The sequence below is a fragment of the Tenrec ecaudatus genome, chromosome 1 (genome assembly GCF_050624435.1).
Source record: "Tenrec ecaudatus isolate mTenEca1 chromosome 1, mTenEca1.hap1, whole genome shotgun sequence".
Classification (NCBI taxonomy): Eukaryota; Metazoa; Chordata; class Mammalia; order Afrosoricida; family Tenrecidae; genus Tenrec; species Tenrec ecaudatus.
Window position 1 is genome coordinate 231,794,968 of NC_134530.1, and position 288,358 is coordinate 232,083,325.

The 288,358-nt window shown below is 45.3% G+C and overlaps 3 protein-coding genes and 1 pseudogene across 3 annotated transcripts; 2 read left to right on the top strand and 2 right to left on the bottom strand.

Annotated features, from left to right (window-relative positions):
• Positions 1-94,646: 94,646 nt before the first annotated feature.
• On the top strand, positions 94,647-174,468 carry PPP2R5A (protein phosphatase 2 regulatory subunit B'alpha). The gene is made up of 13 exons (XM_075530101.1): positions 94,647-95,537; positions 141,057-141,253; positions 144,580-144,681; positions 159,110-159,202; positions 162,900-163,030; positions 164,503-164,562; positions 165,557-165,665; positions 166,421-166,474; positions 170,054-170,104; positions 170,332-170,451; positions 170,530-170,657; positions 171,368-171,469; positions 173,318-174,468. The coding sequence occupies exons 1-13, from the start codon at positions 95,354-95,356 to the stop codon at positions 173,448-173,450; spliced, it is 1,464 nt and encodes a 487-aa protein (XP_075386216.1). The 5' UTR covers positions 94,647-95,353; the 3' UTR covers positions 173,451-174,468.
• Positions 174,469-175,901: 1,433 nt separating this feature from the next.
• PACC1 (proton activated chloride channel 1) lies at positions 175,902-205,991 on the bottom strand. The gene is made up of 8 exons (XM_075530102.1): positions 205,823-205,991; positions 200,989-201,079; positions 191,049-191,258; positions 189,896-190,047; positions 184,157-184,299; positions 183,019-183,163; positions 179,251-179,358; positions 175,902-177,281 (listed from the first exon to the last, which is right to left on the bottom strand). Exons 1-8 carry the CDS (start codon positions 205,856-205,858, stop codon positions 177,120-177,122), a joined length of 1,047 nt encoding a protein of 348 aa, XP_075386217.1. The 5' UTR covers positions 205,859-205,991; the 3' UTR covers positions 175,902-177,119.
• A 9,422-nt stretch (positions 205,992-215,413) lies between these two features.
• On the top strand, positions 215,414-235,697 carry NENF (neudesin neurotrophic factor). The gene is made up of 4 exons (XM_075530105.1): positions 215,414-215,758; positions 231,926-231,986; positions 234,187-234,290; positions 235,023-235,697. The coding sequence occupies exons 1-4, from the start codon at positions 215,576-215,578 to the stop codon at positions 235,194-235,196; spliced, it is 522 nt and encodes a 173-aa protein (XP_075386220.1). The 5' UTR covers positions 215,414-215,575; the 3' UTR covers positions 235,197-235,697.
• Positions 235,698-252,861: 17,164 nt separating this feature from the next.
• On the bottom strand, positions 252,862-253,177 carry LOC142437368 (methionine-R-sulfoxide reductase B1-like; annotated as a pseudogene).
• Between the last annotated feature and the right edge of the window lie 35,181 nt (positions 253,178-288,358).

Genomic DNA, 288,358 nt, shown 5'->3' on the forward strand with positions numbered 1-288,358 from the left:
TTTTCTGACACCAATTCCCTGAGATACGGAGCTCTGACACACTGTTAGGTGACTATCGGACTGCTAGCCACAAGGCTGACAGTTCAGACCCACCAGTCACCGTGGAGCAGAAAGATGAGGCCATTGGCTCTGGGCACAGTGTCTTGGAAACCATGCATGCAGTTGGAATGGCCGTGGGTGGGTAAGTGCCTAGAAGGAAAACAAAAATGTGCCCTTTGCCCTAATCAAGGCTAGCCTCCCCTCGGGGCAGGAGGGGACTCAGATCTCTGCTGTCACTAACCCTGCGCTTTTCCAGAAGAGGTGAAATATGGTAGGGAACGAGACTTTCCCTTGACACGCACGTCGCGTCTCCATTGCTGGGTCTATTCTTTTGCAATCCTGACTCGTCTGGCCTCTGAGTAAGGACTGGCTAGAGTCTGGGCTCTGCGACACGGATCGGTGTCGTGGTCTCTCCTGATCCTCAGGGGTGTGAACCAATATCTGGTGACTCCATTTATCCTGGGCTTGTGGTTTAACCAAGAAGAAAGGGCTTCTGGGCAGAACGCCACTAGGAAGATTGTCCCGCAGGAAACAACCCACCCTTTTATTTATGGTCTTTTCCTTTCTCCCATCAACTCAGATTTTACTTTCTCCCCCGACTGAGGTGAAAGAGACAAAGAGTTGTGCTTAATATGCAAAAGCAGTAGCTCACATCCAAATTCCTATTATCCCTGCAAAAAGACTGCTGTCACGGCTGTGGAATTCTTTCGCTATTTACTTCCATTGCGTGGGTTACATTTACCTATTTTTGTTGGGAGTGTTCCATCGTACAATCACACGGAAATGGAAGCTGTCCTATGTTATTATTTCTTTTTTCGAACCAATCATGACCCATTGAATTTTCATTTAAAAATAAAAAATTCTTCCTGGATGTGGAAGTTTCATGTTTAAAAAAAGTGTAAATAAATGTAAGACACAAGTGAAGAACAATCATACTTTATCTTTTATCTTATTTCCTAAGACAGGTGGTAAAAATGACTGAAACGGGCAAAAGTACAAAAGCACTACCTGTCCTCCATTTCTTTCCACTTCCCTGTCTGCCAAGTGCAAAGCTTGCCTGAACACAGTCGTTTCCTATCCTGTGACTCCAAAGTAGGCTGTGGGTCTGCTTTTGTTGGAAATCCAAGAAGGCAATGTTGTGCAGAAAAAAAGACGATTGAGAGACAAAACTCTGGCCTGGAGTGGACAGATGGCTACCATGAAGACAGCTGGGTGTCCTACATGGGGTCTACAGACAGTTCGGATTAGCAAGAGCTGAAGTGAAAACTAGCAGGCCTGCTTTACCTACCTGGGGTTTAAGGGTTGCAAACTCCAATGTTTTCTGAGTTGTGAAGCGGAGACTGTGGACCGTGGTGGGTGAGAGACCAGGGAGTGCGGCAGGAGCCACAGTCAGCAGGAGAGTGCCTGCCTCGGCCTCAACCAGCAGAAGCAAACCAAGCTCACTGCCAGCGAGCCAATGCCGGCTCATAGCCACCAACATGGAGCCCTGGTGGTGTATTGGCTACGGGTTGGGCTACAATCTGCAAGGCCAGCAGTTTGAAACCACTACTCGCTCCTTGGTATAAACACGGGCTTTCTACTACTCTTGTCAATAGTTACCGTCTCAGAAACGCACAGAGGCGTTTTTGCCCTGTCCTATAAGGCTAGCCGCTCCTCAAAATGGGTAAATTTATAAAAACGTGATACTTACCAAAGTATACAAACCCAGATGTGCTTATTTTAGGCCCACAGGTTGGCTATTGGTTTCTAATTATCTTTATTGTCAAAGCAAAGACTTTGAGGTCCAGAACGGGACGTTGTTTTGTCCTAGGTCGCCCAGTATTTTAGGGGGACAGCTAGGAGGTGAAGCCAGATGTTTTTATTCTCAAGCCATTGTCCTTCCATCTGCTTCCCCCCCACACACACCCGCCCTCCCCCAGCTTGAGTTTGCTCCAGGCAAGCAAACTTACAATGGATTCGAACACCAAATGTGTTGTGGCCAAGGTTCTCATTTGCAAAGTGCTTACAGCAATGCCCACTTCACAAAGAGAAAAGTAGACCATGTGTTCAAGGTGCTTTTTAAAAGTTTTGGTAGCTGTCCTGCAATTATATTCACAAAGGTGGTGAAGCATAAACAACAACAATAAAAATTCATTGCTTTCCAGTTAATGCCAACTCATGGCAACCCTACAGGACAGGGTAGAACCGCCCCTGCGTGTTTCCAAGACGGTAGCGCTTAACAGAAGTAGAGAGTCACCTCTTCGTCTGGTGGAACAGCTAGTGGGTTCACACTGCTGACCTTGCAGATCACAGTCCAATGCCTAACTGCTATCCCACCAGGGCTCCTCAGAGTTAAGTAGAGAGGAGGCAAAATTATGAACATGCCTTAGCCCTATAACGCCGAGTGTGACGGTTTCATAACATTTAATTAAATGTATATCTTAGTATATATTGATAACTATGAAAATAAAGAATCAAAATTGTTTTCCTGAAATTAAAAATTCAGGCATTATAGGGTTAACCATTGCTCAAAATGTTAAGGAAGTAAGTCACTCATCTTGTGGGCTCTGGACCAAGATCTCAGGGACCCCAAGGTCAACCAATAAAGTTCTACATCCTATCCTGGTGAGTAGCGATGGGGGTCTTAAAGGTCATCTATGGCGAGCTAACGTGCAACTAAATTCGTCTCTGTCCGTCACAAGCTAAGATGCGTGAAGACAGTCAGATGGACAACTGGGCGCACATTGACCTCCATGACCTGAGACCAGAAGAACAAAGGGATCACATTAGAAGGTGCTGGATAAAGTGGAGAAAAAGGAAGACAAAACTCCAAATTATTTAAATGACCACAGGTATTGGTCAAATAGAGACTGGCAGAAACTCGGAGACTGCGGTCCTTCCTCATCCTTCAGGTCTGGAACTGGACTTAGCCCGTGGCTCAATGAATAGTCCATCAAGAAAAAGTCACCGCCATCTAATCACGCCCAACTCATAGGGACCCTAGAGGACAGGTGGAACTGCCCCTTGGGGTTTCTGAGACGGTAACTCTGTACAAGATGAGACAGCCTCGTCATTCTCCCTCACAGGGCTAGTGCTTGGCCTGGCTGCGCCTGTGGCTAGCAGCCCAGTGCTGAGCATGCGCACCACCAGGACCCCTCAGCCAGACAGCATCTGCCCAGGGACAAAGCCCAGAGGGTTAAGAAAGAAGGGATGGAAATAGGAGCCACTAGGGGACGAGGGCTGAGTGATGTTACAGTGAGGCGGGATGAGGGGAGACCGCAGTTTGGTTGTTATTGCCAGGAAAAAACTCCCTCCCATAGAGTCCGTTTTTACTCCTCGTGACCATGTCAGGCAGAGTAGAGCTACCCCTGTGAGTTTCCTAGGCTGTGTATTTTCACAGGTGTGCAGGGTCATCTTTTCTTCCTCAGAGTGGCTGCTGGGTTTGAACCAATGACCTTGCAGTTAGCAGCACAACAATGACCTATCTGGACAGTAACACCAGAGCTCCTCCTCACTGGTCATTTGAAATGGTCTAGTAGGCATATTTTTAAAAGTCGAACCAAGATCTCCAACAATATTATTGTTTTAACTCGGGAAAAGTATAACTATTATCAACAGAATTGAAATTGGCCTTTTGCTGTGAAAGCATCCGAAACAAGACAGGCACCATCTCAACAATTTCTACATCTACAGTTCAGAATTAAATTTGTGTTTGCAGACAAAATCTTCAAAATCCAGTGGGTATTGTACACTAGCATACACTTAGGTCTGGACAGCCACGTTTCGCATGCTCGGTGACCACAAGGGCTACCATGTTGGAAAGAGCCATTTCCGAGGGCTGCTTAGGTCGTTCCAGTCTGACCCTGCGTTCAGCCAATCAAGGAAGAGCGAAAGTTCCCAGAGGCTTGTCTCTTTCAAGCCTCCTATTGCTGATAATTAAATCTCTAAGCAACGGCTGAGTCACTGGCAACTGTGGAAGACAATTTAAGAAATCTGTCTCAAAGCCAAGAACATAGCTCTCCACAAAATAGGAGAGGAGGCAAGCCCTTTGGGATAGTGGCTGTGAGGGAGAAAGAGATAACATTCTCAGGGGGTGGAGGAAGCAGAGAAGAGAAATAGCAAACCCGAACCGAACTCACTGCCAGGGAATCGATGCCGGCTCTTAGTGACCCAACAGGGCAAATTGCAGAGAAGGCAACTCTTAAGGGACAGGCCTAATAACCAAGAGGCTTGGGGACACAATGGTGGGTTAGCAGTTTGAGCCCACGCAGCAGCTCTGCGGAGGAAAGACCTGCAACCTATTCCTGTGGAGATGACAGCCTACGGAACCTTGCAGATGGGTTCCAGTTTGTCCCATGGTGATGGAGATCAACTGGATGACGACGACGACAGCAACAAGGCAGTCTCATCCAATTGATTCCAACTGCCAGCCTCCCCGGGGTGTCAGAGGAGACCTGCGCTCCAAATGGTTTCCGGTGGCTGAGTTTTTGAAAGTAGATCACCAGGCCTTTGCTCTTGGATGCTCTTGGGTCCACCTGAAGTGTCAGCCTTTTGCTTAGCAGCCCCGTGGGGTATCTGCCCCAGAGAGGGACTACTTGGTTTCAATAGCGTCACATCTTCTTTGGTCCTCACGGCGTCCCCGTGAGTAGGAGTCTGTCCTTACTCCCATCGTATAGTGGAGTTAGAGGCACAGAGGGGCAACCACGGCTTGCCTACCTGAGCTCAGCAGCTGGTGCTGATGGAGGGACTGCCTCCTTCTTAGCCACCGGGTTATGCTTTGGGTGTTCTCACACCATCTCCAAACGCCAAGGCAGGCCACAGGGACATTTGCATAAAAAGTGTTTGGCGTTCACATATGACTGAATATTGTCTTCATGACTGAGTGGTCTATTTGCAGGTCGATTTTGATGTAAAGCAGATCGTGACTTCCCAACCTCTTTGCCAGTCCTTTTCCAATTCCACCCCTCCCCCACCCCCACATCACCACCCTTCTCCCACCAGTGAGTCCCCTTGAACGCACTGCATGGAGGGAGCCAGGGAGACCCAGTGAGCAAAGTAGTCAGAGATACATGCCAGAGAGCAGCAGTGAGCTGGCAGTGGCCTGTGGCAGCTGGTTTGGGATGGGAGAAGAGGATAAACAAGTTTTGTTTATCCCTAAACACCCTGTCACCCTGAGTCCTATGGTCATTGAGTTATTCCCACCAGCCAATTCATTTCACTGGAGCTAAGGCCCTGTCTCCAGAAGGCCGGTTGAAACACCGCCGTGCTAACCCAGAGCCCGTATGAAGCACTGAGTGGCTGCAGGTTGCCTGTGCTCAATGCCCGGTCTAGCGTTTTCCAGCTGTGGCCTTTGGGGCATTTTACTAAAGATCCTGAGTCTTGGCATCTTCACTGAGAAGCTGGTGTATAAACAAGCTCTACCTGGCAGGAGAGTAGGAAGGCTCAACGCGATGAGGTGTGCCAAGTGCCAGGGCAGTTTGAGGAGGTGGGCTGACGCTGACTGGTGGCAGCTGGATTTGCGTCCCAGGAGGATGTGTTCCACAGGGATCTCACTGGCTATGTTTTCAGAAGGAGATCACCAGGCCTTGTTTCTGCGGCACCTTTGGGTGACCACCCACCACCCACTTTGGGGTTCCCAGCAGAATAGGTGAACATTCTGCACCCGCCCTGGATTTCTGGGCAGGGACAGCAGACCATAATCCACAGTGCCCACGGACCCTTGGAGTCGGCCTCACTCAGTTGTCTGTCAGCAGGGATTTACATCAAAATCACCAGGAAAGTTTGCAAAAATGCAAGTGCCCAGACCTTGTACTGAATAGGGACTGAGCAGATTTATTTTCCCAAGTGGGGGAGGGTTGCAAACAAGCCACAATTGTCTCCTGCCTCCGCTGGCACTGCCACACTAGAATATTAAGTCCTTGTCCACGGGGTGCCAAAAACACCAGGAGGCCAGGGGGAAAGACATGGATTTTGGAGTCCAACAGGTCTGTGATGAAACTCGGGCTCTGTCACTTACTAGCTGTGTGATCTCTCTGGGAGCCTCGGTTTCCCTATCTGCGAAATAGAGATCAGAATCGCGTTCTCAGAACCTTGTGGTGCGGATTCATGAATGCCAATGTCTGCTTCACTTGTCCCCCACGGTGGAGCCCTCTCTCGTCATGCAACCAGGAGCCCTCTGAGACGATGGCCCTGGAGCTTCGGGGATCATCCCTGGTGGCAAGTGAGCTGTCCAAGCACACAGCTGGCTTTTAGGTGTTGACTGGAATGGGATTTCTGCCGGAAGAACAGTTGCTAGGTCCCTGGTCAGAGTTTCTGATGGGCAGGGCTGGTGAGGATTGGTGTGAACTCGGAGATGTCAGCCGCTGAGAAGCTGAGTAGGGTAACGACAGGTAAGGAAGGGAGCTCATTTGTTTCTTCCTTAGTGGGTTAAGAGCTGGGCTGGTAACCAAAAGGTCAGCAGTTCAAAACTACCAGCCACTTTTTAGGAGAAATAGATGATTTCCAGATCCCATGAAGAGTCATAGCCTCAGAAATCCACAAAGGCAACTCTACCGTATCCTATGGATCACTATAATTTAGAATGGACCCAATGGCAGTGTGTTTAATTTTACTAAAATAATAGGCTTCTACTAATTTCTAGGGGACTCCAAGTCTTCATGGGATCCTTGGGTGGTACATACAGGTAAGTAAGTACTTGCATACTGCCTGAAAGTTTGGGGTTTCAAACCAACCTTGACCCACACTCAGAAGCAGTGGTTCTCAACCTGTGGGTCGCGACCCCTCCCCCACTTGGGAAAATAAATCTATTTATTTATGTCACCAGGCTCTTTGGAGCTCTCTTACCCAAAACCAACCAACCAACAAACTCAACCACACTCACTGCCATTGAGTCGATTTCCACTCACAGTGATCCTATAGGACAGGGTAGAATTGTTCCTGTGGGTTTCCAAAATTGTAACTCTTTACGGGAGTAGAGAGCTTCAGCTTTCTCCTGAGAGCTGCTGGTGGTTTCAAAGTGTTGACCTTGAGGTTAGCAGCATAACCCATAACCACTATGACACCTGGGCTCCATAGAGCTTCCTTCTTTTCCCTAAAAGGTGGCTCTGGCAGGAAACACATGCGTGAATTGCCGAGTGACAAATCAATTGCTTGTAAACCTTCACCTCATTCACAATGTTAAGTTGAAAAAAGTGGCTCTGCATATCTTCAGCTCGACTGGGCCGAGGGCAAACTAGGGGTCTTGGGAGGAGAGGAACTCACAGCTTTCCAGAACCCCCACCCCACCCTGCCTCCCAGCAATGGGAAACACCTGGGTTTTGAACCAGAAATCCAGAGACAGACCTTCCACTTTCTAACTGCATGACTTGGACAGTTTCCTAAGGACCCTGTGCTGCAGTTTGTACTTCCTGAAAAAAGTTCTAAGATTTTCCTTTCCTGCCTCTTCAAGAAGTCATGACAAAGCAAGTGTATGACGGTGACGTAAAAAGACGTGTGTGAACTGCAGCTATTGTTTCCCTCCAGGTGGCTTCACTAGGTGGTCAAAGTCAAGGTTCAAGGCAGTAAGTACAGACTATGTTCTAGGCAGAAGGCGTGCTGGCGGCACAGCGGTGAAGTGCTTGCTTGTTAACTGCAAGATCAGCATTTCGAATCCATCAGCCGCTCCCTGGGGGAAAGCTGGGGCAGCTTCCTTCCATAAAGATGGACAGCCTTGGGAGTCAGCTGGGGCAGTTCTGCTCTGCTCTGTAGGGTTCCGGTGCGTCCAAACAGACTCGATGACCAGGGGATGCCCTGGAGTTTAAAAAGTATACCATCTAGATGGTAACAGAGCATGGAGAAAGCAGCCATTCATAGGAGGGGTGCTCAGCCTGGGGGTGCTCTCTCTGTGTTTCCACTCCTACAGCAGCCCTGGCTGCCCAGGCTGAGTCTGAAGCTGGGGCTTCAGGACACCCCGAGGCCACATGCCCATTAGTGAAAGACTCCCTTCTTTGAGCTGCACGATTGCTGGCCACCATCTCCGGGAATGTCAAGAATTAACCTGTCAACTCGTTCAGAGAAACCAAAGCGAGTGTAACAGAATGTATTTACTGGGAGTGGAGATGATTTGAATGCAAATATGTCAGGAAGGCCCTCCAGAGAGGACAGTGAAAATGGGTGGGTTTTTTTTTTGGTTTTTGTTTCTTTTTTGCTGCATCATATTGCTCTGTTAATTTCTCTGAAGATGACATGGGGGTAGGTGACAGAAACAGGATATGCAAAAACCACAACCTACAGCCATTGAGTGGCTTGTGACCTTACATAGGATTTCTGAGACTAAATCTTTATGGGAGCATCTAGCCTCATCTTTCTCACTTAGAATGGTAGTGACTTCAAGCCACAACCCAACACTTATCCCACAGTGACACCAGCGCTCGTTAAGGACATGTCACACATCCAAAGAGACACTCGGCAGACCTCGTTTCTGTGAGCTAAGCACTGTGAGCTTGCAGTTATTGGAAGCTGTCTGCACATCCAGAACATAGACGAACTATCAAAAACACTCTTTTTCTTGGTGTCTTGGTTTTTAGACCTGTCCCTGGGGCTACTTGGGACACTGATTCAGAAAATTACATTGGATGGACTGCATCCGCTCCAGTTTCTTAGCTTGGGTGTTCCACTCGATTTTCAGCCATTGCTATGATTGGCTGCCATTAGATCGGTCTGACACATGACGGCCCTCTGAATGAAACACCTGGCCCCGCACCATCCTCACATTTGTTCTTATGTCTGAGCCATTGTTGCAGCCATTGTGCCAATTTGTCTTGTCAAGGGTCTTGCTCTTTCTCATTGACCTTCTACTTTACCAACCATGATGTCCTTCTCCAGGGCTGGTCTCTCCTGACAACATATCCAAAGCATATGAGATGAAGTCTCAACATCCTTGCCTCTAAAGAGCATTCTGGCTCACTTCTTCCCAGACAGATTTGTTTGCTCTTTGGCAGCCCATGCTACTGTCAGTATTCTTCACCAACACCATAATTCAAATGTATCGATTCTTCTTTAGTCTTCCTTATGAAATGTCCCATTTCACATGCATATGAGGCAATTGAAAACACCATGGCTTGGGTCAGGTGAACCTTAGTCTTCAAAGTAGCATCTTTGTTTTTCAACACTTTAAAGAGGTCTTGTGCAGCAGATTTACCCAATGCAATGTGTCATTTGACTTCTTGACTGCTGCTTCCATGAGTATCGATTGTGGATCCAAATAAGACAAAATCTTTTAACAACTTCAATTTTCATCTATTAATTAAACTAATTTATTAATTTATCATCCTATTTTAAGTATGAGAATTCAGACCCCAAAATTATCTGAGACCCACCAAAAAAAATATTTGAAAAAGAATTTGGTCTTAAAGGATTTCCAACAGAAGCTATATATGGACCCATCATGGCTATTTGGTTATACATTGAACTGACAATCATAAGGTCAGTAGTTCAAACCCATCAGTCACACTACTCTTTAAAAGATTCAAAAGTTTGGAAACCCAAAGCATAGCTCTTCTTTTCCTAGATGTTCACTAGGGGTTGGAATCCATTAACTGGCAGTGGGTTTTTGTTTGGGGCATGATACACTGTGTGGTATCCATGTTATTCTGATGTGAATCTCTACTGAGACCACATATGGGTCACAGACCCTGTGAGTTCAAGATCAGCAGTCACTCTAGTAGTAAACACTGTGGGATTGTGGGAGGGACAAATACTAGTGTTAAGACTTGTTTTTACCAGTGTGCCAGGGATAATCTAAGTGATTTATGTAGATGAACTATTCAGTCCTTGTAAGAACCCTCATGAAGGAGGCTGTGTTATTGTCCTCATTCTACTGGTAAGGATACTGAAGCAGAGAAACTTGAAGTAACTTGACCAAAGTCTTTCGGCTTTGAGTGGTAGAACCATGACTTGAACCCAGGCAGGCCTGCGCCAGAGAAAACTGAGCATGCTGCCAACCATGAGAGCAGTCTCAAGGAAGTCTGTGGCCTTGGCCCAGGAGTAAGAACAGCTGCATTACCTCCTGCTTTCCAACTCACTCCCAAGAGCTGCAGGTCATTAATGCCTATCCAAAGGGGAAGGAAGAAGCAGGCTTTCTACTCTTTGGCCTGTCTTGTAATACTTTTTGCTAAAGAATACTTTTCAAAATAAATAATAAAGCTAGAACTCTGACTCGCACAGATGTAAGATGAATATATGTTAAAGATTTTTCTAATTTGTTATTTATGAGAGGACTAGGCCAATATTACAAACCTGTCAAAGGAGAATCCCAAAGAAGACACATTGATAGATCAGGAATATTAAAAAGAATTTACAGATGGTTGCAAAACTGGATTTTCCAGGGCGTGAGGAAGTACTATTCCTCCACTGGACAGAATGATTTGCATATCTATTGACAAGAATTATTTTGCATTGCTATCAGTTCTCCATAATTGACAGAGGAAAGTAGTTCAAAGATAATGAAAGTCTAGAGTCAAATAACCTAGAAGGGTGTGCCCTAAACCTCTAACTAATGCTTCTGTGTTGGGCTCTTGGAAACGTGTGTGTGTGTGTGTGTGTGTGCGCGCACACATATATCAATCACATATGTAGTATTTAGGGTCACTGGAGGGATGCTCGATTACTTGTTAGGCTGTTAACAGCAAAGTCAAGCCCTCAGTCAGAGAAATATGAGGCTTTCTATAACCACAAAGACTGAGTGTTGGCAGTGGCAGTTCTACCCTCTTCTACAGGTTGCTATGAGGCAGAATGGGCTCATGTTTTGCTTGTTCCACACTTCCTTAGGTTGTCTTGCTAAGCCAAACCAAACCCATTGCCACTGAATCATAGCTGTCCGTTAAGAGAAAGTAGAAGAGCCCCACAGGGTTTCCCAGACCGTAAATCCTTACAGGAGCCGGGTGTCTCATTTTCTCTTGTGGAATGGCTGGCACCACCAACTATTTGGTTAGGAGTTGGCAGCTTTAAACCTTGCATCACCAGGGTGCCTCAATTTGCTTTCCTAGTATTTTTAAAACAAGTATATGTCATTGTATTATTTGAGTAATTAAGTATATGTCAATTATATATATATATATTTAAAATACCTCAACACTCCCTTCATCCTCTCAGCCCCTTCCTTGTCACCAAGTCTTCTGTTTTTTTAGTTTATATTCTGATTTGAGCATTCGTATAACTGAGATCAAGAAGCCCTGGCGGCATAGTGGTTATAAGTTTGGTTGCTAATCTCAAGGTCAGCAGTTCTAAACCACCAGCCATTCCTCAGGAGAAAGATGGTGCTTTCTACTCTCGTAAAGAATTACAGTTTCAGAAACTCACAGGGGTGGTTCCATCCTGTCCTATAAAGTAGCCATGAGTTGGAATCCACTCAATGGTAGTGAGGTAGGTTTGGGTTTTGAGTCAGTGCCTAAATGCAAAGGCACCCGTGACAGAGCCCTGGTTTCATTGTAAGCCTTAAAATTGGTCCAAATGCCATCTTGAGTGACCCACACTCACTTTTGACTGCCAAGCCGCCAAAGTGCAGTCCAAGGAGACAGAAAAGGACAGTAGCCTTGGAAATACAGGGAGGAGGCCAGGAGCAGGTAACTTACTGAAAAGACAGATGAAAGGAGCATCATACGCATTGAATGGACAGGAACATGAGCAAAGGACAGGCGAAGCGGGAGCATACACAAAGGATAAATGTAGACATATGGAAGTTTCCCTTCAAGACCAAGCTAAGCAAATACTAGAGAGAGCCATCTCCTTTGTCCTGTCTAATTCTAGCCTCAACATAGATCAACAAAAGACCCCCCCTCCTGACTGTCTTTATCATAAAGCCTTTGATGAAGGTTTTTGAAGATTTTTCAGCAGTTACTGTTTATGTTCATTACATCCTCTGTTGTTAGAACCAAATCACTACCAACTCTGTATCAAAGAACAATTCAAGCATGGCTTTTCAGATTAGGGCAGACAGTCTTGAGGGCTATCAGACCCATCTCACTTGTCTCTTCGAAATATGCCGAGTGAAATTCGGTCTTCTCCTCACTATTATAACCCTATGATGGTTTTCCCCCAGGACAGGTTGTAAGGGAAGCTCTGCCATTAGATTCTTCGTTTTGCTCTTTCACTCCTGGTGCTTTGCTTCTTTTTGTATTGGGGGTTTGCTTTCTGTACTTGCTTAGGTCTTCCTCTGTGAGATTTTTCAGAGGCCTGGTTGAGGGTGCATTTCTCTCTAACAATATGCATTTACTTTTTCCAGGCATCCAGAATCACTACCAAGCCAGGACCCATTTAAATGAGTCTTGATTTGAGACTTTTCAGATTACGCAAATACAGTGAATCTGGGACCCATACCTGAGTTGAGGGCTGGCTGAGGGTGACATGTATCTCAAGGAAAGATTTTTTTTTTCCTTAAATTGAAAACAAAGGCCAAGAAAGATCAACTATTTTCCCTTTGCTGAGTATCCTACCCCCACTGCAGCCAAGCCCTTCAGAACCTGGGTTTAGACTGGGACCTCTGATTAAATTCTTCAGCTCCTGTGGGTCCAATGGCTAGAAATCCCAAACTCTACATTACTCGGAGTTCAAATTCAGGGCTATGTCTGGCTTCAGTGCTCTTTTACTTCTCTAGGGGGGTGCCAGTGTTTGATTTGGTGGGGGGGGTCATGCCTTGTCAAAGTTTTTCATAATTTATTTTTAAGTATTTGGTAATGACAATATACTGCTGTGTTAGTCTGGGTAGACTAGAGAAACAAATCTTGGGAGACACTCATATGTGTATAAGAAATAGCTTTATATGCAAGAGCAATTGAATATTGAGAAAACATCCCAACTCTGCCCAGATCAAATCCATATATCTAATATTAGCCCATATGTCTGATACCAATCTATAAATTCCTCTTCAGACTCATGAAACACATGCAATGATGCCAAATGCAGGAAGATCACAGGCTAGTAGGTGGAAAGTTGTGTGGATCCAGTGGCAGTAGAGGCATCACAGCGCTAGCAAGGGTCTCCATGTGGCTCCTTCAGTTCCAGGGCTCTAGCATAGCTCTACATGTCTTGTCAGCAAGCCTGTCTCACAGGGAGTGAGCATTTGTACCACCTCCAGTGAGCTATTTATCTCCTCAGCGCTTCCAAATGAGGTCATCAAGCTGTGATCTGATTGACAGGCTAAACTCCATCCCTTCACTCTTAGTCTCAAATTGACAACTGATTGTGTAACTACCACAGACCACCCCTTGCCAGTTTGACACTTTCACACAACTCTTTAGCCATATATAATTTTCAAACAAACAATAATAAAATCATACCTATACCTAACAGGATAAAACTAAAATGTATATAATTCAATATGTGCCATCCTCACTTAACATAATATTATATAAGTGACAAAAAAACAATATTCTATGTCAAACAACTGCAATTAAGTAACACCTACACCTTACTCCTATAATCCTATGAATATATTCCCCCACCTATGAAAGTTTGTAATCCAACCACTTCATGATTTTATCCCCCCAATTTTGGGTGTTCAATTTCTATTCTGCCCACTTACATCAACCCAATGCTATGAGGAGACAATCATATTCTTTGATGTGAAGAATCTTCATACCAGTTGGAACCTTGTGAGTCCACATCCCTAGCAAAGTCAAATCAGGACAGGCCATCCATAAAGTCTGCAGCAACATGCACCAATCCACAGGCTCAAAAATCTGGTCAGGTTCTGGTCAACTCAATGTAGGCTGCCCCACATAGCCTCACCAGGATGCCCATTGATTGCCTTGTCTTTAGACCATGGCTCCATCACAAATTCTCAACAAACCTAGCCCCCTTGTCCTAGGTCATGAACTTCAGACCAGTCAGCCGGCTCTCATCTTCTCCTCTAGTTCCTGTAAGCCAGGTCCACAGGAATCAGAGGCCAGACTTAACCCGTCTCTCTATTGCTGCTTTTCTCCCACTTCCACTCAACAAGTGGATCCAGGTGGTCACCTGGCAAGCATTTCAGGCTGTCACAGGCTCCCTTTAATGTTCAGTCCTAGAGAGGAGTTTTCTTTAGGGTCCCAGATTTTTTTCAGCTTCTAACAAAAATCACTAGTTCAAAATTCAAAACTCCAAAGAGTTCCCTTTTTTCCCTTCTGTCTGTCAACAGCTCCTTAGGTAAATCTCTTGGAATGCAAATATCCCGGGGACTCCAAAGCACTGTGTGGAACTTTTCATTTCAGAGCCTTCTTTGCAGATGTGTCTTAAACCCATTTAAAGATCAAATTTTAATGCCTCAAGGCAAAGTGGACTTTCACACTTTTCATACTTCCCAATAATTATTTCTATCAATCATTATATCACCAATAAGAAGCAGAAGAAATCAGTATAAACAAAGTAGAATCAGATACTAAACTCAATTTTTAAAACCATCAAATTCAATCCTTATTTAGCTTATCTTAATCCTTATCTAAACTATTTAATTGATACAAAATATGAGATTAGGCCTCTGACAGCATCAAGCCAGAGCCAGGCTTTCTGTCAGCCATTTTGACCTTCTGTCAGCCATTTTCATTACGCAGCTTTGAGAAATTCAGGGGCAATTTTGCCCACCCAAGCTCAAGATTCATATTTATCAGAAGACTTTTCAGACAGGGTTAACCAATGACAATTTCTAGGAATCAAAACTTTAAATTCCAATATTCCTTCCAGAAAACCCAGTAAAATGCATGAGCATAGCTGATCTCTGGCTAGCCAAAGAAGAACAAGTACCCTGAGGCAGAAGTCAAACAAGGATCCACTCTCCATCTTTATGATTTGTTTCTCTAGTACCCCCACTCCCAAGGTACCATAATGTGTTAGTCTGGGTAGACTAGAGGAACAAATCCTGGCAGACACTCATATAAGAAAGAGCTTTATATACAAGAGCAATTGAATATTGAGAAAACATCCCAGCCCAGTCTAGATCAAGTCCATAAGTCCAGTAATAGCCCATACACCCAATATCAATCTATAAATTCCTCTTCAGATTCATGAAACATATGCAATGACGGTAAATGTAGGAAGATCACTGGCCAGTGGGTGGAAAGTCGTGTGGATCCAGTGGCAGTAGAGGCATCTGAGTGCTGGCAAGAGTCTCCATATGGCTCCTTCAGCTCCAGGGCTCTAGTGGAGCTCCAGGTGTCTTGTTAGCAAGCCTGTCTTCGCAGGGAGTAAGTGTGTGTCCTGCCTCCAGCGAGCTATTTATTTTCTTAGCACCTCCAAATTAGGTCCTCAAGGTGCAACCTGATTGACAGACTAAGCTCCACCTCTTCACTCTTAAGTCTCAAATTGACAACAGATTATGTAACTGCCACAAATGGTAATTTTACAGAATACGCGTTCTTAATGTTGTTGCCAGAGGACCCATGTGGTGTGTACAGTGGTTAAGTTCTCGACTACTAACCAAAGGGTTGGTGGTTTGAACTCATCCAATGACTCTGTGGGAGGAAGCACCTGGCCATTGCTTTTGGAGTTTAGCTAGAAAACCCCAAGGGTCAGATCTACTCTGGCCTATGGGATCTCTAAGTCAACAATCAAAATCCACCTCACAGCGGGTTGCCAGGAACAGGAGCTAGCTATTATTTCTAAAGGTATGGGGTAGTAAAAATAATTGTGGGATTTACACGAATTTCTTTTCAAAATGGTGATTATGTGCCGGGTACTCTAGTAGACGCCGGTGAGCAAACCTCTATCCTTGACCTCCATACACAGTATCATCTCCAGCATGACGTCAGAGCTGGATTGGACTGAGGTTCTGCTCCTTTCAACTGTGTTCACTTTAATGTATTTCCTACCTATACACTGAAATCTTGTGGTGAAGATTAAAAGTCAACTAAAGTATATGAATTAGAATTCTTTCTGATAAAGATAACAGAACTCCCAACTGCATATGGCTTATGAAAGAAACTTCCCTAGCCACATACTGTTAAGAGATGTCCTGGGGAGAGTCAGGATTCTTGCTTCTAGCCTCTGTGTGTTTGACTGATAACAAGATTTTAGACTGATAACGAGACAATTGCAGCAATTTCAGGCATCTCATCTACCCAATGGAGGCAGATCATCTTTTGCCTTTCTCTTCTTCCATTTAGACTTTTGTTGTGTCTTTTATTGTATATTAATGGCCAGAATTGGGTCACATGACCATCCCTAAACCAGTCATTGGCACATGGAATTAAAAACAAAAAAAGCAACTCGCTGCCAACAAGTCCATCCTGACTCGTAGCGCCCCTCTAGGACAGAGTAGAACTGCCCCCTTTGAGTCTCCGAGGCTGTGAATCTTTACAGGTGCACACAGCTTCAACTTTCTCCCAGAGAACACCTGGTGGGTTCAAAGTGCTGATCTGGAGGTTAGCAGCCCAGCACCTGACTCCCTCCAGGCCACCAGGACTCACAGGGAATCTAACGATCATTATTGGCTTTAGCCAATTAATGTGTCCATTTCTTTTTCCCTTTCGAATTGCAGATGAGATCATTTTTCTTTGAGCCTCTAAAGGAAGAAATAGATGGCTAGAATAGGACTCTGTTAACAAAGAAGCAGAGGGCAGAGAGAAATGGAGTCCATCAATGAGTTTACATCAGCCTGTGAATGGTCGGCTCAATGGCTAGGACACGGCCCTTAGATGACAGCGTTTGCAGGGTTTTGACCACAAGTATTGGAATTCAGGCTAAGGAGTCTCTGGGTTCCAGGGCGGGAAAGAAAGTGTTGGATCTCGGAGGGGATGGTGTGGTGGTTATGCGTGTGGTTGCTAACGGCAGGGTCAGCAGTTAGAAATCACCAGTGACTCTGCAGGAGAGAAAAAAAAAGGCTCTTCTACTCCCATCACGAGTTACCACCTCCGAACCCCACAGGGGCAGTTCTACCCTGTCCTATAGGGCTGTGATGAGTCGGAATCAACTTGACGTATTGATTTTGGAGTTTAGAGGGGGGAATTCCGAGTTAGCAGGCAGGGGATTCATCTGAATGGCATATCGCAAAGCAGATAGTGACAGGGAACCAGGAGAGTGAAATCAAACCCTGCTTATTACCTACTGAACTGCGTTGCTGGCAGGCTGTGGCCTAGAGCTCCTCTTTCCCTCCTCCCCAGGTCAGGCCGGGGACCCTCCTGATGCTCCACAGCCAGCGTCATACCTGTCCCCTCCCCACTAAGCAATGATCTGCAGTTTCTGGACTCCAGTTGGCTGGACACTCTGAACTTCCCTACAGGCTTTACACTACTATCGGCAAAGTCCCCTCTGGGGTAGAGGGTCCCCTAGCCCACTCCTCACACCTGGGTGGCCAGCTCTCAGCCTGCCCTTTCCATTCAAATGAAATAGGATAAATAAGTAAAACCAAATACAGACAAAACTAGGGAAATGCGTACACTCTCACAAGAAAGAAAGCCAAGGACCAAGCAGCCTCGTCTACCTGAGCTCTAGGGAACTGGGCTTTTTAAACTATTGTGTAACTGTGGATTTATTTATTTATTAGCCCTCTTTTTAGCAAAAAAAGGGGCTAATAAATTTTTAGCCAAAAAGGGACTATTCATCTAAAGGGAAAGGATGAACAAAGGATTTTTCTGCTTCAAGCAACACCCCCTCCTTCCTCACCCCCATGCCCCAGCCCTAGGAATCCATGGCTCCAGGAAACATTTTCAGTTCAAACAATTCCTGTTACTGGAAAATCTGAAGGCTTTCCCCTGTAAGTGTCCAGCAGCCCGGCCCTTGGCTCACAAGCACAAGCCATTCACGAAGTGATAGGAGCACCTTTTATGTAATCGTAGCAGTGAGCAAGTCTTGCTGCAAATGTTCTGGATTCAGGCCACTCCTCAGTCACAAAATGAAATTGGAATGGATGAGTACCTTCTCCCATGTACTTAATTAGTGCAAAACAACAAAACTGCTGTGATTGGTGAAGTCCATGCAAAACGCCAACAAAAAAGTAGCAGTACCCTGGTTAAAGGGAAGATGGTGGTAGAGATGATGGTGGAAGAGGAGGGAGATCTTTAAAAGCCTCTCCCTTGGATCCAGCAGACCCAAGTCTGGCCCTCTCAAGACGTTTCAGCAACCACTGGCCTGGCTGTTCTCTGAGATTCTTTCCAGGGTAAGATGCTAAGGTTCTACTCTTCCTTTCTCAAAAGAACTTCTGACTCTTCTCTTCTAGTTACTCACTGCATGGGGCACCTTCCATAGATCAGAAACACATGGAGCCCTGGCAGTGTAATGGTTACGTACTGGGTTGCTAACCTCAAGGTCGACAGTTCAAAAACCACCAGCGGCTCCTCAGGAGAAAGAGGAGGCTTTCTACTTCCATCAAGAGTTACCGTCTCAATCGGACATCTCACAGAAGGATCACAAGGAAGAGTTGAGCCAGTCGGTCCAATGTAGCACCGATGAAACATATAACTTTCCTCTAGTTCTTTAATGCTTCCTCCCCCACCGTCACAATCATGGTCCCTATTCCACCTTACAAATCTGGCTAGACCAGAGGATGTACAGTGGTACAGGTAAGAGCTGGAAACACAGGGAATCCAGGACAGAAACCCCTCAGGACCTGAGAGTAGTGACACTAGGAGGGGAAGGGGAAGGTGGAAGGAGAAAGGGGAAACTGATCACAATGATCTACATATAACCCCCTCCCAGGGGGATGGACAACAGAAAGTAGATGGAGACATCAGACAGTGTAAGACATGAAAAAAAAGTAATTTATAAATTATCAAGGGTTCATGAGAGAGGGAGGATAGGGAAGGGGTGGGGGAAAGGAGCTGATACCAAGGACTCAAGTAGAAAGAAAATGTTTTGAGAATGATGATGGCAACAAATGTGCTCAACACAATGGATGGATGGATGGATAGTGATAAGAGCTGTATGAGCCCCAATAAAATGATTTTTTAAAATAAAAAATAGTTACAGTCTCAGAAATCAACAGGGGCAGTATGTTAGACAGGGTTCTCTAGAGAAACAAAACCAGGGCATTTATGATTTTATATATATTTATACAGATAGATATATACAACATAAGAAATAAACAGCTAATTAGTCTATAGAATAGTACAAATGGCTCAATGCAACTCACTTCCGCAAGACAGCTAATACACTGGCAGTCCTTCAAGTCTTGAGGGCTGCTGGATGCAAGTCAAGGAAGCAGACAGCTGAATCCTCTGTAGAGCAATTCAGGCAAACTGGCCACAGGCAGCAAGCAGCAAGCAGCAAGCAGCAAGGCAGGTCTCCAACAGTCAGCCAGATGACAGGGTCCGACAGTCCCCAGCTCAAGTGATGTATATTCCAGTAGTGTGGCAAAGCAGGTCTCAAAGGAACCTCAAAGTACAGCAACACAGTCCACGGGTTAGGTGTCCCACAGGCAGTGTAGCTTTCAAGTTGAGGCAGAGAATCAGCTAAGGCATCCACACACTCGTCCGATCATCAAAGAGCAAGAGACAACAAAGGTGAGGCTCGTTGAGCCGTTTATTTCTTTGCCCTTCAATTAATCCCACATGTGTTCATTGGCCAGGTTGGCACAATAAGCCTACCCTGTCCTATAGGGTTACTATGAGATGGAATCAACTCAATGGCAGTGAGTTTTTAGATATGAAGCTGGGGAGAAAATTCCTTTCCTAACTCTATTTCTCTCTTTATAAAAGAAAGAAACATTTTAAAAAGAAAATAAATAATACAGGGTATAATATAAGTAATATCCACCATCCACAATCTGAAAATGATAATTTGACAGTTATTGTCTCAGGTATTTTTTTAAAAAGGAAAATAAAATCTGGCAGATAAAGCTGAAGTCCTTTTACACCACACACCTGTCCTATTTTCCCTCTTTTCTCCCTAAAAAAAAGCACTACCATGACTAAATAATGGTCCCACCTTCAGCTCCTGAAACATACCCATGTCCTAATCCCTGGGGCAGAGCCAAAGACATGTTGCAGATGTAACTAAGCTACGGATTTTGAAAGGAGTATCCTGGATCAGCACTAGCCAGCTGAGTTCAGTGTCCTAAGAGCCCCTTGGGGGAGAGGACTGGAATCAGAGAGAGACATGGCTACAGAAACAGCCAAGAAATACAGGCAGCCTCTCATTGCCACCAACGCTATTCTGATACAGCTACCTGAGAAGTCAGGGCAGAACTGCCCCTGCGGGCTTCCAAGACTCTAACTCTCGACAGGAATAGAAGCCTCGTCTTTCTCCCGAGGAGCAGCTGGGGTTCCCAACTGCTGCCCTTGCAGTTAGCAGGCCTCTGGAAACGGGAAAAGACAAAGATTCTCCCCTGGGGCCTCAGAGAAGAACAACTCCCACTGCCACCGTTTAGACTCCAGATTTACAGAACTGTGGGCTATTGAACCTGTGTGGCTTCAGATAACGGAATTTGTGGTCTTGTGACAACAACAGTTAAGAGAAGAACACAGTGAAATCTGTGACAACCAGAACTTCTCAGACTGTGTGTTAGTCAGGGTGGACTAGAGAAACAAATCCAAACACACTCACATGTGTGTAAGAAAGAGCTTTATAGACAAGAGCCATTGAATATTGAGAAAACAGCCCAGCCCAGTCCAGATCAAGTCCCTAAGTCTGCTGTTAGCCCATATGTTTGATACCAATCTATAAAGTCCTCTTCAGACTCACACATATTCAATGATGCTAAGTTCAGGAAGATAACAGGCCAGTGGGTAAGAAGTCGTGTGGATCCAGTGGATGTGGAAGCATCTCAGGGTTCTCCATGTGGTTTCTCCAGTTCCCAGGGCTCTGGCTGCATCAGTGTAGCTCCATCAGACTCTTCATCAGTAATGTCTCGCAGGGAGTGAGCATGTGTCCCACCTCCAGTGAGCTATTATCTCCTTAGCACCTCCGAATGAGGTCATCAAGCTGCAACCTAATTGACAGGCTAAACTCCACCCCTACACTCTTAAGTCTCAAATTGACAATAGATTATGTAACTACCACAGACTCCCTTGTTTTTCCAGGTCTGTCAGGTGCAGTTTCCCCGTCACCCTACCCCAGGTGCTGTCTTAGAGCTTTTTCTCTCAAATCTTTTAGTAGATACTATTTGAATTTTCCATCTCTGACAGGTTTCCACCTCACACAGGTCCAGCTGCCACAGGCTTTACTGCACAGTTTGTCAAGCTGTTTCCATATTTGAAGTACATAGAAAGATAGATAGAAAATAATTTTCCATATAAGTTTTCTACATTTTGGCCTTACTTTTTTGAGAATATATCCATTTGAGACTTAAGTATCTATGACTAATCCAGTTTAACTGCTAGAAAGGAGTTTGTCAAGTGATATCCCCCAGATTATTTCTCTAGTTTTATTTATTTAAAACTGCCGTATTGGCACATAGTCCACATATCATACAACCAGTTGTTCAATCACATCAGGAAGAGTTGTACGATCATTAGTACAATCAATTTTAGCACTTTCATCTTTCTTGTAGTCATTGATACTCATTCCTCCCAACCTCCCCTGCCGTTCCCCTCAAGAAACCATGACTCCAGTTACTGTCTCTATAGATTCGTCCATCCTATATACTAAACAATATACAAAAGCAAAGAAGCAAAAAATAGTTAACAGCAATAACAAAATAAAATAGAGATAATGCTCACTACAAAATAAAGCTGAAAATATTAAAACTGGAGCAACTTTAAAATGAGTCAAATGGTAGGTAAAATGATAAAGCGTTACATTTTAACCTTACTACATCTGCCTTAGTCCATTTTGCAATACACCCTGAATGATAGCAAGACTATTCACATCCCTGATTTATGGTCACAGGGAATTCACTGGAGGCCTAATTCAGGTGTATTTTGCCTTTGCTTAAAAAAAATTTTTTTTAAAAGAAACAACTTGTACATGAGTCAAAAGGGACTCCTTTTTGCACCATTTGCACCAACCAGGAACTCCACAGACATACCGTTTCATGGAAAGACCCCCTTAGATGTTACTATATACAAATAAATAAGTAAAAGTTATTCAGATGTTTAGGATTCTAAAATGATGATTTAAAACTGGTGGTCCTCTGTTATAAAAGGAAAAAAATCAAAATAAGAAACAGACTTCGGTGGTTACCTGGGCTTGGAGGCAAAGTGGGGACAGGGAAACAATAGGCTAGCACGTAAACAGGTGCTAACTTGGGCGATGGGGGAAATACCATCGTACAAGAGGGAGAAGAGGAAAAAAGGAGGGAGGAATAGGGAGGTTTGACAAGGTGTTTTAAACTGCCAATATAAGATGATTACCTGAAATGTATAACCCCCACCCAATGCACAATAAGAATTTAAAAACAAAACATTGATTATCCTCAGGCTGAGTCCTCCATCAACTACAGCTGGTAGACATGAAGAAGCTTCAAAACTTCATGGACAATTTCTTTCTGTACTCTTTAAAGTTCCTTTTTGCACAAATTTTGAAGCCCCTTTGTACTTTGGCCCATACAGGAAAAATAAAGTATTAAAATATGCACTTATATTAAATCATTAGATTTCACGTGATCAAAAACAGAAATACACAGAAAAATAAAAAATAAGTGTAACAGAATATATTTATTGCGAGTCACTATGATTGGAATTGGGCAGCACCAACCCATACACGTCGGGATTATGGGAAGCAGGGATGGTAAAAGTGGGTTATATAGGCCTCATCCGTGAAAACCGAAAAGCCAAACTCACCACCACTAAGTCCATTCTAACTGATAGCAAGCTGCCTAACCCTAACCATGACCCCACACGATAGACTAGACTACCCTGAAGGGCTCCAGCTAGACTGCACTGGTCACTGTCCTTCTCCAAAACAGTCCAATGCCCGAGGCAAAATGGTGTCTGCTAGCTGCCTAGTAGGCGATGCTTCGACTTGAAGGCGACTTTAGGGGAACAGTTTCCTTAGTGGCTCACAGCTCAAAAGAGCATCCATGGTGATTCTCCTAGATGGGTCACCTCCAACTCCGTGAACCCAGAAGGTGGGACTCCAGGGGAATTGAGATGGTTTCTCAACATAAAAATGCAAAAGCCTAACCTCTTACCAACAATGAGCAGAATGGGAAGCATCTCGTCCTCGTTGCCTTCTGGTAACAATGGGCGGGAACGAAGCTGGAGCTGCTCACTGTAGTGGGCACACATGCTCTCTGGTTCGACCATGGTGCCCACCTCTCTCTGTTGTCTTGCCCTCTTCCCACATTACTAGTTTTGTTTGATCGACTTGCTTCTGTGGGTATTGGCATTTACTGCCCCAGATTTTAAAAATGGAGAGGAGCAAGAGTGCCACTTCCAAGACAAGAGTAGAAAGCAAACACAGCAGTCAGGAAATGGCAAGCAGTCTGGTTCGACCAGAGCACAGGGCCTGTGGAGGAGAGCCATGCGTCAGATAAATTTTTTTAATAACTTTTTTTGTATAAGTATATCCCAAATATTGTTGGGGAGCCTGGATGCCTAATTGCTAAATGTGGCAACTCTACTCCCAGGATCTCAGCCCTAAACAGCCTCGCCTCCACTCACCACTCATCCCCACGCGTGGCTCTCCTCCACAGGCCCTGTGCTCTGGTCAAACCAGACTGCTCGCCATTTCCCGACTGCTCTGTTTGCTTTCTACTCTTGTCTTGGAAGTGGCACTCTTGCTCCTCTCCATTGAGATGAAGTTCATGCCTATCAAAACCAATAGGGAGCCACAACACCTGCAAACACCGTTTCCCCCGCCTCTGCCTTGGGAACCATGCCATCCCCCCAGTGCCCAGCACACCAGCGGTAGAAGCTCATCTGGTGTTGCCGCCAGGTGCTGTTGAGTCATCTGGTGATTCCGACTCACAATAACTTCATGGGGCAGAATAGAACTGCCCCATTGGGTTTTCTACACTGTAATCTCACAGAAGCAGATCAGTCGAGCTGATGGGTTTGACCCATCATCCTTTGGGTTAGCAGCCCAGAGCGTCACCATTGTGTCACCAGGACTCCTGGAAACAAACAAGAACAAACTCACTGCCATCAGGTCGATTCCTACTCTCAGTGACCTAGAGGACAGGTAAGCGTCCTGCGGGTTTCTGAGACTGTAAATCCTCACAGGAGTAGAGAGCGTCACCTTTCTCCTGCGGCACAGCTGGCCGACCGTGTGGTTAGCAGCCCAGTGAGGAAGCACCAGGCCTCTGTGCTATTTACCATTTTATAGATAAATTGCCACCTCACCTAGATTACACTCTTTCTTCGTTTTCTGATTGTTTATATTTATTTTTACAAGGCTTACCAAATGCTTTCAACACAGGAGGAAGTAGACTGGTGTTAGGATGATACATCAGTTAATGCTTCATGAACAAACACCCCAAAACTGAGTGGCTTCAAATGACAAGCACTTAGTATAGTTCGCAATTCTGTGATTGACTGGGGTGGGGGGTGCTTCCAGTGGTTGCAGCTGGCCTCAGTGATGTATCAGAAGTCTCAAATGGAAGGCCTCATTCCATGCAGTTTCTCACGCTCAAGAAAGGCAGGCCAGGCGGGGCCACATGGCAGTGGCAAGGAGCCTAGCAGCCAAAGCCTCTACTGAAGGCCAAAGACAATCAGAATGCCAAGTCTGGACTTAATAGAGGAGAAATACTGCTTGTTAGAAAGAGGCACAATATCCTTGCAAAGAGGCAAGCATGCAAGGAGACAAGAACACATTGGGAAGGGGGTGCCGGGGGCGCTCTGATTACAACCTAACAGATGTCAGCCACAATCCATTTCCAATATATTTAGAAATTTCAAAATCCATCCCTTTTCAACCTTGGTCTCTGCATACCAGTAAGTTCCTTTGGCATGCCTGGTCCCTTCCCCCAGAGAAACTTCCCATGCTGCTTGTTCTGCCCAGAATGCTGCTCCCCACCTCCTTGCCAGGCTAATTATTGCACTTCCTGTAAGTCCCTTCCCAAGTCACTTCCTTCGGGGAACCTTTCCTGACTCTTCAGGGCAGGCCAGGTCTCCTGCTCAACACGCTTGGCTCTCCATGTGTGCTGCTCAGTAGTTATTTATTGACCGTCGGAATCCCCATCTCAAGGGGGAATTCCTTTGAGAATGGTCCAGCCTTTGCTGTCACATCAGTTCTGACTCCTGACGACCCTGTGCGTGACAGAGCAGCTCGGGAGCCCATACGTCCTTCTTTGGGTTGTAATTTTTCCAGAGGCAGCTCTCCAGGCCTTTCTCCCATGGCGCCACATGGTGGGCTTGCATGTCAGCCTCTCAGTTAGAGCTGAGTGATAAACCCTTGGTGTCACCCAAGGACTATACTTACTTTGGGGGCAGAGATGAAGTGTACCTGTTCCCTGCTGAATCCCAGGCATCTAGCACAATGCCTGGACTAGAGTGGGTGCTCAGTACTGGAGGAATAAACATAGGAACATCTGAACGAATGGGCTACATCGTACTCCACGTCGAATAGGCCCGTCCTTAAGATGATCAGAGCAAGAGTGAAGGGGAACTACGACCTGTTGGGGCGATCAGACAGGACAGCAGCAAATGATCGAAGAACAGCTCCAAACCAAATAAACCCAAAGCTGACCCATAGTGACCTCCTCTGAGTTTCTGAGACTCTAATTGTTTCCAGGAGTAGAAGGTCCAGTCTTAATCCCATGGAGCGACTGCTGGTTTTGAACTGCTGACCAGGCGTATGGCAGCCCAACATGTAACCACTACACCACCAGGGCTTCTCCAGACCCAATTGAGAGTGAAATGCCAGATGCTGGACTGTAAATGCCATAGGAGCTCAGAAAGCAGAGACGAGTCTGGGGCAGTCGCCAGAGGAGGCTTCCCATAGAGGAGACACGTGCAGGAGTAGAAGGGTAGAAGGGTTTGGATGTAGTAAAGTTAGGCAAGGAGGCTAATGGGTCAACGTCCTGAGTTTGAGCCTCTGCAGTTCCTATTAAACGCTTGTTCACATGTGCTGCTGATCACAGGAGTGAGCAGGCAGGCCCGACCGCATCCCGACTGTCATTGAAACAGCTAGAGAAGTTTACGTCACAGAAGGAGACTGCAAAGTTGAGTGTCATCCGGGCACTTGGAAAATAGCTCCTTCAGAGACCAGACTCTTCTGAGCCATTGAAGTAGAACAGCTACCATCTGCTTCCACTCTGCAGAAGCACTGCAGTCCGACACTCTCCCACTCTTGCACTCTTAACTGATCTTAGTTGCCTGCGACAGATTTTAACTCATCAGGAACCCACGTGTTACAGAGTCGAATGGACCCCCGGGGCTTTCTCAGCTAACATCTTTACAGAAACAGATCACCAGCCATTTCTTCCGTGGCTCTGGTAGGCAGGTTCTAACCACCAACGTTCAGGCTGGCCATTGAGGGCCACCTTATAAAAACTGCCCAACGTGAAAGAAAAGACTTCAAGAAGCCCCCATATGGCCCGAACTAAATTTAACAAGCTCAATACTTTTTCATATGTCGTGTATCCATCCCCCTCTCTGATCCTACTCTTCTTGTTTTTTCTTTTTCACGTTTTGGTTAGAAGTGCTTTAAAGAAACATCAGAAACCATAACACCCTAAATACTTCAGCATGTGTTTCTGGAGAAAAAGGAGACCCCCCCAAACTGACAAAATAGTATTTGAATGTTTCAAAAAAAAAGTATACAATGCTGAAAGCACGCACTCATCTATGTCAAGAAATTTGGAAGACAGTCACCTAACCAAGAGGCTTGGAGAAGTCCCCCTTGGTGCCCATTCCAAAGAAAGGTAATCCAATGGGATGCACAAAACATCATTACTTTCACAAGTAAAATTGTGTTGAAGATAACTCAAAAACAGTGCAGCAATACATTGACAGGGAACTGCCGAAACCTGAAGCCACATTCAAAGGAGCATGTAAAATGAAGGATATTATGGCTCATGTCAGCTGGTACTGCCTAGAAGCAAAGAATATCAGAAAGGTGTTTACCTGTGTTTACTGACTGTGCAAAAGCATTCAACTGTAGGGAACATAAAAACATGGATAACAAAGAAGAATGGGGATTTCAGAGCACTTGATTGTGCTGATGCAGAATCTGTGCAGAGACCAATGAGCAATCTTTTGAATATAACAAGGGAATACAACATAGTTTAACATTAGGAAAGGTGTGCATGTTTTCACTATATTTATTCAATCTGTATGCTGAGGAAACCATCTGAGACTCTGAACTATATCAAGAAGAATCAGGCATCAGGATTGGAAGAAGACTCATGAACACACGATGTCTGCAGATTATATAACCTTGCTGAAAGCAAAGAGGGCTTGAAAGTCTTACGATGAAAATCAATGACTACGGCCTTCAGTATGGATGATACTCTAAAGAATACAAACAGCTTGACAGCCGAGCCAATAAACAACATTTTGATAAAGGGAGCAGAGATTGAAGTTGTCAAGGATTTCATTTTACTTGGACCCACAATCAATGTCCGCAGAGCCAGCCGTCCAGAAGTCAAACAACATATTGCACAGCGCAAATCTGCTACACAGGCCTCTTGAAAAAGAAGGATGTCATTTTGAGGACCACAGTGCTCCTGGTCCAGGCCACTTCCAATCGGTTCACATGCATGAGAAAGCTAGACGACATGTGTTTTGAAGACTGGTTGTGGTGAAGAATACTGACTATACCATGGATTTCCAGAGAATGAACACATTTAACTTGGGAGATGAACAGAGTGCTTCTTAGAAGCAAGGCTAGTGAGCTTTGTCGCATTGACCTTGGACATGTCATGGGGCGAGACCAGACCCTGGTAAAGGGCATCATGCGTGGTAGAGTTGAGGGACAGTGAAAAGGAGGATGACCCTCCATGAAATGGATCGACTCAGTGGCTGCAAAAATGGGCACCAACATCGCGATACTTGTGAGGATGGCCCAGGACCAGGCAATGTTGGGTACTGTTGTACACAGGGACGCCATAGTCAGAACCGACTCAAAAGCTGCCTACAATTAGTAGCTGACAGCATGCTTCAGCCTGCACAGCCCTTATCTCGACCCAGGACTGGCAAGAAGAGTCATTAATATGCGAGGAGGCGGGGGGGGGGGGGGTAGGGAGAGAGATGGAGTGCATATCAGAATCCTCAGATCTTAAAGAAACACACAGATCTAATCAGCTCAGGAGAAACACATTAAACTAAGAGTGTCAAGAATGGGAGTTGACCAGCACACTTTCCTAACACTAAGAATGACAGGAATTCACTGAGATTGCGAGCCGCCGCTGGTTCCTGTGGACAAGCAAGGGGGTGGTGAGAGAAAATAGATCAGGCTGAATGGAATGGACAACATGCATGCATAAGGCAGGACTGGCTACATAACTGTGGGGCCCAGCGCAGATAAAAATGTGGGGGCCCCTGCTCAAAAATGATTAGGAATCTCAAGCTGGCAAGACTTGCAAAGGCAGTAAGAATCACGTTAGAGCTGTGGTTCTCAACCTGTGGGTCGCAACCCTCTCACAGGGGTCACCTCATTCATAACAGTAACAAAATGACAGTGATGAAGTAGCAACGAAAATAATTTTATGGTTTGGGGTCACCACCACATGAGGAACTGTATGAAAGTGTCGCGGCAGTAGGAAGCCAGACACTCCCAGCAATCCCTGATGGTGCACATGGTTAAGTGCTGAATTATGAATGGCAAGACTGGCAGTCTGAGTCCACCCTGAGGTCCCTTCACAGAAATGCCTGGCGATCTTTGCCACCCTCTCCCATGTTAATGTCACTCTTCCTGCTGCAAGTCTCTCAACTTTCTGTCAACCCCCAGGTGAGCCAAGACTTACCTGCTAAGGGCTGTGAAGGGTAAAGCCAGTGGCCAACTAATAGCTGTTATTAGGGGGAAATACTGCTGAGAAGTCAGCCACGGGGAAACCTACAGACACACACAGGGCACCAGGAGTCAGAGTCAACTGGCTTTCACCAGCACCTCGGACTTGGCAGGAAGCTTTGGGATACTGAAGGGTCTCCACTACTAGAGCTACATAATTCTCAACTGCGGATAGTGGAGACTCTGTTAAATGGGAGGTGGGCCTGAATCTGCCAAAGCTTTTTTGGAGCTATGGGCTAGAGGTTGGGCTGCTAACTGCAAGGTCACAAGTTCAAATCCATCCATCCTCTCCACAGGAGAAAAGAGGAGGCTGTCATTGGCTAGCTGGGACTCCGAATGGCGCATTGGCAGTGGTTTGGCTTGATTAAGTTCAGGTGAGCATGGGCTATAGAGCCAGAGTGTCTGCTTGAAATCCAAGCTGGCCCACTTACTGGTTACTGTCAATCTTGGTCAGGTTATCCGGCTGGCTACTCTGTACTTCAGTTTCCTCATCTATAAATGAGTCAAATAAAAGTACTGCCCCCGTAGGGGTGCTTAAAGATGAAATGACTTGACATTTGTAACTCACTACCATCGAGTCAGTGCTGAGTCATAGCAACCCCCTGTGGGTTCCCAAGACTGTAACTGTTTATTAGGATAGAAAGTCCAGGCTTTCTCCTTGGAGGTTCTGGTGGTTCTGAACTGTGGACCATGCGGATCACAGTTGAATGCATAACCACTATACCACCAGGGCTCCATGCATTTAGAAAAGAGCTGGCCCTGTGTGATCCAAGGATTGTAAATAGAACAGTGATAGAGATTAAATTCTGAGCACCCAGTTTACAGAAGGCTGTGGATTGACAGTGAAAGGCCCAAATGCGTTCTCAGGGTCCCTATGTGGATTACACCTCTGGGGAATCTCCTCTGACCATTGACCAGGATGTGGAGAACCCTGCTATTACATAGAGTGCATTGGAAAGTGCAGACGTAGTTAGGTTAAAATTTAACACTACGATTTGTTCTCCTTTTTGACCCATTTTAAATTTGTTCTGTTTTGTTCTTTTTCTTCTTATTGTTTTTCGATTGACGTTTTCCTCTGTTTTATTTTGTTATTATACTTAGGTTTAAGGCGTGTGTGTGTGTGTTTCTGACTATGAAATCTAGGATAAATCTGTAGAGAAAAGAACTGGATTTTCTTAGGGTTATAGCAAGAGAGGTTAGGGAAGAAATGGGAGCTAATAATAATGAATATAATAATGAAGAAAATATTCACAAATTGATTGTAGTGGTGATTGTACAACCCTTTGATTACACAACTCTTTCTAAACTTGTTTAAAACATTAGATGGCGGGACAGGAGGAAGGTAAGAGGAAAGAGAGGAAAGATTTAGGAAAGGAATGCTATGGATAGAGGTATAAACAGAGGTGTGCACTTATGGTAATATATCAATTCACAACAATAGAGGTATTGGCATGTATTTATATGGCAATACACTGTACATGTATTTATATGCCAACACACTGAGGAAGTGGAAGAACTTTGGGCTCCAGCCCCCCCTCAACCCAAGAACACTTTGTTCTAACAACCTGGCATTCTGTGATGCTCACCCTCCCAGTATGATCGCGGAAGACAAAATGGGTGCACAAGGAAATGTGGTGAAGAAAGCTGATGGCACCCAGCTATCAAAATATACAACATCTGGGGTCTTAAAGGCTTGAAGTTAAACAAGCAGTCATCTAGCTGAGAAGCAAAACGCCCACATGGAAGAAGCACACCAGCCTGTGAAATCATGAGAGGTTGACAGAATTAGATAACAGGCACCAGAAGACCCAAAACAACAACAACAACAACATATTGTTGAGAAGAAGCTGGTCAGAGCACAGATCCAAAACCCATCTGTAGACAATAGGACATCCCCTCACAGAAGGGTCACAAGGAAGGGATGAGTCAATCAGGGTGCAGTACAGGAAATACACAATATTCCTCAGGTTCCTTGAGGCTTCCTCACCCCCCACTATCATGACTCCTGTCCTGCCTTTCAGTTCTGGCTAGAATGGAGCATGTACACAGGTACAGATAAGAGTTCATGACACACAGAATCCAGGTCAGGTAAATCCCTCAGGAACAAAAACGGGAGTAGTGATACCAGGAGGGGAGGGGGAAGGTTGAGGAGGAGGGAAGGAAAGGGGAACCAATTGCAATGATCGATGCATAATCCCTCCCACCCCTCGCCAGAGGGATGAACAACATAAATGTGGGTGAAGGGAAACAGGGGTTGGTATAAGATATGAAAACAATCATGATTTATAATTTATCAAGGGGTCATGAGGGTGGGGGTCAGGGAGGGAAAAAATAGGAGCTGATACCACGGACTCAAATAGAAACAAAATGTTTAGAAAATGATGATGGCAACATATGTACAAATATCCTTGATACAATTGATGTATGAAATGTTATGAGAGCTGTAAGAGACCCCGATAAAATGATTTTTAAAAATAAAACATTGGTCTGTATATGAATTATATGTCAATAAAACTGTTAATTTTTTTAATTAAAAAGGGATAATGTGAGTTGGGGAAAGGAAGAGAGCTGGTTCGTGGTAAGCACTACATCTGTTTAAACAAAAGAAACTCAGAAGCGAAAGCTCTGAGAAGCAGGCAAACCTCTGCTTTTCCAGTGGACTGGCTGTGCCTTGCATCCTGGTCTTGCTCCCCGACAATCTAGCCCACGACTATTCATGTGTCAGTGTTTATTGAGCACCAACGATGTGCCAGGCGCTTTCTCAGTGGAGAAGGGCTAGGCAGGGTCACGGTTCTCATGGTGTTGACCGTCTACCAGCGAGAGGGCTCCAGCTGCAGTCAGGCCTGCCTCAGGTTTAGGGCCAGGTCTGGCTCCAGGGAGGAGGGGAAAGAGACGCTCCAGGCCTAAAGCCCACCAGCAAGCAGTACTGCCTCCAGTAAGCACTGATTTCCGTATCCTGATTCCCAATGTGCTTTGCGCTGTTCTGTTTTGACCAAGCCCCTGTGTAATAACTCAATTCCCCACTCAGATTCAACGTTTTCTTCCCTGTCATGGAACCCAGATACGTACCAGCCTGAGTTCCAATACCTGTTGCCAGAAGCCCCAAGATGTCATCTATATGGATACTTGGAAAGCTTCCCAGAATCTTGGACTAGGTGTGGGCCAGTAACAGTGAAAATGTCACTTTGGTCTTCCCAGGTTGGCCTGGTGTCAGAAATTAGTCCCCGATCTCACCTTCCCGTCCCTAACATCCAAACCACTCCTTGACAGCTCTATGGCTTGAGGTTCTCGTCTTACCAACACTCGAGCCCCGGATCTGAAGGCTATGGGGCAAGGAAGGCCGTGGGAACTATTACAAATGTCAGCCCGACATTGAAACAAGATTCCTTTCTTCAACTAACCAGTGCTGCTCCCCAGGCCCTTATGGGATGGTTTGTACAGAATAGCAGTGGAAGGGACACAGCAGGGTCGGAGAGTGGGGGGACAGTGCTGGGAGAAAGAACCAACTGCTTCCCTTTTGGCCCTTTCCAACCCTGGAGGACATTTTTCTTTTAGATAAAATGGGGATTTTGTGGTCTGTTGTTGGAAATATACAATTCTAAACATGCACCAGCTCAGCAGTTTCTATATGTACATTTCACAGGCACTGATTACATCCTTCAAGCTATGGGATCATTCTCACCCTCCGTTTGTGGGTCTTTCCTCCCCATGCACACATGCTCACTGCCCCCTAAACTTCCAAGCTAATCTTCCCGGGCAGCTGTCAGCAATCTAATCCCAAATAGATAGTTCTTTCAACCAGCACAGTGCTCAAGACAAACATTCTTTACTAATTAAGCTGCACCATTGTTTGGTTTAAAGACTTCAGGGGATATTTCTGGATTAAGGTTTAAAGTTTAAAGATTATCTATCTCAGGGCAATAGTGGGGTTTTTAGGGGGCAAGAGTGTCTTCTAACCTCAGCGTCTATTAGAAGCCAATCTTAATGGGTTGTAGGCATCATCATGGGGACACTGACCAGTACATACAACCCTGGTTAAAAGTCTCCAGGAAACTGGTTTCCTAAGGTGATGAAAATACGTGATAGGTGCAAGACTGGCCCTGACAACCACAAGGTCGATGGTTCAAACCCACCAGCTGTTCAATGGAAGAAAGATGACGCTATCTTCGGGAGGCAATCAAAATATGACTGAGAAAGAAGTGCATTCTCAGAGTGGAGGTGGCCCTAATGACGTCATGGAGTAAAACCTGTTGGAGTGAAACCTTTGGATCTTCACTTGCTGACAGGGATGGACTCACAATGAGAAGAAGCAGCTGCAAACATCAATTAATGATTGAAATTTGGAATGATTGAAATATAAATCTAGGGAAGTTGGAAGTTGTTAAAGATGAAATTGCATGCATAACTATGGATTTTCTAGGAGTGAGCTGAAATGAACTGGTATCGGCCATTGTGAATCAGAAATCATATGGTGTACTCTGCTGAATGACACAATCAAGAGGAGCCACATTGCACTCATCATCAAAAGGACACTGCAAAATCACTCTTGAAGTACGGTGGTGTCTATATGGTGTGATAGGATAATATTCCTCTCCACTCAAGGAAATGCAATCAGCACAACTACTATTCAAATTTATTCACCAATTTAAAAAGCTGGTGAAGAACAAACGGAAGAATACCACCAGTGCTTTCCATCTGAAATTGATCAAACATACCATGAATGCATTGATCATTATTGGCGATTGGAATGCAAAAGCTGGAAACAAAGAGGGAAGGAACAATAGCTGTAAAATACGGCCTTGGAGATACAAACAAAGTTGGAGACCCCATGATAGAATTTTGCAAGATCAATGACTTCATTGCAATTACCTTTTTCCAACAATACAAAGGCAACTATGCACATGGACTTGTCCAAATGGAATACATGGAAATCAAACTGATTTCATCAATGGGAAGAGATGATTGAGAAGCTTAATAGACACAGTTAAAACCAGACCAGGAGCTAACTATACAACAGATCATCAATTGCTTATAGGTAAGTTCAGGTAGAAGCTGAAGAAATTAAATCCACCAGAGTCAAAATATGACCTTGAGTCTATCCCATTGACTTTTGAAAACATCTCAGGAATAGATTTGATGCATTGAGCACTAATGAAAAGAGGCCTGATGAGCTGTGGGAAGACATCAAGGACATCATTCATGAAGGAAATGAAAGGCCTGGGAAAGAGACAGGAAAGAAAAAAAATCAAAGTGGGTATGAGACGAGGATTCTGAAACTTGTTCTTCATCATAGCTTAACTATAGGAAATGGAAGGAAGGTTGAATTCAAAGAGCTGAACCGAAAATTTGAAAGGGCAGCTTGAAAAGACAAAGTAAAATGCCCCCAAGGAACGGAATTAATTTTCAAAGCTATGTATTTAATTTTTTTTAATACAAAACAATCTTAGCACCTTCAGAGTACTCGCCATTGTACTTAATACATTTGTCAAGGTTGTGATTCCGTTCTTGGAAATATTTCTCAAACTCATCTGTTTGGATGGCTGATGGCACAGCCCTCGTTTTTATCATTGCCTCTTTTTTTTTTTACTTTTAAATTACATTTTTTTAAAAACCATTTTATTAGGGGTTCATACAACTCTTATCACAACCCATACATATACATATATTAATTGTATAAAGCACATCCATACATTCCCTGCCCCAATCATTCTCAAAGCATTTGCTCTCCACTTAAGGCCTTTGCATCAAGTCCTCTTTTTTTTTCCCCTCCCTCCCCGCTTCCCTCTCCCTCATGTGCCCTTGGTAATTTATACATCGTTATTTTGTCATATCTTGCCCTATCCGGAGTCTCCCTTCCCCCCCTTCTCTGCCGTCCATCTCCCAGGGAGGAGGTCACATGTGGATCCTTGTAATCAGTTCCCTTTTACTTCATCAAATCGCTGTCCTTTCATGTCCCTCTCCATTCTCAGAAACAAAAAGAAGCCTCACAGAATGAGGTCAGGTGAATAAGGTGTGCGGGGCCAGAGAGGTGTGCTGTTTTTGCCAAAAACTGTCGCACTGAGATGGCTGTGTGAGCAGGTACATTGACGTGATGGCAAAAACAGCCCCCTGTCTGCCACAAATGAGGCCTTTTTTGTCGCATGGTGTTATGCAATCTTTTCAGAACCTCTAAATAGAAACACTGATTAACCTTCTGACCTGGTGGACCAAACTCTAAATGCACTATCCCTCTCACATCAAAAACAAAAACAAATGAGCATCGTCTTGAGCTTTGATTTCACTTGATAAGTTTTTGGGGGGCCAGGTGACAATGGCATCTTCCACTGGCTTGATTAATGTTTGCTTTCAGAGTCATAAAAATAGCACCATGTCTCATCATCAGTAATCACCTTGGGAAAAAATGTCCGGGTTGCTGTAGAGCTGTTCTTTCAAAGCATGACGTTTCCAGTGACACTCTCTTTGCTGGTCCATCAGAATCTAAGGCACAAATTTCTCAGCAACCCTTCTTATTCCCAAATCTTCTGTTAAAATTCTCTGAACCGAGCTTCAACATAGTCCAGATAACTTCCCCATCTCTTCAATGAAACTATTGCCCATCTTCAAACACAAGTGCATAAACATTGCTAACATTTTTGTCTGTTCGGGAAGTTGACAGATGTCCAGAATGAGGTTTGTTATCAATTGACATTTCACATTTTGGAAACAAGAAACCCACTTACATACATGAGTTTCCCCCATAGTGCTGACCTTGTAAGCTGTGTTCAACATCACAGCAGTTTCTGCGGCATTTTTCCAGAGCAGGAAACAAAATTTCACAGCTGCATGATGTTCTCTTAAATTAACCATCACACACACACGGTTCAAGTAAAACTACTTTTATGAAAAAAATTCACTGTGACCAGAGAGAACCTTCCCAGACGACGCCACTGGGTGCACTAACTCAGAGCAAACTGCTTGATGCTTGCCTAGTTGGGAAAAAAATAAGATGTACTACAAAAGTTCCAACCAGTGAAGCTTATTTTCTATTTGTTTTTTTGGCGGGGGGGTGGGTGGGTGGGGAGATACCCCCTTGTAACTTGAATTGAGAGAACTCAAGAAAAAGTTCAAGCCTCCAATGACAGTATTGAAAATTTTTATGGGCAAAATATTTAATTATGCAGAAAACATCAAAAGAAGATGCAAAGAATACACAGTTACCGTAATAAAATAAACTGGTCGACAGTCAACTATTTCAGGAGGTAGCATATGCACAAGAACCAATGGTGCTGAAGGAAGACGTTAAAGCTGCACCGAAAGCATTGCCGAAAACATAGCTACAGGAATTGGTGGAATAACAACTGAAATGTTTCAACAAGCTGATGACGCACTGCAAGCATTTACTTGTTTGTGCCAGAAAGTTTTGAAGACAGCTACTTCTGGCCAGCTGACTGGAAGAGATCCATATTTGCACCCATTCCAAAGAAAGCTGATCATACAGAATTTGCAAATTGTAATATAATATCGGCAAGATCACATGCAAGTCAAATGGTTGTAGCCGAACATCGATAGGAAGGTGCCAAAGTTTCAGGCAAGATTCAGAAGAGGATGTGGAACAAGAGATATCATTACTGATGTTAGCTAGATCTTGGCTGAAAGCAGAGCATACCAGAGAGAAGTTTACTTGTGTTTTATCGACCATGCAAAGTCATTAAGCTGTGTGAATCATAACAAACCATGGATAACCTTCAGAAGAATGGGAATTCCAGAACACTTGATTGTACTCATGCAGAACTTGTTCATGGATCAAGAGGCAGTTATGCAAACAGAACAAGGGAATGTGTCATGGTTTAAAATCCAGAAAAGTCAGGATTGTGTCCTCTCGCCATATTTATTCAATCTGTATTCTGAACAAATAATTAGAGAAGCTGGATTATATGAAGAAAACTTGGCTTCAAGCTTGGAGGAAGGCTTATTTACAATCTGCGATATGCGGATGACACAACCTTGCTTGTTGAAAGCAAGGAGGAATTGAAGCACTTGCATGGCTGCAGCCTTCAGAATAGATGTAAATGTAAAAAATACCAAAATCCTCACAACATCATGATAGACGGAGAAAAGATTGAAGTTGCCAAGGATTTCATCTTGCTTGGATCCATAATCAGTGCTCATGGAAGCAACAATCAAGAGCCCAAAAGACACGTTGCATGGGAAGATTGGTGGTACAAGATTTATTTCAGGTGAAGAAAAGCAAGAATGTTACTTTGAAGATCAGGACGCACCTGATCCAAGCCCTGGTATTTTCAAGCACCTTGTATGCCCCTGGCAATTGGACATTGAATAAGGAAGACCAAAGAAACATCAATGCATTTGAAATGTGACTTTGTCAAGAATATTGAAAGTACCATGGACTGCTCAATGAACAGACCTATCTTCCTTGGAAGAAATACAGCCAGAATGCTTTTTCGAGGCAAGGATGGCGAGATTCCATCGCACACACTTTGCACATCTCATTAGGAACGACCTGGAGGAGGACATGGAGCTTGGTAAAGTAGAGGTTCTGAAGAAGAGGCAGCCCCTCCAAGAGACGGGCAGTGGCAGCAACAATGAGATCCACATTAGGACAATCGTGAGGAGGGTGCTGGGCCGGGTGGGGTTTCGTTCTGTTGTGCACAGGGTCATGATGAGTGGAAACCGCCCAAGGGCTCCTAACAAGGATAACATCTCCCATCAACACCGACAGCCGCAGAAACCCTATTAGGATCACTGTGAGTCCGAATTGACTCAACAGCAGTGGATTGGTTGGTCTCCCTCTCCTAGGTCTGCACTTCAGAATTGGTGAAATTGAAAATAAAGAAAGTATCTCCAAGGTCTCTTTGAAATAAGCAGTTGATATTAATTTCCTCTCTTAGGGCCACAGAGTCCTTGATAATTTAGAGAGCTGTGTGTCCTGAAAATGAAGTATTATCAAATAGAGAGAGCCAGACTGTTACGGACTGAATTGTTTCTCCTCCAAGTGAGTATTGAAATCCTGACCCCTTATACCTGTGGATGCCATCCTGTCCAGAAATAAAGGTTCCTCTGTTGTGTTAATGAGGCCATTTCTGAGTAGTGTGTTTGTCCTAGACCTAATCGTCTCTGAGTGACAAGGAGCAGCATAGACACAGAGACAAGAAAGCACAACCAGGGAAGGACAATGCACGTGAAGATCAGCAAGGAGCCAAAGAATCAACACTGGGGGAGACAAGGATCTTTCTCTGGAACCAGCAGGGAGGAGGGAGGGGAGAGGGAGAAGGTGAAGGTGACTGGGAGGCACTGGCTTGCCTTAGAGGCAATACCCTGAATTTGGAGTCTGAATTCTAGCCTCCATAATTTTGAGAAAATAAATTTCTGTTCTATAATGTCACCCACTTTGGGTATTTCTGTTATAGCAACACCAGGAAACTAAGATACAGATCCTTCTAGAATTAAGCCAAGAAAACCGGAAAAGACAGGTGTGCCATCTGAGGTTGCTTCTGAATCCTTTGGCCCTGAAAAGGAAAGACAGTGTGGCCTGGAAAAGTCCAGGTGAGAGGACAGACACTGGGGTGGTAGCCAGGGTGGAGTGCCCCACTTTGGGGCTCATTGACCCACTGCTTCTCTACCAGCTTCATCTTCCAGACATGCTGGCCATCTGAGTGAGAGACAAATAGAAGCAGGCTTTGGGTCAAACTTTCTCTGTACACACTACAAATGTTAAAACAGTGGGATGTCCATGTCTTAAAGGACCAACCAATAATGAATTAACCAACAACACCTCCTAAACACCAACCAAAGGCTGGTAGCAGGAGGGGGCAGTAAAACATGTGATTTCTCTTAGGCATACAATTCAGTAGGGCTATTTTTTTAATCCCAGAAAACACGCGCACACACACAAATGCAGAGAGAGAGAAGTCCCAATTTCTAGACAATATAGGATCCAGTGTTCTGAGGCTACAGAAGTCTTCTCTTCGTAGTGTCCACGAAGAGTTAGCAAAGGCAGACACGGAGTCAGGTTTTGCTGGTTGACAAGATTGAGTTTCATCCCTCTTATGAGGCACCAAATGTGCTGGGCAGCCCCTGTGTGGTGCACATGGTTAACCAGGTTGGCATTTGCATCTACCCAGAAGCATCGCAGGAGGCAGGCCTACTGATCTGCCTCTGGGAAATCAGCCTCTGAAAACCCATGGAGGCCAGTTCTACCCTGACATGTGTGGGATTGTCATGCGTCAGAACTGACTCAATGGCAACGGGTCCCATTTTTGGTGGATTTTTCTTTTTTTTTTTTGCTTTCGTACTGTGTCGAGAAGTGGTGTCTTAGTGACCTAGTAACTGCTATAACGCAAATAACACAAGTGGGTGTCTTTAAAGAACAGAACTTTTATTTGGCTGTATTGATTCCTTCCTCATAGCCCCCGAAAATCCTTGGTTCCTTGGTGTTCCTTTGTTTATAGACGATCCTCACATGAAATCAGACTTTCTTAGGATGTGTCGCTGCAGCTATTAAGGGCCTTTTATAATGTAGAAGTGATTAGGTTTAGGACCCAGCTCTACTCTGATAGAATATCACTGACATACCAAAAGAAAGCTGTTCTTTCCAAACAGGCGTATTTCCAGGTGCAGGGATGGGAAGGGTGGAGGGCTAGGGTTTAAACACATTTTGGGAGAAGACACTTCAACCCATGCCCCTGAGCAACACCAATCCGAACACCGTGTGGGCTCAGTCCTCCAGGAGGAACTCACAGACTAGTGTGGGATCTAGGATTAGAGAACAGAGCAGCCCTGGAGAAGGTGTGATGATTGTGTGTGTAAGGAGGTGAGAAGGGGACATGGAGCACGTGTGTGTGTACATGCATGTGTGTGTAAAGAAAGGAAGAGAGCAAGCCAGCTCTGGATGAGCTCCACTAAGGATTTAGCATTTGAGTGGAGTCTTGAAGCTCCACTTTACACTGTGGACTTGGAGGAAGGGCATTCCAGGCAGAGGAAATGGCGTAAGAAAAGGCAGGGGCAGGTGCTACAGGTTGAAGACAGAGTAAGATCTTGGAGAAGTAGTGGTGCCTGGAACAGAGGATGCATTTGGAGGCTGCTAGCTGAGAGCCCTGGTTTCGTAGTGAGCAACCCGTTAGACAATTCTACTCTGTCCTATAGACTCACTGATTTGGCAGCGAGTAAGCAGATAAGCCTAAGAACTATGGTGGTATAGTGAACTCTGTTGGGCTGCTAACCTCAAGGTCAGCAGTTTGAAGCCACCAGCTGCTTCTCCAAGAGTAAACCAGAGCTTTCTATTCTCAGGAAGAGTTATGGTTCCCAAACCTACAGGGTCAGTTCTACCCTGTCCTATAGGGTTGCGCTGAGTCAGAATGGACTCGATGGCAGTGAGGTTTGTGTTTTGTTTGAGCAGATAACTCTGGGAACAGTGGGCAGGAGAAAGACCAGGGAAGCCACGTTTGCTGAATTGAGTGTGAGCTCATATTATGTAGGGACCCAGGGACAGGTGCAGCTTTTAAACGGGAGAGGGGTGAGTTCATGCTGACCTTTCAGGCAGACACTGGTGGCAAGGAGAAGGGAAGCTTGGCATTCAGAAAAGCCAGCGGGAAGGAGACTTCGCAAGGTAAGGGAGGTGGGCAGGGAGGCTCTGAGGCTCTTAAGCAATCAAATAGCACATAGGTGTTTACAGCTTCGTGGTGTGCAAGATGGATTGGAGTTAGAAGACCTAGAGAGAAAAATGTCCCATGAAAGTGGTTTATTTTAACACAGATCTGTGACCCGAACCCTCCTTTCCCCAGGAGCACCTTTCACTTTGGGACTGTTAACATCACTAGTCTCTGTATTCTGCAGTTTGGTTTATGATTTCATTTCTCAGTCTAAGCGGGTTCCGCTTAGCAGGGCTCATCAGAGCTGAGGCCAGCTTGGACCCTTTCCAAAGTCTTATCCTTGCCCCTGTGCTGAAGGGTCGGCTCGAGCCTGTCACAGTGCTGTGAGGTATGTATATATATGTGCGCTGAGCTCAGCTGGTATTTGTGTGTGTGTGTGTGTGTGTGTGTGTGTGTGTGCGCGCGCGCACGCGCTGAGCTCAGCTGGTATTTGTGTGTGTGTGTGTGTGTGTGTGTGTGTGTGTGTGCGCGCGCGCACGCGCTGAGCTCAGCTGGTATTTGTGTGTGTGTGTGTGTGTGTGTGTGTGTGTGTGTGTGTGTGTGTGCGCGCGCGCGCGCACGCGCTGAGCTCAGCTGGCAAAACTTCCAGGATTATTTCAAAATCCTGTTTGGGTCCTTTGGCCCACAGCTTAAATGGTTAATTCCAAATTACTCAGATGCTCCCTCTGGACACGGATCTCACCAGGTAGCACTGTCCTCAGAGAAACAGCCACGCTGTAAGGAAAGGCCACTGGAGGAGGTGACTTTTGTTCTAATACCATATCCTCAGGAGACCGGTGTTTGGAATGTGTACATCCTCCTGACTTTTTACACAGTATCTCCAACTCTCATATTTCAGACACCAAGAGCAAACTAGAGCTGGATTCCAGTTTGTGATGCGGAGGGTCTGCCAGACTGGCGGGGGGCTTAGGCTCTGTCATGTGCTCTGTCTGGTTGCTTGTGGGCCTGACTGGAAGAGTGGGCAGATAAGGTCAAGGTCGTGGTTGGCATTCTCTGCACCCCCACTCTCTCTGGTCCGGGTATGAGGTGAGAGGCATGTATGGTTCAGTGCAGCCTGCCCCTTTTTCTTCAGTGCCATTGCATATCCTGAATGGGGGCTCAGTAGGAGGAACTGCGGCTCTAAGGAGACCTTGATTAAGAAACCCTCAGGAAAGAAAACATGATGGAACTTTGCGACTGTGATTTTTTCCCAGCCTTCCTTAGGGACATGGAGTTAAAGAGTCCTCCAAACTCACTGCCAACTAGTTGATGTTGGCTCAGAGTGACCCTATTGGGCAGGCAGAACTGCCCTTGTGAGTTTTCCAGCCTGTACAACAAGATTTATAACTCAGTAGTGACTTTTCTAAGCAGAACACGTGTCTGCTCTTTCAGCTAAAATACTTGCCTTACAGCTTCCATTTGCCCCCAAATAGCTGTAGGTCCAGAGGGAGCTGGTATTCCCTGGACCCCTCTTCTTTCCCTGCCTGCCCCTCCCCCCTTGCTGAGGGCCCTTCCCCCAGGGCAGCCCCCAGAGGCCTTTCTCCTCCCTATCAAAGGAGTTGTGTGTACTCACAGTTGATCGCTTCATGACAATGACTTCTGTCACCATCACTTCAACCAGCCATTGCCTTTTCCTTCTGGTAGGCTATAGGTAGAGGATGACTGAGCAGCATAATGGTTGTAAGTTAGACTGCTAGCTATAGGGTCAGCAGTTCAAAGCCATTAGCTAGCCACTCATGAGAGAATGATGAGACTTTCTTTAAATTTTTTATTTTAATCATTCCATTTATGGCTCATACAACTCTTATCACATCCATTGTGTCAAGCACACTTGTACACTTGTTGCCTCCAGTAAAACGTCACGTCTCAGAAACTCAGAAGGGCATTTCTACACTGTCCGGTAGGGTCACTGTTAGTTGGCATCAACTTGGTGGCAGCGAGTGAGTTTAGAACCAGAGTAAAGCCAGGCTGGAATCCACTGCCACTAAATGCTAGCTGCGCAGCTGGAGACGCACTATTTTACCTTATCAGGCCTTAGTTTCCTTTCTATGGTTAAAGAAGAGAATAGCCCCTTATGCCAACTTGCTGCGAAGATGGAAAGAGAAATGCATATTAGCTTTCATAAATGTTAACTATGATTATTTTATTAGCTAATTGGCACACAGCAGGTTTTATTGTACTAGAGGCCTAATTCAACAGTCAAGAAGTGGACAGCTCAGGAAGGGAACCCAGAAGATATGGGTGCTATAAAAAAGTGTGGTGAAGAAATTACATGGTGCCCCGCTATCAGATAAAATAGCACCTGGGGTCTTTTCCAAACAAGCAGCCATCTAACGGAGAGTCAACTAAGTCTACATGGAAGAAACACACCAACATCAGTGATTGTAACTCATATAATCTGAAGTCGGAGAAAGGAATGGTCTCAGAGGCTAAACTGTGCGAATCTGCTTTGCAGAAGGCTATGGATGGCAGTGGGAGTCCAAGACACATTAGTGGGAACCACATAGGAAAGAAGCCTCCAGTGATTTCGCTGTATCCATAATAGAGGGGCGGGGGAGAGACAGTGGTTACCAAATAGATGCACTGGAGAGATGACTATATAAGATCCAAATGATAAACCTGGCCTGGATGATTAAAGACTCCTCAGTTGATCCCCTCCCTGATGCACGTTAGGCCTGGTCTGGTTGACAACATTTTCTGTAATTTTTTTGTTTGCTCATATTAGGATTTATCTCACATGTGTTTTGTCATTGGGGGTCATAATCTTGAATTTTTTATATGTTTTTCAGAATATATAATCCAGGATTGATGAACCTATAGGGACAGCAAGTAGAATTGGGTTTTGGAGGTTAGAGTGGTGGTGGGTGGGTGTGTTTTGGCAGGGGTATTGGCAGGTAAAAGGGAGCTGATATCAAGGAGTTCAGGTTGTACAATACTATTTGACATGACTGAGCAATGGAATGATATATCTCTATCAACTCCCAATAAAATGGCTTTTTTAAAAAGAGTAGACAAAAGTTTTTGTGGGTTTATTTTTCCAGTAAGCAAATTATGGAAAATTTCAAATGTGCAGTAAAACTTAAAGGACAATACAAATGAGGCAACCCCTCACATAGATTCAATATTTAAGTTCTGATCATTTCTCTTTAAATTTCACGTCAGGGTTATATTTTCCTGTTTGTTTTTTGTCTACTCTATTTCCCAGCCATCAAGGTCTACGTCTTGTGGTATAAGAGCCTGGTCTTTATGTGATTAACTAGCTTCACCCAGCATACTATCTTCCAAATGCATCCATGTCGTGAGGCATTCGACAGTTTCATCATTGTTCTTTAGCATGTGCAGAATTCCATTTTGTAGATGTACCAAAGTTTATTGATATATGTATATTTCTGAACAGACACCGCCCCTCTTTCAGCCCACCTCTCTTGAAAATAAGGCCATTTTCCTATATATTCATAGTAACAGTTATTGCACCGAAGAAGATAATTAAGAGTAATTAATTAACCTCGCCTACCTTCTAGTTAATTAATGTCCCAATGTCTCTTCTAATCGATTTTCTTTTACCAACATGCTCTGATTGGATTCCTTACATTGACTTTAGCTGTCATATCTCGTTGGGTCTTTCAATATAGAGTCATAGTGCGGAGAAATGTGGAGGGCTGTGTCGTTTCTGAAATTAGTCCCATGAACTGCCAGACAGACATGGCCACAGCTTACACTGAAGTCATTTGTTCTCTCCACATTCACTAACATAGGCTCTAGAAGACTGTTGGTATTTTTTTTTTCAGTTTGTTGAACTTGCTGGTTTCTTGCTTTGCTACAGGATAACTTGAGGTTGTTGGTAGCTGCTGCCTAGTCAGCCCCTTGGTCATGATGGGCCGGTGTACGGCAGGATTGGCTGACTTTTTGCAAGAAGCTTCACTGAAACCTGTTCAATGTCATAGCAACACGCCAGCCTCCCTGCCAGATGAAGTGTCTTGGCTGAGAATTGAGCTTGTGATTCCAAAGTAGAAGGCAAGCTCTCTACCATTGAACCACGATTGCCTCCAACTTGATGCTTGGGCCTCTCTTGTGTCATCTTTATATACCCACCCCACACACAGTGCCTGACACACAGAAGGTCCTCAATAAAAATGGGTGGAAGGAAAGGAAACAGGAGGGCAGGCAGGAAGGGAAACGAGTGGGAAGGCAGCAGGCCCAGGAAACCGCCTTCTTCCATGCCCATGGGTACCTGGAGGAGGACTCCGTTCCACTAGGAAGCACTCCCCCTCAGTGATTCCCAGAGGAAGAATCCCTGCTCTGCCATCTGCCTTCTGTCCAAGCCTGCCATCTTACTCTCCCCCGTTTGTCGCCTGCCGTACCTGAACACCAGTTGGGTTGCCCTCTGACCCTCTGCTAACTTTAACCTTTCCCTTTCTTCTTCTAGATAAGATTTGCCTTTGACATTATTAAAAGAGTAGTCCCTAATAGATTGTTCTTCCCTGCAATCACACTCATTTTCCAATATCTTGGAAAGACTCTCCTACATGATTCTAGCTTGGGTGGTGACAGTTCTGACCACAAGGTGAATCACGGGGACCTATCCTCTTTGTTGCAAGAGATGTCATGGTCTCTGTAAGAGAGCAGAGAGGACTAATGTGGGCTAGCTCCCAAAACCCAGGGAACTAACCTGCCAATGCAACCAACCAAGGCTGGCTCAGGTTCTTGGTCAAACTACTGCTTCTATTTGACATAGGAACATCAATGAGTGAATCAGCTGAAATGGATCAACATTTGTTATATATGAAACTGTCTTCTCATTGTCTCTACCCTCTCTGTCTTGAAAATTGGGGAATTAAACAAAAATTAAGAAGGTATACGAAATGACTGTAAGAATGCTAGATTATCTGCATGATGGACTGGATAATTTTCATTGCAGCCTGACCTCGCTGATACGCTTGCCTGTCACCTCTCCTTGCTGGGCAGCTGGCATGTATTCAAAGTACACAAGGCCATTTAATTATTAATCTGAGCAAAACAGTATTAGGCAAGTAAAAGTGTTATGTGTGTGTGCATGTGCACACACGTAGATACTTTCTTGATTACTTGGTTGTTTTGCTTTGTGGTGCACCTTTCTGGGTCCCTGTTCCTCTCCATTTCTGGAGACATCTATCTATAAGATCACTGTGGTCCCCAGGAAATTCCAAAAAGATTTTTTTGTTCCTCTTCTACCTCCTTGGATGTGTGAAAATGTCACATATCAGCTGCAGAGGGCTTATGTACACAAGAAGTGGCTGACCTTGGCCTTTGAGTGGAGTGTGTATCTGTGACCAAGAAAATGTCCAGTGTTTGTGTTTGATGATGGTTTTATGTTCAACTGCCAGTAAAGAGTTTTTTTATAGGGCTCTCTGATAGTTCAGGGCTCCAGGAACCACAATAAGTATTTAGCCAATGGTTTTAATGAGTCCACATAAACTCATTCTATTTTTGTACTAATAGTAGGAAAGGAGAAGTTGGAAGATGAAGTACAGGGTGTACGTGTTTTTGCATCTCTTCTCAGCAATGCTGAGAATTGCTCTACAGAACTAGATCCAACCTATTTGCATGATGTCCCTTCCTCCTAGGGTTTTCTTCTCTTTCTACATATGCACTGCATGTTTACTACTAGACACAACTAGGACACGGAGATGAATGACACATGGTCCCAGGCCTCCTGGACCCAGTTGAGTGGGGGAAGCAAGCAGAGGAACAAATCATTTCAATATAGTGGCTAATGATAGAGGTGCTGTGAGCTCAATGGATGGGGCACTAACCAGGCTTGGCATGGGAGACAAGGAGGTGGGGGAAGCTTCCTGGAGGAGATAATTGGATGACTGATCAGGAGTAGAGCTGGACTTTTGCCCATGATTCCAGGCCATCCCTGTGCCCGGAGCATTGGACAAAGGATAAAGGGTTTTTGGAACATGAGCTTTTCATGGAAGAATGATAACAAAATTTTATGTCTCTGGGGTATGGTTGGGACCACAGGGACATGAAAGAAGTGCCTCATTCTTCTACTCTGAGGAGTACAGGCGATCTCTCTGGGTATATTCCAAGGTGTCTGCTCACATGGCTGACTCCAGGGAATTCTGGAAGAAATGAAAGTTGAAATGAAGGAAAGATTATTTATATGATATGTGCACCAAGGTCAAGAGTCATGTAAGGACAAGTGTGCAGGAGGCAACCAAGGTGTGGGGGAAGTCCAGTGCTCACCAGAGGGAGACAGTGAGTAGTGGGGAGGTGGGTGAGTACCCCTGACCTCCAAACAAACAAGACTCGACAGAAGTTTGTGCTTCAACTCTACCTGGAAGCTCAGGGCTCTGGAGGCGTTCTTTGGGCCAATCTTCAGGCAAATGGCCACAGTCCTCTCATGACCTCGGGGATCAGAGTCTTACTTTGGCTGCTCAGTGAGGTGACAGGAAGCAGGAACCTTTTTATAACACCCAGAAGTCGCGAGGGAATCTCAACATATGAGCTAGAAAGGCATAAGTATCATGCACAATGCCCTCCACAAAAATAGTCACAACTACTGTGTTTCCAGTGTCTACTCTGTAGCAGGGCTCTTCATCAATTATTCAAGCTAATCCGCACAACAGCTACATGCTGCCAGGAGTCTTACATTATGGACAACTCTGTAATTCCCTCCATTTGTATTCACTCGCCGTCATCAAGTCAATGCTGACTCATGGTGACCCTATAAAACTGCTCCTGAGGGTTTCTGAAACTAGAACCCTTAACTCTTGATGGGAGGTGAAAGCCCCATCTTTCTCCCTCCGTTGTACAGATAGGGAAAGCCAGGTTTAGAAAGGTCATAGGTAGGAAGCCACAGAATGATTTTTCAATTCGGATTGCTCTAATTCTAATGCCCCTGATCGAGCTCCAAAGCTCAACTGTGCTTCGCACTTGCCCAGGGCCATTCCTTGTAGCAAGGCTTAGACCTGATGACTGGACCACAGCCCGGCAGCAGCAGTGGAGCAGAGACCTGGAGATGAATGAACTGTTTTTATGCAGCAATCAGTTGTCAGAGTTATCATACATGTTAATAATTTATAAGCTTCTATATCCATAGTTACTGTAGTCTTGGTATACTCTAATGATACTACTATTAGCCCAGAGCATGTGACTTGAGGAACAAAGACATGGATTTGCCAACAAGCTCTCTGAAGTATATTACCTGGCTCTCTGCAGTATGACTATCACGTTGGTAACGGCAATCAGATGGACTCTCCTCTCTCCCTTCCCTCATACATGTGTGCCTATGAATTAGCTCCTCTTAGGAGATTGTTGGCCATGTATTAGGAGCCGTTTATCTCTACAAGACTGGAGGAAGGGTTATGAACAACCTATGGTATGCAGAAGACACAACTCTGTGTGCTGAAAGCAAGGAGGACTTGAAGCACTTGCTGATGAAGATCAAGGATTGCAGTCTTCAGTATATATTATAACTCATTGTAAGGAAGATCAAGAGCCTCACAACTGGACCAACAGATACTGGACCATCATGATAAATGGAGGAAAGATTGAAGTCGTCAAGGATTTTGTCTTGTTTGAATCCACAATCAATGCTCATTGAAGCAACCATCAAGAGATCAAAAGGTAAGTTGCATTAGGCAAATCTGCTGCACCAAATCTCTTTAGAGTATTGAAAAGTAAGCATGTTACTTTGAGGTCTAAGAGGTGCCTAACCCAAGCCATGGTTCATATGCATGTGAAACTTGGACATTGAATAAAGAAGAATTAATGCATTTGAATTGTGGTGCTGGAGAAGAATATTAAAAATACCATAGACTAATCAAAGGACAACTCTATCTATTTTGGAAGAAGTACAGCCAGAGTGTTCCTTAGAGGTAAGGATGGCAAGACTTCATCTTACATACTTTGGGCATGTTGTCAGGGAAGACCAGTCCCTGGAGAAGGAAATTGTCTTTGGTCAAGTAGAGGGGTAGTAAAGAAGAAGAAGGACTTCGACAAGATGAATTGACACCTTGGCTACATCAATGGGCTCAAGGATAGGAACAATTTTGAGAATGGCACAGGACTGGGCAGTATTTCATTAGGTTATGTATAAGGTCACTATGAATCAGAACGGACTCAATGGCACCTAAGAACAACAAGATTCCTGTGTTAAATTTGGGCCATTGATACTTATGAATACTTAATGCAATAATGACTTTTTAAGCTGTCTAGCAAAAACTTTTGAGTGGTTTTATGACTCTTCAGTAGATGAGACACTGATCTCTGTTGTCCCGATTGACTCCCAGGATGAATGAGCAGAGAGGGAAGTAGTAGTCCTCACAACTGAGAGTACAACTAGGATTTGCTTCACCCACTGGGCTGCCTATCTCACTCCTTGCTCTCCATCTTTGATGGGCCAGAGGGAGGGACACAGAGCCTCTAACAAGCTGTGTGGTTTCCCAGGAACTTGCCACAGGGAATTTAGGAAGTGACCAGGAAGACACTGTTGCAGAAACCTTGAGGATGCAGAGAAATGTGTTCTGCAGAAACAACCCTGTGGGAAGGTGTGGCTAGAGAGGGTTCACCAGTGTGTCTCAGACTTCTTGGGCCACCAGGTCTCAAGTCTGCACCACTTCTCAACTAAAGGTGGTTCATCAAAGTAGGAGGACGTTGCGAAGGGGCAGTGAGTCCATTTTTCTCGATGCTTCTTGGCCTGTATGGTGCACGTACTTCACCTCGGAATTCTGCTAAGAGGAGATTCTTATTCCCTAGCTCTGAGGTGAAACCTCAGGCTACATCTTAAACAAGCTCTCACATGCTGTAGGTACTGCTGTTCTATGGAACACACCACGAATAACAAGGGTTTACTAGATCCCTCTGTTTCAGCTTAGCCTGAATTTATTTTTTTATTTTAATAAATCATTTTATTGGGGGCTCTTACAGCTCTTATAACAATCCAGACATATGTTGTATCAAGCACATTTGTACATATGTTGCCATCATCATTTTCAAAAAAAAGTTTCAGCTAAACTGCTTTTACGAAAAAATTCACTATGACCAAAGAGAACCTTCCCTTGCTACGCCACTGGGTGCACTAAAGCTTGCCTAGAGAGAAAGAAAATGCATACTGGGAAAGCTCTGCCCAGCAGAGTTTCATTCCCCATTTGGGGCTAGGGGTACCCCTTTGTATACAAACTACTTCCTCCTCTGTTCGCATGCCTTGAACTTACTTTCCTCTGGCCCCAAAAGATCTGCTGTCAGGCCTAATCTTTCTGTGACTTTAATCAATATTTCATCTCTGCAGGGCACTTGTGTTTTTAAATCTTTGTTTCTGCTTTGGGGTTGATTGTCCCTTGTTAAGGGACTAACAGGTCACCTGGTGACAAGGTGATTTTATGCACCAGCTCGGAATGGCCCACGGCAGGCCGAGGCAGATCCTGCCTACAATAAAGATGGCTTTTTCCATTTAGCAAGTTCACCATGACATTGTGAGACGCAGGGGAGCTTTTCTAGAAGAAAGTGAGTCATCCGAGGGGAGACTCTCAAGGGAACCTGTGAGCTTTGCTGGTTTCTAGAGTGCAGGGATCTTCTGCATGACCAGCAGAATCCTGAGGTCTCCACAGACAGAGATGGTGACTTCCCTGGGTTTAGCCTGGCAGCCAGGGTGGAGGGGGCTCCATATGGGGCATGACTCACCAGTCTGGGTCATGGCTCGGGGCCCAGGATTTACAAGTGTTCCAGAATTAGCAGCCAGTCCTATACACCCACAGAGTACTTAGACATTTCCCATTGAAAACACTCAATCAATGGGCTAAATACATGCGCAGAAGGAAGGATAAAAGAGCTGCAATCACTGTTGGCCTGGAAAATCTTTCTGGAGAATGTGTTCCTCTTTATGTCTCCATTTAGGACCATTTGTTCATCCAGTCAAGGACTGGTTTTTATTAGGCATCTTCCCTGTGCCCAGTACTGTTTGAGGTCTGTGGCAGGCAGCTGCAATAGACGGTATTTATCCTGTGGGGAGTCAATGGGCAGGCCAATGAAAGCAGGCAGCTGCTAACTCAAAAGGTTGGAAGCTCAAATTCACCAAGACGCTTCAGAAGAAAGACCTGCAATCTGCTTAAAGGAAAAGCGGCCATACAAACCCTATGGTGCACAGTTCTACTCTGATACACATGGTGTCAGGTCACCATGAGCCAGTCGGCTGAACAGCACCTGGAGTTTACCTGAGTGGGTACATTTTAGTGGAGGGACCTGGGGTGAGTGACACTCTCATGTATAATGGAGGCATTAATGTTCATGATTCATCAGATTCATGAGAACAACAGACATAGAACAATAAGCAGATGAGAGCACAAAGACTAAGCCCAGGATAAGCCCCCATACCACCAGTCAAACCTCACTCATCTCATCTGAAAGGAGATGGGTCCTCAGCGCTTGATGATGATGGTGAAAATTCTGTCTAAATAGCGTTCAACTGTACAGTCATCATTGATGGGACAACAATCAGACAACCTCATAATGAAAATAAACCCTGAGTCCCACCCTTTCTCACTGATTATAGTGCCCCATTTAAGGAGGAACGGCCAGATTCCAAAACCAGGGCTGCCTGCCTGCAGCCCGCAAATGGCTCAGTCTTCTAGTCGACAGTTCGGGGCCCCCTCCTTCCCTGGGTCTCCTCATTCATGAGGTTTGGGGCTCTTGCTGATGCTGATTGGTTCGGATTGGGGTATCACACAGAAATCCCTGCTCAGGACGGGCAGGCAAAGCTATCACTCGAGAGGAAGCAGTGGCTGTGTCACACTTCGCTGTGTGATTGTAAAAGTCAATGGCCACTGAGTTGATGCTGACTCATGGAGACCCCATGGGCGTCAAAGTAGAACTATTGTTTCCTCTGGTATTCAGGGGCTGGTTTTGAAAGAGTAGAACACTCAGCCTTTCTTCCAAGGTGCCTCTGGGTGGTCTCAAACCTCTAACTATTCAAGTTAGCACTGTTTTGTGCCCACCAAGGAGTCCTATATTTGTTGCTGTTGTGTGCCATTGATTCAGTTCTAACTCATAATGACCCTATGTGCAGCCGAATAAAACACTGCCCCATTCGGTGCCATGGTTAAATTGTTATATTTAAGCTCAAGGTTGCAGCCACTGGGTCAGTCCATCTTGTATAAGGTCTACCTCGTTTTCATTGACCTTCTACTTGACTGAGCATGATGTCCTTCTTCAGAGACTGGTCTCGCTCCTGATCACATGTCCAAAGTGCTGGAGCTGTAGTCTCATGGTCCTTTTGCAAAGGAGCCTCTGGCTGCACTTCTCTGAGACACATGTACTTGCTCTTCTGGAAGTCCATGGTACTGTCCATATTCTCCACCAGCGTCATAATTCAGAAGCAGCAATTCTTTTTTTTTTTTGGTAATCTTTCTTATTCACTCTCCAGCTTTCACAGGTTTATCAGGGGACTGAAGAGACCATGATTTGGATCAGACTGACCTTCGTCCTCCAAGTGACATCTTTGCTTTTAAACACTTTAAATTGGTCTCTGAAAAAAAAAAATCGGTCTCTGGCAGCAGATTTTCCCAGCACAAAATGTCATTTGATTTCTTGACTGCCTCTTCCCTGGAGATGATTGAAAATCCAAGTAAAATGAAATCCTTGGCAACTTAAATCTTTTCTCCATTTATCGTGATGTTGTCTATTGGTCTAGTTGTGAGAGTTTTTGTTTTCTTTACATTGAGGTGTAATCTATACTGAAGGCTGTGGTCTTGGATCTTCATCAGGAAGTTCTTCAAGTCCTCTTTGCTACAGCAAGCCATGTGGCTGCATCTGAGTATTGTACGTTGTTAATGAGCCTTCCTCCAACCCTGATGACTTAGTCTTCTTCATATAGTCCAGCTTCTTGGAGTATGAGCTCAGCATACAGACCGACAAGTATGGTGAAAGGATACAACCCTGCTGCTCACCTTCCTGATTTTAAACCATACAACATTCCCTCATTCTATTCAAACAACTGCCCTTGATCTACATACAGGTTCCTCATGAACACAATTAAGTGTTCTGGAATTCTATTCTTCATAATGTTATCCATAGTTTTTTAAGATTCATACAGTCAAATACCTTTGCATGGGCAATAAAACACAAGTAAATATCTTTCTGGTATCCTTAGCTTCCTGCCAAGATCCATCTGATGCTATCAGGATATCCCTGTTCCACATTCTCATCTGAATTCAGCTTGAATTTCTGACAACTACCTGTTCATGTACTCCTCCAAATATTTTTGAATGATCTGCAGAAAAAATTTACTTGTGAATCTAGCAAGTGCTTGAATATTCCCACCACTGGCTCACCATTCAGCAACATGAGCAAGGGACAAATCTTATTCTACAATTAAGAGAGAAAGTTTAAAACTTCAAATGAGAGGTAATTGTCACTTTAGATAGTCTTGACTTAGTTCATCTCTAATAATCCTTTTAGCCATATGATTCTAGAATCTTTTTTCTTTTTTTTTTTTTTTGGCGTCCCTGGGTGGGCACGAACTGATTCTAGAATCTTAACTCTTTTGAGCTGATATTTGAAGCTGGGCTGAAAAAGCTAAACAAGGAGAAGTAGGGGTGAGGGTGGGGAGCAATGACAGAATATGAGAAACACTTTGGCATTTTTTTCCAGTTGGAAATTTGGCTGTCCTTAAAGCCATTTTCCCACCCACCCCTACTCTCCTCCCACAGGATTTATGGTTCACTTTTCCAAAAGGAGCAAGTTGTTCTCAGATTGACATCAATTTACCAATTTGGCTAACTGATGAATCTCAAAAGCAGCAATTAACATCTATTACTGTTACCTAACCATATTGCTAATCTAAAAACAATTAGTTCTTATGACATGGCCTCTCTCAATACTTGCCCTCATGAATAGATCATCGAAGATATGGGTGCTATAGCAAAGTGTGGTAAGAAAAAAATCAGATGATCTCCAGTTATTAGAAAAAATGGTGTCTGAGGTCTTAAAGGCCTGTCTTAAAACAAGCAGCCATTTAAGTGAGGTGTCTGCTAATACACATGGAAGAAGAACACCAGCCTGTGTGATCCAAGGATTGTAAATAATAAAATCCAAGACTAGAGGAGAGAGCTGTAGTACAGCTTAAATTCTGAGTACCCAGTTTACAGAAAGCTGGATGACAGTGAAAGTCCAAAGTCCATTTGTAGTGTCCCGATGTGGATTAAGGCTCTGGTGAAACCCCTGACCATTGATCAGAGATGTAAATAGCTTTGCTATCAGACATAATGCATTGGAAAGTGGATTAATGCAGATATAGTTAGATTAAAATGTAGTACTTTGTTATTTGTTATCCCCTTTGGATCCATTTGAATTTTGTTCTAGTTTTTAATAATTTCTGCATTCCTTTTGATTGAAGCTTTTCTTTGTTGTTGGATTTTTACTTGTTTGTTTGTTTTTGGGTTTGTTGTATGTTTTTCTTTATATGAAATTAAGACTAGATCAATATGTTAGTCTGGGTTGACTAGAGAAACAAATCCAGAGACATTTCATGTGTATAAGAAAGAGCTTTATATACAAGCACAATTGAATATTGAGAAAACATTCCAACCCAGTCCAGATCAAAGTCCATAAGTCCAATATTAGTACATATGTCCAATACCAATCTGTAAATTCCTCTTCAGACTCACACAACACAAGCAATGATGCTGAATGCAGGAAGATCACAGGCCAGTGAGGGGAAAGTCTTGTGGATCCAGTGGCAGTGGCAGTATCTCAGCACTGGCAGGGGTCTCCATGTGGCTCCTTCAGCTCCATGGCTGTAGTATAGCTCCATGTGTCTTCTTCACAGTAATGTCTTGCAGGCAATGTGTGTGTATGTGTGTTCCACCTCCAGTGAGTTATCTATTTCCTTAGCGCCTCCAATGAGGTCATCAAGTTGCGACCTAATTAATAGGCTAAACTCCACCCCTTCACTCTTAAGTCTTAGATTGACAACAGATTATGAAACTATCACAGTAAATATACAGAAAAAAATAACTGGATCAGTAATTTCTTAGGGTTCTGATAGGGAAGGTTGGGGGAAAGGGTGTGCTAATAATAATGAATACAAAAAGAAGAAAATGTTCTAAAATTAATTGTGGCAATGATTATACAACTCTTATAATATGTTGGAGTCATTTGATTATTATATGTTATGTAAGTTATATGTCAATAAAACTGCTAAAATTAAAAAAAATCCCTATTGATGTCAAGTTGATTCTAACTCATAGTAAGTAACCCTATAGGACAGAGTAGAACTGTCCCATATATTTTCCAGGGCTGTAAGTATTTTTTGAACATTCTCTTATGGTTTGGATGAAAGTTTACAAACCAAAGTAATTCCCATGCAATAATTTAAACACATTTTGTTAAGTGAGATAAATTGAAATCCTTTCAAGGTAACAACACTCTTTCCATCTTCTCCCAGAATTCCCAATTCTTCCTCCTCCCCTGCTCCTACATGCCTTCTGAGCTTTGTTTTGAGGCTAATGCTGCCCTTTTGGTCTCATGTGGTTGTACGTTTTTATAGGTGCCATTGTTCACCCCTATAGGCCTGTCTACTGTTTGCCTGAAAGGTACTTTGACTGGTGTCTAAGCATTGTAGTCTTAATGTTCCATGAGTCTATCTGATCAGCCAGCCTTATCTTTTCTGTGAATTTTGAATTCTGGTCCACATCTCCCACTCTGTCTAGGACCTAAGAATGTAAATCATTATGGAAGTTAACTTCCACATCTTTCTTCCGTAGAGTAACTGGTGGGTTTGAAATGCCAACCTGCTTGTTTAGCATGCAAATGCTTTGAGCACTGAGCCATCAGTAGGAGAGGAGCAGGGTAATCAGAGTCTCTCGGACTCTTGGGCCTCCTGTGACCTAATTTAGAGCCCCGGTGGTACAGCACGTAAACACTCAGTTGCTCACAGGAGAGTCTGCAGTTCAAATCCATTCAATATCCACCACAGGAGAAAAGGCCTGATGACCTGGGGCGGTTCTGCTCTGTCCCATGGGCTCATCAGAAGTGGACACCTGAGTTGGCACCCAACAACACCCCCATGGTCTGCTAATCGTCGCCATCCCCAAGGCCACTAGCTACGCGTGTCCTTTGCCAAGCCCCCCTCTGTGTCAGGACGGGGCAGATCCAACCTGGTCTGGGGTGAAATTGGCTTCCTGTCAGTTCTGAGACTTACTTAATGTCTCTGAGTTTAGTTTTCTCATCCATAAAAAGGGACCTCTTCAACTTAGCTTGGAGAATTAACTCTGAGAATTAAATACACAACACGCAGATGATCCTAGCTAAGTTTTTAAGAGCTAGATCCACATCCAGGTGTGCCATTTAGGAGCTAGGCCCCAGTTTCCTAAGCTATAAAATAGGGGTAATAATACTACTACTTCAGTTTTGAAGTAAGGATTAAAGTGAATTAATATATGTAAAAATACTTGGATAGGAATTGGCAGGTGGGAGAAAGATGAAGCTTTGTGCTTTCATAAAGAGTTGCAGTCTCAGAAACCCACAGGGGCAGTTCTACCCTGTCCTGTAGGATCGCTATGCATTGAAAATGATTTGATGGCAGTGAATTTGGGATTTTGTAAATGTGCTATGTAAATATTAACAATTAGTAATAATAATACACAGCTAACCCAACATATTGCAAAGATAATGAGACTTCATCTCACGTGTTTTGTATGTGTTATCACGGGTTAATGGCACGGATCCCCAGGAAGGCCAGAAGGTCAGGATTACCCCAGGATTACCCACCGCATTGCCAGACTCTGGTTTCCCCCCAATGATCCCCCTACATTTTTGGTGGGAAGCAAAGAGTATTCATTATGCAAAAAGACTCCTCCAGGTCAGTACTTACCTTAGAGCCATAGACTCTGAGAGATGGAAGAAACTGGGGGATCATCTAACTCAGTTCCTTACGAGAGGTTTAGCTAGACCTGTAAGCTAGGCCTGATGGTAAAACCTTTGCAGGAATCTAGGTCGCGGGCATTTTCTACACCATCGTGTCGAATAGTCCATTCTGCTGTTGACACACCGGGAGGCTTGGCATCGTCTAGCATGGAGGTGTCGATTTTCAGCACAGGAAAGGTTGCTCTGCTGAGGACGGTCGGTCTCTGTTCTTCAGCCCCAGTGAAAGGAAACTTGGGCAATCTGGCATAACTTCCTATAGTTCGGCTGGTGAGAGCTAAGCCCTTGGGACGTGCAATGGGAAGATACAGCTTACAGTCTCTTCTAGAAGAGACTTTCGCCTACAGAGAGAGCTTATGTGTGATTCCACATGCAAGTGGAAGCCAAGCCACAAGGCCTCTCTCAAGGCCCCTTCCTTCCTGCTGCTGCTGCTGGTACCCAAACACTGTGATATTTTGATGTTTCTTCCCACCACTTACCTTTCTGGGAAATAGAGTAGTGAGAGTATTTGAAAGTCAGTCTACAAGAAGCAAGGAGTAAAAATAAATAATCAAATTAAAACAAATAAACAAAGGTTTAGCTCTACCCTTTGTGAAATGAGTTTTGCAATGCTGCTCTGGTAAGACTGTTTTGTCAACTTGCCTAGAGAATCCTTGGCAGAGGCGCTGTTGTCTTAGTCGAGACTTTTAGGGACACGCACAAGAAAGCCCACTTAAACTGGTTTGGGAAAAAGAGAACGTGGTTTTGCTCCGTGTCCAAGTCAAGTCAGGGAAATGTGGACTGGACTTCAGCAACCGCTGGAGCCAGGTTTTCCAGCACCAGACTCTTCCTGCCTCTCATCTCGGATCCTCTCCCACAGCAGCTTTGTTCTCTTTCACTCCAGACAGGCTGTCTCCGCTGCCTCTGGCTAACCTTCACCTCACAGTCTCCAGCAGCCTCCATCACCAGAGATAAGCCTAACTGATGATGTCTCACGTGTCTCAAGTTAAGAAACCCTGTGGGGGGTTGGTGGGGGTCAGGTGCCCACCCCTGAAGCCGTCAGCTGTGACCACAATACTGAGTCACATAAAACATGACAATTCCAACAGAAACACATAGCTTGCCTATGGGAGACGTTCCCAGAAAACCGGGAGGTACTTGGTGGAGACAATAATCCATCCCTTCCCCTGTCCCTAGAGATCCCGAGGATGCGAAGAAAGCAAAGAATGAGATGGTGAATTAGGGTGTATCTCAGAGGTGCTATGTCTTTGAAGGTCACCCTCTTTAAGTTGTGTTATATGTTCTCTGTGTTTCTGTACATGAAAGCCAGGATTGATGAACCTAGAGGGACGCAAGTAGAATAAGGGTTTGGGGTGGGGAGATAGACAGTGGTGATTGGTGAGTGGGTGGTAGGGGTGGTAAAAGAGAAACTATGTCAAGGAGCCCAGGAAGAAAAGGAATGTTTGGAGACTGATTTGGTAGCAATTGTATAATACTGTTTGGAGGGATTGAACTATGGAATGACGTGATATATGTATTAACTCCGAATTAATAATATTTTTTAAAATAGAAAACAAAGTTCTTAGAGTAGGATGTGTTTAGTCATGGACAACAGCGACAACGTGCTGACATCCCTTCAAACCACAACATGTGTAAAGAGGACGGGCTACAGTGCATTTCTCCTTGACAAGGGCCCCCAACCAGGCATACCTGCATATTTGAGACTCAAGCCAAGTTTCAAGAATTGTGCGCCCCTGTCCCTAACTCCCTCTTCAGAGGGAGAACTCAGCCACGAGCGTCAACAATCCTGTAATTTTAGTTGTATTTATAAATCCCTGATCCTTTCTGCAGGGCTTGTTTTCTTCTCCGCGCTTAGCTTGAATGTTGCTATTTTCACAGAGGAAATCAGAGGAAAGACACTGTAATCATAGGTCAGGCACCAGCTCCGGAAGCAGCAACAGGCAGCAGGGAAGCCTATGGCTCCCTGCCCTCTTCCGGGTGGCACTCTGGATGGTCTCCCTGCTCTTTCCAGGGGCTTAGGTCAGTCAGCTCGCCGTGTCTCTCACCCCAGAGCTTGGCTCCCTTTGCGTACCAACCAGCACATCACGAAACAAAGAGGGGAAGCTGGAACTAGAAGCCAGTGAGTTAAAACGGTATGATGGTTGGGCAGGCCTGCCTCTTGGCGATCTTTCAAATGGAAAAGGAAAGGGGGTAAAGCACACACACATTTCAGGTCGTTGGTCTTTTCACAACAGACTGCCGGCAATATTTACTCCTCCTGAAATAGCACAGTCACATGAAATAACACCGTGTTCGGTAAAGCCTGCAAACAAAAGGACAATTTACAGGCTGGCACCCTCACTGAGGGCCCTCTGTTCGCTGGCCGGACCAGGGCCACTGCTTCCTGCCCCTCCTGCCATCTTCTAGGCCTGCGACAAATCTGTGGGAGTCAAGGTCAGAGAACAATGGAGAGCTCCCTGACCTTTCTTCCCCTTCAGTGATTCAGAAAGGTGGTCTGATAGTCGGAGAGCGGGACTGTGAGAGATGATCAGAGTGACCTTGACACTAGACCCAGTGCCTGGACAGCCCAGCTGAGGGCTCTCCAGGGGAGCAGCTGCCGGGGCTCCCATCCCTCTCTGGCATCCTCGTCTTTCTGTTTGCCTCCACCTCCTTCCCTCCTCTCTGCCCACCACTCCTCCTCCTCCTCCTCCTCCTCCTACTCCATGCCACTTCAATCATTTTGTGTGTACAAATCAATGACATTAATTACATTCAATAACATTAATTACAAATAAATATCATTAATTACATTCACCATGATATGCCATCTGTTATCCATTTCCCTCTTTTTTAGCCTCTGTTCTCTACTTCTTTATTCCCTTACTCCTCTCTCTCTCTCTCTCTCTCATCTTTCTCTCTTTATATAAATAGTGGACCGAATACCCAAATATTCATGTCTACTCACAGACTCAGGATGCAATCCTGGCTGGAATCAATTCAATGCATCTACCAGCAGCAGCAGCAGCAAATCATTCATTACCATTGAGTTGATCCCAACTCATGATGATGCTATAGGACCACATAGAAGGGTCCCTGTGGATTTCCAAGGCTGCAAATCTTCACAGGAGCAGAAACCTCCCCTTTCTCCCTCATGGAAGCTGGTGACTTTGAGCTTCTGAGCTAATGGTTAGCAGCCCAGCTCACAACTCATGACACCACCAGGGCTCCTTAACAGAAACCACACAGGTATAATTATAGATCTCAAAGTCAATCATTGTTTTCACATGGGGCCTCCATTCGGTAACTCGTGGTCTTAGGAGAAGAGGACTCAGAGAGAAAAGGGTCATGTGAAGATGGAAGTATCAAGAAGGAAGAACATGTTTGGAAACTGATGGTGGGAGAAATTGTACAATACTGCTTGATGTGACTGAACTATGGAACTAAATGACATTGTAGAGCCTTCCAATAAAGTGGTCTTGAATAAAACGACAGACGCAGCAATTGGAAGGACGCAGCAAGCACCAAGCAGGAAAGAAGCATGGCATGATTTCTCCCTCAGAGCCTCAGAAGGAAACAGCACTGCAACCTTGATTTCAGGCTCCTAGACTCCTGAACTGTGTGATTCCGGTGGTGTTCCAGTGACCCAGTGTGTGGGTCGTGGTTAGAACCATCCCAGGAAATTAGTATCTTCTCTCAACTACTTCCTTGCTTCTTTCTCCCCTTCTCCTTTCCTGCCCCTTTACCATCTTTCCTGATCTCTTAGTCCTGCTCAGGACTCACTGATCCTGGTATTGATGACAGAAGCTTGACTATAGTCTTGGATGTACAGGCAAGTCTGGGTCCTGGTGAATTTCCACTGAGGATGAAGAGACTTATAGACATCACTCTTGAAAATTTTCCTCCTCAGTTGCCTAGAAAAGTAAAATACCCGAACTCACTGGACTTCCATTGAGTGGATTGTGACTCATTGTGACCCACAGGACACAGTCAAGGGGTTTCTGAGGATGTGAATCCGTGTAGAGCAGACATCTGTTATGAGTAAGTGGCTGGGTTCGAACTGCAAACCTTTTGGTTAGTAGTCCAACACTTAACAAAACAGTCAATAACCACTTTTTTAAAAAAAGGATGTTTCTGAAACATCTATTAATTTTTATGTCAACCTTGGGAAGTGGCAAAGCAGTCAAGAAAATAGAAAAATAAAGAGGGGGTGGAAGAAAATGGAGATGCCAGCTAAGGGGGTACAAGGTTTCTTTGGGGGCTGATGAAAAATGTTCTGGCATTAGATGGTGATGATATTTGCACAACACTTTAAAGGAGTGAATAGTATGGTAGGTGAATTATAAATCAATTTTTTAAATGACTAGGAAACTCTCAGGTAATAGGAAAAGGGGCTGAGGTCTTGATCCCTCAGGTGGGGTCCAAGGTCGTACATGTTATTACTGTTAATGTACCTTCACCAGTGCCCGATGACTGGTGCTGGTGGGGAGCATCAGTGTTACATGAGGCAGTGTATGGTTCAGTGTTAAAATGTGGGGTGCAAATTGTAAGCATCAAGAGAAGTGTGGTTGTGTAGGTTGTCCATGTACAGCTCTGTGGCTGTGTGGGGTCATCCTGCCACTTACATAGTTCAGTGAACTTCTTCCACACCCAGACTCTCCATCGCCCAAGTTCAAAGTGCTGCATCCTTCTTTCCTCATTTTCATGAAGGTCAGTCTCATCCCCCCAACTATACTGTATGCTTTTTGAGGGTAAATATCATGTGCGAGGAAATGAGACCTCTTTGGCTACACACCAAAGGGTAAATAGAACCCAACCCCACAACTGCCCCAGCTATTCTATACATGCTTCCATTTTCCAACCTTCCTTTTTTTTTAGTATTATCATTTTATTGTGGGCGGGGCTCTTACAAATGTTATGACAGCCCATCATTCAATTGTATTAAGCACACTTGTACATATGTTGCCATCAACATTTCCATAACATCTTCTTTCTACATGAGCCCTTGGTATCGGCTCCTCCGCCAACTTTCTTTACATTATTTCGACATAGAGCTCTACTTCCCTGCTCAGCCTTATACTATATTGTAATGACCACACAGAACTCGCAGACAAGAGTCACAGTGACGGGGGCTTATTAGGGAAGTCAACAGGTTACCACGAGTCAGGATCAGAAAACACTGAGAATGCAGTCCTTGTGTCTACAGCACTGCCCCTGCTCAGCCAGGCTAGCAAACAGCTACCTCTGGACCTTGGCATCTCAGTCATGCTGCCCCTTGACCTCTGCCCTCCTCAGGCAAATATTATAAAATTCCGTGAGCACTAATAAAAGCTCAAGGGGCACCCCATCCTGCCAGCTCGTCAGCCTCCTGCCCGGAAGCATTCCGCTGTACTCATCCCACAGACTGGGAAGCCCACTGTTCTGTCTCAGGGTCTGGGCGCTGCTCCTCTGCTCTGTCTCTGTTTCAGTACAGCTCATAGTCTCAGTGCTGCTGCGTCTGCTCTGTCTCATGGTCTTGGAGCTGCAGCCTCTGGGGCCATTGCTGCCTCTGCCACTGTAGGCAGGGATCTCACAGGAGCTCCGCTGTCACTCGTCTTTTTTGATGATTGTAGGATTCTTCATTGCTGCTTTTGAAATGGCTTGTTTTTATACTTATTGGACTGGCAAAATGGACAAATCCCTGATTTACAGTGCTCTACACCTTAGTGCAAGCCCCCCCCCCAGTCATTTGGTGGGAGTTACAAAGACTATAGATAAAAGAGTCACACCAAGTAATTGTACCTCACCATATGGATTTTAGATAGATTCCTTCTTCCTTTCTTGCCCTAAGCTGGGCACCCAGAGCTGCTCCTGACAAAATGACTTCCCCAGATGAATTCTCAACTGGACATAGACCAAGCCCTGCCTGAAAGTCTTCAACCCTAGAACAGGGCTCTGTTCCATTTGCTGTTGATTTCTCCAAAGTCATGGATGGCCTTTGGTACAGAGATTGTCCTTATTTCTACATTGATATTTAGCAGCATTTGATCCCCTAACCCTTTGACAGGAAAGTAGGTGTGCTTTCTGGAGCTTTGATGGTGATGCCGGATTCTCCTTGGTCCCACGTGGAGTAGGCTGTGGGACCCTGATGAGGGAGACACTCCCACATGGAGTGGGCTGAGATGATAATACCTTGGATGGTGTTATTGCTGTTAACTGTCATCGAGCTGTCTCTGCCTCGTGGCAACTCCACAGATGGCGGACCAAAAGTGACCAAGCCCTATACTATCTTCTCAATTGTTGGCATGATCAAGTCTACTCAGATTTGGTGGGCCTGTGAATTTTGACTGCCTTCCAAGGTAGGGGACTCATCGTCTAGGACAATACTCTTTGTAACTCATAGGGCTTTCACTGGGCTCCTGTTTGGAACCAGGCCTTTCCCCCTTTTCCTTCTAAGTCTAGAGGTTCTGCAATGACCTGTCATGCATAGGCGGCCCCACGGCCCCTTAAATTGATCAATGGCCTAGCATCCATGCAGCAGCCTGCACACATCACACTATGACAAGCTGACAGATGATCAGTGGTAGCTTTGATTTTAAACTTCAGAAAACCTGAGGCCTAACTGCCTATACACAACCAAATATCCCATGGAGTTTGGTGCCTCAGTTTGGATATTTAGGTCGCTGGTTTCATGAGACATCCTAGTTAATTGACCTGATAACATTTTTTTCCTCAAGAGTTTTATTGGCACATAGTTTAGACAGCACACAAATGAGTTGTTCAATCATTCAATCATATCAAGGGGAACAGTACAATTACCTCCACATCTATCTTAGATTCTCCACCCCCTGCCTCCAATAACATATTTAATGACTCTATTCAACCTTCTAGTTCAATGTGTAGTACCTTGGGTCTGAAAGTAACCATTAAAGGCACCATCACCGCTATCCTGGAGCAGTGGGAAAAGGAAAGTCAGGAACAGGAGGAGAGTATGGAATTGCCTCCATGAATCATTGACTCCTTTGCCATAAGACAAAGTATCTGGTACCCAGCTACCATCGACTAACATTTTGATCAAAAATTCCATATCAAAAGGGGGGAAATGCAGAACAGAATTTAAAATTCTCTGGGACTATAGACATTCTAGAGTCATGTATAACTATTCCCTGAAACCTGTGATATAATATTTAAATCTTAAAACAAAAATATCTCCTGAAGTCACCTTAAAACTGAACAATAACAACAAAACCTGAACAATAATTTAGCTGAACTAGTAAAAAACTCTGCCTTGAATATTATTGCTCTTTTAAGAACTATCTATGTGGGATCAAATTGACATTAGCAAATTGATAATTAGATCAGAACCTTCGGGAATAGCGAATTTAGGTTAATGAGGGAGGAACAGCTCAGAGCACCGTCCATATCACAGAACTGTGCGTGCAAACACCATTGAAGTGTGTGTTTTGCTGTATATATTCTCAACCAAGTAAATAGAACTTAAAAAAACAAAACGAGGCCTACGCACCAAAGCTAGTTAAAAAGAAAAGAAAAGAAAATCACTATATTTTTTCTCTTTCTGTGGAAGAAAAGGGAGTTTCAATGAAAATGTAGAATTCAGCCCCCTCTACCCAGATCTTTGGAGTCTTGATGGAGTTATGAGCTACGACATGGGCTGCTCACAGCTAAGTTGATGGTTCAAAGTCACCAGCTGCTCTGTGGGAGAAATATGGGGTACTATGCTCCCATCAAGACTGATAGGCTCAGCAGAACCCAGGAGCAGCTCTGCTCTGTCCTATAGCATTGCTATGAGTCAGAAGTACCTTGATGGCTATGAGTTTGGATTTGGGGATCCAGATCCTCCTGCATGTTCTAACTTTCAGTAATAAAAATTAGTTATTTTTGGACAGTACTTAGTGGCTTTCACATCTGGAAACCACAAGAATATAATTTGCCTCCCAGAATCCTCTTGTGTTGTGCCTCGTACTCCTGCCACCCTGGTCTCTGCCACTCCTGCACAGTGGTCTCCCCTTGAAGGGCCTTATGAAATCATAAGGGGGTCAGTTTCCTAGCACCCAGGTTGGGTGTTTATTTGAGGCTTGGGTGAATAGGAATGTCACTTCCTTGTTCTTGCCGGGCAATGTGCCTGCCCGCCCCAGATGGCCGAGGGCCAGAGATGGCCCGACGTCCAAACATTCTCTCCCTGCAAGCACGTTCTCAGCATCCCTGAGGTCAGGTCACATCTGGATTCTGGGAGTTTCTGCCTCCTAAGGGAGTATATGGACGCGTGGGATTTTGAGGGTGCATTTTGTGTATGTGTGTTTAGCTTGTAGATGTGTATGTTTATATGAAATGTGTCTGCATTGTGGGAGTTAAGTGGACAAATGTTTATTTAAAATGCATATTACAGCATTACAGCCATACAGAGAAATATAAAAGTAAAACAAACAAGAAAACCTCTTCAATATTAGATTTTATGCATGTATTTTTCCCACATTTGTAGATGTAATTTTCCATAAGAAATACCAAAAGGTTGTTTCCTGCGCTAATGCTAATAAGAGATGATTATTGAATGTTTGCTATGTGTCAGGCACTGTACTAGTGGAGGAATTGGTTTCATTGCGTTCTCCTGGCCAATCTTCGAGGGAGGAACTATTACTGTCCTTTTATAGATGAACGATTTACTCATAGAGGGTAAAAAATATATAACCTCCCATGGCTTCACCTACCATGAGACTAGAAGAACCAGAACTAGCTCATTCCTGGCTACTACTACTGACCTTTCCAACCAGGGAAAAAATGTAAAACAAAACTCAGTTTCTTCAAAAAGGCCAGACTAACTGGATTAGCAGAGACTAGGGAACCGCCAAGACTGTCAGCCTGAGTTTCCCTTTAAACTTGGAACTCCAACCACTCATGGTGGTCATCAGTCATCCCAAAGACAGAACAACTCACAATTAATATCACCTGTGCAATCCACTAAACAATCATCTAATGAGACTTAATGGCCAACCTTTACCTTAACCAAAGATGAAATGGTAAAGGGAAATTAAAAACACAAAACAGAAAAACAACTCACTGCCATTGAGTTGATTCCTGCTCACAACATCCCTATTGGACAGAGTAGAACTGCCCAATGGGTCTCTAAGGCTATAACTCTTTATAGGTGTAGAAAGTCGCATCTTGCTCCCACAGAGCAGTTGGTGGTTCTGAACTGCTAGCCATGAACCCAACACATAAACACTAAGCCACCAGGGACCCTAAGGGGGACAAGGAAGCTTGATTAATAGACACAAAACAAACAGAAATAATGAGAAAGTTGATAGTTTGTGAAAAGTGTTATCAATGTCACTGAATATATGTATAGAATATTTAAAATGAGAGCTGAATTTACTATGCATACATTTACTAAGAACCCAATAAAAAAATTGTAAGAGGAAGTTCAGCTTCTAATAAATGGCCACACAGCTAGTAACACAGAAAAACTGGGATTTGAACTCACCTGACCCTAGGAACTCCACTCTTGAACGTTGCTTGATAGAGCCAAGCAGCAGCAGCACGACTCAGCAGGAGTTTTGGAATTCATTCGTTCATCATTTACTGGGAGCCGGCAACATAGGGTGGAGACTTGAAAACACAGAAGCGAGTAATTCTTCCCAAGGGCAGTGTACAAGTATATAGCGAGAGATGAAATGGAATGCCCACATTTAAGGAGTAAGTGGTAGCCAAAGAATTAAGTTCCCTAAGGAAGAGGGAGAGGGTAGAAAGCATGCATAATGGTGATTACATAAGGAAATGGCTCAAAAAAGTGGCCTGGACACACTAAGAAGTAGCTATAGCAGCGGTTCTCAACCTGTGGGTCGCAACCCCTTTGGGGGTCAAATAACCCTTACACAGAGGCCCCCCGATTCATAACAGTAGCAAAATTATAGTGATGAAGTAGCAACGAAAATAATTTTACAGTTGGGGCGGGGGGTCATCACAACATGAGGAACTGTATTAAAGGTTGCGGCATTAGGAAGGCTGAGAACCACTGATCTATAGGGTAGGAGACCTGTTTATGTCGTGGGCTATGTGTTGGGCTGCTAACCATAGACTCAGTGGCTCAAATCCACTAGCCGTTCCCTAGCAGTAAGATGAGGTCTTTTGATCCTGCCAAGATTTACAGCCTTAGAAACCCACCAGGGCTGGTCTCCTCTGTCATATATGGTCACTATGAGCCAGAATGGACTCCTTGACGTGAGTTTGGTTATTTTGGATCTGCAGGGAAAGAAATAAGCTTAGGAGAGAAAAAAGTGTTGAGCAAAATAGGAAGTTGTTTAAAAAATTATTTTAATTGCTATTTTCATTATTGATAAGCAGTTCTGAAATAATTTTCCATAAAGCCATTTACTAACCAGCTATCATTGAAAAAGTAAGAATTTCCTTTAAGTTTCACTTAAAGGTGCTATCATTGGCAAGACTAGTGAAATGGTGCCAACATTGAAACTATTTCTTACTGGACTGTTTCACGATGGAAGTTACATTTGGTGCAAGATATTTTATACTGTCACTTTGATTCTAGAGTTGAGTTAAAAGAGTTGGCATGTGTTCATTTCTTCCAAAGGTATGCTCTTTTTGTACATGGATGGCAGGACTTGTGGTAAAAGCGTCAGTCACATCCTGCCCTGGGGCCTGTTCTGTGTGGAATGGTGCAATCTCTTTACAGGACAAAGCAGTGGGCATACATACACTTTACATCTGCAGACCCTGGTCGGAAGCTCTCAGTCTCAGGAAGGATCAGTCTCGGGAAGGCCCCTTCTGACCATCAGCCTCTCAAACTTCCTGTGACTTGCAGGAAGGGGCTGTGTGGTTGCAGCTTCCAACCTAACTAACCCATTTCTTCACACAAGGAAATCACTCCTCTACCTTTCTCCCCTCATCCTCTCCAAAATGATGTCAGCAAGGTAGCTCCTCTCCATCAAAGGTCCCAGGCAACCCATGGAACCCAAAGGGAGAAACCTCAGAGGCGAGTGGTTCTATATAAACAAGCTGAGCAGCAGAGACGGACCATGGAAGACTTTTGGGAGTATTCGTGTTGCTCAAATTTGGTTCTCAGAGCACCAGCAGCAGCCCCTGGGAACAGGTTAGGCATGAAAATCCCCAGTCCCAGCACAGAGCTACCAAGTCAAGTCGGGGACTCTGAAATTCAGTCCAGCAATCGCTGTTTCACCAAGCCTTGCAGGTGATTCTTTTGTTTAGTTTTATATTTTGACGAGTGACATAAATTTAGAATTCCTGTTTTGTACTAAGGACTAAACTTGGTGTGAGGAAATAGAGACACTCCTTGTCTAACGATTACTAAATATGCCATTTTATTGTGAAGGTAATAAACTGTTGTGGACTTATGCAGTCGTGACGTTGTATTTGAGGCTCACTTTTCTTACACTTTCACGTAATGAGGCTTCTTCTGCGCCCCACTGTGATGGCCTGTCAAGTTATCAGAACTTGTGTTTCCCTCTGAGTGATATTTTTGGTCTGCAATTGTGATCCTTTGTCAGCTATCAGAGCTCTGGAAAGATCTTGTGCTTGACTTGACTTGAAACAAGCAACTGAGGAATGAGGAGGTGGCACTACTGCTGATGCTGGAAGCGCGCATTGCTGCATTGCTCTCCGCGTACTCAGCCTCTGAAGCCTCATCCACAGCTTTGTGAATGAGACATCTGAGCCCCTATTTGGAGGAGGTTTTGTTTAAATGACTTGTTGAGATGACTATAGACAAACCAGTGCCAAAGGAGCAAATATCCATACAGTCGGCATTCCGAACCTTATCTGGGTCCATATCAACTCTTGCAATCACTTTTGCCTCCCTTTACAATCTCAGCTTGCAGGTTGAAACAATTCATTCCATTTAGCCAGAAGCTAAACCCTCTAGATCATTCTGAGAACCATTGTTCTGCTTAGGAATAGGACTCCTCCTCTCTACACCTCTCTTCATAGTACACCATCCTACTATGGCATTTAATAAAGGCTCTTCACACACACACCAGACTTTCTCCTTGGGAGCTTATAATTACGTTGAGAAATAACAAAACATATATTTGGAAAAACTATGTCAAAGATGGAGCAAGACCGATATCAGGTTGAAAACGAGTGGTCTATAAAGGATAAGGAAGCAATTGGCCAAAGAAAGAATGAGAGACATTATGATAGGTGACGTTTTGTGCCAACTTGGCTAGGCCAGGATTCTCAGTGTTTTGGAGTGTGTTGTTGCTGCTAGATGCCACAGCCACCCAATGCACAACAGAACGAAACACCGCTAGGTCCTGCACATCCTCAAAATTATTCTCATATTTATCCCCATCATTACAGTCACTGCATCAACCCATTTCAAGGAGGACACATCCTTTTTTGTTGCTGCTCTTCTACTTTTCCAAGCACGATGTCTTTCTCCAGGGACTGATCTCTCATGACAAAGTGCAGGAGACAAGTTTCATCATTCATGCCTCTGTGAAACATTCTTGTTGTACTTCTTTTTTAAATGTTTATTTCTATTTTATTTATTTTTTGTGCTTGTAATATTTATTATTCATTTCATCAAACTTGTTATGCTTTTGGTGAAATATTACATATTCTTTTTTTATGTGGAAGCTCTTTATTTTTTTAAATCATTTTATTGGGGGCTCGTACAATTCTTATCACAATCCATCCATCCATCCATTGTGTCAAGAACATATGTACATTTGTTGCCATCATCATTCTCAAAACATTTGCCTTCTACTTGAGCCCTTAATATCTGCTGCTCATTTTCCTCCTCCCCCCCACTCCCCCCTACTTCATGAACCCTTCATCATTCATATATTATTTTTTTTTCATATATTACACTGTCTGACATCTCCCCCTGCCCTCTTCTCTGCTGTCCCTTCCCCAGGGAGGAGGCTATACGTAGACTCCTGTAATCAGTTCCCACTTTTCTACCCTACATTCTCTCTACCCTCCTGGCATCGCCACTCTCATCACTGGTCCTGGAGGAGTCATCTGTCCTGGATTCCCTGTGTTTCCAGTTGCTATCTGTACCAATGTACATCCTCTGGTCTAGCCAGATTTGCAAGGTAGAATTGGGATCATGATAGTGGGGGGAGAGGAAGTATTTAAGAACTAGAAGAAAGTTATATGTTTCATCGTTGCTATCCTGCACCCTGCCTGGTTCATCTCCTCCCCACAACCCCTCAGCAAGGGGTGTACAGTTGGCTACCATTGGGCTTTGAGTCGCCACTCTGCACTTACCCACATTTTCAATGATATGATTTTTTTGTTTCTTGATGCTTGATACCTGATCCCTTCGACAGCTCGTGGTCACACAGGCTGGCATGTTTCTTCCATGTGGGCTTTGTTGCTTTGAGCTGTATGGCCACTTCTTTATCTTCTAGCCTTTAAGACCCCAGACGCTATATCTTTTGATAGCTGGGCACCATCAGCTTTCTTCACCACATTTGCTTATGCACACGTTTGTCTTCATTGATTGAATCAGGGAGGTGGGCACCCACTGGCATGGTTTTTAGCTCTTTGATGCCTGATAGCTGGTCCCTTCTGCACCTTGTGGTCAGACAGGCTGGTGTGCTTCTTCCATGTGGGCTTTGATGCTTCTCAGCTAGATGGCCACTTGTTTATCTTCAAGCCTTTAAGACCCCAGATGCTATATATCTTTTGATAACCGGGCACCATTTCTGGCTGAACTTCTTCCAAGACAAATTTCTTTGTTCTTTTGGCAGTCCATGACACTTTTGATAGTCTTTGCCAGCATCATAATTCAAATGCATCTTTTCGTCTTTGGCCTTTATTATTCAATGCCCACCTTTCACATGCAAATCAGGCCTTTGAGAATACCATGGCTTGAGTCAGATACACCTTAGTTCTCAAAGTAACATCCTTGCTTCCCAACACTGTAAAGAGGTCTGGTGCAGCAGATTTACCCAGTGCAATGTGTCCCTTGGTCTCTTGACTGCTCCTTCCATGAACACTGATTGTGCATGCAGGGAAGACGAAATCCTTGACAACTTCAATCTTTTCTCCATTATCGTGATGTGACCTATTGGTCCACTTGTGAGGATCTTCGCTTTCTTTTCATTGAGCTGTAGTGTGTATTGTAAACCTTGACCTTCGTCAGTAATTGCCTCAAGTGCTCTTCGCTGTCAGCAAGCAAGGTTGTCATCTGCATATTGAAGGTTGCATATAAACCTTCCTCCAGTTCTGATGACAAGTTATTTTTCATATACTTCAGCTCCTCTATTTATTCAGCATATAGATTGAATAAATATGGTGAGAGGCTATAACCCTGATACATACCCCTCTCCATGCAGTGTTCCCTTGTTCTGTTCACACAACGTCCTCTTGATCCACATACAAGTTCCAAATGAGCATAATAAAGTGCTCTGGAATTCTTATTCTTCCCATGGCTATCGTTTGCTATGAGCCACATAGTCAAATGCCTTGGCATAGTCAATAAAACACAAGTAAAGGTCTTTCTGATATTCTCTGCTTTGAGCCAAGATCCATCTGGCATCAGCAATATTGTCCTTATTGCAGGTCTTCTTCTAAATTCTGCCTGAACCTGTCAGCTCACTGTCAATGCACAGCTGCAATCTTTGTTGGATGATTAATGATATTGTTCTGTAATCTGAGCATTCTGTTGGGGTGTCCTTCCTTGGAATGGGTCCAAATATGGATCTCTTCCAGTCAGTTGGTCAAGTAGCTGAGATGAATGAGTGCTTCCAGTGCTTCATCAGCGTGTTGACACATTTCAGTTGGTATGCCATCAATTCCTGTTTAGGGTTAACAATTTCAGTTCAGCTTGAACTTCTTCCTTCAATCCCTTTGGTTCTTGCTAATATGTTACGTGTTGAAATGGTGGAATGTCCACTAGGGTTTTTTTTTGTTTTGTTAATTATTTTATTGGGGGTTCATACAACTCTTATCACAATCCATACATCTATCCGTTGTGTCAAGCACATTTGTACATTTGTGTCAACTAGGTTTTTTTGGTACAGTGACTCTATATATTATTTTTATCTTCTTTGTATGCTTCCTGCATCATTCAATATTTAGCCTATAAAGTCTTCCAAGATTGTAATTGGAGGCTTGAATTTTTTCTTGAGTTCTTTCAATTTAAGATATGCTGAGCATTTTCTTCCTTTATGGTGTTCTGACTCTAGGTCTTTGCACATTATTTTATCTTCTCATCTTGAGTTGCTTTTGAACTTTTCTTTTCAGTTTTACTTCATCCTTTCTTCTATTTGCCCTAACTACAATTACAAGAAAGTTTCAGCGGCTCCCAGAGACATCCACTTTGATCTCTTTCCAGCCTTTTTAATGAGCTTTTGCTTTCTTCATGAATGATGTCCTTGATGTTCTCCCACAGCTTATTAGGTCTTCTGTTATTAGTGCTCAATGCATTAAATCTGCTCCTGAGATGCTCCCAAAATTCAGGTGGGATATTTTCAAGGTTGTATTTTGTAGCTGGTGAATTTATCTTAATTTTCTTCATCTTCAACCTGAATTTACATATGAGCAATTGGTGGCCTATTCTTCATATGAGCAATTGGTGGCCTGGTCTTCGATGCTAATATTGAGCTTCTTATCATTTCTTCCCACAAATTCAGTCAATTTGTGTATTTCTGTGTATTTCATTTGGAGAAGTAAGTCCATGTGTATAACCATGGTTTGTGGTGAGGAAAAGGGTATTTACTATGAGCAAATCATTGGTCTTGCAAAATTATATCATGTAATCTCTGGCTTTGTTTCTATTACCAATGCCATACTTGCTAACTACTGTTCCTTCCTCTTTATTTCCAACTTCTGCATTTCAATTGCTAATAATCATCAATGCATCTTGATTGCATGTTCGATCAAATTCAGACTGATGATGTTAGTAGAATTCTTCAATTTCTCCATCATTAGTTTTAGAGATTGGTGCGTAAATTTGAATAATAGTTGCATTGATTGTATTTCCTTGTATTCTGATACTCATTATCCTATCACAGACAGCATTGTACTTCAAGATAGATCTTGAAAATGGCCTTTTTTGACAATAAATGCAATGCTACTCCTCTTGATTGTGTAATTCCCAGCAGCGTAAACCATATGATTCAAAATGGCTAATACCAGTTCATTTCAGTTCACTAGTGCCTAGGACATCAAACTTTATGTGTTCCATTTAATTTTTTGATAACTTCCAGTGTTACTAGTTTCAGGTTTCATACATTTCCAGCTCAGATGATTAGATTTGCAGCTGTTTCTTCTCATTGTGAGTCATGCCCCATCAGCAAATTAAGGTCCCTAACACGTCAGTCCATTCATATCATGTGGTTGACTCTACTTTGAGAAGGCAGCTCTTTCTCAGTTACATTTTCAGTGCCTTCTGATGTTAGAAGCTTATCTTCTGACACCATCTCTGATAATGTTCTTCTTCTATTCTTTTGGTCTTCAGTGTCTGACAGTGTTTTATTGCTGTTCATAAGATTTTCAGTGACTAATTCCTCTGAACTGGACAGCTTATTCCTTCTTTGTGATCTACTCTTAGCCTGGAAACTCAGCTGAAACCTGCTCACTTTGGGTGATCCTACTGGTATTTGAAATACTAGTGACATAGTATCCAGCATCACAGCAACACACAAGCCACCACAGAATGACAACATGACAGACAAGTGGTGGATTTGGCAGTTAAGACCTAGTAACCCCCCAAGATAAGATTTCCTCAAAGGTGTGGCCTGCTTCCAATATAAGTGAATGCTGTGGGGAAAGCTTGCTTGCCCTTTGATGAGTATGGATCTTGGATCTGGCCCCTAGACCTCTAGTTTTTTTTACTTGAGCCAAATATCTGACAACTCCAGGTTGATCCTGAGAGTCATCAGCCACCTGCTATCTTACTTTGTACATTGAATTAGCTTGCCTCTGCAGCCACAAGCTGATCTCCCAATCTTGGATTCATTCACTTCTGCAGCCAGAAGCCTGTCATCTTCCTACCAATCTTGGGTTCATCAGACTTGGGAGTCACATGAGTCAGGAGAAATCTCCAGCCTAATATTTGACTCACTGTCTTGGAGGTTGCCCACTACTACAACTGTGTGAGTCCTTTCCTTGCTATAAGCCTCTCCATCTATAAGCTTCATTGGTTTGGTTTCTCTAGAGCAGGCATCCTCAAACTACAGCCTGCGGGCCACATGAGGCCGGCTGAGGACGTTTATCTGGCCTGCCGGTTGTTTTAGTCCAGTTTTTTTTTTAACTTCAAAATAAGATATGTGCAGTGTGCATAGGAATTTGTTCATAGTGTTTTTTTTAAAACAATAGTCCTGCCCTCCAATGGGTCTGAGGGACAGTGAATTGGCCCCCTGTTTAAAAAGTTTGAGGACCCCTGCAATAGAGAACCCAGCCTAAGACAGACATCCTAAGAACAGTTGAACTGGATTATTCAATGAATCAATGGCCCTGGGGGAAAAGTGGGTGAGTAATGGGTCTAGATTAAAAAAGGTTAAGAGACTTCAGAGATGTAAGAACCAAACATACTGATATAAGCAAGCCAGCTTTTAAAGTGATCTTTTTAAGACAATTGGGGAACTTGGATTTACAGTAATAGAGGACAGGACAGAATTATTATCAATTTTGTTAGGTTTGAGGTACATACTGAAATAAATTGACGTCGTGTCTAGAATTTGCCTTAGAATGCTTCAAAGGGGAAAACAGAAAGAGTGGCAGGAGACTAGGTGAAAAACTTGACAGTAGCAGTTTGGGTTCATGAGGGATTTTAGGGAAGTAAATTTTATTTGTTTTTCCTCATTTGTTTGCTTTTTAGTAAGAGTTCAGAAAAGGGTGTCAGTAGTAAGAGCTAGACCCACAGAAGAAAGATTTGTGTAGAAGGCACTAAGCCCATAATTCTCTCTTCCCCACCAGGCAGGGTGCTGTATTAAAAGCAGCCTAGGTCTGTAAAAAAAGAAAGAAAGAAAGAAAAGCAGCCTAGTGGGAGCAGTGCTTATCTTTTGGGGAGTGGGGAGGTCCACAGGCAAGCTGCAGAGGAATGTGAGAAATGCCAAGCTGGGTGTTGGGCTGGACTTTGTACCATTGTTGTGATGGAGGCCCTGCACATAAAAGGAGTGATGAAATCTGTGACAGGATGGATAGGAGGAATGAGTTGAGAGAGAGTCTGGTAGCCCAGATACCTATTTCCATCAACTCCTCGTGATCACACAGGCTGGTGTGCTTCTTCCATGTGGACTTTGTTGCTTCCCTGCTAGATGGTCGCTTGTTTACCTTCAGTCTTTAAGACAATCATGCTCCATCTAGTTGAACAGTGGATTGTTAAATGTAGAGTTCTCAATAAAATGGGGGTCGGGGGAAAGAAATGGAATTGGCTTTGAAGATGAAGATGAGGAGCTGGTTTTGAATGTACACAATCCGAAGCAAGGGCAGAACAACCAAGCTGTGGTCTTCCAACCAAATGACTATTCTAAACAATAGGCCATTGCATGGCCGGGCATGACTGGTTCAATCTTTCCCCTCAGCCCTCCTTCCCTAAAACAAAGCTCAATTCCGGTTTGAAGACTGAAGCCCAAGTAAAGAATACGGGAAAGAGAGTGGTTTCCTTTCTCTAGGGTAATAGGTTGACGAGAGGCAGGTGAGTGTTTCCACAGGGGCTGAAGAAACCCAGCTTTGGAAAGCCTGCCTGCCGTGGGCCTTTGTCCTCCACTTCCGGTTTGTGAGGGGGCGCCCTCGCAATGTTCCAGGGGCAGGGCTCACCTGAGTCTGGCGGGGGCGGGCGCATGCGTGGCTCTGGCTGGTCCCCTGCATCCCGGAAGAAACCACGCACAGCACACCTGGGCCTCGCCAGTGGCCCAGCCCTGTGGTTCCTAGCGCTTTCTCTGCAGATGCCCCCTGGGCCACGGTGGTCGTGCATGGTGACTGTCATGACTGGGCGGGGACCGTCACGTGAGACGGCATTTCCAGAGCAGAGTTACTTCAGATGCCTGTGGAAACAACACGGGGTTGTGTAACAAGCCTTGTAGGGTTAAAGGGGCACATTCGATCTTGGGTGGCCATCTGCAGACCACAGCCACCTTTAGCTTCTCTGTGCGTTATTTTTCCCCTGCAGGTAGGGCAATGATGAGATCAGACAGGCCTGATGCTCGGTGAGAGGTCCCTGAAGCTTGTGTTTCCTCTCATTCATTTTCATCCTGTTCAGAAAATAACACCAAGAGGCCCATGAGAGGCTAGGTGGATTTTTTTCTTTCTCTTTTCTCAACTGCCTGCCTTCCTGCTCAAAGCCTCTCGCACTCTGCCCTTTTCTCTACCCCACCCTTGCCCCACCACAAACCTACTTCCTCCCTCACTGAGCGGCCCGCCCACTGACACCCCACTTCTCTCCAGTGGCTGGTGCTCCTCCCTCACAGCTGCCGGCTCAGGGGTCATGCCCAGGCAACCTGATGCTGGCCAACATTCTTACCTCACTCGGCAGCCAGCCCCTGCACAGAGCTGGCACCAGCTTGCTGGGTCACCTTGGGTGGATGTGGGCAGGAGCGACTGGGGTTGAGGCCTGAGAGTACAGCAGCGATGGGCCTGGTCTTACCGCGATCACTTTAAATACAACCTGTTGTTATTCCTATTCTTAACAATATTCCTAGATGAAGAAGAGCTACCACCACTGAGTGAGTAACCACTATTTTCCAAGCACGGTGCTAAGCATGTGATATGCTTTTCTCATTTCATCCTCGAGGCAAATCCAGCCAGTCTGCGCGACTGCCATTCGGATTTTAGACATCAGGAAGTCAGGTTTAGCTTTAGCAACCTGCCCAGGACTACAGAGTGACAAGTGGTAGCACTGAATGTAGATTCAAAACAAAACAAAAACCAAACCGCTCGCTGCTGTGGTCAATTCTGACTCATGGTGACCCTAGGGGACAGAGTAAAATTACCCTTGTGGGTAAAGACTAAATCTTTAGGGACTAGAAAGCTTCATCTTTTTCCCAAGGAGGGAGTTAGTGGATTTGAACTGCTGACCTTTGGAGTTAGCAGTTTAATGCATAACCCACTACACCACCAGGGGTGTGATTCAAGTATATAATTCCCAAGCCATTGATTTTAATCACTGTAACACCCTGCTTGGAAAGCATCGTGGATTTTAGTGTGCTCTCCCCAATCTGTTGTAAATCTTAGCCTCCTTATATTTGTGACTGTCATCCACAAGTTCTAGTTTTTTTATGTTAATGGGACCATATTAGTACAGGGTGTGTCTTAAGACAATCACTATTTTAAATAGTTTTATTGGCACATAATTCACATATGGTACAATTCAGTAGATCAATCATACCGAGAAGAGTTGTTCAATCATTAACACAATTTTAGACTATTTTCTTCTTTCTTGCGCTCATTGTTATGAGCTCCCAGTATATCTCTATAGATGTACCTAGCCTGGATTTTATAACAACAACAACAATCAAGTAGAACAGAGAAAATCCTCAATTGAAAAGAAAGTAGAAAACATTAAAAAACTAGAAACAACTTTAAAATGGGTCAACAGGGAGATCAAATGATAAAGTGTTAAATTGTAACCTAACTGCATCTGCAATAATCCACTTTCCAATGCAATCTATATGGTAGCAAGGCTATTACATCCCTGGTCAGGTGAAATTCACTAGAGGCTTAATCCACACTTTCTTTCTTTTAAACTGGAAGAACTTCTAAATGGGTCACAAGGGAAATCAAATAAGCGGATTACATTTTAACCTAACTATAGCTGTCATATTAGACTTTCCAATGCTGTCTGATAACAAGATTATTCACATCCCTTTTTGGTCAGAGGGGATTCTATGTATTCACCAGAGGCTTAATCTATATGTGGACCCTGGAAATGGATTTGGGGCTTCCACTGCCTTCCATATTTTTCTGCAAACCAGGTGTTCACCAATTAAGCTCTGACACCATTCCCTTCTTCAGATTTGGATTACATTATTTACAATCCTTGGATCACGCAGGCTGTTGTGTTTCTTCTAAATGGGCTTAGTTGACAGTTTATGTAGATGGCTGATTATTTGATGACCCCCCAAGGTGCTATTCTTTGTGATAGCCACTAAGCCAACCACTGTTGAGATACAAAAGGAGCAAGCAAGCACAGATGGGGGAAGACAGGTAGCGGGAACTGAGGAACCCAAACTGCAAATTCCCTGCCATTGACTCCATTCTGACTCAACAGAAGGCGAAAAGATCTGACAGCTCTCCCCTTGAATTGGTTCCTTAAATTCAGACTTCTATCCACCTAAACTGTGAGGAAATAAAACTGTTACAATCACCTACTTGTGATTTTTCTGTTAGAGCATTAGTAGATAACTAAAACAAAAGGCAGTTGTTAGACTGATTTATTCCTACCCACTGAAGTGGAAAAGACCATTTCAAAGAAGAAGCCATTTTTGCTGGGATAGCAACTGGGTGCCAGAGACCTAGGGTCAGGCTGCCCCAGAAGCCACCTCACCCTGTAACTGGGCATCTGCAGGGTAGCCTGTTCTCTCTCAAGGGAGTGGTAGCCAAGCTCCAGTCTTGCCAGGCTTCTGGGCCCGCATCCTAGTTGGTTTAGTGGTAATAGGGCCAAGGTCATAAATGTGGTTCCTTTTGGGTCAGTTCATTTCCATCCATTCTGTGGTCACAGACCATTTTCCTAACTTTGCCCAGTATTTCTCAAGTGCAGGCTACTGGATGAGAAAGAAACTGATTTAGCATAACCCTAAAATTATACTTCAATTAATAGACAAGCCATAAAAGTATATACCCTAGACATGGAGGGTCATCAGTTACAGCCTCACATGAACCCAGCTTTACTTGCAATGGAGACCTTGAGTCTCAGTAAATCCCAATCCCTGGAAGGTCACACTCCAAAATGTATTCCTCCTCTGCTCAAAATCTGCTGGGAAACTATAGGGGTGCTGCAACTCAGTTGAGACAATAAATTTGTTCGATTGCGCTGAACCTGTAGAGTTCAAGACGTACCATCTTCCCATCAGACATCCCTGAGACAGAAATAACATGTCATAGTGTTCAGAAACTTACCCCAGATCCAGTACAGGGCTTCATAAACAGTGGAAACGAGTAACTATAAGGAGAAGCTGCACACATTGGCTTCTGATAGTAATAACTGAAAAATATAGGGAATGTGAATTTTTCCAGACATGTCTGGGCCAGGAAAGAGGCAGCCTACACTGCACTGGGCTTAGTGGACAGTCATGATGACCATCTGCCCTGAATGAAGGAGATAGGGCCCAGGTCAATGTGTGTAAAAACATATAGAGACATGCACGCAAAAAGATAATACACATAATGATGAGGGAGCAGAGGCCACAAAGGCAGAGAATCCGGTGGCTTTGAATAGGGAACAGACTGAGTCCAAATGGAGAGAATAATGAGTCTGGATGTAGATACAGGATGTAGATACGAGAGTGGCCCCGGGGCTCCAGGCTGGTGCTCAGGAGTCTAGAGGGATGGATGCCTGCATGCCATGGCACTGCCAGTTGATTGTGATGTTTCCACCCCCAATCTACAAACCCAGACCATTGAGTAGATCCCTACTCATGGCAACGGCATGTGTGTCAGAGAACTGTGCTCCACAGGATTTGCAAAGGCTGATTTTTCAGAAGTAAATCCGAGTTTTCTTTCGAAACATATCTGGGTAGACTCGAACCACCCACTTTCCAGTTAGAACCTGTGTACAATGATCTGTACCACAGACTACCCTGCCAATGTATACCCAGCATCTAGTTAATTTATCAGTGCTTATTGAACTTCTACACGTGGACTGGCACTGTGCAGGCACCAGAAATAGCATCAAATAACTTAGGATCCGCCTACTCAAGGAGGCAGGAAAGCAAAGAGTTGATTAGTATGTCCTATAACAGAAGGATTATGTTAGATATCCGTTTGAGGCCTCAGAAATAATAGGTGAGACCAAGGTTAGGGGTATGTCAGCGAAGGGGGCACCTGACTTACCTTAAAGGGAAGAAAGTGGGGAAGGAAATTCTGGGAGAGAGTTTAGCATGGGCAAAGGCTTTGAAAAGCGAGAACACATGGAGAATTACAAGCATTAAGAAGTGGCAGGAAGTGTTGAGAAGACTTTGAAGATAAAGGCAGGACACAAAGCTGGAGGGCTGTGAGTGTCAAACTAAGGATGCAGTGGGAAGCATCTGTGTGATAAAAGGTTTTCGGCAGGTAAGTAACAGCGTTGGAGTTTAATCCTGTAGCAGTAGTCATGTTGATCCTGGATCTCCGGTGAGCAGCTAGAACAGCTTTATGGAGAATAACGACAACCCCTTTCCTCAATGCCTAGTTCCCCCTTCCCCCCTGGCCCCCCAGCATTTCCCTTCCTCCTGGCTATGCTCAGCACCTGCACTTAGAATGTTGGGAAGTGAAGCCTAATTATATTTTCTTTAAGGGACATCAGATACCCTGGTAACACAGTGGGTTGAGCACCAAAGTGATTCAAAGCCATCAGCTGGTCCATAGGAGAAAGATGAGGTGGTCCGCTTTCAGAAAGATTTATAACCTCTGAAATCCTAGGTAGCAGCTCTACTTTGTCTTAAAGGGTCGACTCAGAGTCAACTCAATGGTAGTAGGTTTAGATTTTTTTAAGAGACCTGCCGACCTTTAATCCTACTTCAAAAAAATGAGCCAGTGAAAAGTTTATGAATCCCAACTGTCTGATTATGTTGTGTGATTATGTTGTGTGGGAGTAACCATGAGTCAAGATGGCTCAATAGCAGTTAACAACAGGAAGAAACACCATCAGACTTGGTGTATAGCTAAAAGACCACCATGTGGAATTCTAGAACTCATTTGAAAGTGTTCTCCCAAAGTACCTAGGAAATTGAGAAGCAATTTGCTAGGAAGATGGCATCTAGAACTTAGATATCTTTTACTTGCCATTCAAAATTCCAGAAAAAAGCAGGCTCTAGGAATCAGTATGTTTATGATCTTTTGTATATTAGTGCAGAGTAATCTCAGGGTCGAGGACTAGATAGATAGATAAATAGATAGATAGATAGATAGATAGATAGATAGATAGATAGATAGATAGATAAAGATAGATGTAGACCAACCTACCATTAAGAAATGGGGAGCTGATATCAGGGGCTCAAGTGGGAAGAGAATGCTTGAAAATTATGATGGCGGCATATGTGCAAATGTGCTTGACACACTATATGAATGTATGGATTGTGATGAGATGTAAGAGCCCCCAATAAAAGTATTTTTTAAAATTACTTTTGGTTTTACAACTATATCTTGTTACTGAAATTTCCCTCTCAGCTGTGAGAACTTTAGCCTATTTATATCCATGAAATGTATTTGTTTTTTTCCATGAAAATGGTTAAAATGTTCATTTGATTTCCAGGAAGCAGTGAGGAATGTGGGCATGTACTAGAGTCCTTTTTAAATGGGTTTTCTCTCTCAAAACAGGAATCTGTTTTGGGCCAAGTTAATTAAAAATCAGCATCAGAGAACACTTACTGTCTATGCCACCAGAATTTTGGTTTGAGGGTTGGGAGCAAAGTTAGAAGGAAAGAGAGACAGATTATACGTGGTGGATGACAGGAGAGTTATGATCAAGTGATCTAGCCATGGATGGGCCCCTCTCCATGTATGCTAATCTCTGTTAGTTCATGTCCTTGAGTCAATCAGCCAAGGACACAAGATGTCCTATTTTGCCCAAACTCAGTAATGAGTGGTCTTTTCCCCTGGATAGGGTCAATCCCTTCTAGGTGTGATCGTCATTGGTGAATCATGTTTACAGACAACTACATCACTTAAGAATAGAATTTTAAGGCAAGATGATACTTGGGTATTTTCCAAACCTAAGTGAGTTGATACGCTGCTCAAAGTCACACTAATTAGTGACAAAGCCTGAATCCTGCTCCTGACCACACTGCCTGCCTCCTCCTCTGTCATGACTTGGAGTCACAAAAATGAAAAGCAAGCCTCAACCTTCTATTGGGACTTAAACCCATGAGTAACAGTTGAATCGCTTTATGCTTTCCTCAGAGATCGCCATGTCAATGTTAGCTGCATTTTTTTGCCTAGTGTGGCTCATACAAGGACCAATTAATTTCATGATGTTTAGGTACTGTTTGAGATGGCAGACTCTGCAATGACCCAGGTGTTTATGTGTCTTCTAATAGTTTGTGTGTGGGGAATTGTGAGTTCAGAAGGAGAACATAGGAGAAGGCACCTGATCATATTCACTTTCAGGTGATCATCAAAGACTTCATGTGGAATGATTTCCCCAAACCTGGAGATGGAGAAGGATCCCACAGGAGGATGAAGGAAGTTCTGGGAATACACAGTCTCAGATTGTCAAGAAAGCTGATTAGGGCGAAGCCTTGTCTCACTTTCTAAAATTAGTGTGTGTCCAGAAATAGCTGTCGAAGGGACTATGGGAAGGAAGGCACTCTGCCTTGAGTTCTGAAACTGCCCTGCAAGGGTCAGTGCCCACTTTGTTCCTTGATCTATGCTCAGTCTGTAGCTCTATCCTCAGTCCTACCCTTCGCACTTCCCACATCAGCTGCCCTTCACACTTCCCACATCAGCTCTATTCAGACTTTGACTACTCCGCTCAGACATTGGACTAAACCTCTCTCCAGTGACATTCATTGTTCTTTGTAAGGGGCTGTGTGGATCTCTAGTCAAAATCCTTTCTTTGCCCGCTAATCCTACCAAAGGAGCTCTGGTCACCTGGCGATTATGCATTGGGCTGCACACTATACAGTCAGCAGTTGCAAACCACCAGTCATTCCACAGGAGAGAGGGGGCTTTCTACTCCTGTAAAGGGTCCTGGAAACCCACAGGGGCAGTTCAACCCTGTTCTATAAGATGACTATGAGTCAGAATGGACTCGATAGCATGGAGATTTTTGTTTTTAATTCTGCCAGATGTTCCCACTTGTTGCTGTGTCGTTATAATATACTATTGGGGAAGTCAAATTAAAAGCACGCATTCATCTTAACATGGCCAGGGAAACACGCACACTATTATGTTAAATAGCATTGCAAGCTGGTATATGACATGGACAATGTGAATATGACCTTAATTGGGAATAGGGTCTTTGCAGATGTCCTGGATTAGGATAGGTCTAATGTATGAAGGATGCCTTTATAAAAAGAAGAGGGAAATGTGAACACAGGCACAGACACAAGAGACAGGCGGCTACATAAAGACAGAGGCAAAGAATGAAGTGATGCAGCTACAAGCCAAAGAATACCAAGGACCGCTGGCAACCACCCGAAGCTGGAAAAGACAAAGAAGGATTCCTGGATGGCCATGGGGACTCCTATTACACAGACCCTCATCTACTACAGATGGTGATGGTAATTACTATGACATACAGGCCCTGTTTAAGTATTCTTATAGTGACCCTAGGCAGTAAGAAACATTGTTATGCTCATTTTAAAAGTACTTTTATTGGGGGCTCCTACATTTGTTATCACAATCCATGCATTCCTCCAATGTGTCAAGCACATGTGCACATATGCTGCCATCATCATTGTCAAAGAATTCTCTTCCCACTTGAGCCTGATATCAGCTCCCCATTTCTTCCCCCAATCCCCTACCCGCCCTCCCTCATGAACCCGTGGTAAGTTATATTTTTTTCCATATCTAACATCATCCTCCAACGCCCCTCACCCACTTTTCCATTTTTCAACCCCCTGGGAGGGGATTCTATGTTGATCCTTGTGATCGATTCCCCCTTTCTCCCCCCACCCTCCTCTAATCTTCCCGGTATCTCTACTCTCCTTCTTGGCTCTGGGGTTTATCTATCCTGGATTTCCTGTGTTGCAGGCTCTTATCTGTAGCAGTGTGCATGCTCTGGTCTAATCCAATTTGTAAGGTAGAACTGAAGTCATGATAGTGGGGAGAATTAAGTACCAAAAGGCTAGAGGAATGCTGTATGTGTGTGATCGGTGCTACACTGCACCCTGACTGGCTCATCTCTTCTCTATGACCCTTCTGTGAAGGGATGTCCAATTGCCTACAGATGGGCATTGAGTCTCTACTCCATGCCCCGCCCCCTTCACCTTGGGTATGGTTTTATTCTGAGTCTTAGATGCCTGATACCTGATCCCATCAACATCTCATAATCACACAGGCTGGTGTGCTTCTTCCATGTGGGCTTTGTTGCTTCTGAGCTAGATGGCTGTTTGTTTATCTTCAAGCCTAGATGCTATATCTTTGGACATCCGGCACTATCTACTTTCTTCACCACATTTGCTTATGCACCCATTTTGTCTTCAGCAATCGTGCTGGGAAGGTGAGTTATGCTTATTTTTTAGATGAAAAAAATAGAAGCAGAAAGACATTAAGCAAGTTGCATAACAAAGAAGAGGCAGAGACTGACTTGAAATCAGGCTGATTTCAGAGTTCAACCACCAAAGCTTCTACAGCAGCACTGCCAATAGAAATAGAAATTCAAGACACATGTAATTTAAACTTTTCTAGTAACCACATTTAGAAAGAAAAAGGGAAAATTACTTTTAGAGCAATTTTATCTTATTTTATTTTTTCCTGTTAAATCCTCCATGGGAAAATTAATACTACATTTTATTTAACCAAGCATATCCAAAATATCATTGCAACATGTAATCACTATTCAAATTATTAATGATATATTTTATATCACTTTTTCAGAATTCATTCTGTTTCTATTAGAAACGTACAGACTTAAATTCTAACATGAAATTTTCATCAAATATTTATCTGTATTTACATTATATAAATTTATAGTTGAAAAAGCAAATTCATGTAAATTAATCCAAACACAAGTAATATCAGATAACTAATTTTTTTTGTTGAGAAGAAACTGCTTATCAATTTACTATGTTGTTGCTAAAATTATCTAATTTTTCTACTTTATTAACTCTAACAATTACTATTTATTTAGAAATTTTCAACAACTTATTCCAGTTTCTTGTTTTCTTTACTATTGTAGTTGTTGTATTTGGGTACCACTGAATTAGTTCTAGCTTGTAGCAAATTTACGTAGAATAGCAATACTCTACAATATCATACAATCATTTCTATGTTTCAGCCCATGCGGCAGCCCGTGTCAATCCATCTCATTGAGGGTCTTCCTCTTTGTCCCTGACCCTCTGTTTTATCAAGCATACTGTTCCACTCCAGAGATTGATCCCTCTAGATTATATGTCCAAAGGACTTGAGACAAAGTCTCACAATCCTTGCTTTTAAGGATCATTCTGAATGTACTAAGTAAGTAAGTAGTGCACTAAGAAGACCATTCAAATACATGAATAATTCTTTGGTCTTCCCAATTCAATGTTCAGTTTTCCATGCATGAGGTAATTAAGAATAACATGGTTTGAATCAGGTGCACCTTAGTTCTCAAAGTGGCATCTTTGCTTTTTAACTTTTAAAAGTTGTCTTTTAATTTTTTTTGCCTTTTATTGAGAATTGGGTGAAGAGCAAATCAATTTCACATTGAACAATTGATATCTATTTTTGTTTCATGTTCTCAGATGTTAAATTTTTATACTAAATACTAGATACATTTTTAGATTTCATAAAGTTTATAGTTGAAAAAACAAATTTGCATACCAGAGTTTTTCAATACCTACTCATTTGCAGTAACAGAATTTTGCTTTAATTTTCTAAGTCAAATTTACATTAATTACATATAATGCATTCAGCTCTTCAGTTGCTCTTGCTTTGGATTTTTAAAAATCATTTTATTGGTGGCTCGTACAATTCTTATCATAATCCATATGTACATCCATTGTGTCAAGAACACATGTACATTTGTTGCCATCATCATTCTCAAAATATTTGCCTTCTACTTGAGCCCTTAATATCGGCTGCTCATTTTCCCCCTCCCACCCCTTCCCTCATGAACCCTTCATAGTTCATATATTATTATTATTTTGTCATATATTACACTGTCTGATATCTACCCCTGCCCTCTTCTCTGCTGTCCATCCCCCAGGGAGGAGGCTATACACAGATTCTTGTAGTTGGTTCCCCCCTTCTATCCCACATTCCCTCCACCCTCCAGGCATTGCCACTCTCACCACTGGTCCTGAAGGAGTCATCTGCCCTGGATTCCCTGTGTTTCCAGTTGCTATCTGTACCAATGTACATCCTCTGGTCTAGGCAGATTTGTAAGGTAGAATTGGGATCATGGGGGGGGGGGGGAAGAAGCATTTAAGAACTAGAGGAAAGTTTCACCGTTGCTACCCTGCACCCTGACTGGCTCATCTACTCCCCAGAACACTTCAATAAGGGGGTGTCCAGTTGCCTACCAATGGGTTTTGAATCTCCACTCTGCACTTACCCACATTTTCAATGATATTTTTTTTGTTCTTTGATACTTGATATCTGATCCCTTCGACAGCTCGTGGTCACAAAGGCTGGCGTGCTTCTTCCATGTGGGCTTTGTTGCTTCTAAGCTAGATGGCCGCTTGTTTACCTTCAAGCCTTTAAGAGCCCAGATGCTATATCTTTTGATATCCGAGCACCATCAGCTTTCTTCACATTTGCTTATACACACGTTTGTCTTCAGTGATTGTATCAGGAAGGTGGGCACCCACTGGTATGATTTTTAGTTCTTTGATGTCTGATAACTATTCCCTTCTACACCTTGTGGTTAGACAGGCTGGTGTGCTTCTTTCATGTGGGCTTTGATGCTTCTCAGCTAGATGGCCGCTTGTTTATCTTCAAGCCTTTAAATTCCCAGATGCTATGTCTTTTGATAGCTGAGCACCATTAGCTTTCTTCACTACCTTTGCTTATGTAAAAGTGGTCTTTTGCAGCAGAATTGATCAATGCAATATATACTTTGATTTCTTGACTGCTTCTTCCATGCACATTGGATGTGAATCCAGTGAAATGAAATTGGACTAACCAGTAATTTCCCATTTATCATATTATTCATTCAGTTGCATAGATTTTTGTTTTCTTTATATTGAGGTGCAATCAATATTGAATGTTGCAACCCTGCATCTTCATCAGTAAGTGCTTCAAGTCCTCTTCACTTTTAGCAAGTAAGGTTGGGTCATCTGCATGTCTCAGACTGTTAATACTGTGTTATTCATCATATAGTTCAGCTTCTCAGATTATTTGCTCAACATAAAGAATAAATAAGTATGATGATAGGAAAGGAAGGTTACAGCCCTGACACACAACTTTCCTGATTTAAAAACATACAGTATCTCCTTGTTCTGTTTGAATGGCTGCCTATTAGTTTATGTGCAGGTTCTGATAAGTACATATGTGTTCTGGAATTTTCACTCGTTGCAAGGTTATTCATAATTTGTTATGATCCGCAGTCTAATGGATTTCATAGTTAATAAAACACAAGTAAGCAACTTTTTGGTAGTCTATCTAACTTCACCAAAGATATCCCTCATTCTACTTCTTCTTCTGAATCCAGCTTGAATTTCTGGCAGGTCACTGTTGATATACTGCTGCAACCATTTTGTATTGCTCTCTAGCATAATTACACTTGCAATGTAAACTTCATATTGTTTAATAATTTCCACATCCAACTGGATCACCCTTCTTTGGGAAGGACTCAAGAGCAGTAACTAAAACAGTGATGATGAGATCATAGATAGCAATGCCATTTCTGTTATGTGCATAAAATTTTGAATAAACATATCATTATGTAAAACAATTATTTAAGCCAATCAATCTTGACATCAACAATATTTTACATGATGTTTTCAAGGGGAAAATTTACAATGTTTAAGGTATTAAAATAAAATAAATTCAGTTCTCAATCAGTAGTCATAGGTGACAAGTGGCGATGGTATTGGACAGCTCTCCTCTAGTCTTCTTTCAATAACAGAATCACAATTCTGAGTCAAGCCATGATTCTAAGTTTAACAAGTCATCTCAACCTCTTAGTCTCTCAAGCTTTGACTGCAAGCATATATATATATGTCTCTGTGTGGTCCCCAAATCCAAGGTCTGTAAACCAGAAGTAAGAGGCGGCAGAAATTTCCACTACTCTATTATATTCCTATTTCCCTTTCTCTTGAGCAATTACAATCTTTAATTCTGACCAATAGTATTCTCCCTGCCATTCCTGGGTTTTACCTCTACTGACTGACTTTACCCTTAATTATGGTATGAATTTTCCTGCCTAGTAATTTTCAGTTAAATACTGGACATCGTTGGTGTCTGAAATTTGTTCTTTTAAATGTGTTGAAATTTGTTTGGTAAGCAATTGCTTTCTTTTTAAACTATTTACATCATTTTCAAAGTTAGTTTTAAAGCTTTGTTAGGGAAAATTTAGAATAAGCTTTACTTTAGAGTTAGTTTGACCCTATGAATAGATATGAACCCTGTGGAGCCTCTTCTGGATGCCACAATGTTCAAAACGTCCCTGGATTAGTACTTGATGATCCTTTCCAGTGGACTGGAAACTGCCTCTAGCTAGAAAGCCAGGATGATTGTGTGGATCACGTCACTTGCTTCTCTCTTCTTGGTGGCCATTATCCTGCTCTGGTCACTGTCCAATGTTTGAAAACAATTGTTTTGGACATGTTGCCCAATTTTACTAATGAGAGGGACAAGTCTACTTCTAGTTACTTCTTCCATCTGGAAGAGAAAGTTTGGTTTTGCAGTAGCTTTTTTTTTTAACTGCAAAATTCTTTTTGCTAAAATCACTAAGAATTTATTCCCCCCAGCATAAGTTCAACTTGCTTTCCTCCTATTGACACAGCTATGACTTCCTCCTTTCTGCTTCTTTCTCCACAGAAATCTAAGGAACCGCATTTCCCTTGCTTTTGTTTTAGCAACCCATCCGTTGCTCTGTTTCTACGCTGGCGCCACTTCAGTGTTACTTCTCCTGTGGGTGTGCATCCTGCACATCCTCAGAAAGCCTGAGGGGCTTTCTCTTCTACCATCCAGCTCTTTGGGGAGATTCCTTAAAGTAGTTATTTCAAACACTATAAAATGCATATAAAAGACTATATAATGCATATATAACTAAATGCATATATAAGACTATTTCTTACATGCATACATATATAAATTTATTAATTTATAAATGAATTATACACATTCACAGACCCAACGTTATTGAAAAAATATAATACAGTACAGATATAGTTGAAATCCTTAATATATCTCTTTCCAATTGTGTTCTCTTCCTACTTCCCTTCTAGGGGATAATGAGTTTTCTAAATTTGGTGTTTTTAATTCTCGTGAAAACACCCCCCCACACACACACACACATACACACACAATGTTGGTATGTCCTGTGAGTTGACCTGGCCCCATCGTGGCCTTATAGCACAGAGGAAGACTGCCCCACGGGGTTTCCTAAGCTGCAAACCTTACAAGAGCAGATTGTCATGCTGCCAGGTCTTCAAAGCTGGTGGGTTTGAATTGTTGACCTTTTCAATGAGCAGTTCAGTTATTTAACTGTTCCATCATTGGGGAGCTTAAAAGTTTATGGAGTTTTCCCTTTTTAAAAAATTGTAACAATCTATAAATTATTTCAAGCACACTTGTACCTATGTTGCCATCATCATTTTCAAAACATTTTCTTCTGGGTGCGATGTAATACTGATGAAGAACACAGCTTTCCCCCAGATTCTGGATGCTTCCTCCCCCCAACTACCATGATCCGAATTCTACCTTGCAGGACTGGATAGGGCAGAGGTTGTACACTGGTGCATATGGGAGCTGGAGGCACAGGGAATCCAGGGTGGATGATACCTTCAGGACCAGGGGTGTGAGGGGCGATGCTGGGAGAGTGGAGGGTGAGTGGGTTGAAAAGGGGGAACTGATTACAAGGATCCACATGTGACCACCTCCCTGGGAGATGGACGGCAGAGAAGGGGGGGAAGGGAGACTCCGGATAGGGCAAGATATGACAAAATAACAATCTGTGGATTATCAAGGGCGCATGAGGGAGGGGAGAGTGGGGAGGGAGGGGGAAAAAAGAGGACCTGATGCAGAGGGCTTAAGTGGAGAGCAAATGCTTTGAGAGTGATTAGGGCAAAGAATGTACGGATGTGCTTTATACAATTGATGTATGTATATGTGTGGATTGTGATAAGAGTTGTATGAGCCCCTAATAAAATGTTTGAAAAAAAACAAAAACATTTTCTTCTACTTGAACCCTTGGTGTCAGCTCCTTTTTCCCCTTCCTCCCCCAGTTTCCCCTTTTTGATACTTGCGCTCATGTGCAGCTGAGTAGCCCTGGTGGTGTAGTGGTTATGTATTGGGTTGCGATCTGCATGGTGTGCAGTGCAAAACTACCATCAGCTACTCAGCTACTCGGGAGAGACTGGGCTTTCTATTCCTGTAAACAGTCACAGTCTCGGAAACTTCAACAGGGATTGACTCCAGGGCAGTGTTTTTGTTTTGCTTTTGAATTATTAAGGGATAATGTAATAAGTTACAAGTTGGGCTGCTCACCACAGGGCCAGCAGTTCAAATGTAGTATCAGCTTCATAGGAGAAAGATGAGGCTTTTTGCTCCCATAAACATTTACAGCCTTATAAAGCCAACAGGGGCAGTTCCATTTTGTCATATAGGGTCAGTATGAGTAAATATTGACTCTATAATAGTGAGTTTAAGGGACCTATAAGGAGCCCTGGTGATGTACGGGGTTATGCATTGAGCTGCTAGCCATGAGTTCTGTGGTTCAAACCCACCTGTTGTTCCTTCAGAGAACGATAAGTCTGTCTCCTATAAAAATTTAAAGTCTCGGAAACCCAAAGGGGCCTTTCTACTCTGTCCTATAAGGTCCCTGGCTGGATATTTGGCTTGGTTTAAGGGCTTATGTCCCAAGAAGCCCTGGTAGTGCAGGGTTAAGAATTTGGCTGTTAGCAGAAAGGTTGGCAGTTTGAACTTACAGGAGAAAGCTGTGTTCATCTGCTTCCATAAATATTACAGCCTTGGAAGCCCAACTGACAAGTTTTATTCTGTCCAATAGGATTGCTCTGAGTTGGAATCAACTCAATAGCAGGGATTTTTTTTTTTTATTAAAAAAGGTTCTCCCAGAAGTTATTACTTCAACTGCTTGAAACAGTATATTTATACAGGTTGGGACATATGAGAAGAGTGTCCTGGTTACAGCAAGTACTTGCTACTTTGTGTTGTTTCCTAAACCCATGGCAGCATTCTGAGAGCAGCAATGGGTTGCAAGGAAGAACTATCTATTACGGATACTATCACCACTGTCATCACTGTCTACTCCTGTGTCCATTATGATTCAGGGTCTGTGGTGGTTTCAAAGCACTGTATCTAATCTCCATGACAATCTTCAAAATAAGCGTGTTATCCTTGTTTTATAGATGAAAAAAAAAAAGAGGCTGCAAAGACCTTACCTAGAAATTTCTTCTGAACATCAGACTCATTCCAAGTGTTAATAAGCCTCTTCATTTGGAGAGTCCACAGATATGTTAAATACACATCTACCTGCCTCTTATTTCTGCCAGTTGACAAATGTGGGGTTATGATTCAGATCCAGTTTTGATCACTGCTCTGTGCCAAAATCTTCCATAGCTCCCATGGCTTAACTCAGTAAAAACTCCTAACCCTGGCAATCCAGCATGTATAAGAGGCACGCTTCCTATGCTCCTAGTTTCATCTCCTACTACACTTCTGTATCCAAGCTGAACTCTCTTCCCCCAAATGCATACTTAGTCCCATCTCAGTGACCTTGTTCATGCTCTTCTCCCTACCTGAATGTTCCCTCCTTTCTCTTTATCTATTGAAACTCTATATATTCTTCAAGGTCAATTTAAAATTTCCAGGTTCTTGTCACATGCTCTTAACTCATCAAAATATTTTCCTCCCTTTAAACATAAGAGGTACATGTTGTACATCTCTTATACTGTAATTCTGTGTGCTTGATTGTTCTTCTTAACGAAGGCACAGGCTTCTAAGATAGCACAGGCTGCTGTGCTGCTCACCCTTCTTTTCCTGTGCAATGCAGTAAATTATTTAACAGGGCTCTTCTAGGCAGAGCCTTGTTACTCCAATCAAACCACCTCTACTTGCCTGATAAGTATGGGTAAGGTGGTGAAATGCTAATTTGATGTGATTCTGCTATGAATGAAAACAGATAACTGTGTCATCCTTCTGAGTATAAAATGTCATCTCAGAAGCAGGAGGGGAGAAATGGCTTGCACCACTCATTCAAGTATCACAGGGACACCTACAATTACCTTCAATCACCCTCTTTGATTGCCATTTCCCCCATCCAGTCTTCTAGCAAAACATTTTCCACTAAAGGTATATGTGTGCAAGTAAAAGTTTCTGTAGGTATATACAAATGTTTGTGCGTACTGACTATATATTCATATACATATAATAAAAACAGACACATGACACTTCCGAGATATAACCAAACACTTGGCAGTGTTGGTTTAATGGGTTTGGAGCTCAAGACGTAGTCGTTCAGGGAAACTTAGTCAAGTAGCACCACACAATTCATAGTCCTACATCATAGTTTGGTAAGAAGTATCTGGGGTCTTAAAAGTTTTCAAGTGGCCATCAAGGATACAACTATTGGACTCTACTCATCTGGAGCAAAAGACAAGGAACCCAAAGAAGAAATTTGTGTGTAGGATTAATTGCCTTCATGAACCATGACCTCGTCTATCTTGAAACCAGAATAATTAGATGGTGCCCAGCTACCACCAACAACCATTCTGACCAGGGATAAAATGGATAGTTCTCAATAGAAAGGGAGAAAACGGTTGAAAACTCAAATTCTTTAAAATGAGAAAGGAAAGGTCAAACTTTCTGGACTGGTAGATTAGAGGAACTCCCCAAACTATTGTCCCTGAGATGCCATGTAAACTTTGAACCAAAACCACTTCCAGAGGTCACCTTCCAGCTAACTATAGATTGGCTCACAGAATAAATAATATCACCTGTGAGCTCAAACAGTCAACATTTACCCTAAAGCAAGGAGGATATAGATCAGGGGTGTCAACCTGGCGGCGCCCGAGGTAATTTTTTGTGGCCCATGATGCTCTAAAATAAAATGTAACGAGGGAATTGTGTGCACGGTATTGCCTCGATCTCCCTTAAGCGCTATTTACTTCATAACAATTTTTTCTACTTTCAACCCGTGGGCCGCCAGTTTGACATCCCTGAAGATGGGCAGGGTCAGGGAAGCTGGCTTAATGAAAATAGAACCAGAATGAAAATGAGAACGTCCACATCTTTAGAAATTGCTTAGTGGGAACCCAATTTATATAAAAGTTCACCAAAAAACAGTATTTAAAGGAAACATCTTCCATTAAAAATTCTTCAGCCAGCCCTCCACTAACCTCAAGGACAACCCTATTGACACTCCCAAACACGACACCATCTTTCGCTGCTGCTTCCTCAACTATGAGAACCTCAGATTTCCTCTTGACCCTTTTCTCATTTTACACACTCCACTCTGGTGAACACAAGTATCTTAGAGCCCATCCACTACCTGGTCCCTGATGATAATCAAATCTGTCTGCAGCAGAGGACCTTTGGGTGCCAACTGCTCCCTAGCAACTGCTTATTACACTGCCCTCAAACTCAGCATGTTCAATTGATTAATTTCATCTTTTCCTCTCTCAATCCAAATACATGGATGTCATTCTTTCCTGCTCTGTCCTTTGCCCTTCACACTAAATCACCAAATTCTTTGATTTCCCTACATCTCCAGTCACATCTCTAGGTCCCACCTCAGGTCCCTGTTCAGGTTTCCATCATTCCTCAGTGTGGCCTACTGACCTCCCTACCTGTGTGCGTGGCCTTGTCTTCTGGAGTCAGTTGTCTTTCACACCACTAAGAGTGTAATTTCTTTCTTTTAAAATTTAAATCATTTTATTGGGGGCTCATATAATTCTTATCGCAATCCATATATACATCAATTGTGTCAAGCACATTTTACATTTGTTGCATTCATCATTCTCAAAACATTTGCTTTCCACTTGAGCCCTTGGTTATCAGCTCATTTCCCCCCTCCCTCTCCGCTCCCCCTCCTAAGAGTGTAATTTCTGAAGCCTGCATATTTGATCAGGCCAACCTACTTTCAGCATAAAACCTTTCAATGTTTTCCTAGTCTTAAAGAGAGGGTTCACTCACTGGCACAAATCTGCCGTTTACCTATCTTCCGACCACGGTATAAAGTTAATACCAAACTCCCCTCAGTTCCTTAACATACCCTTTTCTCTCCAGCTATTTTGTCTGTAAACATGTTCTGTTTTCCTCATCCTTTGAGAATTCGTCAAGTCTCAAGCGTGTCCCTTTGTTTTTTCAGAATTAAGCCCATTATGAGATGTACTGTAAAAATGAAGATGGTGAGTTCTTATCCTTTAGAAATGTATAAATCCAGACAATCGCCAAGAAAGTGATGTTTGTAAGTATAAACGGAAAGCTACCAAATATACAAACCACTGGGCAGCCAATTTGTAGTCACTGTGTTGTAGTGGATGGCCTCTGGCCGCAAAAAGGGCTGTAAATCGGGGTGGGGGGGCACTAAACTGGGAATGAACAAGTTCTTCTTGGAGGTCGTGGGCTTGCACTTGAGAGCAGCTTTAGGAGGGCCGCGATGCTAAACCACCAAACGGCGACATATCTGGAAACCACCATTTACTTAGTTTAGGGCCAGTGAGGTAGGTTCCAAGGCCCCGCCGGATAGGATTTCCCGGAGGCTTCTCCGCTCCTGAATCAGCGCTCAATCCCTACCCGGCCTCCGACCGCCCCCTTTCAGTTGACGCAACACCTGGCGGCCTTTCGTCTTGGCGTCCCAAGCCGGAGGCTCCCCCTCCGTCGCTGCAGTTCCTCATAGGCCAGAGAGAGGAGAGGGTGGGGAGGGAGTGCTCTATTTGGCTCCCTCAACTCCCCCACTTCTAGCTTTCCGGTCTTCTTTTAGGCTGTCAGGAGAGCAATTATAGCCTGGAGCTGTTGCGCAGGCGTGCAAATGTGCTCGCTGACGGAGGGACCCTTTCCCTCCCTCCCAAGAGGATTCGTTCGTTTGCCATGACGCAGTTGGCACCCCGCTCGCCGCCTTCACTTGCGATTGGCTAGCTCCGATGTCCGTCACACAATTGCGCCCCCGCCCGCGCTTCGGCCAGACGCGTAATAAACCGTCTAGGAGGCTCCGCCTCTCCCCCCGCTCCTTGCCGCTGGGCTCTATGATTGGCCACAGGAGCTGGCATGTATTCTTGCCCCCGGTCTCTGCCCCGCCCCCCGACGGGGGGAGCCGACCTTCGCGCAGCATGAGAGAGGCTGGCGGGACCCCACGGAAGTTGTCAATCAAACTCCTCCCTCCCCACCTCCCGCGAAGCCCCACCCCCGAGCCGCGCGCCCTTGCGCGCGCGCACGCAGGGACACACGCTACCCCCCCGCCCTGCCTGTACCAACCACCTTCTCAAGTTGTAGCGGTCGCTCGCCGGGGGTTCTCCGGGAGCCGCCGACGGGCGCGTGGGGGAGGGGGCCGGGTCCGCTCGGCGCGGCCCGGAGCGAGTGTGCGCGCGCCGAGGGCCGGGGCGCCGCCTCGGGAGATGAGGGGCCGGCGCTGACCAGGAGGAGCGGGCACCCAGGCGGCCGCTCCGAGAGGACCCGCGATGGCAGCGCCCCGGGAGGCGGCTCCAGGCAGGACGGGCAGCGCCGGCAGTGGCCACTGAAGTGCGAGCCGGCCGGCCGGCTGGGCCACCTGGCTGAAGGGACGAGAAGCGCGCTCGGCGTCCGCACACCCCGCGCCCTCGCCTCAGTTGTCTAAACTTCGGGCGCCTTTCCACCCGCCCTGCGCGCCCGGAGTCAACAACTTCTTCACCCCCCTCCGCCCCCGCCCTTCCCTCCGCCAGCCCCGGGAGCTCGCCGCGCGGCGGGGACCAGCAACCTCCGGGACGGCGATGTGGCCGTGAGGCGTTGGCGGGCGGCGAGGAGAAGCTCGGCGGCACCCGGGAGCGGGAGGGCGGTGCGGCTCGGGGGACGACGGGGCGAAGGGGCGCGAGCTCCCCGCGCCTCTCCTCCGCCTCCTCCTCGGGCCGCCGCTGCCCGTGCCGTGCGAGCAGCCGCCGGAGCTGCCAAGCGCCAGGGCCGCGGAGATGTCGTCGTCGTCGCCGCCGCCGGCGGGGGCTGCCTGCGCCGCCATCTCGGCCTCGGAGAAAGTGGACGGCTTCACCCGGAAATCGGTGCGCAAGGCGCAGCGGCAGAAGCGCTCGCAGGGCTCGTCGCAGTTCCGCAGCCAGGGCAGCCAGGCGGAGCTGCACCCCCTGCCCCAGCTCAAAGGTAGGGGTACGGTCGGCGCGCCCCGGGGCGCGCAGGGGCCGCGCGCCTCCGCGCCGGCAGAGCCTTGTCCTCCGCGGCCGGCCTCCGGGCCCAGGGGGGCCCCGGGGCGTGTGTGTGAGCCACGTTTCCCACCATGTCTGGACCCCCACTCCCCACGTAAATCTTTGTCTTTCCGCAAACATGTTTGGCGTTCAATGGCTCCCTTCTTTCCCTACTTGCTAATTTCCGCCGATCTTCTCACGGCAAGGGCGGCAAGCACCCCATCAAACACCTCGCCCCACCTGCGCGCTCGCTTACCTGGCGCCCTTCGCATGGGGTCTTGCCCCCAAGCCGGGTCTGGCTTCAGCAGCGACCAGGCTTACCTTCCGACCACCACTTAGCCCAGCGAAGCCCCTCTTTCGGCCACCTTAGCTAGTCCTTGACCCCCCCCCCCCCATTAGCAAGCCGCCTGCACCCACCTCGTCCCTAACTTCCCCTCCCAGCCAGCGTCCCGAAGAGTCCGGCTGACCGGGAACACGAGTGCGGTTTCGCTCTATGCGTAAAGAGCGCGCCCACAAATCGGACGCGTGTTAGTTGGACCTCCTGGCTTTTTACGTTTCCGTGTTGACGTTGGTAGCCCAGGTAAGAGAAGGAAAATGCCTTCTTGCCCGAGAAGACCTCGAGGCGAAACGCGTGTAAAGGAGCACATTTTGTGAGTCTGCAGTGGGCTGGGAACTTCGCCAAGACGTGGTTCCTGGGATTTTGTCGATTTGGAGCGTCCACAGTTCCGCGTGCTCCCTGCGCCCATTTGCGGGAGAACTTGGCACTCCTTTTTTGGCTCACTTCTTTTCTCACTGGGTGTAGAGGATTTTAAACAAGTTTTCTTCTAGTGCCCCATTTATTCTTGGTGAATCTGCTATCTTAGTTATAGAATTTTAACATCTTTTTTATGAGATAAATATCATGATAGAATCGATAGATGATAACGTCCTAGACATTAAATTTTCTTTTTCTTTTTTTTTGGCAACAAATGGAATGTGATAGAGATCTCTGCTTTGCAAGGCCAGGAAATTAAAGGTTCTTACAAAAACAGCTAAGTACCGGTACTCGTCCGATTTTGCAAGCCATTGAAATGGTTTTAGAATCGCCTCGAAGGCTAGTGTGATTCTAATCTGTCTTTGGGCATATGAATCCAGCCATAGTTTGGCAAGGAGTCTAAAGAAAACTCCAGATCAAATCACAGTTGGCCAGCAATAGCTGTGGAACCCCGTTCTGAGGCAGCCCTGCCTTTAGGGCTGCTTCTATATCAAGGACATCCTACTGCAGAATCCAACTGGTGTTTGATAAGTTTTATTTAAGCGAGATATCCTTACTAGCTGCTGCCACGTTTATCATTGGTTTGCGCTTGAACATACAAAAATTGCTAACACTTAACACATGGTACTCAGTGGTAGCCAAAATTGTAAGTATTGCCAGGACTTTTAATTCCTAAGCATTGTCACAGCTACAAAAGAATAATTATCTTACCTAGTAGGACATTGCTTGTTAGTCATGAATTTAACAATTTAAGCTTAATTAAAACATGGTTGCTATTTTTTGTTCACTAGTCTATTTAAAGATTAGTAGTAACATTTTTCTTTGTGTTTTATTTGCTTTTTAGTAACATTATGACTCTTTAGTGTTCTACTTATTAATGACTTACTCATTTGGCTTAGCAAATTATTTTAATATGAAATACGATTGGTTTCAAGCTAGGAGATGCAGCTTTAGTGCTTGTACATTTTGCTTTTAAAAGCCTGGCCAAAAGAGACACAATCAGTAATATCATCTAAGTTACATGATATATGGCTGTACAAGTTGAAAGTGCATTGAATTTTTTATTTCTAATATTTGGTCACTAAGAGGAAGGAGCAAGTATTTGGACCCTAGTACAGTGAGAGAAAAATGAATGGAAACTTTAGATTAATTCTTAAGTATTTGCTGGAAAATGTAGTATTCCTTGCAAGGAAATTCTGCATTCAGGATAAATTCTTGTGTATCAAGTTAATTAAGGAAATAAAACCCTTATGTGGGTTACCCACTATTAGGAAAAACTACTTTTATTCCATGTTCAAAAATTGCTTGAAAAGTAATTCAGAGGGGAAAAAAAAATCAGTTTTTTTTTTTTTTTTTTGCTACTTTGGCAGTGTATTGGGTACCACGGCCTTGTGGTTTTTGTCAGTAGTAATTTTTTTCCCCTTCTCATTTGTGGCCTTAACAGAAACCAGTGGAAAGCCCTTTAGTATGTGTATGAAAGAATTTTTCTTCCTGCTCTGAAATACAATCAGACTGTGGCGTGGTTCAGCTATCTGGGTGCCCAGGATCTTTCAAGTGTTTATTCCAACCTGCTTGTGTTACACTTTGTCCACATGAGTCTGACGTGGAAGGGTGCCAGCTAGTTTTCCTTAAAGCATACTATGAATAAGGTTTAACAAAATAATCCAATCTTTGATCCATAAGAAGTTCGTTTGTGCACATTTAGTAAGTATATTGCATAGTTTTTCTGGTGCAAATTTCAGAATAAACTACGTTGTCACAGAAAATATTTCATAAATAGGCCTTGCCCAAAGGATTTTTTAAATGAGAAACTAATATGTAGATTTTAAGAAATTAAACTGCCTCCTACTGTATAACTTTTAGCTTTCCCCCTCAAAATACCTTATCATTTATTTTGCTAATCCTCTAAGCTTCTTGGAGAACTAGGTGCTCGAAAATAAACTTAGCATGTTGTCAGTAATTTCTTTTCTGTATTTAAATTTATTTTAACATAGGGCTTAATTTTTCTATTTTAAACTTTTTCCCTGCTAAGAATTAGGAAAAATTTAAACGTATAAGTCTCTATTAGAGACAATGGGAGGTTTTAATTCTTATTAATTTTTAAAGTAAGTTTCTAGATAGATTGGTCTGGCATAGTAATTGATACCTTATATCTATGTAGCATGCTAGCATTTTATAATTATTTTACCTTTTTATTATGAAAATATAATCTCTCTGTTTAACAACTAAAACTGTCTAAAACGTGTGCCTTTGAATCCCTATAATCCCCTGTTTTCACCTTCTTGAGGAAGCTCTGGTGGTGTACTGGTTACAAGTTGGGCTGCTAACTGCAAGGTCAGCAGTTCAAAACCACCAGCTGATTTGCAGGAGAAAGATGAGGCTTTCTACTCCTGCAAAGAATTGCAGTCTCTGGAATCCAAAGACACATTTCTCCCCTGCCCTATAGGGTCACTGTGAGTAAGAATTGACCCAATGGCAGTGAGTTTTTAAGGTAATGGAGCCCTGGTGGTGCTGTGGGATAAGCATTGGGGCTGCAAATCTCTAGGCTGATGGTTCAAACCCACCAACCACTCTGGGAGAGACATTCAAGCTCTCTCTTCTTGTGCTCTCGTGAAGATTTACTGCCTCATAAGCCTTAAAAGGTTTCTATGAATTGGAACCAACTTATGGCAGCGGATTTGATTTTTCTTTTTCAGTTTGGTTGTTGTAAGGTGCCATTGAGGTTTTCAGTTGTAGGGACCCTGGGTGCCACAAATGGGAACAACACTTCCTAGTCTTTGGCCATCCTCACTATAGTTGCTATGTTTGAGCTCATTTTTGCAGCTGCTGTGTCAATCTATGTAAGTCCTCTTACTTGAAGACTCTACCAAGCATGATGTCTTCCTATAAGAACAGGCCCCTCCTGATAGTATCCAGTATCCTCACCCCCTCTTCTAAAGAGTATTCTGGCTGTACTTCTTCCCAAACAGATCTGTTTATTCTTCTTACAGTCCGTAATCTCTGGTATTGCTTACCAGCAAAGGAGTCCTCTAGGGTCACTAGGAGTTGGAATAGACTTGCCAACACATAACAGCAAACTAACAGCAAAGTTGGCGATTGGAATCCACCCCGTAGTGCTTCTGTCTGGAGATCTGCTCTAACAATTGGGGCCGAGAAAACCCTATGGCACAGTTCTATTCTGTAACTCATGGGCTCATCATGAATCAGAATCCACTTCGCTGCACAGGGCAAAATCTCCCCCTAGGGTTTCCTTGGCCGGAATCTTGCCCAGAGCAGATCACAAAGTTTCTCCTCCTCAGAGCAGCTCATGTGCAAAAGCTAGACACAACCATCGTGCCACCAGGGCCCCTCTTGGAACAAGTACGCCGACAGAGCTGAAGTTTCACAACTACCTGAACACACTTCCCTGTGGGTGAGGGAAGGAGAGGGTGGATGAATGGTCACTTTGTAAAGTTTCCAGATCTTCTCAAAGTGCATCTAACCCTCAGACTTCTTGTGTGCTTGGGGTGGCATTAAAAAGTTGAAATCTTGAGAAAGTATGTTAAGCTGAACATTAAGAAAAACATTCATTTGTAAACCATTAGAGCATTTCAGTCATTTTCAGATTGTTGTATGGAAGAATTAATTTTTTAAAATTTTAAAATAAAGGGAAATTACTAAATACAGTGCCCATTGGTAGTCTTCACATGAAGGAAGAACTTTGTTTAAATCTTGAACATCTTCAGAATTCCTATGTATGATCATTATTTTTCCTCTTTCATCATCACCTCTGGTTTTTAATTAAATATTGGGTTGTTTTATGAAGTATCTAGTTAAATAAAGTGATAATTCAGTAAAATGTACTTAGTAAAACTGTGTGATCATTGGGCCAGAATACAGTTCATTGTGTAGCAGATTTAAGTTCTCTACCTGCATCATTGATTGTCATGATTGCTATGGGCTTGTTTTTTTAACTCCTTTGCACTGCAATTTCATCACTTTTTATCTGAAATGTAAACTTTTCCCTTGATAAAGCCACAAACATGAATGAGTGTTACATGAGTAATGGTAATTGCCTTTCTGTTGATCAGATTGGCTTATCAACCAAATCAGTATGTTTGGGAAAAATAGTGTAGGGCTTCATGTTTGAAATTTAACTTAAAATTGTAAAAAGTTGGTGGTGGAGAGTCACTTATTCTATTATATTTTTAAACACAGTGGTTCACAAACTTGGCTGTATACTTGGAGATTTTTTTTTTTTTAATCAATGTTTGGGCTGCACCCAGGAGATTTTAAATTAATTGGTTAAGGCAGGACCTATGCATTTGCAGTTTTAAAAGCTCCCTAGGTGATTCTAATGTGCAGCCAGGGGTGCGAATCCCTGGTTTAGCATGATCTGTCTATTGATTCAATTCATTAATTGAGACTTTGTCCCTTTTTCTCTTGTCCTTCTGGCTCATTGTCCAACCTATTAACATTTTCCTGCCCTCACCTCGCCTCCTGCTGTTTACTTTCCACTCTCTTCACTTTGCTGCCCCCTATGGCTTATCGGCTGCTATCCCAAAGTTGATAGTGGTGCACTGGAGTTAACAGGCACCATGAGGTGATTGTGTCTACTGGATTTTGCATTAGTCGTCATAACTAAAAGTCTAACCATTAAAATTTGGTGCCAGGCTGTCTATTTTTTATTCTGTTAGGTTTTGGGAGCTATGACTGAGATGGCCAATAAAATTAAGCACATAAATTAGAGATTTACTTGCCTGTTCTTAAACCAGTCTCTCAGGATAGTAAATGAGCATCCTAACCACTTTGAAATGTAAAAATACTGTATCCTTGAGATACTGTTCTGCTTCTTTAAGATCTAGACCTAATACCCTGATTCTGTTGAATTACATTGGGCATAGGAAATTATCTCAAATTTAACTGTATTTTTGGCTATTCTTTATGTTTATTTAGCACCAAGAAATGTGTTTCTCAGACCATTTTTAAATCTATCATCTTAATTTTGACCAGGGTTTTTATCCAAGATCGGACATGGAAAACCTGCAGCTACCTGATCTTTCTTATAACTAATTTGAGTACATACTCATTGATTTGTTGTGTAAGTCAGTAGTGGTTGTAGTGTGGCCCTCTCTCTCAAGAATATTATAGTACATTTCTTATGAAAGAAGATACTGCTTTTTTTTTTTTTTTTTGTAAATCACAGTATGTTCCTGTTTCTGGTTCTTAGGGCTGCCGTAACAAAATGCTACACTGGGCCGCTTATAGGAGCCCTTGTGCAGTAGTTAAAGCACCACTACTCACCAAAAGATCAGCAGTTTGAGTCCATCCGCCACTCCATGGGAGAAAGATGTGACAGTCTTCCTTAAAGATTCTTTCCTGAGAAACCTAATGGGGGTAGTTTAACCTGTAGGGTCTCTGATTTGGAATCTATCTGACCCCTGTGAGTTTGGGTAGATTTGGTAGTTCACAGCTCTGGGGGCCATGAGACAGAGTTCAGGGGGTTTGCTATGTGGATTTTTTCTAAGATTTCAAAGGAGAATCTGTTCAGTGCTTCCAAGCTGCTGGTAGCTCCAGGGTCTGTCCCATGGCATGCCTCCATTGTGTGTCTGTCTTTGTGCCTCTTTTCTCTTAATAAAGTCATCATCAGATGGGGTAAAACCCATCTGCTCGGGTATAACTTCACATTAGTTGAAAATATTTTCAAAGACTCTTTTTCCAAATGAAGTTGAGCTAGCAAGGGCCAGAACTTGGGATTTTAAACATCTTTTTGAGAGACATAATTTAAATTATAACTGGTACCATATATAGTACTTTGTTTTTTATATACTCATGGATATTTTAATACGAGGTAAAAATAATGCTAAGGACCACATATTGCTATTAGGTGGTGGTGACTCTGTTCCTACTCAGAGCGACCCTGTGTATAACAGAACAAAACACTGTGTGATCTTATGCCATCCTCACAGTTGTTATGTTTTAAGACCACTGTTGCAGCCTCTGTGCCTCTCCATCTCCTGCAGTCTCCATTTTCCTTGACACTCCACTTTACCAACATGATGTCCTTTGACAGGACTGGTCTCTCCTGATACCATGTCGAAATCCAAGTACATTGTGCTGTGCATCGTAAATGTGGTCCTGAAAACAGTTATTATTTTAATGAAGAAATTACCTGTTGATTGTCTTTTGTTTACTTACACCCCATTATTGATTACTATCTGTGGTTAAGTGCTTGATTAGTAACAAATGTTGGTGGTTGGATTCTACCCAGAAGTGCCTTAGAAGAAAGTCACAGCCTTGAAAATCCTGCTTAGTGATTCTGTTTGGCACACAGAGGGTTATCATGGTTGGAATCCAGTTGATGGAAATCACCAACAACTGGTAGATCAGGTTTCCAATGCTTTGGGTTTTGTTTTAATATATTTATGTTAAAAATTCTTTCAAGGTTATTTAAAGTAACCTTTTTGAGTTTTAAAATACCTTAACAGTAAGTAGTAATGCAGATTTTTAAAACAAAAGATTGCTTGCTCTTATACAAGGGGCCTTCAAAGAGTTTGAAAATACATTGATTAAGCCTCTGGTATGGATCCCTCTTGGTGTAGTGGTTATGAATTGACTTGCTAACTACAAGGTCAATGGTTCAAAACCACCATGTGCCCCAAGGGAGGAAGATGGGGCTTTCTCTTACTGTAAAGAGCTATAGGCTTGGAAACTCACAAGGGCAATTCCTTCTTGTCCTATAAGATAGCTAGGAGTTGACACCGACTCGACAGTGAGTTTGGTTTTTGGAATCCTCTCTTAGATCCCCTCTGGCTACTGTCTTGCTATTGGAGATTATTATAAACTCGATTATTATTGATATAATTAGGTTAAAATGTGGTACCTCCCCTTTGATCTTCCCTTTGACCCATTTTGGATTTGTTCTAATTTTCAATATTTCTTGCTTTTTTCTCAATAGAGGTTCTTTCCCCTGCCCCCAGTTTATTTTAATGTTGTTGTTGGTCTTTCTCGGGGAAAAAATCTGTATGTTTTCAGGGTTTTTTGTTTGTTCTTTGGAGATTTTTGGTATGTTTTCCAGTATATGAAGCACAAAACAGGCAGATGTATAGGGACAATAACTAGTGCAATGTCTCATTGGGGATATGCGGAAGGAGGTTAGAGGGAATTGGAGAGCTAATGCTACAAGAGGGGGAGGGATGTTCTGGAACTGATTATGATGATGTATATACAGCTCTTTATATGACTCAACTATGGAAATGTATAATATGTGAATTAAATCTCAATAAAACTACTGGGGAAAAACTTTTTGGAAACATTCCATTATCTCTTAATTTTTTAATGGATTTGTTGAATACTCTCATGTAAAACTCTTTTGCCAGTGACCAGTGTTAACGATAGTAACATTATTAATAGATTTATTATTAAGAGATGTAATGTGTACATTTGTGTGGAAAAGTAATACTGGGTTGATGCCCATATATATATAATAAACTAAAATAATTAGTTTACAGTAATTCCTAAATTTGAGGTACAGTCTTCTTTTATAAGGATGTCCTAGAAAGAGATGAAAGGAACAGAGTTAAAATAGGTAATTACTCTTAGTGCATTATAAGTAATAAGGATCCTAAATGCCTTGCTGAGTTTTACATGACAGGCTAGACTTATACAAAATAAACTCTTACTTGTCTGAGCAAGATGTTCATTAATAAGCAGTTGCGAGTCTACTTGTTTTATGTATCTTTTTGAATGTTCCTGAAGAAATTTCTTTAGAGGTGCTTTTGGGAAAGTAATGGCAAAGTCAAGCAATGCTCAAATTTTGATCAAGTTTCCTAAAAAAAACTTGCTGAAATTTCTTCTCCTCCTTCTCCCTTGTGTAGTTTGCTGAATACTATCGATTTACAAGGTAAAATTCTGAGAACCTCTTTCCTCATTGGGTACTGAGCATGAGGGATTTCCTGGGCACACGCTCCTCCTGCTGGAATGGTAGTGTAGTGCTAATTGCATCTCGGACAACCTGCTGCTGCTGTGCCTTTAGCTGGTTGAGCCTCTCAGTCATTATGAGTGTAACCTCCACTGGGAACTGATTTTACTCTTTTTGTTCTGATTTTATACTTCCTGCCACTTCATCAGAGAAGTCTTCTTTTGTTACAGAGAGGAAAGTAGGGGTTTTAAAGTTTTAGTCTTATCATTTGTGTACTCTATAAGATTTTATTTAATGAGTAAAATGGTTACATAGCTAAACCAAGGTTTTTTTCCTTGGATGAGCTTAGAATTTACAGTTAGTGTTAAATCTTAAAATATGTTGTTCTTGTTAGGTGCCCTCAAGTCAGCCTGACTCATACTGACCCTTTGTGCAACAGCTAAACACACCCTGGTTCTGCATCACCCTCACAGTTGTTCTTATATTTAAGCCCATTGTTGCAGCCACTGTGCCAACCCACCTTCTTGAGGATTTTCTCTTTTTCGCTGCCCCTCCACTTTACCAAGCATGGTGTCTTTTTCCCAGGGATTGATCTCTCCTCATAACATGTCTAAAATGTGTGAGACAAAGTCTTCCCATCCTCATGCTTTCCTCTGAGAAGCATCGTGACTGTACTACTTCTAAAACAGAGCGGGTTGCTCTGTTAGCAGTACATACTTTCAGGAATCTCCAGCACCATAATTCAAGTGCATGGACTCTTATTTGGTATCCCTTATTCAGGGTCCAACTTTCATAGGGATATGAGGTGATTGAAAATACCATGGCTTAGGTGAGGTGCACCTTAGTCCTCAAAGTAACTTCTTTGCTTTTCAACACTTTAAAGGGGTCTTGTGCAACAGATTTGCCCCCCCCCCCCGCAATGAATGCTTTGATCTCTTGACTGTTGCTTCCATGAGCATTAATTATGGATACAAGCAAGATGAAATTTTGACAACTTCAGCCTTTCCTCCATTTGTCATGATGTTACTTATTGGTCCAGTTGAGAGGATTTTTGTTTTCTTTACATTGAGTTACAGTTCATGCTGAAGACTGTAATCCTTGATCTTTATCAGCATGTGCTTCAAATCCTCTTCGCTTTCCAAAATTAAGGTTGTGTCATCTGCATATCGCAGGTTAATAAGCTTTCTTCTAATCCTGATAAGGCATTCTTCTTCATATAATCCATCTTCTCTAATGATTTGCTGAGCGTACACATTGGATAAATATGGTGGGAGGATACAACCCTGACGCACACTTTTCTAGACTTTAAACCGCGCAGTAGTCCTTTGTTCTGTTCTCAAAACTGCCTCTTGATCCATGTACAGGATCTGCATGAGCACAATGAAGTGTTCTGGAATTCCCATTCTTCTCAATTCTATCCATAGTTTGTTATTGCCCACACAGTCAAATGCCTTTGCACAGTCAATGAAACACAAGTAAACATATTTCCAGTGTTGTCTACTTTCAGTGAAGGTCCATCTGACATCAGCAGTGATATCCCTTCTTCTGAATCTGGCCTGAACCTCTGGCAGCTCTCTTGTCAGTTGCAACTGTTGTTGGATGATCTTTAGCAAAATTTTACTTTTATAAAACAATAGCATTGTTTTATAATTTGTGCATTCTGTTTAATTATTGGTGATTAGAATACAAAAGTTGGGAACCAAGGAACAGTAGTTGAAAAATGATGAGCTGTGGGATGACATTAAGAACATCATACAGAAGAAAGTGAAAGGTCATTTAAAAAAATTGAAAGAAAGAAAGAAATTTTTTAAAAACTGAAAGAAAAGATCAAAGTGGATGTCAAAAGAGACTCTGGGACTTACTCTTAATCGTAGAGTAGCTAAGGCAAAGACCAGCTGGAGAAAACAGTAAAATATTATAGTGAAAATACTTAGAGTTACAAAACCATAAGGGAAGAACATGCTTAAACTGAAAGAATGGGAAAAAAATTAAGACTTTGAGTTGCAATATTGAAAGAGTCTATGGAAAATATTTAATGATGCAGAAAGCATCAAAAGAATAAAGAAAGAAAACAGTCATTTGACCAAAAAAGAACTAGTTGACATCCACCATTTCAAGTGTTAGCATATGAGCAAGAACTCCTGGTACTAAAGGAAGAAGTCCAAGCTTCACTGAAAGCATTAGCCAGAAACAAGGCTCCATAAATTGATGGACTACCAATTAAAGTATTGCAACAAGCTGAAGAAGCACTGGAAGCACTCACTAGTCTGTGCCAGGAAATTTGGAAGACAGCCAATTGGCCACTGACAAGAAGAGATCCTTACTTGTACCCACTCCAAAGAAAGGTAGCCCAACAGAATGAATGCTCATATGATAGAAATCTTATATTTTTATAAATTGGGAATTTTGTTGTTGATTGGTTTTGCCTTTGTTTAATTCATTGCTTAAAAGATATTTCAAAGTTTTAGATATTTCAAAGGTTGATGATCATTTGAACTTATTCTTAATTTCATGCCACTAAGATTTAATTCATGAAGTGAATAAGGTGACACAGTTTTGGTTATAATCTCTGAATTTTGATGAGCAAAGTGGGATGTGTTTCCCACTTCCCTCAACAGGAATTCTCAGACTTTAAACTATATAGAAACATCTGTTGATGTTTTATAACTTCTGAAGGAATGTATATCTAAATTTAAAAAAATTTGTGCTATCATTTTTCATTACTCAAAAGTCAAACCCACTCTCATTAATTCCAGTTCACAGTGAGCTTATATGGTGTTTCAAAGCTGTAAATACTTACAGAGGCAGATAGTCACATTTTTCTCCCTTGGTTTCAACCGTTGGCCCTGGTAATGAGCTGCCAAATGCTTACCTGATAGTACCCTAGGACTTCTTGTCATTGGTCCCAGGAAACAAGTTTGGGTTTTTTTTGGTTGTTTGCTGTGAAACTCTACACATACTTTCCTTTAAAAAATAGAGTGCTGGTATTTTTTTTTTCTCTTTGGTTTCCATAGTGCTTAAAAGTTTGAAGAATTGTAGAGATAGAACTTTTCTTTACCAATAAAGTAAATAAAACTGAAGCTTTTTTGAATTTTGAAGATAAATGTTATGTGCATGTAGTTGGATGGGAAATACAGCTGTAGAACCTAGGATAATTATGTGAGGGGAAAGTTTCCTGGGAAAAATGACAGATAAACTGCATCCTAAAAGGTCAGAAGATGCATGGCTCAAGGCAGGTGGGGTCTAGGAGTTCCAATTGAAGGACCATTATGTATAGACCCAGAAGTAGTGAGCTAAGCGTATTCTGGCAACTGTGAACAGTTGTTGTGACTTTGATATAGAACATAGGTTCCCAAACTTAATTGGTTTAGGTCTGGTGCTAAGTAAAGAGGTGGCGCTAGAGATAACAATTTGGGAGTCTTTAGCTGCTAAAGTGGCATTTTAAGTGTTAGAAGTTTCTGAAAATGTATAGAATGATACGAGTCCAAGGATCACCAACATTTAGGTGATGGTCTCAGAAAAAGAAAATTGAAGAAGCAGCCATGATGCAAGAGAGACAACTTGAAAAGAGGCCAAGGAAAAGAAGAGAGTATAAACAAGGTAGTCACAGAAAAAGTCTTTTAAAAAGGGGACTGGAGTATGTGTGATAGTCATGCTGAGAAGAGCAACAGACAAGTCAGATAACTAAGAACAATGAGATGTACATGGGTTTACTAGACTTTAGAGAACATTGGTGACTTTGAGAGATGCTTTAGAAAATTGATAGACTTTGAAACCAAATTGAGAAGTGAATGGAAACTTTGCAAGTGGAATCACTGAGTGTGGACAACGCCTTTAGAAACGTTGGACGTGTGAAAACACTCTAGCCGCTGAGTGGAGAAAGTATTGTTGCAGAACAAGACCTTAAGGAAGAACAATTAAGAGATTATAGGAACCTGTGGTTACAAGTTGGGCTGTGATCTGCAAGATGAGCAGTTTGAAACCACCAGCCATTCTCGGGAGAAAGATGGGGCTTTCTACTCCTGTAACAGTCTTGGAAACTCACAGAGATAGTTCTACCGTGCCTTACTAGGGTCTCTCTGAATAGGCATGGACTCCGTGGCAGTGAGTTGAGTTTGTTGAAGTGAGGACATGGTGTAGCTGTACTAGAGGAGGAGCAGTAGAGGTAGAGAGAAAGAAAGATGTTTCATCGTTGTCATTAGTTGCAGTTCCTCTTGATGGCCTGTTGTATTTTAATAGAAATGTTACCTGATCCTTTACCATCTTCATGATAATTAGTATGTTTGAGTCAGTTGCTGCCACTTTGTGCCAGTCAGTCCCTCTTGTTGAGGGTTTCTCTTGTTTTAGTTGGCCCTCTATTTTACCAGCATATTTTAGATAGAACTTGGTGTAGTACAAGATTGGTAGGGGAAAGGTAGGAGTTTGGACAAATAGATGCGTAAGGGTATACTGCTAAGAAGTAGTACACTGGACAAGAAAGCAGGTGTAGCAGCAAAATCCAGAGTTGTATTTGGAAAATTTCAAGTTTCAGATATCTTGGAATTCCAATTATGAACATTAAATAAACTTGGATATGTGAATCAAAAGTGTGCCCATTTGGTAATTTTTATGACTTCTAAGCATTAGTTACCGTATGTTTTGACCTTTAATGACTTGCCAAGACTTTCAAATTTATTTGTTAGGAAATGACCATAGTTTGCTGGGCACTTGGTATTTTGGCCAAATTAGGATTATCTATTCCCAATTCAATGGAATGTCTTCTGAGTATGCCGGATGGCAAGATATCGTTGGTATTTGTGTGAGGGAGATCACAACTTGTAGATTGGGAAAATTACACAATTAAGGCTAGAGGTATTTAATTGCTCGTTTTTTTTTTTTCCTTTATACTGTAAATGCTTCCAGGCTTGAAATCCATACCTTTCTTAGCAGCATTTAGGCAGTCAGCTTAGTTCTAATCTTTTTTGAATAAAATAAGGAAGCAAAAGCTATTATATTAATTGTAAGAAAAACACCATTTTGTGTCATGTAGTTACTCACATTTCTATATGACCTAAAACTATGTTTATTAGACATTAAATGTAATGTTTACATACCGGCCCCAAACTTCTTAGCATGTTGTGGATGAAGTAACCAACATTTAAATATTTTATGTTTTGGGGTGAATCATTTATAACTTGATCTTCTTGGTTGGCTATTGATTTTACCTCTATAGCATGCATGTTGCTTATACTAAAACAAAATGTGTACTAAGAATATAGACTATAAATATTTATAATTGAGAGCCTTACTTAGGTCCTGGGAAAGTAAGCTAGTATCGAACATAAGTTTTTCCTCAGAACTCTTAAAGTAGATCTTTATTTTTTTTCAATTCCCAAATAAAAAGGCAACATTGGTCTTTTGGTTTCTTCCATCTTTTTTAAGGGTGGATTTTTTTTAAAGGAAAACTTGATGATAACATTTGTTTTATGAATGAGTACATTCACTCCTTATTAGTTTAGTTAAGTTTCAAAGAGCCAAGTTGTCATCACAAAAATTGGCATTATTGGAAAATGGAGGATGAACACATCAGATCACAAAATTCCTACATCATTACATAACTGCCAAGCCACCGAGAATCATGAATCAGCCAAGTTGACAAATGACTTTAACCATAACAGCTGGTATTACTCTGGCCTAGCACCTCAGCATTTTACTGCCAGGCATATATCAGAATAAGCAAAATGGATTGTAGATTTTTTAATATTGTTGTAAACAATAAATGTTGGATGACAAGGTGGTTAGAAGTAAGGAGTATGTATACTAAGAAATAGAACATGAAGTGAACTGTTCAGTCACCCAGAAAAATTGTATCAGAGCTAGATTTATAATTCAGAGTCACTCAGTTAAAGAGGATCCCTGGGCTTAGTGGGCTACTTACTGAGAAGCGGGAGCCCCAAGGTCAGAGGTGTAGCAGCTCTGTAGGAGAAAGGTGAAGCTGTCTACTCCTGTCAAAACGTAAAGTGTCTGAAACAAACGGGCAAGTTTCTTTTTGTCCTACAGGGTCTCCATGAGTCAGAATCTACTTGGTGGCAGTGAGTTCATTCGGTTAAAGTTATAATGATCTATAATTAGCAGCTTGAGGAAGTATTATAGATGATCAAGAATTGATTATTTGTTTAGACTCTTCTTTTAAAAATGCTGGATGTATTTCAACTTCCGTACGCCCACCACAAACTTCATGCACAAGTTTTGAAAACTTTTTAAACTATAGCTATATTAACATAGCACTCTCCCTTTCTGATCAATACTTACCAGTTTGAGGGAAGAAAGGTTTGAACAAAGTAATTGAGACTTGGATGTAAAAGTCAATTGGAATAATTTATCTTTCACTTAACTGATTGTACTTCCCTGCTAAAACCTCTAGACAAGCCGATATTAGACAGTTATATGCATTCCTTAAGTACTTTCCTACATGCATTTGTGCTTCAGTGAATGAACCAATCTACTGAATCCAAAGTGGAAATAAAGTAAGACATATAATAATGAAAGGCATTTAAGACAGCATTTATTCCTCCCAGTGATGTTTCCATCATAGGATATTTCTATCAATAGTGTAGGAAAGGTGAAAATAACCCAGTACCTTGCTCCCAGATACCTAAGGGCTGGCTTTGGTACTTTCTCTCTTCCTCTTTTTTTAAGACCTAGAGAAGTAGCTGCTCCTCCTATGGAACAGGAATGACTATTTTAGGATACAATACTTTCTGTGAGTCATGAGTAAGTCTCAGTTTTCATGGTTTTCTAAAATAAACTCACAGTATTTAAATAATATGCAGTGAGAAATGTCATATTCTTAACTACTCTATTTTATGACTTTATTATTTTTATAAAAGTGTACAGGCCCATTGTTAAAAGCAACTGTAAAAATCTTACAAAGGTCGAATATAAAAATCCCCACCCAGAGGAATAACTTTGTGAAAAGTTGGAACATTTTCCAATATTTTCCCACTAATGGGATTATATAATACAAACTGTAGTCCCTGGGTGGCATGAACAGTTGATGTGCTTGGCTACTGACCAAAAGGTTGGAGGCTTCATTCCACACAGAGGTTATCTGTGTGCAAGGCCTGGTCATCTGCTTAAAAATCTGAAAAATCAGCCATTGAAAATCCCAGCTTTGTCATAGAGCACAGTTCTACTCTGACACATAGGGGTTGCCCTGAACCACAGTCAGTTGATGACAACTATTATAATGCAAACTACTCTGTAACCCATTTTTAAATGTATAGAATATTATACATTTTGTGTATTTGGGAAAAATTAAAATTATTTCCAAATAAAGTTTTCATCTATGAAAATACTAGATCAAATATGAAAACTCTGGTTATACATTCTGTATATTAAAAGGAGGGAATATTATCTCTGGTACTAATAATTGATTTGGGGTAGATTGTACATGTGTCAAAGTACCCTGGTGGCACTCTAGGTTAAGCATTGGATTGCTAATTGAAAGTCAGTGGTTCCAACCGTCAGCCACACTGTAAGAGAAAGATGAGACTGTCTGCTCCCTTAGAGAGTTCCACTGGCATCATAAGCCCTAAGGAGCCAAGTTCTACTCTGCTCTTATAGCGTCCTCATGCATCAAAACTGATGCAACTGCAGTGGGTTTGGTTTATTCGTTGGTCACAAAGGATCATTCGCAAAATGTTTAGTAATTTCAGGTTTTAGGATTCTTCCTTCTACCTATATATGCATCCATAGTCTGATGGTAGAGGGAAATGGGGTATCGGTGGCATCTAGGCCCTGGCTTAGAGCTTTTGAGGCTTCAACAACCTTGTTAAAGTGAGCAGTACAGGTGTCCTCCACTTTCTGAAAGTTCCAATCACACCACCTTGCTTGAACAAAGACCTTCATTAGTACCTGTTAACTGAAAGAAACCTGAAGAGGATTCTGACTGTTTAAAAAAAGGTGAAGAGCAAAACAAGCGTTCAGTGCTTGTTTTACTTGATGCCATCAAGTCGAAGCTGACTCAAGCAACCCTACAGGACAGGGAAGAACTGCGTCCACGGGTTTCTGTGTCTGTAACTCTTCACGAGTTGGGTTCTTATCCGAAGGATCAGCAGTTCAAAACCACCAGCCACTCCTTGGGAGAAAGACCACCCCAAAGCCCCTTTTTCTTTTACAGTGAGCTGCTAAAGAGGTAGGTATCTGGAACCCCAGCCCATGAGAGAGGTAGAAAAGAAAGTAAGCTCCTTCCCCAGGAACTACACTAGAGCACAGCTTTCAACTGTGTCTGTGAGCACTAGGGATTAGCATTATATTAGGTTTCTGTGTTCCTCGGTATGATTTGGTAGGTTTCTTTTTGGGTTTGGGAACATCCAACATTTTTTCCCATATAAGTTAATACTAATTGCTTCTGCACTTTCCTCTATTTTGGTTTGGGAAGGTTTTATAGGAATACACTACTTTGGGATCACAGAGGATATACCTGTACTTTAAAAAAGATGCAGTGTACTTGTTTGTAGTCACAAGTAGGAGTAGCTACAATATAGGGCTCTCACCTCAAGTGTCAAATTTGAAAGTAGCCTTAGCCCTCTGGTTTATTTCTGAAGCTCTTTTTAATACTTCGTTTTCCCTCAAAGTCCAAAATGAGAAATGAAGATGCTCCTAAAATCTCTCTGAATTTAACAGATAGCAGGTTTTATATTCAAGTGGAAATAAGCAGATGACACAAATACTCTCCCTTTCCTAGGACACCATTCGCCTCTCCTGCTCCCTAAACTCGAGGGTTCCACTTGTCCTAGTCACTCTCCTTCATTCCTGTTTATGTTTTTTCCTACTTCTTACCAGAAGGTGTTTTAAATACAAAAGAGAATAGGCAATTGATCTTTTAAATAAAATTAGAATAGTATAATTTAACCCTTCTGTGATAGTTGAAGGTGTATATACATTTAAGTGGGAATTGCGTAAAGCACGGAAATATTTTAGATACTATTCTAGGGATTTCTTAAACTATATATATAAAGAATTCATTATCAAGCATTTAGGATGCATGTATTCATATTTCGTAAGGTGTGATAGCTACCATTTTCCCCTGTCGCCTTCAATTCTAATGAAACCATAGAACCTTAACAAAGTCATATTTAATCACAATGATGTTATTTGATAATAAGTGTTTCCACTGTTGGTTTATAATAGCCCCACCCTCTGAAGTTTCAAATAAAAACTGATTTTAGACTCTTAGTTATTAATGTTCTAGGGGTATTGCCAAAAAAAGCTGCATGTCCTATATTCTGTGCCAGTTTCTTGAATTAGAATCTTGGATTGCATCCTCAGCTTGTCACTGTAGTGGTATTGCTGGGTTGCTATGATACGGCCCTTCTATAATTTGTAGCATGAATTCTATAGGAGAACCTACTCTATAAAATATATGAGTAGCAGTAAATGGAGGAACATGACACATTTTTCCTTTAAGGAAAATTTTATGGCTATGAAATATTTCCATTACAAATGATGATAGCTAGTAGTTGAAATTACATATCCTTAAATATAAAATTAAGAACTTGGAATATTTTGACTATCCTTAAGACATAAAGTTCATTTATCATTTTGAATTTTTAAAACAAAATGGCAAAAAGGAGGAAAACTTTGTAATAATAAAATTTCTGCTTGACATTTGAGGCAGAGAAATTGATGGAAATTTTTTTCCTGGTAAGATGCATTTAACACAGTAACAGCAAAATCACAGTATAAGAAAAATATCTCAAAATTATTTTACTGTAGAGGATTTTAAAAACTGTATTTGAACTATTTTTAAAACCACCCTGTAGACCTCACTCTTGTGTTACAGGAATCAACTATTTAAGATTAAAAAGACAGAATTCATCCAAGGACAGAGTATAGAGGGTTTGGAAAGAAGGAGGTTAGGATAGAAACAGGAAATACCGGGAGGAAATAGGATAAGTGATGGTACATTAGCCCTGTAATAGATGAGTTGAAACAAACTGTCTATGAACGTAACACTGATGATCAGCTCAGAAAACCAACACCTAATATAAAGTTTATATATATATAGTTTCAAAATACAGTGACACCAGAGCATTTTGAGAACTGGAACTAGAGATAAGCAGACATGAAGTGTACATTCATTTATTTCATCCAGGGCAGGGGGAGGAGAGGGGGGCTGGGGGGGGGGAGAAACAGTTTTGGAACCCTAGGGAGTAGTACTCTGTCTTGTAGTGTCAGCCTGAGTTGACATTGACTTGTCAGCATTAGATTTAGTTGTTTTTATTTGGTTGGGTGATTAATGAGGTTGAATGTCATTTCATGTGTTTATTTGATATTGGTGAGTCATCTTGGGAGAATTGTCTGTTGAAATCCTTTGCCTGTTCTTAAATTGGATTATTTGTATTTATTTTTGACCAGTAAGAATTCATATGTTCTGGATACAGGTCCCTTATGTTCTGAAGCAAACATTTTCCCCATTCTCTAGTTGTCTTTTCACTTTGTTCACGGTGCCCTCTCATGCAGAGAAGTTTTTAAATTTTAATGAATTCCAAATTATCTGTTGCTTGTGCCTTTGGTGTTTTACCTAATCTGAGGTCATGAAACAGGTTTCCTCCTGTTTTGTTTTGTTTTTCCCCTTCTAAGAGTTGAATGGTTATAATACTTACATTAAGGCCTTTGATCCATTTTGAGTTAAATTTTTTGTGATGTGATATAAGGGTTCAAATTTGATGTGTTCTCTGGTTGTCCCATCACCCTTTTTGAAAAGGCAAATATGTGCTCATATAATCATTTTAGCACCTTTGTTAAAAATTGTTTGATACAAGGTTTTACTTCAAGAGTCTCACTTTGGCACCAGTGATCTAGATCTCCTGTGTAATACTGCACTGTCTCGATTACCATTTCTATGCAGCACGTTTTGAAACTAGGAAGTGTGAGGCCTACTTTGGTTGTCTTTTCATGGTTGTTTTGTCTATTCTGAGTCCATTGCAATTTTATGTGAATTTTCAAATCAGCTTATCAATTCCACAACATAAACTGGAATTCAAGTAGTAATCACATCAAACCTATTGTCAATGCTAAGTCTATTGATCAGTGATCATGGGCGTTTTTTCCTTTGAATAATAATATGTCGTATTCAGAGTATACTTTTTTTCCCATTTATTTTGCTAAATGCATCCCTAAATGTTATTTTTGATGCTAGTGTGAATGGAATTATTTTATTAATGTTATTTTTAGATTGTTAGTTGCAGGTGTCAATCATAAAAAAATCAGTCATACAATTGATTTTTAAAGCATCACTCTTGCATCCTATAGTTTTGCTGAACTTCATTAGTTCAGTAATTTTTTAGCATATACCTTGGAAATTTCTATATCAGGATTTTAATGTCATCTCTGACTATACTCACTGCCATCGAGTTGATCCTGACACATAGTGACCCCTATAGGGCAGGGTAGAATTGCCCCTGTGAATTTCTGAGAAGCCTCATTTTAACCCCCTTGGAATGGCTGGTAGTTTCAAACTGATGACCTTGTGGTTAGTAGCTGAACTTGTAACCACTACACCACCAGGGCTCCTGTATTTATTAAGAGGCTTTAAAAAGTTCATGAAGTAATTCCATTACATTTTTCCATGATTTTCTTTGAAACTCTCTTAGAGATAGTTTTATTGCTTTCTTTCCAATTTGGTTGCCTTTTCTATCTTGTCTAATTGACCTGGCTAGGACCTCCAGTCTGGTGTTGGCGGGTAGAAGTATTGTTGGATAGAAGTGGTAAGAACAAACATTATTGTTTGTTCTTTACATTAGAGAAGCATCATCCAGTCTTTTACCATTCTGTGTAATGCTAGCTTTGGGTTTTTCATAAATGCCGTGTCAGATTGAAGATAGCTCTTTCTTTTCATAGTTTACCGAGTTGTGTTTTCATTATGAATGAGCGATGGATTTTATTAAATTTTTCTTAAATGTTACTTCTGCATCTATTGCAGCTATCACATATATTTAAATCTATTAATAGAATATTTTATATTAATTCCTTTTTTAATGTTATACCAATTTTTCACTCCTAGGATAAATTCACTTGGTCATTGTATACAATGCTTTTATATTTGTCATTGCTGGATTTGGTTTGCTAATATTTTGTTGAGGATTTTTGCATCCATATTAAAGTGAGTTGAATATGTTTTTGTTGGGGGTGGAATTTGTGAAGAATTGGCATTCTTTTGTAGAATTTAGCATGAAGCTCTAAGTTGTAGACTTTACCTTGTGGATATTTTTTATTATAAACTAAATCTCTTATTACAAATATATTGAGTTTAGTTCTTATCAAGTTCACTTTTAGTAATTTGTGTCTCTCTGGGAATTTACTCCAAGTTATCCAGTTTACAGGCATGTAATTGTATAACTATTGTTTCATGATTTTCCCCCTTTTATTTCTGTAAAAACCAGTTGCCATTAAGTTAATTTTGACTCATGATGACTCTATGCATATAGCAGTAGAGCTTTGTTCCATAGGTTTTTGACGGCCAGACCTTTCTTCCAAGGCTCTCTGGGTAGATTTGAGCTTCCAATCTTTAGGCTAGCAGTTGAGTGTATTAATTGTCTACATTACCCAGGGATCCCTTTATTTCTCTAAGACCAGTGGTTAATGTTCCTTTTTTGTTTCTGATTCTAGTAATATAATTGTCTAGTCTTCTCCGTTTTTTTCTTGGTCATTCTAGCTAGCAACAATAGTAACCCACTGCAGTTGAGTTGACTCAAGCTCACAATAACCTATAGAACAGACTACACTGTAAATCTTTATGGGATCAGATGATCTCATCTTTCTCCCATGTTAGCTGATGGGTTTGAACCGCTAACTGTGCAGCTAGCAGCCAACACTTAACCCACGGTGCCTCCAATTCTAGCGAAAGATTTATCTATGTTGTTGATCTTTTCAAAAAACTAACTTTTGGCTGTTGATTTTCTATATTCTCTTTTTTCATTATTTTCCGCTCTAATCTGTTGTATTATTTTATTTGTTTTCCAATCCTTAAAGTAGTCTAGGGTGTTGATTTGAGATATTCTTAATATAAGCATTTACCAATATCCCGGTGTGGAGTAGGGAACCAGTGGAGAGGTCTGGGAGGCTGGCCCCAGCACAAAAAATTAAGTGGATTCCTGCCCCTCCCCCGAAAAGAATTTGTTTCAAAGGACGACATTGATTCTGCAGCTCCAAGAGATGGACGTATCTGATCAGAGCACACAGGAGCAGATGAAGGGGAAGGAGGAGAGAGTGGAACACAGCCTGGCCCACCAGGCCGTGAGGATGATGTTCCTGAGTAGAGCAGCCAGTCTACAGAGAGAACAACATGGCTGGCCCCACTATGAGACATGATGCCCCTCAGTGACTAAGGGCGATACAGGGGACAGCACCGGAGACACAGTGTGGGAATTGCAACTGACCTGATCCCACCACACCGAGGCAAAGCACTGGGGTAGTGCAGTGGAACAGCAAGGGAATGGAGTGGCAAGGTTCCCAGGGAATGCTGAAAGTGGACTTTGGGGCCAGGGCGTGGTGCCCCAACAGACTGGACTGGAAAATGCTCCTAAGGGCCAGCGAACGATCCTTGAACGAACTACAAACTTTTCTTTTGTGAAGTGTTTGGTTTTGTTCTTTGTCAGTGGTTTGTTTTTGTTGTTTGTTGTCTGGTTGTATACTGTTGCTTTGTTTTCCTCTGTCTTGTTTCCGTGCATGTTAGTGTCTCCACAGGTCTGTCTGAATAGGACAGGCTGGATGAACTATCTGGAGGAAAAACAATGGGACAGACAGTTCCGGGGGTAAGGAAGTGGTGTTAACAAACACAGGGACAAGGGAACAACATGGGACCCAAAATGGTAGTGATGGGGGAGTGGCAGGCCTGGTGGGGAATGATCAAGGGTAAAGTTGCATAGAGAAGAGGTATAGCTGTAGCCCAGGTGGGGACGGAGCATGGTAGTGGGGCAGGAGGAAAGTCAAGGGAGATGGAGGAAGGAGCTGGGAGTCAAGGGGCATTTATGGAGGTCTAGACAAAGACATGTACATGCAAACATATATATATGAGGATGGGGAAATAGATCTAAGTGTCTACATTTATAGGTTTAGTATTAAGGTGACGGAAGGACCTTGGGCCTCTACTCAAACACTCCCTCAATGCATGAATACTTTCTTTTATTAAATTGGAACTCTATGATGCTCACTCTCCCGACACAACTGCTGGAGCCAAAGTGGGTGAACAAGTAAATGTGGTGAAGAAAGCTGATGGTGCCCGGCTATCAAAAGAGATAGTGTCTGGGGTCTTAAAGGCTTGAAGGTGAACAAGCGGCCATCTAGCTCAGAAGCAACAAAGCCCACATGGAAGAAGCACACCAGCCAGTGCGATCACGAGGTGCCAAAGGGACCAGGTATATGGCATCATGCAAAAAAAAAAAAAAAGATATATGTATATATATGTGTGTGTGTGTGTGTGTGTGTGTATACATACACACATATACCATATTTAATGAAGGGGGAAGAGCAGAGTGGAGACCCAAGGCTCAAGTGTCGACCACTGGAGATCCCCTCATAGAGGGGTTTAGGAGAGAAGATGGGTCAGTCAGGGTGCGAGGTACTTCCGATGAAGAACACAGCTTTCCCCCAGATCCTGGATGCTTCCTCCCCCCAACTACCATGATCCGAATTCTACCTTGCAGGACTGGATAGGGCAGAGGCTGTACACTGGTACATATGAGGGCTGGAGGCACAGGGAGTTCAGGGTGGACGATACATTCAGGACCAGGGGTGTGAGGGGCGATGCTGGGAGAGTGGAGGGTGAGTGGGTTGGAAAGGGGGAACTGATTACAAAGGATCAATATGTGACATCCTCCCTGGGAGATGGACAGCAGAGAAGGGCGGGGGGAGACTCTGGATAGGGCAAGATATGACAAAATAACAATCTGTGGATTATCAAGGACTCATGAGGGAGGGGGGAGCGGGGAGGGAGGAGATAAAAAAAAAAAGAGGACCTGATGCAGAGGGCTTAAGTGGAGAGCAAATGCTTTGAGAGTGATTAGGGCAGGGAATGTGCGGATGTGCTTTATACAATTGATGTATGTATATGTATGGATTGTGATAAGAGTTGTATGAGCCCCTAATAAAATGTAAAAAAAGAAAAGGAAAAAAATGATTAGGGCAAAGAATGTACAGATGTGTATTATACAATTGATGTATGTATATGTATGGATTGTGATAAGAGTTGTATGAGCCCCTAATAAAATGTTTATATATATATATATATATATATATATATATATATATATATATATATATATATATATATATATAAGCATTTACAACCATACATGTCCTTCCCTCAAAACAGTGCTTTAGAGAGCAATGGTGGTTCGGTGGTAGAATTCCTACCTCCACTTTGTGACACATGGGTTCAGTTTCTGGCCAATATACCTTATGTACACTTAACCACCTCTCTTTCTGTGGAGACTTGTGAGTTCCCATGATGCTGAACAGATTTTAGTGGAGCTTCCAAACTATAAGGGACAAGGAAGAAAGACTAGGTAATCTATTTCAGAAAATAAGCCAGTGGAAATCATATGGATCAAAGATGTCTGAATTGCAGTCAGTCATGGCAATAGCACAGAACAAGACAGTATTTCATTGCATTGTGCACAGGGTCAGCAGGAATTCGAAGCTGATTCTATGACAGTTCACAATAATAAGCACTGGTCTAACTGCATCCTATATGAAATGTGCATTCCACATTTCAGTATATTGTTTTCATTTTCAGTAATCTCGACATATTTTAATTAACTTTTGATCCCTTTTTGACCTGCTGGTTATTTAGTTGTGGTTGTTTTAGTTGCCAACAAGTCTCCAATTCAGGGCAACCCATGTACAGCACAATGAAATGTCTGGTATTCCACCATCTACCTTCATGACCATTGGTTGCTGGAGTCTTGTTGTAGCCACTGTTTATTTTGAGTTCTTTCCAACTTAGAGGACTCTTTTAGAACTAGTCTTTTGATTTATGTGGTTTCCATTGGCTAATATTTGGAAGTAGATTGCCAAACCTTTTTTTCTAGTCTGTCTTAGTGTGGAAGCTCTACTGAAACCTGTCCACCATGTATACTGCTGCTGCTATTTGAAATGCCACTCACATAACTTCTAGCTTCTTAACAACAAACTGACAAATGGTAGTGGATTGCTTATTTGTGATTGTTATTTAATTTCCATATATCTGTGAATTTCCCAATATATTTTTCTGTTAACTGATTTTTCATTTCACTGTGGTTATAGAAAATACTTTGTATTGTTTATATCCTCTTAAATGTACAGGTTTGTTTTATGACCTGGCATATAATCCTTCTAGAGAATATTCTATGTGTATATTCTATAAGAAGGAACCCTGATGGTGTGGTGGTTGCATGTTGGTCTGCGAATTGCAAGGACGGCAGTTTGAAACCACCAGCAGCCCCACAGGAGAAAGACTGGGCTTTCTACTCTTGGAACAGTTACAGTCTTGGAAACCCACAGGGGGTTGTTATGAGTCAGCATTGACTCGATGGCAGTGAGTTTGAGCTTTTTGGGTCTATTGCTCGCTCTTTAGTTGGATTTATTTTGTTTTATGTCATTTTTCTCTGTTTCCTTTATTCACCACTTATCTGTCCGTTTGTTGTACTGTGTTGTGCTATAGTGTCTTGTGTGTTGCTGTGATGCTAGAAGCTATGTCACTGGCATTTCAAATGACAGCAGGATCACCCAACGTGAACAGGGTCCCGTGGAGCTTCTAGACTGAAGAACAGACTATGAAGAAGGAATTGGCTGTCTATTTCAGATGGATTAGCCCCTTGAAGCATTATCGATATCATTGTGAAACACTGTCAGATACTAAAAACCTAGTGAATAGAAGCAGAACATTGTTAGAGATAATGCCAGAAGATGAGCCTTTCAGGGTGGAAGTCAAGAAAAATATATCTGAAAAAGAACTGCCTTCTTGACAAATGGGTGCATAAGCAAATGTGGTGAAGAAAGCTGATGGTGCCCGGCTATCAAAAGAGATAGTGTCTGGGGTCTTAAAGGCTTGAAGGTGAACAAGCGGCCATCTAGCTCAGAAGCAAAAAAGCCCACATGGAAGAAGCACACCGGCCAGTGCAATCATGAGGTGCCAAGGGACCAGGTATAAGGCATCATGCAAAAAAAAAAAAAAAGATATAAGTGTGTGTATGTATGTGTATATGTATATGTATACATACCATATTAAATGAAGGGGGAAGTGCAGAGTGGAGACCCAAGGCCCAAGTGTCGGCCAATGGAAATCCCCTCATAGAGGGGTTTAGGAGAGGAAATGGGTTAATTAGGGTGCGAGGTAGTACCGATGAAGAACACAACTTTCCCTCAGATCCTGGATGCTTCCTCCCCCCAACTACCATGATCCGAATTCTACCTTGCAGGGCTGGATAGGGCAGAGGCTGTACACTGGTACATATGAGGGCTGGAGGTACAGGGAATCCAGGGTGGATGATACCTTCAGGACCAAGGGTGTGAGGGACGATGCTGGGAGAGTGGAGGGTGAGTGGGTTGAAAGGGGGGAACTGATTGCAAGGATCCACATGTGACCTCTCCCTGGGAGAGGGACAGCAGAGAAGGTGGGGAAGGGAGACTCTGGATAGGGCAAGATATGACAGAATAACGATGTATAGGTTACCAAGGGCACATGAGGGAGGGGGGAAAGGGGAGGGAGGGGAAAAAAAAAAGGAGGACCTGATGCAGGGGGCTTAAGTGGAGAGCAAATGCTTTGAGAATGATTGGGGCAGGGAATGTATGGATGTGCTTTATACAATTGATGTATGTATATGTATGGATTGTGATAAGAGTTGTATGAGTCCCTAATAAAATGTAAAAAAAGAAAAGAAGAGGGGAAAAAAAAAGAGCTGCCTTCTCAAAATAAGACCAAGTATGGCATGGATGGCATAGCATCTTCAGGAATAAAGCCGTCAGGACTTCTATTTGCTGATGGGCCATGACCCAAAATGAAGAAACAACTGTAAACATTAATTAATAATTGGAACTTGGAATATACAGAGTATGAATCTAGGAAAATTGGAAGTTGTAAACAGTGAAATGGAATGCTAAAGTGGACTGTTTACTGGCCATCTTGAATCACAAAATAGTGTGATTTACTATGTCAAAAATGACATTCAGTGATTAAGCCAACATCTTCAGTTTGAAATTAATCAAACATGCAGTCAAAATGCAGTTATACTTATTGGGGATTGCAATGCAAAAATTGGAAACAGGAAGGAATTGTAGTTGCAAAATACAGTTTTTGTGGTCACATGATAGAATTTTACAAGACCAACAACTTGTTCATCATAAATACGTTTTTCAACAGCACAAAAGGCAATTATGCATGTGAACTTCTCCAGATGGAATATACAGAACTCTGATTGACCTCATCTGTGGGAAGAGATGATGGAGAAACTCAGTACTAGCACTTAAAACCAGGACAGAGCTGACTGTGGAACAGGCAAGCTTAGGTTGACACTAAAGAGAATTGAAACAGCCTGCAAGAACTAAAATATGACCTTGAGTATGCTCCACTTGAAATTTGAGAATATCTCAAGAATTGATTTGATATATTGAACACGAATGACATAAGGCCTGATGAGCGTGGGATGACATTGAGAACATCATGAAGAAAGAAAAAGGTCATTAGAAAGATAAAGAAAGAGAGAAAGAAAAAAAGCGAATGTCAGAAGAGACTCTGAAACTTGCCCTTCATTGTAGAGTAGCAAAGACAAATGGAAGAAGCGATGAAGTCAAAGAGCTGAACAGAACAATTTCAAAGGGTAGTTCAAGAAGACAGAGTATAATACTATAATGATATGTGCAAAGACAGAGTTAGAAAACCATAAAGGATGAAAATGCTCAGCATATCTTAAACTGAAAGAACTCAAGAAAAAATTCACGCCTTGCATGGCAATATTGAAAGATTCTATGGGAAAAATGATGACACAGCAAGCATCAAAAGAAGATAGAACTCACAGTCACAGTACCAAAAATTACTAGTAGACATCCCACCAGTTCAAGGTAGCATATGAGGAAGAACCAGTGGTACTGAAGGAAGAAGTCCAAACTACAATGAAAATGTTAGCCAAAAACAAGTCTCTAGGAATAGGTGGAATACCATTTGAAACATTTTAACAAGCTGATGAAGCACTAGAAACACTTATCTAAGCAAGAAATTTGGAAGACTTCTACTTAGCCAACTGACTGGAATAGACTAATTTTTGTACCCAATCTAAAGAAAGGTGTCCCAACACAAAACACAAAGAACAATATCATTAATATCACATGCAAGCAAAATGTTGCTGAAGATCATTCAACAATGGTTGCAATGGTATGTTGAACCAGGTTGCTGCTAGAGGTTAGGCCGGAATCTGAAGTGAAGAGGAACAAGGAATGTCATTGTTGATGTCAGATGAGTCTTTCCTGAAAGCAGAGAATACCAGAGAGATGTTTACTTGTATTTCGTTGGCTGTGCAAAGGCTTTTGCCTGTGTGGACCATAACAAACTAGGGATAGCTTTGAGAAGAATGGGAACCCTAGAATACTTCATTGTGCTCATGTAGAAACTGGTTGTGTGAATAAAACAGGGGATACTGCATGGTTTCAAATCATGAAATGTGTGTCAGAATTGGATTCACTTACCATACTTATTTAATTTGTATGTCCAGCAAATAATCAGAGAGGCTGGCATATATGAAGAGTACGGTATCAGGATTGGAGAAAAGCTTACTAACAGCGTGCAATATACAGATAACATAGCTTTGCTTGCTGAAAGTGAGGAAAACTTGAAGCATTTGCCGATTAAGATCAAGAATTGCCGTTTTCAGTGTTGATTGCAACTTATTGAAATTAAAAAAACAAAGATCCTCCAAACTGGACCAATGTGTAACATGAAAAATGGAAAAAAGATTGAAGTTGTCAAGGATCTCGTCTTGCTTGGATCCACAATCAATGATCATGGAAGCAGCACTCCAGAGATCAAACAGCACATTGCTTTGGGTAAATCTGATGCACAAGAAATGCAAGGCTTTATTTACTTTGAGGACTCAGGTATGCCTGACTCAACCCATGGTATCTTCAGTTGCTTATTATGCGTATGAAAGTTGGGCATTTAATAAGGAAAACTGAAGGAGAATCGATGCAATTGAATTACTGTGCTGGCAAAGAATATTGAAAGTGTCAAAAGGACAAACAAATCTGTCTTGAATGTTGGTTTCTTAGTCTGTCTACCTCCATTGTTCTGTTGTCGGCTAATGTATTATTATATTACTCTAAATAAAAGTCCCAAGATACAATGAACACATCTTATACTGTGTCTTTACCTAGTTAAGGGTTAAGTTAGCCAATGTGCAGTTATAATGTCTTGAAGGAGTACAGCATTTTACCCATGCTATTCGGTTTGTTCATGTGCATTCAGAATACCTTCTGACATCATTTGCCTTCAGCTTTGTATTTCTGGAAGGTAGTGCTTCTGCTAACAACAAACTCCATTAAAAATTCATTTAGCTTCATGTTGGAACTGTAATTCCCTGAGTATAAGATTTTTAGTTATCTTGAAAACATTTAATATGCTATTCCACTAACTTTTGCTGAGAAGTCAGCTTTTAATCTTACTGGGTTTTCCTTGTGAGATAATTTTTATGTCTTAACACTTTCAAGATTTTCTTCCTTCCTTTATGCTCAACACTTTTACTTTGCTTTTGTTTGTTGAGCTCTACCTTCAAACTACCTGGAGTTTATTGTGCTTCCTGGATATGCAGGCTACTGGTTTCCAGTAAGTTTGGGAGTTTTCAGCCATTATTTCTTCAGATTTTTTCTGGTATTTTATTTCCTCTCCTCTTCATTATGATAAATTCGTGTGCTTAATTGGTGTTCCACATTTCTCTGAGACTCTGTCTACTTTTCTTCATTCTTGTTTATGGATTACATAATTTCTGTTATATAACCCGGAGTCCCTTGAGCTCCGCTAGTGGAGCTTGCACTTCTGATTTCTACCCCAGAATTTCTATTTGATTATTTTTATGATATCTTTATTGATAATCTCTGTGCATTGTTATAATATTTTCATCTACTCCCTTACTCATGGTTTGCTTTTAGTTATTTTAGCCTATTTATAATGACTTTTAAGGCTTTTCTTTTAAATTCGTAGCTGGTTACTTTCACAGTCATGGCACTGCCTGCTTTTATTTTTCTTTCTGTAACATATGGTCATTCTTTTCATGCTTCATAATTTTTTGTTGGAAACTGGACATCCTAGGTAATATAAGAGTTATGGTCGGGTACATAAGCAAATGTGGTGAAGATGGTGCCCACCTATCAAAAGGTATAGCGTCTGGGGTCTTAAAGGCTTGAAGGTAAACAAGCGGCCATCTAGCTCAGAAGCAACAAAGCCCACATGGAAGAAGCACACGAGCCTGTGCAATCACGAGGTGTTGAAGGGATCAGGTTATCAGGCATCATCAGAACAAAAAATCATATCATAGTGAATGGTGGGGGGGTGCGGAGTGGAGACCCAAAGCCCATTTGTTGGCCACTGGACATTCCCTTACTGAAGGGTCTCGGGGAAGAGACAGCCAGTAAGGGTGCGATGTAGCAATGATGAAACATACAACTTCTAGTTCCTAAATGTTCTTCTCCGCCACCCCCCCCCCTCACTATCATGATCCCAATTCTACCTTACAAATTTGGCTAGACCAGAGGATGTACACTGGTACATATAAGAACTAGAAACAGGGAATCCAGGACGGATGATCCCTTCAGGACCAGTGGTGTGAGTGACGATACTGGAAGGGTGGAGGGAGGTTGGGTTGGAGAGGGGGAACCGATTACAAGGATCTACATATAACCTCCTCCCTGGGGGATGGACTACAGAAAAGTGGGTGAAGGGAGATTTTGAACAATGTAAGATAAGACAAAATAATAATTTGTAAAGTATCAAGGGTTCATGGTGGTAGATAGTGGGGAAGGAGGGTAAAAACTGAGGAGGAGCTGATGCCAGGGGCTTGGGTGGAGAGCAAATGTTTTGAGAATGATGAAGGTAATGAATGTACAAATGTGCTTTACACAATTGATGTATGTAAGGATTGTGATAAGAGTTGTATGAGCCCCTAATAAAACGGTTTTAAAAAAATGAAGAAACACACACATAAAGATAATAAAACTTCCAATTACTTAAAAAAAAGAGTCATAGTCAATTAATATGGCCCTCCTACCCCTTGTTTCCTTTTATATTAGGGCTCTGCACTTTACGCACCTGTGGCAATGGTCCCATTGTGGAGGATGGTGCTGATGGACAGAAGTGGGTGGGATTGAGACCTGAACTTGGTGGAGGAGGTGAACTGAGCAAATCCATACCCACACCCATGGTTTCCTTGGGGGCATTAAAAAAAATCTTTTTATTCTGGGCTCTTTATAGCTCTTACCACAATCCATACATCCATCCATTATGTCAAGCACATTTGTACATGTTGCCATCATCCTTTTCAAAATGTTTTCTATGTGCTTGCACCATGGGTGTCATCAGTTCATTTCTCCTATACCACCCTCCCTCCCTCATGATAATTTATAAATTATTGCTTTTTCATGTCTTAACACTGACTGCTGTCTCCCTTCACTCACTTTCTGTTGTCTGACCCCCTGGGAAGGGGTTATATATTGATCATTGTGATTGGTTCCCTTTGGGGCATTTTTGATGTTACCTTGGTAAAGGGTATGGCTGAAAACACCATTTTTGGTGGGGCATAAAATGCTTGTAACACACATCATTTCAACTGGAAAGCTAGACCTCTATTTTCCTAACCGAACTTTGGTAGAAGCAAGAAGACCGCTGTGGCTTTGGTACATTTTTAGATTTCGATCTGCCCCTTAGATTTGACTCACCTCTGCCCGACCCTCAGATTTTTGAGTGAACAACAACCACCACCACATGAGACATTTCCTCGAAGTTACTTAACTTTCCATGGTACGTTGCAGGGAACTACAGAACCCAGGGACACGAGGGAATATACTTAAAGGAGGAGGAGTGGGGGGAAATGGGGCAAAGTAATATCTATAAGAGTTTGACTTTTGAAACATCTTCAATCTTCAACTCCTTGGAACTAGTCTGGTATTAATTATTACAAAATAAATTATTGCAATATAGTATAACATATTAAAGAAGTCTTGTTCCATCACCGCCACCACCACCTACACACACATAGGCCTAACAACCCGCCCAGCTTTTCTATTCATGTTAATCCACTACCTTCCTGGGTTGGAGTAGAACTGCCCCCTAGGGTTTCCAAGGCTATAAATCTTTACAGAAGTAGACAGCTACATCTTTATCCTGCTGAGCAACTGGTAGGCTGAAACCTTTAAGCTAATAGTCATGTGCTTAACTGACTTACCACCAACATTCCTTACCTAGCTATTAAAAAGACCAAAACTCAACCTCACTGCTATTGAGTCCAACCATTAGTGAGCCTCTATAGCAGTGGTTTTCAGCCTTCCCAATGCTGCAACCCTTTAATACAGTTCCTCATGTGTGGTGACCCTCCCCCCAACCATAAAATTATTTTCATTGCTACTTCATCACTGTAATTTTGCTACTGTTATGAATCGGGTGACCCCTGTGAAAGGGTTGTTTGGCCCCCAAAGGGGTCTTGACCCACAGGTTGAGGACCGCTGCTTTCTAGGGTTTCTGAGATTATAATGTCATCTTTCTCCCACAGCTGTTGGGTTTGAACTACAAGCTTTGCTGTTAACGGGCCAGTGCCTAACCAACAGTAGTAACCATGGCCATTTACAGCTCAAGTGTTTGCAGCAATACCCTGGAGCATAAATTGCTCTACAGCCTAATCCAATCAAATTCACATTCATTTGAAGGACGTTTCAAGATAGGTGTTTTCAGCAGTTTCTTTCTCCTGCAAACGAGCCAGCTTAAAATTTAGCTTGCTATCCTCACCGGAAGGTGAGGATTTAATAAATCTTTCAATTTACTTTCACCACAACTGTACAGGATCTCTTGCAAGTGAAATCAGTTTCTTTTAGAAAGAAATTAGGAGCTCTTTTGTGACCCCCTCTCCCCATTATAAGGAGCCCAGGTGGCGTAATGGTAAGCATTTGAGGCTGTCGTCCTGGCAATTCGAAACCACGAACTACTCTGCTGCAGAATGGCAGGGCTTTCTACTCCCATTAACAATTACCATCTCGGAAACTCAAAAGGGCAGTTCTACCCTGCCCTATAGGGTCACTATGAGTTGGCACAGACTCAAAAAGAGTGAGTTTCTCTCCATCTGGTTTCCTTTCAGACAAAATCTCTGAGCCCCAGGGCTCTGGAGCTTGGGGTTGGAGCATTGGCAGTTTTCTCTGAGTGACATCCAGTGGAGAAGCTGAGCACTGTGGAGGAGGAACCAGCGTGGGTCCTCTACTCCTGGCATGGAACCATCACCTTGTGAGTCTTGACGTAAGACTCAGTGTTTCCCAGAGTGGGCGATACTGCCTCCTGGGTGGGTGCTGGCATGATCTACTGGGGCTACAGAAGCAGATACCTACACTTCTATCCTGGATTGCGGCCGACAGTACAAAAGCTTTTCATTGCCAGGGCATCACTGCGTTTGTCTTTTTCCTGAAAAGGGAGAGTAGGCCAAATAAGTTTGGGAATTTATAGATTATGATACCAGTATTCACAGCGCTGCATGCCTGAAATAGAGTCTCTGTTCCATGCATGAGGACCAGGTGGGAGAAGGGAGCACCCACTTTCAACCACACTGACCTAGAAAGTGGACCCATGTAGCAGGTAGCTGTGGGCAAGATGAGAAATGACCATATCTCACTAATGACTGGGAGCTGAGTGCAGTTTCACCTCCCTGAATTAGGAGAGAAGAGGACAAGAGCACTCTTGATTTAATACCATAGACTTGCTTTTCTTAATGAGTTTTTATAGATTTTCTTAGATAGATGTTTCTTTATTTTCCCTTTTGTCTTTGCACTATTTTCAGAGGTTTTAAATGGTTGATTTAATTTTTTTTCCCTCCTGGTGTGTCTTTGGAGCTCCTCATGCTATACTTATAGAGGACAATTGCCTCTGGACAAAAACTTAACTTTGTAACAATAATTATGACCTTACTCTTGTCTAGGACTATTACTTTTTCTGGTAAATATACACCTTTCTGGAACCGATGCAAGAAGAAACAAAAATATGAATAGTTCTGTGTGTAATTGAAAACAAATTAAAACTTCTTAATCTTGGCATTCTAAAGGGTGTACATTTGTGTCTCATTATGGTTGGAATTTGTTTGCCTAATAACTAGTGGAATTGAGCATCTTTTCATGTGTTGGTTAACTATTTCTATATTGTCTTTTGTGAAATATACCCTCAAATCTTTTGTCTATTTTTAAATTGAATTGTACGAGTTCTTGGTATGTTTTACATACAAATTCTCTGTCCAATAGATGAGGGGCTTTAAAAAGCTCAGAGGGATAACCAGGCACCTACAGACACCTGATTTTTGATAAAGAATTAAAACACATTAAGTAGGAAAGAGAAAACCTTTTCATCGCTTCTTGGCCTTTTGGCTAAGATCAAGTGTGGAGAGAACCTTTCTACCAGTCAATGGCTTACCTTCATTTTTTTAATGTTGCCTTTTATAGAGGAGAAGTTAATAATTTTGATGAAGTTTATCTTATCATTTTGTTTTAAGTGCTTTCTGGGTCTTGTCTTAGAAATTGTTACTCTACCTGATATCACAAACAAGTCTTTCAGTTTCTTACAGATATTACAACTCATAATTCAATTAGATCAAGCTTAATTGTACAATTGCTGCTACCATTAGTTTCAAAACATTTTTTTCTCTTCTTGAGCTCTTTGATATCAGCTTCCTTGTATCCCCTCCCTCCCCTCCCCTACTCCTCAGGAACCCTTATTATATATGTGTATATATATATATATATTTATATATATATATATTCTTTTTGCTGTACCTTATACCATCCCATGTATCCATTCACCTACAATCCTGTTTATTTGTTCCATGTGGAGTTATACAGTCAACATTGCTAACAGTTCCCCCTTCCCTCCCTTCCATGCTCTCTTCCTGTACTCTCAGGGAATCATTACTCCCATTACTGTTTCTGAAGGGTTTATCTAACTTGGATTTCATGGATCAGTGATCTTAATTATACAATGAATGTATGCAGGTCTAACAAGATTAATTAATGAGGTAAAACTAAGACCGTAACAGTATGGGGAGGGCTCTTTGTGCAGATCTGGCTCCTGATGTTGGAGACTAGAACTACCCCATAGGATTTTCCTGGCTGTGATCTATATAGAAACTGATCTTCAGAGCTCTGGTGCAGTGTTGAATAGATTTAAAATGCCAACCTTTAGGTAAGGAGAACTTGAAGTACTTTTAGAAGATGATGAAGAATTTCAGCTGTCAATAAGGATTTTTAACTTAATGTTAAAAAAATACAACTTGACCAATAGGTGACATCATTAAAAACTGAAAATATGGAAGTTGTCCAGGATTTCGTCTTTCTTGGATGCACAATCAATACTCACAAAAGCAGGTCAAGAGATCATATGAAACAATGAATTGGGTAAATCTGCGGAAAACCTCTTGTAAGTGTTCAAGAATAAGGGATTTACTTTGAAGACTAAGGTGTACCTTGTATGTAAGTTGAACATTAAATAAGGAAGACCATCGATACATTTGAATCATGGTTCTGGTGAAGAATATTGAAAGTTCCAAGAACTATAAAAAAAAAATCTGCCTTGGAAGAAGTACAACCAGAATGCTCCTTAGAAATGAGGATGGTGAGACACTCTCATATGTTTGGGACATGTTCCAGTCTGGGAGGCCCACAGGGAATCGCTGTGAGTCAGCACAGTCTTGATGGCAGTGAATCTGAGAGTTAATCATGGAAGAACAGTCTCTGGAAAAGGACACTGCTTGGCGGAGTATAATGGCAGCAAAAGAGGAAAGGAAGAGCCTTCGTGAGATTGATTAACACATTGCTTTGAACATGGGCACAAACATAACTGTCTTGATGTGACTGGGCAACTTTTCTTTTGTTGTGCACAGGGTTGCTGAGTCAGAAGGACTTGATGGCACCTAACAACAACAGTAATATAATTAATGGTTTTCAGAATTAAGTAGATCAAATATGTGAAATTTTCAAATCCAGTACTAGAACATAACTGAATCTATAGTATATTTTGTTTTATACTTAATACTAAAACCCTTACAAAATTATGTGAATTGAAATATACTATTTTGAGTGGTATCAGATTATCAATGAGACAATTTACATAAATAAAATTATTTCTAAAAAACATAGTAAGGGGAGGAAATATTAAAGAACTAGGGGATATTTATGTATTTCATCAGTGTGATACTGCAGCCTGGATATTATCATCCCTTCAGTGTGGCCCTTCTGTGAGGCACTGTCCAATTATCTTACAGGTAGGTTTTGGGTCTCCACTTTGTCTCTGCTCCTTCATGTCATACTTGGTCCCATCGACACCTCATGATCACACAGGCTGGGTGTGCTTCTTCCATGTGTGTTTTATTGCTTCCCAGTTAGATAGCTGCTTGTTTAACTTCAAGCTTGTTTAACTTTAAGACCCCAGATGCTATATCTTTTTAATAGCCAGGCACCATCAGCTTGCTTCACATTTGCTTATGCACCCATTTTATCTTCAGCAGTCATGTCAGGAAGGTGAGTATCATACATAGACACATTATTAGAACAAACTGTACTTGTATAGGTAAGATTTAAGTAGAGGTCCAAAATCCATCTGCTTCCTTATTGTATTTAATTATATATATATATATATAATTTTTACTTTCTTGTTCTAATTTTTTTTTCTTTCTTCCTGATCCATTATCATGTTTACCCATCGTTCACCTCCCAGTAATTCCTCTCAGATACATTTCAATTGTTCAAACATGACCAGGAACACTATACTCTCCTTATTGTCAATTATAAAATCCCTTGCTATTCCCTGTCCCTGTCGTTATTGACTCACCGCTCCCCTTTCCACCCCACCTTACCCTGCCTTCTCACCCATTCCCTCTTCTGGAACTATTGGTCCCATTGCTGTCTCCTTGAGATTGCTTATCCTGCCTATCTTCTATAGACAGACACCAAAAGTAAAAGAAAAAAAGAGATAAATAGTTCCAAGTCTAACTGTTGTCCTGACCCAGAGTAGGTGAGTGTCTCTGTTAAATAGTGAGCAGGCCCTGTCAGAATCCATCAGTCCAACCCCCTTTTCTTTCAGGGTTCCATGTCCCATTCCTTATCACTTACACCCTTCCAGTTCTCAGCACTCATGTCCAAAGGGCACACCTTCTATAAGACCCCCCTGCTCTTCCTGCAGTCAGGGATGGAGCTGTCTAGTGCCTCCCCACCCCACCCTATTACATCTTTAGACTTTCAGTGTTGCCCCCTGGCAAATGAGGCCTTCTAGACACACTATTCTGTTCTGTTGAACCATTTTTTCTATATTTACACCAAAACCAAGTCATATTGCTTATTATAAACCACAACGTAAAGCAGTTGCTTAGGTAGTCCAATTTTGTTCATCAAATTTGGTTTAGCTATTTTTTATATAAATGTTAGAATCCAGCTTGTAAGTTTAAGCCTACAGAGATTTTGATTATGGTTGTGTTGAATTTATAGATCAATTTAAAGCTATTTGCCAACTTAACTTTTCAGTATTCCAATCTATGAATATGGTATGTTTCTCTCCTAAAAGCACATAATTTTCAGTAAAAAAAGTCTTGCGTGTGCCTTTTAAGAGAAGCTCCTAATTGTTGTTGTTTATCATAGCCTGATGTATCTCTTATGTGTTACATATTTTTTACTCAGGTAATTGGTGTTCGGATTTCACTTGATTTGCTATTTGTACATTGACCTTGTGTCCTATGATAAGCCCATACTATCCTTTCTTTTCTGTCTGTCTGGCATAATCCTCTCTTCCTCAGGCCCCGCCCCACTGTCTGCCCACCTAGCAGTTTCATTTTCCCTGACTGAAGGGCGGGCAGTCCTTCCTTGGGCCTGCCCTTCTGCCCTGTTTTGATGCTTTCCTAGCTCTGCTTCTTCTTGCCTTCACTGATGTACTGCTGATCACGTAGGAGAAAAAAGCAAACAAAAATAATTAAATGGAAAAAGGGGAGGGCTCTTTTTAAAATTTCCTCTTCAATTTATTTTATAAATATGAAACTTTCTTCTTGCTTCACTCTTGGTAACTTTTATATTTTAAAGAATTTGTCTTTTTCATCTAGATCCTCACATTTGTTAACAAAGTTATTAATAATATTTCTTATGAACCTTATAATGTCTGTAGGACTTAAAATTCTTGATATGTATAATTTTTATATTTTCTGTTTTTTTATTAATCTAGCTAACAGATTATCGGTTTTGTTAATTTTTTTCATAACATCACTTTTGCCTTCATTAATTTTCTCTGTTGTGTCTGTTAGGGAACCGATAGCACAGAGTAGAACAACCCCATAGGGTTTCCCAGGCTGTAAATTTTTATAGAAACAGAGTATCTTTCTGCCTTAGAGGGCCTGCTGTGTTTGAACCACTGACTTCTTGATTAGCAGCTGAACACTTAGCCCCTGTTTTCATTATAATGTGCTTTATTATTTTCCTGTTCGCATTTTAACTTTCTCATTATCTAACTTATTTTGGTTGAATGTTAGATAAGTGATTTTTAAGACTTTTCTGCCACCCTCCCCCAACTATAAACAGGTTACACATTAGACTACTAAGTACAAGGACAGCAGTTCAAGCCTGCTAACTACTCCAAGGGAGGAAGATGAGGCTGTCTGCTTCTTTAAAGATTTACAGCCTGAGAATCCTAAGAAGCCATTCTGCTGTGTCCTATAGTTTTACAATGAGTCGGAATTTAATATAAGCAGTTAGCCAAATGTTTTGCTAAGGGTTATTTGCAATGGAGCTATTCTGCTCTGTCCTGTCCGGTGAACACAAGTGAGATCAACTCAAAGGCAGTGGGTTTAGTTACCACTGACACACTTAAAAAAAGAGGTAACAATTTCACTTGGAAATTAAGAGGTTTTATATAGATACATTTTTGTTCCTTTTGCTGACAGTTAATGATCTAGGTAACTTTCTAATCTATATCAAGGCAAACAATAGGAAAAAAATTATCAACAGTAAGTGCCTTTTTTTTCCTTTTTTAAATCATTTTATTGGGGACTCATACCATTCTTACCACTATCCATACATACATCCATTGTGTCAAGTGCATATGTACATTTGTTGCCAAAATCATTCTCAAAACATTTACTTTTCACTTAAGCCCTTAATATCAGCTGCTCGTTTTCCCCCTCCTTCCCCCTCCCTCATGAACACTTCATAATTCAGAAATTATTATTATTTTGTCATATGTTACTCTGTTCGATGTCTCTCCCTGCCCTCTTCTCTGCTGTCCATCCCCTAGGGAGGAGGCTATATGTAGATTCTTGTAATCAGTTTCCCCTTTCTACTCCACATTCCCTCCACCCTCCAGGTATTGCCACTCTCACCACTGGCCCTGGAGGAGTCATCTGCTCTGGATTCCGTGTGTTTCCAGTTGCTATCTGTACCAATGTACATCCTCTGGTCTAGTCAGATTTGTGAGGTAGAATTGGGATCATGATAGTAGAGGGGCAGGGAGAGGAAGTATTTAAGAACTAGAGGAAAGTTATATGTTTCATCGTTGCTACTCTGCACCCTGACTAGCTCATCTCCTCCCCACAACCCTTCAGTAAGGGGGTGTCCGGTTGGCTACCGATGGGCTTTGAGTCTCCATTCTACACTTACACATTTACAATGATAGGATTTTTTGTTCCTTGATGCTTGATACCTGGTCCCTTAGACAACTCGTGATCACACAGGCTGGTGTGTTTCTTCCATGTGGGCTTTGTTGCTTCTGAACTACATGACCACTTGTTTATCTTCGAGCCTCCAAGACCCCAGATGCTATATCTTTTGATAGCCGGCCACCATTAGCTTTCTTCACGACATTTGCTTATGCACAAATTTGTCTTCAGTGATCGTATCAGGAAGGTGGGCACCCACTGATACGATTTTTAGTTCTTTGATGTCTGATAACTGGTCCCTTCTACACCTCATGGTCAGACAAGCCGGTGTGCTTCTTCCATGTGAGTTTTTATTCTCAGCTAGATGGCTGCTTGTTTATCTTCAAGCCTTTAAGACCCCAGGTGCTATATTTTTGATAGCCGGGAACCATCAGCTTTCTTCACCACATTTGCCTATGCACACATTTTTATTCAGCAATCATGTCGGCAAGATGTGCATCCTGGCATGCCAATTTAGTAGAACAACGTGTTCTTGCATTGAGTAAGTGCTTTAGTGGAGGCCCAATACCCATCCGCTGCCTTAATACTAAACCTATAAATATATGCACATAGATCTGTTTCCCCACACTGTTATATAAATATATTTACATATGTACATTCCAGTCTTTAGACCCCTGTAAATATCCTTTGTCACCTAGTTCTTTCCTCTGTTTACTTTTACTTTCCTCTTGTTCCACTATCATGCTCAGCCTTCATTTGGGTTTCAGTAATTTCTCTATGTTTCCTTGCCCTTACTGAATACCAGGCCTCTCACACCCTCCTTGCCACTGATTTTGGGTCACTTGTGCCTGGGTTGGTCAGCACCACCTCCTTACCCCCTCCTTACCCTCTCCTCTGTCCCCCCTGGAACCATTGGCCCCATTGTTTTCTCCTCCAGACTATTCATCCAGTCTATCTTATCTAGATAGATCTGTAGAGTTAATAATATGCACCAAAAATCAAGCCATAGCAAGCGATCACAACAAAAAGGAAACCAATTACCCATAGAAGAATAAATTAATTTTTAAAAAACCAGTAAATAGATCAAGGTCTGAAGTTTGATCTCTAGGCATGTCCTTCCGTCAGGTCCCATGGGGTACCGTGCTTTGGCCCAGTCTGCCCTTTGTATTCCCTCAGGGGCTCCCTGCTCTGCTCCCACGGATGCTCTGCCACACACTTTTAGTGGTTTGCCTCAGTGTCACAGGGTCAGTCTGGTCCAGTCCCGACACTAAGTCTCCAGTATTGTCCCCCTTAGGGTCCTGGGCCAACAAGGATGGCGTGTCTTGTAGTGGGATCAGACATATTGTCCACTCTGTCCATTGGCTGTTCAGAGCGGGGATATCGTCCTCCAGGCCTAATGGGCCAGGATGTGCTCCAGTCTCTCTTCCTCCCTCTTTCATTTGTTCCCATTTCCTCTAATCAGACATGCCCCTCTCCCCTAGCTGCAGCTTCAGTGCTGTCTTCTCAAGTAAATTCTGAGGTGAGGGGTATTTGTCCACGTAGCTGGTATGGGGGCCAAGCCCTCAGGCCCCTCCACTGGCTCCCCACACCTTGCCGGCATGCTGCATTGGTCTGGAAAAGTGCCTTTTTTTACCCTTCCTACTTTTAAGGTAGTGTATATATGAGGGATACCCCCAAAACAGGATTTTTTTCCCCAAGCTTTGTATTTAATTTTTTTTAACAAAACTTGATACTTTCAAGGTACTCTTCATTACACTTTAATATACCTTTGTCAAACCTGCGATTCCATTCTTGGAAACATTTTCAAACTCATCAAACAGATGAAAGGACTGATTTGACGACATAGAAGAGGTGAAGAAAAAAAAATGAGGGAGGTGCTGTCAGCCATCCAAACAGATAAGTTTGGAGAAAATTTTAATAAAGGACAAATGAGTTTGAAAACTGTTTCCAAGGATGGAATTGCAGATATGACAAATGTATTAAGTGAAATAGAGTATTTTGAAGGTTGTTTTATAAAAAAATTCAAATACATCGCTTTGGAAAAAAATTCTGGGTTTTTTTTAATCCCCTTATATGTCTTTTTGCTTCCTACTTTCATTTTAGAGGGGTAGACATATTTGCCACTGTAACTAGTATGCTTTCTGAATTATTAAATAGAAAAAGATTTTGAGTATAACATGTAACGGAACACTGGATATTTCAAAGACAGTAGTCTTGCTTGTGCTTGTTCTCCTTATTTATCTGGGTGGTTTGAATATGAGGTTCATTATAGATTTGCTTGATTATCTTGGATGTGCTATATAGTGGGATTTTATAGTAGTATACATAGTATAAAACAATGCTTTTTAGCATCTTTACTGTGAATCATAAACATATGTTATGCTATATAACTCAGTGCCCAGCTACAGTTTCGTGAAATAATAAACTCAAATGCAAAACACTAATGCAGTAATTATTTTTTTTTAATTCTACTACCCACCAATGGGTTGCAATCTGCAGTGGAAAATAGTAATCTAAAACAGAATTTTTGGCATTATGAGTTAATTTAGTATTAGAAATAAGGTAATTATTTGAAAGTAGATGGGAAAGACCTAGCAGGTTTTTGTGAGCTTTAAAAGTTGGCTAATTCTTCAAAGATGAAATGTCTCACATTTCTGGAGTTGTCTTTGATTTTTTTTCTTTGTAGAAGGCTTATGCAGTGAATTTTACATTGGTGAAAATTCTTTAGTAGGAGATTATCATTCTAATAAATTGGAAGACAATTTAAATATGTTTAAGAAACTCATCTTTCAGTCATGGGTAAACTGATTATTTTGCAAAGCACACTTAAAGATAATTGCTTATTGTACAAGTTCTATTATAAGTTTCATAGTATTCATGCAAAACATTTTATATTCTGAGGAATTAGTAGTATTGCCTAATAATACTTTTTTGTAAATCTTTACCCCTGAAATTATTGAAGAGATGAATACAAATTGTTATTCCAAGATATTAAATAAAATAATATTTTTAAATTGTGATAAAACTTACATGAAGTAATTTAAAGACTTAAGGCACTTGAAATTATTGAATATGATACTAGCTACTGATTTGAGTTTTTCAAAATATACTAATAGGTGTATTGGTGGGGTTTTCTCATTTGAATGGAGCTCACTAGGATTTCTCTTTTAAATGGAGCTGTGCTAAGGGGCCCTGGAGTCAGTTCTGACTCATTGTTAGACACCCACAAATACAAAACAATTCAAAAGGATTTTAATGGTGAAAACTGCACCACTGTATGGTTTTCTGGCTTATTTTAAAGGTTGCATGTCTTTAACCTAGAAGCAAGCCAACCAATGGTAGACGACAATAGCTCCCTTTTTTCTCTCTCTTATATCCTCTTACAACTTGTCTGCTCCACCCTGGCTGTTTTAACTTAGCCAGCCACAGAACGCCTAGGTAGTATCGTGGCTACTTATGTATTGGATTGTGGCTGCTAACCACAAGGTCAGTAGTCCAAAACCACCTGCTTCTCCCTGGGAGAAAGATGGGGCTTTATACTCCAGTGAAGAGTGAGAGTCTGAACTCACAGGGGCAGTTCTGCACCATCCTATCGTCTCCTTGTCAGTAGGAATATCCTCATTGGCGGTGAGTTTGATTTTCTGGTTTTGGCCAAGAAACTCAGCAGAAAGAATGTGCTTGCTGATTCTATTTGTATGTTTGTTTGTTTTTTATTTCATTTTGTAAGCACTCTTAAATTTTCTGACTCCAGAGACAATAGAGAAAATGCAAATGACAATATTTTTGATTGATTGTCTGATAGTATGATCTTTTTGTTTTTGTCTTGTTTTCCTAATCTGCAACAACAGGAAATCACTTCTAACATTCAGAATTTACTGCAAAGGATTCTTGTGAAGTAACAAGAACAACAAAAAATGTATGATTAAGTATCTAAAGGGTTAAATAGAAAAATATTTTTCTTTGCACACACATAAAAAATAATTGACTATAAGAAACTTTCTATGTTAGCTCAGAGCAAAAATCATTTGGCATGTTAACTCCTTTCTAAGTATTTCTAATGTTTGGAAAATTCAGATGTAAGCTATCCCACCCAGGCATTCAGTAAGGAAGGGATACAACTCTTTTGAATTTGAAATTCAAATCCTTAGGCCAAGAAATGACTTACTCAATAGAGGAACTATGAAAAATAATAATTTCATTCTGGGGAAGACCCAAGAGGTAGGTGCCCAAAAAATGAAACTTCTTTTTTCATGTGTATAAATACTCTGGAACCTAATACTTGTCGATCCCACTGACTCCTCGCCTGTGGTATAGGAAAAAACATCTTTCCCGTGATAAAACAGACATGTCATTCTCATAATCAATATCCAATTTAATCCACTTAAACCTACCATCAAGGTAGATTCTTAATGATAAAACTGCGACTTGTTATCATTGAATATTAAAAATAGCTGTGTTGTAATAGTTCAGTACTTAAACTTTCGTTTATATCTGGCACCAGTTTTGAATTTCCCTCATTTGGCAGCATGTTTTTTATTGCATAATGTTTGTTTTTCAAATTTAAAAAAAAAATAAAGCAAGTGTTCATCAAGTCCTTATAAACCCTCTGCTAGATGTAAAAGAAGTAAAGGGGAAAGCTTACTCTGTGAAATAAGAGGAACGATCGTTGCATCTGAGGATCCTAGATTCTTTTGGTGGGTAGTTGTGGGAGATAAAAGGCAGCAGGTGGACATCTGACCTCTTCAATTTTCACAAAACTCAAACCAAACCTGTGACTATTGAGCCAGTTCCAACTCATAGGACCGTATGATGTGGGGTTTCTGGGACTGTAAGTCTTTATGGGAGCAGACAGCCTCGTCTTTCTTGTTCCTGCCACAGCACTCTCCACTTGGTCTGACAGGTTCAATGACATGTTGAAATGGCCATGTTGAAATGGCCATGGATCATACTCAGCAGTTAGAGAGTTTATTCGTCAAGTAACAGGTTGCAATTCAGGATAAGAAATTACTCAGGCTACAGTTATTTGATCAGAACAACCTTTTCTCTGCCATGTTCACAAGCCTCTCGCTGGTGCTCAGCCCCTCGGCCTTTTTCCATCCTCTACCCTATGAGTTGCATATGATTTGATAGCAGTAAATATGGTTGTGGTTTGTTTTTAGCTGTGTTCAAGCAAGTGTTACAAAGCTCTTCAGCTCTACCAGTTAGGTGCCTGGGTGACACCACTTCAGCAAGCTTTGGACTGAAGGCTTTTAGTCAGCTCTTTCTCCCCGTGAGTCAGCACACCCACTGAAATGACTTAACCTTCTGAGCCAGGAAACCCATTGTACCATTGGGTGCCTGTCTCCTTGTTGGACTGCTATTGCTTCTTGCCATATTGCACCATTTATCAGTGGTGCATTTTTTTTCATCTTAGCAAGATGGCTTCTGAGTTCACTTGGGACGTAAATTGGGTGAGGTAGGCAGTGACTATGGGACCAGGCAGTAAGAGTAGGAACAATGTCAGCGCTGTGGTCTAGATGAGGGATAATAAGAATTAATAATGGAGGAAGGGTCCAGTGTAAATCTCACATTTCTGGTCCTAAGATGTGGTCAGTTGGGTAAATATCCTCTTTATTGTTGTTGTTGAGAATATACAAAGCTAAACAAGCAAACACTAATTCAGCAGTGCCTACGTGTTCCATTTAGTGACCCTGGCTTGTTCTTCCAGTTGTGGTTATAGTCTTCAAGTTTTCCAGCCGATTCTTACCCTCCTTTCCTGACTCCTATCCAATATCTAAGTTGCTGTTGTCAGTTTAATCCTATCATTAGATCTTAAAAGCTCAAGATGGGTGAATTTCACATTTTATTTCTGAGAAAGGTTTTATATATGTGAATACTTTTTAGAAAATAAGTATATGGTTAACTTTTTCAGTAGACGGTAATTTGAGTTTTTCTTTTATTTATTTATAGATGCCACTTCAAATGAACAACAAGAGCTCTTCTGTCAGAAGCTGCAGCAGTGTTGCATACTGTTTGATTTCATGGACTCTGTTTCAGACTTGAAGAGCAAAGAAATCAAAAGAGCAACTCTGAATGAACTGGTTGAGTATGTTTCAACTAATCGTGGTGTAATTGTTGAATCAGCGTATTCTGATATAGTAAAAATGGTAAGCCTCTGGACTTATGTTCCTCAGATTTAGATAAATTCAAGTAGGATCTGAGGTGTAGTTAGGCATGAATGAGACTGATTTTTAATAAATATACAGTGATTAATGTTCTTAAAAGAATATTTTTCAAGGTAATCCATTAGGAAGATTCTCTACCCAATCTAATGTTGCCATCATTGCCTATAATAAATTGTCCGGGAATTCAGTAGCCATAATGGCTGGTGCCTGCACTATTGAACAGTACAGTTAAGAGTTTAGGAAAACGTTGTAGGCTCATGGTTGTACAGGTTGAAAATTAGTGTAAGGGGATAAACAGTTATGGGGAGAAAACTTCTGGAGGATAAGAAGACGACCAGAGAAAAACTGGTGATTTCCACACTTAAAAGGGGAGCTGGCTTGGCATTGTTTATTTAGAGCATTTCAGTATCAGTATTTTTAGATTCTATAACACTTTGAATTGAAATTCAAGACCTTGAAGTAATTAAAAGGTAAAAATAAATGTTTGAAATATCAGATATGAAAAATGCATTACTGACAACTTATTGAAGTAATGTTTAGGATACTACTTAATAGTAATCCAATCTTATTCTCCATCAAACAGTAGAAATTTGTTTAGGATTTGTAATTTTTGTATTTTGTTACATATTAACAAAATAAAACAAATTTAGTTGAAACTGTTGTAGGTTGCTGAGTACATAATTTAAGCCTAAAGTAAAGAAACTTATTTAGCAATTAAGTTGCCTTCATTTTCCTCCCTTGACCAATATATGAGAGGGCTTCAAAAAGTTTGTTGAAAAATCTCCATTACCTTCTGATTCCATTCTTGGACAAACTTTTTGAAAGTACTTTGTAAATTTTGGAGGAAGAACAAAATGTAAAAGAAAGGTAAGCTTGACCATAACATACTACTTGGTTTTTCTTTCATGTTGTACTAAATAGACTGGTAAAAAGCTGAGGGCCAAAGGAATTTTTTTTAATTTAAATAAAACTTTTAATTTTTAGAAAAGATTAGTTATAGAGAAAACATTAGTCAGCATGAACTTGGCTTCCTAAACTCATACAATAGCAAAAGGGAAATGATAGTTGGAGAATAAGATTATTGAATACCAAGATACTTCCCCTTTTATTTCTCATTTTAGCATTAAAAAAAATGCTCAGGGGGAAAACAGTATTTCTCCTGTTACTGATTTCAAATACTTTCATTCATACATTTTGAAAAATCTTGAGATGGCTTTATTTAATCTCTATATTGCTGTTGGTTTAGATTGAAAGTACTCAAGTATTGGCTCAAAATAATTAGCAATTTGCTATGTATTAATAAATCCTAGTATTCAGTTTCTTTGTTCAAGTAAAAGGGTAGTTTTGTTTGCTTTTCACTTTTGAGTATGTGATTAAATTCGTAGAAAAGATTGGGCCCACTTACACACACTTCTAGTCCTTTAAAGCTCTTTTTATATGTTTGTTATACAGTTAATTTTACTGATGTCTATGAGGTTACTGAGCAGTAGATAGATAGATATTAAGGGCTCAAGAAGAGGGCAAATGTTTTGAGAATGCTGATGGCAACAAATGTACATGTTCCTGACACAATGGATGGATGTATGGATTGTGATAAGAATTGTACGAGCCCCCAGTAAAATGATTTTAAAAAACTATCAACAATAATAAGTTTTATCTCAAGGACAACATACTCCCTCTAAGGCAGCAGTTCTCAACCTGTGGGTCGGGACCCCTTTGGGGAAAGAATGACCCTTTCACAGCGGTCAACCCATAACAGTAACAGTAGCAAATTTACAGTTATAAAGTAGCAACAAAAATAGTGTTATGGCTGGGGGTGGTCACCACCACCTGAGGAGCTGTGTGAAAGATTGCAGCATTAGAAGGTGGAGCACCCCTGCTCTCATTGCAGTGGTTAAATGCTCTGCTGCTAGCTCAAGCCCACCAGCTGCTTTGTAGGAGGAAGATGGGCATCTGCTTCCGTGAAGATTGCAGCCTCTGAACCCCTGCAGGGCAGCCCTACTCTGTCAGGTACTCTGAGTCTGACTGACTTTACCACGGTAGATACGGGGTTTGGAGAGGGATATATTTCCTTTTTAAAAACCCATTGATTCTGCTCTTTGTGGAATTAGTGTCCTTGACCCTCATATACTGGCTCTGAGTTCTAGCTAGTCACAATGATACATTATGTTTTAAGTCTTATTAAAAAAAACTCACTGCCATCAAGATAATTCTGACTCATGTCCACGCTACAGTAATGGACTATTGCGGGTATGATTTATAAACTTGCTGGCACCACCAAACACCCCTTTTCCTATTCTATAACACCCAACTAGTTTATCTCAAATGACCAATCCCCAAATAATGTGGCCATAAATGTTTACTGAACCATTTAATCTGTGGGCTGGCCTGTTCATTGTTCTTCAAAGACTGAATTGTGGTTTGGGACTGCAGTCTGTCCTTTGCTAGAGAAATAGGATATGTAATGTCCTTGGAATTGAGACAGTTAATGGAAAGGTGGAATGCTATTCTGAATTGAGTCTAAAATGAAGAATCTTGGGATTCATCCCAATTTCAGAGAGGTCTATTTTTTTAGTTTCAGAGCAGATGAAAACATTAAGTCAGCTTATGAAGTGTTATAAACTATTATAATAGTAAGGTTATTTCTATATTTGTCTCTTCCTCCCAGTATGTGTATAAAGAATGGAGATATTTTACCAGTTTTTTAGTGATGGAAAATAGGTGGCTGGGTTAGAATACGGTGGGAGGGATCTCTTTCTCACTGCCATCAAGGCAATGCTGACTCACAGCGACCCTAAAGGACCAAGTAGAACTGCCCCTATGGGTTTCCAAGATTGTAATTTTTTACTGGAGTAGAAAGCCACCCCGTCTTTTGAACTGCTGACCTTGCTAATTAGCAGCCCAACATGTAACCACTATGCCATCAGGGCTTCTTGTGGAGGTGGGGTGGGAGAAGAAAATAAGTTCAGGATTAGCTAGTGTTTTAGTAAATCTTACATACCCTTTCCACCCCCAATTTTATTTTATTTAAACAAAACATAGAAAAATCTATAATTTGTAGGTGAGGAATCAGAGGAAGTCTTTAGTAGATTAGAGTCTGAAGAAGGAGCTACTGCATAGAGAAATGGGAGAAACAAGAAGTGGCTTCTTTATGTCTTGAAAAGATTTACAGATTTTGAAGTAAGTGCTGAATTTACAGCCACAACTTAATGTTTTTCTTAAATAAGCTGATCTTAAAAATATTTTGTGTACTATTGAATTCAACTCTACAACTAAAAACATAAATGTAAATTTATTTTTCTTTATAGATTAGTGCTAACATCTTCCGGACTCTTCCTCCAAGTGATAATCCAGATTTTGATCCAGAAGAAGATGAGCCCACGCTTGAGGCTTCTTGGCCTCATATACAAGTATGAATTTTGTATTGATAGTTTATGTATTTGTGGTGTTCTTTTGAAATTTTGGTTCTCTTTTAGATCCAGTATCTATTTAAAAACTTAACTTTTAGGTTTTCTTTTTTTCTTTGAATAGCTTCTATCTGGGTCTAGACAGTTCTGAAACATTTAGCTTTCTCTAACTCTTCTTTCTTTTTTTAAAAATCACTTTATTAGGGGTTCATACAACTCTTATAACAGTCCATACATCAATTGTGTAAAGCACATTTTTACATTCATTGCCTTCATCATTCTCAAAACATTTGCTCTTCACTTAAGCCCCTGGCATCAGCTCCTCATTTCCCCCCTCCCTCCCCGATCCCCCTTCCCTCGTGAACTCATGGTAATTTATAAATTAATATTTTGTCATATCTTGCACTGTCCAACGTCTCCCTTCACTTACTTTTTTGTTGTTCATCCCCCAGGGAGGAGGTTATATGTAGATCCTTGTAATCGGTTCCCCCTTTCCACTCCACCCGCCCAGTATCACCACTCTCAGCACTGGTCCTGAATCCGCGCTGGATTCCCTGTGTTTCCAGTTTCTATCTGTACCAGTGTACATCCTCTGGTCTAGCCAGATTTGTAAGGTAGAATTGGGATCATGATAGTGGGGGGCGAGGAAACATTTAGGAAGTAGAAGAAAGTTGTATGTTTCATCATTGCTACACTGCACCCTGACTGGCTCATCTCCTCCCTATAACCCTTTCATAAGGGTATGTGCAGTTGCCTACAGATAGGCTTTGGGTCTCCACCCCGCACCCCCCCTCATTCACAATGATAAGATTTTTTGTTCTGATGATGCCTGATAACTGATCCCTTCGACACCTTATGATCACACAGGCTGGTGTGCTTCTTCCATGTGGGCTTTATTGCTTCTGAGCTACATGGCCGCTTGTTTACCTTCAAGCCTTTTAAGACCCCAGATGTTATATCTTTTGATAGCCGGGCACCATCAGCTTTCTTTACCACTTTTGCTTATGCACCCGCTTTGTCTTCAGTGATCATATCAGGGAGGTGAGCATCATGGAATTCCAGTTTAATAGAATCAAGTATTCTTGCATTGAGAGAGTACTTGAGTAGAGGCCCAATGTCTTTCTGCTACCTTAATACTACATCTGTATATATATGCACATAGATCTAGTTCCACATCCTCATATGTACATATATTTACATATGTACATGCCTGTATTTAGACCTCTATAAGTGCCCTTTACCTCCTAGCTCTTCCCTCGATTTCCTTTTACTTTCCTCTTGTCCCACTATCATGCTCAGCCTTCATTTGGGTTTTAGTAATTCCTCTTAGTTACATTACCCTTGATCACACTCTACCAGGCCTTCTACACCCTCCTCACCATCGATTTGGATTACTTGTTGTTCCCTTGTCCCTGGGTTTGTTACCACCACTTCCTTTCCCCCCACCTCCCCCTCTCCCATGCCCCCCCTTTCTTTTTTTTTTTTAAACATTTTATTGGAGGCTCATACAGCTCTTACTACAATCCATCCATTCATCCATTGTGTCAAGAACATTTGTACATTTGTTGCCATCATCATTCTCAAAACATTTTCTTTCTACTTGAGCTCCTCATTTTTTTTCTCTCCCTCTCACTTTTAGGTTTTCAGGTTTTCTTCATTTTTTTTTCCTGCCCAAAATGGTGTTGAGGAATCCTATTTGAACATGAAATATTCTCTAGACATTTTTCTTAGGAAGAAAGTATTATTTATTTCCTCTTGGAACTTTTTTTTTAAGATGTCATCGTTCTGTTGAGTGTTTCTAGTTTTTAAGTCAACATATTCATTAAAGAAAATTTAGACATCATCACTGTTAAAAAGGACGCAGGACTGCATTTGATCTACTCTGACTTCCCAAGGGGGAAGGGAAATCAAAGTCAACTTGGCTGAGGACAGGCATGCTACCACCCTCCACACTTCTAACCATCCCTCCCAAGGCAATATCCGCTTCTCTTCGGGGTTTGGTAACTTATTGCAATGGCCACACACAACTCACAGACAATGTTCAGGATTATCGGACTTATTAGGAAAGTTAATAGGCTACAAATCATTATCAGAAATGTCCAGGATATAGTTCTTTGGGTCAGGAATGCTTCTCAGCCATGCACATGGCCACCTCTTCTCTGAGCTCTCCGCTGGGCTGTGCCTTGATCCCTGCCCTGCTGAGGCAGATGGTACAAATCTCCATTGATGCTGCCAGTAAATGCCCAAAGGGCAGTCCACTAAACTATAAACCTCAGTCAGGAAACACTCTGTTTTTCTGTGTCCGTTAAACTCTTGACTTGTGGGTCTGCTCTTCCTGCTCCCCGGTTATTCCTCTGGTGTCACAGCTGTGCCTCCTGGATCAAAGAAGCTCAACCCACAAGAATCTGGGGATTCAGAGGGTGTACTCCACTCCTGGCACTTCTTTATTTACCCCCGGTTCTTGCTTCTGAGGTGGCTCCTTTTGAACCCGAGGGATGGTAAATTGATGATAGAATGCCAACCCAAGGCTATAAAGATTTTCTTGTGTTTTCTTCTAGGAATATAATCTTGGTTCTTCTATTTAGTACTCTGATCCATACACTTTGAGTTTATTTTTTGCATACAGTGTGAGAGTAGGGTCTTTTGCATGTTAATTTTTTGCATGTTAAAAAGGCTGCTCTTCCTTGTTGAGGTTTCATAGTAGGTTACCTTTTGCACTGCTAACCACAAATCAACATTTTGAAACCATCAGCCCCCTCTATGAGAGGTGAGGCTCTCTGCTCCTGTAAAGATGTCAAGTCTTGGACCCATAAGGGGCAGTTCTCTTCTGTGCTGTAGAGTCGCTGTGAGTTAGAGAGTTTGGTTTGAATTTTTCTTACTGCATTATTTCAGTATCATTGTTGAAAATCTTAAGTTTTGCAATAATTAATCTTTAAGGATTGAAGTTTTAAATGGTATGGTATATGAAGTATACGTCAATAAAACTATTTTAGAAATAAATACTTATGAATTCTCAGCCTTGTTTTTTCAAGATTGTTTTGGCTATTCTGAATATGTTATATTTCCATTAGAACTTTTTGAATCAGCTTGTCAATTTTTACAGAACAGACAGCTGGGATTTTGATAAGGATTATATTGAATATGTAGTCTAATTTGGGAAGTGTGGCATTTTTATTCATATCATGTCAGGTTGCTGAACTTGTTAGCTCTAAGAAGTTTTCGGTTGATTCCTTTGGATTTTCCATATACAGGATCATGTTATTTACAAATTGTTTTACTACTTTCTTTCCAATCCAGTGTCTGTTTCTCTTTTAAAAAAGGAACTTCTGGCTGGAACCTCCAGTGTGGTGTTTTAAAGCAATGGCAAGAGCACATGGCCTCATTGGGTTCCTGATCTTAAGGGGCAGGCGTTCAGTTTTTAACAGTTAGCTTTGGCGGTTTTAATAGATGCTGTTTGTGTCCCCTCCTTCTCCTACTTTGTGAAGATTTTGTCAAAGGCTTATTCTTTGTATATTAAATTGATCATGTGGGTTTTTTTGTCCTATATTGCAATGTATTACATTGATGGATTTTCACATGTTGCAGTAGCCTTCTTACTCCTGGGATAAATCTCATTTGTTCACTTTTTTATACTCCTTTTATATGTTTCTGGCTTTGGTTGACTGGTGTGCTGTTGAGAGCTTTTATATCTATATTCATGAAGATATTGGTCTGTAGATTATTTCCTTGGGATGCTGTTAGGTTTCATGATCAGGTTAATCCTTGCCTCGTAAAATGTGCTAGCGTGTTCACGCTTTAATTATTTAAAGAGTTTGTGAAGGATTGATAATCTTCTTTAAATGTTTAGCAGAATTCACTGGTGTTAGGTTTGTGTGAATGTTTTAAATTACTAATTCAATATCTTGCTATAGGCCTATTCCATTATCCAGTTTTTCTTGGGTCACTATTGGTAGTTTGTGTCTTTTGAGGAATTTCTTCATACCCTATGAGTTATCTCAATGGGTGTACTTCTGTTCATAGCATTCCCTCATAGTCCTTCTTGGTTCTGTCAAGCTGGTAGTGATGCCTTCTTTGTAAATGATTTTTTATTAATTTGAGTTTTCCCTCTTTCATGGTCTGTAGAGATGAAAGTTTGTCAATTTTGAATGTTTCAAAGAACCAACTTTTGATTGGGTTGATGCTGTTGTTGCTTTTTTTCTTCTCTATCTGATTTGTTTCTACTCTAACCTGTGTTCTTTCCCTCTGTTCACGTTGGTTTTTAGGAGATGCAATTTACTTTGGCGCCCTGGTGGCACTGTGATGAGTTAGGATTGGACTGCTTACCACAAGGTCATCCAACACCAGCTGCCCCACAAAAGAAAGATGAGGCCATCTATGTCCATAAAGATTTACTGTCTTAGAAACCCTATACACGCAGTCGATTGCTATGAGTCGTGTTCAACTGCTGCACTGAAGGCTGGTGGTTTGAAGCCACACAAGGGCTCCAGGAGAAAAAAATCCTGGCAATCTACTTCCATAAAGATTCCATCTCACTGCCATAGACTTGATGCTGACTCACAGCAACCATATAGGACAGGGTGGAAGTGCCCTTGTAGGTTTCCAAGACTGTCACCCTTACAAGTAGAAAGCTTCTTCTTTCTCCCTTTGAGTGGCCAGTGGTTTTGAACTGCTGACCTTAAGGTAAGCAGCCCAACAAATGTATAACCATCACGCCACCAGGGCTCCTCTCTCTAAGCCAAAAACCCCAACAGGACAGTTTTGCTCTGTCACATAGGGTCCCTGTGAGTGAAAGTGGACTTAGCGGCACAACCTCCACCACCTTAGTGTTAGTTTGATTTTCTTGTCTCTGGAAGTGGAAAGCTAGAATAGTCATTTAAAATCTTTTTCAATACGGGCTTTTACAGCAGTAAATTTCCATTTAAGCACTATTTTAGCTCTATCCCATAATACTGATTTTTTCTTTTGATAAAATACCCATACTATGGCATTTATCATTTTAACCACTTCAGAGTATACAATTCAGTGATTAAATCCACATTCACAATATTGCTCAACTTTCTACTACAGAACTTGTTAATCACCTAAATGTTAGTCCTATCATTTTTAGCAGTAAACCTGTCTTTTGAGGACATCTCTAGCTAGACTCAGACTCTCAACCTTCAAGGTAGCAGTCAAGCACATGAACTGTTTGCACCTCCCAGCAGTTCCTGGCACTTACTATTTGCCTAAATCAAATAAAGTGGGATCCTGTGATTAGTGAAAGTTGATAAATTTTTAGGATTTATCGTTACTGTAGAACAGATAATTAGGAAGTCCAAAGTGTCAAACTATTCTTAGTAGCAAGTACACAAGTTTATCAAAAGTTTCTTGTCCCAGTTAGTTTAAAATTCGTGTTATTCCAGACAGTTGACAGGCCTGCTAGGTGAACAGTAGTAACTCCAGGGGAGACAGACTCCATAGGGCAGTAAGCCAAACTAAATTCAAAGAGCAGCATTTGCCCAGAGTAAGGCTGCAGGCAGGAAAGGATTAGAAAGAAGGAAACCCGGGAAGTGGGACATTGTAATCAATGCCAGGAAACACATTGTGTATGAGCTGTTAAATAGAAAACTAACCTCCAAAACGTTAGCCCAAAGCACAATACAAAAGTTAAAAAGAATATTCTGTGTTTAATAGTGCAATGATTTTAAAACTACTTAATTCCCATTGACAGGTGGGTTTTCTTTTAATCCCGTGCAATTGCTTAGTCTGAATATGTCCCTCACTGTTTGAATTTTTAAAAATACAAAGGTTTTCATTAGGTTTCTCACATCCTCTTAGAAATTAACAGTGGATATTCATTAAGATAAACAATAAGTTTGTCAATTTTCTACTGGTATGATTTGAAGTTTAATTTAAAGTTCCTGACCAGTGGTTCTTACTTTAGGAGAAAGGTTGCATTCAAAAGAATGATTTTATTTTTCAAATATTGATATTTTAAATGAGTTCTCTTTAAACAAATCCATAGTGACACAAGAAATTTTCATCCATCTATGATCTCCTGAGTACTTCTTTCTAATGTTAGTATGCATAAAGCTTAGAATATTTTAGCAATTAAAATTTGGTTTACCGTTTTTAAATTTGGCATTTAAACGTTTTAGGGACACCAACCCATACAAAACTAAACCAGTTGCCTTTGCATTGATTTCAACTCATGGTGACCCCACATACGTCAGAGTAGAGCTGTGCTCCAATAGGGTTTTCCATGGCTGTGACCTTTTGGAAGGACTGCCAGGATTTTCTTTGAAGGTCCCTCTGGTTGGAGTCTAACTGCCAGCCTTGCCAATGACTTGCTGAATGCTTAACCATTTGTGCCACCAAGGCACCCCCTAGGGACACACATACTCAGCCCCTTGTCATCGAGTTGATTCTGGCTCATTGCACCTTCTAGAGCACAGTAAAACTGTTCCATGGGGTTTCCCTGACTGTAAATCTTTATAAGAGCAGAGAGCATCGTTATTTTCTTATGGAATGGCTGGTAGAGTTGAACCACAGACCGTGCAAATAGCAGCCCAGCACTAACCCTACTACTAAATACTATGCATAATGAGCTGGCTTAATTTTGGTATACAAAGCTCAAAAACCAAACTCGCTGCTAATGAGTTAATATCAACTCATAGTGACCTTAAAGAACAGGGTAGAACTGCCCCTGTGGGCTTCCGAGACTATTTCTTGGTGGGAGTAGAAAGCCTCGTCTTTCCCTTGCTGAGCAGCTGGTGGTTTTGAACTTCTGGCCCTGGGATTAGCAGCCCAACGCATAACCACTACACCACCAGGACTCTTCCACATTCACTGTCTTGAGTTGATTCTGACTCAGAGTGACCCCCTAGGGCAGGGTAGAACTGTCCTTACGGTTTTCTGAGACTAACGATTCACAGGGGTTAAGCCTAATCTTTCTCCTGTGGAGTGACTGGTGGTCTGAAACTGCTGAACTTGTGGTTAGCAGCCCAATGCATAACCTGCTAGGCCACCAGGGCTTCTTTCACTGCCATCAAGTCGAAGCCCACTCATAGCAACCCTGTAGGAAGGCTAGAACTGCCCCTTTGAGTTTGTGAGACAGTAACTCTTTATGGGAGTAGAAAGCCATGCCACCAGGCCTCCTTTAGTAGATAGTACTGCATTATGTAATCATCATCTGAAGTTTTTTTGGGTGGAGTTATCAAAACTGGCCCTTATAGAGGAGATTTTTAGAGAGTGTAGCACTGAAGAAATTTGCTCGATGAAAATGTCTTTTCCTGTTGTAAATGAGCTTTGAATATGTCCACCTGAAGCTTTTTGTTTTGTCTTGAAAGCTTAACAGATCCTTGGTGTTAGAAATTAATTTGATAGGGTCAAAAATATATTAAACTTAAGTTTTTAATGAGGGGAACAATCACTGATTATTTCAAACCCTTAAAAATCTTTGTTGCATCCCTTTTCATGAATTCTAAAAATATGTTCATTTGCTATTTATCATTTTTATTTCTTTTCATACTATATTAGGAATACTAATGAGCTATGAAATACCCTGATGAGACATAACCAAAAAAAAGCAAAAGAAGGGCTATTTCAATACTAGAGGGCTGGCTGTGTCTTTTAATTTACTAATTACAGCATTCTCTGGTAATTATAAAGCTGACAACTATGAGGTTTTTAGCTCAGATCTACCATGTGGCTCTTGAGAGAGAATGAGCTGGCAGTGGACTTCCATAAAAGATCACAGCTTACGAACCCTGCTGGGGAGTTGTGCTCAGTCACATGGGTCGCTATGAAGTTGATTTTCAAAACCAACGGCCCCCAAACAAGAACACAGTAACTCTTCCTATATAATAATTATAAGTCCTTTTTCTTTCCTATGTATCAATCCCATTTTTATCTATTGGATACAAGCAGCATTGAAATTTTTAAATACCCACATTGAGATATTTAGGCAATCTTAAGTGTTTGCTAGCCTGGAACATGAGCAGATTGTATGGTATTTCCATTTTTTTATTAATCATCTTTTTAATGACACAGATCATTAAAATTTAATTACTAGAACACAGACCTTTTAAAAAACAACAGGTATTCTAGGGAATTGGAAGCTCTGCTGTATGATTTGAATAATTCGAAATTCAAACTAGGAACATACATATTTTACAGTGGATACATTTACATTCAAATAGTTATTAGCCAAATACTGTATTTTAAATATTTGTATGTGCTAGGAATCTAAAATGATAGCAATCATAGCTAGTGCACTGACAAGATAGGCACAAAATAAAAAGGGATATCTTTTATAAGGATGAAAGTATCATTGATTATTCCTTTGATTCTTAAAAAAGAGCAGGGAGGGGCCACAAAAAGGCTAGGCTGATCATTTAAAAATATACAAGGCTCAATGATGAAACATACAACTTTCTTCTAGTTCTTAAATGCTTCCTCCCCCCATTATCATGATTCCAATTCTACCTTACAAATCTGGCTAGACCAGAGGATGTACACTGGTGCAGATAGGAACTGGAAACACAGGGAATCCAGGACAGATGATCCCTTCAAGACCAGTGGTGTGAGTGGTGATTCCAGGAGGGTGGAGAGAAGGTGGGGTAGAAAGGGGGAACCGATTACAAGAATCTACATATAACCTCCCTGGGGGATGGACAACAGAAAACTGGGTGAAGGGAAATGTTGGCCAGTGACAAAATAATATATAATATATGACAAAATAATAATTTATAAAACGTCAAGGGTTCATGAGGGAGGGGGAAGTGGAGAGGGAGGGGGAAATGAGCTGATATCAAGGGCTCAAGTAGAAAGCAAATGTTCTGAGAATGATGATGGCAACAAATGTACAAATGTGCTTGACACAATTTATATATGTATGAATTGTGATGAGTTGTATGAGCCCCAATAAAAAGATTAAAATATATATAATATATATGTGTGTGTGTATATATACAAGGCTCATGGTTTGGATTTTAGTCCAGTATATATTCATTTTCATATAACTTTTTAATCATTTGATTGGGGGCTCATACAACTATTATCATAAGCATATGCATTCCTTCCTTAGCTTTTTGTATCAGTCTTATGTTTTCCAGTACTGTAGTTATCCGTGCTGTTCTCTGCTAAATTTACCTTTAATCATTGTTTTATTTTAATATTCTCTGTCTCTCGTTTCTAATAGCCATTGCAGTGGCCATACAGAACCCACACACAGAAGTCCTGATTAAAGGGTGTAGGAAGTGAAGATGTAATGCCAGTGAGAAATGCTCATGGTTGAGTTGTTTCTCAGGACAAGTTACAAGTTCACTAACATGTGCCCAAAGGGCATACCACCGTGTTATAAATCTCAACTGGAGGCATTCAGCTTAAACATTTGGGCCAGCAAACCTGGCTCCCTGAATTAAGTGCTCAGAGGCACCTCAGTCCAGTAAACCTCAGCCTTGAAGGTACTTTGCTTCACTTCTGTGAGTCAGCAAGTTCAATTTCCCCAATTAAGTGGCCAGAGGCACCCAACTCTACAAATCGCCTGCATACAGACGCCTGAATAAAAACACTTGACGTAGGTTGGGAAGTTCACTCTCTTCCATGCTTTGGCTCCTGGTTCTGCTGCTCCTCTGCTGGTAAAACTGTCATCTGGATCCAGGAATTTCACTGCACAGGGATCTGGGTGCCAGAGGACATGCTCTACTCCTGGCTCTTGCTGGGAATGAGTCTCCTTCTCTGTTCTCAGAAGGCTCATTTTATATACAGCCGAATGCGCCACTCCAGGGACTCCTGTTGGAAAAAAGTGCTCACAGGTGACTCCTACCAGTATCTAAGAGCTCTTGGCTAGAAGAGCCACATTAAAGAGCCCCTGCAGTCACTTAGGATCTTTCTTGGGGAGCAAAAGTAGGAGAGCCCAGCCATACATTGAACACCTATGGGGTTAGCCCACTTAATTAGTGAGCTGAATCCCTGTACTGAAAAGGTTGTTTCAGTTGTTTTCAGCCCTGATTCTTACATGGTTTAGGAAAATTATTTCTTCACATAAAACCTTTAAAATGCAATGGCTATACAGAGACTCCCATCTGTCAACTGCTATAATTTTCATTTAGTAAGTTTTTATTCTGGATCTATTGTATGTCAAGCATTAATCTAAAAGCCACACTCACTGCCATCAAGAAAGGGCAGAGGAGAACTGCCTCTGTGATTTCCAGGACTGTTCTATAACTTTCCCAGAAGTCATGACATTAATCTCCCATACATTAATCCCTGTGTGTCTGATGCAGATTTTAAGATGGAATGTATAGGTTAATGCATAATATATTTGACTCGATTAAATTGGTCCCCAATACCCGTAAATCTTAAATTCCATTGAATGAGAGATCTGTATAAAGATGCTTGAGGTAGTTAGTTTATTGTGCCAACCTGGCTGATAAACATGTGAGGTTAATTGAAGGGCGGAGGGATAAATGGCTCAGTGAACCTCGCCTTTCGAGTTCTCGGGGCGGGTCTCTTGTTTTGTGATGTAAGCAGCAGGGTGCAGCAGCCTTAGCAGTTCCCTGCTTCAGCTTGCAAGGCTGACTTCTTGCAAGATATCCCCAAGGAGAAGCCACATGGACCTACCCTGATGCAGCCTTGGGTGCTGGAGCAGCTGGGTGGAAACTCCTGCCAGCGCTGAGATGCTTACACATTCACTGACTTGACCTTGCTCCTGCATTCGACTTGATTGCATCTGTTTTGTGAGATGGAGGAAGACTTTGTGGATTGGTGTCGGACACATGGGTTACTGTTGGACTTGTGGGCTTGGGCAGCACTGGGTTGGGATGTTTTCTTGATGTGCACTTAATCTTTATATAAAACTCTCTATTATACATGAGTTTCTGTGGATTTGTTTCTCTAAAGTACCCCGACTAGCACAATTCTGAATCCATTATCCCTTACCCACCAGCATGTATCCTGCACCATTCCTTCTTCTTTCTATAAAAGCCCTTCTCTTTCCTTCTAGGGCGCCCAAAACCCTTTCCAAGAGTCTACTAGTCTCATAGTCTTTGACATATAATTTTTGCACATTACCATTAATTTTTACTTTATTATTTTGTGTGGTAAAAATGTACACAACACTTTACCTGCACATATATTTCTTTTTTTTAAATCATTTTATTAGGGGCTCATACAACTCCTATCAAAATCCATACATACATCAATTGTGTAAAGCACATTTGTACATTCGTTGCCCTCATCATTCTCCAAACATTTGCTCGCTACCCAAGCCCCTGGCATCAGGTCCTCATTTTTCCCCTCCATCCCCATTGCCCCTCCCTCATGAACCCTTGATAATTTATAAATTATTCTTTTGTCATATCTTGCTCTGTCACACGTTTTCCTTCCCCCACTTTTCTGTTGTATGTCTCCCAGGGAGGAGGTCACATATAGGTCCTTGAAATCGGTTCCCCCTTTCCAACCCATCCTCCCTATTCCCTCCCAGTATCACCACTCACACCACTGGTCCTGAGGGGATCATCTGCCCTGGATTCCCTGTGTTTCCAGTTCCTATCTGTACCAGTGTACATCCTCTGGTCTAGTCAGACTTGCAAGGTAGGATTCGGATCATGACTGGGGGGAAGGAAGCATTTAGGAACTAGAGGAAAGTTGTATTTTTCATCGTTGTTACATCGCACCCTGACTGTCTGTCTTGTCTCCTCCCCAAGACCCTTCTTTATGGGGATGTCCTGATGGTGCCCGGCTATAAAAATATATAGCATCTGGGGTCTTAAAGGCTTGAAGGTAAACAAGCGGCCATCTAGCTCAGAAGCAACAAAGCCCATATGGAAGAACACACCAGCCTGTGTGACCATGAGGTGCTTAAGGGTTCAGTTATCAGGCATCAAAGAACCAAAAAATCATATCATTGTGTGCTCACCTCCCTAATATGACCTCTGAAGACAAATGGGTGCATAAGCAAATGTGAAGAAAGCTGATGGTGCCTGGCTATCAAAAGATCGTCTGGGTTCTTGATGGTAAACAAATGGCCATCTAGCTCAGAAGCAACAAAGCCCACATGGAAGAAGCACACCAGCCTGTGCGGTCGCGAGGTGTTGAAGGGATCAGGTATAAGGTGTCATCAGAAGAAAAAAATCTCACCATAGTGAATGAGCGGGGGAGTGCAGAGTGGAGACCCAAAGCCCATTTGTAGGCCACTGGACATATATTTCAATAACATTGATTACCTTTAAGTTGTTCAGTCCTCTCTGTTTCCTATATCCCCAAACTATTCCTCCACTAACTTTAACCATTAACATTAACTCACTGCCCGTAAGCTTCTTTTCTTTGTTACAGTGCTTTGGTGAAAGTTTATAACCGCCACCGCCACCCTACCCCCAAGCTTCTTACCTAACCTTTCAAGTTACCCCAGTCAATTTGATTGCATGTAGGTGATTTTTTTTTTAAGTGCAATGTTGAAGGCAAACATTTTCACTAATTAAGTAAGCTAAACTACATTTTGCCTAAAGGGATAGAAATCACTCCAGGGTAATTAGCTTGAAGGGTCATTCATTTTCCTGGCTCCAGAAGGTTTGGATTCTATGAGAATTGGACATTTATTCCATATTGCCTTTTTGCCCCCTTTGAAAGAGACTGTTCAGTAGTGGTAGCCAGGCACCATCTCGTTTTGCTCTCCTGGCAAAAGAGGCAGCTGTTCACACAGAAGTAATTACACACGCAATCCAGTTCTACCCTGGGCTTCTTGACTTCCCTCTTCCTCTCCAGCTCCAGGAGCATATGTACCAGTTTATTTATAGTTTTGGTTTTGTCTTACTTTTTAACGAGAGGATGAGCCTCTGGGGCTGTACAGTGCCACGTGTCTGCTCACACCACACATAGCCTGACGTCAGACATGGAACCAGGCACTGAGTTGTGCTGTCAGCGAAGCATTGCAACCACGGGGCTGTGCTAACATTGCTGAGCAGGCTGTGATCCTTTCTTAAGAACAACATCGCTTTTTCACATGTGTGTCTCCCAAAGAAAAACTATTTATATTGTTGGTTGATAACATTATCTGTGAATGAAAATCCAATTGGGCACTTCTCTTTGATGACTGTGGGAGTCTAGTGCCTTAAATTATAGTAAGCATAAAAAGTTAGGTGATCTCAGGCTAGCTATGAACTGCTTCTTTTGTATGGATGGGCAAAGATGAAACAAAGTAAATTATTTACTCATCCAAAAATCATTGTTAGTCTTAGGATTGTATTGAACCTTTTGGCTAAAAAAAAAAAAAGAGAGATGCTGTGTGTGGTGAATGGTGGAGGCCAAATTTGGCAGTGCTGTATGCTGTGAGGTGTGTGGTTTAGTGTGGCAATCCTTGTATGTGTGTATTTTGTTTGTTTTACTCATGTTATTGGGGGCTCTTACAACATCCATTTATCCATTGTGTTGTAATTTTTATATGCATTCCTGTACACCTTCTCTTGCTGTTTCTAGTACAAGTGGCTACCTAATTGTTTACAAAAATACTTATTCTTTTGTTATCTAATCCTCCTTTTTAATTGTTAGGGAAGCTAATTTACGTGTTATTTAATAACTAATAAAAGTGTATTTGAGCCTTAAATGAAGGTTTTAAAGTTACTGTAGTACAGTAAAAAATATTTTACTTTGCCTTTCTCCTGGAAAAATGTGGGTGTGTTATAAGTCAAAGCAAACACCACTTTTAAATCCGTGGTAGCAGATGAGCATGTGCTTTTGTTTTAGTGCTCTTGTCACGTCTTTGTAGCGGATCTGCTGTGCCTTCAGGGGTGCCCGAGCCCTTTATTCATAAACTTAGGCTCTTTATCTCCCAAGTGTGGGTAGGCAGCGCTGGGTTTATTTATTTATTTTTATCCTTTATTTACAGAAATGTTTGAAAATTTTTTTAAAGATTTGAATTTTTATAACCTAAAATTTATTGTTATTGGTACACGGCTCCTCGCATCCTGATTTACTCTTATCTAGGGTTTCAGACTCTGGGTGTAATGCACGTAGGTTAGCATCTCACTGCCCGCTCTTGGTCAGTGGGGCTGCATTGTATGTAGGCTTCTTGTTGAATACCAGGGCCTACAAAACGTTCCGGGAAAAATGGAATCAGAAGATATCCTCACAATGGGATTTTACCACACTTGTGAATCCTCCTTGAATGCTATAGGCATCATCTTTATTTTCTAATCCCTATAGTTTAACATCTTACCACAGGTGGTGGAAAGTAAGAAATTCAAATCTCTCCCAGCTTGGGAGCCTGAATTATGATTATACATGTATTTGTTATTTATTGTATTTTTAAAATCACATTTTATGATGACAACAGCCGCTGCATTGCTGTGACCTTTAAATGTTGGGAGATGAGTGTTTGTGCGAAGTGATCCCTTGGGGTAGAATTTTATAGGTGTGGCCTTCTTTTTTAACTGGACTCTTTCTCTCATAGTTGGTGTATGAATTCTTCTTGAGATTCTTGGAGAGCCCTGACTTCCAGCCTAGCATTGCGAAGCGATTCATTGATCAGAAATTTGTACAACAGGTAAAGAATTCCTACATCTTAAGTTTCCTTATATTCCGTAAATTAGAACGTGAGCTTTAAAAATAATTAACAATCTATCAGGAGGCCACGAGGGCTGAAGGGGCAAGGGATGAAGAGGAGTTGTTCCAAGGGCTCAATGGAAAGTAAATGCCCAGAAAAGAACGGTGGAATAGATGTACTAATTTGTCAGATACAATTGATGTATGGATTGTAACAAGAGTTGTAAGAGCCCCCAATAAAATGATTTTTTAAATGCTTTGTTAACTTGTGATCAGACAAGTTTAGGCTTTCAGAAATATTGATTATTTCCATTTGCACATACCAATTCCCTTGCCAATTAGATAAAAGTGAAGTAGTTTGAGAATACAGGAGTAGTTTTTAATCAAGTGTAAGCATGTAATGAAAGTCAATCAAATGAAGTCCTAAATCCTCATAATTATCTTAGACAATAAAACAAGTCTTTCTGCAATACCGAATTAAGAAAATTTGGTATGATCAATTAATCTAAGCACTAACTAATTTTAAAACCCATCTCTAGATACATATCTTAGCGGATACCAGTGAAGTGAAAGGGAGACAAAAAGGAAATGGAAGCATTGTTGGGCCTTGTCATCCAGGGTCATTTCCCTTCCTCTTTCCCACCTTAGGCATCGAAGTCACCTAGTTCCTTAAATGCATTAAACACACAGACAATGGGGTTGCTAGTGGAAATGGAGGTAGAATTTAAACATAGGGTGCCTTCATCCTGTGTGGAATTGACTGGCCTTGGACAAAGTTGAATAGCCCAGATATTTCCTAGATTCCCCTCTCGCTTTTTAAGCTGTTTACCAGTGTAGATAGACTTCACTAGGGGCTGGGGCGGGGAGGGGGGTAGAAGATCTGCGAGAGGGTATCAGTAATTGCACACATGCTGAGGCCAGGATTAAAATCATTGCAAGGACCTCTCCATCAGCCATCTCTATGTGTCTTCTGTGACAGAGATTCAACAAGCCTGAGTTTTATAGATTTCAGTCATTTGTAACTACCCCCAACCTCATATATAAATAAAGTCTTCTGACAAATTGCCGTACCTGTATTGATAAAGACCTTGGAGAACCTTAAATAGCTCCTTCTACCTTTGAAGTAGCTCTTCATAGAGAAAGAAGTATCAGGTGTGTGTTAATATTATCAAGCACTTTGCAATCATAAAGTAAAGTCAGGTGAAATGGAGTTTGGTTACTTTAGTCATGGAAAGGCAGGTCCGTCTGTAGCTCTTGTGGGAGATATGTGAAGGAAGTCTAGAGATGCCATCTTCGGTGGTGATTCTGAGAAGAGCTTTCTCAGGAGGTTGGAGTACTGAGGCTGCCGTAGGCTTGAGGGGAACAAGGAGAAAGCTGGCATTGTAGGACCCATTTCCAATTTCTTCTCCAATGGCTGGCCTGACTGAGAAGTCAGGGCCCCATCATTTTGGTTTTAGCAGCTTATATGACTGTGCTTTCACATCCCACCTCTCAAAGGCCTTCTTCAGTGTTTTACTGTATATAATCGATAATGGTAATTCTCAGTTTCTCAATTTATGTGTCTTGAAATTATATGGTTGTGTGTTTTATGGTAAGTTTTAACACTTAGAAACAAATTTTGAAAGCACATATTGGGACTTTCATGATTTCATGAAAATAAAATTTCATAACTCCAGTGTGTGTTCAGTCATAGAAGTGCAGAAGAGAGAAACTAAGATTCAGTGGGTGCTTTTGGTGTAGAGTGTTTTTGCTGTTGTTGCTGCTGTGATGGCACCAGGGGTTAAGCATCGGGCCGCTCACCCACAAGAGCAACAATTCAGAACCACCAGCAGGTCCATAGGGGCATGAGGCCATCTCCACTGCAAAGATGGAGTCGTGGAAGCCCCAAGGAGCGGTTCTCCCCTGTCCTGTATGGTCACTCTGAGTCAGAATAAACTCAATTACAGTGACTTTGGTTTGGTTTGGTTCATTAATATGACATCACATCTTCCAAATAAACCCAACATAGAAACTTGAAAGCTACTTCTAACTAGAATAATTTGGACTGAATCTATTAAGCAATATAGTTTACACTCCCTGCATATTTTTTGTTGGCACTTCATGCAGTACTTAACATAGTGAACGGAGCATAAACTATCAGCAAGGTGCTTGTTTGCTGCTGCTGCTGCTGCCGCTGCCGTTCGTTGCCATCGTGTCCATTAGAGTCCATGGTGACCTAGTGGGTGCAGAGTAGAACTACCCACAGCGTCTGACTTGAGACGCAGAGTGCCACACAGGTCTCTAGGTGGGCTCCAACTGCTCACTTTTCAGCTAGCAGTGAGCACTGGACCCATCTGCATAAATCATGACAGATCATGACTAGAATCCCTGGGTGATATCAGGATTAATGTATTGGGCCGCTAGTAGAAAGGTTGAGGTCAGTTCCACCCCAAGGCAGTTCAGAAGAAAGGCCTGGTGACCCCTTCTGAAAAATCAGCGATTGAAAACTATGAACACAGTGTGGCACTGGCACACACAGGGTGCCATGCGTCAGAATCCGCTCAATGGCCCCGGCCTCAGTCAGAACCACCCTTAACAAAGTATCCACTCTGCTTGATGGCTTGGACATGTACACAGAATTCAAGACAGAATAGAATTAATAACTTCGGATGCAGTTCCTTCTTTAGCGGTGCCCTAGTAAAGAACACAAAATGTGTTGATGTTATCATAGGTATTTTTATTCTGTAAAACTCACTACCATCAAGTCAATTTCTGACTCGCCGCAGGCCTGTGTAGGGCTTCTGCAGCTGTAAATCTGTGCAGGAGCGAGAAAGCATCCTCATTCTCCCAAAGAGCAGCTGGGGGGTTGAACACTGGCTTGAGTTGCAGCCTGATGCTTACTCAACAGCGGCACCAGGATTACTTTCTATTCAATAAAGAGATTGCATTTTCTCGCTTTAAGACATCTATGTTTCATTTAACATATACATTATTGCTTTACTTTTTTGACAGAAGAAATTCATTTCTTTACCATTTTAAAATGGAAATTGGAACTTTCCGTTTTAAAGTTTTCAGAGGTCTCTTTATCCAAGCATTTGCTGACACCTGGGAGGGAAGGAGAATGCGAGGTTGGCCACTCTGAATGGGTTTAGCATTTTGCAGCTGACATTCAGCTTCAGTGTTACTTCATGTATGATTTCCACTCGGCTAGTGTAGATCTGCCACTTGTGTATCCACTATGGCATAGTGACCCTTCTGAATGGGGAGGGGTGGTGGTGGCGGTGTGTGTGCACAAAATCACAAACATAGCAGCAGCAACAACAAACCTTGATTTTATAAATCTTTTTGTAAGTTGGAAATAGACATTTACAGGTGCATATTCTTAAGACTTCATTTTTTTAACGGTTTGTAGTAGAAAGCTTAAGATTTTGGAGGACGTTTTGACTTACTGTCAAAAATCATGAACAGTCTTACATTTTAGCACCAAAAAGGCAAAGCAAAAAAAAATGTTTGTCGAGTTTGTATCCTTTAATTTTTTAGATGAAAAATGTGAGAAGACAAACTCCCAAAGCATTTCTTTGGCTTCAGTATTTAGCAGGGTCAGAATCGAGCTGATGAAGCTGAAAGATTTCCTGGATAATCTGAAAATCAGAGTTAGAGTAAAGGGAAGTTTTAGCTCGGTTATTTTTTAAAAGTAATTTCTCAGATTTCTTTTAAAGCTCCTGGAGCTTTTCGATAGTGAAGACCCCAGAGAGCGTGACTTCCTGAAGACTGTCCTGCATCGAATTTACGGGAAATTTCTGGGCCTAAGAGCGTTCATCCGAAAGCAGATTAACAACATTTTCCTCAGGTGAGCAGTCACAGGTTGCTACCTGTGACTCCTTTTCCCCCCTCCCCTGTCTGAAATGGCAAGTTTAACTAATAGGTGGCAAATTTAACGGACTTTTGTAGCCTGGCTTTAGGCATCACTTGATTGTGTCTAACTTTTAGAAATAGATAACCTAGATAGAACTCACCTAGGTGGGTGATAGTGATGAGGGCAATTTTTCCATAGAGAATCTTTGGTTAGTCATGTTTAAAGACTTGTTGAGAACGGAATTTATCTAGTGATCTATTTCTTTGAAGTTAGTGTGTGAAAGTCTAGGCTGTCTTCTGGAAATAGAATCAGCCCAGCAGTTCCCTTTTGCATATTGTCACTCGAAAGCAGCAACCAAGTGTCCTTTAATTTATTTTCATCTCCAAGATACAGCTCATCATATAGAAAAATGATTTCAATTTATTAGTTAACATAGGAATTAAAATAACATTTAGGTAAGGGTCAATTTATCTTTTTATGGTATTGCATTTTTATGCTTCTAAAAGGAAAATTTCCCTTTATAAGAATATAGGTAACAAAGTTAAATTTTCTTATCTATATATGTAAAAAGGATTTTCCTTTGATCAGTCCTGGTGGCATAGTGGTTATGCATTGGGCCGCTAATCCATAAAGTCAGCAGTTCGAAACTACCAGCCCCTCTGAGGGAAAAAGACAAGGCTTTCTCCTCCCAGTAAAAATAGATTTCCTTTTTAAATTGGCTAGAACTACTTTATAACCAGTAGATCGCTTGAAAGTACTTGTATTCCATTAAAGTCATATGAAACCTGCCTTTTGACTATTTTGTAAATGATTTCCTGTAAAGTAGTTGCTTGAAATAGGGATTTCACATTGACACCCTGTCTCAAGTTTGTTTTGTTTGCTGTAATTCCATCTGGAAATGAGGCTGGCATTGTTCTAGTGAGTGAGGACTAAGGACTAGCTGGTGCCCTCAGCTGGAGCGTGGTGGTTCTCCAGAGCTCTGTCTGCCCGCCTGGTCCACTGTAGCTGCTCATCAAACTTGCCTGGTCTTGCTGCTAATTGAGCTTATGGCCCCTGCTTTAAAGGTGATCCTAAACTTGAAGTCCAGAATAAAAATGACTTGCTACGTATTGGCCTTTTCCTCTCGGATTTTCTTACAGGAATAGATATTTGTATTTTGAAAAATATTTCTTTGACAAAGCTCTTCTTTCTTTATCTCCTTCAGTGAAATAGAGTACTGCAAGGGAAACACTGTTCTGCTAGCTGAGCGAGCAGCAGACTTGAATAAGCACACATGTGGTTGAATAGGAAGTAGACTTTCTTTTGTAAGATTGACTTGGGACAAATACCTTACTAAGAAAACCTACAGAATGCCCATGTGCGTTTCTGCTTTGGCCTCTTGGATTGATTTCTTTACCTTCCTGTCTCTTCTTAGTTTATTTTTTGATGCTTGATTCATGTTACATTTATCTTTATTTTAAATTAAGGTTTATATATGAAACAGAACATTTCAATGGTGTTGCTGAACTCCTTGAAATATTAGGAAGGTAGGTCAAGTTTTGCTTTTTCCATTCTTTTTAAGAATTAACTCCGTTTCACCATTAATATCTTAGCTGGGATTGGAGAGATTATGATGTGTTTTTGGACTTAAACATGGAGCACAAGACATAATTTCTCAATTGAATTCTTCCTGTGATTCTCTGGAGGGCCAGCATTTTAAAACACTGCCACAGAAAAACCTCTATTTCAGAGCAACTGCCTGCTTTTGAAGTAGTGGCATGTTGTACGCCTGATCTTGCCAAACTGCCAGGCTGCCACAAAATTTATAGGATCTGATTGGGAAGAGATTAAATAAGCGGTAGTGAATCTTTGATGCATTTACAAAAATTCTTATTCAGATGTTTGATAAACCATTCCTAATCCATCGGTTCTTTTTAAAAAAATCTAAACTCTGGTTTCATTTACATGAATATTATGCCTGTGTTATTCACCAGATAGCAGTAGTAAATGGAGAGCATTTTACACCTCCTTATTACTATTTAGAAGGAGAACTGTTGATACCATGGGTTAGGCATTGGGGTCCCAGTCCCAAGGTCAGTGGTTCAAACTCAACAGTCACTCTGTGGGAAAAGGATGAGTCTGCTCCCATGAAGATCTGCAGTCTGGAAACCCCCTGTAGTGTTGCCATGCTGTGGGTGGGTATTACTGTTTAGAGACCATGCTAACAACATGAAATGTGATGTTGGTTACCTGCAACTTCAGGAAGGAAAAGTGAAGGCAATGAGGCACAGTGACATGGCAGGCTTTATTGAATGGGCAGGTAGAAATTACCTAGTGGGTCAGCCCTAATTGTCTTTTGCATGATTGAATGAGTCGAGGGCAGACTTCATAGTATGTTCTTTCTAAGTTCCTCATAGATGAGGAAGCCATACAACCCGGGTGGAAGCAGAGTACTGTTGCTTAAATGCACTCATGCATAAAGTAATTTTCAGAAAGAAAATAGTATCTACATAACCCTTCCCTGCCTTTTTTTCCCTCTAGTATTATCAATGGCTTTGCATTGCCACTGAAAGCAGAACATAAACAGTTTCTAATGAAGGTTCTTATTCCTATGCATACTGCTAAAGGATTAGCTCTGTTTCATGCTCAGGTAAGTTTCAGAAAATACCTCAGAAGAAATGAATATTGTTGTTTCAAAGACTAACACGTAAGGCAGAGAAATGGAGAAATACTGATAGTTTTAAATAAAATTAAGTTATGCGAATGACCAGAAGCATGTCTCATTTAGTTTATTTTAAAAGGACAGTAGCTTTATAAAAGATAATATGAAATTCCATACTTTCTAGCCCTATTCCTACCTGATCCAATTAACACTATGATTTTGAGGAAATCCCACATATCTGCAGACTATCCTTCCAGATCTGATAACGTAGTTGGAGAAGGTTGACTGCCTCGCCACAGTCCCCTAATTATTATTATTATTATTATTACTGTCTTTGTCATCATTGTCTTTGTAAATCCCTTCTTTATTTGTGTTTGGGGTTGTTATGAGAATGACAACAGCAGCAAGTTAGGCACTGCAGCATTGTAGCAAGTGCATGTCTTCCTACCTGTAAAGCATCACTAGTCAGGGACTCAACAGAATGCCTTCATGACCAGCACAGGTATCTGCAGAAAAACGTGCTGCCTAACTGAAATGTTAGCACCTGCCTTATTTCAAGTAACTTTACATTCAAAAATTTATGCTAAAAAAGTTACACAACTATGAGCACATAGATTCGTTTTTATATATTGAAATAAGCCAGAATTCCGTTTCTGAAAATCAGTTGTTTTCATTTATTTTTAATCCTGTCCCTCAATGTGATGTCACTCAGTAACACTTAAAAATTGTCTTTTACATTTCAGCTAGCCTATTGTGTTGTCCAGTTCCTGGAGAAAGATACCACACTAACAGAACCAGTAAGTGTTCTATTCATGTGTATGTCCTTCGTGTATATTGTAGCTTTCTTTATGGCCGAACAAGCTAACTAACAGTACTTTAAGCCGAAACTAGGTAGGTGAAGAAAGGTGAGGTTCCTTAATCTGCATTCGAAGGACTGAACTGGGAAGCAAAGGAGTTGCCACGAGTCCTGAGCGTAGCTCGGCTGGAGGCGAATATTTGGGTACAGGGAATCGTTGATGGCGACGGCCTCGGGTGCCCACAGTGTGAACTGCCTCATAGATTTGGTCATACGCACCAATAAGTTTTTAAAATCCTATTCATCTTGTAGAATTAAAAGGTCCCAAGACAATTCCCTGGAATAATTAATTTTCTGAAGGAAGAGGGTTCACCCACTTATTAGTTATAAGACCACCTGGCAGGGGTTGGAAACAATTCCTTGCCTTTGGTGATTAAGATAATCTTAAAATAAAGCTTGCTTCCTTTGTGAATCAGCAAAGCATTGAGTCATTTTAATTTTTCATTGTTGAAATCACGTTGCTAAATGAGGCATTCTGAGGAGTATTGGAATAACTCTGTGTAGTGTGTGTGGTGGTGGTGGTGGTGGTGGTGAACAAAAATCTACGCACATGTAAGAACACTTAGAATTATATACCAGAAGCAGAGAGGACAAATCATTTCTCTATATCGAAATCTAAAAAATAACTTTAAAATAAGGCCCGTGTTGCCATGTCAAAGGATACACACAAACCGTAACATATTCTAGATCGCCTTCCAAAAATATTTAACATTTAATTTTCTAATTTAGAATGTGATGCCTGATTTCTTCTCCCAGTCCAATACTAAACCTTAAGTCTGTAAGATCTTTGCTAGTCTGATAAGTGTAAAATGGTATGCTAACTGGGTTTGTATTTGCTGTTATAGGGAGTGAGTCACCCTTCATATGTTCAGATGATCATCTGTACTTCTGTGTCCTTTGCTTGCTTTCTCCTCTTCCTTATTACAGTCTCTTTTTTTCCATTTTAGGGTTTTTTCTTTAAAGTTTTTAATGTAGTGTTTTTAGTCTTTGCCTTACAGAATATATATATATATAATTTCCATTATATATATATAAATACTATTAATCTCTCTGGCTTCTAGTCTTGACGTCATGCTAAGGAAAGTCTTTCTACTCCCTGAGATTACAGAAATATTCTCTGGTATTTTGTGAAGTTAGTTTTTAACTTCAAAGTCTTTGTTTCCTTCATGTCAGTGCCCTGGGGCTGCTGTAACCAATTGCCACACAGCTCATGGCTTAAGAAACCCAGACATTTCTTCTCTCGCAGCTAAAGTCCTAACTGGACAAAGAGCCATGCTGCTGGGGAGTCTGTCCCTGCCTTTCCAGCTCCTGTGGCTCCATATGCTCTGCAGTTTGTGGCTGAGTTACTGCAGCTGCCACCTCCGTGGCCACATCACCTCCCATATTAGCTCTCCCTTCTCTCCCCTCTGTGCGTCCCTTATCTTACAGTGGCTCTCAACCTTCCTAATGCCGCCACCCTGTAATACCGTTCCTCATGTGGTGGTGACCCCAACCATAAAATTATTTTCATTGCTACTTCGTAACTGTAATTTTGCTGCTGTTATGAATCGGGTGACCCCTGTGAAAGGATTGTTCGATCCCCAAAGGAGAACTGCTGCCTGATAAGGACATTTGTCGTTGGATTTAGGGCCCCGGTCAAACAAGCAAGCATGGGATTCCACCTGCTGAGCTTTAACTGAATGGTATTTGTAAAAGCCCTCTTTCCTAATCAACATCTCCTTCATGGAGTCTGGTGATTAGGATGAGTGCATGTTTTTGGTGATCAACATTTAATCTGCTCTACTGTCAGAATCGATTTGTGCGTATGACATGGGTGAAGAACTATTAATTTTCTATTGCTACACAACAAATTGCCACAATAAAATAAGACATGTGTATTATGATGTCACAGTTCCTGTGCACCAGGAATCCAAGCACAGCCTAGCGGGCCCTCGACTCAAGGGCTCTCCTAAGGCTGCTGTGACATGCTGGCCAGGGCTCAGGTGTCGGGGAAAGGCTCGGGTGGTGAACGATCAGCTTCCACGTTCACATGCTTGTTGGCAGATTCAGTTTCTCCAGCGCTGTTGGAATAAGGCCCTGAGTCCCTAGCTGGCTGCTGGCTGGAGCCACCCTCAGTTCCTTGTCCATGTGGGCCTCTCCAATATCCTAGTTGCTTTCTCAAAGCAGGCAAGCCCAGGGGGCAGTAGAGTCTGCTGAGATGGAAGTCACAATCTTTATAATCACTAGTGGAAATGATAGTTGTTGATAGCAGTAGTGCAGGATCCATTCTATTCAATCCCCACCCCCAAAAGTTCCTTACTATTTGCTTAAATGTATAGATCTCTACAATGGATAAAAGAATGCCAGTAGTATTTGATCAAACTTAAATTTATGGATTAAGCAGTGGAGAAATAATGACTGCAGTATTACATTGTCTATCTATTCGTAGTCTTTAATGGTTTTCTCTGAAGTTTTATGTTTCTTCATGTCTTAAGAATTTCTTGCAAGATTGCTCCACATCAGTGTTCTTCTCAATTTTAATTCAAATGAGTATTTAGTACTAGACCAGACTAATAAATCTGAAATAAACTTAAAAGACTGTCAAAGACATACTTTCCCAAACACCAGCCCCCACATGCTTTTACAGCCTCTTTGCAACGCCGTCACATAGCTAATGTTTGATGGTTACTGGTAAGTGCTCTTAGTTCTAACTCACTGAATTTTTATCAGAACAGACCATAAATAAAAAATACTAATGACTTTAGAATCTTTAAAGATGGTTGTATATTTCTTTTTTAACTTTTAAGTGTAAGTTGAACCATTCTGAGGTCTGGGTTAAATTATAATTGGGCTTGTAACATTGCTCTAATATACTTTTGATTCTTTTAACTCATTTTGCTTAATAGCTATGCTCATTGAAATGCATGAAACCTTTTCTTGTATTTTAATGAACTCCGTTTATCAAGGTGTCGTTCTAGCTGTGAATTGGGGAACTTTTTTTATCTGTTCCTTAATGTTGCTCCCTAAAATAACCCCCCACCATGTTGGTGGTGAGGATCTCCCCAAGTTATTTTCCTATTTCCTTCATAGAGCGTATTACTATTAAAATTACTATCCTTGCATGTTTAATTGCTCGGGTATTGTTAGTCTTCCTGCCTTCCTCTGCCATGTCCCTCCCATCTGGAAGAGGGTCTGGTACGTAACAGAACAACGCACTGCCCTCGAGTGTCTGATTCATGGCGGCCCTGTTCAAACCCAGTAAAACAGGGAAACCTGCCAGAAGGAGCTGGGCTTTCATGCTTCAGACTGTCGTTCTGAGTCCACCAGCTGCTCCACTAGAGAAAGGTGAGGCCGTCTGCGCCCGTGCAGATCTGCAGCCTGGGAAACCCTGTGTTGACTTACTCTGAGACTGATTCAACCTGATGGCAGTGAGGGTTTTCTTGGGGGGTTGTTACTGTTGTTAGAATCAATATTGTTATAATCACAACCATTGGAAATTCACATTGTTGAATCCATGCTAACCTTTTCCCTTTTTTTGCAGGTGATCCGAGGATTGCTAAAATTTTGGCCAAAAACATGCAGTCAGAAAGAGGTGGGTTTTGTTCATGTTTTACTGAAAGGTCCCAAGTCCGGGCTAAGCACTGTGACTGTGCAGCCGGCTGTACCGGCACTGCCACAGGCCGGAGCCTGTCTCTAGCCAGCTGGAGAGATGTGTTACAGCAGGTGCACATGCCACCTGTAGGGTTACCTTGTCCTTTGTATGGTTTCTGTATTAGCATCCCATATTTTGTCTCTTAAATGAAAATTTTTTTAACCTAGGTGATGTTTTTAGGAGAAATTGAAGAAATCTTAGATGTCATTGAACCAACACAGTTCAAAAAAATTGAAGAGCCGCTCTTTAAACAGATCTCCAAATGTGTGTCCAGCTCCCACTTCCAGGTAGTGTCCCAGTGCGGTCCCTCCCCCGAGACGCGCGTGCTGCCGCCCTGCCTCTGACGTTCACAAATGTCTTCTTAGGTTGCAGAAAGGGCCTTGTACTTCTGGAATAATGAATACATTCTTAGTTTGATTGAGGAGAACATTGACAAAATTCTGCCAATTATGTTTGGCAGTTTGTACAAAATCTCCAAAGAACACTGGAATCAGTAAGTATCTTTTCGGTTGGTTGTGTTTTCTTGTGTGTGGGGTAACATTTTGTCATTTGATTTTCTAAGTCATACATGAAATCTGTAGACATTTGGAATTTAGTCACAGGTGCACACCCCCATTCTGTTCCCTATTTTCTATAAGTTCTGCCTGATGAATGTGTGTGTATGCACTTTGATATGGCCCTTGCTTCCACTGAGAATTGTGTCCCCCCTCCCCCTGGTATGCTCACACTCAGCATATGGACACACCCCAGCGACACTGCCCCACCTGTGGAGGTGGCACCAGCCAACTCGTGTGTCCAAGAGGTGGTCTACCCTCTGCTGACAGCGCACCCCAGCCTGAGGGCCAGATAAGCGACAGTAAGGATGCTTACACTGACTCTGATAACATCCTTTACTGCTTGCTTTCTACAAATTATTGTAGCCTGGTTGTTTTTAGTTTTTTTAACTTACTTATTTATTTTGTAATCTGGTCGTTTTCATATTTTTATCAGTCAGGGTTTTTAGAGACCTTAGAGCAGAACCTGACAGCAACCACACATTTAGCAGTCACCCCTGACTGGGTAGCCTTTAGCAAATTGCTGAATCTCAGTTTCATCAGCTGTGAAATAGATTCCGTGTACCAGCCAACATGCAGTCCATTTCAGAGCGAGACAGCCCCTCTCTGTTCGCATCGGTAACCCAGCTCTGGCTTCCTTTTGTTGTAGGACCATTGTAGCGCTGGTGTACAATGTGCTGAAAACGCTCATGGAAATGAATGGCAAGCTTTTTGATGACCTTACTAGCTCATACAAAGCTGAAAGACAAAGGTTGGTGAGATCTTGGAAGTACTGTTATTGCATATTAGATTAGGTAAATGTAATTTGGGTTAATACAGTATTTAAGAAGTAGAATGCATTAAGCATTACTATATTAAAGTGTCTAAACTCTCAGGTCATTCCAGATAAACTAGCCCCAACGGTTTCATTTGTGAAACAGAAATAGCATCTATTGTTGGAGTGCCATTGCATACTTATTTCCTTAAAGGTTAAACAGTAGTGAATGTGGATTGAAAACCATCTATTTGCCTCATTCTGAACCTCACACTTCACTACAAAATAAAATACCATTTCTTTTTGAGTTTGATTTGTACAATTAGAAGTCTTCTGCTGCCCCCTGACCAGCAGTTGGTGGGGTGAAGCTGCCAATTTTAACAAGGTGGCGCTTTGGACTCTGCCTCGTTCTCCTTTGGAGTGGAGGGAGCTCATAGGAGGAAGTGCCAAGGCTTAGAGCCCAGCATTTTGCTCCTGGCAGTAAAATGCACTTTAAGGAGAAGATAGTACACACCGCCTTTTAGGAACTTGGCTTAGTGTTTATCTTTTTGAGCAGTTGATCTCCTTTCTAATGTATTTGAAACATTAAAAGGTGAACAGTAGCTGTCCTACTTGAGCCCACTTACCGTGTCAGAGTCACAGCTACCATCTGCTTTGACTGGTTACCTGCGTGTACTGTTACCTGTTGAGAAACGCTGATGCACTTTGAGCGCACGTCCTCGTGGCGTGTCTGTGGCAAGCAGATAAAGCACGGGGCAGCTACCACTTCTTTTCGATAGCAGCCCTCCAGCAGGAAGCCGTGGGCTGCTGGTTCGAATACCAGCACGCAATGGAAAGGTTGGAAATATTCCTAGGATATGACACTTGTATTTGAACAGTCTTTATTCACATGACGAAGGGAAATCAACGATTGCCTATCTGCATAAATCAGCCCCTTTGTCCCCGGGACCCCTCTGTGACCAGAGGTTTGCGTCCTTGTTTTACAAATCACACAGCCTCTCAGAACAGTCCCTGACCTCCCTAGAGCCCCGTCCAGGCAGCATCTCACCACAGCCCCTCCCTGTAAAGCCGACTGTAGCAGATTTGAGCACATCCATGGGTTCTTAACAAGGACTGCTGCTTAGCCGCACACGTCAAAGCTTCATCACTACAGCGATGTTAGATATTTTTGTGTATGCATGTTTTTTGCTCTCTGCTTAGAAAAGTAGTGTCCTAAGACAGTCATTAGACTCACGTTAGATACTAACCGTACCTACCTATTCTGACTAAGGTATAAAGTAGGCTTTAAGGCAGACTTGGGAACAGAACTCATTTACGATCTGCTTATAGCATAACATGATGTTGGCACAACATCCAAATCTCATCAGGTCACAATTGCTTTCCTTAAATTAGAAGTTCACCAATTGAAGTAATCTATATTTTCACTTACTTATTTCAGGGATATTTTGTTTCAAGCTTTCAGATTTTAGTTTGACATGTAAGAGAAGATAGTAGGATACCGTAACCTAGTGAGGCCCAGTGATGTGGCCTCGAGGGCAGGACCTTGCAGTGAGTGGAAAGGGCCCTGGCTGACCCGTGGCCATAGCCTGCAGTCTGTCTGCAAGACTGACCAACTGCTCCCGGCCAGGCCCCTAAGGGAAATTAGGGGGTAGGAGGAATTTAGCCCTGGGCTGCCCAGGCCTTGTAGTGACCATTAGGAGACTGATGGGGCACTGGGCGCACCCACCCACTAGAAGGACTTCGGTGGACGCCACGGACGTGTGTCCTCGGGGCAACCTCCACATGCGGTGTCTTCCTTGAGGTTCTGAGGTGAAATTTTCTGATTATAAAAATTTCTATCTACAGAGAGAAAAAGAAGGAACTGGAACGTGAAGAATTATGGAAAAAGTTAGAAGAGCTAAAGCTAAAGAAAGCTCTAGAAAAGCAGAACAGTGCTTACAATATGCACAGTATTCTCAGCAATACAAGTGCTGAATAATACCCAGCAATACCGCCTGCCACCTCTGCTGGATAGGTGCAGTTCTGTACACACTTTTGGAATATGTAAAAATTGCAAAACAAACCTCATCAGTATAATTAAAAGGCCAATTCCCCTGCTCCCCCTTCCCCCGGCCCGGCAACTGTAAATGAAAAAATATACGGACTAAACATAGCCCTGTGTTATATCATGGCCACAGGATATTGTAACCGTTGTCTAACCAGATCTATTATGTCACCTCTGAAGTTTCACAGAAATGAATTTTATCATCTACGACGTGAGATCATTGTGGGAGTGGTGAGAATTCTGACTTGAATTCTTCTGATTGTGGTGCATAGGGAGTGGTCTGCTCTGTATAGTCCCCTTTCTGATGTGCTTTTCACATCGCCGCAGACCTCAGTCTAGGAAAAAGACTCTTTCCTAAACCAAACGAAGGCATAATCCTTACCCTTCCTCCCCCCCCCCCCCTCTCTCTCTCAGAAATAGGACGGAGGGAATTACCTGAACTCTGGAATTTGAGCAGAAAACTTAAACTTCCAGGCTTTTTAAAGCACAAAACATAAATAAACGCTGGGAAAGTAAACTAAATTCTTGAGTACGTCAACTCCCAGAGTGATGAGCACAGATGAGCAGAGGCAGCGAGCGAGCAAGGCTGGCGCCTCTCCATTACTCCCCTCTCCCTCGGCCAGAGCCGAAAGGCAGGGCCTTTCTAGTCCTCACAGCATGCCCTCCCCAGGCCCTCCTGAGCAGGGACGGAGGTGCAGCCCCCAGCGGCCATGCCCAGCGCAAGCTGTCACTGCCTGGCTTACTCACAGGAACTGCACTGGGCTTCCTCTAGACTTCTGAAACCGTGATTAGAGAGGTCTTGTATGTTTTTACCTGGTGAAGTATTTTCTCACATATTTTGTTATCAGAGTACCATTCCAATCTCTTAACTTGCAGTTGTGTGGAAAACTGTTTTGTAATGAAAGATCTTCATGGGGGATTGAGCAGCATTTAATAAAGTCTATGTTTGTATTTTGCCTCATGTCATCTTTGCTTCTTTCAAGGCCAAGCTTAAGTATTCAGAGCCTGCCCCATACATGCACACATAAAAACAAAAACCAGACCACTGCCACCGACATAGGGTTTCTGAGGCGACTAATCTCTGAAGGGCAGAGCACCTCAGCTTCAGCTGATCACTTTGAACCAGCCCTAACCTGACGGCACCACCAGAGATCCGCGTGTACACACACAGACGTTTTTAATACAAATGGTGCGGCACGGTCCAAGATTCTAGCTTCCAGGATATCTTAATATCGCTTAAAGTGTTCATGTTAATGAAAAGAGACCACAGATGATGAAAATCTCCTAACTCATGTTGGCAGGGATGGGATCTGTTGTTTATTTGGGGGTGGGAAGCTCAGTGGGGCCAAGAGGATGGTGACAGTCCTAAGTCAGACGAAGTGTTTTCAACTCCTTAATTTTAACCCAGCTTCTGTAACATCTACAAAAGGTTCACACTGGGGTCGTTGTGAAGGCAGCTCCTGGGCTCTGTGCATCTGGGAGGAGCCTTGGCCTTAGGGTTACTGGCTCCTCGTGTTTCAGCCATCTTGAGCAGCAGGTAGTACAGAGCCACCCAAGGTGGGTCAACCCAGAACCACCCCACCCCCCACACTAATGTCTGGCCTGCCGGTGTCACAGGCAGTCGGCAGTCTCAGAGAACATGGTCTGCCACCAACTGTGTGAAAGGCAGGCCTTTCCAGTGAGCAAGGGTTCCGTCCAAGTCTGTACTGTAGAAAGGCTAGGCAGAGTTAATAGTTGTGGTGTTTTCATTTTCCCATTTGAGAAGCTAAGAATGCCCATTTACTTCGAAATCTAGTTATCCTACAGCACATTTACAAGGACACTCAACTTGCCCCAGAATTCAAAAAGTTTAGCATGTTAACTGGAGCGTATTTATTAGAACATGTAAGTGACATTAAAGTGGTTTGTCATCTTTAGAGATACAAGTAGTCCCTGACGTATATCTTATATCTACAATTAAAGTGAAGATAACCCTCATTTTAAAAACATTTCCATAGCCTGCTCTACAACCGCTGTGGACAGTGAGAACCATAGAGGAACACCTGCCTGCACACAGACATGGGAGGGATGATTGGCCCATTCCGCACTAGAGCACGGGCACACACTGCTGACAATAAGCTGCGTCTGCTTCAGTAAAACATGCCAGTAAGGGGGGCGGGTTCATTGTAACTAGACTACATCTTAAGACGGGACCACTTGTGCAGGGGGACCCCCCCACACAAACACACAAACATGCTTTTTCAATACTGTTCATCTAAGTTCTTAAATCTCAATAAATAAAGGTCACGCCCTGGCTTTGCATCTGCCCTACAGGGAGACTTTCTAAAGAAGAGTCTGGCTAAAGTTTGATTTCATGCTTCTGTGGAGCAGAAAAGTAGCAGGGACTATTTCTCTTAGTTTGCTTTTAATTGTTAACACACGTGCACACAATTTCTTGCTAGGTTAGACATGAGATTAAAAAAATACCTTACTCATACTTTTGAAACTTATTTCTTGGAAGCATGTAGAGCAGATTAGGAAATTCAAGAGGTGATACCAGGTCTCCTTGGATGCAAAGGACATATAAATGAAAACAATTTTTATAACCTTACGTCAGCCAATAGCTACCATGTGAGGGAAAAAAACCCACCTTTTTAACCACCACTCCTGTCAAACATCCGTTTCCCAGACGGGTTGTGTAGGATATGGTGAGGGTCACAGCTCAGCTCCCTGGGTCCCAGTGGATTCCTCCTCTTGATCACCCCACCCATTGCCAGGCCCGACCCATTCTACATGCAGTTACAACGGAACGTTCATGCATCGTGGGAGTCTAGGCTCGGGCTTGCTACTGTTATCGGAGGCCACAAAGTGAACGAGCACCAGGGCCTACTGAGTCAGCGCCCAGTTATTTTTGCACCAGCCTGGCTTCTTCCTGCCTGTTCACCAAATCGAGATGTTCGAGTGAGGCGCCTACTATGTACATCTGTCCTAAGTGCTTTTCGGTGTTGATCACTCTTTCATCCCTCTGTCCCTAAGAAAAGCTCTAACCAGGCAAAGAATTGGGTTAGCCACAAATTACTAGTTTAAGTCTGATTTCGCCCATGAGAAAACACGCCAGAGGCGGGGGATGCAGATGACAGGTGACACCAGAGACGTGAGGGTTCTGCCTTGCTTGCTCCATTTACAGCGTACGCCTTACAAAACATGGCCCACACGTCTGGAGAGTCAAAACTTTCTGGATAGAAGAATAGTACACACTGTCCCAGCCCCTTAAGAAACCTCAGGGGGGTCGCCCGAGATAGAACAGAAGACCTTAGTTAACCCCCAACAGGCTCTGCTGTGCACCAGAGCAAACAGGAAGTGAGGTGTCTCCTACAGCTGAGTGAATCGCTTTTTAGAAATGTTCATTAATAATTTAAATATTTAAATAACAGAGGTTACACATTTGCTGTGTTCCAGTAATCTCTGCACAGCCTCAGGGTCAGCTGGAAGTGCCAGTGTGGCAGGTGGCTGATAGCTCACAGCACGGCCCCACTGCTCCCAGTGGCCGCAGGGTGAGTGCTGGGGGCTCAGTTCAGCAGAGCAGAAGTCCCTCGGACTGGTCTGTGAGCAACACCGGTGGACTCAGCTTATGTGGTTTGTTGCCTGGCCCCTTCTTTTGTGGTATCGCCTCCGAATTTTGATCATCCATTTCACACTCAGTTTGGCAAACTCTCCTGCTTTGAATAATGCCAGAAAGGCTCCACAGAGAAGAGCGATTGTGTTCCAAGGATTGGCAGTGATGATCTGGAAAACAAACACAGACTTGCTTTAACTTGACTCTGCCGCCCACGATGCTTTGCCAGAGCGGTTATGGGATGACGACAAAAGCACTTGGGTCCTACAAATGCCGCGACTGTATTTCAGATGGAACCTTTTATACCCACTGCACAGTGGACAGAGAAAAATACTAGTCTCTCCCTGGGATAAAGCAATCCTGAAAGAAAGCATTTTCAAAAAACCTACGTAAATAAGATCTATTTCAGCACTGAACTTTAATTTGTTAACCTAATCCACAAGTCAGTGTGACTGCTACGAGTGTCCCTGAGACTGCAACAAACCCATACAAGGTCAGCTCCTCGTGACCTTCAGCTCAGTTCACAGGTTCTACCTAGTCCAATGACAAGGGGCCTTGGTGGCGTAGAGGGCTATGTGTCAGGCTGCTAACCACAAGGCCAGCAGTTTGAACCCACCTCTGGGGGAGAAAGATGAGCTTTCTGCTCCCATAACCATTTGTAGACTCAGAAGCTCACGAGCAGGTCTACTCCATCCTGTAGAGTCGCTTTGAGTCGGAATGGACTGGCTTCCCTCCCAGGTTCATCCAGTGGGTCTCCACCTCCCTTTAGGCCTCTGCTCCTTCTCTCTGCCTAGGATGCTTCCCTCTTATCTAGACTTAATAAGCCTCCTCAAAGGTTTCTTCGACTAACAAAATCCTCTCTGGATCTTGGCAGAGATATGTACACACTCCTTGGCCAGCTGCCTAGAATTAGTCACCTTACAGCTACCAGTTACCCCCTCAATGGATGTGGAAGCCTTGAAGGCAGAAGCTGTCTCTGGGATTTGGGAATCCTCCCAGCTGGTGTATTAGGTAGGACTCAGGTGAGCAGGTGACCTTGGGCTCAGTCTTCACATGCAAAAGTTAACACCCCAGCACTGGGAGCACTGCTGGTAGAGCTGAGTGAATCAAGGTTGAGAGAGAAGAGCTCCAAGCAGGGAATTCAGCACAGAGTAACCTCTCAGAACCAATCATGAGATAGTGATACCAGGAGGGGAAGGTAAGGGGAGAAAGAGGGAATCAATCACAACGATCAACGTATAACCATTTCCTAGGGGAACAGACAACAGAAAAGTAGGTGAAGGTAGACCATGGTCAGTATAAAGAAATGAAAACAGAATTCATAAATGATCAAGGGTCCATTGGGGAGGGACGGTAGGGGAGAGAGGGAAAATGAGCAGATATCAAGGGCTCAAGTGGAAAGAAAGTTTTGAAGATGATGGCAGCTTATGTACAAATGTGCTTGACACAATGGATGGATGGATGGATGGATGGATGGATGGATGGATGGATGGATGGATTGTGGCAAGGGTTGTAAGAGCCCCCAATAAAATGATTTTTTTTAATGTAGGGCAGAAGGCCATTATTCCACTTGCACACAGCCTTGCCACTGGCGGTGGGGGCCTCAGAGCACACCCAGGCCACACAGACCCAGCCTCCGGCCTCCATACCGAGTCTAGTCTCGGCTCTGAAGCTCCTTCGCTAGCCTGAGGCCACATCAGGACATCTGTGAAGATCTGGGTGCCAGGATGAGATCTGGGGGTGGCATGGCGTGATGTTCCCTCAGCACAGCTGTCCCGTTCCCTCCCATTGAGGTCAGGAGTCTGGCGCTGGCTGGTCCTCTCCTCAGTTTTTCATCCCTCCCTCTCTGCTCTGACTTGCTTACCATGAGAAAGGATGCTTCCCAGTAGCAGTGGTCTCACCACTGCTGGAACACTCTGCTCTGCTCTGCTGAGCACTCTCCCACACCCCACACAAGGGATGTCGAACAAAACGGCGCAGTCCCCATGACCTCAGGGAAGAGCCCCTAGGGATGAGGTCACAAGCCTCTGCCATGGACTCTCGGAGAAGGGACTGAGGATCAGGCAGGCTTGTCGGGTTTGGGGAGGAGCCCCAGCACTCCCGGACAGGGAGTTCCTCTCCATGGGTTAACATACTCACATCTTGGACTTTCTGGATGAAAGGATCCTTCCATTCAAAGACCACAAAAAACAACTGAGCACTTCTTTCAGCAGCTGGCCTCTGGTCAATGTAGTTCACCACGCTCGTCTAGATGGGGGCAGGAGAGGGGAGAGCTGTGTCACCCGTCTGCCTGGCTAGGGAGCAGCGGGGACTGGGCCCTCCTGCCATCTCTCTGTTCAAGAAGACAGCCAGAGAGCTCGAGAACTCAAGAGCCGGACACCCTCCCCCGCCCCCAACCCGGAGCCCAGGCTCGGCCGCAGTGCCACAGTGCCTGAGGGCCATGCAAGGGTATGGCTGTACAAGTCACCAACACGGGCAGCTGTGCCCACGCACCCATAGTGCGGACAAGCCACATCTGGACAGCCACGTAAGACTCAGAAGAGCCATAAAAGCCCCAAATTTCCAAATAGTTTAAGGACTGATGATATCAACAGGCACGAAATACAACCCAACTGGTTCACAGAGCGGACGCCCCCTGGAAGCAGTTAGTGGATGGCGTGCTCAGAGCTAGCCACAACTCCGGAGGCAGCTGTGTAGGGTAACGAAGAGCAGGCGGATGGGAACACAAGCTCAGGACTAGCCCAGAGGGGTCTTGGTCCATCTGATCTGAGCCTCCACTTTGGCATCTGTCAACAGGGAGCAAAATGCCCACCTCGCTGACGAGGTGACGTTCCCGTGAGAGTATTTTCACCCTCCAGACCTTGCACGGGAACATTTTTCAGTTTGAGTTCAAAAGAGCACATGGCCCTGCCGAAAGGCTCAATTTAAACAAATTTAATTCCGGCTTAGTGTACAAGGCACATTCCAAGCTGCCCCAAGCCTGTGGCTAGCTCTTATCAGAGAAGAAGACATTACACGGTGCCAGCCAGGATGTGGAGCGACAGGAAGCCCTGTGCACAGCCGGGGAGTGCGCACAGTCTGGCTCTTCAGAATGAGACCAGACTCAAACCATCCACCTGGGAGAGCGAGCGTGGCTCCCCCACCACCACATGTGGGCCCTGAACCAAACATACTGGCTCTCGGGCGGCAAGGCGAGTGGTCGGAGTCCAGGCTGCCGGCTCCAGGGGAAGGCTTCCTCTCTGTCGGCTCTGGAGGAAGGAGCTGTCCCTCCGCTTCTGTTCCCGGGCGACCTTCGTGTGGTGTGGCATCTCTGTCCCTCACCTCTACACTAACCCTGTCTCAGTAACACCACAAAGACACCCCCACTGAGATTATAACACATCCTATTTGGGGCCCCGGGGGGCATAGTTCTCGCCCTAAGATGGTCTGACCCAGCGATTCCACTCCTGGGTCCACACTCGAGACACACGGGGCAAGGGCTCTAAAGATACCCCTGACACACCGACAGATCACACACAGCAGCCGGAGGGGGAAACGCCCGAGTGTCCACCCGAACATAAATGGACAAGCACAATGCGGTATAGACGCTCTTCTTCTTCTTCTTCTAATCATTCTACTGGGGGCTCTTCGGGCTTATAACATTGCAAAGTTCAATTGGGTATGTACGTCTGTGAGCGAAGGTCAGGCATAAAGAGGAGTTCTACGTCCTGGAGCAATGGACGCACCATGAAAACACCGTGCTGCACGAAATAAACGACACGCAAATCAACGACAGACAAAGTCGGCTCATGGTTCCCAGAGACGGCGGGGAGGAGGGCCAGGCCGGGTTCTACTGACGCCCAGGTTGCTGTTTGGGAATGGAAAATACTGGGAAATGAAGAATGTGCCGGGGGCCCAGTGAGATGGTGTAACTCATGTCACTGCACGGCTACAATGGATGTGTCTGCAGCGCTTCTGGCTCATTTGGTTTCAAATCACCAATGGGGCTGCAAGAAAGCCAGGGTGCACACCTCAGGGTGTCAGCTGGATGAACCCCGATCTCCTTTCCCGGCTGCTGAGCGGCCGGGTGAGAGAAGAACTGGAGTTCTTGGAGAGCAGTGGGGCATAAAGGCCCGGAAGAGGACAGTGATGGTACAAAACAGGAATGTTTTAAGAATTTTGGGTGGCTCTCCACTCCAAAAGCAGGAAAAATAGCCCTTCTCTTTAAAAAAACACTGGTTTTGAACCTCTCCCGAGGTATCCAGCCTGACTGGTCCTGAAAGCCCCAACAGGGAATCTCCACATCCCCAGTCCCACGTGAACTGGTAGGTAGATTCTGGTCAATGGCGGTCAGTTAGCTGGACTCTCCACCTCCTGCTTCATCATGGAGTCTCTTAACTCTGAGCTTGGGGGCCAAGCAAACAGCTCCAAGGAGGAGCAGAAGGGCCCAGCAGTGTGCCCAGGGAGGGCAGAGCCAGGCCAAGCTGAAGGCCCTTGTGACAAGGCCGGGCTTTGTGACTGACAGCCCAGTCCAGGCAGCGCAATGCCCATCTGTCCGCCCCGGTGCTGTTTTCCCCTGTGCCCTCCACCTGAGCTTGGTCAGCAGCCCAGGTCGCTCGCTCACAGGCTGTAAGCTGGGGTCACACTTCCCGAACTCATATAAACAAAAATGCTGAGCATTTAACCCGAACTTTCATTTATAATTTTTTGAGAGATATAACATGTATTATTATTGTTCTAGGAGCCCTGGTGGTGTACTGGTTACCCGTTGGGCTGCAACCTTCATGGTCGGCAGTTTGACACCACCAGCAGCTCCAAGGGAGAAAGATTGGGCTTTCTACCCCCGTACACAGTTAGTCTTGGAAACCCACAGGGGGTCACTGAGTCAGCATTGACTCGACGGCAACACATTTCTTCTTATTACTGTTGTAGGAGCCAGTGGTGAAAGCACTCAGCTGCTAACCAAAAAGTTGGCAGTTCTAATTCAGCAGTCACTCTGTGAGAAAGTGTCCGAGAGGGTCGCTATGAGTCGGAATCAGCTCTGCACAGTGGGGTTGGCTTCTTATTGTTCTACTTTGTATACATTTGAAAACACCCAGAAATTAAAAACAGGAGATACAAAAATAGATCTTAAAAAGGAAGGTATTAGTTCTTCCTGGTGGCACCGTGGTTATGAGTTAGGCTGCTAACTGTGAGGTTAGCATTTCGAAACCACCAGTCGATCCTTGGGCGTAAGATGAGGCTTTCTACTCTTGTAAAGAGTTGCAGCCTCAGAAACCCATAGTAGCAGTTCTGAGTGAGAATCGACCAGAGGGCAGTGAGGTCTTACCATCAGCCGCCTGGTGTGTAACCTAGGCAAAACACTCACATACACACGTGCGCGCGCGCACACACACGTGTGCACATCTTTCTCCCATGGAGTGACTGGTAGCGTCCACTGCTGACCCTGTGGTTAGTGGTCCAACGTGTCACCACTGCGGCTCCTTGAGCCAGTTACCACCTCTCAAATGCAGCGACCCTGCGTGCCGCAGGCCTGGCTGTGCTGGTGGGCACTGCACTGCCTACATGGCAAAACACGCTGTCCGAGGGCGCTGCCAAGGGTTACCAGTGGTCACTGGGGCTAGACAGGGAGGGAGAGGGCCTTCCATGCTTAGGAGACACTGAGCCTCTGTGAGACGAGACAGGAAAATGGGATCCGATAAACGTGTTGACAACAACATGCTACACTTGATGTGCTGAGTTGTATCTGAAGAATGCCGACATGGCAAATGTGTCATTACATACATATTTACCACGCAAACACAACCCGGGTGCCTACTCACCCCTGGCCAAGGTCTACTTACCCTAAGATGCTGCTCTCTGAAGGTTCCCTCCACTCCGGGCACAGGTGTGGATAAGTCGCCCGCAGCTAAGCAAACCCAAACCTACCTCCTGCCGGAACTCCACTGCTTCCCGCCCATCCTCCTCCTTGGTCTTCACCAGTGACATCTTGACCCAGGTGCGGAAGCCCCCAGAGAACTTCCAGCTGGAATAGGCACTCTCACAGGACTGCATGAAGCCCACCTGGTCTGGGCTTAGAGAACAGAGAAACATCAGTGTAACTCAGTCTGGTCCTGACGGCAGGATCAAGCCCGGCTGGACTCTGGCGCTTGCTTCAAGCCCCTTGGCTGGTGCCCGTCTGCTGCCCAGCCCACTCCCTCTCTATGCTCTGCTTCCAGGGTTCCAGGAGGCAGCGCTGGCACAGGGCTAAAGGCAGGGACCCAAGAGGCTCCCACTGACTGAGAGAATTCCTCATCCCACCCAAAGCAGCTGCCCTACAGCAGAGTCCGCAGCAGCTCCTGAGAACCTGGCCCCTGAGAACCAGGCCTTCAGCAGACTGGGCAGCCCTCGGGGACCCACCCACTTCCCCTGAAGGGACCTACAGAGATAAACAGAAGCAAATAGACTGCCCTGCAGGGGTGAGGAAGCTCTGAAAGGCATTCATAGGAGAGTGGGGGCCTCTGGAAAGCCTTCCAGAAGGAAGGAGCACTGGGGCAGCTGGATGCAGTGACTGCAGATGGGACTCCAGGGGGCAGAAAGGGCGCAAGTGTGTGGGTGAGCTGGGGAAAGGCTCTGAGAGTTGGCAGCTGCCTCCCTACTTCCGGTAAAGGCAGCCCAGGGCTCAACAGAGAACCCTGGGAGAGACTGAGTCACACACGGCAGGGCAGATGCTGACAATGCCCCCACCCAAGGTGGTGTGCTGGGAACACCTGAACTGCTATAGGTCAGGGGCCCCTGGTTACCCCGAGTGCAGTCAGTCATCCTCAGGTCAGAAATACCACGCGCTGCAAACATTGTGCACCAAACGCAAGGTGGGGCCTGGCCTGCAGGCTCCCAGAGCAGAAGGCAGCAGCCCCAGACCAAGCCATCCCCCAGAGACCACCAGCTGCGGGCAGCACAAGGTGTGCTGGGCACCACTGCACACCGACCGCCGTGAGCGTGAGCTGAATGGGCTCTCGCAGCTCCCAGGTCTTCTTCCAGCTAGAGGCAGGGGTGTGACCACCCCCCCCGCCCCCCGCAAGCCCACCTCTGCAGGAACTCGTGGTAAGAGGAGAAGAGCAGGTAGTCGATGGCACTGAAGTCCTCGCTGCTCTCGTTCAGGCGAAACTGCAGGAAGACCAGCTCCCGCTTCTTCACTTCCCGGGGGCCCCGGACAACCAGGGCGGACTTCTGCAGAAGCAAAGAGACATGGTGCTGCGCTGCCCTGCCCTAACTGGGCACAGAGCACTGCCCGGTGGGTCTGGCACAGGGCTACCAGAAAACCCGGTCGGCGCGTGGGCAGGGACCAAGAGGGCTTCTGTCCTGTCTTGGGCGGCTCTCTATGCGCAGACCAGAGCCAGTGCAGCCCACATCCTTTCCCTCTGTCCTTCTGGGTCCTCTGCATTAGACTAAGGGAGGACAGTAACTTGCACTTGTCACTTTTAACTTTGTTGCCAACATCGTTTGTTACACATCAGTATTGTCTTATATTGGTTTTTACATTAGGATACTGTGTGCCGTTTTACAGCTTGCATGCAGTATGAAATAGGGACCTCCCTTTCCCCTGCTAGATCCCTGTGGACAGACAGACAGCTTTCAGGGCCCCAGTACCACCACACGCATACTCTTTCAGCCTATAAAACCCACGGCCGTCAAGTCCGTTCCAGCTTACATATACCTCTTAAGACAGAACGGCAGAGCTTCCAAGGCCAAGGCCGAGGCTGTGGCGGCTCTCGGAAGCAGACAGCATCTCTTTCCCTCAAAGCGGCTGGTGGGTTTGCGGTGAGCAGTCCAGCACTTAACCCGCCGCACCACCAGGGAGCCTGATTTTACCCTAGAAACCCAAACCCACTGCTGTCGAGCCAAGGGCTTCTGAGACGCCCTATCTTCATGGGGACAGACCGCCTGAGCTTTCTTGGTGGCGTGGCCAGTGAGGGAACCGTTGACCTTGTTGTTTGCACCTCAGCACCTGGCCCACAGCAACATCAGGGCTACGAGCCAATGCCAACTCACAGCAACCCTGCAGGACAGGGCACAAGGTTCAGCCTATCATACTCACAAATTCATGAATGCAGCCGTTACATACGCCACGCACACGCATATTTACCCCTTCCTATACTAACCCATCCTTTGGATGGCAGGGCTCTACCCGGTCTTGCTATCTCCACAGTACACAGCGCCCTCACCCTCCTTCCAACTTGTCTGTGCACCCTTCTCCATAGGCTCTTTAATTGGCGCCAGCTGCATCTGAGACTCCAGTGGGCCCTTTCACTTTGATGACACTGAGCTCTTGCATTAATTTACAGAAAAGGTATCTTTCTATCGCCACCTTTTGTAACTGCTCCGGATCGCTGACCACAGCGGACACGTGGTCAGTGTAAACCTGCTGTCACGCGCACCAGGCACGCGCCAGACTCATTTCCGGCGATCACACTCTTACCCTGCCTGCTGCTCGCCTATGGGGATTTCGGAGGTGGTAGTCATGCTAAGGCGGTGAAGGACTTTTTCTGATTTCGAACAGATTTTGCTTAAAATCTGTGCATACTAAGCTGTGGTGTAAGTGCAGGTTTGGGACTGTCTTCCTGGGGGGACCTTTTACGGATATTAAACATCCCTCTTCTAATCCGCAGCCCCTTGAGTTCCACTTGCCTGACATTAATATGCCCCATCCATGGTCTCTACGTACAGAGGCTTTCTCCACTGACTCAGTCAACCTTCCTGAGACATTTCAGATATGTGGCAGAGGCTGCCAAATGCCCTAGTCTCCAGTATCCAGCTTGACACCCACTTCTCAAGCCCCTGCTGCAGCCCGAGAGGAAGCTGCTGGACTGTGGGCAGAAGTGACTCTGGCAAGTCTGTACCACTTCCTTAACAGGGAACTGCCTGCCCTCCAGTTATCGTCTTCCTGGGAGTTGGCACTTATGTCCATGCTGGAGAGCCAGTTATGACCATGTGGACCACACCCAGGGCACAGCACAATGACAAGACAATCCTGAGGGGCAGCGTCCCCACATACCCAGACTGTCACCAGAAAGCAACAGTCCCCGGTCTCAGCTGTTGCATGTTGGGGGGGGGGTGTTCCACACAGTAGTGTACCCTATATTCTGGTATGTAATTGGTAAATTTGGGGCTAGTGGGCTATGATAACAAAAACCTAAAGCAAGGCCTTAGCTCAATATCAGGGACAATGGTGCAAAGTTCAGAAACAGATGTGGACGCTACGGACGGAATCCAGGCCCTGACCCTTGTCTGAAAGCAAAGCACCTGGGAACTGGAGGGCACGGGAGAGGCGTCTAGAAGAGCAGACACCGATGAGCCTATGAAGAGTTTAGAAGTCCAAGCAGTTGAGAGCCCTGACTGCAGCAGGAAGCCGCTGTCTCTGAAGCAGCCTAACCAAGAGCAGAGGTGGTGGAGGAAGAGAACAAACCCCCATGGCTGTGGCGGGTCACTCTAGCAACCCCAAACCAAGTCGAGCTGTGGGCAGGAAGGGCTGTGCAGCCCCAAGGAGCAGACTTGCTAACACCTGCTGCAGACGGGGCCACAGAGGAGAACCGGCAAGGAGGATGCTCCCGGGAGACAAGGCTGGGGGGCACCAGGGTAGAAGGCAGGACTCCATCAGCGCCACACGTTGATTCCTTTCCCAGATGGAGTTCTGCTGCTCCTGTCTTACTCCTCCAGCTCAGCACACCAGGAGGGAGGGAAGGGGAGATGAGGCATCTCTTGAAGACTACCCATCACCCACAGCGGCATGCAAGTCTGCTTCCATGGAAACCACCGTTTGGCCTCCTATGTCACAGGTTTGCATCCTGTTTAGTTAACGTAGGTGACAACTACGAGGGCCCAAGGAGGTTGGGGAGCCAGCACCTCTGATTGGAGCACAGCTCAGTGAGAGAGAAAAGAGGAGAGTGGGCACCCGAGGTTGAGGATGCTGCAGGATGGAAGAGGTAAGGGTGTCAGGGGCATCAGTCAGGTGCTGGGCACAGGAGTGGAGGGGATCAGACAGCACCCACTGTCTACCTGCTCTCCTGAACATTTGTAAATGTCTTTTTTTTTTTTAAGTTAGCTTCCATTTCTCTCCCATCAAGATTAGCATCCACAGAAATTAAGGGTCCCAATGCTTTCAGATCTTGAGCCACGGCTGTAGATACTCTTGCCCTCCGGCAGTGTCTTGGGGAGTTGACTGCCTCCTCCCATCTCCAGCCAGCCCAGGGAGGAGCAGTCTCTGTCTTAGGGACTGGCTGAGGTGTGTCCTCGAAGGAGGTCACCGCAGAGAACAGTACAGGGCGTCTCATAGTCACCTGACTACCTTGCTCGGAAGGCCCTGGTCCAGTCTTTTTTTTTTTTAATCATTTTATTAGGAGCTCGTACAGATATAACAATTCATAATTTAATTAGATCAAGCATAGTTGTACAGTTGCTACCACCATCAATTTCAAAACATTTTCTATCTTTTTGAATTCTTTGATATCAGCTCTTTATCCCCTCCCTCCCCAGCCTACCACCCTCATGAATCCTTATTATGTATATCTTTATCCCCTCCCTCCCCAGCCTACCACCCTCATGAATCCTTATTATGTATATTATTATATATTACATATATTTATATATATTATTATCTTACACCATCCAATGTATCTGTTCACCTACCATTCTGCTATCCGTCCCCCTCCAGTGGGGTTATGCAGTCCTCGTTGCCATCAGCACCCACCCCCTGCCTACCCCGAGGGAATCGTTACTCCCATGACTGTTTCTTCGGGTCTCGGAAGCCCTTCTATCTTACAGTGTGCATGTCCCCATCGTGGTCCTGTTCCTGCTTCGATAGGCCCTTCTGTAATTGTGATGCTATTGAGCTGCCACCAATTATGCCTGTGTGACCATTTCCTTTGCCCTTCCAGGCCCTTTTTAAAGCAATGTAGCTCAACAAACCCATTTAACCTCATGCCAGTGGCCTCCCTCATCCAGATGATGTGTCTGTCTTTGTGTCGTCTTGTTCTCTTTAAACTATTTTTTTTTAAGCTACCATCTTGGACACCCTGGGGTACAGTTAGTTCTACCCCGTCCAGAGGGTCGCTGTGGAGCTGAGTCCTCCAAGGACAACACCAGAGCCCATTCGGTTTGTTCACTTCAGCCCCTTTCTTATGCCCGCTGGTTCTGACTCACAGTGACCCTGTAGGGCAAAATCGGGTTTCTAAGCCTATAATCTTTATGGAGAAAGGAGCCCTGGTGGCGCAGTGGATTGTGCAAGGTCAGCAGTTCAAACCCACCCATGGGAGAAAGCTGAGACTTTCTACTCCCATACAGAGCTACAGCCTTGGAGATCCAAAGGGGCAGTTCTACTCTGTCCTACAGGGTTGCAGTGAATCAGAATCGACTCGATGGCAGTGAATTTGCTTTGAGTCTTTATGGAAGCAGACTGCCACATCCAGACTGCCCTGGAGCGGCTTACGGGTTTGAACTATTATCCTTTTGGCTAGTAGCCAAGCATTTAACCTCTGTGTCACCAAGGTTGCCTTGCAAATGTCTCTTAAAAATCAAAGCCCACTACCATGAGGTCAATTCATATTGCCCTTAGAGGCAGAGTGGAACAGAGTGACCGCTATATCTCCATTCTTACTTAGGAATGAGGGTGAGGCGGACTGATCTTAGGTGTGGCTTTCTCCCCAGAGGCATTTGTTTCAGGCCTCTGCTGGCCTGCGGTGGCTGGCTGGCGGGCTCTATGGAGGACGCTGCCAGCACTGTCCGTTGAGGAGGGGCAATCTCCAGTTCTCCGGCTGGTGCTTTTTCCCGATGACCAGGCCCATTGAGAGAATGGCTCCAGAGACTCTCCTTCAGAAACAAATGCCACTCCAGGGGCTCTGGGGTCCCTCGGGCCCCCATCACTGTGACCCTGATGACGGCCTACTGGGGTCAGCCGTGCTCATCTCCGTGGCAGTTCTCTCCGGCACTGGATTTGGGCCATGGGTTTTCTCTCACTTTTCAACTCCAGCGCTCTGATCCAATCTGCTGCTTAGATTTGACACTTGTCAAAACTTCTGGGTCGCTGGTGGTACTCCGAACACATTGAGCAAGTTGTCCCAGGTGGGGCAGAGGAGAACCCTGTTGCACAGGATCTCAGTGGCTGATTGGGGGAAGAAGCTCGAGGCTATTTTTGGAGGTGCTCCTGGGGAACTCAAACTGACAGCCTTTCGGTAAGCAGACAAGCACACTAACTGTTCCAGAGAGTTATCCTCCGTTACTAGCTTCCCATCACCCAACCGAGAAGTCCACTTCTACAGCACGACACCCCGGCCATGTCGGGCTTCGTGTAGTGTCTTCGGCCTACATAAGCCCCCCTTCCGTTCTCTGACCTGCAAACATTACTGAGCGTGTGTGTGTGTGTGTGTGTGTGTGTGTGTGTGAGAGAGAGAGAGAGAGAGAGAGATAGAGAGAGAGAGAGAGAGAGAGAGAGAGAGAGAGAGAGAGAGAGACGGTGAGAACCGCCTGGCCTTTAGCAAGGGCATCCTGGGGTTAAAAACAGGATTGGATCGCATTATCAGTTAGTCTGAGGGCACTCAGAGAAGGCGGATAGTCTCCGGATTCCCTCCTTGAGATTGGGCATGAAAGTCAAGGCTAAGCCTCCGTCATACCCTGATGTTTGCTTGGGGCTCAGGACCCACAGACTGAAGTGTGAGGAGGCCACACTGGGACAAAGAAGGTGGGGCACAGGAACTCTGGTACAACCTTGAGCCTTCAGTGCAAGGTGGGCAGAGCATGTGACCTAGACCTGGTTCATGGAGACAGGACTTACCACTGTCTGATTGGAGAAAGGGTCTGTGTAGTTGATCCTCTGGGTGGTACAGTTCATGTCTCCTGGCTGGCCAGGGCTCCTCAGAGGAGGAATGACCTCATAGTGGTGCTTACAGCTGAGCAACTGAGCCTGGCCGGGGTACAGAGCAATACCTGGGGGACAAGCAAGGACAGCATATGGCAGAAGTCCACATCCTTGTGCATATACGTAACCATCATTTCCACGTCTGTTCCCTCCCACCTACAACCTGTGTCCAGGACCTCCCAGGAGAATGCAGAGGAGGGGGGAGAAAGGGTCATGACGCCCTGGTCTAGAGGAAGAGGTAACCTGCTCCTCCGCATACCTGCTGGGGACCAGCACACAGCAGCCCCGGGGGCCCACAGCGCTGTTCAGAGCCCAAGAAGCACACATGCCAGGCATGCCGTCCCCGCTGCAGAGGCGCTGAGTTACAAGCTCTTCTGGCAAACGAGCAGCCTTCACACATCAAACAGTGCACACTGACACCAACAACAGCATCTGAGACTAGCAGAGGCCAGGAAACGGGAAACAGAAAGTAGAACCAACAGAGAGACTGAGGCCACAAAGGGGCCGACGCAGGAGACAAGCTGGGAGGCAGGAGTGTAGAGCAGGTGGCAGGCCCGGGGGTGGACAGAAACCTGGGCCCATCGCTCTTCAGTGCCCAGGGTGCACAGTGCCAGCCCTGGCACCCTGAACACACACGTCTGTCTGGACAACGCAGGGTGCATGCTCGGGCCCTGGACACCCAGTGGGAGAGGACAGGTGCCTGGGGTGTCCTGGGAGCCCCTCCCCTGGCCGAGCCCTGCCACCCTTCCCATCCGCCAGCCCAGCCAGGCCAGGCCACTTCCTCCCAGTAGCCCGCTGCCTCTCTGCACTTCCCCGTGCTCTCAGAGCACTCTCCCACCTCTGAACTTTTCAAGGCTCCGCCCCAATCCTACCCGTTCCTCATCTTCCTTGACCATCGTCCTGCAGTGACCCCCAATGCCCTGTCCTTGGCACACACCCCACCCTGGAAGCACCAGGCACTGCTTAGGCCATGCTCTACACAGCACTCTACTCCATGCCCGCCCTGCCCACAGCGCCCTGCACTGGGCCGAGGAGGCCGAGATGGCTCTGGGACCAGTGTGGGCTTTACCTGGGGCATCATAGCGGTCCACCTCCTTGTAAGACACGGACATGACGGGGTGCTTGAGTTTCTCACGGAAGTCCGTGATGGTCTGGTAGACCAGGAAGACGGCCACGGCCATGAGCAGCAGGTAGATGAAGATGAGGAGGACGGAGAAGACGTTCTTCAGGCAGGCCTTGCTGAAGCGGATGCTGCTGGAGGCAGACTCGCTGTCCAGGGCTGAAGGACATCAGCACCGTGTGGGCCCAAGCACAGGGAGGAGTGTAGCCAGAGATGAGCACACCGGGGCTGGACACTCTGCCCAGAGGCGAGACCACCCGTATAACCCAAGCAAGCCCCAAGACCATGGCAAACAGCCCCGAGAAGCACTTACCCCCCAGAGACTACAGGCAGGGGACACAGCTGAAGGAGACGCATTTATTTCTGTGTTTAAGGAGCTTACAATCCTGCCCACGAGCAAGCCTCCACCCGCCTCTCTGGCCTTATAGCCTCCCTCCACTCTCCCTGCCTGTAGCCCCTCACTCCAGCGCCACAACACAGCTCTCTGCTCTCCCGGTGTGCCCTTCTCTTCCCTGGCACCTTTCACATCTGCATTCCCTACTCCTCATCTGAAGGAGCTCTGGTGGCACCGTGGTATGTGCTCAGTTACGAACTGAAACGGTTGGCGGTTCAAAGCCACCAACTAGCCATTCCTTGAGACAAAGATAAGGCTCCTGAAGAGACCAGGCACCAACAAAAAAGCAGCTGAAAGTGGAAAGAACCAGTAGACATTCCAGCTGCTGTAATACAGGCCAGAGAAGAGTGTGGTTGGAATGCAGGCAAATTCGCTCCCTCTTTAGAGGGATGCAACAAGATCTAGAGAAAAACCCAGAATCTCTATAATGGATCATGTAGAGTGTCATGTCCAGGACAAGCCTCTAGACATGCAAAAACAATATGAGTCATGTTCAAGAAGAAATCTGCCGTCTAAAGCCACCTATGCCAAGATGAACCGGGAATAAGGAATGGCCAGAGGAGACCTGCAACAAGAAACAGAAACTTCAAAAGCACGCATGCGAATCGATGTGAGGGGGATGGATGTAGAGGAGACCCAAAGCCCACCTGTGAGATCATTGGACACTCCTCTCAGAAAGACTCCATGGAAAGGGTAAGTCCAGGGTGTCAAGTGACACTGATGAAGCACCTAGCTTTCCTCTAGTTCTTTAATATTCTTCCCTCACAATTATGGATTTTATTTGTTTTACCTCATTGATCATGTTACATTTACATATGTTCATTTGCATATTTAAGATCATTCGATACATGAGAGTCCAGATAAATGACCCTTCAGAAACAATAACAGGAGTAATGGTTCTCTGGGAGTAAGGGAAGCGAGAGGAAGGGATGAAGTGGGAAAACGGGGAGCTGGCAGCACTGATGACTCTATTACCCCACTCCAGGGATGCGGACAACAGAATTGTATGTGATTGGACATCTTAGATTGTGTAAGATATGGGAAAACATAAACAACCTATTATGGAAAAATAAATAAATAGGGGTTCCTAGGCAGAGAGAGGAGACAAAGGGGAGCTGAAATCAAGGAGTTCAAGAATAAAGAAAATGTTTTGAAACTGATTGTGCTAGCAATTGTACAACACTGTTTGATGTGATTGAACTGTGGAATATTATGATATCTTTAAGAGCTACTAAGAAAATGATAAAAAATAATAAGGAGAAGAAGAAGGAAATAGAAACTACAAAAAAGACCAAGCTGGAATTCTAGAACTGAAAAAAATATATAAGTGAAATGTTAAAATGCACTGGGTGGAGAGGTTTCCCGACACAGAAGACAGTAGAAAAAAATCTGTGAACTAAAGATCAATGAACAGAAATCAATCAATCGGAAGAAAAGCACAGAGAAAAAGAGAGCCTAGGTAACTATGGAGCAGTAACAGGAATCAAACGACATGCAACTGGCGTTCCTGGAGAAGCGGATCCCTGTTTCCCACGGTGGCTTATTCAGGGGAGCGGGGTGTCTGCTATCCCCCTTGGAGAGCCCCTCAGAGAGAGAGATGGGCTTATATGCATTCTGATGCCAAGCAAGGAATGGGCTCTTCTTTCTTTCTCTCACTTTTTTATGCTGTGACTCTATTGCTTTGTTTTCTCAGATATAATTTACCCTTTTAAAGTGATATTCAGTGGTTTTTAGTAGATATCCACAAGGCTATATAACCATTACCACTGTCTAATTCCAGAACAATTTGACCCCAAAAAGAAACCCAGTTGCTCCGCTCTCCCAGGCCTTGGCGTCCACCAGTGTATGTTCTATCTCTATGGGTTTGGTGGAATCTTATATGTAACCTTTTGTGTATAGTGTCTTTTTTTTAATAAATCATTTTATTGGGGGCTCTTATAGCAATTTTATCAATTGCTACATCAATTGTATCAAGCACATTTGTGCATATGTTACCATCATCCTTTCCAAAACATTTTCTACTTGAGCCCTTGGTATCAGCTCCTCTTTTTTCTCTACCACTCCCACCCCTCTAAACCTTTGATAAATTATAGATTTTTATTTTCATATCTTATACCATCTGCTATCTCCCTTCACCCACATTTCTGTTACTCTTCCCTCGGGGAGGGGTATGTGTGATTTAAACATCTATCATTGCAATCAGTCCCCACCACCGCACCACCACCCCGTCTCCCCCCACCTTCTCTCTAGCCTCATGGTATTGTTATTCCCATTACTGTTCCTGAGGAGTTTATCTGTCCTGGATTCCTTGTGTTGAAAGCTCTTATCTGTACCAGTGTACATGCTCTGGTCTAGCCGGATTTGGAAGGTAGAACTGGGGTCATTATAGTGGGTGGGGGAGAAAGTATTAAAGAACTAGAGGAATGTTATTCATTTCCTCGGTGCTATACTGCACCCTGGCTGACTCGTCCCTTCCTTGTGACGCTTCTGTGGGGGGCTGTTTGATTGTCTACAGATGGGCTTTGGGTCTCCACTCCGAGACCCCCCTCATTTGTCTTGATACAATTGTTTGTTTGGGGTCTTATGATACCTGATCCCGTCAACACCTTGTGATCACTCAGGCTGGTGTGCTTTTTCCAAGTGGGCTTTGTTACTTCCCTGCTAGATATCCCAGTGTCTTTCACTGAGCATGTTTTCAAGGTTCCGTTTCAATACTTCATCTCTCCCTATTGCCTAATAATATCCAATTATATGAATATCACACATTTTACTTATCAATTCACAGTTCACGGATATGTGGGTTCTTCCCGCCTTTTGGCTATAATGAATAATGCAGCTGTGCACATTCATGTACAGATTTTTGTATGAGGACATACATTTTTCTTTCTCTCGTGTCCTGGTGGCTAGTGGGCTATGCTTTGGGCTGTTAACTGCCAGGTCAGCAGTTTGAAGACAGCCACTCCGTGATCTTTTCTGTTGTCATAAAGTTACCGCCTTGGAAACCTACAAGGGCAGGCCTACCTTGTCCCAAATAGCCACAGTGAGTCCTTATAGGCTTGATGGCGGGGAATTTGGGGATATAAAGAGGAGTGGATTTTCTGGGTTAACTCTATGCTTAAGGTTTGGGTTTTTAATCTTTCTGTTGTGATATGGGTGACAGTTTACAGGCCATCAAGGTGGTTTTCCATTCAACAATTCACACACATTGCTTTGGGACACTGCGGTCCCCGCAGAGCACTCCCTTCTTCCTCCCTCAGTCTACGTGATTCCTGCCTTCTGAGTTGTATCCCTGGCCAAGTGGTTGTTCTAGGGCACGTGTTCCTCCCTGTCTAACACCTGTCCAACTTGAAAGTTGAGCCACAGGGCTGAGGTCTGTTCCAGGCTGAAGGGTCTCAAAGGCCCACAGTCTTGGGATAGGTCTTAACTCTGAGGACCTGCCAGGCCATCCTCCAAAGCAGCAGAGCCATCTTACTTTCCCGCCAGCAACGGAGGAGGATTCCGAATTCCCCAAGACCTCCCTCCCAAGGCTTGTGATGGAGTGCCTGTCCTTTTGATTTTAGCTCTACATGGCATAGTGGGTTACAGGTTGGGCTGCTAATTAAAAGGTTAGCAGTTCAAAACCATCAGCTGCTCTGTAGGAGAAAGGCAAGGCTTTCTACTCTCACAGTTGGTCTTAAGAGCGTCAACTAGGTCCACATGGAAGAAGCACACTAGCCTGTGTGACGCAAGGACTAAAAATAATATAAACCAAGTCCAAAGAAGGAAGTGATATCAGAGCATGAATTGTGACCACCTGGTCTGCAGGCGGCCAGGAGGAGGGGCTCTCTTGTGAACAGCTACAGTCTTGGAAACTCACAGCGGTGGCTCTACGCTGTCCTGTACAGCTCACTGTGAGTCGGCGCTGACTCGATGGCAGGGAGTTTGAGTTTGGGGTTTTATGGAAGACAAATGCATTTGCAGAGTGCACACATGGATAACCTCCAGTGAATCCCGTGACCACAGCTGAGGGACGTGACTAGCCGTTACCAGACAGAGGGCACGGTATAAAGTCGACTGTGGCAGGCGTAGGGAGGGAGTCAAAATGTAATATCTTATGTGAGCTCTGTTTCCATCCATTTTAAAGGGAAGGGAACACACATGCATCAAGCCCCTGGTGAATCCCCTCGGCCCACGGATGTGAGGGGCCTGGCTAACGCACGGACTGTATCGGACAGTGTACTGCAGCAGATGCCGCTAGTTTAAAACACAAGGTCCTATCATTTTATCTCCCTGTGATCCTTTTAAGTTTGATCTAGTTTTTAATATTCTTTTCTTTCTGATTGAAGTTTTTCATCTGTTTTCTCTGTTGTGCTTGTTAGGGTTTTGTTTGTTTTTAATGTTTCTCTGTATCTGAAATCCAGCACAGGTCAATCTGTAGAGACAGTAACTGGATGAATGGTTCCTTGGAGGTCGGGCAGGGGAGGGGAGGGTGGTGGTGGTGGAGCAGCGCTTATAACGGCGCTGAACTACCGAATTGTATGATATGTGAATCACACGCCAATAAAACTGTTGGAAAAAGTTAGTCTTGGAAACCCACAGGGGCAGTTCTACCCTGTCCTGTAGGGTTGCTGTGTTGGGACTGATTCAGTGGCAGTGAGAATGGGCACGAAGGGGCCCTGGTGGCAATGTCAAGTAACCTCAAGGTCGTGGTTCGAACCCACCAGCCACGCTGAGAAAGATGAGGCTGTGTGCCTCCATGAAGACGCACAGCCTCAGAAATGCTCCAGAGCGTCCCTAGAAGGCAACTTGATGCCAACTTAATGGCAGTGGTGCTGTCCACTAGCCTCTCCGCAGGAGAAAGATGTGTGGCTTTGGAAACCCTGTCCTGTACTCAGAATCAGCTCCATAGCAACGGGTTTGGGTTTGGCATGGGCATGAGGCGAGACCTCACTGTGCTTTTATTTCCCCGACGACTAGTCAAGAACTTCTTTTCATGTTCTATTGGTCATCTGTGTATCTTCTCTGGAGAAATGTTTACTTAGAGCAGAGGTTCTCGACCTGTGGGCCACGACCCCTTTGGGGGTCAAACGACCCTTTCACAGGAATCACCCCATTCATGACACTGCAAAATTAAAGTGATGAAGTAGCAACGAAAACAATTTTATGTTTGGGGTCACCACAACCTGAGGAACTGTATTAAAGTGTCGCGGCATTAGGAAGGTTGAGAACCACTGACTTAAGAGCCTTTGCTGATTATTAAATTGAGTTGGCCTTTTTAATGTTGACTTGTAAGAGCTCTTTATATATTCTAAAAATAAGACCTTTATCAGATGTATGATTTGGAATTATCTTCTCCTGCTCCGTGGGATGTCTTTTCACTTTCTTAAATGTTCACCAACATGAATTTTTAATATTAAGTGCAATTTATCTTGTTTCCCTCCCTTTGGTTGCTTGTTTCCATCTAGTCTATTAATATACAGTTGTTTCCATGGAGACCTAATTGTAATGACTAATTTGCCAAGTGTTTCCCTCGGTCTGTTTGCTTACATCTCTGATGTGACAAACTGCTTATTCAATTAGAAGGCTTGGTCTTATTTCTGCCTTTGAAAACTATGGGAAATAGTTGTAGTTTCATTGAAGAGAGGAAATTAATAAGTTTAAGTATTTATTATATTATAGAATGGAATTATTTATCCTAGCAAGTAAATGTGGATGTGTAAGTCGGACTGTCAGGGTGCTGGGGCAACCTTTACATATGAAGCTTTAGATAAAGGATTTTTTTTTAAATCACAGGTGTAGAACAAGTTTCCTTTTGTCTGTTTACAAGCTCTTTGAGATTCTATGTTTTCCTCACCTCCTCAAGCCTCGAGTTCTCAACTGTACAAGTCAGAAGAACTCTTCACAGGATTGTCCTGAGAATTCAGTGGGGCGCAGGTAAGACAGTGCCTGGTAGAGGCAGCAGTCAGTACACTTCCCTTCCAGGCTCTTTCCTTCGACAAAGTTTTCTCTAACTAAGGATGTAGCTCAATTATAGAATTGTCTGTCCCTTGTCCCTTCTACCACAAACATAGCAGTCAAGAGAAGCAAAAGCTGTCTGCCTCCAATCTACCCAAAAAGTCAGGCTGGGGTTCTATTCACCCTTTCAGTCATTCCTCCGTATGGCAGGCTACGGAGGGAGCAAAGGCTGGCCCCTGCTCCCAGGGAGCTGACATACACGAGTCAAAGAGTCACATACAAATATGCGGGGCCAGCGACAGCTGCAAAGGACTCGTGTATAGGCTGGATTGTATGAAGAGAGTGGCATCAGGATTGGAGGAAGGCTTATGAGCATCCTGAAGTACGCAGATAACACCACCTTGCTGAAAGTGAGGTGGAACTGAAGCACTTGCTGATTGAGACCAAGGACTGCAGCCTTCAGTGTGGACTACAGCTCAATGTAAGGAAGACCAACATCCTCACAACAGGGCCAATAGGTAGCAGTAAGATTAATGAAGAAAGGGTTGAAGTTGTCAAGTTGCTCATGGAAGCAGCAATGAGGAGAAGAAGAGAGCTTTCGCGTTAGGGAAATCTGCTGCAGGAGACCGCTGCAGGTGCTGAAGAGCCTGGGTGTTGCTGTGAGGACGAAGGGCTGCCTGACTCAGCCGTGGCACTCTTCACTGCAGCAGATGCAAGTGGCCACTGAATAAGGAAGATCACGGCAGAATCGATGCATTTCAATTGTGGTGCTGGAGAAGAAAATTCAAAGCACTGTGGAAGCTAAAAGGATAGAGCTGTATTGGAAGAAGGTTAGAGTGCGCCTCGGAGTCAAGGCTGGCAAGACTCTTCGTCTTAAAAACTATGGACATATTATTACAAGAGAATAGTCCCTGGAGAAGGACATTGTGCTTGGCAAAGTGGAGGGGGTGAAAAAGAAGGCCGCTTGGTGAGACGGACTGACACAGTGACTATATCAATGGGCTCAGGCATAGGAACCATTGTGAGGATGGCGCCGGATTGGATTGTGCAGTGTTCCATTCTGCTGTACATAAGGTCGCTATGGGTCAGCGCCGACTTGATGGTACCTACCAACAAGTAGGCTACAAATGACAGAGTGGTACAGGGTGGGGAATCATCCACCCAAGGAGTTTTGTAGAGACATGTGGGAGGGACAAGTTGAAGAACGGATTAAACATTAACTAGGTAGCAAAGGGAAAAGAATTCTAGGGAGGGGGGAATAAAACCACAAGGCCCTGTGGGAAGGGAGGGAGGCTCACATTAAAGTCAGAAGGGCAGGGGCGGTGCTGGGGAGGAAGCAATGAAGAGTGACTCCAAGGTTCAACTGGACAACTGGCCGTGCCGCTGTCAAGAGAGTGAGCCTCCTAAGAGGACGGATGAAACAAAACCCCCTGAACGGGTGGTTTTACGGAACAGAAATGCACTGCCTCTCTGTTTGGCTGGCAGAAGCACAACTCGGGTCCTGGGCTCCAGGAGAGGTGACTTCCTTGTCTGTAGCTCCAGGCATTCCTTGGCTCAGAGAGAGTGCTCACCAATGCTTTGGTCACACCACTACTCACCAGGTATTAGGCTGAGGGCTGGGATGAGCAGAGAGCAGGACCAACTGGAGACAGATATTGCCTAAGCTTCCTGAGGCCTGATGTCATTTTATCAGGGCCAGATAATGATCAGAGGCCCTAGGACAGGAGCTCACCGAGGGCTAACACCAACTAAGCCTCAGAGGCACTTTCCAGGCCACTTAAGGTTCTAGAAAATGAAGGTTCACAGGGAGCCCCTAAAGCTACGGCTCTTACCCATCAGGTCTGGCGCTGAATTCACCTTCAAGTTAGAATAATCAGCCATTTAGGATCAAAAGGACGTTTACCCCAGGACAACTTTGAGAGAGCTAAAAATAAGAGGAAACTTAGGGAGGAAATGGGGTAAGTGATCGAGAGGATGAGTTGAGTCAAACGGTGTAGGAATTGTTGAAGTTTGTTTGATCTGCTCTGTAAAGCTTCATCAAATTCACAGTAAAAAGTGAGAGAAAGCAGTAATTTGGAATGCAGGGGAGCTTCCAGGTGGGGGAAAGAGCACTTTGCTCTGGACTAGGGTGGCTAGGGATGAGAGAAAAAAGAGCCAGCAGGTCTGAAGTGGGTGATCCCTGTAGATTTCTTACTCTAGGCAGCTGAGGATGAGCAAATGCTGCTGAGTTCCTGGCAACAAGAAAGAGGAGGAGGAAGGTGATGACTAGACCCACTGTCGGGTAGGAACTGGATTCATGTTGACCCCGCAGTTAGCAAAGAAGGTGGGATATGCCTACCAGGCCTTGTCACAGGGCGAGGGCTGTTCGCACAAGGACACTCCCCAGTGACCTAAGTCACGTCAAAGAGGTCATGCTTTACAGGTAAAGGAGAGTTAAGATTTAACATAACTTTCCAAGGGACAAAATTTAACCTATCACAAAGACCAAGCCGGGCGTAGATCACCCTTGAACATGAGGAGTTTAGGACACCTTTGAGACATCTAAATAATCCCCAGCAGCACAATGAGTTACACACTGGGCTGCTACCTGCGACCTGCGACGCTGGCCGTTCAAACCCACCAACCACTCAGTGGGAGTACGAGGAGGTTGTGACCTCCGATAGAGGTTTCCAGTTTCAGAAACCCTATGAAGCGGTGCTACGCTGTCCTATGGGGTTGCTATGCGTCAGAATCTACTAGACTGCAGGGGGTTGGGTTTGCATTTTGAGATATTCAAGCAGTGCAGTCACCTGGGAGCTGAGTCTCGAAGGGGGCTTCAAAAGTGTGTGGAAAGTGGAATTAAAAGATAATGGAGTTTTTCCACAAACTTTTTGAAGCCCCCTTGGATACAGCGTCTATAGGTCTGGAGTTGGTAAACTAGAGATGAGCTGGCAGCGAATCATTAGGGTCCTGGAAGGTTCTGCCCAGGAGGAAAGAGAGAGAAGGGGGACAAAAAATTTTACAGGCAGGAGCTGGAAGGTGACTGGCAGCACAGGAGTCTAGGGGTGCTCGGAGGAGTCAATGCTAAGGGACCAGAGCGCATCCAGGAGAAAGAAGTGGCTCACAGTGCTGAATGCTGCTGAGGCTCTGCGAGATGCCAATGACGGAATGGACAGCATGGACCTGCTACCCAGCCGGGCAGCAATGCTAGAGGCCTGGAGCCAGGAGGTGGGGCTTCCACAGGGCTCTGGAAAGTGACCCGGACATTAGAGGCACCACTGCTAGCAGCCTCCTAGGGAAGGAAATGGGAAAAGCGGAGGCCCAAAATCCTTGCTGCAGTTTCCAAAGATGTGACCTCAGGGCTACACCCAAACTGGGTTACATAAAAGCAAACACTGGCCTGGAAGTCTCCCCTGTCCTAGGGCTGGTTAAATATGTATAGCTTTCAAACTAGGGCAGTGCCTGAGATCCGACACCAGGGCACATGGGGGGGCTCCCTTCTTTTCCAAAGGCACTAGTTTGCAAGAGGCCCCTCCGGGGCCCTCCAGCTGCAGCATCTGTACTAGCACAGCGCCCACTCACCTGGCACGACACCCTCAATTTTGACCGGCTTCTTGTCCCGCTCGTCTGCTTGCTCAGAGTTCTCAACCACCTGGTCCAACTCCTCATTCAGCTGGAGAAACAAAGGGGCACAAGCAGGTCAGCGCCATCCGCTTCGTCTTTCTAGAAGGGGTAAGAAAGCAGAAGCTGCTTCTCACGTGGTCGTCTCAAGGTCTGCTCTCCCAGTTCTATGGAGGAGAACACAGAAGCCCAGAAAAGCCGAGTGATGTCAGACAAGGGCTGACATCTCCCAGAGCCTGGAGAGAGGATGTTAGGAGTCAATTCCATATTGGTGGAGCTCCAAAGCCCCTAGCCGTAGTCCCTTCCCAAAGAAGAACTGCCACCCATGGTGTGCAGAGGGCAGAGGGCACAATAATGCCCATTCCTGAGCTCTCCAAATGCCGCCACAGTCCACTGACTCGCTGCAAAGGGCAGAATCCAATGGAGAAGGCAGTCCAGTGCAGGGCCGGTGCTAATGATCAGCCTGGTAGCAGGCAAATTCATCAGTTTTCTTTCAAATGGAGAAAGAATAATGCTGAGGAGAGTTGAGGGGAGTGCTCATATCCATCAAGTCTCTATAAAAGTGGGAAGGCAGGCCGGCAAGGTCAAGCCCAGAGCTATCAGTGAAGTGAGCGATGGGCTAGTTCCCATCAGCGCTCAAGACATTTTCACTAAAATTTCACCTCCCACGTTTGGGATCATGATTTCACGGAATAGCTCAGCCAACTAGCCTAAAAACATGTTGAGTGCTTCTATTCTACAGCTAGTGCAATGCGCACTGCCTTAAAAGCCTGGCCACCCAACGGTACAATTGGCCCCTATTCACCTGGAGCAACAGAGAATAACGGTCACCGCTGCCATGAGACCGGAACTGGGTGGTGCCCATCGGGCTACCATTACTGGACATTTTGATCTAAGATTGCAGAGAAGAATCCTAAATAAAGGGGGTTGCGGGTGGGCAGAAATGTCTAACAGAATTTCAGATTCACATCAACTCTCGACTCTCTGGAGCCATGATGTACAGATAGAACTATTATACTGGGGCCATCTTTAAGCCCTACGTCAAAAATATCGCCTGACAGACCTTAAAACCAAGCAATAGTTTATTTGAACTAGTAAGGTCTACCTGATCATTACAGGCTTTTAAGCGCTATTGTATGGGATGGGAGTGACAACAGCACCATGAAAGATTAGATAGGAGCCTCAGAGCAGAGAGTTTATGTTAATGGGGGAGGAACAACTCCGAGAAGAATGGCTTCCCAACTCTAAGAATGTAATCAATGTCACTGAATTGTACACCTAGAAACTGTTGTATGTTTTGCTGTGCATAGTCTCATTAATGACAACAAAATAAATGAATGTATTTTAATTCACCTCCAAGAGATTTGGGCTGAAACAAGGCTGATGCATCTATTATTCTTCCATCTTCCTTTTCTCTGCTAAACCTCCGCTCCTGTCCCATAGAATCCAGTTTAAAACCTTCCGAGCCACAAAGGAAAGAAAACCCATGGGAAAGCAGTGGGAGGCTGGAGAAGGCCCATGAGCTACAGGCCTCAGATGCAGGTACACAGCTAAGTTGCCCCAGAGCTGGCTCCAGGGAGAGGCGATTAGAGGCTCCTCACACGGCTAGTGTCAGGATGTTAGTCCTGGGAATGGCCAGGGCTCTCTGACACCCATTCACTCGGGACCTGTACAGCCTAGCTGAGAGCACCCTCTTCTCCCAATTCCTTTCCTCTCACGGTTCTCAAAGTCACAGTGAGCCCACCTCTTTGCCTGCTCCTGGCCAGGGGCACACACGTTTTCTGTCCACCTCTTTGCCCAAAGCAAAGAAATGGATCCAAGCAACATCTGCTCTCAGGACGATCCAGGCAAGAACCCTGAAGGCCACTGCCTGGGCAGCATTCTTTCTCAGGAGAAAGCAAGAGACGAAGTTCTGAACAAGTCCCTTTGGAAAGCTAGGAGCAGGGACCCTTCCAGTGACTTCTGTTGTGAGAGTGGTCTTACAGAGCAAACGACTCTGGCTCTGACTTACCCTTGCCAGTGGATGGCCGCCAATTTCAGGAGCTCTGTTTGGTGAGGAGACACGCAAGCTCCCAATGAAAGAGTGAGAGACATGGCCCCACTAGATCCGAGCCTCAAGGCTTCCTTGCAGCCGGAGATAGCCACAGAGCTGTACCAAGAGCTATCATTCTTTGAGAAATTGCTGCCTGCTAGGAACCCTGGTGGTGTAGGGGTTACATGTTGGGCTGTGATCCGCATGGTGAGCAGTTCAAAACCAGCAGCTCCACAAGAGAAACGCTGGGCTTTCTACTCCTGGAAACAGTTACCATCTCGGAAACCCACAGGGGGTCACTGAGTCAGCACTGACTGCATGGCAGTGAGAGGCCTGAACCAGGAGCCCTGGTGACATCGTGGTTACACCTTGGGCAGCTAACTGCATGGTCAGCAGTTCAAATCACCAGCACCCCCGCTACTCTTCAGGAGAAAGATGAGGAGTTCTCATAAAGAGTTCCTATCGTAATATAAGATAAAATAAAAATTTATAAATTATTAAGGGTTATGAGGGAGGGGCAGCGGGGAGGGAGGGGCAGCGGGGAGGGAGGGGAAAGGAAAATGAGCTGATTCCAGGACCCAAGTGGAAGGCGAATTTTGAGAATGAGGGCAACGAATGTAGAGGGCAATGAATGTAGAAGGGTGCTTTACTCAATTGATGTATGTATGGATTGTGATGAGTTGTAATGAGCCCCAATAAAATGATTTATTAAAAAAAAAAAAAAGAGTTCCCATCTCAGAAGCTCGCAGGAGCAGTTCTACCCCGTTCTAGGGTCACTAGGAGTTGGAAACAACTTGTTGGCAGTGAGTTTGGTGGTTGGTTGGTTGGTTTGTGAGGCACTGAACTAAACACTCTCTACGGCTCGTCTAACCCTCTCACTCAAGGACCCTATGGGAAAGGGACTTAATAGTTTGGTTTTACAGACGAAGAAGAGAGAAGCTGACAGATGGCAAAGCCCTCCCATTTACCCACCCTGCTCTAATCCCTACACCGTTATAAGTGAAAAACTCGACACATCTCATTTCCCAGCATTCCCACAACACCGGTGAAAATCCATCAGCCTCCTTTCGAATAAAGAAAGCAGGGGGATACAAGGGGAAATAGAGACCTGTCTCCAAGCCAGATTCCCACTGAGGCCTGACTAAAACAAGCACGGCGAACCTCATCCATTTTCAGCTCCGCTTTCCAACTTCTCCTGTGAGACTCAGCCACAGTGGTGCACGTCACCCCGCCTCAATGTGAGTCATAACCACAAACAGCACCAATGGACATCAATAACTATTGATCAAGACAGAAAGCAGCAAGTTCATGTGAGGTGGAAGACAACGCTAGACTGGTCTTTATGGTTCGTGTGGGACTTGAGATGGTCCTTGAATATCTGCAGTGGAAAAGGGGTGGTTTAACCAATGCAAGAAGTCCCCTGGTGGCAACAAGCCATTGGCTGCGAACCTTATGACTGGCAGTCATGACCACGTGGCAGCTGGGCGGCAGAAAGGCCTGGCAGACTGTTTCTGTAAAGATTACAGCTAAGAAACCCCAATGGAGTGGCAATCAACTCAACAGCCCTGGGTTTAACCAACGGCGTCTGGGAAGGGGTAAAGAAGTGGTGTGAGCTCATGCACTGAGGTGGAAAAGCAAGAACAACATTTTTAAATGGTGAGTTTCCAGTGTGGCCAGATCCTGGACAGCTGAGAGGATGGCAACAGAGGCAGGAGCTACAGTTAACAGCCCTGAACAAGCTTTGACCACTGGGTAGACCAAAGGCAGCATCCAGGTCATGTGAGACCCCAATGCTCACAGATCAAAACTCACTTCCAACGAGTCGATGCTGACGCATAGCGACTATAGAGGAACAGGTGGGACCGCCCCTGTGAATTGCCGAGACTCTAACACATTCATCTTGCTCGTGTGGGTGGCGGTGGTTTCGAACTGCAGACCTCATGCATTGCAGTCCAATGTATAACTACTAGGTCACCTTAAAGCTGGATCTGCAGAGGGCGTGGGGAAGCCTGGGAGAGGGTTAACAACGCTGGATCTCGCTCAGGGGTTAGGGCAGCAACAAAGACACAAAATGGAGAAGGGCTGAGGCCGTTGGCAAGTGAGGGGGGCACGGTGGGAGGCCCAAGGAAGAGCAAGACTGGGGGCTGACAGGGGAGCGGGGACAGTAACCGAGTGCAGAAAAACGCGGAGGAAGCGCTGGTCGAGGGGAAAGAGTGTAGCTCTGGGCAGATAAGAGACAAAGAACTCGCTAGAAAGTGATAGGCAAGTGGTGGGAGGAGGTGGGACTGGAGAGCCAGGCAGGGGAGTGGGAACGCGCACTCTTCCAAAGCCAGGCGGCCAGCAAAACTGGCTGCAGCGATCCGGGCCGTCAGCCAGCGGGGGCCGCAGGCCGGGCGGGGGTGGCGGGGCTGGGGCTGGGGCTCGGGCTGACCGCCGAGTCCGAAGCGCTGGGCGGGCGCGAGCACCGGCGCTGCCACTTGTTGCAGAGCGCGCGGGGCTCCCCCTCCGGCCGCCGCGCTGCAGACGGAGCCCCCGCGTCCAGCCTTCACCTGCTGCTTGCGGGGCGCGCGCGGCTTCGCGGCGCCATCCCTCGGCCGAGAGCGCCGCCCGGCCACCCCACCTCCTCCGGGCACAGCCGCTGCTCCTCGGGACGAACTCCCAGCAGCCGGCGACCGCGCCGGCCTCACACCACACCCGCTGGACCGCCCGGACCCCCGGGCCGCCGCACGAGAAGCTCTGCTTCGGTCCCCCAGCCCCGTGTACCTCCTGGTAGGACGTGGAGAGCTCCGGCCGGATCATAGCACTGGCCAGGGCCACGGCACCACTGAGCCTGCTGCGGCCACCGGGGAGGAGGAGCGGAGGCAACCTCCGCCGCCGCGCCAGCGCCTGGACGGACGGGCCGGCTAGCTGACGAGCACCGGTTCACGCTGAGTCCCGGAGACTGGGCGGGGCGGCCCTTGGCGCATGCGCTTCGCCCCAGCCACCGTCGGAGCCGCGAAAGGGTTGCTGGGGGTTGTAGTTCTGGAGTGGCAACGCCTGCAAGTTTCCCTAAACTGAAAACAAAAAAACAAACAAACAAACCCTCCTGCCATCCACGGATTCGGACTCCAATCTGCTTTCGGTGGGTTTCCGAGATTGTAACTGTTTAAGGAAGTAAAAACGTTCGTCTTTCTCCCATCGGGTCTGGTAGTTTTGAACTACTGACCTTGTGGTTAGCAGCTGAAAGGGGAACCCACTACACAGCTGTGCACATTTCTCCAAAGCCAGCTAAATCCTGCCATTAGACCCACCACAGCCACCCCCACCTCCACCCCTACCCTCACCCCAACCCTTTGACCTCTGGTCTCTCACTGCTTCTTCCATGGGGAATTATGCCCTTGGAACTGCGGAAACCTCTAACAGGGTGGGGGCATTTTCTTCCTTATTTTACACGTGGGAAACAGGCACCTGTTGCAGCTAAGTGGTGATTTAATCCAGGCACGGATTGCACAAATGCATGCTTTTCCGGGTATTCTTGGGGCAGACATGTGGAGTCAGGACTCTGGCTAACCCCAAACCGAGCGCACCACCATGGACTCAAAGCTCGACTCATCATGACGGCCCTAAAGGACAGGATCGAAGGCCTCATTTTTTTGCTGCAGAGCGGCTGGTGGTTAGCAGTCCCCTGTCGGCGTCACCCAGGACACCAGGGCACATCGTGCTTGGTTTCATTGTGCTTGGCTTTGTTGCATTTTGCTCTATGGGAACCTCGCAGATATTGGGGATTGCAGATTTTCTTTTACAAATTAAAGATTTGTAGCAAACCCTGTGTTGCGGGAGTCTCTGGGCCCCGCTTTTCCCAACAGCATGTGCTCTCTTGATGTCTCTGTGTCACGCTTTGGTCATTCTCACAGCCTATCACCTGTTTTTCACCATACTATTGTGCACTCGATAGACTCAATAGGATCGTGTTGATTTTTGTGCGCATGGGGAAATCCAAAGAGAAATGGTGGAGCTCGCTTTGTTGCAATAGTCACTTTCTTCCAGTGGTCTGGACCGAACCTACAGTAGCTCGGAGCTATGTCTGTGTTGCCCAGAGCCCTCTGCTCCGACCTTCAGCATGCTCTACCCCCGGGGCCACACGAGAGCCAGAAGAGCTCACACAAGGAAAACATGGGGCTGGCCTTTAAGACTCTCTTCAGCACAGACAGCCCTGCGGCAGGGTGGACCCCAAACCACCTCTTTCTCTACCCGTGCTATTGTTTGTGACTGCCCTGGCAGCCTCTGGGAGAAGCGGATGGGAGCTGCGGAGGCCTTGGAAAAGGCTTCTCAGTCTCTCTTATCGCTGCAGCCGCTGTGCAACTCTCTCCACGGAGGGCCGCTTTCCTCCTTAGTGGCAAGCCCAGCAGCTCCGACCTCATTGGTGCGCCCTGGGCCTCCTGGAACTTTAGCAGGAGGAGGGTCCCATCACATTTCCTGAGCACCCCTCTCCTCACCCCAGCTCCTCTGATGGGACACCTGTTGATGGGACAACATATCATAGGCACGCAAGAAGTATCTGTGCCCTGTCTAAATGAAACCCGTATTCCAGCCATGCCATTGCCCAAGCAACTAATTAAATTACTGTCTCTGTGCAAGTGTGTTGGACAGAGCAAGGCACAGATTCATGGAATTTTAGAGCTGGAAGGAGTCAGAGGAATCCAGTGCAGACCTTTCTTTTGTTCTTTGTGGATGTTCTTTGTGGATGTGAACAAACTAGGCAAGTGTGGGCTCACACACGGGGTGGCCATGAGTTGGAATGAAGCCAATGATAAAATGGGTTTGGGTTTTGATTTGTTGGGTTTTATTTTATTTGGATAAGTGAAGGAGATATTGCTTGGTCTAATGTTCAATGTTGATTCAACAAATGCGGTGTGCCAGGCACTGGAGATAAAGAAATGAATGAGTTCCTTGTGTACCCCCAACGTCCTGGCTCTTGGGGTGCTCACAGGCTAGTGTTGAGAGAGACCGTCAGCACACAGATCGAGTCGTCTGCATTTGCAGTCTCCAAGTCCTCCCCTCCCACTCCCTGCTGAGGACACTCCACTCAGACTCTCAACCCCTGCACTCCACTGCCCGGTGGCTGCGAAGATCACAGGTGACCTACGGGCGGTCACATCACAGTCATTCCCGTCTTCCTCTGTCTGGGTCAATCAGCAGCATTTGGTACAGTTGATCCTTTTTCCTCCGTTTCTCCACTCGTTTCCAGGACATCACACATGCCTTCTTTGCCTCCTGTTTCACTGGCTGCCCTTTCTCCATCCTACTGGCCTCTCCTCCTCTCCTCAATCCTTCAGGGTGGCATTCCCTAAAATCAGCTCTTCTGATCTCCTCTTTGCCCACTTGGAGCTAGGTTAGGCAGTTGCCTCACTTGCCCTCCACATGCCACAGATTGCCAAGGGTGTTCTCTCCAGCCGCTAGTCTGAGTCCCAGGCTCATCTGTCCCATTGGCTCCACTCCTTCTCCACTTGGCTGTCCACCAGCAGCAGCAGGATGAAGTGATTAAAAACTGGACTCTGCGGCCAGATTGTTGGTGTTATTGTTCGTTGCTGGAGAGTTGATCTCTTTGGAGCAGATTGAGCAAGCAAGCAAACGCAGATGAAGGAAGGGAGATGTCAAGTCATCGGAGATCTCCAAGGAACGTGAGCTGAAAAGACCCAAGGATCTCCCCCTCGCGCACCACCCCCCACAGAGCCAATACAGGGAGAAAGACTTTCCCTAGAGCTGCTGCCCTGAATTCGGACTTCTAGCCTCATAAACCATGAGAAGGGGGTCCTGGTGGCACAGTGGCTAAAGTACTCAGCTGCTAACCAAAAAGTCAGCAGTTCAAACCCACCAGCAGCTCAGAGGGCAATAGTTGCAGCAGTTTGCTTCTGGAAAGATCTACAACTTTGGAAATTGTACATGGCAGTTCTACTCTGTTCTACCCGCAGGTTCCCCAGGACACGAGAACATCAACTCAACTCAACAGCAGTGGGTTTAAACTTCGAGAAAATAAACTTGTTTGCTAAATCTGCCCACTTGTCACAATTCGCTCACAGAGGCACTAGATCCGGAAGACAGCTCACGTCACCCCTCCACTTCAACTCTGTGAAGTCCTCAGCATAGCCCAGGGGACCCACAGGATCCACCCCACCCAAGCCCTCCTCTTACACCTCTTGCCCTCCCTCCCTCTCTAAGCATCAACATGCTTAGCACATGGGGCTCTGACTGTTCCCTGTGCCGAATGTTCTTTTGATGGGTATGCCATGTGACCCCTTTCTTCACATCTTCCCATTCTTTCCCCCAGTCTCACCTTACCAATGACACCTTCTCTGAGCAACTATTAAAAGGGCAAACCTCACTGCAGCACATTTTCTACCCTGCTGGATTTTCTGCCTAGCATCAGCCTCCGCTGACATTATTGTCAGTCTTCCCGAAGTAGCTCTGGTGGTGTAGTGGTCACGTGTTGGGCCGCGACCCTCATGGTCCGCCGTTTGAAACGACCAGCAGCTCTGTGGGAGAAAGATTGGGCTTTCTACTCCTGTAAACAGTTGCAGTCTCGGAAACTCACGGGGGCCACTATGAGTCAGCATGGCAGTGATTTGTGGTTGAGTTGAACTAGGAAGGTGGGGCTCTTTTGTGTGGTTTTTCACTCCTCTATCTTAAGGACTTTTATCTGCCTTTTACTAGATACTCAAATCGTTGTTGAAAAAAACAAATGAACATACTCATGTCATCTAGTGATAAGAGCTATAAAGAAATAGGGATGGTGAGGATGACAGGGCAGCTGTGAGTGGGTAGGGGTTAATTTATCTTGGACGTTCATGAGCGGCCTCATGATCATCGTTATCTTGATTTGAGCCCTAAGTGATAAAAAAAGGAGTCCCCATGTGCTGACCAGGACCTCAGGCAGAGGGCACTGACACAGGAATTACAAAGGGTGGAACATAAGCAGGTGGCATGGGTTACAGAGAGGTGATAGACAGAGGAGACCGAGTCAGAGAAGTAGGCAGAAGCCAGAAGGGAGATGTTGGCTTGTGCTGAGCTTGCTCTTGGGTCCAGACCATGCCTTTCCCTGAGCAGTTCTGGCTTGCAGGGACTGGCTCTGCAGTCTGGTTTTCTGCTAGGTTCAACCAGGAGGAAACATTGCAGGGAAACTGGAGGGGGTGAAGGCCAAGGAAAGGCCAGGATTTTCTCTTTCTCTTGTTCCCTGTCTCTAGTAGCTTCCCTTCTCTGGCTTAGCTCCTGGTTCATTTTTCCCTCCCTCGGGAACCCTTGATAATTTATAAATGATTGTTTTTTCGTGTCTTGCACTGTCTGACGTCTCCCTTCACCCATTTTCCCGTTGTCCATCCCCCAGGGAGGCATTATATGTAGATCCTTGTGATTGGTTCCCCCTTTCTACCCCACCTTCCTCTTCCCCTCCTGGATTGCTACTCTCATTGTTGGTACTGAGGGGTTTATCTGTCCTGGATTTCCTGTGTTTCCAGATCTTATTTGTACCTGTGTCCATGCTCTGGTCTAGCCAGATTTGTAAGGTGGAATTGGGAGCATGATAGTGGCAGGGGAGGAAGCACTTAAGAACTAGAGGAAAGTTGTATGTTTCATCATTGGTACACTGCACCCTGACTGGCTCATCTCCTCCCTGAGACCCTTCCATAAGGGGATGTCCAGTTGCCTACAGATGGGCTTTGGGTTCCCAATCTGCACTCCCCTCATTCACAATGATGTGACTTTTTATTCTTTGATGCCTGATACCTGATCCCTTTGACACCTTGTGATCACACAGGCTGGTGTGCTTCTTCCATGTGGACTTTGTTGCTTCTGAGCTAGATGGCCACTTGTTTACCTTCAAGCCTTTAAGACACCAGACATTGTATCTTTTGATAGCAAGGCACCATGAGCTTTTTTCACCACATCTGCTTGTGCACCTATTTTGTCTTCAGCGATTGTGCTGGGAGGGTGAGCATCACCGAATGCCAGGTTGTTAGAGCAAAGTGTTCTTTTCGCAATCCCTAGAAGTGGCCATCTCGAACTCGACCCTGCCACCACTCCCTGCCACCCATGTAGCCTTGCACACTTTCCAAGGATAGCGTGTACTCTCTGAGGCTTTATTACCCAAATTTCCCATTGCATCATAAGTTACTTGGACTTACAAAAATATTTCTGCCATGTGAATTCTTGCAGCCCTGAGAAGCAAAAAACAGGGAAACCCACCCCAGTCACCTAACATATCAATGTATTGAATCCCAATCAGGACTATGGGTTTTTTGTTATGTTAATGAGGTTCATCAGTGTAGCATGTTATTAATCAATCTTTTTTGAGATACTAAAGAGGTTATTATGCAGAGAAAGAGAGAAAAACCGCAGCTGATTTAATTCCAACTCATAGCCATGGCTATGCCATGGCTGTAAATCTTTACAGGAGCACACGGCCTCATCTTCCCCCACAGAGCAGCTGGTGCATTTGAACAACCGAACTTGGAGTTAACAATCCAATGCTCATCCAACAGCATAGAGAAGAAGGTGCCAATAGGGGACAGATAGATGGTGCATGAAGGTCTCCAAGGAAGTCCCAGAGGGATGCTAGAGAGACTGAGACAAGGATTTGATTCCAGAGAGCATCCCCTAGGGCTGGTTCCCTGAACGTGGACTTCTAACCTCTTAAACTTTGAGAAATAAATTTCTGTTTGTTAAAGCCACTCAACTGTGGAATTTGGACTACAGCAGGATTGAGAAACTAAGACAGTAGTTTATTCAATTATAAATGTATTCTCCTTAGCATCCTGGGGAGAGGAAAGCTAGGTTTAATCTGTAGAAATTCCAGAGTATTTTCTGGCTCATGAAAGTTCTTAGTCATTGAAATGGCAGAAATAACAAGAGTTGAAGTAAAGAAGTACCCATTGTACTTGTATGTATCGGGAATATACCGAATGTATGATGGAGCAACAGGTAGCAGGCAGGGTGAAATTCTTTTCTCCTCCAGAGGGGCTTTTCCAACCTGGAGACCATGATACCATAGAACACCGAGTCTGCCGTCCCCAGGCTACACAGCTTTGTGTCTCCTCTCTCTCTCCCTCCTTCTCTCTACATTTCAACACAGTCTTGTGAAGGGAATAGGTGATACGGTATTGATGAGAAGACAAGGATTCAGATGTTAGTGGACATATGACTGAGAAAGTTAAGGTTATAGTGCCAACCTGGCCAATAAACACATGTGGGATTAATTGAAGGGCGGAGGTGAGCCTTGCCTTTCAAGTTCTCAGTCTCTTGCTTTCTGATGGTCAGACCAGGGTGCAGCTGCCTTAGCCAGTTCCCTGCTTCAGCTGGCAAGGCTCAGTTCCTACAAGACATTCCTGAGGAGAAGCCACATGGACCTACCCTGATGCAGTCCTGGGTGCTGGAGCAGCCATGTGGAGACCCCTGCCAGTGCTGAGATGCTTACACGCTCACTGATTCAGCTTTCCTCCTGTAGTCGGTGTCTTTGTGTGTGCTTTGTAAGATTGAGGAGGACTTTGTAGATGGGTGTCGGACATTCGGGCTAATGTTGCACTTAAGGACTAGGACAATACTGGGTTGGGATGCTTTCTTAATGTACACTTACCCTTTATATAAAACTCTCTCATACATGAGTTTCTGTGGATTCGTTTCTCTAATGTTACCCAGACTAACAGCTCACCCTGCACTAGAAGCCTAATCTGTTGAATACATAAGTTAATGAACACTTGGTAGAACCAGTGAGAGGAGATACGCCTGGTGATTAAGAATTCACTCAGGCTCGTTTCCCGGCTCTACCTTCAAGCAAGGTATCTGAGGCCTCTGGTCAATTTTTGCATTTTTAAAATGGGAAGTCATACTAGTTAGAAGGTGACCAGACAGTCCCGGTTTTTAACAATTTTTTTCCACGTCCCGCAGCGTTTTTTAAAAAGTCCCAATTTTTGGAAAGAATGCAACACAAACTAGGTTTTAGGCTGCCATGTGGCTATTTCGCCAGGATATGAGTTTTATCAATGGTGTCCCACTGGTGTCCCACTTTACCAGTGTTAAAATCTGGTCACCTTATGTAGTTACCTCATAAAGTTCTAGTAAGTATTGCAAGAGGTCATACATGCTTAAACCAGTGCCCAGCACACTTGTGTTAGTCGGGGTACTTTAGAGAAACAAATCCACAGAAACTCATGTCTAAGAGAGAGTTTTATGTAAAGGTTAAGTGTATATCAAGAAAACATCCCAATCTAGTGCTGCCCAAGCCCACAAGTCCAACATTAACTCATTTACCCATATGTCCAACATCAGCCCACAAAGTCCTCCTCCATCTCACTAAACAGACACAACGGTGCCGATTACAGGAGGAAAGCCGAGTCAGTGAATGTGTAAACATCTCAGTGTTGGCAGGGGTCTCCACACGGCTGCTCCAGCACCCAGGGCTGCACTGGGGTAGGTCCATGTGGCTTCTCCTTGGGAACGTCTTGCAGGAAATCGGCCTTGCAATCTGAAGCAGGGAACTGCTAAGGCAGCTGCACCCTGGTGCGACCATCACAAATCAAGAGATCTGAGAACTCGAAAGGCGAGGCTCACCAAGCCATTTATCCCTCCACCCTTCAATTAATCCCACATGTGTTTATCGGCCAGGTTGGCACAATAAACTAACTACTTCAACACTGTTTCTCTAGTTTCCTTTGAAGATTCTCCTCAAGCACCCTGTGATGGAGGGGACCCAGAGTGAGTCCTTCTTGGTCCACTTCTATCTGTTTTCATGTGCACTTCCTGGTGATCTTATCCAGTCCCGTGACTTTAAATACCACCTACATGCCAAACAAAAACCCCAACCAAACCCACACCTGTGAGATGAAGTTGATTGTGACTCTTGGCTGTGCTGAGTGTTATACAGTGTGACTGTGCCCACCGGGTTTTCTTCGCTGCTAGCAAACCACCACAGTGCCACTGGGCAGGTGTGAGCACTCACTCTTTAGATTCCCAAATTTATATTTCCAGCCTAGGACTCGCTCCTCCTCAGCTAGACTCATACCGCCAACTGCCTATTAGATACTTCCACATACTCTGCATCTCAAACTCGGCATGTTCCAACTGAGCTCTTTATCTCTGCCCCAAACCTGCTACTCCAATGGTCTCTCCTCTCCATCCAGTGGCCCAGGTCAAACTCCTTGGGGTCCTCCTGCTCCTTAGTTTCCCTCATCTGTCAGCAATGCCTTCAAAGGATATCTGAGTACAGCCACACTCCCCACCTCCCACCCCTCCCCCCAGCTACCAGCCTGGTCTGAACCACTCTGGATCTCACCTGGAGCATCCCGGCAGCTATCTAACGGGCTCTCCGTTTCAGTCTATTATCAGATCCAGCTGACGTTTTAAGTCATTCTTCGGCCCCATTTCCTCAGATGGCTTCCCATCTCACTCAAGAGTAAATGCCAAAGCCTTTGAAAACACGCAGGGACCCTGCATGGTCTACCTGCGCCTTGCCTGCTGGATCTCGTCCCCTACCTTTCTTCTCACTTCCGCTCCAGCCCCTGTCTCTCCAGCATGCCAGGCCCGCTCCTTCCTGAACATTAATGCATTTGCTTGCCCTCTGCTTACATTGTTCTTCCCCCCAAGCTTCCTTTTGGATTTCTACAGATCCTGTCTTCTTGGTCCCGTGACCTGGCACATACCCACTGCCATCGCCACCCTGTAAGGCAGAGAACTGCCTCTTTGGTTTCCCAGACTATTTACAGGAGCAAACACAGCTTCATCTTTCCCCCTCCGAGTGGCCAGTGGATTCGAACCGCTGACCTTGAAGTTAGCAGCTCAATGAGTGCTCTTCACTAGACCAGATCTGGCACTTCCCAAAACTAAACTCACTGCCATCCAGACAATACTGACTCATAGTGACACCCCCCCCCCCACCTTTTAGGACAGGGTAGGATTCGCCCCGCGAAACTTGAACTGTTCACGGGCATAGAAAGCCCTGTCTTGTCCCATGGAACCACGTGTGGTTTTGAACTTCTGACCTTGTGGATTGCAGGTTAACGCACAACCACTACACCACCAGGGCTTCTGCGACTCGGCACATGGAGGGTCCCTCAAAAATATGTGCTGAGTAAATGGAACGCATGGAGCTTTGCACAAAATGTTGATTAGAGTCGGATCTGCAAGTTGTTTCCTGCTCTTTTCAAAAATCCCCTTGGGGCTTTTAATCTAAACTCAACAGCGGTTTAAAAATAACAGCCCGCAATGAAACTGCGTCGGGACCGTCGGGAACCTTATCGTAGGGCTACCATCCTCGCGGCGCGAAGGTGGGGTGCGTCCTCGGGGCGGTTCCAGGGCCCAGCTTCCAGCGGGAGTTTCCGGGAGGAGAGACACTCGCACTTGCACTTCTCCTTCCAAAGAATCCAGCTGCGCGCTCGGGCCGCGCAGCCGCCCCGCAGCAGCAGACAGGCCGCTGGGCGGGCTCGGCTCGGGCTCTGCTCCCCGCTCCCCGCCCGGCGGCCGCCCTCTCCCGCCCCGCCCTGCCCTCTCGCCATGGCGGCCCCCGCGCCGGGCCGGCGGCTCCGGCCGCTCGCAGCGCTGGCCCTGGTTCTGGCGCTGGCCCGGGGGCCCCCCGCAGCCCGAGCCGGGCCGGAGCCGGAGCCGCGCGCCGCCGAGCGCGGGCCCCCGGTGCGGCTCTTCACCGAGGAGGAGCTGGCGCGCTACTCCGGGGCCGAGGTAGGCGGGCGGCGGCCGGCGCGGGGCGAGGAGAAGGCGACGGCAGGGTCCCCGGGGGGTGGGGGGCGCCCCTCCTTCCCGGCAGGCTCCGGGGCGCAGCCCCCCGGACGAGGCCTCCTGGGCCTCGGTGCCCCAGGCCCCGACAGCTTGAGAATGAGGGGCACTCTACGTGTCCACGCTCCTTTCGGGGCCATGTTTGGTGGAACTAAAAAGTCAAACCAAACTTTTTATTGTGATGACGTCTGGGGGGGGGAGTGTTTACATTTCAGAGCATCATTTATATATTGAATAATTTTTTTATATATTGAATAATTTTAAACAGGTATCAAACCTCCCAATAGCGTATGTTGACACCCACCCCACCCCCCTTTTTATTTCCATCTCCCCTCCACCCTCCCCCCCCCCCAGTAACGCCTGTGTACCCTGTAGCCTATTGCTTCCTCTTCCTGGCTTCTCCTCCCACTTGTAATCATCGAAGTCGGCTTCTTTAGATATGAAAACCTTTATCTTGACACACCCCCCTTTCATAACATTGGTCTCATGCACTATTTTCCCTTTTGTGAATGACTATGTCACTCAGCGTGTGGTGGTGGTGGTGGTTGCTAGGCACCCTTGAGCATTCAGGCTGAAACACCATTTGTTGGTCCTGCCCCAGCCTGACCATTGTTCTTTTTTAAAAAAATTATTTTATTTGGGGCTCATACAACTCTTGAGCTCTTGGTTTCAGCTCTCATTTTTCCCTTCCCTCCATCCCCCTCCCTCGTGAACACTTGATAATTTATAAATTATTATTATTTTGTCATATCTTACATCTTACACTGTCGGACATCTCCCTTCACCCACTTTCTGTTGTCCGTCCCCCAGGAAGGAGGTTATATGTAGATCCTTGTCATCGGTTCCCCCTTTCCAGCCCACCCTCTTGGTATCGCCACTCTCAGCACTGGTCCTGAAGGGATCATCTGCCCTGGATTCCCTGTGTTTCCAGTTCCTATCTGTAGCAGTGTACATCCTCTGGTCTAGCCAGATTTGTAAGGTAGAATTGGGATCATGATTGGGGGCATTTAAGAACTAGAGGAAAGTTTCGTCGTTGCTACCCTGCACCGTGACTGGTTCTTCTCCCTAAGTTGCCTACAGATTCACCATTGTTCTCATGTGCCCATGCCTGCAGTTCAGGTGTCTGCCCACCTCGTGAGGTCCCTTTTCAGTGCCCCTCTACTTCCCAGCATGACGGCCTTCTCCAGGGACGGGTCTTTCCTGACACGTCCAAAGTATGTGTTGTCAGGAGAGACAGTCATGTCCACGCAGCATGATGGTCTCCAAAGCCACTCAGGTCATAAAATGATTCAGCGTGTGCTTGAAACTAGCCTGTGTGGGACAAAAGAACGCAAGTCAGTTTCAGTTTCACCTTTGCTCCTTCTGAAGCCACACAGGCCAGTGATTCGGTCTGATGGGCTAGAACGCTTTATGGCTGTGACCCTTTTCTCTCACTTCCTTTTTCACTTGCTTTTGAATGGTGGTGCTGCGGAAGAATACTGAGTGTCCCCTGGACCGCAGAAAGACAAAACCATCTTTATTGGAAGAAGTAAGGCCAGAGTGCCCCTTAGAGGCAAGGATTCAAAGACTTCGTCTACATACTTTGGACATGTTGTCAGGCGAGACCAGTCCCAGGAGAAGGACATCGTGCTTGGTAAAGTGGAGAGGCAGCGAAAAAGAAGGCCTTCCGTGAGTTGGATCGACACAGTGGCGGTGTCAATGGGCCGAGGCATAGAAACCACTGTGAGCATGGTGCAGGAGCAGGCAGTGTTTTGTTCTGTGTGCAGACAGTCTTCATGGGTCAGAGCCGACTCAACGGGATCTAACAGCCACCATCACCCTTGGGGCTGAGCCAGAGCTGAGTCAGCTTGAGCTCTGACGTGTTGGGGCTGGTCAGAGGTTAGAGATCAAGGCCCCCCACCCCTATACTGGAGAGTAGTCTGGGTGCCCAGCAAACCCCTCACCACCATGTGTTCCCTCCCTGGGTTAGTCCAGCCTATCTGGTGGCTGTGGAAGCACGGTGCTGCGTGTGGCAGGGCTGATGTGCGGTCGGGGAGGTAGGTGGGACAGGCGTGCTGGGATGGCTACAGTCCCATAGCACTTCAGGAACAAGGAGGGAACTGAGGCATGCCACCACTGAGTAGTAGAGCCAAGAAAGGAATCCCGATGAAGAATGTGTACTTCATTAGCATAAAAGGAAAAAGCTCTATTGAAGCATCAGGACTTATCAGCGTTCTCACAAAGTGAGGCCACGTCCTGCAATGTGGTGGATTAACAGAGGCACACGGAGGAGGTAACATCACAGAGGAATGACCAGGAAGCCAGAGGCGGGACACCAGAGGGGGTGGCCTTACAGTGATCACTCCAACAAGAATGTGGACTATTTGTGGATTGGTTAGTTTAAATGAGTGCCTATGTGGGGGCCGCGTGGGGTGTTTAACTGGGTGATCAATGACTAAAACAGTTCCTCTAAGGGTCTTTTATCAAGTCCCTCCGTTGGGAACTAGCCTTCTCTTCTATCTGTAGTTTAACCTCAAAGAACACCTGTCAGGTATTTCATTCGCTCCGAAGGCTTGATGATGGCAAGGGGGATAAATAAGGGCTCCAAAGAGTTCAGTATGAGTCACGGGACTCGCTCACAAGCCTAGCCTGGACCCCCACCCCCTACGCAAACTGGCCTTAGATGGATTCGCATTTTGAAGGAGACTCAGAAACTTCTAGTTAGGGCATCCGTTGGCGAGAGAGGTTGGGTAGAACCATGTGCGACTGAGAGCACAGGAGGGAGACGGGGCAAGGTGTGGCTGGGTGAGAATGGACATCATGTTTAGAGGGACGGGAGGGATGGTGCAGGGTCAGGGAATTGATGCAGGAGAGTCAACATGGCAGGCTTGACTCTGCTTTCCGGGTTGGCCCTTGGCTGGTGTCTGTGTTTCAGGAGTATGCCCACCTTCCCTAACTGACCACAGGGTGCTCACTTCTCCGAGGCTGTTTGTATAAACACTCTGGTTTTTGTTGAACCTCATGTCTAGGAGGAGGGTGACCTGTGTGATCATATCTCAACTAAAAGCCTGAAAGTCTGAGTCTCGACTGGGTTTCCCTGGGCAGAAACATCACATACAGGTTAGGGGACGAGTGACTCCCATGCCCACACCCACACCCACTCCGTGGGAGGGAGGAGAGAGCATCCAGAAGCCTCTGTAGATCCTTCTAGACACAGCCGATGTCTTTTCCCCATCACTCACTCGTACTGCCATGAGTTGATATCGACTCATGGTGACTCTGTGGGACATTAGACGATTCATGTGACTCTGTAGCACAGGTAGAACTGCCCAGGTGGGTTTATGAGCCTGTAACTCTACCGAAGTAGAAAGCCTTGCCCCTCTTCTGGAGAGTGGCTGGTGGTTTTGAACTGCTGACCTTGCTGTTAGCAGCCCAGGGCATAACCACTACTCCACCAGGGTTTCTTCTTTCCCCCATACAATCCAGTTATGTATCCTTACCAGTTTCTGTCATAGGTTGTTGCCCTGAGGACACGTAGAGCCTATATCCTTGCTTCCTTCTAGTGAGTTGCCCAGCTTGGGGTGGGTCCCTCCACCATCCAAGGGAAGAGAAAGGTCAATTTTGAGGGTGCAGCAGCCAGCCCAGGAGCGGCAGTGTGGAGACTAAGAAAAGTTCTGGACCCTTGTTCCTGGCACCATAAGGAGTTTGGTCAGTGAGGGGAGCGGGAGATGGAAGCTTGAGGAGGTAGCAGTTGCTGGGCACATGGGGCCCTGAGCACGTCTGCGCTCTTGAGAGTTGCTGTGGAGCCAGCCTCTGACTCGTGTGCTGTGTGGGATTTCCTTGGCTCAATGGAAGGAATGTTGGTAGTTCAAACCCACCCCGTGACTCTGGGAGAAAAGGCCCGGTAGCCTACTCTTGTGAAGTTGAGAGCCTGGAAAATCCCGTGGGACAGTTCTTCTCCATCACACAGGGTCACAGGGAGTTGGAGTTGACTCAATAATAATCTTTATGGAAGCCATTTGCTAGACCTTTCCTGCAGACTGAATCAGTAGGTTCAAACCACCCACCTGTAGGTCCGCTGCCAGTTGTGCCACCTGGGTTCCTAAGGAAGTCTGCAGGCAGAGGGAAGGAGCCAGAGCGAGGGAGACACTAATGGAGCAGGAAGCCAGTTGAGTGACATGGTGGCAGTTGTGCTGTGGCATGTCTGTCCTAGACGGCTCCTGCTTATGCCTGTTGGCTGGGCAGTCCTGCCAGGCACCCTTGTAAGGATCACGATTTGTGTAAAGCAGAAAACCCTTCCTGTACGATATGTAGTGGGCAACTTAGAGCATTTCCCTGTTGGCTCATGTCTGGGTGTGAGTCCCTATTGGGCCTGGGAGACTTTGGGCGCATAACTAACCCTCTTGGACTCTCAGTTTTATTTTTCATCTGTGAAAAGCTTGTAGACATGTTTCCACTAGAGGAAAAGAACCAGGAAGATAGATAAACACGGACAACAAGGAACTGCCTTATGTCGTCATGGGAGGGGCTACACCAAAACCGAACCCACTACCATCCAGCTGATTCTGATTCATAGCACCCCTATGGGGCAGGGGGCACTGCTCCACAGGGTTTCCACCTCGGAAGGGGGGTGATGAGGACCAAGGCCCTGCATGAGGGGCTGTCAGTGGGCTCAGGCAGGGAAGAAGGGTCACCCCAGGACCAGGCAGTGTTTCACCCTGTGGTGCAGAGGGTCCCTATGGGTCGGAGCTGGCTTGAAGGTACCTAACAACAACCACAACGACGTACCTGGGTCAGCTTCTGGGTGGCGGGGCCTCAGGTGGTTGCCTGCCATCATTGGCTCTCAAGTCTGAGAACTCCCTGTGGCAGGTCTTATAAGGTGGCAAAATCTGATTTACACGTATCTTGAATTGTTCTCATTTTACCACCTTCAGGGGCCCGTCACGTGGCTGCCAGTTTGTTGTAGTGCTGTGTTGGCATGTGTGTGACTGGGACGCTGGGAGCTATGACACCTGCATTCACAGTGCCAGGAGGGCCACCCAGAGACCTGGTAGTGACTGGTGGCCTTGAGCCACAGGCTTGATGGTCAGCAGTTTAACACTGAACCAACTAGGCCACCAAGGCGCCTGGGAGCTGGCTAGGTAAATCAGAGATGTGTAGGTTAGGTTGCTCAGAAGGACAAGCTGCAAACTGGTGGGTACCTACAACATCTCTTCTTCCTCAAGTACACCTTGAGGCCTTTCATCTGGTTTAATCAGGTAGCAACTCAGTGTGGACCCAGGGCTCCTGACTGCTTAGCACAGAAAGTCCCAATGGAGGTCACCTGCTTTTCATATTAATTAGTAAAGCTACAAACAGACACCAACGTAAAGGCCCGCCATCATTGATGCAAGTCAGTGAGCACTGGAAATGAGAAGTTGGATCTTTTTGGTAAGGCATTTGACCTCGGGATCCAACCTTATGTGACCTCGAGAGAACCTGGGTGGAGCTGACGCAGGTCTAATTTTAGTCTGTCTGTATCCTGCTCAGTGTGAATTCCCATGTCCATGCTTTCCTGGAGAGAGATCATCTTATCTGACTACAGTTGCTGCCGCAGCCTCCCAGACGTGTTCTAGAACACACTTTATATGTGTGATACTTAGCGCCTTTCTCACATCCTACACAGCCTGCGTTTCAAAACAGAGCTGACCCCACACTGTCTGCTGAGGATCGTAGGCCTGTAGAACATGCCATTCTGCAACAGCAAGCAGTGAGTCAGCCTTGTATTTGCCACAGAAAAGCCTGCGAAAGACAGGACCTGCAGGAGGGGAAACTCAAAGATTTGCCCCAGCACAAGTCCTAGAAAAGCGCTGTGTCAGACTGCGGGAAGCGGGAGACCCAGAAGAACCAGACCGTTGCATTGGGTCTGGCTCGGACAGGTCACCGACCGACCCTCTTGGAGGAGAGCCAGGCCCAACCACCAGCACGAAGTCCCACATTCTGCTGGCTGGTCTGTGGCCAGCGTGGGGTCGCCATCAGATGCCTGGTCCATAGAGGGCAGGCAGGCCCCTGGTTCTTTCCACAGAACTGCATTGGATTCCAGCCCCCCCCCCCTTCCCCACCCCAAGGCCCCGATCCACTTCCTCCTTGGGGATATTTTCAGCCTCAGATGATCTGTAGCGTCCTGGCTCCCTGAATCAGTCTCACGTGGGCGTGTGAGAGGCCTATTCCTGTGCTTCTCGCATAAAGTCAACCAGTCTCCATCCAGGCGATTGGCTAGTGAAAATTAACCCTCTGGCGTACTTGCTAGAAAATCCAAACCAGGTCTGAGTGACGGCCCTCTGGACCCCATTCTCCCCAGCAGTTATAATGGGGTTGTTTACCCAAACCAAACCGTGTGCTGGGGGGTCCATAAGCCCTGGGGTCGCTGGGCGGCTCAGAGTAGTGTTGCCCCCCACGCTTTCAGTGGCTGAATTTCTGGAAGTAGATCTCCAGGCCTGCTCCACCCCACCCCTGCTCCCAGCACCTCCGAGTGGACGCAAACTTCATGCCTTTTGGCGACAGCCGTGTATGTTGTTTGTACCACTCCAAGGTCTGTGTTAAATAAAAAAAACCCAAACCAAACATGATCAGAAAGTAATGCCTGCGTGACTTATTCTGAGCCGTGACTTTTAGATCACGAGCCTTTCATGAACTTGTCCCTTGCGTGTGTAAGGCGCGGGGCCGGGGGCTGCGCCTCTTCTTGGCTTCTGGTATTTAGTCTGCACGACTTCTGAGTACCTTCAGGATGTTCCTGACGGAGACAAGCAGTGGCAGGAGAGTGACTGCAGGGGTGAGACCTTCTGAGCGGAGGGTAGCGGTTTGGACCCATCAGCCGTTCTGCAGCAGAAAGACGAGGCTTTCTGCACTGCTAGAGTTACAGCCTCAGAAATCCATGGGGCCAGTTCTACTCTGCCCCACAGACCCGCTGCGTCAGAATCTACGGGAGGCCAGTGAGTTTGGTGTGTTTGTTTGGGGGTGGGGGTGGGAGAAGAATTGGTTTTATTTTGAGCAAAGCACGTGCCAGGGAGGGGTTTGTTTTGGGGTGAGGGAGCAGTCCCTGCTTTGTTGCAGGAGAGTACCATCCTCCCCTCCTCGCCAAGTGCAAGGATGGTTTTTTTTTTGCCATCCTCAGAGAAGATATTTTTGGTCTTAATTGCACTGCAGGAAATAAGGGCCCCTCCCTGTCTCAGCCTGATTTCTGGCCCTGGAATGGCAGCAGTAACAGAAACCTGTTGCTATTTAGTTGTTTCTGATTCCTGCCTATTCCGTGTGCTCCAGAGTCAAGCTGCTCCATAAGGGGTTTGGCCTGTGATCTTTTCAGGAGCATTGCCAGGCCTGCTGGTGGGTTCGAACCACCATCCACCAGTGCAAAGGGAACCAGACTTATTTAGCAAACAAGCAAAACACAGACAGGAAACAGCCTGGTACTAGTAGACCAGTGGAATGGAATTGAGAACCCAGATGTAATCCATTCACCTACGGGCAGCTGATCTTCAACAGGGGCCAAAACCCACTCAGTAGGGGAAGAAACCATCTTTTTTACCAGTGGTGCTGGTGCTGCCAAAACTAGATATCCATATTGCAGAAAACAGTCAGGATCCATACCTCACACCACACACAAACACTAACTCAAAATGAATCAGAAACCTAAATGCCACAACTAGAATTATAAAGGCCCGGGGGGTGTCACCCATTATGGAAAGAACTGCTGTTTGTGGTGCATTCTGATGGTTTCTATTTTCTTTTTATAGCTCATTTATTGGGGACTCTTACAGCTCTTATAACATCGATTGATACATTGATTGTATCAAGCACATCTGTACATTTGTTGCCATCATCCTTTTCAGAACATTTTCTTTCTACTTGAGCCCTTGGTATCAGCTCTTATTTTTTCCCTCTTTCCCCTTCCTTCCCACCCTCATGACCCCTTGATAAATCATCGGGTAGTATAAAATATGATAAAATAATAATTTATAAATTATCAAGGGTTCATGAGGGATGGGGGAATGGGGAGGGAGGGGAAAAATGAGCTGATACCAAAGGCTCAAGTAGAAAGCAATGTTTTGAGAATGATGATGGCAGCTTGTGTACAAATGTGCTTGACACATGGATGGATATATGGATTGTGATAAGAGCTGTATGAGCTCCCAATAAAATAATTTTAAAAATATAAAAGAATAAGTAGGTACATTGTCGTGATAGGGAAAAAAAATTCCGCAGCACAACTTTCCCGGTTACCTCACCAATGCAGTTTTCAATTTTTCTCAAAACTTTATAATTACCTCCCATGATCTTCCTGTGCCCTTCAAGAAAACCTATCCAGATTTCCCTTCAGAATCCCAGGAAACATGCCCATTACCTTCTGGGCGGGCCTCTGCTTTGAGGTTAAGTAGCTCAAGGACCCTCTCAGAGGCCTTAGCTTTGAGCAGACCTTATTATTACTACTACTGTGTGGAAGGCACCCGGCAAGGCTGTTGCTGTGTGGTCGGGTGCTGTTCAGATGGTTTTGACCCATCCTGACATCATGCACAGCAGAACAGAACCCGCCCAGCCCGGCGCCGTCCTCACGACTGTCCCGGGTGAGCCCCCTGTTGCAGGCCCCATCGTGTGGGGGGCCTTCCTCTTTTCCGCTGTTCGTCTGCTTTACCAAGCACGTTGCCCTTCTCCAGGGACTGTCCCCCTAAAACATGCCCAAAGTCCGTGAGATGAGGTCTCGCGTCCTTGCTCCAAACCAGCATTGCGCTGGCCTTCTTCCAGGACTCACCTGCTTGTTCCTGCGGCAGTCCACGATGATGTCGTTAGGTCTTCACCAGGACCGTCCTTCAGATGCATCGATTCGTCTTCAGTCTGCCTGACGCAACATCCAACTTCCATGAAGCAATTAAAAATACCATGGCTTAGGTCACGGGCACCTCAGTCCTTGAAGTGGCATCCTTGTTTGGTTTTGTTTTCCGTTTTGTTCTAACGAGACTAAGTCGAGCGTGTTACTGGGAGACCTTGTCTGCAGCCATCCACTGGGAGCAGAGATAGGTTTTGTTCATAATAAATATGTGTGTGTGTTTGAACTGGAACCCCAGTAGCAGTATTTTGCGACTTAACTCTTTCTTTTTAAAAAATACTTTTATTGGGGACTCTCACATATCTTATTACAAGTCATACGTTCATCTAGTGTGTCAAACACATATGCTGCCATCATCGTTTTCAAAGCATTCTCTTCCCACTTGAGCTCCTGATATCAGCTCCATGTTTCCATTATTCATCTCCCTGGGAGGGGGTTATAGATTGATCCCTGTGATCAATTCCCCCTTCCTCCCCTAATCCTCCTGGTATCTCTAATCGCAATGTTGGCCCTGAGGGGTTTGTCTATCCTGCATTCCCTGTGTTGCAGCCTCTTATCTGTAGCAGTGTGTATTTTCTGGTCTAATCTAATTTGTAGGATAGAATTGAGGTCGTGATAGTAGTGGGGAGGAAGCACTAAAGAACTAGAGGAAAGTTGTGTGTTTCACCGGTACTATACTGTACCCTGACTGGCTCATCTCTTCCCTGTGACCCTTCTGTGATGGGATGTTCAATTGTCTACAGATGGGCATTGGGTGTCCACCCTGTGCCCCCTCCCCTCCATTCACATTGGATATGATTTTGTTCTGGGTATTAGATGCCTAATACCTGATCCCATTGATACCTCATGATCCCACAGGCTGGTGTGTTTCTTCCATGTGGGCTTTGTTGCTTCTGAGCTAGATGGCCACTTGTTTATCTTCAAGCTTTTAAGACCCTAGATGTTGTATCTTTTGATAGCTGGGCCACATCAGCTTTCTTTACCATATTTGCTCATGTACCCATGTGACTTAACTCTTACCCTGAACTCTAAATCCCTCAAGATCTCACCCTCTGGCCTTCCTGTGGATGGGCCTTGGGGAGGCCCGATGGTGTGAAGCTAGTGCTGAGCTTGACTTTATCAAGTGGCACATCCCTGAGTGCATTCCTGCGGAAGCTCCCACTCCTCTCCGCTTGCCTTTCCCAGGCCTCATGGTCCCTGCCTGTTGGCTCCCTGTTAATAGCTAACATCTCCCCATGATAAGAACTCACCCTTGCTCTTATCACCCTTGGTGGGTAGCTGATAAAGTCCCTGTTGAACTTGTGGGATGCCTGTGTAATGGAGCCAACCATTCCAATCTGCCCTTTTGTTGTGCCCTTCTGCTTCGCACTTACCCTACCCTTCTAGCATCTAGTGAAATGAGAGAAATATTTCACTGTGGAGAAACACAGGGTATGACTGGAGATAAGCTATGTGTCTATGTCTTCTGTAGGTGAGTGTTGATGTGATTGTGTGGAGAAAAGTGATACGTTTGAGAAGGCATGCAATGGGATGGGAAGTGTGATGAAAAGCCATAGGTAAAATTATAAATTTTCAAAATTCATCTACATGTATAGCTCCACTCACTAATAGCAATCAAAGCGGAGGAACAATAGTTCCCTTGGAGGAAAAGCAGTAACTGCACAAGGGAGCATGCGGTCTGCTGGCTGGTGGATAGTCCTTGAGATTCGGGCTAGCGCCTCCTGGGACATCTGGATCAGTGAGTGCACAATATCGCTCACAGCATTATGGTCGCCATTCTCATTTCAGGGGTGGTGTCTGGAAGCGTGTGAGCGGTCATCTAAGATACACCTATTATGTCTGTTCTTCCGGAGAGAAAGAAATGCAAACCAAAGACTCAAAGAGGAAACTCGGTTCCAGGACTCATCCAAAAACCAAACCAAATTCTGCAGCCAGTCAAAGCCAACTCATAGCGACTTTCTAGGCAGAAGTGCCCATGTGAGTTTCCAAGACTGTAACTCTGTGGGAGTAGAAAGCCCTGTCTTTCTCCCGAGGAACAGCCAGTGGTTTAGAACTGGGGGCCTTCCAGTTAGCAGCCCAATGCGTAACCACTTGGTCACTACCACAGGACTAAGTCTATATGAACCACAGCCTCATTTACTCTGAGAGCAGATGAACTAGACCAGTGGTTCTCAACCTGTGGGTCGCGACCTCTTTGGGTGGGTTGGGGGGGGGCTGTCAAAGAACCCTTTCACAGGGGTTGCCCGATTCATAACTAGCAAAATTACAGTGATGAAGTAGCAACGAAAATAATTTTATGGTTGGGGGTACCACAGTATGAGGCTTTAGGAAGGTTGAGAACCAGTGAACTAGACAGTACCCAACTGTCCCTACCGACTGTTCTATTCAGGGCCACAATAGACGGACCCTGGACAGAATGGGGGAATATGCATGAGAACCTCAAATTTCGTTTTTTTAAAAAATATAATCCTGGAAGTCTTTTTTTAAAAAATATTTTATTAGGGGCTCATACAACTCTTATCACAATCCATACATATACATCCATCAATTGTATAAAGCACATCAGTACATTCTTTGCCCTAATCATTTTCAAAGCATTTGCTCTCCACTTAAGCCCTTTGCATCAGGTCCTCTTTTTTCCCCCCTCCTTTCCCGCTCCCCCCTCCCTCATGAGCCCTTGATAATTTATAGATTATTATTTTGTCATATCTTGCCCTATCCGGCGTCTCCCTTCACCCCCTTCTCTGTTGTCCGTCCCCCAGTGAGGAGGTCATATGTAGATCCTTGTAATCAGTTCCCCCTTTCCAAATCCCTCACCCTCTACTCTCCCAGTATCGCCCCTCACCCCCTGGTTCTGAAGGTATCATCCACCTTGGGTTCCCTGTGCCTCCAGCTCCTATATGCACCAGTGTACAACCTCTGCTCTATCCAGACTTGCAAGGTAGAATTCGGATCATGGTAGTTGGGGGGGAGGAAGCATCCAGGATCTGGGGGAAAGCTGTGTGCTTCATCGGTGCTACATCGCACCCTGACTGACTCATCTCCTCCCCTAGACCCCTCTGTGAGGGGATCTCCAGTGGTTGACAAATGGGCTTTGGGTCTCCACTCTGCACTTCCCCCTTCATTCACTATGGTAAGATTTTGTTGTTGATGATGCCTTATCCCTGATCCCTTTGGCACCTCGTGATCGCACAGGCTGGTGTGCTTCTTCCATGTGGGCTTTGTTGCTTCTGAGCAAGATGGCCGCTTGTTCACCTTCAAGCCTTTAAGACCCCAGGCACTATCTCTTTTGATAGCCGGGCACCATCAGCTTTCTTCACCACATTTGCTTATGCACCCATTTGCCCTTGGCGATCGTATTATGGAGGTGTGCAGCCAATGATATGATTTTTTGTTCTTTGATGCCTGATAACTGAATCCTTTGGGACCACGTGATCACACAGGTTGGTGTGTTCTTCCATGTGGGCTTTGTTGTTTCTGAGCTAGATTGCCGCTTGTTTATCTTCAAGCCTTTAAGACCCCAGACACTATCTCTTTTGATAGCCGGGCACCATCAGCTTTCTTCACCACATTTACTTGTTCACCCATTTGGCTTCAGCAGATATGTCAGGAGGGTGAGCATCATAGAATGCCAATTTAATAGAAGACAGTATGCATGCGTTGAGGGAGTGCTTGAGTAGAGGCCCAAGGTCCTTCCGCCGCCTTAATACTAAACCTATAAATATAGACACATAGATCTATTTCCCCATCCATATATATATTTGCATGTACATGTCTTTGTCTAGACCTTTATAAATGCCCTTTGTTTCCTAGCTGTTTCTTCTATTTCCCTTGACTTTCCTGCTGCCCCACTATCATGCTCCGTCCCCTCCTGGGTTACAGCTATACCTCTTCTTTATGTAACCTTATCCTTGATCATTCCCTACCAGGCCTGCCACTCCCCCCTCACCACCAATTTGGATCCCATGTTGTTCCCTTGTCCCTGGGTTTGTTAACACCACTTCCTTACCCCCCCCCCCATCCCAAGTCCCCCTGGAACTGTTGGTCCCATTGTTTTTCCTCCAGATAGTTCATACAGCCTCTCTTATTTAGACAGACCTGTGGAGATAATAACATGCACAAAAATAAGACAGAGGAAAACAAAGCAACAGTATACAACCAGACAACAAAACAGCAACAACAAACCACTGACAAAGAACAAAACAAAATACATCAAGAAAGAAAAACTTGTAGTTAGTTGAAGGATTGTTTGTTGGTCTTTAGGAGTGTTTTCCAGTCCAGTCTCTTGGGGCCCCATGCCCTGGCTCCAAAGTCCACTTTCAGCATTCCCTGGGGACCTTGACGCTCCATTTCCTTGCTGGAGAACCTCAAATTTCTTAAAACAATCCTAACAATGAAGACAAACCCCCCAGACCTCCTACTGAGCTGGTTGAGACTAGAGGACTCCCTAAGACTATTGCCCTGAGATAGTCTTCAAACCTTGAACTGAGCCTAACCCCAGGTGGTCTAAAAATACAATGACTTTTACTCCTTTTTTAAAAGCCACCTAGGGAGGAGCCAGGTGGCAAGAGTGGTTACGAGTTGGGTTGTTAACCACATGGTCAGCAGTTTGAAACCACCAGCAGCGCCACGGGAGAGAGACGGTGCTTTCCACGTCTGTAAACAGGTACAGTCCTGTCTCAGAAACTCACGGAGCAGTTCTAACCTGCCCTATAGGGTCACGGCTCCATAAAAAGCCATAAAAAGCCACCTCTGTAAGACCCAACGGGCAACAATTATTTTAAAATAAAGGTGAGAATCTAAAGGCACGGGGAGACTAGATGAATGGAAGTGGCACAATCAGAACAGATGTAATGAGAGTGCTCACACCCGGTGAAGAACGCCATCCGTGTTATGGCACAGCTTGCATAAGAACGTTGATGGGGACATAAAGCACCGTTCAAACCTACACTGACGACAGAGCCACATGTTTCGAGGTCAAATAACCGCCCACAGATGAGGCGGAGCACTTGTCCACAGAGCCAACAGAACAATCTTTGGGTGTCATGTGAAAAGCTCTGTGCTGTTCTGTGTCCACTTGTCTCCAGTTTACGTGTATGGTTTTCGAGGAGAGGAGCAGGGAATTCTAAGATACTGGTTTATGCCTATTAAAAATAGGTGTCCCCAAGGATTGGCAGTTGGAACTACCCTGCAGTGCAGTGGAAGAAAGGCTTGGCAGTCTGCTTCCGAGGATGACAGCCAAGAAAACCCCCGGGGCAGTTCTGCTTTGAAACATGGACTGGGTCTCCATGAACTGGAATGGACTCAACAGCAACAGCTTTTGTTTTCTTAATAGCAAAGATGTTATTGTTGTTGATAGCTGCCATTGAGTCAGTTCCAACCCTCAGTGACACTGCGCACACCAGAGCGAAACACTGCACTCTCCTGAGCCATCCTCACAATTGTTCTCATGCCTGGGCCCAGTGCTGCAGCCACGGTGTTGGTCCATCTTGTTGGGGCTTCTTCTTTTTCGCTGCCCCTCCGCTTTACCAAGCACGATGTCCTCCTGGGGCTGGTCTCTCTGACAATGTGTCCAAAATTTGTAAGACAGAATCTCGCTAGCCGTGCCTCTAAGAAACACTGGCCCTACTTCTTCCAAGACAGATCAGTTTGTTTTTTTAGCAGTTCATGGCACTTTCAATATTTTTCTCCAGAATAGCAAAAATAGACCAAATTAAAAACCCATTGTTAGAACTGTGGACAAGCTGTATCGCTTGTATATCTGTGGTATTGTAAATGGTGTAATTAATCTTTCGTAAGGCCACAGTGATAAAATGCTACACGTTGTTGTTATTCATAAACTGACTGAGGAGGTCCAGATCCTGAAACGACTCACGGAAACAGCTTCCCCATTTAGAAAGTAATTTTAGAAAGATACTCATACTGTTGCCATTTAGAGTTCTAAGGACTGGCAAACTGGAAGACTTCCTAAACCGACAGGTACACAGTATTGCTATATAAGATGAGCTTCCTCAGAACTGTTTTAAAAGATAGCCACATTGCCCCTTTTAATACATGAACATGTTTCTAGAACGGAATGTGTGTGCGGCTGCCTTCTGTAGAGAAGCAAAAGCACTTATTTATAATGCCTATAGGCATATATATGTGTATGCACACACACCTATATATGAATTTTGTATCAAGAAAGTGGCTTACACAGTTGTTGTTGTAGTTAACGTCCCGGCGGGTTCATGTTCATGGGTCAGATGTTAAGCTGGAGGCTTTTCCTGGCTTGCATAGATGCAGGGCTGAGGAACCAAGTAGTAGGAAGACCCCAGGCCAGTAGAGGGAGAGGGGTGAACCCCTGGCAAGCAAGTCCAGCTATGTCTGCAGAGTCGAATGGTTCTAGGGTCAGCAGGCAATATGGCAGGCCACTGATAGCCAGATGCAAGAGACAGCCCAGCAGGAAGGGAGGAAGCCTTCTGGAGTCTGCTCTTATAGGAGTAGGCCACCCCTCAAAGCAATTTCCCTCCAATTGCATCCCACCCTTACCTTCATGCAGCTGCTTGGCTGCTCACAGCAGGCCCCGTCATGGAGTTGATTATCCCATGCTATGTGACATCATGGGGCATGGCCAGACCCTAACTGCCAAGCCACGGAGAATCCTGACCAAGCCAAGTTGACACAGAGCCTTAACATCACAGGGTCTTATCCATCAGAGGCAGAATAGAAGATAAGTCATCGACACTGATTTACATCCATGGAGCACACCGGTGCAGGTGAAAGGAAATTGGGACTACGTTAATGTATCTTATCATCTCCTCTCCGCCTTTTCTTCTCTTTTTGCAGGGGTGTATTGCTGTGCACTTGCTAGCATATTGCTTATTTCTCCAAGGTTCTGTGAGGGGTCTGCTGCTGCCCAGCGAGACAGGGGGTGGGCCTGTGGAGGACCTGGCTTTTCTGAAGGCTGATTTGTAACTGTAGGAGTGCTGGGCTGTGGCCAATGAGTAAATGCTTTACTACTACCCAAAAGGTGGTTCTAACTGACCCCAAGGCTCCTTGGAAGAAAGGTCGGGCTGTCTGCTTCTAAACACTCACAGCCACGAAAACTTGTGGCGTGGTTTCTGCTCTCACCTGTGGAGCTGCCAGGAGTCAAGATCGACAGTATTTCTAGGTATTCATCCGTCATGGTAGCTCTTCTCCGCCCACCCGACGATGGAGAGAGGGTGGCCTAGCCCACACAGGAAGAGCTGGACCCCTGCTTCTTGTTCTCAGCGTCTCCCCCTGTTTTCTAGGACGATCAGCCCATCTACATGGCGGTGAAGGGTGTGGTGTTCGATGTCACTTCTGGAAAGGGTAAGTAGCTTAGCATGGCTTTTACCTCGATGTTTCTGGGAAGCTGAGGAGGCAGACTCAAGTCTGACGGGGTGAGGAGAGGAAGTGAGCGCCGGGGCCTTTCCCTTCCATCTGAAGTCACGAAGCTGAGTCGACAATTTCTCGTCGGCATTTTCCGTCCAGCAGTGTTTTTCTAACAATGCCATGTTCCCGGGCCTTCAGCGGCTCCCACTGCCCGTAGCCTCACATTCAAACCTGATCATTTTGCCCTTAATTGAAACGGTGAGGAAAGGCCTGTGACCCCTTTAGGTAGGAGGCCTGGTGGCACAAATGGTTAAGCACACAGCTACCAGTACAAAGGCTAGTGACTCGAACCGGCCCAGCAGTATGGCAGTCTGCTCCCAGAAAGACTGAGGGAACCCCACCCCCTGCGGGCCAGTTCTCCTCTCACGGCCCGTGGTCACTGTGAATGGAGAGCCACGAGAGGGCATCTGACAACAACTCCCACCAACCCACTGCCACCCCGTCAGTCCCGGCTCATAGCAGCCCTGGGGAGGGTTTTCCAGACTGGAACGCTTTGTAAGAGCCAGCCAGTCAGGGTGCAGTAGAGCACTGATGAAACATACAACTTTCCTCTAGTTCTTTAATGCTTCCTCCCCCCCCCTCACTATCATGACCCCAATCCTACCTTACAAATGGGGCTAGACCAGAGCATGTACACGGGTACAGATAAGAGCTGGAAACACAGGGAATCCAGGATGGATAAACCCCTCAGGATCAACAACGAGAATAGCGATACCAGGAGGGTAAGCGGGAGGTAGCGGGATAACGGGGCAACTGATCACAGTGATCTACATAGAACCCCCTCCCAGGGGGATGGACAACAGAAAAGTGGATGAAGGGAGACAGCAATCTGTGTAAGACATGAAAAAAATAATAATTTATAAATTATCAAGGCTTCATGAGGGAGCGGGGTTGGGGAATGACCAAGGGCTCAAGTAGAAAGAAAATGTTTTGTAAATGATGATGGCAACATATGTACAAATGTGCTTGACACGATGGATGTATGGATTGTGATAAGAGCTGTAGAAGCCCCCAATAAAATGATTAAAAAATAATACCAGCCATGGAGAGACTGGTGGGTTTGAACCGCCAATCTTGAGGTTAGAGCCCAGCACCTAGCCCACAGCTTCACCAAGGGAAATATTTCTCTACTACCAAATTTAAACTGTTGCAGAATTATGTGATCCTAATCCACAACATTCTTTAGCGACATGACAAAATCTATACCCCGAGGAAGAAATGCCCTGGGGACCATGTCTGAGTTCCTTGGCCTTCACAAGGGGGGAGGAGGATCCAGTTCCCCCTCTGCCCAAGGTTGGTTCCTCTGAGGCAGAGGTCAGACATGCCCCGACCCTCCTGACACCGCCTGTTCCTCCCATGGCACTCTGCTTTTCTGCTGGGTCTGAGACTCCACTGCAGTGGCCACGCAGAACGCACAGACAGTACTCAGGAATAGGGGGCTTATTAGGGAGGGTAACAGTTACCACCATCAGGCTCAGGAAGCACTGAGGACACAGCCCTCCTGCCCACAGCTCAGCCTTGCTCTTTCTGGTCCTCCATCACTCTCGGGTCCTTGTCTCTGCCCTGCTCAGCCAAGTGTTACCCCGTGTCCATAGCACTGACAGATGCCCCACGGCGCCCTACTCTGCAAGCCAGCCTGCTGTCAGAAAACATTCAGCCTTGCTGCTCTGAGGGCCTGAAGGCCTGCCGTCCCATCTCATGACCTTGGCCTCTGGTGCGTCCAGTGCTGCTGACCTTCATGCTGGCTCTTCTTTTTTGATGGTGCTGCTGTCGGTTTGTGCCCATGGAGCTACATCTGACCCAAGCCCCGAGCTCAGGGCAGCCATCCTGCACTCATGAAGGGAAAGCACCTCTTGGTCGTAAGAAGACTTCAGGGGGTGGTTTGGGTTTTCCCGTGAAAAGCCGAGCTCTGGGCAGTAGTTTCAGGGAATCATCCAGCCCCGGCATCTTTTGGAGAAACTCTTTCCATCCTGTCTTTTTCCCAACTTGACTCTCAGCCCAGCACGTCTGAATTAGTGGAATCCCAACTAAGGTCCCGCCCGCACTGCTCCTGGGGCCTAGTGTCTCTGTAGGATTGGTTGGGTTGGGGGAGGGTTCCCACACCTACTCACCTCCTTTTTCTTCCTCCCCCCTACAGAGTTCTATGGGAGAGGAGCCCCTTACAATGCTTTGACTGGGAAAGACTCCACCAGAGGCGTGGCCAAGATGTCCTTGGATCCCGCTGACCTCACCCATGACACCGTGAGCAGATTCCCCGTCACTGTCCATATGTCCCAGCCTCGGCCATGGCCCTCTAGCTGATTTCTGCTCCAGGCCACTCAGTGGGACAGCCTAGCATTTTCTCGAAATAAGAATCTTACTGTGCCACTCCTACTTCAGGAGCTTCCGTGGCAACCCACTGCCTGCAGAGTCAAGTGCAATTGCATGTGAATTTACCATCCAAAGTCACTGGCCTTCCCAGTCTGGTCCCAACCTAGAGCCCCTTGTAGCACAGACCCCAGGAGCCCCTGGGGAGGCCCTGCCCCTGCCTCTTGCAGGCTTGCTGAACAACCTCTGAGCCCCACTGCCCGGTCTCATGGACAGATCAGGTGGGTGAAGCAAGGCCTCGCTCTTTGTTCCTGCGTGTCAGAAGAACACCTAGTACCAGATACAATCCAGGATCCGCACTGTTAGCCTGAGCGGACCACACTCAAGGAAGCAGGCGGGGTCAGTCAGGAAGGAGAGGTGGGTGTGGGCCGCCCCAGCCTGATGTTCTTAGGGTCTGTGAGACCCACCTCACTTGAACATTAACCCATGATGAAGCTTTAACCCCCTCCCTCTTCCCTGTTAAAGAGTCAGCCAGCCCTAGCCCTGACTTGCTCTGCTGAGAGATTACTTTCCAGGGTTGGGGTGGGGAGGGTGGGAGTGGATCGAGGTCAGGACCAAGCTCAGGTCACTCACACACACTTCCCCGACTTCGTGTTTCTCCTGCAGGCAGGGCTCACGGCCAAGGAGCTGGCGTCCCTGGATGACATATTCACCGTGTACAAGACCAAATACCCCATCGTGGGCTACACCGCCCGCCGGATCCTCAACGAGGATGGCAGCCCCAACCTGGACTTCAAGCCCGAGGACCAGCCCCACTTCGACATCAAGGACGAGTTCTGAGGTCCATGGGAGGGGAGCGGGGACGCTCAGGTGAATGTGCAGCACCTGCCATCCCACAGCTCGGGAGCCTGCCTCTGATAAAACAGGGGTGCTCCTTCCCTGTGGGCAGAGTGCAGATCCCACGGCTTCTTTCATCACCTGCTAGTAGTAACCCTTTCCTGGCTGGAAGGGGAGGCCTCCCGGCTGGTGACGTGGTGATCCGAGTGTCGAGTGGTCCCTCGCCACCGTCATGGCGATGCTGATTCATAGTAGCATGGCTCCTGTGGGCTTCTGAGACGGTAACTCTTGGTGAGAGTAGAAAGCCATGTCGGTCTCCCTCAGAGCAGCTGGTGGTTTCGAACTGCCGACCTTGTGGTTAGCAGCTCAACACATAACCATTACTTGACCAAGGCTCCTTGTGGAGGGATGAGGGACTTTAAATTCTTTTCTGTATTTTCCAGATTCCCTACAGAAACTCTGGGTGCTTATGCTAATAAGAGTAAAAATAAGTGTTCAAGATCATCTGCCTCTTTCTGCCTTCCTTGCACTTTCGGGCCCCGAGCCAGTAGTAGCTGCATGGCTGGCACCGGCCTGTGGTTGATGTTGGTGAACTTCACTTGTGAAGGTGCTCCCCGGGCCTCAGCGCCTGTCGAGGCGCAGCCCCTCCCACACTGTCCTGCTGCAGCCTTCCCTTCCCCAGCGTCTCGGAGGGGAAGCAGCGGCTGAAGGAAGGAAACAGGGCTGGAGCGTGGCACGCACCGCCTCTCTGCCGGAAACACCCAACAGTCTCTAAAATAGATCACTGACTTGTGAATGTCGGACGCCGGGGAGGAAGTTGTTGGTAACAGGGTTAACTGGCCTGCCCAGAAACCCAGATCCTAGAGGTAGGTCCGCGGAGAGCCTGGTCCCTGAGTTCTCACATCCTGGACTGAAGCCCCCACACTCAGAAATCTCACCCTCCCAGGCTCGGTGCCAGGGTTTCATCACCACATTCCTGGCTTTCAGCAGAAAAGCTTAGATTCTGGATTCTGTCCCTTAGCCTTGACATTAAAACCCACCAGGCGCCATCAAGTTGCCTCCACTCACCAGAGCCCCTCCTGTGGGTCAGAGCAGAACTCTGCTGCCCTGGGGGATTTCAGTGGTCCATGGTTCAGAAGTTGATCACCAGGCCTCTCTTCTGAGGCACCTCTGGGTGGCCTCTCTTCTGAGGTACCTTCTGGGTGGATTCCAACCTCCAGCTCAGTGATCAGCAAGTGTGTGTACTGTTTGCACCGGCCGGAGATGCCAGTCTGTTCACACGGATGACTTTCTTCCAAAGCTTTCCTTCTCAGCCCTTCTCTGACAAGGGTGCCTGCCAGGGCACTGCCAGCCTCCTGAGCTGCTTCTGCAGAGTGCAGTTTGCCTGGGTGGCAAGTGCCCAGACCCACTGTCTTCACGATCATTCCACCACTGTCCTCATGTCCATGAGGAAGCCGCTGTCCAGAGGGCCCCAGGGAACCACACCGTCAGCCACGATCTCCACACCTCGCCACCGATGGTTGTCTCGTCAGCCCAGCCCTCTGTGATCGCAGTGCCCGCTGTAGGCAGGGTTGTCTAGGGAGCCCAGCACCAGGGCCACAGAAAACAAACCATCACAGTGCCCCGTTCAGCATTTTCGCCTGGGGCCCTGCTGCCAGGGGACTGCTCCCCAAGCCGTGCCGGGCCCTGAGCAGCTTGTGAGGAGAGTTGGCATTCCCTGCTCTGTCCTTGACCAGGGGCCAGAAGCAGTGGACAAATCCAGGCCCCACCCCATGGCTTGTTTGCCGCGACCCCGCAGGGAAACTTCAGTGATTACAAGAGCACATTCTTGGGGTGACGAGGCCTTTCCCCCATCTTCCCACTCTGGCCTCAGAGGTCTGGACCAGCGCCTGGCCTGGGCTTGGCTTTGGCTTCATGGGGGAACGCCTGGTTTAGATACAAGTTTACTTCCTCAGATATCAACATATTCCCTTCCTGCCAGACTCGGGTTACTCCGAGCACCCTATGTGAGTACCCAGCTTCTCTTGGGAAGCCCTGGCTCCCATTGCAGTGGCTGGGTGATAGATTCCTATTGCTCTTGGCTCATGGCAGCCCCAGGCACAGGAACAAAAGCTTGTGCGGTTCGGACTCCGTCCCCATAGTTGATTGTCGATCAGGACGGATGAAACCCATACGTTTCCAGTATCTGAGTTTGGGAAGTAGGAAGCCAGGTCTTTCTTCCTGGTCTCTCTGAAACCTGCTCGGCATTAGAGCAACCCTGGTGGGCACTGGCTGCGTATCAGGTGCATTGGCCGGAGTCAAACCGGGGTCTCTTACTTGGAAGCCAGGAATCCTGCCACCACATGACTAAGGCCTCCCAGGTAACAAGAGATCCCCGTAGTTGCTGCACTCAGACGCTGTCTGTTAGTGGACTCCTCTGTCCCAGAGGTCTGGGGCCCAGCGTGGAGGCTGGGGGCTAGAGCCGCGTGAAGCACCGCTCACATTTCCAGTGGGTGATTCTGGCTGTCGGCGAGCTGCACCCTTCCTCTCCACGTGCCTTCCCACAGTGTGGCAGCAGAACAAGGGTCAGAGAAGACCTAGGCTCGAGTCCCTTCTAGGGAGGGGCCCCCGAGTCACACCCAGGGCTGAGGGGCACCTGGGCCTGGGAATGTCACTGCGGCCGTTTTGAGAAAACACAGTCACCCTGATTCCCTCTCACATCATCTGGTTCCCATCTCACAGAGAGACTGCATCTTGTCTCCGTACCCACAGGGCTTAGCTGGACACCGGGTGCACTGCAGGCTTTCCGTAAACACCTGTCCTGTGGAGAGAACACAGCTTGTAGAGTCAGACCAAGCTCATGACTGCCTGCATGGGCCCAGAGATATTACTTAGCTTCTTGGATCTTCGGTTCCTTAATCTTTAGGATGAGGGTAAAAGCACTCATTTCAAAGGGTCAGCCCCACGACGAGGTGACAACCTGTATGTAGTGTGCCCAGCCTACTCCGGCCCCTGGTGGGGACCCAGCTCCTCCTCATCCCCTCTCCCTCTGCCCCATCCTCCCAGGTGTGTATGTGGCCCCGGGGAGCATGAGTCTTGGCAGCAGTTTGGGGTGTGGAGGATGTTGGGGTGGCCTGGGATAGTGCTCCTTCCTGTTCCATCTGGACATTCACACCTGGCCCAGTACGGGGGGTGTTCACCCAGCTCTCCCAGTGAGGGGTGAGCTCGATGGCCCAGGAGGCCCCCAGTCCACACTGACCTGCCGCCTGGCTGCCGGAGGCCTGGGTGTGCCCACACTGTCACAGCTGGTCCCTTCTGACCCTGACCCTGCCGCTGCCCAGCCCACCCCACCATAGCTGATCCCTTTCTGCACTCCTGAGGTGCAATGACATCAGGTCTAGAAGGTGTCAGACTCTCATGGACCGTTCCCTGGGAATTGACCTCAAATCCCCATCTTGGGTCAGCTCTTCCCTCATCAAAGGTGCTTTCCACCCCCTCCTCCTGGCCATCAAGATGGACACAGCCCCCGCAGTGGAAGCACCGATCCTGGAACAGAAATTACACCTTTTTTCATCCATCTCCCTACAGGCTGGGTTCACATCTCTATTCCCACCACCTGGCCCAATGCCCAGAACCTTGGGTATTTGAGAAAATGAATGAATGGATGAATGAACAAGCGCTGAGAGAAGAGATAAGTGACAGATTGGTGCTCCCACGCCCAGGGCTGCCCTCCCCTGGCAGCCACTTCCCACTGTTCACTTGCTGGGGACAGATGTGGATACAGTCTTAAAGGGCTGCTCCCCACCTCCCTGCAGAGATGGGGTGGGGGCACTTCCAGGATCGCCCCTGGACCAACCCCGGCTGAGCATTTCTGCAGCCTCTTCAGAGAATGCATAAAAATAGTAAGTGTTCCCCTGGCAACCACCAGGGCCACTGGTCCGCAGCATGGGCTGTCTCTGCAAGCCTGGAACCTGGAGGGAAGCAAGACATACACGCACATACCCACACACACACGCCATAGGAATCCACCCAGCTTGGGTGCCAGGGCCCTTCTGAGCCGCTGCTCCTCTCCTTGGCTTCCTGGGACTCTCCGTGCCCTCTGCTCCAAGACCAAAGTGGGGCTGCCAAAGATGTTTCCTCTCCCCAGCTGTCCTGCCTGCCGGGCTTTGCGCTGCCCAGCCTCTCCCTAGGGGCACACTGGGCCCCTTCCCAGAGTCCTCAGGGCTCCAGAAGCTCCCAGCGGGAGACTCATCTTGCTGCTGCCAGAGGCCTGGTGCCCATGTGCCTGGGTGTTGAGTTTGTCCGCACCCTCTCCTGAAGGTTTGGGGATCTACTCAGCTCTGCTGTTCTCTGTGTTGCACCCTGTTCTGCAGCTGAGCCCAAACCCTAGTCCTTCCAGCTATCCTCACCTGGGGCGAGAGAGAGAGAGAGAGAGAGAGAGAGAGAGAGAGAGAGAGAGAGAGAGAGAGAGAGAGAGAGGGAGGGAGGGAGGGAGGGAGGGAGAGAGAGAGAGAGAGAGAGAGAGAGAGAGAGAGAGAGAGAGAGAGAGAGAGGTGTGTTTAGGCATGGGCCAGGACTGAAGAGCATTTCCAGTCCCTGAGTGAGCAGCAGATTGGCTGTGGGGACCAGATCACTGGTAGAACCTGAGAGGGAGAAACTGTAAAAACTGTTCTGCATGTCTCAGGGCTCTGGGTTTCATGAACTGAAGCATGGCCCCACGGACCACAAACAGCCAGCAGGAAGCACAGTTTATCTGAAACGGAAAGAAAAGCACCTGACACAGCAGGTGGGGACTCCAGCGAGTTGCCGCTAAATGAACTGTGTTTAGGGGCTTTCCTCCGGTGTGGGGTCCTTGGCCTGTCTGTATCTCCAGGTTCTGAACCCACCAATCCCGGGCCTGGTCCTATTTCTCAGGTCCAACCTTGAACCTGGTCATGCTCTGTCCATAGCAGGGTCTTGCCCAGGCATGGACGGGAAAGTAAGCAGACAATGAGTTTGCAAAAAGAGTCTTGGGTTTGCTGACTTTGGCATTTAAGATCAGCCTGGGGTCATAAGGCTGCCCTAAGATTTAAACTGGCCCCCAGACATGCTGCCGCTCCTGATGCCTCCCACCTCGGGACCTCCCCCCACCCCCCGCTGCACTGCCAGAATTTCAAGGCCCTCTCTCTCAAAACCAGAAACTGGAGGCTGTAGGCCTCCTGGACAGGAAGCAGAGGCAGATCTTGGCGTGTGACTGTGAAGGGCCGGAAAGCAGAAGTCGGTGGGGTGTGTGTGTGTGCTTGGGGGATGGGTGAGGCCATATTTGGAGCAGGCCTGTGAGCCAGCTGGATGCCTCCGTCCCTCCCTCTCCACACATCCCGGACAGGGAGTGCAGCCTCTCCCTGGCTGGGGTCACTCCCACCCCTGGACTCCCACTACCGGTGGAGCCCTGCCCCCTTCCCTCCACTCACAGCACTAGCAGTGCCTGCCAGGGCATCACAGCAGAGCGGAGGGCTCTGCACACCCTCCTCCCAGTCTCTGAGCTGCGCTGACCTGCTGACCTGCATACGACAGAGACAGAGGCGCTTCACTGAATAAGGCATGAGGAGTGAGCTGCCACGAAGACTTCCCTCCTGCCTTTCATTCTTTGCAGGGAGTCACTGCCATATCGCAGGCCACTGGTGGGGCTCAGGAAGGGGCAGGAACTTGTTAGGAGACCCAACAACAGACAAGGAATAGGTGGTAGAAGTGGGGTCCCAGCTGTAGTAACCATTTGCTGCATGAAAACGAGTACAGGACTGGTTCCACGAAAGTGGAGGTTAAACATGTGCCCAGTGTCTCACCTTTCCACACCGCTGAGCTTTCCACCCCCTTCTCTTAGCGCACGACGTCCAGGGTGCTCCAGTGGTCACTCAGGGTGTACAATGTAAGGAAAGGGATCACATCATGTGGGTGCGGGCAAGTCCCGGTCAACATTCAGAGGTCTGGAGGACCCTCCCTATCCCCAAGGCCGTGGCAGCTGGTGAAATCAGGTCCAAGAAGGAGATGTGGGGTCCAAAGGACGTGCTCCACTTGGCTCTCCCTGGTCGTGAGGTCCCTTCCCCTGCTTCTCAGCGGATCACTTTATACACAGCAGGGTGGCGATTAGGATGCATCCTTCCTGCTAGCAGTTAATTTTAGGGGAATCCTTCCTCTGCTTTCTTACCCAAGCCCTGGCAGGGAAAGGGCATTTGCTGGGCATTACAGAGGAGCCACATTAGTCTGGGTGCTGTCCATTCTGCCTCATTGAACCTGAAGGCAAACGCTTCTCTGGGGGTGAGGAGGGGTAGCTGAGTGAGGAAGCAGCAGGCTGAGCTGGTTAACAGACTGTCTAGGACCAATGCTGGTATAGGGATCGACAATTATTTAATATGGTTCTTCCAGCCCAGTGGTTCTCAACCTTCCTAATGCCGCCACCCTTTCATACAGTTCCTCATGTCCTGGTGACCCCCCCCCCCAACCATAACATTATTTTCGTTGCTACTTCTTAACTATAATTTTTCTACTGTTATGAATCGGGTGACCCCTGTGAAAGGGTCATTTGACTCCCAAAGCCCAAAGGGGCCGAGACCCACAGGTTGAGAAGGGTCATTCGACTCCCAAAGCCCAAAGGGGCCGAGACCCACAGGTTGAGAACTGCTGTATCTACCCAGCCTCTGTTCCTCTTACCGAACAACCTTTTCCTAAGAAGGGCGGGGGGAGACACTGATAAGATTCACCTGTGAGTGATGATGAACAGGCCTCCTTGACTTGCCATCCTGCTGGGCAGATGATGAGCCTACTGAGAAACAGGAAGAGGGCGAGCTTACTACCAGCAAGAGCCAGGAGTGTGTCCTCTGGCCCCTGAGATCCCTGCACAGCAACGCCCCCTTGATCCAGACAGGAGCAGCAGCAGAGAACCAGGGGCCTGGGCACCATACAGAGCATGGGCTTCCCAGGCCACATTGCAAGTAAAGCCAAGTGTCATGGGGCAGGAGGCTGGCTTGTGGAGTGGGGCGCCTCCCAGAGCTTACTTTAGGGAACCTGGATCACTGACCCACAGAGCTGAGGCCCACGGTGGACTGGCATGTCCTGTGGGCGTTTGTTAGCCCTGAAAGAACTTTGTCACATGTCCCAACCGAACAACTGGGCATTTCTCACCTGTATTATAACCTGTCAGCGTCCTTAACAACCCCTTCGTCATGAGCATTGCCTGAGTTTTCCGAACCCTAGGAACTAGGTATACAGGTAGAGAATGCTGTTGGAAGCAGAACGTACCCCCCGTGACACAGGCTCAGAGCCCCATGGCTTCATGCAGAGGGAGGCGGTGGAGCAAGGCCCACTGTGGGAAACTTCCTGTCTGCTGGTGGCAGAGGCAAGCAGACCACAGGAACTGGAAAGGATGGAAAGGTTGGGTGGGGGTAGGGCAACGATGGAGCCAGGTGAGCAGTGGCTTCAAGCTTGGGCTCCTCTTCCCATGTTCTCATTGCTGCCACTGGAGGGCGCCGGAGAGAAGTGTGTTTACCCAGGCCCATCAAGAACAACTCAGGGCAGAGTGGAAGTGCTCCCTGGGGTGTTCTTGGCTGTAATCTTAACCGAAGCAGGTGCCCAGGCCTTTCCTACATGGAGCCTCTGGTGCAAGCCTTCTGCGACACCGCCCCAGCGTTAATTGCAGTTCATGGGAACTGTGGAATTTCCAAGATGGTGAACCACTGCAGGAGCAAACAGCCTCCTCTTTCTCCTGGGAAACCCAGTGGGTTTGAGCCACCTTGCAGTTCGCAGCCCGCTGCCTCACCCATCATGCCCCACCAGGAGTCCTTATTCTCATTGCTCAGGACCCCTGACATGTGCCCGTGTCATTTCCTGCCTAAGCCCTCTCACTCACCCTGCATTACTGAGCCAGCCCCTTCCCTGACTGCCGGTCCGGAACACTAACTTTATTGTCGTTGTGAGGTACCTCCCCCAAACTATCACCCTGTGACTACAGAAGGGAACACTGCCCGGTCCTGTTCAGTCTTCACAGGGGTTACGCTCGGCCCATTGTAGCAGGCACCATGACAGTTCACCTCCTTCGCGCTCTGCCTCTCTCATGATGACGGTCCATTTGCCAAACATATCCCTTTCCAGGGACTGGTCTCGCCTCCGTGTCCAAAGCACTTACAGTGAAGTCTCACTACGCTCACATCGAAGGAGAATTCTATATTCTTGCACCTCTGCCAAGACAGATGTGTCTGTCGTGCTGGCAGTCCAGGGCACTTTCCAGTCTTTGCTGGCGCCACAGTTCAAGAGCATCCACCCTTCTCCGGGCTTGCTTCCTCCTTGTCCAACTTTCACACGCGTAAGAGGCAGTTGAGAGTACTAAGGCGTGGTCTTCAAAGTGAGACCCCTGCTCTTCAACACTGGAAAGAGATCTTTTGTGGCAGATTGGCCCAATGTAACACATGGTTTGATTTATTGGCTGCTGCTTCCCTGAACTTTGATTGTGGATCTGAGCAAGCTTAAATCCTTAACAACTTCGGTCTTTTCTGTTGACCATGATTTTGTTTATGGGTCCAGTGGTGAGGGTTTGGGATTTCTTTACCTCAAATTGTCATCCCTACTGAAGGCTGCATCCTTAATCATCAGCAAGTGCTTCGAGTCCTGGTTTTCAGCAAGCACGGTTGTGTCATTTGCATGTCGCAGGTTAATACGTCTGCCTCTAATCTTGATGCTAGATTCTTCTTCAGATGGCCTAGCTTCTCAGATTATTAGTCCAACATACAGATGGAATAAATCTGGTGGAAGGACAACACCTGTACATACTTTCCCTGATTTTCAAACATGGAGCGTCCTCTGGTTCTGTTTCAACAGGTGCCTCTTGTTTCACGTACAAGTTCGGCACGAGCACGTGAAGGTTCTGGAATCCCCCTTCTTCTCAAGGCTGTCCACAGCTTGTTACGATCCACGCGTTGAATGTCTTTGCTTAGTGAATAAAACACAGGTCAACTTGTTCCTGGTGGTCTCTGCTGATAGCCAAGCTCCTCCTGCCGTCAGCAGTGAGATCCCTTGTGTCACGCCCTCTTCTGAAGCCAGTGGAATTTCTGGCAGCTCCCTGTCGGCAGACTGCTTCAACTGTGTTTGAAATCGCTTCAGCAAAACATACTTGTTGTGGTATGAATGCTATTGCTCGATGCTTTCCACATTCTTTTTTAAAAATGAAAAGATCTTTTTATTGGGGCTCTTACAACTCTTATAACAAGCCATACACCAGTTGTATCGGCATATTTGTACCTCTGTGGCCATCAGTCTTGTTTTTCACATTCTATGGGTCATCATCCGTTTTTTGGAATTTACTTTGTGGGATGATTTTATTACTTGCCCTCAAAGTTTAGGTGGTTTCCTTTCCCACAGTTTATTGATGACACTGACTTTACATATCCATCTATCAATCAACCCGGTGCTTAGTTCATAGCTACTGTGCTAGGTGCTGGGGTTGGGGTGGATGAGGAAGAACCCGTGGAAATGAATACAGGGCTAGGCCCTGCTCTCAAGTCCCAAGGAGGAGGGTGGTGGGCTGACAAGACACCCTAGCCTCCTATATGACCTCAGCCCCACGATCCTGAGCGAGTGTGGGGAACGAACACCGGGGGAAATTGAACGACGACTATATTCCCTAACTTGCAACAGAGGGAATCTGGAAAGCTGGTATTCCACGGTAGGAAAGCCTCCACTTTGGTAAGTTAAGGGTAAAGCCCAAGTACATTATCCTGCTTTAAATATGATTCCCACAGATTCTGCTCTAACAGCTATGCTGCCTTAAAGTGAGCACATGGTTGCTTATATCTCCCTGTAGAAGCAGACATTACCCTTGTGTTCTCTCCTCCACCACGACACCCAGCCACCTTCGTACCTTCCCCCAATGCAGGTATTAGGCTTCCTCACCTGTGAACTCAGGGACCTTACTGTAGATACCACCCGCCTTGTGACACATGTAACTACTGAATATACATGTCTTGTGGCTACCTATGAATGTCCCAAGATGGTAAAGTTTTGCTCTCTTCTCCCAGTTCCACGTAGACCATAAAGAGGGGCTGAAGTGAACATGCTACCATAAAGTGTGTCCTATCTTTCTTATCCTCTATGCCTTTACCATAATCTTTATATATTATTGCCATACATTTGCACCTCCTGCCCCTCGGTCGTTGGAGGCTGGTTTCCTCTGACAATCAGGACAAGAAGGGCATGGGGCATGAGGTTGCTGCAGGGTTCTGCACTCTGGGGATTCTCCTAGAGACTTCAGGGTATTTCTCACCTGTGAGCGTCAGGGAGCGACCAGAAATTGAAGCCAGTTTCAGAAGCGGATGTGGAAAGAGGGATCGCATTGCGGACGTTGCCATCTTGGCTGATGGAGGAAGGCTTTTTAATGACCTTGAATGTGCTGATGAGACCACCTTACTTGCTGAACGAAAGGAGGACTTCCAGCCCTGGCTGGTGGGGATCTAAGACTGCAGACTTCAGCACGGATTGTAACTTCGTGTCAAGAAAACCCAAATCCCCACCACTGGGCCCGGCGACAGCAATAGCATGAAAGGAGAAGCGATCGGTGGTGCCAAGGATTTCGTTTGGCTCCACAATCAATGGCCACAAAAGCAGCAGCCAAGTTCAAGGATGTATTGTGTGGGGCAAATCCGCTGCCCAAGACCTCTTGAACTTGTTAAAGAGCAGAGATGCCGCCTTGAGGACAGAGGCGCACCTGAACTTCAGCCATGGTGTTTCCCATGTCCCATATGCCTGCCAAAACTGGCCAATAAAGAAGGAAGACCGGAAAAGAACCGATTCCTCTAAATTATGATGTTGGTAAAAAAAAAAAGTTGAATTTACCATGAATGCCAGAAGAATGAGCCAAATCTGTCTTAGAAGATGTACAGCCAGAATGCTCCTTAGCAGTCAGGATGGTGAGTCTTCCTGTCACGTGCTTTAGACCTGCCATCAGGAGAGATTAGTCCCTGGCAAAGGACAGCCTGTCTGTTAACGTGGAGGGTCCTAGAAAAAGAGGAAGACTTCATCTCGCTTCCTCTGAATCAGGATGATCTCTGAAGAAAGGCACCAGGCTTTTTAGAAATCAGTAAGGGAGACCCTGAATGAGACGGACGGCCGCAGTGGCCGCCATCGTGGACTCAACGTGGCTTCCTTCCCACGGCGAGGCTAGCGCAGGAGCAGGCGGGGTTCCTTCTCTGGTACCCTATGAGGGGTTGCCACGGACACGGTCGCTGGGTGACCGCAAGCTTTTGCATGGGACATCATTGCCCCCTGGCGGTGCCTCGATGGAACGCTCCAGCAGCTGTTTCGTAAATCCCAGAGGAGTAGGCTCCCCTCAAGAACGTCTATTTTGGGTTCCCAGTAGTTCCATAATGAGAATGCTGGCTGGAGCAGCCAGGCAGCCTCCCCAAGGACTCCAAAGCGGCAGGGCTGCGCTCGGTGTTCTCCACCACCTGCTCCCCAGGGTCGGCTCGCCGCCGGCCGCCGTTCTCAAGCGCAGTTCTCTGCTCCTGCGGTCTGGTTCAAGGGCCCCAGGGGCAGCCACCATCTGCCCGCCCTGCTGGGTGTGGAGTCTTCCTGGGAGGAAGGCTGAGTGCCCATTCCAAGTGACGTGGTGGAGAGAACGCTGGATCCCGGGTCAGGTGGCCTGGATGCCCTCCAGCAGCCGCTAACTAGGGGTGAGAGAATAAATTCAATAGTTACATTTTTTTATTCCCTAACTACTCTGAGATAGGCACCGCGTCGATGCTCACAGCAAGCCTGTGAGGTTGGGATTGTGATCTTTTTTCACAGGTGAAGAAACCAAGGACCCGGGGTGGTGGGGTGGAGAAGGTGACTATGTTTTTTGAAGAGCACACGGTGTGTGGTAGAGCCAGGGTCTTATCCCAGGTCTCTGGGGGTCCACAATGCTACACTGAACCGTGAACTTAAAAGAATCAGCAACTAGAGACAGAGTCTAGAAACCAGTGTTTAAAAATGTTTCCCATTCATAGTATCTCTCAAAAAGCTGACTATGAGGAGGTGGGGGTGGGTGGGTGGGAGAGGGATGGGTTGTGGAGGAGGGATGGGGAGAAAGAACCACAGATATGGAGGGCTTAATAGAATATTGTTGCTGATTTTCGTTTCTCTCTCTATATATCATGTTTCTTTAAAAACAAACTAAAAAGATCCCTCCAGATTCCTTATTTCTCAAATCTAAATAGTGGTCTGAGTGGCTTTAAAACAAGAGGAGGAAAAGTGAAATTGAAATGGACTTGTAGTATTTAGTACCAAATAAGTTCATCTCCAAAATGCAAACAAAAATGAATTGATAATGCTGACACTGAAGTGGAACAGGGATCTATATAAACATTAGATATATGAATGAATTTTTTTCAAAACCATTCTATTGGGAGCTGTGGCAGTTACATAATCTCCTGACAGTTTGAGTGAAGAGGTGGAGTCTAGCCTGTCAATCAGGTCATACCAATACTGCCTCTGTTTGGGCATGACCATCTCCTTAGGATTCTGGGAACTCCTGTCTTCCTCCCCAGAGGTGGGACACACACACACACACATACAAACACATACTTCGCTTTGTCTTCCTGCTGACAAGATAAATGGAGCCACGCTGATCCCAGCCAGAGCCCTGGAGCTGGAGGAACCACGTGAAGACCCACACCAGTGCTGAGATCTTCCACCGCCACTGGATCCATAAGACTTTCCACCCACAGGCCTGTGATACTTGCATTTGGCATCATTGCATGTGTTGCATGATTCTGAAGAGACCAGTATCAGACATATGGGCTAATGTCAGACTTATGGACTTGATCTGGACCAGGCTGGGATGTTTTCTTGATATACAATTACTCTTTGATATAAAGCTCTTTCTTATACACATGAGTGTCTCTGGATTTGTTTCTCTAGTCAACCCAGACTAAACACAGGAGCTAACATAGATATCGCGTCCTTCTATTGTTCAACCACATCAAGCCGTACTGTACAATTGCTACCACAATCAGTTTAAAAACATTCTCTTCCTTCTTGACCACCTTGAGATCAGCCCCCCTTTACTCACCTCCTCCCTGACTCTCCTCTTTCCCCATGCATGGAGTTTGAACTCTCACCTAACTATAAACCCTAATCTAAGAACCTAATATACTCTATACTTATCCTCCTGAAGGAATCACTGAAGATAGGGGTGTGGCCGTTATATAATCTCCTGTCAACTTGCTAAGGTCGCAGCCTAAAGACCTCATTTAGAGACACAACGGAGATGAAAGCTGACTGGAGGCTAGAAACACTCACACACTCTGCTTCGTCTTCCTGCTAACAAGCCAGATGTGCTATGCTGATGGAGCCAGAGCCCTGGGGTTGGAGGAGCCACATTGAGACTCCTGCCAGTGCTAAGATGCTTCCACCACCACTGAATTCACAAGACTCTCCACCCACTGGCCTGTGATCTTCCTGCATTCAGTATCATTGCATGGTGTGTGAGTCTAAAGAAGAATTTACGGACTGGTATTGACATATGGGGTAATATTGGACTTATAGACCTGATCTGGACTTGGCTGGGATGTTTTCTTAATGTACAATTTTTCTTTGATATGAAGCTCTTTCCAACACACATTTGAGTCTCCCTGCATTTGTTTTCTAGTCTACCCGGACTAACACAGTGGGTGTTATAGTAATAAAGTGTGGGGAAGAAAGCAGATGGTGACTGAAAGAATAGCATCTGAGTCTTAAAAGCTTGTCTTAAAACAAACAGAAACCTAAGGGAGGTGTCAGCTAAGCCCACACAGAAGACGCACATCAGCCTATATGATCCAAGAATTGTAAATAATTAAATCCAAGATCAGAGAAGGGAATTGTATTGGAGCTTAAATTCTGAGCACCTGGTTCCCAGAAGGCTATGGATAACAGTGAAGGCCCCAAATCCATTTACAGAGACCCCATGAAGTTTAAGCCACCATTGAGTCCCCTCAGATCACTGACTGCCTTTACCCTCAGGCAGAGTACATCAGAAAGTGAATTAATGCAGCCTTAAAACAACCAAAATATGGAACAAACCCAAGCTCATTGTCATTAAGCTGATTCCGACTCATAGCAACCCTGTAGAGTGAGGTTAAAGCATCATTCGTTTTCCCTTTTGATCCATTTAAAATTTTTTCTTAGTTTTTATCTGCATGATGTGTGGTTTTCTGCTTTTTTGTGGGATCAGTGTTTTTCTGTGTTTATTGCCGCTGGGGGATTTTTGGTAGGATTTTCTTTATACTCATCTGATGAAACCCAGGATAGGTAAATCTACAAAGGCAGTAACTACACTAGTAGTTTATTAGGGTGATGGCAGGGAGGTGTTGGGGGAAAGGGGTGCTAATATTAATGAGTGCAAAAATGAAGAATATGTTTTAAAATGTATTGTGGTGATGATTGTATAACTCTTTTAAAATATATCCAACCCATTAAATTGCCTGGTATTATATATCATTAAAATGCTTTAAAATTAGATTTCAACAAAATTTAAAAATAGACGTCCCACATGATGCCCCTCAGTGACTAAGGGCGATACAGGGGACAGCACCGGAGACAGTGTGGGAATTGCACCTGACCTGATCCCACCACACCGAGGCAAAGCACTGGGGGAGTGCAGCGGAACAGCAAGGGAATGGAGTGGCAAGGTCCCCAGGGAATGCTGAAAGTGGACTTTGGGGCCAGGGCGTGGTGCCCCAACAGACTGGACTGGAAAACGCTCCTAAGGGCCAGCAAACGATCCCTGAACTAACTACAAGCTTTTCTCTTGTGAACTGTTTTGTTCTGTTCTTTGTCAGTGGTTTGTTTTTGTTGTCTGGTTGTATACTGTTGCTTTGTTTTCCTCTGTCTAGTTTTCGTGCATGTTAGTGACTCCACAGGTCTGTTTGAATAGGACAGGCTGGATGAACTATCTGGAGGAAAAACAACGGGACCGACAGTTCTGGGGGGACTTGGGGTGGGGGGGTAGGGGGGATAAGGAAGTGGTGTTAACAAACCCAGGGACAAGGGAAAAACATGGGACCCCAAATGGTAGAGAAGGGGGAGTGGCAGGCCTGGTGGGAAATGATCAAGGGTAAGGTTGCTTAGAGAAGAGGTATACTCTAGCCCAGGTGGCGATGAAGCATGGTAGTAGGGCAGGAGGAAAGTCAAGGGAGATGGAGGAAAGAGCTAGGAGTCAAAGGGCATTCATGGAGGTCTAGACAAAGACATGTACATGCAAATATATATAGGAGGATGGGGAAATAGATCTATGTGTCTATATTTATAGGTCAAGTATTAAGGTGGCGGAAGGACCTTGGGCCTCTACTCAAACACTCCCTCAATGCATGAATACCTTCTTTTATTAAATTGGAACTCTATGATGCTCACTCTCCCGACACAACGGCTGGAGCCAAAGTGGGTGAACAAGTAAATGTGGTGAAGAAAGCTGATGGTGCCCGGCTATCAAAAGAGATAGTGACTGGGGTCTTAAAGGCTTGAAGAGAAACAAGTGGCCATCTAGCTCAGAAGCAACAAAGTCCACATGGAAGAACACACCAGCCTGTGTGATCGAGTGGTCCCAAAGGGATCAGTTACCAGGCATCAAAGAACAAAAAATCATATCATTGACTGCACACCTCCATGATAGGATCGCTGAAGACAAATGGGTGCATAAGCAAATGTGGTGAAGAAAGCTGATGGTGCCCGGCTATCAAAAGAGATAGTGTCTGGGGTCTTAAAGGCTTGAAGGTGAACAAGCGGCCATCTAGCTCAGAAGCAAATAAGCCCACATGGAAGAAGTGCACTGGCCAGTGCGATCACGAGGTGCCCAAGGGACCAGGTATAAGGCATCATGCAAAAAAAAATATATAAGTGTGTGTATGTATGTGTATATATGTGTATATGTATGTATGTATGTATATATATGTATATATATATCATATTAAATGAAGGGGGAAGTGCAGAGTGGAGACCCAAGGCCCAAGTATCGACCAATGGAGATCCCCTCATAGAGGGGTTTAGGAGAGGAGATGGGTTAATTAGGGTGTGAGGTAGTATCGATGAAGAACACAGCTTTCCCCCGGATCCTGGATTCTTCCTCCCCCCAACTACCATGATCCGAATTCTACCTTGCAGGGCTGGATAGGACAGAGGCTGTACACTGGTGCATATGAGGGTTGGAGGTACAGGGAATCCAGGGTGGATGATACCTTCAGGACCAAGGGTGTGAGGGACGATGCTGGGAGAGTGGAGGGTGAGTGGGTTGGAAAGGGGGAACTGATTACAAGGATCCACATGTGACCTCTTCCCTGGGAGAGGGACAGCAGAGAAGGGGGGAAGGGAGACTCCGGATAGGGCAAGATATGACAAAACAACGATGTATAAATTACCAAGGGCATATGAGGGAGGGGGGAATGGAGAGGGAGGGGGAAAAAAAGAGGACCTGATGCAATGGGGCTTAAGTGGAGAGCAAATGCCTTGAGAATGATTGGGGCAGGGAATGTATGGATGTGCTTTATACAATTGATGTATGTATATGTATGGATTGTGGTAAGAGTTGTATGAGTCCCTAATAAAATGTAAAAGAAGAAAAGAGAAAAAATGATTAGGGCAAAGACTGTACAGATGTGCTTTATACAATTGATGTATGTATATGTATGAACTGTGAAAATAATTGTATGAGCCCCAATAAATTGTTAAAAAAAAATAGACGTCCCAGATGATTGTGAAGAGCAGCCACGTTTTGAATCAGAAGGTGGCTCCCAACCTTTAACATGCAGTGACCCCCCCCCCCGCCCCGCCTTCCAATGATCAGGACCGTCTAGAGCAGGGGTCCTCTAACTTTTAAACAGGGGGCCAGTTTACTGTCCCTCAGACTGTTGGAGGGCTGGACTATGTTTTTTTGAAAAACTATGAACAAATTCCTATGCACACTGCACATTTATTTTTTAAGGGTGGAGACAGACCGAGTCATGGACACAGCAGCCTGCTGGGTCTCCTTGCTTTATTAGCTTCCAGCCGATCAGTTCAGAAAGTTGGAGAGGGTGGGGCAGGCTTGGCAGGTACAGACTGTGGGACAAGACCTCCCAGGCCCCACCGGGGACTGGTAGGAAGACCATAGACCAGTGGCTGCTCTCCCACACAGATGGAGACCTGGGACTCAGGGTTGTGCCATGGGCCTGCATGCTCCAGTAGGTCACAGACCATCAGTGCCCTGGTGAGCCTCAAAGGACCTGACCAGAGCGATTCATGCAGTGACCGGGCTGGAGCCACCTAACTGGACATGGCCTTGTAGTGGTTGCATCTGCTCCCACAACTTAGGGGGTCAGCACCGACCCTGGTGAGGGCTGGAGCCCCTTTGGGAATTGGGGGTTGTACAGGCGAGACCAGACAGACAGGGAGGGGCTGCCAGACTGAGGAGAGAAGCCAAAGGTGTTATGTCTTTCAAGACACAGACACGCTGAGACCAGAGTCCCAGACTCAAGCCTCGGAGGCCAAGATGAACCAGCCCTTGGCCCCCCATGCTGACACAGGGGGTAGGGTAATCAGGAAATACCCCCACAATCCAGCCCTCCCTGCCTGAAGGTCAGTAGGCTATAGTTCTAAAGGGGGGTGACCAATGCCTGTGGCTGCTTGGGGTTGGGCTGCCCCCTTACTTCCCTGGGAGGCAGATGTGTTGTTGCCTTTAGGGATGAACTTCAGGGAGCTGCTGAATATTCAGAAGCGGGACTGCCCCCGCTGGGGGCCATCATTGAGGAACTCGTGGCCAAGCCCGTGGCCGCATTTACCCCAGGACACCTTAAAGGCATCGGCCTGATTGCGCTCGGGCCGCTCGGCCACGGTGTCATCGTGGACGGTCTCCGTGAAGGCTGGCCACGGCGACGAGCGCTGTACTTGGAGCGGCTGGAGAACAGCTCGTCGCCGCACTTGGCGCACACGGAGACAGCGGGTTCAAAGTGATTCTGGAAAACCTCGCCCCCAGAGAAGCTGCAGAAAGGCATAGTGCTGCCAGGTTCCCCTCCCGCTCTCACACCCCGACAACTCCGAGCGCACCGACCCCACCGCACATATCTTATTTTGAAGTAAAAACACAAAACAGGCAAAAACACCCGGAGGGCCGGATAAATGTCCTCGGTGGGCCGCACGTGGCCAGCGGGCCTTAGTTTGAGGACCCCTGGTCTAGAGTCACTGACAATGGCCCACGTGTGTCTGAGCAGAGTGGCCCTGAAGTTCTCTCTGCCTTCAGCTCTGTGGAAGCAGACTGCTGTTTCTTTCCTCCCTGGTGCTGCAGGATGAAGAATTTGAACTGCCAATATTTTGGGAGTAACCAAGAACAGACCATTTGTGGCCCTCAGGGAACTAAACAGCCCCACCCCCAGAAAAACAAACAAACAAACAAAAACCCCACTGCCATCAAGTTGATTCTGAAAATCAGTGTTCCTATCGGACAGGGTAGAGCTACTCCTTAAGGGTTTCTGAGACTTTTAATCTTTATAGGAACAGACTGCCTCATCTTTCTACTGAGGAATGGCTAGTGGCTTTGAACTGCCAACCTTGTGGCTAGCAGTCCAGTGCTGATCCCATCAGACCACCAACAAGAAGAAAACAAAACAAAAAACCCTCACTGCCATCAATTCGAAGCTGACTCAGCAACCCAAAAGGACAGGGTAGAATGCCCCTGTGACTTTCTGAGACTGTAACTGTTTATGGGAGTACATAGTCCCACCTTTATCCCAAGGAGTGGCCGATAGTTTCGAACTGCTGACTTTGTCGATCGTAGGTCAGCGCATAACCACTATGCCACCAGACTCCTTTAATTGAATCGCCAGGTCTCCTCCAAGACAGAAGAGTATTCTGAGCTTGTATCTCCCACTGGTAAATGAGTTCCACTGTGTGTAGCAGGCCTGGAACTCGCTTTCCTCCAAGTTCCTGCTGGCGTCTCCAGGACGGCATGCTCAGCACTGCAGATGCTTTGTTCTGGGTACTGAGGTGTCCCCTTGGGAGACAGAGAACTTTGAGCTTCCTTGCACAGGGGAGCCTCAGACCAAGGGCTGTGTGATATGGTGTGGTGCTGGGGCCAGGACCTGGCCATTTAGATCAAGTCCCTGCTGGCCAGGACCGTGACCTTAGGTGACTTTGTTGTGACTCCCACAGGATGGCCTCTCTGTCCAGGACGACATGTCATTCTGCGTGTGTGCACACATGTGCATGAGAGGTGTCAACTCTAGCATACCGTCATGGGTGCTCTAGTTATTAAGACCCGTGTCTCAGCTCCAGACCCACTCCTCTCTTCTCTTTCCTGTGATGGTGGGCAGGGACCTGGAAAACCACATTCCCACTTTACCAGCTGCTCCTGCTTAGCCAGATGCCGTCGGCTCCAGCTAGGGGTGTGTTTTAGAGTAGAACTGTGCTCCATAGGGGTTTTCAATGTCTGGTTTTTTTTGGGTGTAGATGACCAGGTCTTTCTTCTTAGGAGCCTTTGGGAGGACACCAGCAGCCAGCTTTACCATTGGTGGCTGGTCACGGAACCATGTGTACTACCTAGGGACTCCTCGCTTCCTGCTAGACTGCCAGAAACCAACCAACTAACCAAACTCACTGCTGACTCAGAGTGACCCCAGAGGACAGGGTAGAACTGCCCCTGTGAGTTTTCAAGACAGTAACTCTTTATGGGAATAGAAAACCCAGTCTTTTTTCCTTGGAGCTGCCGGTGGTTTTGAACTGCAGATCTGTGGATCACAGCCCAATGCATAACCACTACACCACTAAGGCTCCTTCAGGAGGCTCTAGAAGGGGCTGGAAGGCTGGAGGCATCTACTTCCTGTTCTGTGAGCCACTTTTCAGTGGTCTTTCTCCACTCTCTCAGCAGCACTGTCTTCCTGGACTGTGTTAGTCTGGGTGGACCAGAGAAACAAATTCATGGAGACACTCATATGTGTATAAGAAAAGGTTTATATATAAGAGCAATTGAATATTGAGAAAACATCCCAGCCCAATCCAGATCAAGTCCTTAAGTTCGATATGAGCTCATATGTCTGATACCAATCTATAAAATCCTCTTCAGACTCACGAAACACATGCAATGACACCTAATGCAGGAAGATCACAGGGCAGTGAGTAGGAAGTCTTGTGGATCCAGTGGCGTTGTAAGCATCTCAGCGCTGGCAAGGGTCTCCATGTGGCTTCTTCAGCTCTGAGGCTCTGGCTGCCATCAGCCTCTCTCCATGTGTCTTCTCCACAGGGATGTCTCGCAGGGAGTGAGCCTCCGTGCCGCCTCCCGTGAGCTATTTATCTCCTTAGCGCCTCCAAATGAGGTCATCAAGCTGGGACCTGACTGATAGGCTAAACTCCACCCTTTCCCTCTTAATAGTCAAATTGACAACAGCTATGTAACTACCACATAGACCAAAAACAAACTCAGTGCTATTGATTCAGACTTCCAGTGACCCTGTAAGACAGGGCAGAACCGTCCCTGTGGATCTCTGAAACTGTAACCCTTTATGGCAGTAGAAAGCCTCGTCTTTCCCCTTTGGAGTGGCCGATGGTTTCAAACCGCTGACTTTGTGGTTGGCAGTTCAGCTTCTAACCCACAGTTCCACCACGGCCCAGCGTGTGATTTTCAACCTTTGCGGAATCACTTCATCCCAAATCAGTTGTGCTCACCCCACACTGGCCATGCGGTTTGGTCATCTCCAACACCCCTCCCCCATCTCCCTGCTGCTCTGGAAGACAAGTAAGGGCCTGTCTTGTCTCAGAAACACCCCCAACAGGAAAGGCTCTGGGCTTCTCTGTGGTTCCCAGAGCCCTGAGAGGGGCCTGGGTATAGGGGGTGTTGGTTCGGGGTGTCACCTCTGGTCTCTCTGAGTGTGGTGGGGTCCCGCCTTATCAGCAGGCTGGAGTGTCAGTGTCTGGTTGATGGTGGTGTGGATGGGGGAGTTTCAGAAGAAAGAATGATTGGGAGCTAGGTAGCAAACCGTCCACCACGCAAGACGCTGGGCCAGCAGCAGGCAGGGTCACAAGAGTTCTCTGCCCTTGTCTGGATAAACCTCAAACCAAACCCACCGCCACGGAGTCCATTCCAACATACAGCGACTCAATATGGGACGCGGGGGGGGGGGGGGGGGAGGGGGGAGTTGAGACTGTCAATCCTCATGGGAGCAGACAGCCTCCCCTCTCTCTCACAGAGCAGCTGGGTGGATCTGAGCCACTGACCTCGTGGTTAGTAGTCTAATGTCTAACCCTAACCGTCCTTGAAGAAAAATGACCGTGATCCCATCAATAGCAAACAAAGAAAGAGTCTGCAAAAATTATAACCCTGTGAACAGAAAGACCAGGCTGTGCGTGTAAACTGACTGGGCCCAGATGGAGCTTCTGAGAGAACCCACGGCTCCGGCCCTGCACAGCCCAGCCACCTCTCCTGCCGCCTGTCAGAACTTGGCAGAGACCTGCCCCTGAGAGTCCACCACTCCCTGTTCACTGAGGCTGCTGCTCTGACGGGGCTTTGTCTGATGGACCAGAAGACTGCCCTTATGCTTGTCTGTCCCTGGAGTACAGCCAGTGCATGTGCTACTGACCAAAAGAATGGAGATTTGAGTCCACCAAGAGGTGCTCAGCAGAAAGGCCTGGCGATCTTTTGAAAAACCCGCAGCTGAGAGCCCACCAGAGCCCAGTTCCTCCTGGGGAGACACTGATACACATTGGCATTGACTTGACTTCAGCTGGCTTATGTTTGTCCAGCTCTAGACCCCCTCTCCCCCGGCCATACAAGTTGGGGCTGAAAGAATGGACTAACACTCTGTTGTGAATTCTATTTTATGGTCATCTTGCCTCTTGTCTGTCTTGCTCAGGGGACCTGGTGTCACTTAGTTCTCAATTTGTCTCTGCTCCAGCTCTGTGTGGGGCCTCAGGTTTCCCCACTGGGGCTGTCCCCAGGAAGCCGGCCGAGAAGGTGCCACATCATGGCAGGTGTTGATGGCACAGGTGCCTGGACCAGCTCAACCGAGTGGGCCAGCTGTGCCGACTCCAGGGAGTGAGATGCCCACGGTGCACAGCACCCGCCCCGAGGACCAGAGCTCCGTTCCAGCGAGGTGCACTTGGCTTCTCCAGGTTTCATGAAGTTTCTCAGGTACAAGTCCTCCTGGATCAGCCTCCCCTCCTGCCTCAGGGCTTCCAGCTTTGAGTACAGGGAAATCCCTCTGTCCTCTGGGGTCCTTCTGAGACGTAGAGAGCGGTCCTCATCAGGAGAAGGGGTCTATACTCCCCAAAGTTGGGGAGACGGCCAGAGTTCACGTTTAGTGGGGCAAGGGCTGCAACCTTCTGGGGTGGGAAAGGAGGTGGGTGGGAGTTGCTCTTTGAAGAGGGGCCATCACTTCCCCTCTAATGTGTCTGGCGGGCTCTGCAGTGGGCGGGCTCTGCAGTGGGCGGGCTCTGCAGTGGGCGGGCTCTGCAGTGGGCGGGCTCTGCAGTGGGCGGGCTCTGCAGTGGGCGGGCTCTGCAGTGGGCGGGCTCTGCAGTGGGCGGGCTCTGCAGTGGGCGGGCTCTGCAGTGGGCGGGCTCTGCAGTGGGCGGGCACAGAGAGGCCAGCGGGGCCCCAGGAGCCTGGGGCATAGGAGCAGAGGCCCAGCCTGTTGAATCGGAGGCCCTGAGTTCTGCTTATGGCTTCTTGGCACATATCCAGTGTGCCCACCCTCCTGAGCAGTTTGGATCCTGGCCTCCCAACCCATTCCCCAGTCCAGCACGGGGGAGGCAGCAGTAGCAGCGTCTAGGGAGCAACCCCAAAGATTCATTCCAAGTGAACAGCAATGTCCCTTCTGGGAGCTAGGGGCACCACTCAGGGTGGGGTGAGGGGCAGCATGGCCTGGTTGGGAGCACTTTTACCTCTCAGGGGAGGGAGGAGGGGTGTAGACTGAGAGTCAGCGCCTCAGGAGAACCTGTGACCTGCCACTCAGTCTAGGCCAGGGTCTTGGTATCCTTTGTCTATCTAGCTGGTTGCCTGAGCCCGCTCCCTCCTCGTACAGGAGAAGAGCAAGGACCTCTGGGAAGTCACCTTGGTGATTGGCAGCTCCAGGGAGGAGGGGCCAAGAGCCTTGGGTAACAGAGCCAGAGGCAAATGTCTCAAATTCATGGAGCATTCACTCCACGTCTCTTTCAAGATCTAATTTTTTTTCCCAATTGGGGTAAAATCCATATAAAAAGACATGTGCCCTCTCCTCGTGGTTTCTGGGTGCAATTCTGCGACGTGCATTCTGTGCAGCATGCCCTGCAACCGCAACCGCGATCCGCTCCCAAATGTTTCCTCACCTGAAGGGGCCAGCCTTCACCGCCCAGAACAGTGTGGGCAGCAAAACGATTCAAAATACCAAAAGTTTTGAATTCCAAATTCCAAAATCAAAGAGAGAGAGAAAGAGAGAGAGAGAGAGAGAGAGAGAGAGAGAGAGAGAGAGAGAGAGAGAGAGATTGATTCTCATGAGTACTTGCTTTATTTCTCACCTTTTCTCAAGGACAAGACTTATCCAGCTAGTGGATCTGGTCTCAGCCTCCCACTTCCGCCTCCTCCCTTCATTCATTCAAGGGCAAACCCCATTCGTCGGCTTTGGCTGGTCCTGGGCCCCGGGGCTCGGGGCTCGGGCTCTGGGGCCTTGGGTTCCTGCAAGGGGACTGTCAGTTGCACTCTGGGCTTCCTGTTGGAGTCCACGCCCAGCCTTCACGCTAGTCGCCCTTCCACAGGTGAGATGAGGCTGTGCTTGGTGCAGGCGCGACATTTGGGACTGGTCCCAGTGTGTGTGCTTGTGTCTGCATGTGTGTTTGTGTGGTGTATGTGGTGTGTGTTTGTGGGTGGTGTGTGTGTGGTATGTGGTGTGGGCAGTGTGTGTGAATGGTGTGTGAGTTCGCGAGTTCGCGCTTGAACACGCCTTGATCTCTCTCTCTCTCCTCATCAGACTGACAGCTCCACAGGACAAGGGTCATTTCTCTTCCTCTCTCTGACACTTGATTGATGGGAGGATGGCATCGACATGCTGTGCTGGAGTCATAGGTGAAGGGACCTGAAAGCCCACAGGAGGATTTGTGAGGGAGAAGGCTCAGAAGTTACCTCTCCACCTGCTCCCTGCTTGCTGCCCTGTTAGCCTCTCGCTGCAGCCTGGCTTTCCCAGGGGGCGCTGCCCCACATGGGGTTGCAGGGACACTGGCAGAGGGGGGGGGCACTGAGTCGAGAAAAGACAAGGCTCCCTCAAGTCAGACTGTGTCATGGCGAGGACTCTGGGGTGGGTTTCCACCGCATAAGGAGGTGACCTCTGCATGCCTTTGAAGGAGGAGGATCCAGGCCCTTCCTGGCTGGGGTGGAGTGTGGGACGCAGGGCTCAGCCTCCACCCACATGTCCATCAATCTGATTTTACATCAGGCAGCTATGCATGACCATCCTGAAGAACTATGTGTCTCTATGGCCTCGAAGATGGGAAAAGATTCAACTCCTGATTTTACCCCCTTCCTCTACATGGGACCCTGGGGCTAGCTGCTGGTTGGACACGTCCGTGCCTGCAGGAACCCTGGCCTCAAGCCTTCTGCTTTTTGCTGCAAAAGGCAGTAGCCAGGCCAACTTAAGGCTGTGTGCACAGCAGGTTGTGTTAGTCTGGGTTGACTAGAGAAGCAAATTCATGTGTATAAGAAAGAACTTTATATAAAAGAGCAATTATACATTGAGAAAACATCCCAGCCCAGTCCTGATCAAGCTCACAAGTCTGATATTAGCCCATATGTCCAATATCAATCTATAAAGTCCTCTTCAGACTCACGCAACACCTGCAATGACACCGAATGCAGGAAGATCACAGGCCAGTGGGTGGAAAATCTTGTGGATCCAGTGGTGGTGGAAGCATCTCAGCGTTGGCGTGGGTCTCCATGGGGATCCTCCAGCTCCAGGGCTCTGGCTCCATCAGCATAACTCCATGTGGCTTGTCAGCAGGAAGATGAAGCAGGGAAAGTGTGTGTCGTGCCTCCAGGGAGGAAGGCAGGAGTTCCCAGAATCCTCAGGAGAAAGTCATGCCCACACAGAGGCTTCAATGGTTATGACTTGATTGACAGGCTAGACTCCACCCCTTTGCTCAAGTTGATAGGAGATTATGTAACACAGACAGGAGTGAAGAACTGAGTGAATTGGGGCAGTGGTCGGGCTGGGTCAGGTGCTTCCCTGGCCCTGGGACATCCACTTGGGAAGTCCTGTTTACTGACAGCAAGAGTCCTTACCTAGTTGTGCAAAGACAGGACTCCAGCTGGGGCTCCTACACACCCACTAGGGACCCTAGGCGCCTGAGGTTAAGTGATTCATTTTCCCCACCGGTGAAAACGTGAGTTAAATCCCTGCCTGACCTGCCTTGTGGGCTGGAAATGCCGGTGGCATCCTGGGCCAGGGTGGGCGCTGCAGGTGGGAGCTGCTGAGCCGAGCTTGAGAGGCTCGGGAGAGAGCCACCACTGGGCACTAGGTGTTGCATCAAGAATGACACCTGGCCCAGGGCACTGCAGCTGGCTTCAGGCTTGGGGAACAGCTGGAATTTTCTGATGGCACAGGAGAGTCAGGCTCAGGACACAAGACTTTCATTCCCCTCTTCAACCAGCAAAGGGAGCCCTCCCTGGTGGTGCTGTTGGGGAAGCAAGGGACTAATAACCACAAAGTCAGCAGTTCAAACCTACCAGCTGCTCTTTGGGCATCTGCTCCCATAAAGATGTATGAATTCGAATTGACTTGTAGCAATGGGTTTCCCGCCTCTTCCCACCTCCTTCACCCACCACCCCAGCCAACTGAGCTAACCTGCCCTGTTCCAATCTTCATTCCTTGGGAAACACTTGAGTTTTGTGGGTCAGGACTGCAGGCTGGACAGGAAGCCCAGAAGAAGGGGCACTTAGGCCCAGAAGCAATTTCTCTCAGTGGTGGGATGGAGAATGTCCCAAACAGATGGAAAAGGAGCTGGAGGCAGATGAGGGGGTTGAACGTGGCAGGTGGGGTGACCGGCTTAAGGAATGCAAAATAACAGGTTTGCAGGACCTCGGAGGGCCACTGGCAACATGCAGTTTCATAAGTTGCCTGTGTCTCTCCCCCTCTTCTCTACCCTGGGAGGGCTTCTGTCACTGTTACAAAGAACCAGGTGAGTCCTGGCCCGTGCAGGACCGTCAGGGATCGTTAGAGCATTTCGGGGTTACAGAAACCATATGCACGCGCAGGAACGTAGTAATCCAGGAACAAGTATAGAAACCTGGCCCCCTTTACAACCACGGCCAATGCAATCTTTTCTAACTTGGGGACACCAGAGACGGGCTTTACACGCTGCTCTGTCTGCGGTGTGCTCACTGCCTCGGGCTTCTCTGGGACAGCCCAGCTCTGGCTGCCCGGTGGGCTCAGTGTTGGACGGTCCATGTCTGCCGGCAGCAGCGGCTCGCTAGCCAGTTCCCTGCTCTGCGCGATGAAGTTACATTCGCTGTGGTGTTACTTCTCTAGATCTGCCTGAAATGGAGTCGAGCTTGGATTCACTGAACCTAAACCAACTGGTGGGGTTGGGTGGGTGATCAGAAGGGCGTTGGGCTGGGGGCTTGGTGAGGACACTGGAGTGGGGACTTAGTAGCACGGCATGATTTGAAAGGCAAAAACCCAAGTTGCCCCATGTCTCCTGGTCACTGCTAGATTCCCTTCCTTTGGGTGACTAAAAAGTGCCTGCAATCCAGTTTGGCCACTTTCTGTTTCACCTAGAGGAAGATGTTTGTGCTGGATGCTCTCCATCTGTCTCCTCCAGCCCCACCCCCTCCGTGCCTGGCTCTCCTGAGGCCCCAACAGCAGACTTTCAGTTGGACCAGCCAATGGGGGGAAGGGCATAAGGTTGCAGTAGATGGATTGGAGCTTTGCTTGGGGACCTGGGACCTCTCCTCACCTCTTTAGGGCTAGGATGGTCAGAGCTCTTGGCTTTGCTGTCTCTGGATGCCCTACTACACCTTACTGGCTCACACCTCTATAAACGGTTTCTCACCAAATGCATTCGTCTCGGTTGACTAGAGAAACAAATTCATTGACACTCATGGATGTATAAGAAAGAGCTTTATATCAAAGATTAATTTTACATTAAGAAAACATCCCAGTCCAGTCCAGATCAAGTCCATAAGCCCAATATTAACCCATAATACTAGTCCAAAAATCCTTCTTCAGACTGATACAGCCATATGCAATGATGCAAAATTCAGGAAGATCACAGGCTGGTGGGTGCAAAGTCTTATGGATCCAATGCTGGTGGAAGCATCTCAGTGCTGGTGAGGGTATCCACATGGCTCCTCCAGTACTCAGAGTGTGTCAAAAGCAAGAAAGAGTGTGTGGACCAACTTCAGGGAGAAAGAGAGGAAGTGCCCAGAATCCTCATGAGAAGGCCATGCCCACAAAGAAGCGTCCTCAGGCTGTGACCTGATTGACTGGCTAGTCTCCACCCCTACACTTATTTATGAAGTTGTCATGAAATTATGTAATGACCACCCCAAACTCACTTTAAAACAAATCCCTCTTTAAAACAAATTTTGTGTGTCCCTTTTGTTCCTGCTAGAACTGACCAAACACTCTGAGCTGTAGTCTCTACAACTGTATGTTTGGGATAGGGCGACTGGGTGATGCATTGGGTAAGACCTGACAGTGCCTGCCCGGTACCTCTGAGTCCTCACTGGGCCCAGGAGGCACCAGTACCTCCTCTCCCATGTTGTGTCCTGGTAACGTGCGTGGAAGGCTGTCAGCAGTGAGCAGTGACAAACTGAGTAGAAAATGTGTACCTTGCTTAGTGACACCCAACTTTGTTTTATATGACAGCCACAGCAACAAATCCAACCCAATTCCCTCAAATGGGATCTTTGTTTACAAAAAAAAATTAAAGACAGAGTTGATGCCACAGAAAAGGGACCACTTCAAAGCACACAATTCAGTGGCACCGAGTTTGCTCAGATGTCGTGCCACGCTCACTTCGGTCTCATCCTTGCTTGTATCTGCCATCAGATCCCTTTGCACTTTTGGTCTGTGATCTCCTAGACACCTCTCTATCCCCCTCATGGCAGCTCCACACCTGGAGGCTGCTGGGTCCTCGGCCTGTCTGGGAGGTGCCAGCTCACGTCCCTCTCTGGGAACCCCCTCGGGCATGAGAAAGGATGAGCACAGCATTGCCCTTCGCCATGTGATAGATTGAATTGAGTCCCCCTGCAAAAGATGAGCTATAAATCCTCGCCCCTATACCTGTGGGCATACGTGAGTGATGAGTTCAACTGCTAACTGAGAAGTTCAGCAACTCGGGCCCATCCCCCACCCTGCAGCAGGAAGACAAGGCTTGCTCTTTTCATGAAGGAGCTATAGCCCCAGAAGCCTTTGGAGCTGCTCCACTGTGCCCTGCGAGGTCACTCTGCGTTGGAATTCACTCAGCAACCATGGGCAATACCTGGGGGAGGAGCCCTGGTGGTGTGGTGATTAAAGATTTGCCTTTAACTCAGAAGTGGGCAATTTGAAGCCTACTTCTGCTCGGGAGGAGAACGCTGAGGCAGTCTGCTTCTGTGATGATTTACAGCCGTGGAGGCCCGAAGCCGCCCTCGGCCCTGTCGGGCCATTCCGAGCTGCAGTGGACTGGGCAGCAGTGTTTGCCGTGCCTGCAGATCATCGCACTCGACAGCAGGGTATTTTTTGCTACATTATGGAGGCCGTGGCAAGACAGGGTGTGTTAGGCCAGGTTGATTAGAGAAACAAATCCAGAGACACTCATCTATGTGTAAGGATCAAGAGGTCACTGCATATCAGAAACACATCCCAGCTCCGCCCAACTCAAGTCTGTAAGTCCAATATGAGTCCATAGGTCCCTCTTCAGACTCACGAAGTCACGTGCAATGCAGAATGTAGGAAGATCACAGGTTGGTGGCTACAAAGCCTGGTGAATCCAATCTCCAGGGCTTTGGGCAGCAACCCGGGTCCGTCAGCAGGAAGGTGAAGGCAGGGAGAGAGGGGAGGTTCCCAGAACCCTCCTTATGAGAGGGCCATGCCCACAAGGAGGCACCACCAGGCTATGACCTGGTTGACAGGATGCATACCACGCCTACATTTCTCCCCCTACACTGTTATACATCATCAAGGTGACATGAAATTATGCAACTACCACACAGAGTGAGCCTTAATCCAATCACGTTTGCGATATGAAAGGCTCAGATCCCAATAGGTCAAGCAAGCATAACAGGGACGAGATAGAGGCTGCACGGAGATCTCTACAACAGCGCAGGAGAATGCTGGAAAAGTTGAGACATGGCTTGTCTCGAGGGAACACAGGGAACCTTCCCTTCAAGCTGGCACCTTGAATTCAGACTGCTAGCCTCCAAGGTAGGCCGCTGGCATGTGCCTACCCTGGCAGGTTGACCGCATCAACCGGCTGGCAGGCAGAGGTGCTGGGTGCAGAGTTAGGAAGCTGGCACTCAGCCACGTGGTCGCGGTCTCCCGCCAAGGAGCTGGGTGCAGGGGTTTGCTAGAAAGCCCTTGACGGAAGGGAGAGGCCAGCTGTGGTTGCCAGAAAGTGAGCTGAGCAGGGAGACTGGCAATCGGAGCTCCTGAAATCACCCCTGGGAAAGATCAGGGGTGCGTTGCCATGGGCCACCCAAGTCAGGTGGGCCCTGTGTTGTTTGTGCAACCATTCCGATAAACAAAACAAAAACTTTAGAAGAGGAGGGACCAATCTTCAGTGTCTTGCTGTCTGATCCCGTTGAGACGTTGCTCACATGCCTTTTAGACGGGAATGCCAGCTTCTCCACTGAGCTGCTTACCGCCCACAGTCAGCCTGACCCTGCCTCCTGCCCTGCCCGGAGACACCTGTGCTTCCCAATACCACGCGGAGATGGACCCACCCGGTCCCCAGGACCTAGGGCCCCAGCCCAGCTTTCCGCAGTTAAAAAGGGAAGGATAGTTGGGCTAATTTATCGAAGTGATGGAAATCATGAGGGGAGATGAAGACACCTGCGATGTACAAATTCTTTTCAAATTCAAGGGCAGTGGTGACTTAATGATGCACGCCCCACCTCAGTTCATTCAACCTCAAGGGTGGTTTTGGGCCTGGCTCTCCTGCTCTGTGGTTGAGCTTGGCCTGTGGTGGGCTGAGAGCCTTTCCCAGACACCCACAGGATGGGCTTAGAGCGGGGGGGGGGGGCTCAGGCTGTGGTTCCCAACCACAGCAGCACCCCCATCCCACCAAGCACCTGGAGACCTCAGAAAAATAAATACAAGGCCCTGTTCGGTTGCTAGTTTCTAGTCAATGTGGTCAAGTCCCTACAGACAGACATATTCACTCTTACCTCAGGTTGCTTCACAATGTGGTGATTTTTACAGTTATTAGAATATAGAAACATTAGCTTAACCGACCCCACGTCACTCATGTTCACTCACAGTTACTGCCTAATAGGAGAATAAAATAGGCTCAAGGTATAAGATATCCAGTATGTCCCCTGGCCCCATTTCTTGTTCCTCAGCCTCCACAGTTCCCTGCGGCTGAGCTAGCTCTTTACTATAAATGCTCACTGCCGTCCGGCCCCAGTGCTGGAAGCCCCTGGTGACCCTTGGAGGGAGTGAATCGGGCAGACTCAGGGTGTGGCCCCAATGAGGACCACCACAGTGAGGTCCTGATGGAGGTACAGACTGTCCCCACATGAAGTCCACTGGATTTGGGGCATGAGGATCTTTTAGTCATCTGTGTGAATCCAGCCTCCCCGGTTCCCCACCCCACCAACCGCCCCTGCCCTCCAAAGAAAAACTCCAAACAAAAATAATGTGTTAGTCAAGATTGACTAGAGAAACAAATCCAGAGACAGTTATGTATGTGTAAGACAGAACTTTATATCAAGAAGTAATTATCCCAGCTCAGTCCAGATCAAGTTCATAAATTGAATATTAGCCCATAATTCCCATATTAGCCCATAATTCCCATATTAGCCCATAATTCCCATATTACCCCATGGATTCCCCTTCAGACTCACGCAGCACATGTAGTGATGCTGAATGCAGGAAGATCACAGGCCAGTGGATGGGAAGTCCTGTGGGTCCAGTGGCTGTGGAAGCATCTCCAGGGCTCTGGCTGCCATTAGCATGGCTCCCTGTGGCTTGTCAACAGGAACGTGAAGCAGAGAAAGAGTGCATCCAGCCTCCAGGGAGGAAGAGAAAAAACTCCCAGACTTCTCATGGGAAGGCCATGCCCACAAGGAGGCATCAGTCATTTTTTGACCTGATTGACAGGTTAGATCCACCCCTATAACCTATTTATCAAGTTGACCTGAAATTATGTAACTACCACAAACGACATAATAAAAACTCTCTGGCTTGGCATCCCCCACTAGGAAATGAGGGATGAGGAGGGTCCTCCTAGGAGCTGACAGCCTGAGGCTGTCAAAGACTATTAAAATATTTCTAGAGCTCATTGAAAAATTTGTCAGTAAGATCCACATACAAAAATCACTTGGATTCTTGTATAAGAAGAGGATGCCGAAAAGGAAACGCAAAGGATAATACCATTTATAATAACTACTCAAAAGATAAAACATTTAGGAATAAATCCTACCAGAGCAAAAAAAGACATGTACAAAGAGAACAATAAAAGCTTCTACCAGAAACCAAAAGAGACATATATACATGGAAAACTGTCCCATGCTCATGGAAAGGAAGACTTAATACAGTGAAAATGTCAATATTACTAAAAGTACTCTATAAATTCAAAGCAGTTTGATCCAAGTCTTAGCACATTTTCCTCAAAGAAATGAAAAACAAATCGTTAATTTTATATGGAAAGGAAAGAAACCAAGGATAAACAAAGCATTACTAATAAACAAAGACAAAGTAGATCTTTCACTCTTCCAATTTAAAAACCTATTATATGGCCCTGTTAATCAAAACAGCTTGATCCTGGTACAATGATTGATATCGATTAGAACAAGGAGCTAGAACAAAGAAGCTAGAAATAAAGCCAAGCACCGATGGACACCTGATTTTTGATAAAGGACTAAAACACATTGAGTGAAGAAGGGATAGCCTTTTCTACAAAGAGTGCTGGAAAAAATTCTATCTCCAGATGCAAAGGAATGAAACAAGACCTCTCCCTCACACCAAGCACAAAACCAAGCTCAAGATGGATTCAAGACTTACATATACACCCTAGAACCATCAGGACCATCAATGACAAACTCAGGACCAACTTAAGGGCCCTACTTCAAGATGTGAACACACTACCAGTGTAATGGAAAACACTCACACACGGAAGACACAATAGAGGATGGGAACCTTCTAAAATTACAACATTTATATAAATCAAAAGACTTCATCAAAAAATAAAAAGACAGTTCTACCTTACATATACAGCTAGACTAGAGTATGTACATGGATACAATTAAGAGCTTTTGACACATGGAATCCAGGACAGATTACCGCCCCTCCCCCCACCCCATCCAGAATCAGTAATGGGAGTAGCGATACCATGAGGGTAAGGGGAAGGTGGGAGAAGAAAGGAGGGACTTATGGAAATAATCGACGTATAATGCCCCCACCCCCACCCAGGGGGATGAACAATCAAAACATGGGTGAAGGGAGACAGTGGATGGTGTAAGATATGCAAATAATAATAATATTTATCAAAGGGTTCACGAGGACAGGAGGATGGGGGAGGGAGGGAAAATATCGAGGAGCTCATACCACGGGCTCATGTAGAAAGAAAATGCTTTGAAAATGATGATGGCAACATATGTACAAGCATGCTTGACACAATGGATGTATGGATTGTTATAAGAACGGTAAGAGCCCCAATAAAATGATTAAAAAAAGAATAAGAAGAGAACCCACAGATTGGGGGGAGAATCTTTGGCAGTGAGATATAAGATAAAAGGTTAACTTCAAAAATCTATAGAAAACAACACCACCTTAATAAGAAAAACCACAATCCAATAAAAAAGAAAGGGGTCAAGACAGGACCAGACAATTTACACAAGATGACATCTAAGTGGCCAAAAATCATGTGAAGAAATGATTGCAATTATTAGCTATCAGAGAACTAAAAATTAAAACAATGGTGAGATACCACATCACACAGACACTCTTAGCAAAATGAAAAACAAAAAACCAAACAAAATAATAAATGCTGGAGAAGCTATGGAGAGATTGGAAGGCTCATACATTGCTGGAGGGATTGTAGAATTGTACAATCACAATGAAAAATAGTAGGGCATGTTCTTCCATGAATGTGAATACAAACACCATATGATCCTGCAGCTTCTCTACTTGGCAGAAACCCTAAAGAAATAAAGAACAAAACACGAGCACATATATGCACAGTCACGATTAGGGCAGCAACTTCTGTCACTGCAAAAATGGAAGCAATCAGAACAAGCCCATCTGTGAAGGAATGGGTAAGTAACTGTGGTGCACACACATGCAGTAGAATATTAGACATCCTGGAAAACAACGACGAATCCGTCAAACACTTGGTGACATGGATAAAGTTGGAGCGCCTGAGGCTCAGCAAAATGAGTCAATCTCCTAAAGACAGACATGTCATGAAACCATTGTTAAAGAGGAGGAAATGATAAGGCAACATTGTTTTCACACCAAAGGAAAAGATTTTTCAGACTTTGATGTGGTTGGAGACAGAGGGAAGGTGGGGAGGAGAGGCCCGGGTTGGGGGTGAGGGTGAGGAGAAAGGGCGGATGGAGAGCACGAAGAAGGAATCATGTAGATAGGGGTGAGTGGGGATAAGGTGGGGGTCATGGGGTACTGTCACTGTTTTGGTGATGGGCTACATTCCACGGCTAAAAGGGGAAAAATAAATGGAAATAATAAAAAAATTTTAAGAACGGAAAAGAGAAGGGTCCCATCCTTAAACACCCTCTGTGACTCTTGCCCATCGGATGTAAACGCCGGTCTGAACGGTTATAAAAGGGGGAAAAGTACAATGGAAACTGACATAAATACTTTTGTGGTACGAGCTAGTTTCAGACAGACAGACAGACAGACAGACAGACAGACTTCTCTGCATCACGATGGACAAGCCATCACTGCAGGGGTCCCTGCAAATGCTGGCGGGAGGAGAGATGACCAGGGATTCAAGGCACTGGTGGACGGCAAAGCCCTTCCAATGAAAGTTCTCAGGTCAGTGCGTGCTCAGTCCTCTCAGGCAGTTCTTGCAAAGTTCAGAGTTTAACCCCCTTGCAAGGATTATCGTAGACATCTCTGAGTTGCTGCGCAGATTGTAGCCCCCACCCCGGTAGTGTAGGGGTTATGACTTGGCCTGCAATCCCGGTGGTTGGTAGTTTGAAACTACCAGCAGCTTTGCGGTAGGTAGATGGGGTTTTCCTACTCCTGTAAGCAATCAGTCTTAGACCCCACAGCCAGTCGCTAGGAGTCAGCATGCTCTCCTTGCAGTGGGTTAAGGTGCAGGCAAGGAGCCCTGCTGTTCGGATGGCTAACTGCAAGGCTGGTGGTTTAAACCCCATGCGCCGTTTCTCAGCAGAAATATGAGGCTGTCTGTTCCCATAACGATTTCAAACCTCTTATAACTCTATGTGAGGTTGACATGAGTGGGAATCAACTGGACTGCAGTGGCTAGGTTATTTTGTTTCATTTTAATTGCAGGTAGGCCAACAAGCTGCTTGCCCACCCTGTGTCTCAGGGGCAACAATTGGTGCCTGGTGGCTGGGGTGAGGTTTGTGTCTCTAGCATGTGGCCTGTGCCTGACATACCCTGTGAAAGAACGAATCTTGGAAAGGAAGAATGACCTCTCACCCCCATGGACATTGCTTAATGCTGGCCTTTAGCATCTCTAGCCCGGACTGACAGGTCACCCCCTCCATCCTTCTATCCCTTTAATTCCATATCCCGCATTTTTGCTAGAATTATTTTTCTAAAAGGCACATTTGAGACATTACCTTCATCCCTATATTGCATCCTTGTTCAAGCATTGGACTGCTGACCTAAAGGTCAGAGGTTCCAAACCATCAGCCTCTGCTCGGGAGAAATACAAGATTTTCTGCTCCCCTACAGATGTATGGCCTCAGAATCCCTGTAGACTGCAGATGGCTGCTGTGAGTTGGAATTGACTCGATGGCAGTGGTTTTGTTTGTTTGTTTAAACCTTGGAAGGTTTCCCATTGCCTACCCACGCAGGGAAACTCCCTTGGAAGACTACCTTGCCTGCTCCACCTTTCATCCCCCTCCAGCCCCATTCTCTGGTCCCCGGTGATGCAACCCAACGTCCATTCCTCGATGATGCAATCCGGTTTCAATCCTCCTCTGCCCATGATGTTCCTGGGGCCTCGCCTGTCACAGCCCTGTCAGGTGGCCTGCTTTGCTACATAGGATTGCAATGCTCACGGGAAGCACTGAGCCCCTGGGGAACTTTCTGTGATGCTGGTGTCCTTAGTTCTTTCTCTGCGTTCACACCATGTTGTGACATGGACAGCACAAACGAGGGAACAAGAGTCCTGGTGGTGGTGTGGTTACACGCTGGGCTGCGTTGCTGTGGTCAGCAGTTCAAAGCGACCAGCAGCTCCACAGGAGAGAGGCTGGGCTCTCTCCTCCCGTCAACAGTTAGTCTCAGAAGCCCACTGGGTCACTCGGGGTCAGCATGGACTCACTCCCTGGCAGAGAGTTTGGTTTTTGAGGTGCGAGTGAAAAGTTGTGACAGGCTTCCCGGCTCTGTCCAGTAGAGGGCAGTGGCAACCCTCTGTCTGGGGGAGTTGCTGAGCTTCTCAGGTCTGGCAGACACCACTGGGTCTCTGCACAACTCAGGCCTGGGATGCTCTCCCTCTTCTTCACTCTTTTATGCACAGAGGTGTCTGTCCCAAACCACCGTTTTCCTCTTTCCATTCCTCCTTGCCCCCATACCAGCCTTACTCATGAATATTCAGTGGCTCGTTATTTCTTCATTAACTTCATGGTGTGAAGACCCTTTTCTACACAACGTAATAGTCATAGGTTCCTGGGATTGGCCCTCGGCCAGCTGTTGGGAAGGCAAGCATTCATTCTCCATTATGGGAAAATTCAGAGCTGGCCTTCAGGATCAGTGTGGAGCAAAGTGAGGGGTCCCAAGTCTGACTGATCGTCAGCAACGGGGACTTAACAAAACACCTCAGCTTGGGGGTTTGTGGTGGGAGTCAGGACTGGGCAGATTGTGCTGCTGGGACGAACAGCCCCCTGAGTGGCTTACCATGGTAACAGATCTTGTTTACTGCTAAGTGGTAATCTTGGGTTAGATTGGAGCGCTCTTTTGAGTTGTCCTCACTGCAGGGTTGATAGAGCAGCCACCATGTGGTCCTTTGCTGGGCTTCAAAGTAGAGAGAAAGAAGGAGTGGTAAATTGTTAAGTGGCTGTTTTAAATTTTATCTTTGGTGAAAATGTATACAGCAAAATAGTCACTCATTCAAGGCATTTTATAAGTATAGCTCATTAAAAGTGGGTTCCAGGTGATAGATGGGGAGGTTCCTCTACTCTCAATCTACCCGGTAAGTCTGGCTTGCTGTAAGAAACTGTATTTGCATCCCACACTTTTCAGCCTTCTGATCAAGACCCATCTCTTGAGTCCTTGATGCCATTAGTTCTCCTGGTCTCACGACAAGGGAGGGAGTTGGTCGACTCTAGTTCCTCCTGCTCCCAGAACACCACCCCTGCTCACATTTCTTTGGCCATTGTGTCTTCCATGGTGGGAAGCGCAATTCCAAACCAAGCCTCTGGGAGGACAACTGGTATCTGACATCCGTGTTTTCCAGAAAGTGCTCACAGTCTGGGATAGATGAGACCGGATGTCCCTGGAAGAAATCTGGAGATGTCCTTGAGCGCAGACTCATCACATCTCTGACGTTGGGTCTCCTCAGCTAAGACTGGGCCCTATGGAGAGGGGTGAGGCTTGATGACCCATGGATTTTATGTTAGCCCCCTTGCTGAAAACATCAGGAGCTCACTGTGATGGACTCAGGGCAGGATGAATTTATGGAAAAGATGTTTGGATGGCTCACAGAAGACTGGCCAACTAGATTCAGGAAAAGAGGGAGACAAAAGCTTAGGGAGGCCAGGCAGCTAAGGACATAGCCACAGCTACACAATCTGATTAGCAAGCCAGGGTTCACGCTGCTACTAGTTGCCACTGACACCTGCTTGCTGACACCTTGACTCCACTGCAGTGGGGGAATGTCTTCTAGAACTGCCTGTCCGACCTTTAGAGTCACGCCCCCAAGCTTTAGCATCTGCTGGGCTGAGTCTGGTCGCATATGGGTCTTAGAGAACAGTCTGCCTCCCACCAAACCCACACACTGATGGCCTCTTCCAAATAACAAGAGTGTCCAATGTGGTAGGCAAAATCAGCACATAATATCTATTGAGATAATGAAAACATCTTTATTTATCAGCGGTTCTCAACCTTCCTAACGCCACGACCCTTTGATACAGTTCCTCATGCTGTGGTGACCCCCAACCAGAAAATTATTTTTGTTGCTACTTCATAACTGTAATTTTGCTACTGTTATGAATCGGGCGACTCCTGTGAAAGGGTCGTTCGACCCCCAAAGGGGTTGCGACCTACAGGTTGAACTGTTGTTATAGACAATCAATATGGAAATAGAAGATTCAAACAACACTATAAACCAAGTAGACCTACACACACACACATATGATATCCATAAACATCTTTATCCATCCTATGTGGCCAACATGACCTTGATAAGGCCAGATAAGGACATAATGAGAAAATTATAGCCAAGTACCCCTTATGACTATAGATGTGACCATCCTCAACAAAATACTCAGGAAGCAAGTTTAATGGCACATTAAAAGTTTATTCTGTATGATCAAGTGGGGTTTAATTCCAGGAATTCAATGGTAGTTCAATATATGAAAATAAGTCAGTGCAATGCACCATACTAATGAACAACAACAGCAAAACCCTCACATTATTATCTCCAAAAAGCATTTCACACAACTTAACAGCCTTTCACGGAGCCCTGGTGGCATAGTGGTTACTCGTTGGTCAATAATCTGCAGACCAGCAGTTTGAAACCACCAACCGCTCTGTGGGAGAAAGACAGGGCCTCCTCGCCCATAAAGACTGACAATCTCAGGGACCCACAGGCACAGTTCTCCCCTGTCCTATAGGGTCGCTATGAGTCGGCATTGACTCAATGGCAGTGAGTTTGGCTTTTATACTTCAATGCTTAGCACAGGAAGAAGAAAGAAACCATTTCTCAACTTGATAAAGGACTTTTGAAAAAAAAAAAAAAAACCACAGCTAACATCCTGTGTAATGGCAGAGGACGGAAAGCTTGCCTGCTAAAATCAAGAGGCTGCGTCCCTACTTTCATAATTATGATTCAACAGTGGGCTGGAAAGTCTAGCCAAAGAAATTAGGCAGGAAAATAAAGAGACTCCCAATTGGAAAAGATGAAGTAAAACCACACATATTTGTAAATAGCTTGACATATGGGCCCCAAATTTCAAAGAATGCGTACACACAAACTATTAGAGCTAATGGATGAACTTCTTAAAGTGGGAGGATATAGGATCCACACACCAACTTCAGTTGTGTTTCTAGCCTCTAGCAACTAGCTATATGAAAAGAAAATTAAGAAAACAATTCCATTTACAATAGGATACAAAAGAATACAGATAGCTAGGAATAAATGTCATACATCAAAAAATGTAAAATATTGCTTAATTAAGTTAAAAAGTTAAAGAATTATATCCCTCAAACTCACTGCCTTTGAGTTGTTTCTGACTCATAGCAAACTCTATAGGACAGGGCAAACTGCCCGGCCCTGTGGGTTTTCAAAATTATAGGAGTAGAAAGCATTTTCTATTTTTCAGTTTTGAATACTGTCAGAATAACAATGATATCTAAAGTGATCTACAGATTGAATAGAATTCTTCTCAGAAATTGCAACGGTCTTAAAAAAAAGGAACAGATGATTCTCAAAGTCATATGAAGTAATAATAATCAAATAGAACGAAAAAGGACAACTCATATGTCTCAATCTCAAAATCTACCACAAAGCTATAGTAATCAAAATTGTATTGTGTAAGGACAGACATATAGATCAGTACAGTAGAATAGAGATTCCAGTAATAAACTACACATACACGACCAATGGATTTTTGACAAGGATGCTAAGACTATTCATCCTTTCATTAATGCTGTTGGGAATATTGGGATGAAATTGGACCTCTGTGGCAGTGAGATTCATGTCAACTTCAATATGTATGAAAGTGTAGGGGTACAATCCAACCTGTTCATCAGGTTACAGGCTGATGGTACCTTCCTTACCAGGAAGAGACTGGGCAACGCCCCCTCTGTGTGTCTTTTTACTAGGACTCTGCCTGCCTCCAGGGGTGGCCCCGTGTGGGCTGCCTGACCTGGAGAGTTGCCGCTGCCCTCTCATGTTTCTCCTGATTTTGGAGACACTCGACCTTGCACCCGCTGGCCTGTGATCTTCCTGCCTCCGGTTTCACCTGTGTGCATCAGCAGCCTGCAGCTACGGGAGTGTGCAATGGAAGCCAGATTGCATCCGACTTAGGGACGTGGTTAGACTGAGCTGTGCTCGCTTCTTGATATCAAATGACATCTTGCTCTTTCCTCTATATAGATGATTGTCACTAGGTTTGTTTCTCTAGCGCCTAGATGGCCCAGCCTAATCGAGCCTATGTACCACAATGCATAGGAAAACTAGCTCTGATCAAGCAATGATCTGAGTATAAAACGAAAGCCATAACACATGACCTTGGATTTTGCACAGGATCTGTGTGCATTGCACAGAAACATGAGCAATAAAAAAGAAAGTAAATTGGACTTCATAAAAATTAAGAACTTTTGTACATTCAAGGATTTCCCCAAGAAAATGAAAATACGACCTACGGAATGGGAAAAAGCTTATTTGTAAATCTTATATCGGATACGGGTTTAATTTCCAACCTAACAACAAAAAGGAAACGGCCCAGTTTTCAAAGGACCAATGGCTTGAATAGATATTTCTTCAGGGAAGATACAGAAATGATCGATATTGACATAAAAAGATGGTCAACCCCATTAGTCGTGAGGGAAATGCGCATTAAAAACTCAGAGGGAGATACCCTTTTACACCCACCAGGACGACTATGATCTTATTGTATTTACAGGAAAATGACAAGCGAAGAAGTCAGCACCCTCGTGTCGCATTGCTGTGGGGCCACAGACGGAGCACAGTGGTTGTGGAAAGCATTTCGGCAATTCTTCAAGAAGTTCAGCGCAGGGGCTCTGCTCCAACAGCAGCCCCCCTCCCGGCCCATCGCTCCTGCCGCCAGCGCCCGCTGCTGGGCTTCGCGCCTGGGGTGCTGTTGGCACTGGGATGGACGGACAGACGATGCTGCGGGCCAAGCCCACCCTGCGCGAGGCGCCCGTGGTGCGGCCCCACTCTGAGGTGGGACAACCAGCGCTTCCACGAGGCCCACGAAAGCCAAGGAGAGGCTGGGGGGATTGCGGATGGAACAGACAGTGACCGCATGGCTTTGCCACCACGGAGGGACTGAACACCTGGATCAAACGGTGCAGGAAAGATAGATACATTGATGATAATGTCGCGGAAATCTGGAAGGAATGCGATGGAGAGGTAGACGGTAAGATTTCCTGGGGAGAATGGGAACAAATTCACGAATATGGTTACTGTCATGCTAGCTCACGCCACAGCGCCTTGAAGAGGATGCTTGCTCCTCACCAGAGGGATCTTGATGGGGGAAGGTTCATGGCGCAGACTGTCCCTTGGGAGGAGTCACCGCCTTCCTCCACCCGAGGGCCAGAGTAGAGGAAGGGAACTGTGGTCTTGGGGACTCTAGGGGCCATCGGAGAGACTGGGATGGGTTCTTGGAGCGGGATGCTATCCTGCTGATGTTTTCCCACGAGGGCGATGGCCCGAGCCAGACGGGCACGGTCGGAACGGGAGCAGTTTAATACATTAGGAGATCTGAACAGGGGCGGCAAGTTGGACAAAGAGGAGATCCCCCACGGATCCTCCCCTCAAGGTCATGACCATGCTCAGGCGGAGGCCAGCACTTGGTATAGGAGTCGGAGGAAAATAAGGATGAGAAATTAACCTTGAAGGAGGTGCTGGAGAGCTACCTATGATGGGAAGAGCTCACAAAGATTCCGGATGCACTCTGAAACGCCCACCAGGCACAGCGTGGCAGGCAGCCTGTTGGAAGCTTTCTTACTATAATGGTCTAATGTACACCAGTTGTTTCTAAAAGCAGAACAAAGCAAAATCTTATGACCTTAAGATCCTAGAAAACAGCCCTTGATATTCTTTTAGTAAGATCTCTCTCAACAGACATGAGAATCTTGGTTCATTGCCACTCTCTATGGGGATGCATTGAGAACACATGACTACAATGAACTAGAACTGGAAAAAAAACAACCCTTGTTATTCAGAAATGGGGGGAGGTGGGGATGGGAGGGGGTCAGTATACGGAATGACTATATTTTATTTTTTGAAATTAATTAATTTTTATGGTTAACTTTCATTCTTTTTAAAAATTCAAAGATCATTTTATTAGAGGCTCTTACAACTCTTATAACAACTCATGTATCAATTGTATCAAGCGTATTTGTACATATGTTGCCATCATTATTTTTTAAACATTTACTTTCTATTTGAGCCCTTGATATCAGCTGTCCCTTTTGCCCTCCCTCGCCCCTCCCATCCTCATACACCTTGATAAATTATAAATTATTATTATTATTTTCTTATCTTACGCCACCTGTTGTCTCCCTTCTTCCCCTGTGGTGTGTGTGTGTGTGTGTGGTTATGTGTCGATCATTGGGATTGGTTCCCCTTTCCTTCAACTTTTCCCCCACCACCTTCCCCCTACTCTTCTGGTATTGCTACTCCCATTCCTGTTCCTGGATTCCATGTGTACCAGTGCACATGCTCTGGTCTAGCCTAAAGTGAAAGGCAGGACTGGGGTCATGATAGTGGAGGACAATGACTGTATTTTAATTCCCAGTTTTTATGTTTGCCATTATTAAATAGTGAGGTCAAATTCTGGTTTTCTAGGTAGGCATATTTCAAATCAAGGCTGATCTTTCTGCTTCTTCCATTTTTGAAGTTGTACTCTGAACTGTTACTATAAGGGGTGGATAAACCTCCATATTTCCTCCCTTACGCTTGTTAATATGCTCCAGAAATCCTCATCTTGGTGTTTCTGTTTTTAGTAACAAGATACAATCAAGAAAGATATTGTGAAAAAGTGAATTCTAGAGGTAGAGAAGATGAATTTCAGTTATTTGAAGAACGATAGGAAAATGGTGTATAATTCATAAATATGCTTGAGGAAAATGTTCTTGACGTGTCTCTGAGAGGCATGGAGAACTGATCTTTGGCCATCAGTTGGAATGAGCTTGTGGGGCACGAGTGGGCCAGAAGCCTCATGACATGCTGCAACATGACCATCCAAGTGCTGGGGACTCCACCACCCTCAGACCTGAAGCCATCATGGAATAAGGAAGAGGTGACGTTCCAAGCCAATGACTGGTGGGAAAGAAAAGCACAAAAACAAGCTTTAATGGGTTGAAATTCCACTAGTTTAGTAGGAAGTGAGTGAAATAAAGGACTACACTGAGGGGGGGAAAGTGAAGTGGAGAATTACCATATGACACAAAATCCCATTCTTACTTATAAACCCTAAAGAAATGGAAGCAGGGAAATCACACAATATTTTATGCCCATGTTCACTACTCAGCTATTCACAATCGTTACATGGTAGAAACAACCTCAGTATCCAGGAAGAGATGAGTGTATAAGCAAAAAATATTACTGAGTCATCAAGACAAGCCAGGAATAAAGTTCCGAAACATGCCACAATGTTAGCTGAACTTCAAAAACATTATTCTGAACCAATAGGCCACACAACAAGGCCAGGTATTTGCATGATTCCACTTCCAAACCAAACCAAACTCACTGCCGTCGAGTCGATGCTGACTCATGATCCTAAAGAACAGGGTAGAACTTCCCCTGTGCCCTGTAGACTGTAACTTTTTATAGGAGTAGAAAGTCTTGTCTTTCTCCCTTGGATTAGTTGGTGGTTTCGAACTGCTGATCCAACACTTAACCATGAGTTCAGCAGGGATCATCCACGATTCCATCTAGCACAGGCAAATTCATAGAGACAGAAAGCGTATTGGAGGTTAGTTACCAGGGACTGGTGGAGGGGGGATTGTGTATGTATTACTTGATGTCCACAGTATTTTTGTGAGGGGGTGAAAAACATTTTTAAAGCACATAGTGGTGAGAGTTGTACAATACTGTGCATGGAATGACTGCTACTGAATTGTGCACTGTAGAAATGGTTAAAATGACACATTTTGCTTTACATATTTTTAACTCCAATACAAAAATACAGTTTGTTCCATTGCTTCGTCAACTTGTTGACACATTTCAATTGGCATACCACCAATTCCTGAAGCCTTGTTTTTCACGAGTTCCTTCAGTGCAACTTGGACTTCTTCCTTCATACCTTTGGTTCTCGATCATATTCTACTTCTTGAAATGCTTAAATGTGGACCGATTCTTTTTGGTACAGCGACTGTGTAGTCCTTTCTTTTAACAAAAATTCACCAGTTAACTACATTTTTATTATGAATTAGGTGAAGGTTTCCAGAACAAATAATCCGTTTTGCATTCAATACATTTATGTTCATTTTGTTTCAAGTTTTAAAAAATTACATTTTGAAAGGCATGGTGAACTGTTCATTTTTCTTCCCTTCACATTCAAAAATGTAATTATAGCGAATGCTTCATGCATCCTTCCCCCACACATATCCTCTACCACATGTCCACAGCCCAGGCTCCAATGGGTAGAGACGGGGTGAACATGGGGGAGCTGGTGCCTCCAAGAGTTATTTCTCAGTTTATGGGAGTCATCCATGCTCATGTGTGCTTGGAGGTTCAAGATACCAAGGAGGGAGTGAATACCATGTGGTCCCCCGCCCCCGCCCCCCCATCTCGTGGTACAGATGGTTAAGGTGAGTTAACTGAAGGGGTCACGCCTCTCAGAAGCAGCTTGGAAGAAAGATCTACTTGTCAAGAAGACCATCCGGGGACAACCCCACGAAGCCCAGGTCTGCTCTGACTCACATGGGACCCTCAGCAGTCGGAGCTGACAACATCAACTGGTTTGGGCTTTTAAGACGGCCGCGAAAAACGAAGCAAGGCAGTTAAGTGGTGCCATCCAGGCACCAACTGAGGGGTTCTGGCTTCCACAGGTCACTGGACACTCATTGGCCAAAGGTGACAAGGACAGCAACGGGAAGAGTCTGACGTGGTTGGATGTTCTCTTGGCGCTCCCTGTCCCTTCTCCTGGAATTTGGACCCACTGCAGATTGATGAAGCAGGAAGTCAATGGCTTACTGTTTGATTGATCTAAAAAATGTGACACCGACAATCCATTTCTCCCAGACTCCGTCAGGATCGAATGTCAGGGTCCAACCCAAGAGGTCCAACCTCTGCTGGCTTGGGCAGAGGAGATGGGCCTGGTCAAGGAAAGTTAAGGTGTCCTCCAGGCTCCATCCCAGCCTTTCCCAGTGGAGAACATGGCCAAGAGGAACCAGGACACTCTCCAAAGGGCACCGTGCCCCCCACCCCCACCCCCTCTTCTTTACTCGCAAGCAAACAACTCCTTCCGGAGTCTGAGTAACCAGGTGGACAGAGAGCACCTGCAGGGCAGAGTGACTTTCTATGACCCAAGAAGCAGCCAGGGCCAAATGAGACTTCCCTGTTATTGTGAACACTGGTTATGACTTAAAAAAAATCACTGGAGAAAATTGTTTCCTTTCCAGAAACACCTCTCTTCTGGGAAACAGGCTGACCTTCCCTGAGTGCCAACGTCTTTCCACACCTGCTCTGGGAGGGGTCACCTCAAGAAGGGTCTGGGGCAGGGCAGTGGTTGGGGGTTGAGGTGCTCCGGCTGCACATGAGCTTGGAACCAGCCCCTGGTGATCAGGAGACTCAGCCTTGCCGCCTGCTCAGCCTCGGGAAAGAGGATGTAAGTGCTTCAGCATGTGACCAAGCCCCGCTTGACTCAGCAGCAGTGTGGGCCGCCGAAAGTCAGCTCACATTCAGTTTTCTGTGCGTCCAGAGAGCCCCAGGGTTGGCGAGCCAACCGCAAGCCTGTGGAAAGCAAGACCGGGGTTCTCTCTGGTTCCTACAGGGAGCCCGAAATAGAACTCTGCCTTTTGTCCCAGGGGAGCTGAGGCAACGCGCCTGGTGTGGGTGCCATGGACCACAGGCTCCTCTTTGTTCCTCTCTCCCACCCCTTCCCGCTCCAGATGTTGTTTTCCACCCCTGCTCTCTGACCCTTCTCCCACAGCCTGGCGGGGACGTGGGCAGGGCTTGGCTTCCCGCCAGGCCTCTGGGTGAAGGAAGGTGATTCCCAGGCTTCTCTGTGACGAGCCCCAGTTGCCAATGGCAGGAACAGGGTGACGGTATCCTTGTGGCATCAGTATTGCCACCCCAAAAGGCATCGGTGCACCCAGCTGACCCTGACCTGAAGGCCACTAGAAACCTTTGATTTCTTTGGGGCAATAACGTTGGACACAGGTCTCCTGCATGCTGCCTTTTTGAGTTTTCTTAACTGAGACCCACAGTAAGAAAGACGGGGTGCTTCACCTTGTCGCTAGCTGAGGGCTGTATCAGGTCCTGGATGTTCCACATGCCGCTCCCTGTCCAGGCCTCACCTGTGGCTGTCTCACCTCAGCGTCCCTTACGTTCAGCCATTAGGTGCCCTGGCAGGAGACCCGCGGGAAAGCCACCCTAGCTCCTGTCTCCCCATCTCTCTGCCAAAATGGTCTCCTCCTGCAAGCCCAAAGGTGGGAAGGAACCCCCCTGAGCGCTTCGCTCTCTCTTCCCTGTGCCATACCTACGTCCTAGTGAGTGTGCGCTTGACTGTCGCTCGCCAGCGAGCCCATGCCCACTCCACTAGGTGACCAGGACCCCTCTTCTCAGCTGCTCCTCCAACCACCCTACAAGGATGTGCCATCTTCCTGTTGCTAGGACCCGGAGTCATAGACGGAGCCAAGTGGTGTGTGTGTATGTGTGTAGGAGCCCGGTGTGTGTGTGTGTGTGTGTAGGAACCCTGGTGTGTGTAGGAGCCCTGGTGTGTGTGTGTGTGTGCGCGTGTGTGTAGGAGCCCGGTGTGTGTGTGTGTAGGAGCCCTGGTGTGTGTGTGTGTGTGTGTGTGTGTGTGCAGGAGCCCCGGTGTGTGTGTGTGAGTGTGCGTCTGTGTGTGTAGGAGCCCCGGTGTGTGTGTGTGTGTGTGTGTGTGTGCAGGAGCCCCGGTGGCACCGTGGGTTATTTGTTGAGCTGCACACCTGCCAGGTGCTCCTCAGGAGATGGGACTCTCCGCTCCTGTGAAGACGTGGCGCCTGGGAAACCCTCAGGGGCTGGCCTACAGGGTCATGATGATTCGGCACAGACTTGACGTCAGTGGGTTTGGTGTGTGTATCTGTGGACGTGCACAGGATTCAGGAGAACACTCTCACCGTTACTCCTCATCAGGCCCTGTAGCCTATTGTTCTATCAAAATCATTATATTTTCTATAAATAAAGTACATGTTTAATGTCTCCCTGGAGATTAAGAATCTATTACATATAAAATATGACTGGGAAATCTGAAAGAATATCAATTACAGAACTTACTTGTGAACAAAAATTTCACTAAGATACAAAGAGAAACCGGAAGGCCCGAGCAGTAGAAAGGCTTAGCATGATGGGATTTACTCTGTGGAATCCCCAAGACTCAGAAACTGAGGGCACAATCAGAAAAGCAAACCAAACTCAATGGCACAGAGCCTGTTCAGACTCATAGTGACCCTATTGGACAGGGGAGAACTGCCACTCTGGGGTTCTTAGGGTGCAAATCTTTTTTCCCCTCCCTTTTCTCAAAACCTTTTTATTGGGAGCTCTTACAGGTACCATACCATTCCATAGCTCAATCACATCAGGCAGTATTGTACAATTGCTACCACATCAGTTTTAAAACCTTCTCTTCCTTCTTGAACTCTTTGATATCAGCCCCCTTGACCCCACCACCCATCCATGGTTCCCCTCCCACCCCAGGAACCCTTAGTCTGCCTGCTGCCTCTACAGGTTCATCAATCCTGGGTTTCATACATCGAAAACATACTTGTATAACAAAAAATTCAGGAGGGTTACCCCCAATGACAAAATATATCTGAGATAAAACCTAATATGAAAAAAACAAAGGAAATATTGAAAACCAGATTAAGCCATCAGAGAGGGGAATCAATTGGCAATTGACAAGGTTTTGACTGTTTAAGTCAGGGTTATCAGTTTGATTGTTTAAGTCAGGGTTATGAGTTTGATCCCCTAGAATCACCTCTCCCATGTGTCGTTTGGTAACCAGTTTCTTCCCGTCCCTCTGCCGTGGACAGAGGGAAACCCCCAGAGGCCTATTTTCTATGAAGATCCACAAATGTATCTGGGGCTCCCACTGTCCTCCATAGCCTTCTGCAAACCAGACTCTCCCAGTTTAGGTTCTGATACTATTTTTCCTTCTGCTTCAGATGATGTGATTTATGATCCTTCAGTCACTGGCGATGGTGTGCTTTGTCCACGTGGACTTAGTTGACATCTCAGATGGTTGCTTGCTTCGAAACTAGTCTTTAAGACCTCAGATGCTATTTTATCTGAGAGCCGGTACCATCTAATTTCTTCACCACAATATGCTATAACATTCATATTGTCTGTGTTCTCTTCCTGAGGATGAGGATCAAGCAGGGTCATGATATAAGAACTAATTGCTCTTAAATTGGAGCTAAGATTTACTGCCCCAAACCTATTCCTGGATCGATTAAAAAAAATTTGCTTTTGGCTCCCTTTAGAGACATCCTTGTTAATTTACAGTAGAGAGTTTTATCAATCATCTCCCTGGTGCATAAAGACTTTCCATTAATATTGCCAGAAATTAGCCCCTGGTACTATTTTTTTTAAAAAAAAGCCCTATCAAGCTAGAGAGAGATTACACAAATGTAGGCTAACTCAAGATTGCAATATCTGAATTATTCATTTGTACGGAATCAGTCCTTTTGTGGCTGGATACTATTTACACAAGCAATGGGAGTTGTTTGTCAAGGACAATTTACAATAATGTTTACTAAGGATGTCAGCCACAGGCTAGGCAGACAGGACGTGTCTTACTGCAGCGCCGAGGGCATCGAGGCAGCACGTCAATGGCTGTCGCCTCCTCGGCTGTTCAATCCTCTTGGTATAGCTCTCTCCGCTTCTTCAAACACCGTGACTTTTCAGCCTCAGTCCTCAGGTTACAAGTGTGTCTGAGGTAGAGTCCAGTTTGTTTTTTTAAAAAATCATTTTACTAGGGGCTCATACAACTCTTATCACAATCCATAAATCCATCAATTGTGTAAAGCACATTTGTACACTCATTGCCCTCATCATTCTCAAAACACTTGCTCTCCACTGAAGCTCCTGGCATCAGCTCCTCATTTTCCCCCTCCCTCCCTGCTGCCCCCTCCCTCATGAGCCCTTGATAATTTATAAATTATTATTTTGAGTCCAGGTTTACCTGCAGAGCTTCCACACCAGTTCTCTCTGGTGCAGCCTTTGGAGTGCAGTGTGCACCTTGAAGATCCAGGATTCAATGTTCTATGGCACCTGACATGGGTCCCCAGTCTATCTAAATTATCGAGACAGCTCATACCATCATTTAAATCCATATAGATCTTTATCCATATTTTGAAAAATCACTACCCGTGGGGCAGTTCTCAGCTGACCTGGCTGTGAGTCTAGTGGGAACCATGACCAGGGATGCAGTAGGGTGACTGCAAATGGGTTCCTCTCTGGGGCTCCCCTTGGGAAGGCTGGGTTCCTCTCAGCAGGACCCACAGGGGATACTTCTTCCTGTGAGCACCACATTCCAGGGCTGCTTTTCTACGTTGTAGGATCAGAAACCCGAGTTGGTTAGAAGCCGGCAGGCAACCCACATGACCAAGAGGGGTGTAAATGGAGGAGGGTTGACAGGTTGACTTGGCTGCTCGCTGTGAAGACACCCCTATTTCCTCTTGGGAAGTTTGGTTTGGAAAGCCTTGTCATCAGAGGGCAGTTTCCCGGCAAGAGTGTTCCTAGAAGCCTGGAGGTACCTGTGCCCACCCAGTGCCATGGGTGCTGTCTCTCCAAGGTGCCCTTGAAGTGTCTGTCTCCACGCTTCCTCCTGGGTACTGTCGCCTTGCTGACTCATGCCCTCTGGCTGACCTACTGGATCTCTCTCCTTCGATGTCTAAGCAATGGGGCCGCTGCTTGGTGATGGGCATGGGGTATTCCTTTTGGTCCCTCCCAGGGCATCCCCTAAGTGGCTGGCACTTGTCTTTTGAGAGTAGCATTAAGTTCCTTTGCTTCACTGTCCAGGTGGCCCAGAGATGTGTGACCCACAACTAGGTAATCAGCAATCATCGGACATGAATCTTTAGCGAGTGATTCAGATAACGTCCGCTAGTTTCAATTTCCCATTTATCTCCCTAAGCAACTTGGTGTAGCTGCTAGGTGCCATTCAGAAAGCTCTGACTCATGCAGTGCACACAGCAGCCACCTCGACAGTGCCATCACGTCGCGAAGAATTGTACAGTCGTCTCCACAATCAAGGTTAAATAGTTACTTCTTTCTTGTACTCATTATCAGCTGCCCACCTCTCCCCAACCTCCTCCACCTTACTTCCCAGGAAACCATCAATGAGGTCACTTTCGCTAAAGCTCCACACAACTTGGCTTTCACATAAAGCAAAAGAAAACAAAATACAGAAAAAAACAAAACAACACCCCTCCCCCCAAACCCAAACCAAACCAAACCCCTACACTCTGCATGATAGGCTAGCCACATCCCGGGTCTAAAGTCAGAGGGGACTCACCAGAAGCTTAATCCCTGTGGGGACCCTGTGAATGGATTCTGGGCTTCTACTGTCATCCACAGCCTTCTGAAAACCAGGCGTTCACAATGCAAACTCCAATACCATTCCCTCCTTTGGGTTTGGCTTTTATCCTTCACAATCCTTGGATCACACAGGCTGGCGTGCTTCTTCCAAGTGGACCCAGTTGACACCTTACTCAGATGGCTGCTTAGTCAAAGGTAAGTCTTTACGTCCCCAGAGGCTATTTCTGATAGCTAGCCACCACCTGGTTGCTTTGCCACACCTTGCTACAGCACCCATATCTTCAGTGGTCCCGACATGAGGGTAAGCATCAAACAGGGCCATGCTCCAGGCACTTTTTGAAGCCCACTTGTATAACGGGACATGTTGCCTGGCTCTGTGCCATTTTCACATTACTTGGCTGTAGTGGAGCCCGCTGCTGTGACCACCTCGTAGAGGGTCTGCTTCTTCTTGATCGTCCCCCTACTTAACCAGGCATGATGTCCTTCTCCAGGGACTGGCCTCTCCTGACAACACGTCCAAAGTACATGAGACCAAGTCCTGCCATCCTTGCTTGTGGATGGAGCATTCTAGCTGTCCTTGTGAGCCAGATCAGATAAACTGGTGCGATTGTGCCTATGTACACAGACGGAAACCGAGGCCTAGAGAAGCAGGTGACTTGGTGGAGTAAACCAGTCACACATGGCCCTCGGAGCGGTCTGTGAGCAGACATATGTGCTCAGATTGGAGAGGGACTAACAACCCTCCCAGCACACTCTCACTCTCAGAAAGCAGGGCTGTGCCCCTTTAATTACTCCCCCCCCCCACCCCCCAGCTGGTCCCAGGTGCCTAGTGCAGGTCTTGGCACACTTGGAGAGCCTTGATATGCACACGTGCTGATAGACACAGACCAACTTCCTACCAGAGAGGGCTGCCACAGACCACTGGGAAGTGACCCGCTGGACTGGTGACTCACTGCGTGGCTGGACAGACGTCAGTCCTCACCCAAAGGCCCTTCCCTTTTCTCTCTGGAACAATAACAATCCCGGGCGCTGTGATTGTCTCCACGGGAACGGGAAAACATCTGATAATGTGGAGTCGCTGGGGCAGGTGGGCCTAGCAGGTCCAGAGAACGACAGCTCTTTACTGTCCCTTCACCCAGAATCCCAGGCGCCACCGAGGTTATAAGCAGATTAGGTAAATAGCCTGTGTGTGTGTGCGTGTGTGTGTGTGTGTGTGTGTGTGTGTGTGTGTGTCCTGGGTGGACAAACTTGGTCTCCACCAGGAGGCCTGAGGCGATCACAGCCGGAGCCAGTAGGATCTGGCTGGAATTCCTGCCGGGGTGTGGGGGTTGGGTGAAAAATGGGATCTTTTGCAAAGGAGAACCCTGCCTGTTGAGGGTGCTGTCCCCACATGGTGTGTGGCCCTGTCCTGGACACTGCGGGGATCACCAGACAAAGGAGCTGCCCCTGTCCTTGCTCAGAAAGCATCTCATGTGCTGGGGAACAGAACGAAGATGTGGGGGGTGGGGGGACTTTGGGAGAGGGCAGGGTATTGTGGAGAGAACCAGAACACCCCATTCCCCAACCAGCCCTGAGAATGGGGCCCTCTTCACCAACACTTAAGGGGCCACTGGGGACACCTGGGAGTCAGGAGACTTGGCCTCTCCCACGCTGGCCTCTCAGCCTGGGTCAGAGTGGAATGGTGCTCCGTGGGGTCTGCGTTGGCTGATTTTTCAGGAAGCAGGTAGCCAGGTCTTTTGTCCAAGGTGCCTTTGGGTGCACGCATACCGCCAGAGGTGCCCCCTAAGATTAAATAAACCCAAATCCGAATGCATCTCATCTCTCTGGCCCTCCTCTTCCTGAAGATCTCCACCCTCCAGGTTGAACTGTCCCAGATCCGCCCTGTGAAGGAGGCCTGAGGGCCCACAGCAGCGGTTCTCCACCTTCCTCACGCTGCGACCCTTTCTGACAGTTCCTCATGCGGTGGTGACTCCCCCCATCCCAACCATAAAGTTATTTTCATTGCTACTCCATCACTGTCATTTTGCTATGAATTGGGAGACCCCTGTGAAAGGGCCTTTCGACTCCCCCCAAGGGGTCGAGACCCACAGGTTGAGAACCGCTGGCCTAGTGGGTTACACGCTGGGCTGTGAACCGCAAGGTCAGCAGCTCAAAGCATCAGCAAGAGGAGGCTTTCTCCTCCCCAAAGGGTTACAGTCTCGCAAATCCACAGGCCAGTTCGACCCTGCCTTACAGAGGTGCTGCGGGTTGCAGCTGACTCGGTGTTCCTTCCTTTGGAGAGGCACAGCGTTGCCAACTTCTGTCGAACTTCTGTTGAGTCCCCACCTGGAGTCTTCCTGGTCCTGCCCATGGCTCCATCTTCTCCCACGTGACCACGGTAGCTCCTCCTCCGTGTTCTTTTTGCTCCGTTCCTGCTTTCTTCCCAGGCTGTAAAATCTCCCTGTCAGGCCGTGGTGGATGCTGCAGGGCAGGTGAAGGGGCGGAGACCTCCCTGTCTGCTGTCCCAGACAGACACACAGACGTACTGCCACAGACACCCTGGCTCCAGGTCCATCTGTTGCTGCTCCCTGCTGTGCCTTGTTCTTCTCTGAAAACGCCCCTTGACCAGACTTTTTATTTTAGTAAATTAATCTGTGATTTCCAAAGGATTTCCCCATTTCGTTTCAATTGTGGGATTTAGGGCCGTCAAGTTGTTGGCGATGGTTTTGCTCAGTGAATCTGCACTGACGATTCTTTTTGTCTCTTCAGCTCTCGTTTAAGACCTGGTTGTTGCATTGCCGTGTAATTCCCACATACAAGTCGGTGCTTTCAATATCTGTTAAAGAGTTGTGCCATCACCCCCACAACTTTCGACCCTTGTCTTCCTTCTCTCACTCAACAGTATCAGCTCATCCCCAATCTCTCCTGCCTTACTGGACCACCACAGCAGCTGTGGGGTCTCCACTTAAGACCCTGGCAGTAGGTCCTCACTTTTTCCTCTCCCTCCCCATTTCCCCCTCCCTCATGAACCCATTTATAAATTATTATTTTGTCATCTCTTGCCCTGTCCGACGTCTCCCTTCACCTACTTTTCTGTTGTCCATCCCCCAGGGAGGAGGTCACATGTAGATCCTTGTAATCGGTTCCCCCTTTCCCCTCCACCCTCCCTCTACCCTCCCAGTATTGCCACTCACACCACTGGTCCTGAAGGGATCATCCAGCCTGGA

Coding starts and splice junctions, on each gene's coding strand:
- PPP2R5A (XM_075530101.1), top strand. CDS start 95,354: ATGTCGTCGTCGTCGCCGCCGCCGGCGGGGGCTGCCTGCGCCGCCATC. Junction 163,031..164,502: donor ATTAACAACATTTTCCTCAG/GTGAGCAGTCAC, acceptor TTTTAAATTAAG/GTTTATATATGAAACAGAAC. Junction 170,105..170,331: donor AAACATGCAGTCAGAAAGAG/GTGGGTTTTGTT, acceptor TTTTTAACCTAG/GTGATGTTTTTAGGAGAAAT.
- NENF (XM_075530105.1), top strand. CDS start 215,576: ATGGCGGCCCCCGCGCCGGGCCGGCGGCTCCGGCCGCTCGCAGCGCTG. Junction 215,759..231,925: donor CGCGCTACTCCGGGGCCGAG/GTAGGCGGGCGG, acceptor CCTGTTTTCTAG/GACGATCAGCCCATCTACAT. Junction 231,987..234,186: donor CGATGTCACTTCTGGAAAGG/GTAAGTAGCTTA, acceptor TCCCCCCTACAG/AGTTCTATGGGAGAGGAGCC.
- PACC1 (XM_075530102.1), bottom strand. CDS start 205,858: ATGATCCGGCCGGAGCTCTCCACGTCCTACCAGGAG. Junction 201,080..205,822: donor TCTCCACGTCCTACCAGGAG/GTACACGGGGCT, acceptor TTGTTTCTCCAG/CTGAATGAGGAGTTGGACCA. Junction 190,048..191,048: donor GGACCGCTATGATGCCCCAG/GTAAAGCCCACA, acceptor CTTGTCCCCCAG/GTATTGCTCTGTACCCCGGC.